Source organism: Bufo gargarizans, chromosome 5, assembly GCF_014858855.1.
Source record: "Bufo gargarizans isolate SCDJY-AF-19 chromosome 5, ASM1485885v1, whole genome shotgun sequence".
Classification (NCBI taxonomy): Eukaryota; Metazoa; Chordata; class Amphibia; order Anura; family Bufonidae; genus Bufo; species Bufo gargarizans.
The window spans coordinates 233001296-233245088 of NC_058084.1; the positions used below are offsets into that span (position 1 = coordinate 233001296).

Here is a 243793-nt window from a genome sequence, read left to right on the forward strand (position 1 = left end):
TCATTCCCTGTGAAGAAAAGCAGTATCATTATTTTGGTACATACAATTTACACTGATCAACATGTACCCACAGTTTTTGTTGTCTGCGAGTATTCTTTGAAGCATTTGGTGCTCTTTGAACCAAAATCATTACTTGTCCCATAGTGTCAATTATTTCGAAGGGACCTTCCCAATTGCTTTCCCAAGGTCCACTCTTCCTGAAGGTCTTAATCATTACAAAAGCACCTTTTACAAATTTAGAAGAGTGAGGTGGTATCATGCGTTGCATTTTAGATGCAGCATATGGAAGAATTGTACTTAAATTCTCCTGCAATAACTGTAACCACCTGGACCTTGCTATCGCATCTTTTTGAGGTGTAGACAAGAATGGTTCGTTTGGGAATATTAATGGCATTGTTCTTCCCGTCATTAATTCAAATGGAGTATACTGTGTTGTAGAGGAAATGGTTCCTCTTATACTCATAAGAACAAAGGGTACTGCATCAACCCATGTATTTCCTTTGTCTAATAACATTTTTGCAATTCTTGTCTTAATTGTTCGATTCATTCTTTCCACAATGCCTGCAGATTGTGGGTGATACGATACATGGAACTTTTGTTGTACTCCTAGAATAGCACAAACTGTTTGCATGATTTTACCTGTAAAATGACTTCCTCTGTCAGATGTAATCATTCTTGGGATCCCCCAAGTACAAAACACATGATTCATCAATGCCCTTGCTGTAGACAGAGCATCATCCTTCCTGACAGGTAAGATCTCTACCCATTTTGAAAATACATCCACCACCACTAATGCATACCTCAGTCCATGTTTACCTGAAGGTAGAGGACCTATGTAGTCTATCTGTAATGTAGACCAAGGACCATCTGCAGGTGCAATTCGTAAAAGTGGAGGCTTTTGTCCTTTAGGTCGCGGGTTGACTTGAGCACAAATGAGACATGACTGAACAACATCTTGGACAATCTTCTCCATTTTGTCCCAGTAAAATTTCTCTTTGAGAATTCCTAACAATTTTTCCTGACCCAAATGACCTAAACTTTCATGATTGTACTTGGTGAATTCCATTTGTAAATGTTTTGGGACAACAGGACGCAATTCCCCCTGACAGTCATGACACAAAACCCCGTTTTCACAAACAAAGGGAGGTTTTGGATCAACCTGAGAAGCTGCAAGGGACGAATCCTTCGCTTGTTCTTCTGCAAAATAAGGCAAATGCGTGTCTGTTTTCCTCACTGGTAAAGCTTTCAAAGATTCAGTTTCTCTCTCCAACTCTCCTGTCTTAGCTGCTTCCTTCGCCAATGTGTCTACAGTGTTGTTTCCAATAACTAGCTCATGTTTGCCTTTCTTATGTGCGGGAACTTTGACTATAGCATACCCATTTGGATTTTTAGTAGCTAACTTGAATACTTGCTTGAGTGTATCACTATGAACCAGGACCTTGTTAGAGGAATCTACAAAACCTCTCTTCTCCCACACTGGTAAATAGTCTGTCAGTGATCTCACGACATATGAGCTGTCACTATAAATAACCAAGGGACTCTTGTTTTCTTTCTCATCAATTGTCAGTACTGTCTTGACAGCTTCTAACTCTGCTCTCTGAGCTGAATAGTGTCCTGGCAGTCTATGCTGGACTGCATATCCTCTTTCAGGATACAGGATAGCATAACCTGTATAGTACTGTCCCCCTGAACAGTATCTTGAACCATCAACAAATACTGGTTCATCACTGTTCTCTGCATCTCTCCTAAACAAGCTAGGATATGATTCATAAAATGTTTCTGAACATTCATGAGTTTTCCCTTCATACTGCATTAATTTAGGAAGTACATACTTGGCTTTGTGATCAATCTCAATTTGTTTTGATGATAAGGACAACAACCAATGTGCAAATCTTTGATTTGACACACCTGGGAGGTTTTTCTCAAGGAGAAGTTTTAGTGTGGAGTGAGGAGTCTGCAGAATGATTTTGTTAAATCAACAATGTGTTCTGTTGCCTTAACAGCAAAATAAACACCCACCAAATGTTGTGCACAAATTTCAAACCCTTTTTCCACAGGTGTGAGAAGCTTAGAGAAATAGCCCAAAATCCGCCATTCTCCCCCTTGCAACTGTAAGAGTACAGTTGACACAGCCGTGTCCGAGGTATGAACCTGCAAAGCAAAAGGTGCCAGAGGCATAACCGTTGATAATGCTGGAGAGGTTTGCATATTTCGCTTTAAAAGTTCAAATGCCTTCTGTTGTTCCTCTTCCCATGGTCCAAAAGAGTCATCATCATTATTTTTCAAGAGATCATAAAGAGGCTTAGCTTTTTCTGCAAACCCTTCTATGAATTCTCTGGAAAAGTTTACCAGACCCAAGAAATGTCTTAGAGCCTTGTGTGATGTTGGAATGGGAAGAGAAGCAATAGCTTCAATCCTTTCTTGAAGAGGTTGTCTCTTTCCTGGACTGATTAACACTCCAAGATATCTCACTTTATTCCATAATAATTTGACTTTTTGAGTATTCAATTTCAAACCTGCTTCATGCAACAATGAAAACAATTCTGCTAAGAGAGATAAATGCAACTCCCTATCCTCAGTGGCTAAAAGAATATCATCAACATATTGCAACAGACAATCGGGTCTTGAAAATTTGGACAATACTTTTGCAACTGCCTGATGAAATATGCTAGGTGATAAATGCGCTCCTTGAGGTAATCTGCAAAATACATATTGCTCATCCATGAGAGTAAATGCAAATTTGTATTGACAACTTTTTGCTAGAGGAATGCTGAAAAAACCATTACTGATGTCTAAAACAGAGAAAAACTTTGCCTTAGCATTCAGTCGTGCCATCATGTCATGAGTATTTGCAACAATGGGTGCCACATTTGGGGTATACTTATTCAGCAGTCTTAGGTCCAATAACATTCGGTATGAACCATCAGGCTTCACGGTACACCACAGTGGATTGTTTGTTACTGAATTTGCCTTTCTAATGACACCTTGATCAAGCAGTTCCTGTATGATTTTAGACATGGGACCAATTGATTCAGGTGGCAATTTGTACTGCTTTTGGGGAGGAGGATCTCTCCCCTCGACATTCACAAGTACATCTTTCATTGTACCCACCTGATTCCTGAATTGTGCCCACAAAGAAGGAGTACATTGTACAATTTCTTTTAAAACTTCATCATCACCAGTGTCTGGCCACAAATGTTCTGAAGAAACAACTTCAGTTAAGCTAACAGTCCCAACCTGACTGTATTCAGTGGGATCAATGACTACAGGTTTAGATCCATCAACATCTTTCCAGATCACCTTATTCCCTAAGTCAATGACCCAACCCCATTTCTTCATGATGTCAGTTCCTATGATGTTTTCAGAGTTAGTACTATGCCAAATGTCAATTTCAGTTTTCAGATAGCCAGGTATTTCCAAACCCACATTCTGAGCTAAAATTGCTTTAGTACCGCTCTTTCCACTAAAACCAACAATTGTACAAACAGGTGCATTTGGAGTTAGTGGTAAATTCTGATTAGTCACGCTTAATTGAGCTCCTGTGTCAATGAGAAATGTCACCTCTTTGCCCTGTAAAGATCCCTTTACAAAAGGTCTCCCACACTCATCTAATGAAACTGGAGCTACTAGTTCCAAAGGACGAGAGGTCAGAGTTCGTCCTAGTCATGGGGAAGGTAACAAACCAGTTGTCTCCTCAATCTTATCACCATAAGATTTCCCCTTGTACATTGTGTTATTTAATGTTAATTCTCTAATTTGTCGTATTAGAGGTGCATACGGTGACTGTGACTGATACTGCTCTGGAGAAGGAGCTGTTGGCACAAAACCATTTTCTTTCCCTGAATTTTGTGTCTCACTAATGAATTTCCTACATTGCCATTTTAAATGTCCTATTTTCCCACAATGATAACAAGTAACTTGTCCTCTGTGAAATGACACCTTTCCTTTCTGTTTGGAATATTCCCCTTTCATGGGACGGTTTGGTTTAAGATTACTTGAATTAGTTATCTGATTTTCATCCTTTCTTTGGACTGCAGCAACTTTGACCCTTATACTACTTTGTTTTATTGATCTCCTTATTTGATCAATAAATGTTGCCGTTTCCTGTAACGTAGGCTTTCCTAGTGCTAACTCCCTGGAGACTGGATCAAGATATTTGAACCGTTTTACAAATGACTTTATCATTGCAGTGGGTTCAGAATCATCCTCAATTTCCATCACCATTCTATAAGCCTGTTCAAATTTTATTAAGAATGAAAATGGATCATCCTGTAAAGTTGGCTTTAACATGTCAAGGATTTCAAATGTAGGAGTAGATTCTCCAGTAGTAAATAAAAGTAGTTGCCTCAATCGATCTGCTGGGGAACTATGTATTATTTCGCGCTCATCATTTACTCTTGGTGTGGTGTCTAATCTCCTTGCCATATGTGAGGGAAGCCATACTTTAAATACTTTGTTTTTCTGTTCATTATTTAGATTGAACTTACAGTCATGTGAAAAAATTAGGACACCCTATGAAAGCATGTGGTTTTTTGTAGCATTTTTAATAAAAGGTTATTTCATCTCCGTTTCAACAATACAGAGAGATTAAAGTAATCCAACTAAACAAAGAAAACTGAAGAAAAGTCTTTTCAAGATCTTCTGTAAATGTCATTCTACAAAAATGCCTATTCTAACTGAGGAAAAAGATAGGACACCCTCACATGTATTCCCTCTTAAATTGGCTCAGATCTCACACAGGTATATCACACCAGGTGCACATAATTAGTAGATCGTTACTCTGCATGTTGAATGAGGCTTGCCCTATTTAAACCTCAGACATTTAGTTTGGTGTGCTCCTGACTGTTGAAGTGAGAGTGAGCACCATGGTGAGAGCAAAAGAGCTGTCAGAGGACTTCAGAAAAAAGATTGTAGCAGCCTATGAGTCTGGGAAGGGATTTAAAAAGATCTCAAAAGATTTTGAAATCAGCCATTCCACTGTCCGGAAGATAGTCTACAAGTGGAGGGCTTTCAAAACAACTGCCAACATGCCCAGGACTGGTCGCCCCAGCAAGTTCACCCCAAGAGCAGACCGCAAGATGCTAAAAGAGGTCTCCAAAAACCCTAAAGTGTCATCTCGAGAACTACAGCAGGCTCTGGCTACTGTTGATGTAGAAGTACATGCCTCTACAATCAGAAAGAGACTGTACAAGTTTAACTTGCATGGGAGGTGTGCAAGGAGGAAACCTTTGCTTTCCAAGAGAAACATCGAGGCCAGACTGACATTTGCCAGAGATAAAGTTGACAAAGACCAGGACTTCTGGAATAATGTTCTTTGGACAGATGAGTCCAAAATTGAATTATTTGGACACAACAGCAGAGGACATGTTTGGCGTAAACTAAACACAGCATTCCAAGAAAAGAACCTCATACCAACTGTGAAGCATGGAGGTGGAAGTGTCATGGTTTGGGGCTGCTTTACTGCAGCAGGACCTGGTCAGCTCACCATCATAGAATCCACGATGAATTCTACTGTGTATCAGAAGGTGCTTGAAGAACATGTGAGACCATCAGTTAGAAAATTAAAGCTGAAGCGGAACTGGACCATGCAACATGACAATGACCCAAAACATACTAGTAAATCAACCAAAGATTGGCTGAAAAAGAAGAAATGGAGAGTCCTGGAATGGCCAAGTCAAAGTCCAGATTTGAATCCCATTGAGATGCTGTGGGGTGACTTGAAAAGGGCTGTACGTGCAAGAAACCCCTCAAACATCTCACAGCTGAAAAAGTTCTGCATTGAGGAGTGGGGTAAAATTTCCTCAGACCGATGTCGAAGACTGGTAGATGGCTACAAGAACCGTCTCACTGCAGTTATTTCAGCCAAAGGAGGTAACACTCGCTATTAGGGGCAAGGGTGTCCTATCTTTTTCCTCAGTTAGAATAGGCATTTTTGTAGAATGACATTTACAGAAGATCTTGAAAAGACTTTTCTTCAGTTTTCTTTGTTTAGTTGGATTACTTTAATCTCTCTGTATTGTTGAAACGGAGATGAAATAACCTTTTATTAAAAATGCTACAAAAAACCACATGCTTTCAAAGGGTGTCCTAATTTTTTCACATGACTGTATCAGTATTAGATTCAAAGATATCAGCATTGTGAAATGCATCCATCTTATCAGTATAAGCTGGGATATCTTTACAAATTTTTATTAACTGATCATGTATTTTTAAATTTAACCTGGCTGCCCTGTCATGTAATTTCCTCCTCCTGACTTCCTCAGCCTCTATGTCTTCATTTACATCAGCTGGACTAGTGTCTGGAATGTAGGACGCACCCGTATCTTTGCCACTTTTTGTAACGATAGAAACTTTTTTCGTACGATGGCATAATCTTGATATGAGCTGTGTCCTAGTTTCCATCTGATCTTCCAGATCTTCAATGTGTTGTGCCAAAATTTGACACTTTGGACAATCATTAAAATCATCCTCTTCTATGTGTTCCTGTGTGTCTGTATCATGTGTGTCTTTATTATTCACACATATACTATGTGTCTGAGTCTGTGGCTGCCTGTCTTCAAGAACTAATGTATTGAATATTTTCACCATATGTAATACATTCCTGAGCTTCTTCTGCAATTTATCCATACACAACAACTTTTTGTCAATTCTTATGTTTTCTTCTTCACATTGACTATATAAACTTGCCCATAATTGTGCATTAGTATGACTACTTACAACTTTAAACTCCAATTTACTTTTATCTGAATAAGAATTAAGAAATTCCATTACTTACTCAGGTACCGTGTAATGATGTCCCCTTCTTACGTCTTCTTCCCACAGTCAATGGAAGGATCTCTGTGTAGTAAATTCTTTCCTCAAAGACCTTCGTCTGTATTACGTCTGGGAAGTGACACTTGCAACAGATGTGTGGCTCACTTCTTCTTCTATAGGTTCGTTGTTGTTGTTTTCCTGAAGCTTGTAATAATAATAATCTCTCTCTTGGGCCCACCTCTTTACAAACTGAAGGAATGCAACAAAAATCCGCTGGCTCGCCAATGTAAAACATCGTCCAGCATTTCTCTATTTTTCAAGAAATGCTTTAGAAGGAGCCCAACAAAATGCGCAAAGTTCGTGATGAAAGATAAAAGTTAAAAGGGTTTAATTCGCATAAAAAGAAACAGTTACAAAGTTTAGGAAGAGAAAAATATAAAGTACAGCAGAAGAATCTCAAAAGATAACAAGCATGTAATAAACCAATTTAGAATGAGTGAAGAAAAAGTGATTCCCTTAAAGTAACGTGTATGTGTGAATGTGTGTGTGTGCAGAGAGCAACCGGTGTCTTGTCAAAGAATGCTCTGCCAATGTCATGAGACAAAGCCTTTTTATAGGTTGACTCTCCATAGAGTTACATTGTATCCTAAATTTACCATTATAACAGACATATATGGTTAACTAGTAAAACCCCTTACATCATGGTTTTCTAAGTTTCCTTATTTGTAAAGCTAATAATGATATGCTGAGTTAGGAGGATTCCTAACCTTTCCAAATACTATTGTCGTCTCAAGAACTGTCAAAATTGACACGTCACACAAGTGCTGACCTTTCATGGTCCTTAAAATACCCTGTCCTACTAAAAAGTGTTAATATGTTATTTTACAAAGGGACAGGGACGGAGGGATCTGGAACAGCTGCAAATGAAAAAAAAAATTGTGCAGCTATTCCAGATGTTGTTGTTCTTTCTTCTTTTCAGCAGCAAACGCGTTAAATTCGTAGTGGTGGTACAGCACAAGTCCCAGCAAGCCACAGCAGCACAGAACCTATCTGCAAGCAGTCACTAGCTAGAATGGCTGCATGCAGGGACGTTCTGCCTCTTCCTGTGCAGCTATAGCGCTGCCATTGGCTGGAGTGTTGTTTCAGCCAATCGGCAGCGCTGGCAGGGGACCCAAAACACTGGTGTTCCCTGCCTCACCTCGGAGGTGACCGGCGCTGACCAGTTCAGCACCGGCCACTGTCCCCTGACCTCCTCCCAACCCTCCCCGCAGCTGCTGACTGCTTCCTGTGCTGTGATGTGACGACACATTGATCATCCAATCACAGCGCTTGGAGCTGCAGGGGAGTGGATCGGCTCCATGCTGCTCTTTTCCGGCATAGCTGCCTGCCAGTAAGAGCAGCCATGGTGCAGCGATTCCACCCCGATCTTCCCTCAGACCTCATGAAGTACATGTACGTCATGGGTCCTTAAGGGGTTAAAACAGCACCCAGCAGCTATGGTGTTCGCGAGCGGCCGCCATATTTAAATACCCACCCACCGAGGTACAATCCTGATCAAAAGTTTAAGACTACTTGAAAAATGGCAAAAAAATCATATTTTACATTGTTGGATCTCAACAAGGTTCCAAGTAGAGCTTCAACATGCAACAAGAAGAAATGAGAGTGAGACAAAAGATTTTTTGAGCATTCGATTAATTAAAAATAATGATTAAACTGAAACAGGCTGTTTATCAGCTGATCCAAATTGTAGGACCACATGCCTTTAGGCCTCTTTCACACGGGTGTTGCGGGAACATGCGTGATTTTTCCACGCGAGTGCAAAACATTATAATGCGTTTTGCACGCGCGTGAGAAAAATCTGCATGTTTGGTACCCAAACCCGAACTTCTTCACAGAAGTTCGGGTTTGGGATCGGTGTTCGGTAGATTGTATTATTTTCCCTTATAACATGGTTATAAGGGAAAATAATAGCATTCTTAATACAGAATGTATAGTACAATAGCGCTGGAGGGGTTAAAAAAAATAAAAAAATAATTTAACTCACCTTAATACACTTGATCGCGTAGCCCGGCTTCTCTTCAGTCTTCTTTTTTGCTGTGTGCAGGAAAAGGACCTGTGGTGACGTCACTGCGGTCATCACATGGTCCGTCACATGATCTTTTACCATGGTGATGGATCATGTGATGACCGGAGTGAAGTCACCACAGGTCCTTTTCCTGCACACAGCAAAGAAGAAGACAGAAGAGATGCTGGCTGCGCAATCAAGTGGATTAAGGTGAGTTAAATTATTATTATTTTTAACCCCTCCTTCCCTATTATACTATGCATTCTGTATTCAGAATACTATTATTTTCCCTTATAACCATGGTAGAAGGGAAAATAATAATGATCGGGTCTCCATCCCGATCGTCTCCTAGCAACCGTGCGTGAAAATCGCACCGCATCCGCACTTGCTTGCGATTTTCACGCAGCCCCATTCACTTCTATGGGGAATGTGTTGCGTGGAAAACACACAATATAGAGCATGCTGCGATTTTCACGCAACGCACAAGTGATGCGTGAAAATCACTGTTCGTGTGCACAGCCCCATAGAAATTAATGGGTCAGGATTCAGTGCGTGAGGTGAACGTATTGCACCCGGGCTGAAATCTCACCCGTGTGAAAGGGGCCTTAAAAGGCCAAATCTGTGGATTCATTGTCATTTTCTGTCAGGTAGTCACACGTTGTGATGACAAAGGCAAAAAAACTCTCCCTTTTTGAACGTGGTCGGGTTGTTGAACTGCATAAGCAGGGTGTCTCACAGCGCGCCATCGCTGCTGAGGTGGGACGCAGTAAGACAGTCATTTTGAATTTTTTTTTATGATCCTGAGGGTTATGGAACAAAAAAAGTCAAGTGTTAGACCCAAAAACATTTCATCAGCACTGAGCCGGAGGATCCAATTGGCTGTCCGTCAAGACACTGGACGATCCTCCAAATTAAGGCCCTTACTGGTGCTGACTGCAGCCCCATAACCATCAGATGGCATCTGAGACTGAAGGGCTTCAAAAACAAAAAACATCTTCAAAGACCTCGTCTCCTTGAACGCCACAGAACTGCTCGTTTGGACTTTGCAAGAGAGCACCAAACATGGGACATTCAAAGGTGGAAGAAAGTTTTATTCTCTGATGAGAAAAAAAGTAACCTTGATGGTTTCCAACGTTACTGGCATGACAAGCAGATCCCACCTGAGATGTTTTCTACGTGCCACAGTGGAGGGGGCGCCATAATGGTCTGGGGTGCTTTTTCCTTCAGTGGAACAACGGAGCTTCACGAAGTGCAGGGGCGTGAAATGCAGGGCTGTGGAGTCGGAGGCAATTTTGGGTACCTGGAGTCAAAGTTGGCAAAAAATGAACCGATTCCGATCCCTACTAGATTTAAATTGGAATAAAAATAAAAAAAAGCAAGTTTAAATATCCCAGTTCACAAAAAGTTATAATTAATTACCATATTGTTCACCCTATAAGACTCACCTAGGTTTTTGAGGAGGAAAATAAGAAAAACATTTTTTTTAACCAAAAGGTGTGCTTTTGGTCGGTTTTGAACTAATGTTGGTCTGTGGGTGGCACTGTTATGGGAGCATCTGTGGGTGGCACTGTTATGGGGGATCATTGTGGGGGCATCTGTGGATGACACATATATAGCATCTTATCTTATGTGTCATCCACAGATCCCCCCATAACAGTGTCCCTGTGTAGTGAATGGGGGCTGGCTTCTGTTTCTATAATGGCAGTGGGGCCCGGTGCCTGCTTCATTCATAAAGTGGGCACAGCAGGCGCGTGACGTAGTGAGCTACGAGCGCCCGCCTGGCCTCCTGACTGCCAATAAGTTTTTAAGATGATTGGAATACTTTAGCAATACCCACAAGTTAGATATGATTACTGTATACTACAGTGAGCGGGGCCCGGTGTAGTAGAATACAGTGACTGCACCGGGCCCCGCTGCCATTACAGAAACAGATGCCGGCCCCCAGCCCCTCCTCCCTCTCAGCCTATTCACCGGACGGTCGCAGCATTCGCCCCCATAAGACGCACTATTTTCCCCCCCACTTTTGCGATAAATACGGTACTTCTCTACTGTAAGAATAAAGGCCAATGCACGCAGTGCGTCACGTTTCCGCAAAACGAACACGTTAAGTGACCATGAAGATGCATGCTTTTCATATGCTTCACTATATGGCACGCAACGCACAGTTAAGGAGCTGCAATACTTATACTTTCCATTGTGTTGTGTTCCGCTGTTACAGGGAACGCAACGCCCATGGTTAACCGAGCCTCTTACTGATAACTGATTAAGTAAATATGTTTTTTGCAGGACTAGAGACACTTGTATAAGTGAAGGGAATGGATAGTCAATAGCTCAAGACTGAAGCTGTAAACCATTTGAAAAACTGCTGTCATTCAGCTAAGGCGATAAAAACTTGTAAACTCGATTGTTAGCTTAAACTTTAAACATGACTATGGGATTCTACTGGGGAAATCAGGTTTTACAATAAATGCCCCTTCCCCTGCCCCTTCTTGGATCCTCCCACTGCCCTGTCTTCAGTAGAAGATCAGCACACAAAGGAGAAGGCAGCGGCTTCCTGGCCAGTAGTTTTGTGGTAATGACATTTGCATATTAAATACAAAGGAGTTGGAGTCGGAAGTACCAAAAACTGAGTCGTCGGACCATTTATCTACCAACTCCACAGCCCTGGTCAAACGGCCGCTGGCTATGTCCAGATGTTGCAGAGAGCATTCCTCATGACTGAGGGCCCTCGTCTGTGTGGTAACAGGACAACGCTACAGTACACAATGCCCGCAGGACAAGGGGCTTCTTCCAGGAGAATAACATCACTCTTTTGGCCCATCCTGCGTGTTCCCCTGATCTCAATCCAATTGAGAACCTTTGGGGATGGATGGCAAGGGAAGTTTACAAAAATGGACAACAGTTCCAGACAGTAGATGGCCTTCGTGCGGCCGTCTTCACCACTTGGAGAAATGTTCCCACTCACCTCATGGAAACGCTTGCATCAAGCATGCCGAAACAATAACGGCGGAGCTACTCATTACTGAGTTCATGTTTGGAAGTTGGATTTCTGTTTTGTTTTTTGTTTTTTTGGGTTGTCCTAAACTTTTGATCAGCTGAAAAACAGCCGGTTTCAGATTATGCGTTGTTTTCATTAAATTGAATGCTCAAAAAATGTTTTGTCTCACTTCCATTTCTTCTTGTTGCATGTTGAAGCTCTACTTGGAACCTTGTTAAGATCCAGCCATGCTAAAAAGGATTTTTTGCCATTTTTCAAGTGGTCTCAAACTTTTGATCAGGACTGTATATTTACGTTGGGTGGTCAGAAAGGGGTTAAAGCATTGTACAGGGAGTCCCCTTGTAGCAGTAAATGCTGTTCCTCACAGATCAGCAGGGCGGTGTAATGTGCGCGTCCGTTAGGCCATTGTCAGTGTCAAGCGCAGTGAGCATTGGAGGCTTCATCCAAAGGCACTTTGTTTAAAACTTCGGATTAATACTGTACAGTGATTAGACTACGTACAGTCTTAGAATGTATGGGCTCCGAGGAGCCGAAGTCAGTTATTCATGAAGTTGCACGAGACTCCATTGAATAACTCAGGTAGATGATTTTTTAAGTGGAAAAACACTTGAAACCGAACTCTGCTTCGGTCACGTCTAGAACCTCTGAACCAAAGCAGAGTTATGTTTAAAGTTTTACGATGGGTTCACACCTGAGCGTTTTACAGCGCGTTCAAACGCGCTGTAAAACGCTCAACACATGAAAACCAATTCTTCCCTATGGCCCTGGTTCACACTTGAGCGTTTTACAGCACGTTTGAATGCGCTGTAAAACGCCCTACGCTCAAAAAAGTTCTTGAGCTTCTTTGGTGCGTTTTGTCGCGCGTTCCCGTACATAGACTTTCGGGAACGCGCGACAATGGGCGTTCGCTTGTCTCTGTATGCGTGATTGCAAGCGCCTGTACAATCGCGCATACAGAGCACTCCTTTCAGAACGCTCAGGTGTGAACGCAGGGTCAAAGTGTTTTTCCACTTTAAAAATCCACTACCCGAGTTATTCAATGGGGTCTTGCGCAACTTTGGGAATAACTGACTTTGGCTCCTCGGAGCCCATACATTCTAAGACTGTACGGAGACGAATCGCTGCACAGTATTACTCACAAGTTTTGAATGAAGCATCTAAAGCTTCACTCAACACTGACCATTACAGACGTCTGCGCCCGTCTCTATGCACAGCTACAAGCGCCGATAATACAGAACTGCAATAAAAAATAATAAAAATAGAGAAATTAACCTAAATATATAGAATACCTTTTTTTGGGGTTCAACAATAAGTTTTTTATTAAAAACAGTAAAACCTGCAGCTTTCACTTCGACTTGTACAGTAGAAAATATATAAGAATAAATATCGGGTGTGGAGAAGATGGAAACCTGTTCTATTCAGTAAAACATGTGACACACAACGTGGCCTCCCCAGATAGCAGCCCGCAAACAAAATCACACTGCGCCCCCCCCTGCATCCAATATTACTCAGCCCCCCCTCTGCGCAATATTACAATGCCCCCCCGCATACAATATTATACGGGGCCCCCCCCATACAATATTATACGGGCCCCCCCTTCCCGCATACAATATTATACGGGGCCCCCCCCCGCATACAATATTATACGGGGCCCCCCCATACAATATTATACGGCCCCCCCCCGCATACAATCCCACACAGCAGCGCCCCCCCCCGCATACAATCCCACACAGCAGCGCTCCCCCCCGCATACAATCCCACACAGCAGCGCGCCCCCCCACATACAATCCCACACAGCAGCGCCCCCCCGCATACAATCCCACACAGCAGCGCCCCCCCGCATACAATCCCACACAGCAGCGCCCCCCCCCCCGCATACAATCCCACACAGCAGCGCCCCCCCCGCATACAATCCCACACAGCAGCACCCCCCCGCATACAATCCCACACAGCAGCGCCCCCCCCCGCATACAATCCCACACAGCAGCGCCCCCCCCGCATACAATCCCACACAGCAGCGCCCCCCCGCATACAATCCCACACAGCAGCGCCCCCCCCCCCGCATACAATCCCACACAGCAGCGCCCCCCCGCATAAAATCCCACACAGCAGCGCCCCCCGCATACAATCCCACACAGCAGCGTCCCCCCCGCATACAATCCCACACAGCAGCGCCCTCCCGCATACAATCCCACACAGCAGCACCCCCGCATACAATCCCACACAGCAGCGCCCCCCCGCATACAATCCCACACCATAGTCCCCCCATCATACAATCCCACACCATAGTCCCCCCATCATACAATCCCACACCATAGTCCCCCCATCATACAATCCCACACCATAGTCCCCCCATATCATACAATCCCACACCATAGCCCCCCCCCCATCATACAATCCCACACCATAGTCCCCCCCATCATACAATCCCACACCATAGTCCCCCCCATCCCACATGGCACACCTCACAGAATTGTCAGCCCCCTCCACAGGCTTCACATGTACCTCTCAGGCAGACACTCTCCCCTGTCAGTGCTAAAGACGCTGGTGCGGAGAGCAGCCATGCCTGACCTTCCTGCTGTAATAGAACTTCTGAAGCGCGCGCTGGCTGCCGACCCACGTGACCTAGAAATGTCACGTGATAGTGTGACGTCAGAAGGTCCGTTTGGTGTCTGGAGTTTAGACACTACCGTTGTCTATAGAGTCAGAGGCTGAAACTTCATAGTTCTGAGGCGCTTATAAGTTATAACTGGCGGTATCAGGCCCAGAGAAAGCATGTTTATTGACTAAATGCTATACTCGGTAAGGAACTGGTCCTTACCACTGACGGGAAATAGCCAAGTCAGCCTACATTCACACTTGCTTTTCGTGTGGATCCGTCTGGTATCTGCACAGATGGATCCGCAACTATAATGCAAACGATGGTATCCATTCAGTGCGGATCCGTCTGCATAACAGCTTTTTCAGATCAAAGTTTTCACAATTGTGAAAACTCAGATCCGACAGTATATTCTAACACCAGAGGCGTTCCCATGGTGATGGGAACGCTTCAAGTTAGAATATACTAAGAACTGGTACGGTCCAAGCTTTTTTTTAAGTTAAACGCCAAGCATGCCTGAATAGCTGTAAGTTAACCAGTCCTGCTTGGAGTTGTCGTGCATCAGATGGTGGGCAACAGTTTGTACATGCCTGGTGTTGGTTGTGTCCATCATTTATGTGGAGGAGTCACACCAGTCAACCCCGCTGATGAGCTGTATGATGAGACAACATGTGTAGTGCGCACATAGCACCTCCCCTCTCTGTTTTGTTCCTGCTGCACCAATTTTTGGACGGTACAGGAACATAGATGTTTTCAATCTGATAATGATTTTCGCAGCGACAAGCCACGTGCGCACTGCATGCATTATCTTATCATACAGATGTTCTGCGTGATTGTCGGCTGTTGGTCATAAAACAATAAATTCTTTGGAACATATCCTCGGGATAGGTCAGTTCCTCCTAAAATTGTGCACATGTCTCCAGTTTTTATGGGAGTCCAGATTAGTGTATCATTTTTGCCTTTAGAGGGTGCCGTAATATTTGACACATAGATACCTATTTTCTTTTTTTTTGTAGTTTGGGAAATTGATACCCATTAGGTATTGCCCATGTCATTTATATTGGTTTTATTGTATGGCACCAACCACAACATGGATTCCTTGGATTGCTCCTATAAAATGACAACCACAAAATCCTATGATTTATAATGGTTTAAAATGATGTTCCATCAAGGTTTGACCAGCCGGCTCCAAACGACTACTCTCAGCATGCTCAATTGTGGCCTACTACATGTTAATTGTTAGCCGTAAAAGAAGTTCAACAAGTTAAACATTACATCTTGTATGTTGGTATGGTTGAAGCAGGCCACATACTGTTGAGATGGCGTGAATATCCGCACTGGTTTTGGCCCTTGAATGAGTAATCCTCTTCTGACGCTGGACAGCTCCAACCGGCAAACAATGTTTTTCCATTACATTACCATTAGCCCTTTACAAGTTTTGGCCCATCGTGGCATTTAAATTGGAATTACATTAGGAATTGCACTATTCACATAGATGCTTGTGGTCATTGTGTAAACTCATATTTTTGGTGTATGAAGCCACTCCGTATATATATTGTATATACACGGCTGGTTCCACCTAATATCAGTGATGTAATTTTGAAATGTTGAAATTAAATGATCTAATTTAGAATTTTTTTTACTTTCAAAAACAGTACTGTGGACAGTCTGGATCCCTCTGATGATTCTGATTCTGCATGGAGTGAAACTCCGGCAATTTTTTCTCCAGCAACAAGTCCTGCAACGACGCCGGCAGAGGATCCGGAGGAATCATCACTGGCCCATACCCCACAACCACTGTCCAGTCCACCCCGGTTAATTCAGCCGCAGCCAAGACGTCGCCGCCAAGTCCCTCCCTCCACCTCTGGGCAAGAGAGTCGTGAGGTTATTGACGCACGCGTCATTGATTTTCTTGCCCAGAGGTGGAGTAATGGAGTGGAGGAGAAGATGCTCAGGGGATTAGGGCCCCTAATGGAGAAAGTTCCTGAAAATGAGCATCATGAATGCTGGCTTCAATTGCGGTCGTCATGAAAATGTTCTCGCTGCCTAATCATGGTGACATTCTGGGGAAATTAAACTCCTGGAAGAATGAGTTAGAAAATGCCGGCCAGCCCCAAAGACCTGGACACTTTCAAATTCTGACACAACCCACCCAAGCACCTTCTTTCGCCCCAAACCCCCAGTACAGCCTATCCCATGGCCAAATACAAGGTGCGGCTCAGCCCATTTACCCGGGCAGTTTGCAAACTGTCCCACCACAGCAGGCCCAGGGAAGGCCACGGTCCTCCTTTGCTGCGGGCTCGTTTACACAGGACCTTCTTGATCTGTGATTTTTTTGGTTTTATGTTCTTAAATTGTTTTGTGTTTCATGGACAAAGCATTGTCCTACCTTAGCTTTTGCTAAAATTTCGTTTTTGCACAAAAAATGTGTCTGTTTTTTATTTGCTACATTCCACAATTCATTTACCTTTTATAATTGTCTTCTATGAAAAAAAAACACACGCACAGTATCTCCCAAAGCAACACTTTATTATGATGCGCCACACCTTTATTTTTCAGTACTTTGATGATGATAATAATTTAAAGTAATCTATCTACAAAATAAAAAATTACTAAAGAGCCCAGAAGATTTCACAAACTGCCACGAATAGCGTCCCTCTGCCATGGCAAGGACCCCTCTGGGCTGTGAAACTAGTCTGCATAGAGTTCCTGAACTGCAATGCCTGCAGTCCCAGGTCGTCTATGCAGGGTCCTTTCCAAACCCAAATCTGAAGACGTTGGAAGATCTTCCAGGTCTACAGAAGAGGAAGCCTCGTGAATCCTGGTGAAGTTGTGCAGAACAACACAAGTTTTAATCACCAGGGTAGCATTCTCCGGATCCATCTGTATGGATGACAAAAACACCCTCCACTTGCTAGAGAGTATCCCGAAAGCGCACTCCACATACCGACGGGCACTAGTCAACCGGTAGTTGAAGATACGCCTCCTGACATCCAGACCACGCTTTGGAAAGGGCCACATAACATGTGGAGTCAATGCAAACCCTTCATTCGCCACGATGACAAATGGAGCCGGCGGACCTGCATATCCGGGCAGTCTTCTGGACTCGAGCAGGGCAAGCTGGTTGGCATGAAGCCGCTCACCCATTCTAGAAGCACTAAAGATGCGAGCATCCGCAGTGCTTCCATAGGCCCCGATATCAACCATTATAAACCGGTAATGACTGTCAGCAACAGCCATCAGCACTACCGAAAAATATTGTTTATAATTGAAGTACCGGCTCCCTGAGAGTGGCGGCTTCTTCACACGGATGTGCTTGCCATCCATTGCCCCAATGCAGTTTGGGAACTGCGCCAAATTTTGGAAGCCCTCAGCGATCCGAAGCCAATCGTTCACCTTGTGCTGCGGCATCACCGTCTCTCGGAGTTGCTGCCACAAGACATGGCAAGTGTGTCGTATAATTCTCGAGATCGTCGAGGTTCCTAAAAGAAACTCAAAATGCAGGGATGCAAAAGAGTTCCCAGTGGCAAGGAATCTGTTGAGAAAACAAACAAAAAAAAGTCAACATCAAATGTAAGCCAAAAACAGATTCAGAATTCGAGTGTAATGTTGTTAACACTACATGATTGTAAACACCCTATGTCTAGTGGTGTTGAACCTATGGAACAGGTGCCAGAGGCAGCACTCAAGGCCCTCTCTGTGTGCGCCCACACCCATTGTAAAGTCGAGGGTTAACAAATATACACCCTAGACTTTACAAAGCATTCATCAGCAGAAGGCACACTATGAAAACGACAGGCAGCATGGAATTTAAACATGCATTTGCTTCAAAATGCTTAAAAACAAAAAGGCACAATTATATTGGACTACACTATTCCTGCAAAATTGACTTGTTGGCATTTTGCATTGAACTGGACGGATCTGGGTTGATCAGTCGCAACTCTGTCTGAAAACGGCTCGCCATCACTGCACCATGTCCATGGTTGAATAAACTTATTAAAATAAAAAACGGGAATACAAACCATAGAAAAACAGCAATTGGGGTGGGGTCAGTACTACCACAACTATTTAATATAAACTGTGTTTAGACCCTTTGAAAAATGCAGTCATGTGCAAGGCAGTGGCGTAGCGTGGGTTGCCAGCACCCGGGGCGAGCCATGTATTGCGCCCCCCCCCCCCTCCCAACCTGTGGACACGCCCCTTTTACAGCTAATGTAGCAGTCCTATGTAACACCACAGATAACATGGTGACAACGCTCTAAGTACAGATGATGTAGTAGATGGGTATAAGGCCCCAGAATTCAGAACACGCACAGTGTGACCTGAAGTCTGGGGCCAGGATGCAGCAGGGATGCGCCAAATTCTCAATCCACCCCCCCCCCCCAACCCTACCGTATAACAAATATGTGTTTGGACATTACATACATCACTACAAAATATACAGTATAATACAGCACCACATACCTCATCCATCCAGTGACGTCTCCTGTGATGTAGACTTTCCTCAGCATCTTCATTCAGAGATAAGACCGCCATGACACCTTCTTTCAGCCACGTCACATCTCTGCAGAGTTTTATTAATATTAGTTATTATTATTATATATAATGCCCCACTCTGTATAATGACCCCTCTGTAATATTAGGATATATAATGGGCCATTATATATCCTAATAATACAGAGGGGGCCATTATATATAATAATTATCCAGAGGGTCCATTATATATCCTAATATTACAGAGGGGTCATTATATATAATAATTATACAGAGGGGCATTATATATATATAATATTAATACAGAGGGGGCCATTATATATCTTAATATTACAGAGGGGTCACTATATATAATATACAGAGAGGCCATTATATATTATAGTTATACAGAAGGGGCCATAATAAATAATAATTATACAAAGGAGCCATTATATATTATAATAATACAGAGGGGCCATTATATATTATAGTTATACAGAAGGGGCCATAATAAATAATAATTATACAAAGGAGCCATTATATATTATACAGAGGGGCCATTATATATTATAATAATACAGAGGGGCCATTATATATCCTAATATTACAGAGGGGCCATTATATATTATAGTTATACAGAGAGGCTATTAATAATGGGCCCTCTGTATAATTATTATATATTATGGCCCCCTTGTATAATTCTAATATATAATGGCCCCTCTGTATTATTATAATATATAATGGCCCCTCTGTATTATTATAATGGCCCCTCTGTATAATATATAATGGCTCCTTTGTATAATTATTATTTATTATGGCCCCCTCTGTATAACTATAATATATAATGGCCTTCTGTATAATGTATCATGGCCCCTCTGTATAATATAAAACGGTACCCATTCTTTAAATATACTGGCCACCTCCATAGTGCCCCCAGTATGGCCCCCAGTACTTACATAAAAAAAAAAAAAAAAAGTTCTCACCTCTCTTCATCACCTCTTGCAGTCTTTGCTTGGGCGTCCCGGCGCAGGCGGTCAGGAACACATCACCGTGGCCTCCTGCGCCGCGTCATCGCGTCATCTCGCGAGACCCGGCGCAGGCAGTCAGGAACACATCACCGTGGCCTCCTGCGCCGCGTCATCGCGTCATCTCGCGAGACCCGGCGCAGGCAGTCAGGAACACATCACCGTGGCCTCCTGCGCCGCGTCATCGCGTCATCTCGCGAGACCCGGCGCAGGAGGTCACGGTCATATAATCACGATCTCCTGGACTCCTGCGCCGCTCTACTGCGTTTTAAAGCTTGAGGCCAGGCGGAACGGAGGGGATGGGAGCCATAGGCTTCCATCACCCTCATTTTACTGCCTTCTGCCTGGCGCCCCCTACAATTTGGCGCCCGGGGCAACGGCCCCCCTGGCCCCCCCCACGCTACGCCCCTGGTGCAAGGTTAAAAATATGAGAACAATAGGCATAACGAGGACGTTAGATGGAAATCTCAGGGGTTGGCAGCAGCACAATCCGACAAAATAGGGAACAGACTGGGATATAGACTTCTAATAGGGTGGTACACGCCGATAGAGATCCTAACAGAGTGACCCAATTCTTTCAGACACTCCAAAAAACAACCGCAGACACCTGTAATTGAGGGAAAAAAAACACTCGGACAGGCAGGTTACACTCAGACAGGCAGGTTACAGCATGCTGTAACATGGCTGACTGACTAGAAACAACATTTTAAACAAACTACAGGCGACTGCAGAGGAATCATGGAGTGTCTGGAGCCCGTTAGCTGAACACACGTTTCAAACAAGCCGAAAAATAAATAAAGGATTCATATGTTGTAGGTATTCAAGGGGTAAAACAGAAAGCAACACAACCAAAAAAAAAAAAGGTAAAACAAAGGTTACTTCAGCAAACAGTAGCACATGTCTCACAGCAGCCATTTTCAAGCACATGTTCCTCCTGACACAAGCAGTGCACATTACTGGTGAAACTTTACAAGTACTATACTGCTTACCTCAACGTGACGATGAGCCTTTCCTCAGGAGTAATGCTGCGCCTCATATTGGTGTCCATAAAGGTAAGGACAGTACGTAGAGACGACAGCAAGCGATCAAATGTACCCACTGACATCCGACAGAAGGAATAGAACTTCTCTGGATGCAGCCGCAGATCTTGGTATAGGGTATGGAATTGTCCTTTCCGGTAGCGTTGTGAAACAATCGGATGGACCCAAAATCGTCGCCTTCTACTCGGTTCCTCATTCAACAAAGGAGGACACGGACCCCATGAGAAACAAGCCAATGCAGTAAGACCTCTTCCTCTGAATCCGACATGGTGATACAGCAAAGAGAAGCAGCCAAAATAACCTCTCTACTCTGGAAAGACTACAGAAAATGGCCACAAAACCAAACTCAGGTGCTCTTCATTTATAGCAGTATCCTGGGTGGAGATATTAACCACCTCCGGACCGCCTAACGCAGATGTGCGGTCCGGAGGTGGCAGCCCTGCGCTCAACGACGCATATACGCGTCATCTCGCGAGGGCCGGGATTTCCTGTGAACGCGCGCACACAGGCGCGCGCGCTCTCAGGAACGGAAGGTAAGCGAGTGGATCTCCAGCCTGCCAGCGGCGATCGCTCGCTGGCAGGCTGGAGATCCGAATTTTTTAACCCCTAACAGGTATATTAGACGCTGTTTTCATATCAGCGTCTAATATACCTCCTACCTGGTCCTCTGGTGGTCCCTTTTGTTAGGATCGACCACCAGAGGACTCAGGTAGGTCAGTACAGTCGCACCAAACACCACACTACACTACACTACACCCCCCCCCGTCACTTATTAACCCCTTATAAACCCCTGATCACCCATGATCACACCATATAAACTCCCTGATCACCCCCCTGTCATTGATCACCACCCTGTCATTGATCACCCCCCTGTCAGGCTCCGTTCAGACGTCCGTATGATTTTTACGGATCCACGGATACATGGCTCGGATCCGCAAAAAGCATACGGACGTCTGAATGGAGCCTTACAGGGGGGTGATCAATGACAGGCGGGTGATCACCCATATACACTCCCTGATCACCCCCTGTCATTGATCACCCCCCTGTCATTGATCACTCCCCTGTAAGGCTCCATTCAGACGTCCGCATGATTTTACGGATCCATGGATACATGGATCGTATCCGCAAAACACATGCGGACGTCTGAATGGAGCCTTACAGGGGGTGATCAATGACAGGCGGGTGATCACCCATATACACTCCCTGATCACCCCCTGTCATTGATAACCCCCCTGTAAGGCTCCATTCAGACGTCCGCATGCGTTCTGTGGATCCAATCCATGTATCCATGGATCCGTAAAAAATCATGCGGATGTCTGAATGGAGCCTTAAAGGGGGGGGGTGATCAGTGACAGGGGGGGTGATCACCCTGATTACCCTGATCACCCCCTGTCATTGATAACCCCCCTGTAAGGCCCCATTCAGACGTCCACATGCATTCTGTGGATCCGATCCATGGATCCATGGATCCGTAAAAAATCATGCGGATGTCTGAATGGAGCCTTACAGGGGGGGGTGATCAGTGACAGGGGGGTGATCACCCTGATTACCCTGATCACCCCCTGTCATTGATAACCCCCCTGTAAGGCTCCATTCAGACGTCCGCATGATTTTTACGGATCCATGGATACATGGATCGGATCCGCAAAACACATGCGGACGTCTGAATGGAGCCTTACAGGGGGTGATCAATGACAGGCGGGTGATCAGCCATATACACTCCCTGATCACCCCCCTGTCATTGATAACCCCCCTGTAAGGCTCCATTCAGACGTCCGCATGCGTTTTGTGGATCCGATCCATGTATCCATGGATCCGTAAAAAATCACGCGGATGTCTGAATGGAGCCTTACAGGGGGGGTGATCAGTGACAGGGGGGTGATCACCCTGATTACCCTGATCACCCCCTGTCATTGATAACCCCCCTGTAAGGCTCCATTCAGACGTCCGCATGCGTTCTGTGGATCCGATCCATGTATCCATGGATCCGTAAAAAATCATGCGGATGTCTGAATGGAGCCTTACAGGGGGGGTGATCAGTGACAGGGGGGTGATCACCCTGATTACCCTGATCACCCCCTGTCATTGATAACCCCCCTGTAAGGCTCCATTCAGACGTCCGCATGCGTTTTGTGGATCCGATCCATGTATCCATGGATCCGTAAAAAATCATGCGGATGTCTGAATGGAGCCTTACAGGGGGGGTTATCAGTGACAGGGGGGTGATCACCCTGATTACCCTGATCACCCCCTGTCATTGATAACCCCCCTGTAAGGCTCCATTCAGACATCCGCATGCGTTCTGTGGATCCGATCCATGTATCCATGGATCCGTAAAAAATCATGCGGATGTCTGAATGGAGCCTTACAGGGGGGGGGTGATCAGTGACAGGGGGGTGATCACCCTGATTACCCTGATCACCCCCTGTCATTGATAACCCCCCTGTAAGGCTCCATTCAGACATCTGCATGCGTTTTGTGGATCCGATCCATGTATCCATGGATCCGTAAAAAATCATGCGGATGTCTGAATGGAGCCTTACAGGGGGGGTGATCAGTGACAGGGGGGTGATCACCCTGATTACCCTGATCACCCCCTGTCATTGATAACCCCCCTGTAAGGCTCCATTCAGACGTCCGCATGCGTTCTGTGGATCCGATCCATGTATCCATGGATCCGTAAAAAATCATGCGGATGTCTGAATGGAGCCTTACAGGGGGGGTGATCAGTGACAGGGGGGTGATCACCCTGATTACCCTGATCACCCCCTGTCATTGATAACCCCCCTGTAAGGCTCCATTCAGACGTCCGCATGCGTTTTGTGGATCCGATCCATGTATCCATGGATCCGTAAAAAATCATGCGCATGTCTGAATGGAGCCTTACAGGGGGGGTGATCAATGACAGGGGGGTGAACAGGGAGTAGATAAGGGTGATCACCCCCCTGTCATTGATCACCCCCCTGTCATTGATCCCCCCCCTGTCATTGATCACTCCCCTGTAAGGCTCCATTCAGACGTCCGCATGGGGGGTGATCAATGACAGGCGGGTGATCACCCATATACACTCCCTGATCACCCCCTGTCATTGATCACCCCCCTGTCATTGATCACTCCCCTGTAAGGCTCCATTCAGACGTCCGCATGATTTTACGGATCCATGGATACATGGATCGTATCCGCAAAACACATGCGGACGTCTGAATGGAGCCTTACAGGGGGTGATCAATGACAGGGGGGTGATCACCCTGATTACCCTGATCACCCTCTGTCATTGATAACCCCCCTGTAAGGCTCCATTCAGACGTCCGCATGCGTTCTGTGGATCCGATCCATGTATCCATGGATCCGTAAAAAATCATGCGGATGTCTGAATGGAGCCTTACAGGGGGGGTGATCAGTGACAGGGGGGTGATCACCCTGATTACCCTGATCACCCCCTGTCATTGATAACCCCCCTGTAAGGCTCCATTCAGACGTCCGCATGCGTTTTGTGGATCCGATCCATGTATCCATGGATCCGTAAAAAATCATGCGCATGTCTGAATGGAGCCTTACAGGGGGGGTGATCAATGACAGGGGGGTGATCAGGGAGTCTATATGGGTGATCACCCCCCTGTCATTGATCACCCCCCTGTCATTGATCCCCCCCCCCCCCCCCCCCCCCCGGTAAGGCTCCATTCAGACATTTTTTTTGGCACAAGTTAGCGGAAATTTTTTGTTTGTTTTTGTTTTTGTTTTTTCTTACTAAGTCTCATATTCCACTAACTTGTGTCAAAAAATAAAATCTCACATGGACGCACCATACCCCTCACGGAATCCAAATGCGTAAACATTTTTAGACATTTATATTCCAGACTTCTTCTCACGCTTTAGGGCCCCTAAAAAGCCAGGGCAGTATAAATACCCCACATGTGACCCCATTTCGGAAAGAAGACACCCCAAGGTATTCCGTGAGGGGCATATTGAGTCCATGAAAGATTGAAATTTTTGTCCTAAGTTAGCGGAAAGTGAGACTTTCTTGCGACAAAAAATAAAAAATTCTAGGAACTCGCCATGCCCCTCACGGAATACCTTGGGGTGTCTTCTTTCCAAAATGGGGTCACTTGTGGCGTAGTTATACCGCCCTGGCAATTTAGGGGCCCAAATGTGTGAGAAGAACTTTGCAATCAAAATGTGTAAAAAATGCCCTGCAAAATCCGAAAGGTGCACTTTGGAATATGTGCCCCTTTGCCCACCTTGGCAGCAAAAAAGTGTGACACATCTGGTATCGCCGTACTCAGGAGAAGTTGGGCAATGTGTTTTGGGGTGTCATTTTACATATACCCATGCTGGGTGAGAAAAATATCTTGGTCAAATGCCAACTTTGTATAAAAAAATGGGAAAGGTTGTCTTTTGCCAAGATATTTCTCTCACCCAGCATGGGTATATGTAAAATGACACCCCAAAACACATTCCCCAACTTCTCCTGAGTACGGCGATACCAGATGTGTGACACTTTTTTGATGCCAAGGTGGGCAAAGGGGCACATATTCCAAAGTGCACCTTTCGGATTTCACCGGTCATTTTTTTACAGATTTTGATTGCAAAGTACTTCTCACACATTTGGGCCCCTAAATTGCCAGGGCAGTATAACTACGCCACAAGTGACCCCAAGGTATTCCGTGAGGGGCATGGCGAGTTCTACATGGAGTTGGCTGAATCTCATCCTCTGGACCTTGCACTTACCAGTAATAGGAAATAGTGGACTATACAGGAGCTGGCTATTTCCCATCATTTGTAGGCACCTTTTCTGTACCTAGTCTGGTTATTGAAATGTGATAGCAGAAAGCTGGGAGCAGGGCCGGTGCAAGGATTTTGGTCAACATAAGCGAATCTACATTTTGGTGCCCCTTTCCCCATCACTTCACATTTCTGCCCCTCATGATTCATGTCCATTTCTTGCCCCCTCGCCCCCATCATTTCACATTTCTGCCCCTCATGATTCATGTCCAGGGTCGGCTCTATCATAAGGCAGCCCAAGCGGCTGCTTGAGGGCGCAGAGAAGGGGGCGCCTGGGGGGAAAACAATTAACTTACACTTGTCCCGCTGAGCCTGTGTGCCACGCAGCTGACAGGCTGAGGCAGCAGCCGCACAAAACATACACACACTGTGAGCTACGAGACCCTGGTGTATTTAAATCTCATTTAGCATGTCTTTCAGGTTTCTCGAAAACGCGACCTTTCACGTCAGAGGCAAAGCACTTACCCACACAGATATGAGAGCCATATAGCCCGATAATATAAAAAACACGATACGATAAAAAATAAAAAAATATAAAAGACTTCTACTGTAGGTAACTTTGATACCTAGTGTACATCCATACACATGACAGCTGCCCCAACACACCCAGCTCTGCTACATCCATACACAGTGTGTATGAATGTACACTAGGTATGAAAGTTATCTACAGTAGAAGTCTTATATTATTATTTTATTTTTTTAAGCTACTGGCTATATAGCTCTAATAGCTCTGTGGGTAAGTGCCTTGCCTCTGATACAGAAGGTCACAGGTTCGAATCCCAGCATAAGCTTTTCTGAAAGACAGGCTAAATAAGAACACAAGCACCAAATCTTCAACACTAGAGGCTGTTGGGAACACAGGCCTGCATCGCATCGCTGACATGGAGGTAAGTATAAAAGTGTTTTTTGTTTTTATTTAAATACCGGACTGTTACTTTACTGCCACAGGGGAGGGAGGGCTATTGGCACCATGATACTGGCACATGGAGGGGCGAGGAGAGAGGCACTTGATACTGGCACATTAGGGGGCAGGGGGAGAGGATGGCACTATGATATTGGCATACAGGGGGGCAAGAAATGGACATGAATCATGAGAGGCAGAAATGTGAAATGATGGTGGGGCTAAGAAATGGACATGAATCACGAGGGGCAGAAATGTGAAATGATGGTGGGGGTGGCAAGAAACAGACATGAATCATGAGGGGCAGAAATGTGAAATGATGGGGAAAGGGGGGGCGCCAAAATGTACATTCGCTTGTGTTGACAAAAAGTTTTTTGCCCAAAATGGTTGTTTTTCAAATAACTGAATAGAACCACAGTATCTAAAGTGTGTATCTCACACATACTTATTTAGACTGGGTCGCAATTAAAGTTTTTTGCCCAAAATGGCTGTTTTTCAAATAACAGTATCTAAAGTGTGTATCTCACAAGACATATGCAGCAAAGGCGGAAAAATTAATTTTAGGGCCCAAAATGGGTGTTTGTTTAATAACCGAATATGACAGCAGTATATAAACCTTGAATTTTACACGTGCTGATGCAGCAAGGGCTGTAAAATGGTGTATTTTGCCCAAAAAGGGTGTTTTATTAATAGAAGAATATAATTACAGTATTATCTAAAAGTGTGTACCTCACCTGAACATCCAGACTAGGCCGCAATTAAAGTTTTTGCCTAAAATGGCTTTTTTTTTCAAATAACTTATTAGAACCACAGTATCTAAAGTGTTCATCTCACACGTACTGATCCAGACTAGACCGCAATTAAAGTTGTTTGCCCAAAATGGTTGTTTTTCAAATAACTGAATAGGACCACAATATCTAACGTGTGTATCTCACAATGACATATGTAGCAAAGGCTGCAAAATTAAGTTTAGGGCCCAAAATGGGTGTTTGTTTAATAACTGAATATGACAGCAGTATATAACCCTTGAATTTCACATGTGCTGATGCAGCAAGGGCTGTAAAATTGTGTATTTTGCCCAAAAGGGTGTTTTATTAATATAAGACTATAACCACAGTATCTAAAGTGTGTATCTCACAATGACATATGATCCAGACTAGGCCATAATTAAAGTTTTTTGCCCAAAATGGTTGTTTTTCAAATAACTGAATAGAACCACAGTATCTAAAGTATGTATCTCACAATGACATATGCAGCAAAGGCTGGCTGAAAAATTTAGTTTAGGGCCCAAATTGGGTGTTTATTTAATAACTGAATATGAATTTCACACGTGCTGATGCAGCAAGGGCTGTAAAATTGTGTATTTTGACCAAAAAGGGTGTTTTATTAATAGAAGAATATAACCACATTATCTAAAGTGTGTATCTCACATTTACAGATCCAGACTAGGCCGCAATTAAAGTTTTTGACCAAAATAGCTGTTTTTCAAATAACTGAATAGAACCACAGTATCCAAAGGGTGTATCTCACACGTACTGATTTAGACTAGGTCGCAATTAAAGTTTTTTGCCCAAAATGGTTGTTTTTCAAAAAACTGAATAGAACCACAGTATCTAAAGTGTGTATCTCACAATGACATATGCAGCAAAGGCTGAAAAATGAAGTTTAGGGCCCCAAATGGGTGTTTTATAACTGAATATGAAAGCAGTATATTACATTTGAATTTCACACGTGCTGATGCAGCAAGGGTGGTAAAATTGTGTATTTTGCCCAAAATGGGTGCTTTATTAATAGAAGAATATAACCACAGTATCTAAAGTGTGTATCTCACACATACGGATCCAGACTAGGCCGCAATTTCAGTTTTTTGCCCAAAATGGCTGTTTTCCAAATAACTGATTAGAACCACAGTATATAAAGTGTGTATCTCACAATGACATATGCAACAAAGGCTGCAAAATTCATTTTTTTGCCCAAAATGGGTGTTTGTTTAATAACAGAATATGACAGCAGTATCTAACCCTTGAATTCCACACATGCTGATGCAGTAAGGGCTGTAAAATTGTGTATTTTGCACAAAAAGGGTATGTCACGGCTGTGTCATGGTCTGGTGTAGTGGACCATGACACTTTTGCCATGCATGCTTGTTGCTGGTGGCAAAATGTTGTTTTGCATTTTTTGACACTTCCTCTTTAAGTTGTGTGTCCCTTCCCATCCTGATGTGTTCGGGTTTAAGATGTGTGCTTGGTGGAGCTGGGTGTGGCCATTGGCTCTTATACTGTGTTGTGAGCCTGAAGGGCAGTTAGTTGTTTATGGCCTGTATATGTGTAGGAGCTCTGCTCCTTTTTTGGATGTCTATCTTACCTGTGTGAGGGCATCCTAGTTTTACACCGTTTGTCTCCCTTGTCTCCTTTTCCTTCCTCACCTGTTATGTTGTTTGGTGTGGTTCATTTTGGGGTTTAGTTGTTTATGTCATTTCTGGTGTTCCATGTCAGGTCGGTTTGGTGTGATCTGCATGGATGTTTGATATTTTCCCCTGTCTGTTGTAATTGAACCATAAGCCTGTATGCAGCGCTGCCTGGAGCTTCCATGCATCTGGTGTTCGCACGGAGGTCCGGGTAGATGTTTGGCGCCGTCTTTCCATCTCAGCTGCGGCAGGTAAGTGTTGGTTGTTGCTAGTGTTCTGTTGTTGCACTGTGTACTTACCTGCCTTTCAGTTGCTGCATATGGTCTTTTCCCTTCTGTTACTAAGCCTCTGGAGACTCCGGTTTGTCTGTTTTCTTGAGGAACCGGTTGTCTCCTATCCCTGACCCCTATGCAAGGGACCGTTAGGGTCAGTAGGATCCAGGTTCGAGTGTATGAGCCCTCCCACCTTCAGGCGGCGCTCATACGGTCAGGAGATCAGGGTCAGGATTAGGGCAGCTATAGGAGATGACCTGCTCCCTATTTCTGTTTTGTCGCCTAGTATCAGTTCCCATTATACGTTGGGGGTTTCCTCCGTGACAGGGTGTTTTTAAATACCCAGAAAATTATGGCTGTATTTCCAGCCTCAATTGCACACTGACTAATCCTGCAAAGGCACCAGATATTGCCAAAAAAGTGTGTTTTTTACTAACAGAATATAAAAGCTGTATAAGTGACTACAGCTTATATAGAGGCTTGGTCACATGCTGCACTGGCCAATCACAGCCTTGCCATTAGTAGACATGGCTGTGATGGCTTCTAAGGTCACACAGTTAAACGCTTGTTAATTGGCTGCCCTGAAATCGCTGAACAACAAAACCGAACCCGAACTTTTACTGAAATGTTCGGGTCCAGTGTCCAAAAATCCTAAAGTTCGGTACGAATCCGAACTTTACAGTTTAGTCTTTTTATTTAGTGTATGTAAGCTTCTGGTTTTAACTGTACCTGCTGATCACGCTTGTCAGCACGGCGCATAGCAGCAGGAGGGAAAGAGGGAGCCTGGCGCCCGTGGGTAGGGGCAGCAGCGCCGGCACAGACCGCTGCTCTCACAGATCTAACCAAGAAAGGTGCAGATGTTAATTGGAAGCCGGAAGCTTTGACAGTTTAAAAAACTGTTTTGTCAAAGCTCCCATTCTTAACTAAACGGATCATAATAGACCTTCTGAGGTAGAGATTGACACTTCTGAGGTTTGAGTGGGAGCAGTTCTGTCTCAGGGCACATCTACTTTCACTTGTATAAAGCCATGTGTGTATTTCTCTAGAAAATTTTCTTCTGCAGCTAACTATGGCGTTGGCAATCGTGTGCTTTTGGCTATCAAGTGGGCTTTTGAGGAATGGCGTCATTTCCAAAGGGGGCTAGACACCATGTAGTGGTCCTTAATTACCATAAAAATCTTATGTTTGTGGAGTCTGCCAAAAGCCTTAATCCTAGAGAGGCACATTGGGCTTTGTTTTTACACATTTTAACTTTTTTGCCTTTGACTCTGGATAGAATTGCAGGATAACAGGCTGGACTGGATGGACAGATATCTTTTTTCAGCCTTACAAACTATGTTACTATAAGCCGGGTTCCAAAAACAAAGGCTGATGCCTTGTCCAAAAGCTTTTAATGCGACTCAAGCCCTGAAGTCTGATCCTGTTCTGATTTTACCTGCAGGGATTGTGCTTTCTGTGTTTCTCCTGATCTGGCCTCTGAGATCTCCGCTAATCAGATTCAGATACCTCAGGGTACTCCTGCAGGTAAATTCTTTTTCCCTGGGGGCTTTTCATGCCCCTTTATTGTCTAAATTGCATGACTCTGTATTGAGTGGACATCCAAGTAGTAGGCTGGTGTCTAGGCATTATTGGTGGCCAACTATTTCTAAAGCTATTCAGACATACATTACAGCATGTGCAACGTATGCTAGGTCCAAGACTCCCAGAATTTGTCCTGCTGGAGAACTGTGTCCTTTGCCTGTTCCCAAGAGGCCTTGGTCACACATTTCCATGGATGGATTTTATCACAGATCTTTCACGCTCCTAAGAAAAGACTGTGATCTGGATGGTTGTGGACAGATTTTCTGACCTGTCCTATTTTGTTCCTTTGAGCAAACTTCCTTCTGCATAGGAATTATCGTCTATATTTTTTTAGATCATATTGTTAAACTTCATTGTATTCCTGAAAATATTGTGTTGGACAGAGGAGTTTGTATTGAAATTTTGGAGATCTTTTTGTAGCAATTTGGGTATCACTCTCATTCTCATTAGCCTTTCACCCAGAAACTACCCCAAAATGGCACCATTAAAAACTACACCTTGTCCAGCAAAAACAAATCCTCATATAGCTACATAGATGGAAAAATAAAAAATGTACCTGCTGCTTAGCTTCGGGAGCGAGGATCTGTGTTTGACCTCGTTCCCAGGGTGGATTTGCTAGCTGGGAGGCTCCCTGCTCCTAGGTCTGCCTTGAGCGCTGAGCTGATCACTCGGTGCTCTACTGGTCGGTCTGTCGGTCATGTGATGCTGGCCATGTCACATGACCCTCACTCCCCACTATAAATACAGGCAGCCTGCTGGCCACAGGTTGACTGTTAATTTAGGTTCCTGGTATTTGTTGGATACTTGTATACTTACCTGATGCTGTTCCCTGATGATCCTATGCCTGCTCCTCCTGTACTGCGTATCCCTCCTGGTATTTTAACCTCGGCTTCCACCTGACTACTCTTTGCGGACTCCTTTGGTACTTCTCGACTCTCCTGGTATTTATGACCCCGGCTTCTCCTGACCATTCTTTGCTTATCCCTCTGTACTGCGTTGTCCTCTTGGTTTTGACCCGGTCTGTTCACTATCCGTTATTTGTCTTGTCTGTCCTTCCTGCACATATCCTAAGTTAGGGACTGCCATCCAGTTGTCCCCTGTCATCAGGACTCGTGAGGCAAGTAGGCAGGGCCAGGGGTGAGGATGGAGCACAGTGGTCACTATCCTCCCCCGTCTGTGTGTGTGTGTGTGTGTGTGTACGTGACCGTTACAGATTAACAGGCCCAATAACCACTGTATAATGAATCCTCTGGTGACCCTGACTGACTATGTCTCTAATATGAGGCAGATGGTGCACACACACACAGTCCGCATTTTGAGCCCCAGATTAAGCTCCCAGAACCCTTTTCTGGAGACCGGTAGAAGTTTCTCTCTTTTAAGGAGAGTTGCAGACTTTACTTCCGTTTGCGCCCCATGTCCTCTGGCCTCGAGAGTCAACACGTGGGCATTATCATTTCCCGACTACAGGGTGATCCCCAGGACTGGGCGTTCTCTTTACCTGCTGGTGCCAGTTGTTTAACTTCTGTGGAGGGGTTCTTTCAGGCCCTGGGTACCCTCTATGATGAACCAGACAGGGTTCTGGTAGCCGAGACGGCTCTAAAGGCACTGGTTCAGGGCAATCTACCTGCGGAGGATTATTGCACCCAATTCAGAAGGTGGTGTGCCCCTCAGGATGGAACGAACCAGCCCAGAAGAGTCAGGTCAGGTCTATCTGATAATTTAAAGGATCTTCTGGTCAGTTATCAACTTCCAGAGACCTTAGAGGAGATGATGACCCTTGTTGTCCGACTTGACCGACAGGTTAGAGAGAGCCGACAGGAACGACAGTTCTCTTCCCAGATGGTGGTCCAGCCAGAGGCCTATCCCAGAGACAACGCTGAGGTCTCCACCGAGGAACCATGCAGGTTGGCATGACCCAAGGGAATTGTCACGGACGGTGTACAGGGAACAAGACAAAGCAACATGCATATATGACTGAGTGGATCCAAAGCTAAGGAACCAAAAGGGAGACCCCTGCACAAGACCTGAGACTTTCCCTGGCTGCTCAGCCTATGCAAAGATCCCAGAGATGGATGGTTGCATATCCACGTACCTCGACTATATAACCCTTGAACACCCTACAATAGTGAGGGGACATGACCACCAGCTCCCTACACCAGACACGGAGGGAGTCAGGGTCACCTGGGATCCAGCAAACAGAAAATAACAGATAAATGTTCAGCACTTAACTTAACAGTTAATTAACAGCACTTAGACTGGAAAACAAGATCAGCATGCACACACACTCCAGGAAGTAGTATAAGCCGCCCAGTGATGCACCATGGGGAGGAATTTAAAGGGAAGCAATCAGTCCAACTTAATGACAGCTGAGAGAGGCTAACGAGATGAGGAACTGAACAGCACAACAAAGAGAACTCAAGGAGGAGGTTCTAAAAGGCTTCTGTCAGAGCTTCTCAGCTGTCTGGTTGTGACAGGAATCTTCGCCACAGATGGGGAGAATGCTTTTACTGTGGAGATCCTGACCATTGGATCAACCAGTGTCCTAATAATGTCCTCTCTGTCAAGTCTCCTAAGGCAAGGCAACCTAAAGACCAGGTACACCCTTATTTTTCTAAATGTAAGCTTTTGGTACCCATTACAATTTCTCTGGGGGTAGATAAATGGCCGGGTAAGGCCTTTATTGATTCTGGCTCAGTGGCCAGCTTTATTGACTCTAAGTACGCTGTAAGATTGGGTATTCCAATGTTTGCTTTACCAACTCCTATCCATGTCATGGCTATTGATTCTACTCCTCTTATTGGTGGTACGGTGAGCTCATATGCCTCAAAGATTTCTCTAACCGTGGGTTTGTGCCACTCAGAGAGATGTTCCCTTTTAATCCTGAAGAACCTACCGGTTGAGGTGGTACTAGGGTTGCCTTGGCTCCGACTACATAACCCCACTATAGATTGGTCCAAGGGGGAGTTGGTGAGATGGGGGCCTAAGTGTGACTCGTACTTGTCCATGGTACAGGCTGGGGTCTCAGTAAAGTCTGATACTTTACCGACTGTTGTTAGGGAATATTCTGATGTATTCTCATCACCAACCCCGGAGGTTCTGCCCCCCCCATAGACCGTATCATTGTACTATAGAGCTAGTAGAGGTGGCCAAGTTTCCTAAGGGGCGAATTTATAATCTTTCTAAGCCCGAACGCAAGGCCATGGAAGATTATATTAACGACAGCCTTGGTAAAGGGCATATTAGACCTTCTGTCTCTCCTATGGGGGCGGGGTTTTTCTTTGTTAAGAAAAAAGATGGTGGTCTAAGGCCATGTATTGATTACCGGAGATTAAATAAAATCACTGTCCAGAATAAATACTCCCTCCCATTGATTCTGGATTTATTTAACCAAGTTCTGGGGGCAACCTGGTTTTCCCTGACCTGAAAGGGGCATACAATCTAATCCGAATCAAGGAGGGAGACGAATGAAAGACAGCGTTCAATACTCCGGCAGGACACTTTGAATGTCAGGTGATGCCTTTTGGACTCCGCAATGCCCCAGCTGTGTTCCAAAACTTTATGAATGACATTCTTAGGGAGTTCCTAGGTAAATTTGTTATTGTCTATCTTGACGACATTTTGATATTCTCTCCTAACTTCGAATCCCATGTGTCTCATGTTAGACAAGTATTAGAGGTGTTGAGGGAGAATCAGCTATCCGCTAAGCAAGAGATATGTGTCTTTGGTGTACAGGAGATTCTGTTTCTAGGGCATGTTCTGACTCCTCATGCCTTCAAGATGGATCCTGGTAAGGTACTAGCAATGAAGGAATGGGTAAGACCTTCATCCTTAAAGGCCTTACAACGGTTCTTAGGTTTTTCCAATTACTATCGTAAATTTATTATGAATTTTTCTGTAATTGCTAAACCGTTGACCAACCTTACTAAGAAAGGGGCGGATTTGGAGAATTGGTCTACTGAGGCCATTTCTTCATTTGAAAAATGAAAAAAAGGCATTCAGTAGCGCTCCTATTCTGATCCAGCCTGATCAGGAGAGACTTTTTATTGTGGAGGTTGATGCGTCCGAGGACGGCGCAGGAGCAGTCCTTTCACAAGGTCCTGCAAGCCTCACTAACCTGAGACCCTGTTCCTTCTTCTCCAGGAAATTCTCTACCACGGAGAGAAACTACGACATAGGGAATAGGGAGCTGCTGGCCATTAAATGAGCATTTGAGGAGTGGAGGCATTTTCTGGAGGGGCCAAGGCATTGTGTAACTGTTGTCACTGACCATAAAAACCTTATGTTTCTCGAGTCTGCTAAGAGGTTGAATCCCCGTCAAGCCAGATGGGCTCTGTTTTTTACTTGTTTAGATTTTTCCATTACGTTCAGGCTGGGAAGTAAAAATGTGAAGGCGGACGCATTATCTCAGAGCTTCCATGCTTTTCAACCTACTGAGGTACCACCTGAATCCATCCTACCAGCAAAAATCTTCATAGCAGCTCTAACCCAGGATATCTCGGCTTGCATTAGGTCTGAACAACATCTGGCAGCAGTATCCACCCCAACAGATAAGTTGTTTGTTCCCGTACTATTTCATCTCCAGCTGTTGGGTGAGTGTCATGATTCTGCCTTTTGTGGACATCCGGGTGTTGAGGGCACTAAGGATCTGGTTTCTAGATCTTATTGGTGGCCCACTCTAACTAGGGATGTCAACTGCTACGTGTCAGCCTGTGAGGTTTGTGCCAGGTCCAAGACACCTAGGACTCGCCCTGCTGGTAACCTACGACCCCTACCCATTCCCAGTAGACCCTCGTCCTAGGGATGGGTGGTATAGGCGATATGCGATATGAATTTGGGCCACGATATGGATTTTCGCCATATCGCCTATATCGCCAGACCGCGATATGATCGCGCTCTCTGCGCGCACCATTTTCTCCTGAGCCGGCCGGCACAGCGGAGGGAGAAGGAGGGAGTCCCTCCCTCTCCACTGTGCGTGGCTGCCACTGAACACCAATGAGGACAGAGTAGGAGGAGGAGGGGAGGGACTGTGGCCACTGCGCCACCAATGAATGTGCCGGCCATATCCCACTGGGTCCCCCTCCTCCCCCCCATCATTGGTGGCAGTTTGCAGTTCCGATCGGAGCCCCAGCAGTGTAATGCTGGGGCTCCGATCAGTTACCATGGCAGCCAGGAGTCACGCTACTGAAGTCCTGGCTGCCATGGTATGTTAGTGAGCAGAGAGCAGCATTATACTCACGGGCGCCGTGGCCGCCGGACGCATTAGCAATGCGCCGCACAGACCTATGAGAAGAAGGAGCGACCGGCGGCCACGGCGCACGTGAATATAATGCTGCTCACTAACATACCATGGCAGCCAGGGCTTCAGTAGCGTGACTCCTGGCTGCCATGGTAACCGATCGGAGCCTCAGCATTACACTGCTGGGGCTCCGATCGGAACTGCAAACTGCCACCAATGATGGGGGGAGGAGGGGGACCCTGTGGCCACTGCCACCAATGATTAATACTGGGGAGGGAGGGAGGAAGGGTGGGTTTGCGTTACCAGAGGGGGCAGATCAGAGGCTGGAGGAAAAGATCAGAGGCTGGGGGGGCATATCAGAGGCTGGGGAGGCAGATCAGAGGCTGCTGGGGGGGCAGATCAGAGGCTGGGGGGGCAGATTAGAGGCTGGGTGAGGCAGATCAGAGGCTGGGGGGGGGCAGATCAGAGGCTGGGGGGCAGATCAGAGGCTGGGGGGCACATGACAGACTGGGGGGCACATGAGAGGCTTGAATATGACAAGGGTTATAGCCCTTAAGGAGGCCAATAGTTAATAAATAAAAAGTAAAAAAATAAAAAAAGTTTAAACACCTCCCCCATATAGAAAACAATATATCGCAATATATATCGCATATCGCACATGCTTAAAATTATATCGCAATATAGATTTTAGGCCATATCGCCCACCCCTACCTCGTCCCATATCTCGATGGACTTTATAACTGACCTACCGCCAGCGGACGGTAAGACTGTGGTTTGGGTAGTGGTTGATAGGTTTAGCAAGATGGTCCATTTCAATCCCCTGTCTAAACTCCCAAATGCCAAAACCCTGGCGTCTATTTTTGTGAAAGAAATTGTTCGATTGCATGGTATCCCCAAAAATATTGTTTCTGACAAGGGTGTGCAGTTTGTGTCCAAATTCTGGAGGGCCTTCTGTCAAAAATGTCAAATTTAATTGTCTTTTTCCTCTGCTCAACACCGTGGGAGTAATGGGCAGACTAAACACCTTAATCAGTCTGTGGAACAATTCTTGAGGTTGTATGTTGCTGATGACCAGCAATTATGGGTTACATTTCTTCCATTGGCTGAATTTGCTTTGAATAACCATGTCAATTCTTCTGCTGGGGTTTCACCTTTCTTTTGTAACCATGGTTTCCATCCCAGTTTTCATTCTGGGTCATCCGTCTCCTCCTCTAACCCTGAGGCGGATAGGCTCTCCTCTGAACTGTGCACAGCTTGGGCCCAGGTTCAATCGAAATTAGAAAAGGCTCAAAGTTCTCAGAAACTCAAGGCCGATAGGAGATGTTCAAGGGGGGTGAATTTTCAGGTTGGGGATAAGGTATGGTTGTCCTCCAAGAATCTCTCTCTTAAAGGGGTTGTCCAGGTTCAGAGCTGAACCTGGACAGCCCTCCATTTTCACCCCGGCAGCCCCCCTGACATGAGCATCAGAGCAGTTCATGCTCCAATGCTCTCCTTTGCCCTGCGCTACATTGCACAGGGCAAAGGCATTTTTCTGAGTTCCGGTGACGTACCGGGGCTCTCTATGGGGCTGACAGGAACCCCGGTGACGTCACCGGCACTGATGGGCGGGATTTGGCTCTGCCCTAGCGAGTAATACGGCTAGGGCAGAGCTAAAGCCCGCCCCTCAGAGCCGGTGACGTCACCGAACACACTGCTGGGCGGAAGTTACCGCCCGGCAGTGTGTTATTGAAAACACAAGAGCCCGTGCCCTGCGCAATCTAGCGCATCGGAGCATGAGATGCTCCGATGCTAGGCTCAGGGGGGCTGCCGGAGTGAAAATAAGGGTATGCCCGGGTTCAGCTCTGAACCCGGACAACCCCTTTAAGGTAGATTCTAAAAAGTTTGCTCCTCGTTTTATTGGACCATATAAGATCACGGAGGTGATTAACCCGGTATCATTTAGGTTGGAGCTGCCCGAGTCATTCCACATTCATAATGTGTTCCATAAATCTCAACTTAAAAAATATTTTGAACCGGTAGTACAATCGAAAGCCTCTCCTCTGCCGGTTCTTGTTAATGATGCTGTCGAGTATGTGGTGTCTAAAATAGTGGATGTTAGGAAGGTGCATAATTCCTTGCAGTACCTGATTCACAGGAAGGCGTATGGACCTGAAGAGAGATCTTGGGTACCTGCCAGGCAGGTTCATGCTTGTTCGAAAATTTCATTTAGAGCAGTGTTTCCCAACCAGCGTGCCTCCAGCTGTTGCAAAACTACAACTCCCAGTATGCCTTGACAGCCTTTGGCTGTGCGGGCATGCTGGGAGTTGTAGTTTTGCAACAGCTGGAGGCACACTGGTTAGGAAACACTGATTTAGAGCACCCTGAAAGGCCATCGCCTGAAGTCTTGGGTCCAGTGGCCCCTCGTAAAAGGGGGGGTACTGTAACGGGTGCTGGAGGCGCACTCTGTCTTAGCTTTGGGAGCGAGGATCTGTGTTTGACCTCGTTCCCAGGGCGGCTTTGCTAGCTGGGAGGCTCCTTGCTCCTAGGTCTGCCTTGAGCGCCGAGCTTATCACTCGGTGCTCGACTGGTTCGGTCTGTCGTTCATGTGACGCTGGCCACGTCACATGACCCTCACTCCCCACTATAAATACAGGCAGCCTCCTGGCCACAGGTTGACTGTTAATTTAGGTTCCTGGTGTTTGTTGGATACCTGTACACTTACCTGATCCTGTTTCCTGACGATCCCTTGCCTGCTTCTCCTGTACTGCGCATCCCTCCTGGTATTTTGACCTTGGCTTCCACCTGACTACTCTTTGCGGACTCCTTTGGTACTTCTCGACTCTCCTGGTATTTATGACCCCGGCTTCTCCTGACCATTCTTTGCTTATCCCTCTGTACTGCGTTGTCCTCTTGGTTTTGACCCGGTCCGTTCACTATCCGTTATTTCCCCAGTTGTCTCCATGACACCACATCCTGAGATTGACTTCCTTCTGATTAGACAGGAAAAACACAGAGAGGTTTAAAAACCCCACCCCCTCCCTCCATCGCCAGTGTTTTTCCTGTTCCATCAGGATAGGAAGCCGGAAAGGTGTATGGAGCTCTAGCTGGGCTCACCTGTTTTTTCTCCATGACAGGCAGAGGTCGGATCTCCAAGGCAGCTCTCCCTCCTCCTCTACGTTAGGCCTGGGCTCGGGCGCATTGCGATATGCCCCCCTGCGAAGATCCCCTCTCCGGCGGTCCAGGGGAACTTAATGCAGAGGGGAAAGAAGATTATGGAGCGGATCGGCACTATGATGTGTCCCTTCCGGCCGGAAGGCGGGTGGCGTTAGATGCAGGGGGCGGAGCCAAAGCGTCATGATGTCACTAACATGCGCCGCAGGTCCTGGCAGGGCAAAGGAAGCTATAAAAACCCACAGGACCTGCAGAATGGCGCCCTGCATAGCGCGGCTTTCCCAATCAGGTATGCGCCAAGCGGTCGGGAGTCAAGATGAGCACCCCCCTCACGCAGGGCTCTGGAATCGAGCCTGCAACAAATCCAGGGACTGTGAGTAGCCTGCTCTCAGGCACATGACTATGTAATGCTGATTTAGTCTGCTCATCCTTCCCTCCCTTACCTTTCAGGGAGAAAAGGAATCAGCTACCACCACTAAGAAAGCCAGGAAATGTGGTATCTGCTGTAAATGACTGTCCAATACAGGGACTTTGTAAGGAATGCACATCCTATGGTGTTAAATCAGAATCTTCTAGCTTCCTTGAAGATATTAGAAAAGTAGTTAAAGAGGAAGTTCAGTTGGCTTTAACATCTAAGGAACCAACACCCCAAAAAATCACTCCTCCTCAAGACATCTGCGGAAGTTTACTTATTTCTGACTCAGACTCCGAAGGTCTGGCAGTTTCAGACTCTGAATCAGTACAAAACCAATTCGCATCCTCAGATGAAGATAACGAATATAAAATTTTTTTGTTCATTTCAGATGACATTGATGAGCTGATTATAGCTATCAGAGCTACCATTCAAATGGAAATACCAAAGAAACCTAGGTCAACAGAAGAAGAGATTTTTGGGGGCCTAGGACATGGGCGTCCGCAGAAATTTTTCCAGGGGGGGGGGGCATAGTTTTATTGACATCCATACTATGCTTGTTTTTGAGAATGTAATGAAGGGGAGGGGCATATTCATTATCACAAAGTATAATAACGCATGATCTGTGCAACGTGATGGAAAAGCTAAGGCTGCTTTCACACTAGCGTTCGCTGGTCCGCTCGTGAGCTCCGTTTGAAGGAGCTCACGAGCGGACCCGAACGCAGCCGTCCAGCCCTGATGCAGTCTGAATGGAGCGGATCCGCTCAGACTGCATCAGTCTGGCGGCGTTCAGCCTCCGCTCCGCTCGCCTCCGCACGGACAGGCGGACAGCTGAACGCTGCTTGCAGCGTTCGGGTGTCCGCCTGGCCGTGCGGAGGTGTGCGGATCCGTGCGGATCCGTCCAGACTTTCAATGTAAGTCAATGGGGACGGATCCGTTTGAAGATGCCACAATGTGGCTCAATCTTCAAGCGGATCCGTCCCCCATTGACTTTACATTGAAAGTCTGGACGGATCCGTACTAGGCTATTTTCACACTTAGCTGTTATATGCTAAAAATAATGCAGACGGATCCGTTCTGAACGGAGCCTCCGTCTGCATTATTATGAGCGGATCCGTTCAGAACGGATCCGCCCGAACGCTAGTGTGAAAGTAGCCTTAAATGTATATTATAAGTGCCAGGAATACAAAGTTGTATCCCTGGTTCTATAGCTCCCTCTGCCTCCCCTCTCCCTTCTTGCCCCCTTATATATAATTAAATCATACTTTTATTCCAGTTACAGTGTGCAGCACTGCCTTAGGAAGTACCTCTAGCTGCCATATGAGGAGTGGTCAGTGGATGTATTCCTAGGCAGTAATGTAAACACTGAATTTTCTCTGAAAACACAGGGTTTACTGCAAAAAGCTTGAAGGGGCTGATTATACTCACCAGAACTAATATAATAAGCTGAAAATGAAAAACAAAAAAATTTGTGGCAATTCTGGAGGAGCTGCTCAGCCCATGACACTGTAGCGTGTCTTTAATTAGGGGAGCAGCCCGACCGCATGTGGACCGCATAGTCAGTGTTATATCTGTTTGGTGCATTCTCTCCGTGTGTTCTATATGATTGCTACATTTTGTGTAGTTTGCTCTCGTGGTGCATGTGGACCGCGCCGATATCCTCCATTGTATGCATATTTTGCTGGGGTTAGTCGATTACTGCGGTCCACATGCGGTCGGGCTGCTCCCCTAATTAAAGACACGCTACAGTGTCATGGGCTGAGCAGCTCCTCCAGAATTGCCACAATTTTTTTTGTTTTTCATTTTCTGCTTTGCTAGATTTGAGTGTGTTTGCCTTTACTTGGCATTCCAACACTTTTTTGCACCTGGTAACCTCCCTCACATGGTCTGATGTGGGTGTGGCTCACGGCCTGGCTTCATCCACATTGTACAACCGCAGTATTCATGCTGGGCAATTGTGGGGAGCTTGGCTGTGAGCTGAATTATATCATCCCCAGACCGTGTTCACACCATAGTCAGAGCAGTGGTTAGGACCCTTGCCATGCTGAGATACCGTGACGTGGTGCATGTGGGCTCCGATATCTCCATGACTGGAACATATTGGCAAAAGTCTCAGCTTTTAATACCTTTACTTATGTCTTGCCAGCATAGTCAGTGTTATATCTGTTTGGTGCATTCTCTCCGTGTGTTCTAATATAATAAGCTGTAGTTATTCTGGACCTTGTGACTACAGTGTGCCTTTAATGTAAACATTATTCAATGCACCACATTAGTCATATACCCATAAATTTCTATGCTTCCAGCCATGGTGTGGGAATAATTTGAGGAAGTCTGTTTTCACTTTAACTAGCATGACTGTGCCCCAGAGTACAAAGCAAGGTCTTCAAAGACATGGTTAGATTTGTTTGGTGTGGAAGAACTTGACTGGCCCGGCCCCATAGAACCTATAGGATGCACTTGACTGGACTAGAGATAACAATTGTCTTCCAAATCTCTTGGGAATAAGAGATCTTCTTTTTGGACTCTCACGGAAAAACTTGATGATGGCCTTCACTGTGCCAACAGAATTCCGTATATCAGGAACAGCATTCAGGTCATTCACAACCAAATTCAATTTATGTGAAGCACAGTGAGCAAAAGTAGCTTTAGGATATTTTCTTTTTATTATGGCTTAAATGCCACCTTCCTTTCCTGCCAATTGTAAAGCATCCATCATATCCTTGGCCATGGAGTTTTTCTAAGTTTAATCCAAATTTACAACATGAGTCCATAATCATATTTGCAATTGAGGCAGCATCCATTTATTTTAAGGTTGCAAATCCAAGGAATTCTTCTTTGATGACAGCTAAGGTGCTACTTGTGTCTACAAAACGTACTCCAATTGACATCTGTTCTTTTCCAGATATGTCAGCACTTTCATCAGCAATGATTGAAAAACCATTTGACCTATTCTATTGACTAGGTTAACTAGGTCATCTCTTAAAGGTTCTTCGCACAACGCTATCAATTCATTTTCAACTCGAACTGATGTATACCGTGCGTTTAATGGTGCATTCTCCAGATTGTTTTTTAGGACTACATCTCCTGCTTCAATGCGAAATTGATAAAGACTTTGAACATCTCCGCTTGTACTTTTTTTCCCACGCAAAGCTAGGTCATGAAAATAAGATAGTGGACAGAATTGGAAATAACTTTCTTCGATTTTTTTCAACTTGACGCTTCACAGCTCTATCTATTTGGCAAACAATACTGGTTTCCGGATCTCCAGAAAGTGATTTGCATTCACACGAGCATTTTTATGCCATGATGTTGATATATGGTTGAGTGCACTTCCATGCAAATCTTTATATTTGGTGAAAGGTGTCGTTATGAAAGTGTCCCACGATGTACCGGCGGAGGAAAAACTGTGCAATATTTTCAAAGTGCACCTTTTAGTTGTGGAGAGTAGCTAAGCCACAGTAAATATTGACTTAACCATACCCAACGGAAACAGCGTGGTCTACTAGAATCCTTTTTGAAGTCAGAATTTTCTGGCGGGGTATATGTATGTATTAACAGATTGTATTTCAGATCATCTGTTAGCTTTTTGGATTAATTCAAATACAATCCGATATAATTTACCGGAGCATCACCTGAACACCCTACAATAGTGAAGGGACACGACCACCGTCTCCCTACACTAGACACGGAGGGAGTCAGGGTCACCTGGGATCCAGCAAACAGAAAATCACAAATTAATGTACAACACTTAACTTGTAGAAGACTGGGAAATAGGATCAGCATGCACACACACTCCAGGAAGCTGTATAAACCGCACACTAATGCATTATGGGGAGGAATTTAAAGGGATGCAATCAGTCCAACTACATGACAGCTGAGAGAGGCTAACGAGATGAGGAACTGAAAACCAAAACAAAGAAAACTCAAGGAGGAGGTTCTGAAAGGCTTCTGTCAGAGCTTCTCAGCTGTCTGGTTGTGACAAACTGGATCTGCAGAACTGCTTGTGCTTGGTGCTGCCTCTTGTTCATCAAGTCCAGATTCTTCTCTTGCTTTCTTATCAGCTTCAAGATCATCCAATTTTCTTTTTGCAAAAAATTTGCGGATGTCCATTTCTAAGAATAAATGGGGATCAAAATACTTTGCTGGATTCAAGAAACATGTATGTAACACGTTGTACATTAGAATCAAGCTGTCCAGCCTGTCCTTGCATAATACATAGCTTTGTTGGAAAAATGAGATTGTAAATTTTAAATAATTCACCTACAATGCACTATTTATTGAATACAGCAGAGTATTTAATGAACCCCATTTTTTCTTTTGTGTGTGTGTGTACATATATATATATATATATATATATATATACAGACGTGGACAAAATTGTTGGTACCCTTTGGTCAATGAAAGAAAAAGTCACAATGGTCACAGAAATAACTTTAATCTGACAAAAGTAATAATAAATTAAAATTCTATAAATGTTAACCAATGAAAGTCAGACATTGTTTTTCAACCATGCTTCAACAGAATTATGTAAAAAAATAAACTCATGAAACAGGCATGGACAAAAATGATGGTACCCCTAACTTAATATTTTGTTGCGCAACCTTTTGAGGCAATCACTGCAATCAAACGCTTCCTGTAACTGTCAATGAGACATCTGCACCTCTCAGCAGGTATTTTGGCCCACTCCTCATGAGCAAACTGCTCCAGTTGTGTCCGGTTTGAAGGGTGCCTTTTCCAGACTGCATGTTTCAGCTCCTTCCAAAGATGCTCAATAGGATTGAGGTCAGGGCTCATAGAAGGCCACTTTAGAATAGTCCAATTTTTTCCTCTTAGCCATTCTTGGGTGTTTTTAGCGGTGTGTTTTGGGTCATTGTCCTGTTGCAAGACCCATGACCTGCGACTGAGACCAAGCTTTCTGACACTGGCTAGTACATTTCTCTCTAGAATTCCTTGATAGTCTTGAGATTTCATTGTACCCTGCACAGATTCAAGACACCCTGTGCCAGACGCAGCAAAGCAGCCCCAGAACATAACAGAGCCTCCTCCATGTTTCACAGTAGGGACAGTGTTCTTTTCTTGATATGCTTCATTTTTTCGTCTGTGAACATACAGCTGATGTGCCTTGGCAAAAACTTCGATTTTTGTCTCATCTGTCCACAGGACATTCTCCCAGAAGCTTTGTGGCTTGTCAACATGTAGTTTGGCATATTCCAGTCTTGCTTTTTTATGATTCGTTTTCAACAATGGTGTCCTCCTTGGTCGTCTCCCATGTAGTCCACTTTGGCTCAAACAACGACGGATGGTGCGATCTGACACTGATGTTCCTTGAGCATGAAGTTCACCTTGAATCTCTTTAGAAGTCTTTCTAGGCTCTTTTGTTACCATTCGGATTATCCGTCTCTTAGATTTGTCATCAATTTTCCTCCTGCGGCCACGTCCAGGGAGGTTGGCTACAGTCCCATGGATCTTAAACTTATGAATAATATGTGCAACTGTACTCACAGGAACATCTAGTTGCTTGGAGATGGTCTTATAGCCTTTACCTTTAACATGCTTGTCTATAATTTTCTTTCTGATCTCTTGAGACAGCTCTTTCCTTTGCTTCCTCTGGTCCATGTCGAGTGTGGTACACACCATATCACCAAACAACACAGTGATTACCTGGAGCCATATATATAGGCCCAATGGCTGATTACAAGGTTGTAGACACCTGTGATGCTAATTAGTGGACACACCTTGAATTAACATGTCCCTTTGGTCACATTATGTTCTGTGTTTTCTAGGGGTACCATCATTTTTGTCCATGCCTGTTTCATGAGTTTATTTTTTTACATAATTCTGTTGAAGCATGGTTGAAAAACAATGTCTGACTTTCATTGGTTAACATTTATAGAATTTTAATTTATTATTACTTTTGTCAGATTAAAGTTATTTCTGTGACCATTGTGACTTTTTCTTTCATTGACCAAAGGGTACCAACAATTTTGTCCACGTCTGTATATATATGTTTATAAATAGCAAATACTGCAGCAGCACAGTCAGGCAGTGTGCACTGGGTGCAATTCCTCACAGAGGTCGGCTTCTCCTCCACGATATATACTTTCCAACGAATGAGGCAGCACTTCCAGATTTCAGTGGCAGGGTGAGGGCCCCAAAAACTTTATTCCCAGCAACGTTTAAAAGTTTGGACACACCTTCTCATTCAAAGAGTTTTCTTTATATATAATTTTATATTATATATATAATCTTGTGTGTGTGTGTGTGTGTGTGTGTGTGTGTGTGTATATATATATATATATATATATATATATATATATATTGTGGGGATGTGCTCGTGGTAGGCTACGGTAGCGGCGGCAGTATTTAGGCAATCATAGACAGTCTTTGTGATACACTGTGACTTTATTCACACCAACGGCATAACAGGCAATGTGCAGACCACACAGGTGCATATCCACATAGTGCATAGAACAAAAGTCCTTACATAGAAAATAAACAGCAGGTTTGAGTCACCTTGTTTTGGACAGACCACAGCAGTTCTGCAGGCTTCTAGGCTATCTGCCTTTGTCTCCCTCAGGCCAGAGCCCCTTTGGCTTGTAGCACCACAGGTCCCAGGGCTATCCTTCAATGTGTGCTGCGCCCAGACTCTCCATCAGCACTCACTCTGTCTGTGGAAATCTCCAGCTCAGCAAGACACACCCCACCCCCATCATCAGCAGGCTGGGTTCTTAAAGGCCCAGCTCCACCAAAAACCTGGGCTGGCCGTGGGGAACAGGCACCCCCCCCTCTTTACCTGTTCCCAGTAAGAACCGGCCCGGACACGCTGCGCCAGCAGCATTCGCCGCTGTAACTGCAATGATCCGGTTCTTACTCCACCGAGGCCAGGACCTCTGGTGGCACGTATCGTCCGTCCATTATTATTCCGGGGACTCTCCTACATATCCTCCCCCTTTGTTCACCCCTGAGGGCTTGAACATACTGTTCAAGCCTGAGGGGGTGAACACATGCACAGCAGTGTACCCGGGACAGGGCATCTGCGTTCCCCTGTAAGCGGCCGGGCCCTGTGCTCAACAGTGAACTTAAAGTTCTGGAGGGACAAGAACCACCTGGTAACCCGAGCGCTCCCCTCCTTAGCCCGACTCATCCACTGGAGAGGGGAGTGGTCGGTCACCAGACGGAACCTTCTCCCCAGAAGGTAATATCTGAGAGACTCGAGTGCCCACTTGATGGCGAGGCACTCTCTCTCCACAATGCTATACCGGGTTTCTGCTGGGGTAAGCTTGCGGCTTAGAAAAACCACGGGGTGCTCTTCCCCGTTGAGCTCCTGGGAAAGCACAGCCCCTAGTCCTACTCCCGAGGCATCTGTTTGAACTACAAACTCCCGCTTGAAGTCGGGCGTCACCAGAACTGGGGACTCACATAGGGCCGACTTCAAACGGGAGAACGCCTCCTCCTCCTTCTCCCCCCAGCGAACCATCACCGACTTTCTACCCTTCAAGAGGCCGGTTAGCGGGGCTGCCAAGGTGGCAAAATGGGAATGAACCTCATGTAGTACCCAATCAGGCCCAAAAATGACCGTACTTGCTTGGATGTACGAGGCCTGGGCCAATTCCGGATTGCTTCAACTTTATTTACTTGGGGCCTAATGACTCCGCGTCCAATCACATACCCCAAATAGCGAGCTTCCTCTAGTCCCACCGAGCATTTTTTTGGGTTGGCAGTTAACCCCGCCTTCCTTAGAGAATCTATCACTGCCTGAAGTTTTGACAAATGACCCTCCCAGTCTGGGCTAAACACGACTATATCATCCAGATACGCGGAGGTATACTGGTGTTGGGGCTTGAGGACGACATCCATCAGACGCTGGAACGTAGCCGGAGCGCCATGCAACCCAAAAGGCAACACCCTATACTGAAAAAGCCCCTCCGGGGTGACAAAGGCCGTCTTCTCCTTTGCCGCCTCCGTCAGAGGTACCTGCCAGTAGCCCTTCGTGAGATCTAGGATCGAAAAATACCGGGCTTTTCCCAGCCGCTCTATCAACTCGTCTACCCGAGGCATGGGATAGGCGTCAAATTTTGATACCTCATTCAATTTCCTAAAATCATTACAGAACCGTAATGAACCATCCGGTTTGGGAATAAGGACAATCGGGCTAGCCCACTCGCTCTTTGACTCTTCTATGACCCCTAGACGTAGCATCGATCTTACCTCCTGCGAAATGGCCTGTCGCCGAGCCTCCGGTACTCGGTATGGTCTTAGGCGGACTTTCACCCGGGGCTCGGTGACAATGTCATGCTCGATCAAGGTGGTACGTCCAGGAAGGTCAGAGAATACGTCCCTATTCCGACTAACAAATTCTTTCACCTCTTGTGCTTGTTTGGTCGACAGTCCGTCCCCTATCGTCACCCCAGCGGCGTTCTCCGGAACACCTGGTGACCCCGGGTCACTCCCTGACGTCCCGACAGAGGGCGGGCTGTCTGCAAACAAATTCTCTCTGTCTCTCCAAGGTTTTAGTAGATTCACATGATATACCTGTTCGGGCTTCCGCCTCCCTGGCTGGTATATCCTGTAATCAACTGGGCCCACCTTCTCCTTAACTTCATAGGGTCCTTGCCACCGGGCCAAGAATTTACTCTCGACCGTTGGCACGAGTACAAGAACTCGGTCCCCCGGGTGAAATGTCCTTACCCGGGCGGTTCGGTTATATACCCGACTCTGGGCCAGTTGTGCCGCTTCCATGTGCTCATGGACGATCGGCAACACGACCCCTATTCGGTCCTGCATTTTTCCTATGTGCTCTATCACACTTTTATGAGGCGTAGGCTGTTGCTCCCATGCTTCCTTAGCGATATCCAGTAGCCCACGGGGATGTCGCCCATATAACAACTCAAAGGGCGAGAACCCCGTGGACGCCTGGCGCACCTCCCGTACCGCAAACAAAACATAGGGCAACAGTAAGTCCCAATCCCTCCCGTCCTTAGCCACGACTCTTTTTAGCATGGACTTCAGGGTCTTATTAAACCGTTCTACTAACCCATCGGTTTGGGGATGGTAGACGGACGTGTGCAGGTGTTTAATATTTAATAGCTTACACAATTCCTTTGTTATTTTGGACATAAAGGGTGTCCCCTGGTCCGTCAGAATCTCCTTTGGTATCCCCACCCGGGCAAACATACTCATGAGCTCTTTAGCTATTACCTTGGCCGACGTATGGCGCAATGGGACCGCCTCCGGATAGCGAGTGGCATAGTCTAACACTACCAGGATGTGTTGGTGACCTCGGGCTGACTTAATAATGGGGCCTACCAGATCCATGGCGATCCTTTCGAAGGGCACCTCTATAATGGGCATAGGTACCAGTGGACTGCGATAGTGAGGTTGGGGGCTAGTCAGCTGACACACTGGACAGGACTGACAGAACCTCCGGACTTCCTCATATATCCCAGGCGAATAGAACCGTTGTAGAATTCGCTCCAGCGTTTTCTTAACCCCCAGATGACCACCCAACACATGCGCATGCGCTAAATCCAAGACCATTCGCCGGTAAGGCTGGGGCACCACCAGTTGTTCCACCACCTCCTGCCTCACCTTGTCTACCCTATATAACAGGTCCTGGTTATAGGCCAGGTGAGAAAATACGGTATCGGCGCCGGGACGCTGGGCAACACCATTAACCACCGACACACCTTCTCTAGCCCGCAATAACGTCGAATCCTGGAGCTGTGCGGTCCCGAAGGTTTCTCGGGGTACCTCCAGATCCAGGATGGACGAACTTTCTACTGTCTCACCCGCCAATACTTCTAGGGGAAACCGGTCAGGGTTACACTCTACCTCCTCTACGGTGACCCCTACAGCTGGGGTCCCTGCCTCGGGGTCCTCGGGCTACGGGACCTGGACATTTTCCTTCCCCATAGGTAGGCAACCCGTTCCTCCACAAAGTCCAGAACAGGGGAAAGTCCCTCCCCAATATTGCGGCATAAGGGAGCCGTCTCCCCACCCCGACGACATGTGGTACCTTCCTTTCCACACACTGCCAGGGTAACCTTAGTGGTGGGATACTCCCTGCGATCCCCATGTATACAGACAATGGTAAGGGTTCGCCTTTCTGGGAGTTTTTCCGTTACCAGCGACTCATGGACCAGAGTTACCAGGCTCCCAGAGTCCAGCAGGGCCTGCACGGAGTGTCCATTAACAACGACATCACACACCGGAGGGTTGTCCGCCGCCAGCAGGGGGTCAGCTATATACACCGGTTGGGCATAAAAAGAGGACCGGCGAGCGAACCCGCAGTCCATGGGTTCGGATGCCCTAGGGCAGTTGGATGCCACATGTCCCCAGTCCTGACAATGCCAACATCTGATCCTCGCAGCCTCCCTCCTCCCCAGGGTATTCCTCCCACGGACTGGAGTTCCACTCCCCTCCTTATGTGGTGGGATCCCTTTTTCAGGATCCCGGGTCGGCAGCGGGGGCTGACGTGACTTCGGTAGTACCGCTGAGTCCCGCCCCAAATCCTGAGTGGCCATATACCTCTCCACCAGGCTAACCAGTTGTTCCAGGTTGCCTGGATCGCCTTGTCCCACCCAGCGCTGTATGGCTCTCGGGAGGGTACGCACGAACCTGTCGACCACGACCCTTTCAACCATCTGAGAAGGGCTCAATATCTCAGGCTGAAGCCATTTTTTTACTAGGTGAAGTAAGTCATAGGCTTGTGACCGGGCGGGTCGGGACTCGGCAAACACCCACTGATACACCCTGTGCGCTCGCACATAGGTGTTTACCCCCAACCTGGCCAACACCTCAGCTTTTAGCCTCTCATAGTCCTTGGCCTCATCGCAGCTGAGGTCAAAATAGGCCTTTTGTGCGTCCCCCACCAGAAAAGGCGCCACCACCTCGGCCCACTGCTCCAACGGCAGCCTCTCTTGCTCCGCGGTTCTTTCGAATACCATCAGGAATGCCTCTATATCATCTCCCGGACCCATTTTCCTCAGGGCGGATCGGACTTTGTCCCTGGCGGTAGACACAGTCGGGGTTGTCGCAGTTAAAACTCCTTGCAGGGATGTTCGCACCGACTCTTGCATGGCTACCAGCTGCTGCATTAGGAGAGTGTTTGTTTGCTGCTGTGCACACATAGCCTCCTCATGTCTTTTTTGCTGTAGCTCATTACTTTCCCTCTGAGCCTGCAATGCCTGTTGCTGCTGTACATTACTCTGAATCAGGTGCTTAATGGCCTCCTCCATCTTGTCAGGAACCATAAAACTTGCAGGCCTGATATATGACATGCAGTCCAACACAACTTTTGCCTCAGGCCTGCCTCACTGCAGGAATGCCCGCTCCAAGCCACCAATTGTGGGGATGTGCTCGTGGTAGGCTACGGTAGCGGCGGCAGTATTGAGGCAATCATAGACAGTCTTTGTGATACACTGTGACTTTATTCACACCAACGGCATAACAGGCAATGTGCAGACCACACAGGTGCATATCCACATAGTGCATAGAACAAAAGTCCTTCCATAGAAAATAAACAGCAGGTTTGAGTCACCTTGTTTTGGACAGACCACAGCAGTTCTGCAGGCTTCTAGGCTATCTGCCTTTGTCTCCCTCAGGCCAGAGCCCCTTTGGCTTGTAGCACCACAGGTCCCAGGGCTATCCTTCAATGTGTGCTGCGCCCAGACTCTCCTTCATCAGCACTCACTCTGTCTGTGGAAATCTCCAGCTCAGCAAGACACACCCCACCCCCATCATCAGCAGGCTGGGTTCTTAAAGGCCCAGCTCCACCAAAAACCTGGGCTGGCCGTGGGGAACAGGCACCCCCCCCACTCTTTACCTGTTCCCAGTAAGAACCGGCCCGGACACGCTGCGCCAGCAGCATTCGCCACTGTAACCGCAATGATCCGGTTCTTACTCCACCGAGGCCAGGACCACTGGTGGCACGTATCGTCCGTCCATTATTATTCCGGGGACTCTCCTACAATATATATATATATATATATATATATATTCAGACACTGAAACTCCCGAACACTGCTGAACCAGCCATGACCGGCTGTGTTCGGTTCTATAATAGTCCCTCTGTATTATTATAATGGTGTCACGAGGGTGTCAAGAGCCACGTCTGACTCCGTTATACCCGGGGTCAGGAAGTCGCAGCGGGTGGCTGCGCGCTCTATGTCTAAAGATCACGGTGTTTCTTAGTGTTTGTTTTCTGTGTTTGCCTTGCTATCCTTTTTGTCTCACTCAGGGATCCGTAGCTTCTCCTCCTCAGCTGTTTCTTGTCTGCCACTCCCAAACTCCTTATATTCTCCTCTCACACTTCTCTTGTTGCCAGTTATAGAGCTTCCTGCCTGGACATCTATGCTGACCCACTGGAGCTGAGAATCTGGTTGTTGTTCCAGAGTGCTACCCTCCGGATCCCTGTTGGGCTTTTGTTGTCTCCTGTTGTTGCCCACCTGGGATTATATGTTTAGTTTGTATTGTCTGTCCTCCCCTTGGTGTTTTCCTTTAGAGCTAGTGGTGCGGACTAGTGTTCCCACCGCCCTGTTCACTATCTAGGGCTCATCCTAGGGAAAGCCAGGGTTTTAGGCACGTGATCGGCGTACGGGTGAGGAACCCGTCTAGGGACGACAGGGCAGCCAGGCGCCAGCCGCAAGGTGAGTCAGGGGTCACCACCTTCCCTCACACTAGGGCAGGGCCTCCCTCTTTTCCTCCCTCCGTGTCACGTATGTGACAGTTACGCCGATCGTGATATTATAACTGGCCCTTATTTTTTTTGTGAGAAAAAAATAAATAAATATATATCTTTTTTTTTTTTTTTTCTCTACTTAGAATCCAATATGGATCCTATTGCTGCTTTGGCAAAACAGCTTCAAGGCCTGTCTTTGGAGGTGGCAGGATTGAAGGCGTCTGTCCTCCAACAGCAGCAGCAAATGCAGCAGACCGTAAGCCCAGCGGTTGCTATGGGTAACCAGGTTATTACAGAACCCAAGGTTGTTCTTCCTGACAGATTCTCTGGGGGAAGGGACAAATTTGTGTTGTTCCGTGAGGCCTGCAAATTATATTTTAAACTGCGACCTTACTCCTCAGGTAATGAAGAACAGCGGGTGGGGATTGTTATTTCCCTGCTTCAGGGGGACCCGCAATCCTGGGCGTTCTCGTTACCCCCTGGTTCCCAGGCTCTCCGGTCAGTGGAGGGATTTTTTGAGGCTTTGGGTCTCATATATGATGACCCTGACCGTGTCGCCCTGGCTGAGTCGAAGTTACGGAGACTCCTACAGGGAGATCGGCCAGCAGAGGAATATTGCTCAGAGTTCCGCAGGTGGGCTACGGATACTCAGTGGAACGACCCGGCTCTCAGGAGTCAGTTCTGCTCTGGGTTATCTGAAAGGGTTAAGGATGCACTGGCGCTGTATGAGACCCCCCTTTCCCTTGATGCTGTTATGTCCCTCTCTATCAGGATAGATAGACGTCTTAGGGAGAGATCGAAAATTCCTGAGCAATCGGTAACCTCTCCCAAGCAGCAGTTAGTCTGTACTGACTTGGATGAGCCTATGCAGCTAGGAGGAACTTCTCGTCAGGTCCGTCCTCCTGAGGTTCGCCGTAGGTGGGGGGCTTGTTTTTTCTGTGGGGGGGAAGGGTCATTTCATTAATGTCTGTCCCTCCTTTCCCAAAAACAAAAGACCGTTGGAAAACTACTAACCCCAGGCTGTGCGGAGGATGTCAGCCGGGGGGTATACGTTTCCTCCATACGAACATCTCAATTTGTGTTGCCAGCGGTTATTGTTTTTGGTGTTAAGACGGAGTCTATTTCTTTTTTTCTAGACAGTGGTGCAGGGGTAAATTTGATAGATGCCCATTTTGCCCGCACTATGGGTTTGTCTCTCTGTACGCTGCAGAGACCCATTCCCATATTCGCTATTGACTCTGCTCCTCTGTCTCAGAGAAACCTCACTCACGTTGTCCATAACTTACATCTTCGGGTAGGGGACCACCATAAGGAGCGTCTTTCATGTTACGTTCTGGAGGGCCTTCCCTCTCCTGTGGTATTGGGTCTTCGCTGGTTGGTAGCGCACAATCCAGTGGTGGATTGGCAGGCCAGGGAGATATTGGAGTGGAGTGAGCATTGCAGAGAGAATTGCTTAAATAACAATTGCTTAATCGCCTCCATAGCTTCCCTACCTACTTTTATTTCGGACTTTGAGGACGTTTTTTCTGAAAAGGGTTGTCAGAAGCTACCACCTCATCATCCTTATGATTGCCCGGTTAACCTGATTCCCGGTGCAAAATTACCCAAGTCCAGGTTGTATAATCTTTCGGGTCCCGAGAGACAAGCCATGAAAGATTATATCTCCGAGAGTCTGGCCAAGGGACACATCAGACCCTCTTCTTCACCCGTGGCTGCAGGGTTTTTCTTTGTTAAAAAGAAAGATGGGGGCCTGCGTCCTTGCCTAGATTTCCGTGAGCTAAACCGGATAACCGTCCGAGACCCATACCCTCTTCCTCTCATTCCTGACCTTTTTAATCAGATTGCGGGTGCTAGGTGGTTCTCCAAACTTGATCTTAGGGGGGCCTACAATCTGATTCGTATCAAGGAAGGGGATGAGTGGAAGACGGCTTTTAACACCCCTGAGGGGCATTCCGAAAATTTAGTCATGCCTTTCGGTCTGACCAATGCCCCTGCTGTCTTCCAACATTTCGTTAATGATATTTTTAGTCATCTCATCGGCAGGTTTGTAGTCATATACCTAGATGATATCTTAATTTATTCGGCTGATCTGAAAACACATGAAGTACATGTCAGGCAAGTACTGCAGGTCCTACGGACGAATAAATTATATGCGAAAATTGAAAAATGTGTCTTCGCCGTTCAGGAAATACAATTCCTGGGATATCTATTATCTGCTTCAGGTTTCCGTATGGATCCTGGGAAGGTCCAGGCAATTTTAGATTGGGATCTTCCTGAGAACCTTAAAGCTCTACAACGGTTTTTGGGTTTCGCAAATTTCTACAGAAAGTTTATTAAAAATTATTCAGTGATCGTTAAACCCCTTACTGACATGACTAGGAAGGGGACTGATTTTTCTAAATGGTCTGACGCCGCTAAAATTGCATTTTCCTCTCTAAAAGAGAGATTTACCTCGGCACCTGTCCTAATTCAACCTGATGTCTCCCAGCCTTTTATTGTTGAAGTTGATGCGTCGGAGGTGGGAGTGGGGGCTGTATTGTCTCAGGGTCTGTCTCCTGGCAAATGGCGTCCTTGCGCTTTCTTTTCCAAAAAATTATCTGCAGCAGAAAAGAACTGATATTGGAAATAGGGAACTGTTGGCGATTAAACTGGCGTTTGAAGAGTGGCGTCACTTCTTAGAGGGAGCAATCCACCCCGTCACGGTAATTACGGATCACAAAAACCTTCTGTACCTAGAATCGGCTAAGCGTCTCACCCCTAGACAAGCTAGGTGGTCGCTATTCTTTACCAGATTTAACTTTGTAATCACCTATCGTCCTGGGGCAAAAAATACCAAGGCAGACGCATTGTCTCGTAGTTTCCCTGGAGGGGGTAATGTTAGTGATCCGGTACCTATTTTACAAAGAGGAGTGGTTGTCTCGGCTGTACACTCTGTTCTAGAGGGAAAGATGTTAGAGGCCCAGGGGGACGCCCCGGCCTCTTGCCCCTCAGAGAAATTGTTTGTACCGTTAAACCTGCGTCTTGAGTTATTGAAGGAACATCATAATTCGGCACTTGCTGGGCACCCGGGTAGTAAAGCAACCTTAGAGCTATTGTCTCGTCGTTTTTGGTGGCCAAGGTTGCGTCAGGATGTAATAGATTTCGTGTCTACTTGTTCTACTTGTGCACGCGCGAAAGTCTCTCATACACGTCCAGCAGGGTCTTTATTGCCACTTTTCATCCCCAATAGACCATGGACACATCTATCAATGGATTTCATCACTGACTTACCTTTGTCTGCGGGTAAAACAGTTATCTTGGTAGTAGTTGACAGGTTTAGCAAAATGGTACACTTTATTGCGCTACCCGCACTTCCTAATGCTAAGACTCTTGCTCAGGTGTTTATCAGTGAAATCGTGAAGCTTCACGGGGTCCCTTCCGATGTGGTTTCGGATCGGGGAACCCAGTTTATTTCTAAGTTTTGGAAAGCTTTTTGTACCCGTTTAGGGATACACTTATCCTTTTCCTCAGCTTTCCATCCTCAGTCGAATGGACAGACTGAGCGTACCAACCAAAACCTAGAAACATATTTAAGGTGTTTTGCGTCTGAAAACCAAGAGGTGTGGTCATCATATTTACCGTTAGCCGAGTTTGCCATAAATAATCGCCGTTAGGAATCCACTGGCAAGTCACCATTTCTCGGTGCATACGGTTTTCATCCCCAATTTTGTACTTTCAAAGAGGGGGGGTCTTCTGGGGTTCCCGAAGAGGAACGGTTTTCTTCATCTCTTTCATCGGTATGGCAGAAGGTGCAAGCTAACTTGAAAAATATGAGTGGTAAATACAAATGCATGGCCGATAAGAAACGGTCGCCAGGTCCGGACCTAGGAGTGAATGACTGTGTGGTTGTCTACTAGGAATATTAAGTTGAAGGTTCCCTCTTGGAAACTGGGTCCGAGGTTCATTGGTCCTTATAAAATTGTAGCCGTCATTAACCCTGTGACTTTTCGCCTGGAGCTACCTCAGACTTTTAAGATCCATAACGTCTTCCATAAGTCGTTGCTCAAGAAGTATGTTCCACCTCTAGAACCATCACCGCTGCCACCTCCTCCTGTTGTTGTGGATGGTAATCTGGAGTTTCAAATATCCAGAATTGTTGATTCTCGTCGGGTCCGCCGCTCTCTTCAGTATCTGGTGCATTGGAGGGGTTACGGTCCCGAGGAAAGAATGTGGGTTCCAGCGTCAGAGGTAAACGCCAACAGGTTGATTCAGGCTTTCCATGTCTCTCATCCGGAGAGACCTGGTCCTGAGTGTCCGGAGGCCCCTCGTGAAAGGGGGGGTACTGTCACGAGGGTGTCAAGAGCCACGCCTGACTCCGTTATACCCGGGGTCAGGAAGTCGCAGCGGGTGGCTGCGCGCTCTATGTCTAAAGATCACGGTGTTTCTTAGTGTTTGTTTTTCTGTGTTTGCCTTGCTATCCTTTTTGTCTCACTCAGGGATCCGTAGCTTCTCCTCCTCAGCTGTTTCTTGTCTGCCACTCCCAAACTCCTTATATTCTCCTCTCACACTTCTCTTGTTGCCAGTTATAGAGCTTCCTGCCTGGACATCTATGCTGACCCACTGGAGCTGAGAATCTGGTTGTTGTTCCAGAGTGCTACCCTCCGGATCCCTGTTGGGCTTTTGTTGTCTCCTGTTGTTGCCCACCTGGGATTATATGTTTAGTTTGTATTGTCTGTCCTCCCCTTGGTGTTTTCCTTTAGAGCTAGTGGTGCGGACTAGTGTTCCCACCGCCCTGTTCACTATCTAGGGCTCATCCTAGGGAAAGCCAGGGTTTTAGGCACGTGATCGGCGTACGGGTGAGGAACCCGTCTAGGGACGACAGGGCAGCCAGGCGCCAGCCGCAAGGTGAGTCAGGGGTCACCACCTTCCCTCTCACTAGGGCAGGGCCTCCCTCTTTTCCTCCCTCCGTGTCACGTATGTGACAGTTACGCCGATCGTGATAAATGGCCCCCTCTTTATTATAATGGACCCTCTGTAGTATTATAATGGCCCCTCTGTATTATTATGGCCCCCTCTTTATTATAATAGCCCCTTATAATATAATAGACCCTTGAGAGGATGGAGATTTACCAACGTAATAACACTCAGGGTTAGGGAGTGACTCAGTCACACTGTGACACAGTCACTGACTGACTTTCACTCACTGGTAGCCAAGCAGGTGGCAGTCAGGGTGCTTGTTAAGGATGAATTGACCATAAACAAAAGTTCTGCCCAGAGGATGCCATATCTGCTGTCCATATAATACCTGGCAGTATTGCTCCTTCATATACAGCCTGGTCACCCCACACCTAACACTCAGGGAGTACTGTCACACTTACTGGTCTGTGACACTAACTGTCACTCACTGTGTTAGTGTCGCTCTCGCTCATTCATTCAGGCTGCCTGTGGTTGTGGAGTCCTGAAGTGGCCGGCATACTGTGGTTCTTCTTTTTGCTCCGGCTCCGCAATGTCTTTCCTGCCCGGAAGGTGGGCGGAGCTTCGTACTGCCGTGCGTGCCCAACCCTGGTGATTTATCAGGGCGCCTGCATGCTCCTGATAGATACCGCTCCTCACTCTGCGGCACTGTGCAGTGCAGCAGCTGCAGAGCAGAGGCAGAACTCAGTTCACAGATTTCCAGGGCCCCAGGGGGCAGGGCCGGTTCTAGGTCAAATGGGGCCCTGGGGCGAAAAACAATAAGGCCCCCCCCACATGACACTTGCTGACTTTAACGTCACGTCAGTGATATCGATAAAACCATAAAACAGTACTGTGATCAATAAAAACAATAATAGGTTTAATCGTGGCTGGCCCACACATCTGGTTCATCAATCAGTTTGGAGATTTAATTTGTGGACGTTCATACAGAAGAAACTGTATATTGTGTGGCACAGTAGATGCTATATGTGTATAACAGAAATATATTTTACATGAAAACTTACAATTACTTGGCTTGGGCCTTGGGGATCTCGGACAGCACTTCAACACTTTGGCCGGGGGCACGTGGAGCTGATGGGTTTTATCCTAATGAGAAAGATTTCATAATAAGGATTTGGAGAAGGGGCAGAGGGATAGCAGAGCAGAGAGAGGCTGCTACTAGGGGGTCGTACCATGGGGGAGTAATAAAGACCACCATAATAATGCCCCCCCAGTAGAACTAATTCTCCTTATATTAGACAGTGAAAAAAAAAACACTTTGTAATGCCCCCAGTTGAGCTAATGTTCCCATAGTGCCACCATAATGTACCAGTATAAAATACCCCTATATAGTGCCCCAGTAGATGCCCTCAGTTTCCCCCATAATTTGCAAGAATAAAATACCCCTTCTTAGTGCCCCCAGTAGATGACCCCATAGTATTCCTCTCCCCCTTTCCCATAGTACTCACCATAATGTGTCCCAGTATAAAATACTACTGTATAGAGCCCTCCATATAACATACCACTTCTTTTTAGCCTCACCCTCAGTAGATGCCCCTATAGTGCCCACCAATAATGTGTTGGCAAGAAGTGCCCCCAATAATGTGCCAGTAAGAAGTGACCCCATAGTGCAACCTAATAATGTGGCAGTAAAGAGTGCCCCCAATTATGCCCCCCGGGCCCCGGCCTGAATGTCACGTTTCTCCCTCTCCATGTCACGTGACCTGTCATCACCCCCTTCTTTTTACATCACCCCCTTCGCGTCACATTATTTCTCCCCCCCTCCATGGCAGCACACTTCCCCCCCTCCACCCCCCCTCGAATGGCACATTTCTCCCCCTCAGGCCCCTCAATGGGCCCCCCCCCCAGGCACATTTCTCCCACTCCATCTCATGGGCCAGTGGCAGACATGAGAACCACCATGTCATGATCCATCCACTTGTTGTTATGTTATCTTTCTTTTTCTTTGTACCAAATATAAATTCCTGTAATAACGTTAACTTACTTCTGTGACTGTTGGAATAGGAAACTTGGAACTTGATGTTGGAACCGTTACCGAACTTGGCTCAGGGTCAGTAACAGGCAGGCTGTGTCGTGACTCGTGGGCCTTGAGCTTGACCATTGACGCGCCACGCTCGCTCGTCGCTCCTTCTTCTCTCTGGGGGTGGAGCTCACTGGCAACATCACGTGAAGACGTGCCTGTGCGGCAGCTGCGGCACACTCCAGCAGCCACTATCTGCAGAGTCTAGAGACAGGCAGGCCAGGCAGCGGAGCTCAGAGCGGCCCCGCCCCCTCCTCACTCTTTCAAGCCGGGCGTGCACTTTCACTCAGTGTTGTTAGTCGGCCGGCGGCTGCCCGCCGACCACAACAAAATAGTAGTAAGTAGTAGGGTTAGTTTGCGGCGGGCCGGGGGGGGCACTTGCCCCCCCTGCGGACACCCATGGCCTCGGAGAAAGGAAAAACGCAGTCTTTCCAGTACCAGATAATGTCCAGAAGTTGATACGTTCTGAGTGGGAGAAACCAGACAAAGGACCCTTTATTCTAAGGGGGATTAAAAGGCCGTTTAGCCCAGATGACTGCACTGACTGGGAAACCATCCCTAAAGTAGACGCACCAGTAGCTAAGGTGGCTAAACATACAGCTCTACCCTTTGAGGATTCAGCACAACTAAAAGACCCGTTAGATAGGAAGGCAGAAAGTCTTTCAAGAAAAACCTGGGAGGCAACAGCGGCCCTTCTCACCACCTAGTCAATAAAACGCCACTCAACAAGATATTAGAGAGCTTCCCCTTATTGAAGATGGCGACCTCTTTTTTAGCAGACGCAGCAGCAGAGTCTGTCAAACTGTCCCCCCATACAGCCGTTTTATCCAACACGGGGAGACGGGCTCTATGGCTCAAAGCTTGGTCAGGAGACATTGCTTCCAAAAATAAACTAATCGCGCTCCCCTTCCACGGTCAATATGTCTTTGGAACGGACCTTGACAAAATCTTAGAGAATGCTACTAATAGAAAAAGGGGATTCCCAGAAGAAAGATACAAACAAAAAAGGCAGTTTTTTCGTGACCGGCACTATCGACCCGAAAATAAGAAAGATAAAGGGAAGTCCGGAAGGTGGAGCTATGGAAAAGGAGGCAGGGGAAGAAATTTCCTTTTCAACCCCAATCGAGCAGAATCCTCCTCTACTAATACCAAACAATGATGCCATACCAGTAGGGGGAAGGCCCAGCTCCTTTCAAAAATCTTGGGCGCACATAATAAACAATGTGTGGATATTAAACATTGCAAAAGAGGGCTACAGAGGTGGCGTGGCCGTGAAGCCGAGTATGGCCGCTTGAATCCAGAGCTCCTGCTCCAGCAAAGTGTTTCAGTCTAGCAGAACCTAAATACAGCGCTCTAAAACGTCACTATCGGTGCCAGTCGGTACTGGATTCATTCGTGATTATGATTAGAGGGAATAGAAGCATAAAGAAGCAAGGGAAGCTGGAATTCTTCTTCGGACAAGATCGGGACAAAGATGGCGCCGGCGCACGAGACATGCAGGCAGAGTCCTCCTCCAGCCCGACATCTTGTTGGCTCTCCCCGAGTATCTGAGAATGGAAGCTCGCATCGGAGCCCTCGGGGTTCACCACAGAACACCGAATCGGGTGAGAGCATGCTGTTTAACACTAAGGGGGATAGGACGGGGCAAGTTATACCAGCCACAGGCAGCCGTGCGGTGCTAAGATCCCCCACTACGAACCCGGCGAAACAGAGGCCTAGGCTGCAAGATACAGCTGCACCAATTTATGAGGCCAACGAAAGCCAAAGCCCGCTAACTACCGGGCCCCTGATTGAGGTGCTTCACAAGTTCCCAACGGACGATAAACCGGCGTCCAGTATTTTACTTAAGGACATGTTTTTGGCCTTTAATCATTCGGTCACCTCTCATATGTCACAGTTATTATTGCCTCTTCAAACGGATGTTACTGACTTGAAAAACAGAGTTCAACATGTCGAGCATAAAATGTGTGAATTCGCCGAGTCACACAACAGCCTGATAGATTCACATGACGTCCAGTCAGAGGAAATCTCATATCTCAAGGCGAAAGTGGCAGACTTAGAGGACCGATCCCGCAGAAATAATCTGAAACTGCGTAGTGTGCCGGAATCTGTCCAAGCTACAGAACTTCAAGATTATATTAAAAAGCTGATCAAACTTCTCCTGCCTAACAGCATCGAGCAGGATCTTATTATAGATAGGGCCCACAGAATTGCAAAGCCAAAGCACTTACCCGATGATACACCGCGGGATGTCTTAGCCCGTTTAAATTTTTTCCATGCCAAAGAAGGAACCCTGGCGGCGGCAAAGATGGACACTTTACCGGATCCATATCAGCAAGTGAAGCTGTTTGCGGACTTATCCATAGCCACCCTGCAATTACGTTGCACGCTAGCTCCCATTACTATAGAGCTGCGTTCACACTCCATCCTATACAGATGGGGTTACCCAGTAAAGCTGCTGGTTCAAAATAATGGAGCTTTAACAGTGATACGCTCGGTGGAAGAAGGGAAAGCTGTATTAGCCAAATGGAACATCACAGTGGATGTCGTCCCTCCGGTAAAACAACATCAGCACTTACCAGAAGAGGGAGAGTAGCACTGAGTTGAAAGTCGTCGACAGAAGAAACATCACTGAAAGGTTATTTTGCATATCCTGCTTTTAACAGGAGTGGGGACTTGTTCTACCTGTTAAGATTCTTCTGGTGGTAGGCATGACTGTTTTTCCCCCACAAAAATCGCAAGGGGTTTTGAGTTCTAACCCTTGTGCCATTTCATCTCTGCCCCTCTATCCAGGCAGCCGGTTATGGTTCATAATGTTATTGTTTATATTTCTTTACTTTTCTCTTTTCTTTTGGTCGTGTCACTACTTCACCACATATTTGATTATTATGCGTATTAATGCTGCATGGTTCCCTCTACATCATCCAAGCGTTTTCTCATTGGCAAAAATATACTCACCAATATGATGCTAAAGGTAGTTTCCTTAAATGTCTGAGGCTTAAACAGCCCATTTAAGAGGCGGATGATGTGGCGGGAGGCCCTTTTGACTAAATGTGATGTTTTTTGTGCGCAAGAGACCCATATCATAGAAGCCAACGAGATTAAAGCACCCAGCTTTCCCGACTTTAATTCCCTCCCATGGTTTGGGCAAAAGACAAGGAGTGCTCTTAGCAATCAGGTATTCGGTTGCACATACGGAGAAGAGAACAGTGGTAGATGCAGGGGGACGTTATATTATACATGTATGCTCTATAAATAATGTAATTTACACGTTGGTGGGAGTGTATGCCCCAAATGTTCGGCCTCTGCGGTTTCTAAAAAAGCTATTCAAAAAGGTACAGTCCTTGAAAGAAGGCAGAGTTATCATCTGTGGGGACTTTAATACAGTTCCTGACCCATGCCAGGACTCCTCCTCTGCCGTAAGAACTAGCCCCGCCTCTCTTGCTTCGTCACTATTAGCTAACTCCTTATTTGATGTGTGGCGCATTCACCATGCATCCGAAAAAGAGTTTTCCTATTATTCGCCCGCACATAAATCCTACTCCCGCATTTATTTGATCTTAGTGGATAGAGCCTCCTTGGCGGCTTCCGAACGCTCTTCCATTGGGACAATTACTTGGTCAGATCATGCCCAAGTATCAATAGACTTGGTAGAAGAATTTGTCTCCCCTCCAAACCCCGTGTGGAGGGCAAATTAATTTATACTAGCTAACAACAAGTATCATTTGGAGGTGTCGGCTGCATTAGAGGAGTATTTTAAATTTAATGCTAACTCTGGACCAGATCCCACCATAGTATGGACGGCCCATAAGGCGTACATTAGGGGCATACTACTGAAGCTGGGACATAGACATAAAAAATTAAGAGAGAAACACCAGACAGACCTTATAAATTCAATCTTCAGAAGCACTAAATAAGTCCTCTCCCTCAGTAGACCTCTCTGACAAACTTAGACTTCTCAGACTTCAACTTAGAGAACGTTACTTGCACTCATATGAGCTATCCCTTAAAAGGATAAAGTCCAGATATTACTCACAGGCTAATAAGGCAGGAAAACTGTTGGCAAGCCGGGTAAAAGCAAGGGCTTCGAAATCAAAGATAGCATTCCTATGGGATCCCTCTAAGTCATACAAATTATATGATCCGAAAGCTATAGCTAACAGATTCATGTCTTATTATTCTCAATTGTACAATTTGAAAGAGGAACAAGGTTTCATCCCCACTTCCTCCGAGGATATTGACAGATTTTTGAGCCCACTGGCGATTCCCTCCTTAGATGAAGTCCAAAGAGCTTCCCTGTGTGAACCTATCTCGCAGGAGGAAATCTCCAGTATAATTAAAGGCTTGCCACATCACAAAAGCCCTGGTCCAGATGGGCTCCCAAATTCATACTATAAGATATTCACAGATAGTCTGCTCCCTCATTTACATGCGGCTCTGTCTCGGGCCATGACAACCGGGAATATGCCCAAAGAAATGCTAGAGGCGGTTATTGTTACTCTGCCCAAACCAGGGAAAGAGCCTTCAGTCCCGCAAAACTTCCGCCCTATCTCCTTGCTGAACACAGATCTAAAAATGTATGCAAAGATTTTAGTGGCTCGTTTGGCTGATATTATCCTTGCCCTAGTAGCCCCAGACCAAGTGGGGTTTGTGAAGAGGCGTCAGATTACAGATAATTCAAGGAGAGTCCTGAATCTAATTGATTTTGTTAACCGTACGAGAACTCCAACAGTGTTGGTCACATTGGATGCCGAAAAGGCTTTCGACCGAGTCAACTGGTCGTTTGTCTTCTCGGTACTCTGCAGAATGGGCCTCCCTGAGCCCACATTGCAAGCCATACGGGTTCTCTACTCTAATCCTTCAGCCCGAGTATTAGCTAATGGAGTATTGTCTGATCCGTTTGCACTATCTAATGGCACGAGACAGGGTTGCCCCCTGTCGCCTCTAATATTTATATTATCCTTAGAACCATTGGCACAGGCGATCCGGCAGGAGAAAGATGTGGAAGGGGTTAATATAGGGGGCAGGCAACACTGTATATCTATGTATGCGGATGACATAATTTTATCACTAACTAATCCGCGGGAGTCCTTGGAGGCAGTAATGAACATCATAAATTCTTACGGGGCCCTTTCATATTACAAAATCAATTAAAGTAAATCCCAGGCCCTCCCACTGGGGATCCCGGATTTAATCTTATCTCAATTGAAAGGAGAATTTGCATTAGATTGGCAGGATTCTATGGTTCAATATTTGGGTTTTAAGGTGACAGCTACCCCCCAAGAATTATATAAAGCAAACTTCCCACCTCTTCTACAATCGATCCAACCGGAGCTTAACCATATGGCCAAATCAGAGCTATCCTGGTTGCGTTCCAACAACATACGCTCCCTAAGCTATTATATTTATTCCATACTATCCCCATTCCAGTTCCGGTGTCCTTTTTCAACTTGGCTAATAAAATGCTAAACGCCTACATTTGGAATAAGACCAGACCGAGAGTAGCGAGGAGCATCATGTATAGACATAAAAGATCCGGAGGATTAGGCCTGCCCAATATTTATGACTACTTTCTAGCTTCTAGAATTTATCATTTAAAAGAGAGGTGGAAGGAAGAAACGGAGAAACACTGGGTGCAATTTGAGCAGTCACAAGTCCCAGGCAGTGGCGTTGCTAGGGCTGGTGTCACCCGGTGCGGTAGAAAATGGTGTCACCCCCCCTGGGTGACACCTGACAGTGTAGGCCATATGTATATAACAAACATATTTCATATGAAAACTTACAGTTACTTGGCTTGGCCCTTGGGGATCTCGGACGCCACTTCCACACTTTGGCCGGGGGCTCGGCGGAGCTGATGTTGTGTTTTATCCTAATGAGAAAGATTTCATAATAAGGATTTGGAGAAGGGGCAGATGGATAGCAGAGCAGGGAGAGGCTGGTGCTGCTACTAGGGGGTCATACCACGGGGGAGTAATAACGCCCACCATAATGCCCCCCCCCAGTAGAAATAATTCTCCTTATAATGTGTCAGTGCAAAAAATACCCCCCTGTAATGTCCCCAGTTGAGCTAATGTCCCCATAGTGCCTCCATAATGTGCCAGTATAAAATACCCCTATATAGTGACCCCAGTAAATGCCCCCATAGTGCTCCTCTCCCCCCTAGTGCCCCCATAATGTACCAGTATAAAATGCCCGATATAGTGCGCCAGTAGATGCCCTCAGTGTCCCCCATAATTTGTAAGCATAAAATACCCCTTCTCAGTGCCCCGTAGTAGTCCTCTCCCCCCCTTCCCCATAGTACCCAACACAATGTGTCCCAGTATAAAATGCCCCTATACAGAGCCCCCATATAAAATAACCGTTCTTTGTGGCCTCAGTAGATGCCCCTATAGTGCCACCAATAATGTGCCAGTAAGAAGTGCCCCCATAGATGTCCCCCAATAATGTGCCAGTGAAATGTGCCCTCATAGATGCCCCTTAATCATGTGCCAGTAGCCTAAGCCCCCCATCAACATGTGCCAGTAGCCATAGGCGCCCCCCCTATCATGTGCCAGTAGCCATAGGGCCCCTCCATCATGTGCCAGTAGCCATAGGGCCCCCCTATCATGTGCCAGTAGCCATAGGGCCCCCTATCATGTGCCAGTAGCCATAGGGCCCCCCTATCATGTGCCAGTAGCCATAGGGCCCCCCTATCATGTGCCAGTAGCCATAGGGCCCCCCTATCATGTGCCAGTAGCCATAGGGCCCCTCTATCATGTGCCAGTAGCCATAGGGCCCCCTATCATGTGCCAGTAGCCATAGGGCCCCCCTATCATGTGCCAGTAGCCATAGGCCCACCTATCATGTGCCACTAGCCATAGGGCCTCTCCTATCATGTGCCACTAGCCATCAGTATTGTACAGAAAAAAGAAAAAAAAAAGGAAAACAACACTTACCTCCTTGGCAGCGATGCGATGCAGGCCTCTTCTGGCCTGTGTCCCGCGCTGTGTACGGCTCAGGGCTCAGGCGGCGCGATGACATCATCGCGCCGCCTGCGCCGGCCTCTGATAGCAGGGCTCCAGACTAAAAAAAATACCTAGTAGCCATTGGCTCCTGAACTGAAAAATTTAGGAGCCAAATTACATTTTTAGTCGCCAAATCAAAACCGAATGAAAATTTTGTTATCGTGACAACGCTACGCCGATCAGATCGGCGTAGGGTTGTTTCAATACCAAAATTTTGATTCGCTTTCATCACCATAAAAAAGTATTGCGATACTCGATACCAAGCAAAAAAGCCACGTGCATTTCGCATTTTATGAAACATTCGGCCCATAATAGAACAGTCCTATCCTATTTTTTGGGGCGACAAGGTGACTAAAAAATGGCAAATGCTCACCGCATAGGAGATATTTTTTAATAATTTAATAGTTTGGACTTTTCGGACGCAGCGCTATGTAATATGTTTATTGTATATATTTTTTATATGTAAAATTGGGAAAGGGGGGATTTAAACTTAATATTTTAGAGTACTTTCACACTAGCGTTTTTCTTTTTCGGCATAGAGTTCCGTCACAGCGGCTCAATACCGGAAAAGAACTGATCCGTCATATCCCCATGCATTCTGAATGGAGTAATCCGTCCAGGATGCATCAGGATGTCTTCAGTTCAGTCATTTTGACTGATCAGGCAAAAGATAAAACCGCAGCATGCTACGGTTTTATCTCCGGCGAAAAAAACTGAAGACTTACCTGAAGGACGGATCCGGCATTTTTTCCCATAGGAACGTATTAGTGCCAGATCCGGCATTCAAAATACCGGAATGCAGGATCCGTCCTTCCGGTCTGCACATGCCGGTAAAAATGTGTAAAAAGATACAAGACGGATCCGTCTGTCTGCATGACAAGCGGAGACATGGATTCATTCTTGCAATGCATTTGTGAGATGGATCCGCATCCGGATGCATCTCATAAATGCTTTCAGTCACATCAAGATCGGCGGATCTGGCGGGCAGTTCTGACAACGGAACTGCTTGCCGCATCACACTACCGCAAGTGTGAAAGTAGCCTTAGTGTGTGTGTTTTATTTTCACTTACTATTAGCCCCCTTAGGGGCTGGAACCCTTGTCCTATTCACCCTTAGGCCCCTTTCACATGGGTGAGATTTCTGCGCGGGTGCAATGCGTGAGGTGAACGCATTGCACCCGCACTGAATCCGGACCCATTTACTTCTATGGGGCTGTGCAGATGAGCGGTAATTTTCACGCATCACTTGTGCGCTGCGTGAAAATCGCAACATGCTTTATGTTGTGCGTTTTCATGCAACGCAGACCCCATAGAAGTTAATAGGGCTGCGTGAAAATCGCATTGTATCCGCAAGCAAGTGCGGATGCGGTGCGATTTTCACGCTTGGTTGCTAAGATGAAAGTCTATTCACTGTGTTATTTTCCCTTATAACATGGTTATAAGCGAACATAATAGCATTCTTTAATACAGAATGCTTAGTAGAAGGTCAATATAATAAACATTATATACACCCCAGTATAATAAACATTGAGTGCGCCCCCGTATAATAAACATCGAGAGCGCCACCCCCAGTATAATAAACATTGAGTGCGCCCCCCGTATAATATACATTGAGAGCGCCCCCCCCAGTATATCAAACATTGAGAGCGCCCCCCCCCCAGTATAATATACATTGAGAGCGCCCCCCCCAGTATAATAAACATTGAGTGCGGCCACCCCCCCAGTATAATATACATTGAGAGCGCCCCCCCCCAGTATAATAAACATTGAGTGCGGCCACCCCCCCAGTATAATATACATTGAGAGCGCCCCCCCCAGTATAATAAACATTGAGTGCGGCCACCCCCCCAGTATAATATACATTGAGAGCGCCCCCCCCAGTATAATAAACATTGAGTGCGGCCACCCCCCCCAGTATAATATACATTGAGAGCGCCCCCCCCCCAGTATAATAAACATTGAGTGCGGCCACCCCCCCAGTATAATATACATTGAGAGCGCCCCCCCCCCCAGTATAATAAACATTGAATGCGCCCCCCCAGTATAATAAACATTGAGTGCGGCCCCCTCCCAGTATAATAAACATTGGTGGCGCAGTGGGAAGTGCCAATGAGGGTTAAAAAAATAAATAAAAATTAACTCACCTCCTCCAATTGATCACGCAGCTGCCGGTCTCCTGTTCTATCTTCAGGACCTGTGAAAGGACCTGTGGTGACATCACTGTGGTCATCACATGGTACATCATATGATCCATCACCATGGTAATGGACCATGTGATTAGCTCAGTGATGTCACCACAGGTCCTGAAGATAGAACAGGAGACCGGCAGCTATGCGATCAACTGGAGGAGGTGAGTCCATTTTTTATTAATTTTTTTAACCCTCATTGGCACTTCCCACTGCGCTACCAATGTTTATTATACTGGGGGGGGGGGTGTGTGTGCACAAAATGTTAATTATAGGGGGGGGGGGGGGGTTTGCACAAAATGTTTATTATACTGGGGGGGGGGGGGGGCGCGCACTCAATGTTAATACAAATACAGGAGGCGGGTGCCGGAATGAAATAGCCGGCACCCGACCTCTATGATAGGGGGCTGCGATCAGTGGCAGTTAACCCCTCAGGTGCCGCTCACTGTCATAGAGGTCGGGTGCAGGCTATTTGATTCCGGCACCCGCCTCCTGTATTTGTATTACAGGTCAGTTTAATTCATTGGTGGCGCAGTGGCCACAGCCCCTCCCCTCCTCCTCCCATCCCTCTTCTCATTGGCGGAGGCAGCGGCAGCAGCAGCACAGGGGGAGGGAGAGAGCCCCCCCGCCCCCTCCCTGCCTCTATGGAAGTTAGTTAGTTAAGGAGAACTCCGGCGGCCGGCGGGTGACACCCCATCAGACTGGTGTCACCCGGTGCGGCCCGCACCCCCCGCACCCCCCTCGCAACGCCACTGGTCCCAGGTCGTAACTTGCGCGCCCTTCTTATGGCCGCATTGCCTGACAGTTACTTGGGCATTCAACCTGCATACTATGTCTCCACCTCTCTGGCTTTTTGGAAAACATATCACGACAAAAGTAGAGAAACGCCTATATCATTGGCGCATCTCGCCCCAATTGAATCTCTTCAACATCTATCCACAGATCTGAACCTGAAGGGGTGGAGAGATAGTGGACTAAAGGATGGGTTATTCCCCAATATATGTTTTATTTTAAGGTATGAGAAGGCTTCTTTAGGGGAAATATGAAAGGTTTGCATAACCGTATCAAACGGTTTTAAGAATGACCCCGACACAAGGTCAGCAACAGTTCCAATACCACTATCTCTCCACCCCTTCAGGTTCAGATCTGTGGATAGATGTTGAAGAGATTCAATTGGGGCGAGATGCGCCAATGATATAGGCGTTTCTCTACTTTTGTTGTGATATGTTGTCCAAAAAGCCAGAGATCATTATCACCTAAGTACACATATAGGAATTTGATCCCTGTGTATACTGAATTCTCTGCAGATCATCTGATTAACAGCTGAGTATGACCTTTAAGTCTTTAGACTTAAAGGTCATACTCAGCTGTTAATCAGATGATCTGCAGAGAATTCAGTATACACAGGGATCAAATTCCTATATACAGACGTGGACAAAATTGTTGGTACCCTTTGGTCAATGAAAGAAAAAGTCACAATGGTCACAGAAATAACTTTAATCTGACAAAAGTAATAATAAATTAAAATTCTATAAATGTTAACCAATGAAAGTCAGACATTGTTTTTCAACCATGCTTCAACAGAATTATGTAAAAAAATAAACTCATGAAACAGGCATGGACAAAAATGATGGTACCCCTAACTTAATATTTTGTTGCGCAACCTTTTGAGGCAATCACTGCAATCAAACGCTTCCTGTAACTGTCAATGAGACATCTGCACCTCTCAGCAGGTATTTTGGCCCACTCCTCATGAGCAAACTGCTCCAGTTGTGTCCGGTTTGAAGGGTGCCTTTTCCAGACTGCATGTTTCAGCTCCTTCCAAAGATGCTCAATAGGATTGAGGTCAGGGCTCATAGAAGGCCACTTTAGAATAGTCCAATTTTTTCCTCTTAGCCATTCTTGGGTGTTTTTAGCGGTGTGTTTTGGGTCATTGTCCTGTTGCAAGACCCATGACCTGCGACTGAGACCAAGCTTTCTGACACTGGCTAGTACATTTCTCTCTAGAATTCCTTGATAGTCTTGAGATTTCATTGTACCCTGCACAGATTCAAGACACCCTGTGCCAGACGCAGCAAAGCAGCCCCAGAACATAACAGAGCCTCCTCCATGTTTCACAGTAGGGACAGTGTTCTTTTCTTGATATGCTTCATTTTTTCGTCTGTGAACATACAGCTGATGTGCCTTGGCAAAAACTTCGATTTTTGTCTCATCTGTCCACAGGACATTCTCCCAGAAGCTTTGTGGCTTGTCAACATGTAGTTTGGCATATTCCAGTCTTGCTTTTTTATGATTCGTTTTCAACAATGGTGTCCTCCTTGGTCGTCTCCCATGTAGTCCACTTTGGCTCAAACAACGACGGATGGTGCGATCTGACACTGATGTTCCTTGAGCATGAAGTTCACCTTGAATCTCTTTAGAAGTCTTTCTAGGCTCTTTTGTTACCATTCGGATTATCCGTCTCTTAGATTTGTCATCAATTTTCCTCCTGCGGCCACGTCCAGGGAGGTTGGCTACAGTCCCATGGATCTTAAACTTATGAATAATATGTGCAACTGTACTCACAGGAACATCTAGTTGCTTGGAGATGGTCTTATAGCCTTTACCTTTAACATGCTTGTCTATAATTTTCTTTCTGATCTCTTGAGACAGCTCTTTCCTTTGCTTCCTCTGGTCCATGTCGAGTGTGGTACACACCATATCACCAAACAACACAGTGATTACCTGGAGCCATATATATAGGCCCAATGGCTGATTACAAGGTTGTAGACACCTGTGATGCTAATTAGTGGACACACCTTGAATTAACATGTCCCTTTGGTCACATTATGTTCTGTGTTTTCTAGGGGTACCATCATTTTTGTCCATGCCTGTTTCATGAGTTTATTTTTTTACATAATTCTGTTGAAGCATGGTTGAAAAACAATGTCTGACTTTCATTGGTTAACATTTATAGAATTTTAATTTATTATTACTTTTGTCAGATTAAAGTTATTTCTGTGACCATTGTGACTTTTTCTTTCATTGACCAAAGGGTACCAACAATTTTGTCCACGTCTGTATGTATTTAGGTGATAAGGATAGGCAGGTCAGCTGCAAACAAAATCGCAATTTCAACCCTTAAATGCTCTTCACACCTGGAAGCTTACATCAAAACTACACTTAGGTGGTATTATACCCCGGTTAGACTACACGCAATCTACCCAAACACAAGTGTACAATGCTGGAGAGGATGTGGTTGTAAAGTGACATTATTACACATTCTCTGGTCTTCCCCAAAGATTTATGCTCTTTGGATCTAGGGTTTTCGCCAGGATTTCTGGAATTGCTGGTTATCAGATTATTCCGGACCCAGCGCTTGCTTTATAACTACTGGTAATAGATCTAGACAAAATCCCATTGAAATTAAGGATCATTACACTCCACATATTGATTGCCACTAAGCTAGCAATCACAAGGAATTGGAAGAGCGATATCATTCCTGATATACATGAGATTACCAGAATGGTAGATACGACGAGATCCTATGAATATATGCTAGCACATCAGGCATTCCAAGTGACTCGCCATATTCAATTAGGGGAGTTATGGAGGGGTCTGAGCCCAGCAGTTCCGGAGAGTCTGGGGATAGGTTGATTTCTGAATGGGAGTAAAGTATCAGGGTTTTGAAGTCTAATTCAGACGGTTTGTGCACAAGTCCAGTGTCTCTATTGATTACATGTATCTTAGTAGTTATTTGTAGACATGACTATGATTTTGATTTGTGTTAATTTACTTTATTTGTACATTTTGATTCAATATGTCCTTTAATATCAAAGATTTATTAAGCTTGCCCGCAATAGAACCTGTCCCAGAAGAGCAGATAGGACTAGGATTCTATTCCTGTCTCTTTATAGTAAAAAAACAAACGGGAAATCCAGAGTTATTTTAAATACCTAAACAAATTTGTCAAGTATCACAAATTCACAATGGAAACTCTAAAGTTGGCAGTAAAGCTTATAAAAAAGGATGCAGTAATGGCCACAATAGACTTAAGGGATGCCTATTATCATGTCCCGATACACAGGTCATCAAGAAAATTCCTGAGGTTTGCAATAGAGTTAAAGGGACACATTCAACATTTTCAATTCAAGTGTCTCCCTTTTGGGATCTCCTCAGCTCCAAGAACCTTTACAAAGGTAATGGCGGAAGCCATAGCGAGTCTAAGAGAAATAGCAATCTTCATGATTCCTTATCTGGACGACCTGTTAGTAGTTGCAGACAACAAAACTCTTCTAGATGTCCACCTCCAGACAGTCTTGAACCATCTCAAGGGCCTAGGTTGGATAATCAACTGGGAAAAGTCAGATTTAATCTCGAACAGGCAAAAGATGTTCTTAGGGATAACTCTAAATACAGTCTCCCAAAAATCCTTTCTTCCGCCTCAAAAAGTGAAAAAAACTTCAAACCACGCTGAGGAACTTCAAGAAAGTAAAATTCTGCTCCATCCGACAGGCAATGAAGGTGTTAGGAAGCCTTTCCGCATGTATCCTAGCAGTGGCTTGGGTACAATTTCATCTAAGACCACTTCAAAAATTCATTCTAAACAAGTGAAACAGGTCTCAAACGACTCTAGAAAAATGAATATTCTTAGATAAAAAAGTGAAGAATTCCCTGAATTGGTGCCTAAAAGAGACCAACCTAAAAAATTGGGTATTTTGGGCCCAAGAACAACCCTTAGTAATTACAACGGATGCGAGCCTCCAATGTTGGGGAGCATTAGTCCATGGGAACTCCTACCAGGGGAAATGGCTAAATTACGTGAAAAATCAATCCTCAAACTTCAGGGAACTGCGGGCAATTTGGGAGGCATTGAAATGCACAAGTCTGATCTCAGTAGGATGCCATGTCTGAGTATATTCAGACAATGCAACAGCAGTGGCCTTCATCCAGCACCAGGGAGGCACAAGACAAACAAAATTTTCTCCTGGGCATGGGAAAATATACAGTCACTCTCAACAGTCCACCTGCCTAAACCCCAACCAAGGGATGATTACTTGTCAAAGTAATTGGTTAAGCCTATGGCAACCATATAATATATATATCCTACATAGAAAATGCCAGACCGCTTATGCTAATGATATCCTTTATTACAAAACTCACATTATATTACAAAAATTCAATACAGACATGATTAAAAACAATAGCGCAGGAGATAAAAACGGCATTACTGGAGGAGATATACAGCGGATATAAGTCCATTGGTATCCAACATGATTAATTATTCATTAAAGTGCATGTGCAAAAAGCTTATAGATATAATGAACATTGGACAGTTACCCATACTGTGTCTCCTTTAGGATGGCGCCAACCCCAACCCGCATTTCGGTCACTATCAACAGTCCACCTGAAAGGATCTCTAAATGATCAGGCCGACTATCTGAGTCGCCACATGTTAGACGTTAGACTCGCGAGAATGGAAGTTATCCCCGGAGGTTTTCCAACTAATCACAAGGCAATGGGGCAGACCGACAGTAGACCCATTTGAGTCCAGAAAAAAATCACCAGTTGAGTCAATTCTTCTCCCTCAACCCAAGGGATTGTCCTCTGGCAGTGGATGCTTTCAACCAAAACTGGATGACAAATCTAGTTTATGCATTCCCTTCGTTTCCACTGATTCCCAGAGTTCTCCAGAAATTTCAGAAGGAAAGATGTACGTTAATTCTGATAACCCCCTTTGGCCCTCAGCATGGAAGCCCGTCTCCTTCTACCTCTGAGGCCAGACCTTCTAAGTCAGGGACCTATCACTCACCCAGAGCTATGGATGTTAAAGTTGTCAGCCTGGATTCTGAAGAATCCACTCTGTTGAACCTAGGGTTATCCAAAAAAGTAGTGAACACTTTACTCCTGAGCAGGAAACAAAGCACGAACGATAAATATTAGAAAATATGGGAAAAATTTGCTGAATGGTCAAGAAAATCCTTTGACCAGTTCAAGCCGAATTACCCACTAATCTTGGAATTTCTTCAGAAAAGTTTAGATTTAGGACTGTCCCCTAATACCCTTAGGGTCCAAGTGTCGGCGCTAGGAGCCTTATATAACACCAGCCTCACAGAACATCCCTGGGTTACTAGATTTCTCAAGGCAGCAGATAGGATCAGACCCATGATCAAAAATATGATAGCTCCTTGGAATCTCAATACGGTGCTGGCCGGCCTAACTTCTGTTCCGTTTGAGCCTATAGATGCAATCCCCATCAAGTGGCTTACTATCGAAACTATCTTCTTAGTGACAATAACATCGGCCAGAAGAATCTGTGAGCTGCAGGCCTTGTCCATTCAAGAACCTTTTTTTTTCGGTGTTCCATGACAAACTAGTACTTAAATTAGATCCTACGTTTCTCCCACAGGTGGTCTCTATCTTCCATAGGTCACAGGACATTGTACTTCCCTCATTTTGCAACAATCCTAAAAATGATATAACACAACATGAAATGAGTGCTAACACACCAATTATGGGTAATAAAATATATAGTTTATTAATATCTTATTTTAAAAGATGAACATTATTACATAGTACATAAATAAGAAAAATCAGGGACAAGCCAGAGTTGCACACCACCCTGCTGGCAACCCAGTCACAATATTAATAAACAGTTGTACCAAAAAATGACCACTTAGATGTTAGAACAACGTCCCAATGGGTACAGGGGTCATGAATAAAGGATATAAATACAGAAATGTATGAGCTGAAGGGATGATCAAGGCAATACTAACATGGCAAGAATCAATCAAGTCTGCTGACCATGAGGTGCAACTAACATATAAGGCAACATACTGAAAATTGCTGGGGCTGACAGCTGGGTGATGGCGCTCCTCGACGTGCGTTTCGCGTGTGTTTGCTTCCTTGAAATCAGTCACATTGAGCAGGATATTGCCTTATATGTTAGTTGCACCTCATGGTCAGCAGACTTGATTGATTCTTGCAATGTTAGTGTTGCCTTGATCATCCCTTTGGCTCATACATTTCTGTATTGATATCCTTTATTCATGACCCCTGTACCCATTGGGACGTTGTTCTAACATCTAAGTGGTCATTTTTTGGTACAACTGTTGATTATTATTGTGACTGGGTTGCCAGCAGGGTGGTGTGCAACTGTGGTTAGTCCCTGCTTTTTATTATATATGTACTATGTAATAATGTTCATCTTTTAAAATAAGATATTAACAAACTATATATTTTATTACCCCTAATTGGTGTGTTAGCACTCCTTTCATGTTGTGTTATATCGTATGCTTTGGGAGTGTACCATTTAATTGAGACTGTTGGCTATCTAAAAATGAACAAGAAATCTCCTACCACACATTAGACGTTCGGAGAGCAGTCCTAAGATATCTGGAAGCAACCAGACAGTGGAGATTAGACAAAAATCTTTTCGTCCAGTTTTCAGGTCCCAATAAGGGGAAAAAAGCAGCAAAAAGCTCCATCTCCAGATGGATAAGATTAGCTATCTCTGAAGCATATAAAGTCAAGGGGAAAGAAGCCCCTGCTTTCCTGAAAGCACATTCCACGAGGTGCAAAGAATTCATACCTTTACCAAGCATTACAAATTAGATATCCTTGCCAACCACGACTTACGGTTTGGATGTAAAGTCCTCTCTGCAGTTGTCCCCCCCTAATAATTTTCTTTGATATTTTCTCAGGATGTGGTGTCATGGAGACGACTGGGGAAAAGAGTATTACACTCACCGGTAATCCGGTTTCCTGGAGGTCCCCATGACACCACGGTAGATGCTAGAGTGGAGTTGTTAGAACGAGGTCTGTGACGTCACTGGTCACATGCTCCTTCATGGTCACATGGTCAAGTGTGGGAAGTGCTTATAAACCCAGACTGCAGGAGCTTGAAGGAGGAGGAGCTGTGTGTGTGCCTGGATGTGCTGCAGAGCTAGAGGCCATAGGAACGCATACATGAGGAGGCAGGTGCAGATCTGTGAAGGGGTGAAGGAAGGAAGGGAGGGGGCGGGCATGTGGTGTATTCTGGGGACATGGGGGGTGGTTAATCTGTGAGGGGGGGCATGTGGTGTATTCTGGGGACATGGGGGGGGGGGTTAATCTGTGAGGGGGGCATGTGGTGTATTCTGGGGACATGGGGGGGGGTTAATCTGTGAGGGGGGCATGTGGTGTATTCTGGGGACATGGGGGGGGGGTTAATCTGTGAGGGGGGCATGTGGTGTATTCTGGGGACATGGGGGGGGGTTAATCTGTGAGGGGGGCATGTGGTGTATTCTGGGGACATGGGGGGGGGGGTTAATCTGTGAGGGGGGCATGTGGTGTATTCTGGGGACATGGGGGGGGGTTAATCTGTGAGGGGGGCATGTGGTGTATTCTGGGGACATGGGGGGGGGGTTAATCTGTGAGGGGGGCATGTGGTGTATTCTGGGGACATGGGGGGTGGTTAATCTGTGAGGAGGGCATGTGGTGTATTCTGGGGACATGGGGGGGTTAATCTGTGAGGGGGGCATGTGGTGTATTCTGGGGACATGTGGGGGGGGTTAATCTGTGAGGGGGCATGTGGTGTATTCTGGGGACATGTGGGGGGGGGTTAATCTGTGAGGGGGGCATGTGGTGTATTCTGGGGACATGAGGGTGCAGATCTATGGGGGGGGCGCATGTGGTGTATTCTGGGGACATGAGGGTGCAGAACTATGGGGGGGGCGCATGTGGTGTATTCTGGGGACATAAGGGTGCAGATCTATGGGGGGGGCGCATGTGGTGTATTCTGGGGACATGAGGGTACAGATCTATGGGGGGGGGCGCATGTGGTGTATTCTGGGGCCATGTGGGTGCAGGTCTGTGAGGGGGGGCATGTGGGTGTATTCTGGGGACATGAGGGTGCAGATCTGTGAAGTGGTTATGGGGGGGGGGTCAGTCCGTGAGGGGGGGCATGTGGTGTATTCTGGCGCCATGAGGGTGCAGATTTACGGGGGGGGGTTATGGGGAGGTCAATCTGTGGTGGGGGGGTGTATTCTGGGGACATGAGGGGGGGGCTTTATGGGGTGTATTGGAGAGGGGGCAGATCAGTAAGGGGGGTGTAAGCCTCTGTGTATGGGGCTGGGTGTATCTTGTAGCCGGTGTGTGGTAACATTGATGTGTATTCACCCAATAGATTTTGTTCCTGAGAGCAGACTGGCCGAGCAGAGGGGTTGCCATCCAGCAGAGCCGGAGGAGACGAGCAGAGGGGTTGCCATCCAGCAGAGCCGGAGAAGACAGCACACAGTGCCCACCGCTGTACAGTCTGATAGCAGGGCAGTGGCGGATCCGGGGGGGGGGGGCAACGGGGCAATTGCCCCCCCCCCGAGCTGGCGGCGGGCGGCGGCTGGGCACAGGGAGATGAGCGATACAGATGTCTGCCTGTGCTGCGGCAGGGAAGGGAGAGGCGTGTCCCTTTCCATTCCTCTGATAGGCTGCCGGCCTAGTGCCTGCAGCCCATCAGAGGCCGGCGCAGGCGGCGCGATGACATCATCGCGCTGCCTGAGCCATACAGCGTGGGACACAGGCCAGAAGAGGCCGCATCGCATCACTGACATGGAGGTTATTATTGGCAAAGGAGGGGGGGCTCTTATTATTGGCAAAGGGGGGGGCTCTTATTATTGGCAAAGGGGGGGGCGCTCTTATTATTGGCAAAGGGGGCGCTCTTATTACTAGCAAAGGGGGGGCTCTTATTACTGGGGGCTGTTATTACTGGCACAGGGGGGCTGTTATTACTGGGGGCTGCTATTACTGGCACAGGGGGGGCTGCTATTACTGGCACAGGGGGGCAATTATTACTGGCACATGATTGGGGGCACTATAGGGGCATCTACCGAGGCCACAAAGAAGGGGTATTTTATATGGGCTCTCTGTACAGTACAATTTTATACTGGGACACATTATGGTGGGTACTATGGGGAAGGGGGGAGAGGAGTACTATGGGGGGCACTAAGAAGGGGTATTTTATACTTGCAAATTATGGGGGACACTGAGGGCATCTACTGGAGCATTTTATACTGGTACATTATGGGGGGGCACTAGGAGGAAGGAGGGTGTGGAGCACTATGGGGTCATTTACTAGGGGCACTATATAGGGATATTTTATACTGGCACATTATGGGGACATTAGCTCAACTGGGGGCATTACAAGGGGGTATTTTTTGCACTGTCACATTATAAGGAGAATTATTACTACTGGGGGGGGGGGCATTATGGTGGGCTTTATTACTCCCCCATGGTATGACCCCCTAGTAGCGGCACCGGCCTCTCCCTGCTCTGCTCTCCCTCTGCCCCTTCTCCAAATACTTATTATGAAATCTTTCTCATTAGGATAAAACACATCAGCTCCGCCGAGCCCCTGGCCAAAGTGTGGAAGTGGCGTCCGAGATCCCCAAGGGCCAAGTGACTAAGTTTTCATGTGGAATATGTTTGTTATACACATATAGCGTACACTGTGCCCCACAATATACAGTATACCGCTACACTGTGTAGTCTGTTCTATAAGCACCATTGTTTTGTGGCGGCGGACAGAAAATAATCTGAAAGTGCCCCTCCCGAGACCAGGCTCTGGATCCGCCACTGTAGCAGGGAGGATGCTGTATGCAGCACTACACACTATATATAAGGGGTTGTTGTGTCGCTGCTTGTCATGTCTAGGTGGCAGTCCGTAAACAGAATCTGTCCTAAAGACACAGTATGATTGTGTCAGAAGAGCTGAAGTCCCGTGTAGGGTTGCAACGATTAATCGATTATAACGACGAATCCAGTTATTGAATAATCGTCTGATTCGTTGCTATGCGGGCGGATTACTTTAACCACCTCCGGACCGCCTAACGTACGGATGCGTCCGGAAGGTGGTTGATCTACTCCTCCTGGACGCATCCGTGCGTCATCTCGCTATAGCCGAGATTTCCTGTGAACGCGCGCTCACAGGAACGGAAGGTAAGCGAGTGGATCTCCAGCCTGCCAGCGGCGATCGTTCGCTGGCAGGCTGGAGATGTGATTTTTTTTTTTTTAACCCCTAACAGGTATATTAGACGCTGTTTTGATAACAGCGTCTAATATACCTGCTACCTGGTCCTCTGGTGGTCCCTTTTGTTTGGATCGACCACCAGAGGACACAGGCAGCTCTGTAAAGTAACTATACAGACTTCTTCTCACGCTTTAGGGCCCTTAAATGCCAGGGCAGTATAAATACCCCACATGTGACCCCATTTCGGAAAGAAGACACCCCAAGGTAATCCGTGAAGGGCATATTGAGTCCATGAAAGATTGACATTTTTGTCCCAAGTTAGCGGAAAGGGAGACTTTTTTTGTATTTTCTCACAAATGAATTTCCGCTAACTTGTGCCAAAAAAAATAAAAAATTCTAGGAACTCGCCATGCCTCTCACGGAATACCTTGGGGTGTCTTCTTTCCAAAATGGGGTCACATGTGGGGTATTTATATTGCCCTGGCATGTTAGGGGCCCGAAAGCATGAGAAGAAGTCTGGGATCCAAATGTCTAAAAATGCCCTCCTAAAAGGAATTTGGGCCGCTTTGCGCATCTAGGCTGCAAAAAAGTGTGACACATGTGGTATCGCCGTACTCAGGAGAAGTTGGGGAATGTGTTTTGGGGTGTCATTTTACATATACCCATGCTGGGTGAGAGAAATATCTTGGTCAAACTTTGTATAAAAAATTTGGAAAAGTTGTCTTTTGCCAAGATATTTCTCTCACCCAGCATGGGTATATGTAAAATGACACCCCAAAACACATTCCCCAACTTCTCCTGAGTACGGCGATACCACATGTGTCACACTTTTTTGCAGCCTAGATGCGCAAAGCGGCCCAAATTCCTTTTAGGAGGGCATTTTTAGACATTTGGATCCCAGACTGGCGATACCAGATGTGTGACACTTTATTGCAGCCAAGGTGGGCAAAGGGGCACATATTCCAAAGAGCACCTTTCGGATTTCGCAGGCAATTTTTTTTACACCTTTTGATTGCAAAATACTTCTCACACATGGGCCCCTAAATTGCCAGGGCAGTATAACTACGCCACAAGTGACCCCATTTTGGAAAGAAGACACCCCAAGGTATTCCGTGAGGGGCATGGCGAGTTCCTAGAATTTTGTATTTTTTGTCGCAAGTTAGTGGAATATGAGACTTTGTAAGGAAAAAAATAAAATAAAAAATCATCATTTTCCGCTAACTTGTGACAAAAAATAAAAAGTTCTATGAACTCACTATGCCCATCAGCGAATACCTTAGGGTGTCTACTTTCCGAAATGGGGTCATTTGTGGGGTTTTTCTACTGTCTGGGCATTGTAGAACCTCAGGAAACATGACGGGTGCTGAGAAAGTCAGAGCTGCTTCAAAAAGCGGAAATTCACATTTCCACTTCACCACCATGACGGCCCAGAGAGATTGACCCCTGACCTCTGTAGGGCCAGGAACAGAGATAGGTTTAAAAGGACCCCTCCCACCACCATTCACCAGTGTGTTCCTGCCCCTATAGTGGCCAGGACAGAGTAAAAGTCCTCTCTGGCTGTCAGGGAGGTGAAGTGGACCTCGTTTATTATTTTCAAGTACCTGGGTGACCGCATCGGTGGTGCTCTTTGCCTCCCTTGCGGCTCCTTTTCACCCAGAGATGCGTCCCCTGCTCTCCGGCGGACTCGTTCTTAAGCTGACAGGGGACGCCGGGGTCACGCTCCCTTGTGAGGGAAGCCTGCCCTGAGAGTGCCGCGGGTCGCCTACCTCTCGGAGGTAGCCGACCGGAAAGACGCTCGGGGCTGTCGCGCGCGGCCCGGAAGTGGATGGTTTTCATAAAAAGCGCAGCGGGAAAGTGCTGTTAGCGTCCTATCTGCATCGCTCTCCTACCAGAGATGTCGGACCAGGAGAAAGAGATACAGCAGAAGGAGCAGACCGCTCCAGAGCGCCCTAGAGTGAGTAGCCCACCTGGGCACGGCGGCTTAATAGTTGGCTACAGGGGGGGGTTGCGCCTTAGAGAGTAACCACTGTCCCCTCCCCCTGGTGGTGTCTGCTGGTATACTGCATTTAATATTGCTCCTATACCAGATTGACATTAATTAAAGGGGCTGCCTCTCTCTCTCTCTCGCTAGGCCAAACTTACTTTAAAAAAAGTTAAGAAGACCGCCAGATGCATCCAGTGCTCAGTCAGGCTTCCTGAGGATTACACAAAAAAACTGTGCAAGGATTGCATCACTAAGATAGTGAGAGATGAACAGCCCTCAATCATGCAGGAGTTTAGATCCATGATCCAGGAGGAGGTTAAATCTTCTTTGGCCTCCCTCCGTGAGGATACCAGGGAAATCCACCCACCGAAAAGACCCAGGGGGGCAGACGTCCCCTCTGACTCCGAAGATTTAGAGGAGGATGCGTCATCCTCTAAAAAAGAGGAAGACGATCACCTATCTGAGGGCGAGATCATTGAAGACTCCAGAAAATTTTTCTTCACTCCCAGTGAGATGAGTGACCTTCTAAAGGCGGTCAGGGATACCATGGGGGTAGAAGATATTCAGCAACCCCATACAGTTCAGGAGGAAATGTTTGGGGGATTGAGGGTCAAACGCTCCAGGGTATTCCCCATAAACGAAAAATATTAAGAAGATGGTGATGGATGAATGGGCCCATCCAGAAAAGAAGCTGGGTATATCCAAGGAATTCAGAAACCGCCTTGCATTTGACCCTTCAGACTCAAAATTTTTTTACGAAGTCCCCAGAATCGATGTACAGGTGGCCAAGGTCAACAAGAGAACCTCACTTCCATTTGAGGATTCCTGTCAGCTAAAGGACACGATGGAAAGAAAGGCCGACAGCTTATTAAAAAGGTCCTGGGAGGCAGCTATGTTTAGTGTTAAGACAAACATAGCCGCTACTTCAGTCTCTAGGTCTATGTACCTATGGCTGAATGAATTAGAGGATCATCTAAGCGGCAAAACGCCTAGGGAACAGATATTAGATTCCATTCCCTTGCTAAAATCTGCTACAGGTTTCCTTGCGGACGCCTCTGCAGAGACAATTAGATTTTCAGCCAAGAATGCAGCCTTGTCCAACGCGGCCCGGAGGGCACTTTGGATGAAATCTTGGTCAGGAGACATCCCTTCCAAGATGAAATTGTGTTCCATAGCCTTCTCGGGCGAATATGTGTTCGGCCCTGTACTGGACACGATCCTTGAGAAGGCTACTGATAAAAAGAGGGGTTTCCCTGAGGATAGGATCCCTAAAAAGGAACCTTCCTTTCGTGGTCAAAATACCCAAAGCAGTTCCTTTCGTGGTAAAGGTAAAACCGGACGTTGGAGTTACCCCAAAGGGGGGAGAGGTAGAGGGTTCTTGCTTAATCCCCAAAACAATGGCGGTGAGAAACAGTGACGCCAGGATAGGGGGAAGACAATCCCTACATTTTGCTCAGTGGCAACAGACTTCTCCGAGCCTCTGGGTGCAAAATCTGGTCAAGTTTGGATACAAAATAGAACTATCTTCCCCCCCCCTCCGAACGTATTTCTGATTTCTCACCACCCTTCTCCCTTTCAGTACAGCCAGATCTGGAGGGAGGTCCAGAATCTTCTGGACCTAGGAGTAGTAATTCCAGTTCCCGAACTTCAACGGGGACGGGGGTTCTACTCCAGCCTTTTCTTGGTAAAAAAGCCGGGGGGCGCCTTCCGCATGATCATAAATCTAAAGAGGCTAAACAAATTTGTGATCTACAAAAGGTTCAAGATGGAATCTTTAAATTCTACCATCCCCTTAATCCAAAAGGATGCGTCCCTCTGTACAATCGACCTGAAGGACGCATACTATCATGTTCCCATTCACTCCCAGTCTCAGAGGTTCCTGCGCTTTGCAGTAAGGGATCACGAGGGGTCTGTTCACCACTTCCAGTTCGTGGCTCTCCCCTTCGGGCTGGCCTCAGCCCCAAGGATTTTCACGAAACTGGTGGTGGAGATGGTCGCCTCCCTGAGACCTCAGGGGGTGACGGTTGTCCCTTATCTAGACGACTTTCTACTTATTTCAAACACGGTAGGTCAGTCTATAGCAGATCAAGAAATCTTCTGCTCCCTTCTGACATATTTAGGTTGGGTGATAAACCTAAAGAAGTCCTCCCTAGTTCCGAATACCAGGGTAAAATTCCTAGGGGTTTTGCTGGATTCGGAAAAACAAACAACCTTCCTTCCGGCAGAAAGAATCCAGAACCTACAGTCATCAATCAGAGCCTTCCTGAGACGTCGCTCCTTCTCGTTCAGAGAAACGATGAGCCTTTTAGGTCATATGACAGCCTGCATTGTAGCAGTCCCATGGTGCCAAGCCCATTACAGAGCCCTTCAGTCCTGGCTTTTAAGGAAATGGGACAAAAATCTGACCTCGGTGGACAAAAAGATCCTGATCCCGGGCCACGTAAAATCTTCAGTCCGGTGGTGGCTTCACACAAGAAATTTAAAAAAGGGCATGGTCTGGTTCAAGACCCCAGCAGTACATATTCAGACCGATGCCAGCCTAAAAGGATGGGGCGCAAAAATTTACTCCGATCTGTACCAGGGAGACTGGCCTCCAAGGATTGCAGCCCAGTCCTCCAACTACAGGGAGCTCAGGGCAGTTTGGGAGACAATACGAACAGCCGCTCCAAAACTACAAAACCAACATATAAAGGTCTATTCAGACAATATAACGACCGTGTCCTACCTCAAGCATCAGGGGGGCACACGATCTCAGAAGCTGGAATGTCTATCCAGGAAAATCAATATCGGCAGTTCATTTAAAAGGAAGCCTAAACTGTGCGGCAGACTTCCTCAGCAGGACTACCATAGACCAGGGAGAATGGGCCTTAAACGTCGAGATCTTCAGTTTGATTGTCCAGAGATGGGGCCTTCCAGTAATAGACCTATTCGTCACAAGGACAAACGCAAAGGTATCAACCTTTTGCTCCCTAAACCCAAGGGACGGGCCCCTAGCGATCGACGCCTTCTCCCTGCACTGGGTCCTTGCATATGCCTTCCCTCCATTCCCATTAATCCCAAGGGTTCTCCAGAAGATCATCAGGGACAGAGCCAGAGTAATCCTGGTCACCCCATACTGGCCCAAGAGGAGCTGGTTCTCGATCCTAACCAAACTCTCTCCACAGGAAGCATTTATTCTCCCAAGGAGAAAGGATATCCTGATCCAGGGGCCGGTTCTCCATCCCCATCCGGAAATCTTCAGCCTCTCGGCCTGGATCCTGAGTCCAACCTCCTAAGGCAGAGAGGTCTCTCTGAGGGTGTTATATCTACCTTAAAGGCCAGCAGAAAGAAGGTGACTAACTCCATTTATTTCAAGATCTGGAAAAGATTCTGCACCTGGTCGGGCGACGAAGCCCCAGATCAAACCAGACCAAATATACAGAGGATTCTGGATTTCCTTCAGAAGGGACTAGAGTTAGGGTTAAGTCCTTCTACCCTGAGAGTCCAGGTCTCAGCACTTAGCGCCTACTTCGATTCCGAATTGGCCAGCCATAGATGGATCCAAAGATTCCTAAGGTCTGCAGCCAGACTAAGACCGTCCCTCAGATCAAGGATGCCTACCTGGGACTTAAACATCGTCCTTAGAGGACTCACAGGTCCACCGTATGAACCCATGGACGCAAGTTCCCTGAAGAATCTTTCTCATAAGGTGGCTTTTCTTATAGCCATAACATCAGCAAAAAGACTGAGTGAGATCCAAGCATTGTCAATAAGACAACCATATCTCAGGGTACAGGAGGACCGTATCACCTTGAGGCTAGACCCTACGTTTTTGCCAAAGGTAGTAACAGACTTCCATAGGAGCCAGGAGATCATTCTGCCCTCCTTCTGTGTAGAGCCTAAAAATTCTGGTGAGGAACGTTTCCATACGCTAGACGTCAGACAAGCAGTACTAAAATACCTAGAGGTCACTAAGGACCTGAGGAAGGTGGACAACTTATTAGTGCTCTTCGGTGGTAAAAATAAAGGGAAGACAGCTTCCAGATCTACCATTGCCCGTTGGGTAAGACAGACTATTGCAGACTGCTACAAGATCGAAGGCATCAGTTGTCCAGAGGTCATTCGGGCTCACTCCACAAGAGCGGTATCTGCCTCTTTCGCTGAAAGGGCAGGAGCTTCCCTAAATCAAATATGCCAGGCTGCAACCTGGTCTAATGTTAGCACCTTCATTAAACATTATAGGCTCGACTTATCCAGGTCTTCCGACCTCGCATTTGGTCGCAAGGTCCTTCAGGCCGTTGCCCCACCCTAGGTCATATATAATCTGTTATGTCTCTCTGGGCCGTCATGGTGGTGAAGTGGAAAGCCGGAATTAGACTTACCGGTAATTTATTTTCCACGAATCCACCATGACGGCATGATATCCCGCCCTAAAAAAAAAAAACCTTGGTATGAGGTAATACCAAAAAAAAAAAAAAAAACACAACACTTTTAGTTGTCTCACTTGTAAACTGGTGATTGTAGCACTATAATCTGGAACTCACTGGTGAATGGTGGTGGGAGGGGTCCTTTTAAACCTATCTCTGTTCCTGCCCCTACAGAGGTCAGGGGTCAATCTCTCTGGGCCGTCATGGTGGATTCGTGGAAAATGAATTACCGGTAAGTCTAATTCCGGCTTTTTGTACCATAGTTTGTAAACGCTATAACTTTTACCCAAACAATTTTTTTTTTTTTTTTTTATCAAAGACATGTAGAACAATAAATTTAGCCAAAAATTTGTATATGGATGTCGTTTTTTTGCAAAATTTTACAGCTGAAAGTGAAATGTCATTTTTTTGCAAAAAAATCGTTAAATTTCGATTAATAACAAAAAAAGTAAAAATGTCAGCAGCAATAAAATACCACCAAATGAAAGCTCTATTAGTGAGAAGAAAAGGAGGTAAAATTCATTTGGGTGGTAAGTTGCATGACCGAGCAATAAACGGTGAAAGTAGTGTAGTGCAGAAGTGTAAAAAGTGGCCTGGTCATTAAGGGGGTTTTAGCTAGCGGGGTTAAAGTGGTTTAAGTCACTGCATCTTTATTTTACCTTACAATGACTCTTCAGTAACGGGCAGAGCGGACGGCGGCGTAACGTCACTTACTCATGTGACGCGCCTGCTCCGCCTCCTTCATTCATAAAGTGGGCGGAGCAGGTGCATCCCGTGAGTGACGTTACGCCACCGTCAGCTCTGCCTGTTACTGGAGCGTCATTGTAAGGTAAAATAAAGATGCAGTGATTAGTCTGCTGTGAGCAGCGGGGCCGGGGCTGTTATGGGGAGGGGGATATCGGTCTATGGCACTGTTATGTGGAGGGGGATCTGGGCACTGTTATGGGGAGGGGGATCTGGGCACTGGACCCCCTCTCCATAACAGCGCTGCCCACAATTTGTTTTAATATGGCCTTTGAACATAATTTTTCAAGTAAAATCATATAAACCTCTGTTTTGAATTTTTTATATTTTATTTTTTTCCCCCCAATCGATTAAATTATCGACAACTAATTTATTATTCAAATAATCGTTAGCTGCAGCCCTAGACCCGTGTAAGCACCTTAGCTGGGATTCAAATTGGTGATGTCAGCTTAAAGGGCTTCTGTCACCCCACTAAAGTCATATATATTTTTTTTTTGGGCTAGTTACATTCCTTATAGTGCGATATATGAGAATATGATGGTGCTACTTACTTTCATTCGGCCATTTCTTATAAAAACGAAGTTTTATAATATGCAAATCAGGTCTCTACCAGCAAGTAGGGCGTCTACTTGCTGGTAGCCGCCGCAAAAAACCGCCCCCTCGTCGTGTTGATTGACAGGGCCAGCCGCGATCTCCTCCGGCCGGCCGGCCCTGTCAGCATTTTAAAAATCGTGCGCCTCTGTTCATTCGGCGCAGGCGCTCTGAGATGAGGAGGCTCGTCTCCTCAGAACTCCCTCAGTGCGTCTGCGCCGATGACATCACCGAAAGAGAAGACGTCATCGGCGCAGACGCACTGAGGGAGTTCTGAGGAGACGAGCCTCCTCATCTCAGAGCGCCTGCGCCGAATGAACAGAGGCGCGCGATTTTTAAAATGCTGACAGGGCCGGCCGGAGGAGGAGATCGCGGCTGGCCCTGCCAATCAACAGGACGAGGGGGCGGTTTTTTGCGGCGGCTACCAGCAAGTAGACGCCCTACTTGCTGGTAGAGACCTGATTTGCATATTATAAAACTTCGTTTTTATAAGAAACGGCCGAATGAAAGTAAGTAACACCATTATATTCTCATATATCGCACTATAAGGAATGTAACTAGCCCAAAAAAATATGACTTTAGTGGGGTGACAGAAGCCCTTTAACGGCATAGCAGTGTTTCTATGGCGGTGCAGGTGCATTCCAGTGTGCCATTGGCACTTGTGTAATTACACAGGATTCAGATGGCATAATGGCAGTGTGCTCATGTGCCTATACACCACAGTGTCTAAACTCCAGCCTTACAGCAGACACAGGCTAGCCCTAGTTTGGAAGCAGTGTCCTAAATATGCTGTCTTAATCCAGCCTTGCTTCTCTACCTTAGGGTGCCCATACTCTAGGCTTAGGGTGCCTGACCCCACTAAGCCACACCCTGATCATGTTAGGCAATACTCCCTCCGATTCCGCAGCCAATACAAAATAAACTTCATGTCGTCTGCTGTGGAGAGATGGTGACTCTCCCAGCACCGTGCTGCTGTATGAGAGGGAGCGGAGTCCATTCAGGCACTGTGTCAGACGGAGGACAGGGAGCCTAAAACTGGACCTCTGGCCGCCCTACTTTACCTGCTGAAGTAGCAAACAGCCTAAAAGTGTATTACAGACCAGATAAGCGCACTGTGAATACAGCGACTGAACTTGGCCTACATGCACTTGGTTTAAAAACCACATCCCTCATATTTCAGTCACTTCAGCTGTCTTGCGTATGGAGGCAGAGTTACCAGGAACAAGAGGCAAATAGACAATTTTATATACTTACAGTATCATTAACTTTATTTTTTATTTCTTGTAGGTAAACAAACTTTTTTCATATGCAAGTCTGTATTTAATGTATAAAACTGTAAATGGTTCTGAAATGTTGGTAACAAGTGGAAGGCTGAAAAGTCAGCCTGAATTTGTGGGAGGGGCATCTTACCTTTTTAAGCCCCAGCCTCCAGCTCCTCAGGGCGCTTCTGTTCACATTCTGGATAAGGAGTCGCTTGCTCTGGAACTGCATCCGTGCACGTCGTGAGTAGTTTCATCTGGTTCATTTCGCTTCGCCGTCATACACTGCCGTCACGTCTTTTGAAGAGGTAATTATGTGCTAACAACGCACCACAAGGGGCTCAATCAGCCACGGTCACAAACTCCAGGCTCCCTGAGTTGGCATGCGTTCCAGCGTGGAACGCATGCCAATACACATTTCTGCCCAAAATTGTTTTGTCTCCCTTTTCCATGGCTCCCTCCAGTGTTAACCTCCAACTCCCCCCCCCCAAGACAGCAGGGGGGGCAGGGTCTGGCCCGCGGGTCCCCCCCCCTCCACACGGCCCCCCGCCGTCTTCACCTCAGGCTCCGCTACAGGCCGGCGTGCGTTCCTGCGTGGAGCGCACGCCGGAAATCCGGCCCCAGGCTTGGCCCGGGTCACGTGGTCGGCGTGCGTTCCGGCTTGGAGCGCACGCCGGAATCCCTCGGCCGGGCCTGGGGGCCTGGTCACGGGGTCGGCGTGCGTTCCAGCTTGGAGCGCACGCCGGAATCCCTCGGCCGGGCCTGGGACCTGGTCGCGTGGTCGGCGTGCGTTCCAGCTTGGAACGCACGCCGGAATCCCTCGGCCGGGCCTGGGGCCTGGTCACGTGGTCGGCGTGCGTTCCAGCTTGGAACGCACGCCGGAATCCCTCGGCCGGCCCTGGGCCTGGTCACGTGTCCGGCGTGCGTTCCAGCCTGGAGCGCACGCCGGAGTGCTTCCGCAAGGCCGGGGGCCATGAATACACATTAAAAGCCTGTCATTAAAATCGCCACACGCCATGACACTTACAAAGAGATTAAAACACAAGTCTACTGAGCCTCATTTTTCAGTGGATTCTCCCCCATGATGGACACAGGCTAGTAGCAGATGTTTGCTAATATAGTTATATTCATAATGTGGAATGATTTCACCTTGGCCTACGGCACAGAAACTTGTGTCCACACTGCTGATATCCGTATCATGGAGCTTATATTTGAATGCACTTAGTATTCTCATCAGGTCTATTGCCCCAGGCTGGCACCACCGTCAAAGAGGCCACACGCGGCTAGCAGGGGTATCTAGCCCCCGGGCAACGACGGCCCATGCCCTCAAAAAAAAAAAAAAAATTAAAAAAAAAAAAAAAAAAATATATATAAAAAAAAAAAAAAAGGGGGTCTCACCACAAGTAGGCCAGGCAATCATTGCAGGCCATACCCATTCAGCGGTCACCAAACGCGCACTGCGGCCATCTACTCTATGGGGACGTCAGTGCCATGTGTTATATGTATGTATTTCACGTTATATACTGCTGTCTCATCTACTACCTACTTCCATCTCCTGGATCACTCAGGTTCATACCTACCTCTGCCTCCTGGATCGCCCAGGCACGCACCTACCTCTACCTCTACCTCCTGGCTCCCAGGCTCATACCTATCTCTGCCTCCTGGATCGCCCAGGCACGCACCTACCTCCTGGATCGTCCAGGCTCACACCTACCTCTACCTCCTGGCTCCCAGGCTCATACCTACCTCTGCCTCCTGGATCGCCCAGGCACGCATCTACCTCTGCCTCCTGGATCGCCCAGGCACGCACCTACCTCTGTCTCCTGGTTCGCCCAGGCCCACACCTACCTCTGCCTCCTGGATCGCCCAGGCACGCACCTACCTCTGTCTCCTGGTTCGTCCAGGCTCACACCTACCTCTATCTCCTGGCTCCCAGGCTCATAACTACCTCTACCTCCTGGCTCCCAGGCTCATACCTATCTCTGCCTCCTGGATCGCCCAGGCACGCACCTACCTCTGTCTCCTGGTTCGTCCAGGCTCACACCTACCTCTGCCTCCTGGATCGCCCAGGCACGCACCTACCTCTGTCTCCTGGTTCGTCCAGGCTCACACCTACCTCTACCTCCTGGTCACCAAGTACCAGCGCACTCCTCAGTTGTGTTCTCTTTTCCTTCCGAACTCACGAATTGCTTCTCAGGAACGTGTCCTGATCGTTCACCGTGCGACCGGTTTGGATCAAGGTCAGGTGACCCAACACATCGGTTCAGGTAGTAGCCTCTAAGCCAGGTACGTTGCCCAGACCGACTCAAGCCTTCCCGTAGGCACCAGTCGTTCTAGGTTCTGTTCACATATAGTTATTCGGGACCATTTCTTTCTTTACAGGTTCAAACATGTCACATAACTCTGACATAGAGGACACCATGTCTCTCCCTGGAACGTCCGCCTCAGGCCAGCCAGGCAACACGTCCCTGAGAAGCTGGACGGTTCCCAGACTGATCGCGGAACTCAATAGACGGGGCATTCCGCACCCGGCCTCTGCCCGCAAAGCAGAGTTGTACAAGCGGTTGATGACCACCCCGGGTCCGTCGGGCGTCCAGCCCGGCACCACGGACACCCAACAGTCTTTTAGGCATCTACAAGCCACCATTGACTCCCTGGTCGGCATGGTGACTGATGCCCAGTCCAGGGTTTCGGTACTGGAGTCCCGGGCCCCGACCCCCCCCCCCCCAGGCTTCCCAACCTCCGGCCGAGTCCGTGGTTCCTCAGTCGGCCTCCGTAGGTACGGCCATTTTTTCTCCTAGAGTGGCCCCGGCTCATTTCATCCCGGAAGGCATTAAGAAGGATATACTGGCGGGAAAGGACGTAAACTTGGCGTCCATTCTTATCGCCTCACAGGACCTCCCTGAGAACAGGGTCATCAACTGCGGTGACGTCTCCCTTGTCCTGAGGGCCAAGGACGCAAGGCTGAACCGAAAGCTCACCATCCCGGAATTTGTCTTGGCGTTCAGCCTGTTCAGGGATGTTGTGTGCTCGGCCCAACCTACAAGAAGGGAGGAACTGGATTCCTACCTCTATCTGGTCACTGATCTGGGGCATAAGTACGGTGGCGCGTCATTCTATGACTATCACCGCTCCTTCTCTGCGAAGGCTGCGGCTGCCCTGGTTCATTTCCAGTTCGTCACCAATTGGGCGAATATAGACATGGAGTTGTTCTGTCGCCACTTCGCGGGTCTCAGGGCACCGTCCTGCGCAGGGTGCCAGTCCACCTTCCATTCCATGGACTGGTGTCCGAACGCGGTCAACCCTGTCCAGGATAGGTCCCTGCCTGGTCCCTCAGGTCTCCAACTGGGCACCCCCGGAGTGGACAAACTGGGCAGGCCCATCGTGTACCTGGGCAAGTCCCAGGTCTGTAACAACTACAACATGAACGGTTGCGGGTTCAACAGTTGCAGGGCCCTCCATGTCTGCTCCCAGTGCTTCAGGGCTCACCCGCGTTCCGCCTGTCCCAAGAGGTCGGCAAAGCAGCTATGACTAGCCGACATTGACCTTGACCTCCTTGGAATCCTTCTGCAGGACCACCCCGATTGGGGGTTTGTGCAATTCTTGCTATCCGGTTTCACAGAAGGATTTCACACGGGCCTCATCGCCCTGCCGCAGACGTCTTGGGAGGGCGGCAACCTGAGGTCGGCTTCTGAAGACCCGGCAGCAGTGGAGGAGTTGCTCCAAGCGGAAGTCGACAAAGGGTTCCTAATTGGTCCGTTTGAGTCGATACCATTTTCTTCCTGGCGCATCAACCCCATTGGTCTGGTGTCCAAAAAAAATACAAATAAAAAAAGGTTAATATACGACCTGTCCGCGCCTCATGCCTCTGCCGTCCCCAGTCTGAACTCGCTCATCCCATCCGAGGAATTCTCCATCAAATATTCCTCTATAGACGAAGCGATCAAAGAGATAGTAAACTCCGGCAGGGGCTCCTGGCTGGCGAAAGCAGACATCTCTGACGCTTTCAAGCTTCTCCCCGTCAAACCGTACTTATGGGGTTACTACGGGCTTCAATGGGCCAATCGTTATTATTTTGCAAACAGGCTCACGTTTGGGTCAAAGAGTAGCCCTTGGTTGTTCGACCAATTTGCCAAGGCCCTGCACTGGATCCTCGTTCACCATGGCGGATTACCTTCGGTCATCCACTACCTCGATGACTTTCTGGTCATCGAGGGTCCACAAGGCGGGTCGGGCAACCTGGCTACTCTTCTCCAGATTTTTTCCTGTCTGCAGGTCCCGATAGCCCATGCAAAGACTGAGGGCCCCGCCCATCGGGTGACGTTCCTCGGTATCACCCTGGATTCCATCCGGATGGAGGCCAGCCTCCCGGGGGAAAAACTGACGAGTTGCCGTGCGGCAATTTCCCACGCCTTGTCCGTGGGCTATCTGTCTAGGGTGGAGCTCCAGTCCCTGCTGGGGCGTTTCAACTTCGCCTCTAGAATTATGCCCCAGGGCAGGGCTTTCACCTCCAGGTTGCTCCAGCTCCTGCCTTCGGCTCCTGACCAGAGCAGCATCGTCCACTTGGACAGCCATGCCAGGGCGGACTTGGCCATGTGGTCCCTGTTTCTATCCTCCTGGAACGGGATCTCCCTTTTTGTACCGTCATGGGCACCGTCATACCCCACCGTTTTCTCGGACGCCGCTGCTTCCCGGGGGTATGCCGCTATTTTTGGGTCCCATTGGATGGCTGGCCAGTGGCCCGTAGAAATCTGGTCAGTCGCCGAAAATCTGAATTCATCTTCCCTCCTGGAGCTCTACCCCATCGTGGCGGCAGCCCGGGTATGGGGTCATCGCTGGGCGAACACACCAGTGATGTTCATCACCGATAATCAAGCGTTGGTGGACATCATCACAAAAGGTCGGGCTAAACCCCCCAGGATCATGTCCCTCATGCGCAGACTAGTTTGGCTCTCCCTCACTCATAATTTCCATGTGTTCTGCAGTCATATCCCGGGGGTCGAGAACGTGGCGGCAGATGCCCTGTCCCGATTTAATTTCCCCCTCTTTTTTCAGGTGCTGCCAGGAGCGGACCCCGCGGGGTTCCCCCTTCCGGTTTTCCAGTCTCTAGTGATGGACTAGAGTCCCTCCTTGCCCACGCCAGGAACCTGGTTCAGCACTCCCTCTCCTCCAATACCGTCAGGAACTACCGAGCCGGCCTCAAGGTCTACGAAGATTTCGCCAGGTCCCACCCGCAAGGTGGCTTGGACGATGTCTCCTACACCCTGGCGTTCATAGCCCACTGTCACCGCAACCTTAGGCTGGCATTCAACACCATCAAGCTGTACCTAGCGGGGGTACAGCACTGCGCTATGCTTCATAACCCAAATGGAGGTTCCATCTTTTCAGTGCAAGCAGTTAAAGCTGCCCTTAGGGGGATCCAGAAGTGCGAGGTCGTTCCTCCCGCCCGTAGGCAGCCCGTCTCCGGCGAGATGTTCAGGCGACTCTCGTCCGCGCTGGATGGTCTTCCTTTTGGCCACTCTCATAGTTTGATCATCAAGGCAGCTATGTATCTCGGGTTTTACGGGTTTCTCAGGCCAGGTGAGTTCACCAGCACCTCCCCTAAACAGCAGGGGTTGCAGGTGCGACAGTTGGCCTGGGCCCATGACCACTTTGTCCTCTGGCTTCCTTCCACGAAGGCCAATCAGCATGGTCCACCCTCGGAGGTCAGGTTCTTTACAACCTCCAACGATTGGTGCCCAGTCATGGTCCTCCGTCAACTGCTAGCCCTGTTGCAGGATGCCTCCCCAGAGGCCCCGCTGCTTCCTTGGCGTGGGGGGCCCCTGACGTCAGTCCAGTTCGTGTCCCACATTAGATCACTGGCCTCAGGTCTCGGTTATGACCCACTGGCCTTCACGGGTCACTCGCTCCGCATTGGGGCCGCGTCCTCAGCGTCAAAAAACGGGGTCCCGGCGCACGTGATTAGATGCATGGGGAGGTGGCGCTCTTCTTGCTTCACGAGATACATCCCGAACCCGCATGTAGAGATTTCCCAGGCATTCTGTAACCTTGCTCTCTGAGGCAATTAAAGGCATTAAAGACTTCCGTCACTACTCTGCTCTCCTCGTTATTTTTGCCCACTACTAGGCTTACCCTCGCTCCTGGCTTCCGGCACAACACAGCCAGCTAGGTCAGGGGAAGCGCTTCACCCTCTCGTCACAGTTAAGCCTCTCCCATAAGTGGAAGGCTGAAAAGTCAGCCTGAATTTGTGGGAGGGGCATCTTACCTTTTTAAGCCCCAGCCTCCAGCTCCTCAGGGCGCTTCTGTTCACACCCACCCACCCCCCCTGTTCTCAAACACTCCCCTTAGGGTACGCCCACTACTAGGCTTACCCTCGCTCCTGGCTTCCGGCACAACACAGCCAGCTAGGTCAGGGGAAGCGCTTCACCCTCTCGTCACAGTTAAGCCTCTCCCATAAACACTTTATTAACAGTTTCTCACTTTTTTTTCCTCTCTGGTGTTGGGGCCGAAAATAGACAACCAAATTTTATTATTGGTCTCTCAGAACACGTCAACAATTTACATTAAGGTGCAGTGTTCTCAGACATACAGACACCCTGCAGTTATATCTATGCACACACAGGACAAATGGTATTTATTGAAAAGTTTTTAAATAAAGCATATATTTAATAAATCAAGTATGTGACTTTAATTTGTGTGTGTGTGTGTGTATATGTATATATAGGAATGGACATTAGACCAGTGGCAATCTGTGCTTTGGTCGGAGTCCAAATTTGAGATCTTTGGTTCCAACCACCGTGTCTTTGTGCGACGCAGAAAGGGTGAACGGATGGACTCTACATGCCTTGTTCCCACTGTGAAGCATGGAGGAGGGGGAGGAGGAGATGGTGTGGGGGTGCTTTGCTGGTGACACTGTTGGGGATTTATTCAAAATTGAAGGCATACTGAACCAGCATGGCTACCACAGCATCTTGCAGCGGCATGCTATTCCATCTGGTTTGCGTTTAGTTGGACCATCATTTATTTTTCAACAGGACAATGACCCCAAACACACCTCCAGGCTGTGTAAGGGCTATTTGACCATGAAGGAGAGTGATGGGGTGCTGCGCCAGATGACCTGGCCTCCACAGTCACCGGACCTGAACCCAATCGAGATGGTTTGGGGTGAGCTGGACAGCAGAGTGAAGGCAAAAGGGCCAACAAGTGCTAAGACCTCCTTCTAACAACTCCATTCTAGCTGATTCTATAGTGAACAGGCTAGATTACTGACTCCAGGAGGAGGACTTCCTACTAACAACTCTACAGCTTATATTACTGATAATAGAGAAGGACCTCCTGCTAACAACTCCATTCTTATATATTACTGACTACAAAGTGTGGACCTCCTCCTAACAACTGCATGTTAGGGACCATGCACACAGACGTGTGCCTTTTGAGACATAGCGTTCATGAGCAGGCCATATGTCCCAGAGCGGCATCAATCATGTCCCATGATAATACGAGTCTGGGACAGTAGTCCCGTGGGTGGCCCGACGTGCACTGCATTATAGTAAACTATGAAGCTATGCGCTCTGGGACATATGCCCTGCTCATGGACTGTATATCTCAGATGGCATATGTTTATGTGCATGGACCCTTATTAGAATAGTGGGAGAAATAAGGTCCTCCTTCTGGAGCCAGTAATATGGTAGAATAGGAATGTTAGGAGGAGGTCCTCCTGGAGCCAGTAGGATATGCTTTAGAGGTGTTAGAAGGAGGTCCTCCTCCTGGAGTCAGTAATCTAGCCTGTTCACTATAGAATCAGCTAGAATGGAGTTGTTAGAAGGAGGTGCTCCTCTATTATCATTGCTAGAAGCTGCAGAGGTGTTAGAAGGAGGTCCTCCTCTATTATCAATAATATAAGCTGCAAAGTTGTTAGGAGGTCCTCCTCTATTATCAGTAATATAAGCTGTAGAGGTGTTAGAAGGAGGTCCTCCTCCTGGAGTCAGTAATCTAGCCTGTTCACTATAGAATCAGCTAGAATGGAGTTGTTAGAAGGAGGTGCTCCTCTATTATCATTGCTAGAAGCTGCAGAGGTGTTAGAAGGAGGTCCTCCTCTATTATCAATAATATAAGCTGCAAAGTTGTTAGGAGGTCCTCCTCTATTATCAGTAATATAAGCTGTAGAGGTGTTAGAAGGAGGTCCTCCTCCTGGAGTCAGTAATCTAGCCCGTTCACTATAGAATCAGCTAGAATGGAGTTGTTAGAAGGAGGTGCTCCTCTATTATCATTGCTAGAAGCTGCAGAGGTGTTAGAAGGAGGTCCTCCTCTATTATCAATAATATAAGCTGCAGAGTTGTTAGGAGGTCCTCCTCTATTATCAGTAATATAAGCTGTAGAGGTGTTAGAAGGAGGTCCTCCTCCTGGAGTCAGTAATCTAGCCCGTTGACTATAGAATCAGCTAGAATGGAGTTGTTAGAAGGAGGTGCTCCTCTATTATCATTGCTAGAAGCTGCAGAGGTGTTAGAAGGAGGTCCTCCTCTATTATCAATAATATAAGCTGCAGAGTTGTTAGGAGGTCCTCCTCTATTATCAGTAATATAAGCTGTAGAGGTGTTAGAAGGAGGTCCTCCTCTATTATCAGTAATATAAGCTGTAGAGGTGTTAGAAGGAGGTCCTCCTCTACTATCAGTAATATAAGCTGCAGAGGTGTTAGAAGGAGGTCCTCCTCTATTATCAGTAATATAAGCTGTAGAGGTGTTAGAAGGAGGTCCTCCTCCTGGAGTCAGTAATCTAGCCCGTTCACTATAGAATCAGCTAGAATGGAGTTGTTAGAAGGAGGTGCTCCTCTATTATCATTGCTAGAAGCTGCAGAGGTGTTAGAAGGAGGTCCTCCTCTATTATCAATAATATAAGCTGCAGAGTTGTTAGGAGGTCCTCCTCTATTATCAGTAATATAAGCTGTAGAGATATTAGAAGAAGGTCCTCCTCCTGGAGTCAGTAACCTAGTCTTTTCTATACAGAGCAGGCTAGAATGGAGTGGGCTGAAGGAGGTCCTCCTGTATTTGCTGTGGCTTATTGAGTTAATATTGGTCCTCTCTGAGAAGTCTTTAATCTAGTCGGCTGTGGCAGATAAAACTGTGAAATTAAAATACATGAAGGGTGTGCTCAAGCGGTCGGCGTGGTTTTAGAAGTGGCATTTTGATTGACACTTGTGTGTTTTATTGGCAAAACCACAGCCATTAATGAGAGTTTAAACAGAAAATGGCCGCGCTGTGTGAACACAACTGTAAAACTCTGAATTTGATCATGTCGGCTTAGAATTACATCATTGGTGTAGGAAATGATAAATGAGCCGGGCCACCCCTCCCCCGCCATTCCTCCTTATTTAGAACTGGTGTAAGTGACTTGGAAGGGGAAGAAGTCTTAGATTTTGTCGCAAATCACCTTTGCGAAAAAATCTGCACCAAAAATACACCAAAAGGTCGTATATATTTTAAAATAAATGACCCCTTAGTTCTATTTTTATGTATTTGTGAAAACAAGCAGAATGGAATTTTTTCTATTGCATCAATAAAAATATATATGAAAAAATGATGTAGGAAAATCATAAATCTAGTAAAACAGTTTCCAGAATTAAGAATGCAAAGAATATAATAAGTAACATGAAGAACAGGAGGACCTCCTCCTAACAACTCCATCCTAGCCTGCTTTATAGTGAACAGACTAGATTTCTGACTCCAGGGTGAGGACCTCATTGTAACAACTCCATTCTAGCCTGCTCTACAGTGAACAGACTAGATTTCTGACTCCAGGGTGAGGACCTCATTGTAACAACTCCATTCTAGCCTGCTCTACACTGACCAGGCTAGATTACTGACTCCAGGGTGAGGACCTCATTGTAACAACTCCATTCTAGCCTGCTCTACACTGACCAGGCTAGATTACTGACTCCAGGGTGAGGACCTCATTGTAACAACTCCATTCTAGCCTGCTCTACACTGACCAGACTAGATTACTGACTCCAGGGTGAGGACCTCATTGTAACAACTCCATTCTAGTCTCAACCCCCCCCCCCCCATGTCCCCAGAATACACCACATGCCCTCCTCAAAGATTAACCCCCCCCCCCATGTCCCCAGAATACACCACATGCCCCCCTCACAGATTAACCCCCCCCCCATGTCCCCAGAATACACCATATGCCCCCCTCACAGATTAACCCCCCCCCCCACATGTCCCCAGAATACACCATATGCCCCCCTCACAGATTAACCCCCCCCCCATGTCCCCAGAATACACCATATGCCCCCCTCACAGATTAACCCCCCCCCCATGTCCCCAGAATACACCACATGCCCCCCTCACAGATTAACCACCCCCCATGTCCCCAGAATACACCACATGCCCGCCTCCTTCCTTCACCCCTTCACCGATCTGCACCTGCCTCCTCATGTATGCGTTCCTATGGCCTCTAGCTCTACAGCACATCCAGGCACACACACAGCTCCTCCTCCTTCAAGCTCCTGCAGTCTGGGTTTATAAGCACTTCCCACACTTGACCATGTGACCATGAAGGAGCATGTGACCAGTGACGTCACAGACCTCGTTCTAACAACTCCACTCTAGCATCTACCGTAGGGAAACCTCATTTTAACAACTCCATTCTAGTATCTGCTATTTCTCAGCAGGCTCTTCGCCTAATATGAGTGATAAAATGCTCCCTGCAGACGCATCATCCTCCCAGATTGCGGTGGCTGTCAAATCATTGCCGTTTAAACAATCTAATTTTCTCGTAAGTGCCCATCACCCGTCTGCTTTCACTCCTGTGTTTGTATTGTAGCTCAGTACTTGCTATTGCTAGTACACGTTGGTAGTACAGGGTGCACATTCACCAAGCAATGAACAGTTTCTGCAGGTACTGTGTCCTCGCCTAGAAAGTTCCATGATGCGCACTGTCTATAATTGTATAGGGTCAGGTATATTCTTTATTTTACCACCTGCCTAAGCAACACTTTCCAGCTGTCTATAGAACAAATGTTCTACAGACATGTTATTCTCAAGAATGCACTACAGAGCTTAAAATAGTGTTTGCCCTTCTTGATGTACCACCACTATTACATGTTTACCGAGAAGTTTTAGAAGGAAAGAGGGTTTTCGTTGTATTGTGACAGATAAAGTCAAAATGGAATGGAATCAGTTATTTTGTAATTGCAGGACATAGAGTAAGACGGACAAGAATAGGACAATATCGTTTTTGTCGAATGGCTATGCAAACATATTGAAACATAATTAATTTTTTTTTGTAAACTAATTGAATTGAATAGTTTGACAGAGGCCGCAAAAAAACGTAACGGACAAGGAAAACAAATGTGTTTGTGTGCACATTGTGGTTACAGGAACTGTGGTGATGTCACTGTCATGTGAGCAGCCACTTGTGGGAGGAGTTAAATGGGTTAACCCATGACTAATCTAAAAAATAAAAATCCACTTTGGATAAGGCCTCTTTCACACTTGCGTTGTCCGGATCCTGCGTGTACTTCACTTGCCGGAATTACACGCCGGATCCGGAAAAACGCAAGTGAACTGAAAGCATTTGAAGACGGTTCCGTCTTCAAAATGCTTTCAGTGTTACTATGGCAGCCAGGACGCTATTAACGTCCTGGTTGCCATAGTAGTAGTGGTGAGCGGGGGAGCGGTATACTTACAGTCCGTGCGGCTCCCGGGGCGCTCCAGAATGACGTCAGAGCGCCCCATGCGCATGGATGACGTGCCATGCGATCACGTGATCCATGTGCTTGGGGCACCCTGACGTCACTCTGGAGTAGGGTTGTTGCGGGTATCGAAATTTCGATACCCAATCGATACTTTTGTCCCGATATCGATACGATACCGGGATTTCCGTTTTTTCGATACTGGGCTGCACTTCTGCGCAGCCTAGTATCTCTTAACATGAGCGCGCTGCTATCGGCGCGCTCATGTTCTCTCAGCATTACAGGGGAGAAGAAAGCAGTCCTCCCTCCTCCCTGTGCCGCTGCCACCAATGAGGAGAGAGGGGCGGAGGAGGGGCGGGCGCACTGTGCCACCAATGAGGGGAGAGGGGCGGAGGAAGGGTGGGCACACTGAGCCACCAATGATAGGACTATTCCCATTTCCCACACAGAGCGGTGCCCAGCGATGTCTCAGCACTCACCATTATTCCTGGGCGCCGCTCCGTTCGCCCGCAGTGCCCCATTACTGTCTCCTCTCCTGCTCCACATGCTGCTGATTACTATCGGAGCGATGGGAGGAGACATCAGCTTCACTAGTGGGCGTTCCTTCTTCCTGCGCTGCGATTGGACAGCGCTACAGCCAGGAAGAAGGAACGCCCACTAGTGAAGCTGATGTCTCCTCCCATCGCTCCGATAGTAATCAGCAGCATGTGGAGCAGGAGAGGAGACAGTAATGGAGCACTGCGGGCGAACGGAGCTGCGCCCAGGACTAATGGTGAGTGCTGAGACATCGCTGGGCGCCGCTCTGTGTGGCCTGATAGTGAAAGTCAGTCTTTAACACAATACAGGAGGCGGGTGCCAGCTGCAGAATCGCATTGCCGGCACCCTGCCACTGACAAGGAGCTGCGATCAGAGGCAGTTAAAGGGAACCTGTCACCCAAAAATCGCCTATTAAGCTGTTTACAGTACCTTATAGTGCTGTATAGTAGTTTCCTGATGCACTTTTTGTTAGTTTTGCAGCATGTATGCTCAGTCAGAAATCGATGTTATATTCAGCTGCTGCCCCGTGCTTCAAGTCAGGCTTGAAGTCACGGGGGCAGCGGCCTCGGCGTCTTACATGGCCCTCTCCCCGCCCCCTGCCTCTGTGACTGACAGCCGAAATCCGATTCCGGGACCGCGCTCAACGGCCGCATGCGCAGTAAAGGGCGGCAGGAGCGCGGTCCCGGCTGCCGCGCGTACTACGCGCCGTCTTACTTTCGCCGCACTGCGCATGCGCCCGACATCCTGTATCAAACGCGCCCGCGCCCAGATGCACGGGGCAGCAGCTGAATATAACATCGATTTCTGACTGAGCATACATGCTGCAAAACTAACAAAAAGTGCATCAGGAAACTACTATACAGCACTATAAGGTACTGTAAACAGCTTAATAGGCGATTTTTGGGTGACAGGTTCCCTTTAACCCCTCAGGGGCGGCACCTAAGGGGTTAACTGCTGATCTGCCAGTACCAGCCTCCTGTATAAAGGGGTAATTTTTCATTGGTGGTGCAGTGTGCCCCCCCCCCCCCTCAACTCCCCATCCCATTAAAATCATTGGTGGCACAGTGCGCCAGCCCCTCTAAACCCCCCCAGTATTAAAATCATTGGTGGCAGTGGCCACAGGGACCTCTCCCCTCCCCCTCATTGGTGGTGCAGTGGCAGCTTCTGATCGGAGCCCCAGCTGTGTAAGCCTGGGGCTCCGATCAGTTACCATGGCAGCCAGGACGCTACAGAAGCCCTGGTTGCCATGGTAACATCCCTGATGCTGTGTGCACAAGGCACAGAGCATCAGGGACAGTGTGAAGTCCTATTCACCCTGATAGAGCTAAATAGGACAAGGGATGAAAAAATTCTAACTGTGAAAGTAGCCTGAACAGATCCGTCCAGACTTTTACATTGAAAGTCAATGGGGGACGGATCCGTTTGAAGATTGAGCCATATTGTGTCATCTTCAAACGGATCCGTCCCCATTGACTTCCATTGTAAGTCTGGACGAATCCGCTTGCCTCCGCACGGCCAGGCGGACACCCGAACGCTGCAAGCAGCGTTCAGGTGTCCGCCTGCTGAGCGGAGGGTGAACGCTGCCAGACTGATGCATTCTGAGCGGATCCGCATCCACTCAGAATGCATTAGGGCTGGACGGATGCGTTCGGGGCTGCTTGTGAGAGCCTTTAAACGGAACTCACAAGCGGACATCCGAACGCTAATGTGAAAGTAGCCTAAGAAGGGAAATAGTTATTAAATAAAAAGTGTAAAAAAAAAAAAAAAAAAGTAAAAAAAATCCCCACCAAAATATGAAGTATAAATCACCCCCAATATATAAAATATGTAAATAATAAACATATTACATATCGCCACGTCAGAAAAGTCCAAACTATTAAAATATAAAAAAAAAATCTAGGTGGTGAACGCCGGAACAGAAAAAAATAAATAAAAACTCTGCGATTCGCCATCTTTAAAAATGCGGAATGCTCGTGGCTTTTTTGGTTTATTTTTTTCTGCGTGGTATCGCAATACTTTTTCATGGTATCGAAACCGAATCAAAAATTTACAACTCTACTCTGGAGTGCCCCGGGAGCCGCACGGACGGTAAGTATGCTGCTTCCCCGCTCCCCACTACACTTTGCTATTGCTGCCAGGACTTTAGCGTCCCGGCAGCCATGGTAACCATTGAGAAAAAGCTAAACGTCGGATCCGGCAATGCGCCGAAACGACGTTTAGCTTAAGGCTGGATCCGGATCAATGCCTTTCAATGGGCATTAATTCCGGATCCGGCTTTGCGGCAAGTCTTCAGGATTTTTGGCCAGAGCAAAAAGCGCAGCATGCTGCGGTATGTTCTCCGGCCAAAAAACGTTCCGGTCCGGAACTGAAGACATCCTGATGCATCCTGAACGGATTTCTCTCCATTCAGAATGCATTAGGATAAAACTGATCAGGATTCTTCCAGCATAGAGCCCCGACGACGGAACTCTATGCCGGAAGAAAAGAACGCAGGTGTGAAAGAGCCCTAAAACAGCTAAAGACGATTCTCATAAGACTTCGTTCTAATACTGTATGGAGCAGGAGCTCCGTACAGTATTTGAATGTTTTGGCTCTGATGAGCTGAAGTTATTGTTTCGTGAAGTCTCCTGAGACTTCGCGCAATAACTTCATAAATTAATTTGTACTGTAAAAAAAAAAACATTTCCCGAGTGGTACCTTGGAACCGAACCCGAGTTAGAGAAATGTTTTTTTACAGTAATTTCTGAAGTTATTGCGCAAAGTCTCAAGAGACTTCGTGAAACAATAACTTCTGCTCCTGCTCCGTACAGTATTAAAACAAAGTTTGATGTGAATCGACTTTGAATGTTTCACCCGAAGTCGATTTGTTAATCCCTAATCATATAGTACACAACAAGCTCTTTCTAATTAAGCCTTAATCACCCCTGAACCTCACATGGATCCAGAGATCTCCCTATTCATTGCTCTTCTAGATTTATATCAAGCTGGGAGCTCAGGGGAGTCTTTTCTGCTGCAGCTCGGGAGCTCGGGGGCATGTCTATGCTCTCCCTTATCACAGCTCAAGAGGCAGTTGAAGGATGAACCTCAGCATGTGCAGCCTTCTTAGTGATGAGGTAAAAAAAAAACAGCAGGTGGCGCTATACAGATACATTTTATTGTATATCTCAATGGCTATGCAACATTTTTAATTATATATAAAGAAAATGAGGCTTGGTCACTCTTATATGGAAATACAGGATGTTTTATTTGACATTTATATTTAAAATGGATGAAATAAAAATAATAAAAAGTATGCAGGTATAAAAATACAATATAAAAATCTTCTAACAATCATTTAGCACAGTGTTATATGTTTGTTCTCTGTCAAAATGTCATATATTCTTTCTTAATATGTTCGATTGTATGACCGAACAAAATTTAGATAGGTACTGGTAGTGTCAAAAACCTCTCTCTCTATGTCCTTCACTTCAGGTTTAATAAATGATCTAGTTGGTTAGAGAGATGAAATGGCACAGAGAGTAACCATCTAATTGATGGCAAGGAAATGCCAAATAAATAAAAATGACATTACATTCAATTGTGCAAATAAAAATTCTATTAGACCACGTGAGTAGGCCAGTTCTTAGATCTTTTTCTTATATCTGCACAGGTCTATCTAGATGTCTATAGTAAGAATAGCACTCCTACTTCTTTTACACAGATAGTGGGTAGTGTCCGCTTTCCAGTTAGTGAATTGTCCCACTGCAATAGCATACAGATATAATCTAGCAGCAATCCTTTGCTTTGGACACAAGTAAATCACTTTGGCCACCTAAGTCTGTGTTATACAGCGCTCTGGCTGCCGCACATAAATACTGAAATGTATCCAGCTGATAGCTCCTATGGTAGGTTTGTGCACAGCTACAATGTAAATTATTCGCTTCAGTAGCCAAGGACAGTTCATTCACTTATTCAGTGACAAAGTATTCCTTATTGTTGTACCCACAGCTGTGGGCTTACCTTCACTTGCGCCGTCGGGTACGTCGGGACTTGGATTCGAGCCCTTGCTCCGTTCGGTCTGCCGGCGTCCCGGCTATGGAGCCGCTCGCGTCCCACGTGTCTCTGTCACAGATGATGTTGGTTCAATGTGAGTATCACAGACCTCTCTCTGTTGGCGCTGCTACGTGACGTATTACAGTCTTCTGTTACTGAATCCAGGAAATCCTTTTCTTTATATGCGATTACAGAACTATTCAGATCCAGGTGCTGGTTTTAAAACTAGAATACCACTTCACATCCGCCCATAGGATTTAAACAGCAGGGCAACCCAGAGAGAAGGTAGGGACAGTTCCCAGGTGTCCCTGCCTTCTAGATCGCTGTATACACATATAGATTAAGAAGCGTTATCCGCTTCCTGTCCCGGCCTGGTGGTCATGTGACCGCCGGGTCCGAGGGAGTGAAGGAACTGTCGGGTCTTTCATAGACCTCGTTCAGCCCTGCACTGAGGCTGTACAGTGTTGTATTCTGCTGCACAGCCTCTCTGGGGGCTGTATTTCCCTTGTAACTGTTACAGGAGAAATAAGTTAAATGTCCCCCAGAGGTCTTGTATGACCTTATGGGGGATGCAAAGTGTAAAATAAAATAAAAAAATACTGTTTTAAAATAAAAAGGTTTCACATGTACAAAAAAAAATCCCCAATTAAGTAATAAAAAAAAGTTAAAAAATAAATAAAATAGACATATTTGGTATTGCCGCATCTGTAACCACCGGCTCTATAAATATATCACATGATCCATACATTATTTTTTTTTTGTCACCCAAGGCTACTTTCATATTAGCGTTCGGGGCTCCGCTTGTGAGTTACGTTTAAAGGCTCTCACAAGCGGCCCCAAACGCATCCGTCCAGCCCTAATGCATCTGAGTGGATGCAAATCCGCTCAGAATGCATCAGTCTGGCAGCGTTTGGCGTCCGCTCAGCAGGCGAACACCTGAACGCTGCTTGCAGCGTTCGGTTGTCCGCCTGGCCGTGCGGAGGCAAACGGATCTGTCCAGACTTACAATGTAAGTCAATGGGGACGGATCCGTTTGAATTTGACACTATATGGCTCAATCTTCAAACGGATCCGCCCCCATTGACTTTCAAAGTCTGGACGGATCCGTCTGAAGCTACTTTCACACTTAGAATTTTTTCTACAATATAATGCAGACGGATCCGTTCTGAACGGATTCCATCGTCTGCATTATATGAGCGGAACCGTCTGGGCGGATCCGCTCTGAACGCTAGTGTGAAAGTAGTCTAAGATCGCACAAATGTAAAGTTAAGCATCTTGGTAGTAATAATCTGTGCTTCGTATGTCCTAGGTGATGTAGCAGTGATGTAGCGCTTATATAGAAGGATTTGGGTGTCCTTGTGGATGGTAGATTGACATTGTATACTATCATTTAATCAACCGCTTCTAAGCAGGGCCGTGGAGTCGGTAGATAAATGCTCCGACTCCTCAGTTTTTGGTACTTCCGACTGCTCTGTATTTAATATGGGCTGCGGGCCGACATCTGTTTCTGTAATGGCAGCGGGGCCTGGTGCAGTCACTGTATTCTACTACATCGGGCCCTTCTCACTGTAGTATACGGTAATCATATCTAACTTGTGGGTATTGTTAAAGTATCTTAAATCTAGCGCTGTACTACTTGCTACTAACTTCTTGGCAGTCAGGAGGCCGGACGGGCGCTCGTACCGTAGCTCACTACGTCACGCGCCTGCTCCGCCCACTTTATGAATGAAATTGGAATATTTTAACAATACCCACAAGTTAGATATGATTACCGTATACTACAGTGAGCGGGGCCCGGGTGTAGTAGAATGCGGTGACTGCACTGGGCCCCGCTGCCATTACAGAAACAGATGCTGGCCCCCATTCACTACACAGGGACACTTATGGGGGATCTGTGGATGACACATAAGACATAAGATATGCTATATATGTGCCATCCCCAGATGCCCCCATAACAGTGCCATCCACAGATGCCCCCATAACAGTGCCATCCACCATTAGTTCAAAAGCACACCTTTTGGTTAAAACATTTTTTTTCTTTTCTTATTTTCCTCCTCAAAAACCTAGGAGCGTTTTATGGGGCAAAAAATATGGTAATTAATTATACCTTTTTGTGAATTGGGACATTTAAACTTGCTTTATTTTTTTATATTTTTTTTATTCCAATTTAAATTTAGTCGTAGTCGGTTCATTTTTTTGCCGACTCCTCTGACTCCAGGTACCCAAAATTGCCTCAGACTCCTCGACTCTGACTCAACAGCCCTGCTTCTAAGGCCACCAGGATACTGTCATGCATTAAACGAGGCATAGAATTGTGGGGCAGGGAAGTCATACTACCACTTTACAATGCGCTGGTGTGGCCTTATGTGGAATACACAGTCCAGTTGTGGGCACATAGAAAAGATAGAAAAGATGCACTGCAGATGGAAAAAGTACAGAGGAGAGCGACTAAAATTATAAGGGGCATGGAGGGTCTTAGTTATGAAGAAAGTTTAATAGAATTGTATTTTTTTAGTCTTGAGAAGAGACGTCTAATGGGGGACATGATTAACCTGTACAAGTATATAAATGGGCCATACAAAAAAAATAAGGCGAAAAGCTGTTCCATGTAAAATGTGCTCAAAAGACAAGGGCTGCCTCTAACTTAAGAAGAAAAAGTTCAGTCTCCAGAAGCGTCAAAGCTTCTTTACTGTAAGAACTGTGAATCTGTAGAATAGACTTCTTTAGGACATGGCCACAGCAGGAACAGTGGACAGTTTCAAAAAGGGTTTAGACAAATTCTTAAAAGTAAAAAACATAAATGCTTATGAAAACATGTGGAAATCTGAGTCTCACTTGTTTCTGGTATTCGTGTCCCCACCTATCCCTTGGTTGAACTTGATGGACTTTTGTCTTTTTTTCAACCGTATTAACTATGTAAAGTGCAACACCAAGCGATTAAAAAGGCATATGGCCCGCAAAATAGTGCCAATCAAACAGTCTCCTCATCCCGCAAAAAAATAAGACCCTAACTAAGGCAATCGGTCAAAAAATAAAAAATCTATGGCTCTCAGACTATGGAGACACTAAGGCCCCTTTCACATGGGCGAGTATTTCGCACGGATGCGATGCGTGAGTTGAACGCATTGCACCCGCACTGAATACCGACCCATTCATTTCTATAGGGCTGTTCACATGAGCGGTGATTTTCACGCATCACTTGTGCGTTGCGTGAAAATCGCAGCATGCTCTATATTCTGCGTTTTTCACGCAACGCAGGCTCCATAGAAGTGAATGGGGTTGCGTGAAAATCGCAAGCATCCACAAGCAAGTGCGCATGCGGTGCAATTTTCACGCACGGTTTCTAGGAGACTATCGGGATGGACACATGGTTATAAGGGAAAATAATAGCATTCTGAATTGAATGCATAGTACAATAGGGCTGGAGGGGTTAAAATAAATAAATAAATGTAACTCCCCTGAATCCACCTGATCACGCAGACCGGCATCTCCTTCTGTCTCCTTTGCTGTGGTGACGTCACTCCGGTCATCACATAATGCATCACAGTATCTTTTACCATGGTGATGGATCATGTGATGACCGGAGTGATGTCATCACAGGTCCTGTTCCTGTAATGAATGCTCACCACAGGTCCTGTTCAGCAAAGGAGACAGAAGGAGATGCTGGCCTGCGCGATCAAGTGGACTAAGGCGAGTTACATTTTATTATTTTTTAACCCCTCCAGCGCTATTGTACTATTTATTCTGTATTCAGAATGCTATTATTTTCCCTTATAACCATGTTATAAGGGAAATCAATACAATCTACAGAACACTGATCCCAAGCCCGAACTTCTTTGAAGAAGTTTGGGTACCAAACATGCGTGATTTTTCTCACGCGAGTGCAAAACGCATCACAATGTTTTGCACTCGCGTGAAAAAATCACGGGTGTTCCCGTAACGCACCCGCACATTTTCCCGCAACACCCGTCTGAAAGAGGCCTAAGGCACCTTTCACATGAGCGTGACGGATTAGGTCCGGATTTTGCAAGCAAGTTCAGTCAGTTTTGTCTGCGTTCAATTTTTTCCGCGCGGGTGCAATGCGTTTGGATGTGTTTTTTACGCGCGTGATAAAAAACTGAAGGTTTACAAACAACATCTCTTAGCAGCCATCAGTGAAAAACGCATCGCACCCGCACTTGCTTGCGGATGCAATGCGCTTTTCACGGAGCCCCATTTACTGCTATGTGGTGTGTTTCTGTAAACCACAGAATTAGGGTAATAAATATTGAGTTTTCTTTGGCTGTTAACCCCTTAATGTGTTAAAGGAAAAAAGGGAATAAAGTAGAAAATATGCCAAAAAAGTTAAATTTAGAAATGTCATCTCCATTTTCCTTTAATTCTTGTGGAACACCTTAAGGGTTAACAAAGTTTTTAAAATCAGTTTTGATTATCTTGAGAGGTGTAATTTCTACAATGGGGTCATTTATAGGGGGTTTCCACTATGTAAGCCCCACAGTGACTTCAGGCCCTTTAAAAAGTGGGTTTTGGAAATTTTCTTAAAAGTCTTGTGACCTTTTGGCAGAGATCCGGTCACGTGACCTCGGCCGGACCACGTGAAGCGCAGGCAAGTCATGTGACCATGAAGTGATTCAAATTTGGCGGCGGGAAGCTGCAAAAACGCTGCAGAGTGTCTCCAGCAGAGCAGAGTGGATGCCTCATCATGTCTCTGCAGCAGGAGAAGCTTTCTGATGCCCCTAAGGCCCCCAGTCCGGTAAGCCTCCTCCCCTGGATTAGTTTATATATACTATTACCTGTGGGATTTTGTTTTTTGTAATCCTGGTGACTGCTACTCCACTCCTTCCCCTGCACTAAAGAAGAGCCCCTGCTCTCTTTCTGTACTTAAACAATATAGAAACCGGAAGGAGTGGGGAATCTGCACAGAAGAAAAAATGTGGTATTTGCAAAAAGCATCTGGCAGGACATAGGTTTTTTTGCTATCTGCCAAAAGTGTACTGACAAAATAATGGCTGAAGATTCCCCTTCTCTAGTAGACAATTTACGAGCCATTATAAGAGAAGTGAGTTCAGCAGTGGAATTAAAAATGGCATCTTTTCCCCGAAAACTTCTAAAATGGTCGAAAACTTCCACTTCTAAAATGGTCACGGAACCCCAGATAGAATGGGATATGGAGGACGATGATTTTAATCATTCGTCGGACAGTTGATGAGGAAGTCAGTGGTCCGTTATGCGCATTAGAAGATACTGATGGTTTCTTGAAAGCTGTAAGATAAACTCAGAATATTGAGGAATCTAGACAGTCACAGTCGGTTCAGGATCAGATCTTCAAAGGGCTGGGTGATATGAAGAGGAGTGTGTTACCCATCCATGACAGATTCCGAAAGCTTACACAGGACGAGTGGAAGGACCCAGAAAAAAAAACTTTAAAAGGAAATATCCCTTTAGCGAGGAAGATTCGGCTCTTTGGGATAAAAAAAAACAAAGGTTGACGCCCCTGTTGCGCGAATCTCCAAAAAGGCAGCCTTGCGTTTTGATGTCTGCTTATTAAAAGATGTTATGGATAAAAAATGCGAGTCCGTACTTCAAAAAAATCTTGGGAATCCAATACCGCTATGTTGAGGCCTAGCATAGCTGCCACCTATACGGCTAGATCTGTCTCTCTCAGCTGGAGGAGCACCTGGTCTCTGACACCCCCAGAGAGGATATCCTGGCTGCCTTGCCGATTTTGAAACAGGCCTCTAACTTCCTGGCAGACGCTTCTGACGATCTTGTAAAGTTATCAGCTAGGTCAGCGGCTCTTTCAAATACGGCAAGGAGGTCAGTCCAGGTTCTTCCAACAGCGGCGTTCCTTTCGCCCCCGAAAAAAGGATCCCTCTAGTTCTTGGCAGTCCTCAAAGGGGAGAGGTAGGAATTTCCTCTTTAGCCAGGATAAGTCTACAAAACAAAGCGACTCCGAAAGCGATTCAGAGTTCTATAGATATTTTATTTTCTTCTGAAGATATTAATGAACTTTTAAAAGCAATAACTATGGAGATTAAAGAGGTTAAATTTCAGAGGTCGGCACATGATCGCATGTTTTCTGGCCTAGAGGAAAGGAAAAAAGCAAGTATTTCCGGTACATAAAAATCTTCAGGCTTTGATCTTGAGAGAATGGAAAAATCCTGATACCAAGATTTTCTTACCTAAAATTAGATTACCATTTGATGAACAATATGAGAAATTGTTTTCCGAATACCCTAAAGTAGATGTATCCGGGGGGCGTGGCCAACTGCCGACATGGCCGGACGTGTCTGAGAGCGGCTCCGGCTCCATAACTCCATCCTGAGCAATCCTGAGCTGGTAATACAGCTTTTTTCGATCTAACCTGAGCTGTGGAATCCCCGGAGACAGTAGAACTTGGCCATGGGTCCTAGCAAGGCACAACAAGCGGCGGATCGCTTGAAAGAATTTGCCCGCCAAGAGTCACAACATGGCGCCGTCGCCACCTCCTCTCCTCGTGCACCGCTAACCAGGGGGCAAGCTGGACAAGCCCCAGCGGCGGAGACGGAGGAGGAACCCGAAATTACCCTGCAATCCTCTGTCAGCTGATGGCGGCTATCATGGGTTGCCAGTCGTCACTTACAGGCAAGATAGAGGAGGTCAGAGTGGACCTGGGCCTCTTGCGCCATGACGTTCAGCAATTGAGAGAGCGGGTTCGGCTCACTGAGGAAAGGGTGTCTGAGCTGGAAGATACTACCAGACCCCTGGCGGCTAGGATGACTGCTGTGGAAGGAGCGGTTGAAATGTGGCGCCAGAAATGCGATGACCTGGAGAACCGCTCCAGAAGAAACAACATGCGTATATTGGGAATGCCTGAGCGGTCTGAGGGATCCGATCCTGCCACGTTTATAGAAGGATGGTTCAAATCGACATTCCCGGACGCGTCATTCTCGGCGGCCTATGTGGTGGAGAGAGCCCACCGGGTCCCTGCTCGGATGCCTCCACCTGGAGCTCCCGCAAGACCGCTCCTTGCCCGCATGCTTAACTGGCGGGATCGTGATCTTATCCTCTCCAAAGCGAGAATCAAACAAACCATCACTTTTGGATCTGCCAACATATCCTTGTATCCGGATTTCTCAGCATAGCTACAAAAGAAAAGAGCTACCTTTACATCGATAAAGAAGCGTTTGCGGGACCTGGATTTACAATACTCCATGGCCTATCCGGACTGTTTGAGGGTCCTAGATGGCGGGAAATCACATTTCTTTAACAACCCTAGGGAGGCCGAGGACTGGCTCTTAGTGAGGCCCCGGAATGTGCCCCAAAGATGAGGTGATGCTGTATTGGGAGTGGTGGTGTTTGTTTTCTGACTCCGTCCGGGATTTGATCACCATCTGTTTTCCCCCATTTTGTGCGGTGGGGATTCCACTGGACTACCTCATGAGCATTATACAGGACAGCCGACGGGGGTGAGAGACTCGTGGGTATGTCTAACATGTGTCTCAGGTTAAGTTTGCACTGTGATAAATGTATGACCATGCTTGTAATTGATTATGGGAGCTTGCCGTTTCACCTGCACTTGTATATATCATCTCTACACTGTGCAGGTCCCCCACTACCATGGTCACAAATGTTCCATGCTTCAGATTTCTTTACTGCCTGGTTCGCTGGGATTTAATGTTTGGTTTTTGGTTTAACTGTTTTTATGTCAATTGGTGCTCTATGTATTGCTACGATATACACTGCTGTGATAGGTTTATTGCATATGTTCATGGGATTCATGGTACATTCTACTTAATGATCTTTATACAGAACAAATGGCATCTGTGACGTGTATGTCCTGGAATGTGCGTGGTCTGGGAGGTCCTAGGAAGCGTATGGCGGTATTTGCGCATGTCCGTACATATTCTCCGCATATACTGTGCTTCCAGGAGACTCATGTCACAGCAGAAACTGAGGGCAGGCTGCAAAAACCATGGGTGCAGTGGGCTAGAAGTGCTTTTGGCACGTCATACTCTAGGGGTGTGTCCTTGCTGGTTCACCGGTCGGTTAGGTGGGAGGTACACCTGGAAATGATAGATCCTGAAGGCCAGTATGTTTTTGTGTTTGTGCATTTGAATGGTGTGCCCTATGTTGTGCTTGGTATTTATATACCTCCTCCCGCTGGTTTCTCTGTTTTGCAAGCCGCGGCAGGTTTTGCAGCTCAATTCCCATTGGCCGGGGTACTGTGTATGGGGGATCTTAATTTGGTGGGCGATGAGTCATTAGATAGGTTCCGGACCAGCCCCCATGCAGAAGGTGCACGTGTGGGCGACTCGCGTCTTAAACGCTTTATATCTGAATTGGGATGGTTGGATGTGTGGAGGGAGAGAAACCCGTCTGTCAGAGAGTTTTCCTGCTTCACGCCTTCCAGGGGGGCGCTATCTCACATAGATTATATGCTATGTGATGCACAAGTTTGTCTCGCAATTTCAGATGTTAGGTATGTGCCTCAGGGACCGTCTGATCATGCGCCCATTGTGGGGACATTGATCTCATCTGATGGGGGGTCCCGCAGCTACGGTCTTCGCATACACCCATTTTGGCTGTCACTGATGGGCATGACTGACCGTATACCTGACCAGTTGAGGGTGTTCCTAGATCTTAACTCAGAGGGAGATAGTGATGCTCTTATACTGTGGGATACCCTGAAAGCTTTTCTGAGGGGATGTATCAAGTCATTCATATCATACATTAAGAAAACTGGGAGACTTAAGGAGGAAGAGCTGGGTGCGCTATGCAAGGCAGCTGAGAATGCATACATTTCTGAGGCGAATAGACTAGAATGGATGCAGAGAGGCAGGAAGTATATGATGTATTTGCAAGAGAAGAGCGATCGCAGGTTTTTCTTTATTAAGCAACAAGCTTTTGAGCAGGGTAGTAAGACAGGGAAGCTCCTAGCACAGGTGGTCAGGCGTAACACTATGGCTCCCCCGATCATTCGCATTCAGACTGAGGACGGAAATGTGGCAGAGGATCCTGGGGGAATATTGACCAGGTTTAAGGAATTTTATAGTGATCTGTATTCATCGAGACACCAGTATGCTTTGTCGGATTTACGATCATACCTAGGGGAGGTGGCTCATCCTCAATTATCCCCCTTGGACAGGGGGCTTCTTGACGAAGAGATTACACCTGAGGAAGTAACTGCTGTGATTAAGGGCTTGAACTTGGGAAAGTCCCCAGGCCCAGACGGCATTCCCCTGGAGGTATATGCCAAGTACGAGGATATCTTGGGGCCTCAATTGCGTAAGATGTATGTCGCCTCTCTGGAAAGGGGCCAATTACCAGATACGCTATATGACGCTTCTATTGTGGTCCTCCTAAAGCCAGATAAAAAAAACCTTGGAGTGTGGGTCTTATCGCCCGATATCATTGTTGAATCTAGATTACAAAATCTTAACTAAGATCTTTGCAAATAGATTGAACAAGGTGATTGGCTCAATTGTTCATGTGGATCAATCTGGATTTATACCGGGCCGCTCCACATCAAGCAACATCAGGCGTGCTCAGGTGGTAGCGCAGGTGGGATGCTTAGACGGCAGACAGTGGGCCTTAGCATCTCTTGACACGGCCAAGGCATTCGATTCAATTGAGTGGGAGTTTTTATTGAATGTCCTGGAATGCTTTGGCTTTGGTCCCACCTTTGTCAGATGGATAAGGGTGCTTTATCACCGACCTACTGCTAATATCATGGTCAATGGCTCCCTGTCCTCTACTTTTCCTTTGCATAGGGGTACCCGGCAGGGATGCCCCCTATCCCCGCTGCTCTTTGCAGTAGCTATTGAACATATGGCCATTAGAATACGTCAGGATGACATCTTTAAAGGGGTGTCGATGGGAGGCAGGGAGGATAGACTGGGGCTGTATGCTGACGCTCTTATTCTGTTTATGGACTCAGTAGATTTGTCCTTGCCACGGGCGATTGACCTGATTAATAGATTTGGAGATTTTTCTGGCTTACGCATTAATTGGTCCAAATCGGCTCTAATGCCCCTATGGTCCCCGGGATGGCCCCCTGTATATCACAATCTTATGGTGGTGGAGCGTTTCAAGTACCTAGGAGTTATCACCAAGGACACTGCAATGTCACACCAACTTAACATTGTCCCTATTGAGTCTTATGCTGTAGACAAATTCAGGTCCTGGACTATGTTGCTTTCATCTATAATGGGCTGGGTGAACCTTATCAAGATGATTATCTTACCCAAAGCATTATATCTACTAGGACATGCATGCACCCCAGTTTCGAAGAGCTTCTTTATGAGGCTACACTCTGTTATAGCGAAGTTTGTGTGGGGGAAGGAGAGAAGGAAGTTAGCCCTTGATACCCTGCAGAGTGGTTGGCAACAAGGAGGTGCGGCTTTGCCGGATTTCTTTCTTTTTTGGCCGGACAGCTCAGATTCTTGACCACTTGGGTTTCACAGACCCTTTTGCCAAACTCTGAATATTACCTGAAGTGTCATTTGGGTCTGTCAACCTTGTGGCCGGTTCTGGAAAACACACATGTAATAGAGGGTCGACTACTGCCCATACATAGGTTAGCTCATCAGGTTTGGGGAGCTGCGAAGCTCCAGCAATACCAAGACCTTCCTGAAGAGATAGTGTTATGGAATAACCCCATGTTCCCACACCTACAGCATTGTGAAGGGATAACTATTTGGAAGAACTATGGAGTACTCACACTGAGGGATTTGTATGAGAAGGGCGTTCTATATTCTTTTTCTCAGCTACAAGAGAAGTTTGGAGTTTTGCGGCTTCACTTCTATAGATTTTTGCAGCTACGACATGCTGTCCAGTCCCAGTTTCGAGGGAGTACAAAAGGCATTTCCAAATACCCATTAATAGGCATTTTCAAGACACAGGGCCCTGGAGGGATGGTCTCGAACCTCTACACACATCTTCTTGATCTTAAAGTGAGATCCAAACCCTTGCTGGTAGAGACTAGGTGGAAGGAGAGGGTGACGCAGATTACTGATGTGGAATGGGCTGAAGCCATGAGTGCGCCATCTACTGTGTCGCCTGCCCTTAACAGGCTTATTCAATTGTTCATTCTTCACAGAAGTTATTTGACACCTACCAGGCTACACAAGATGGGTAGACTAGACCACACGAGATGCCACAGATGCGCTCAGATTAACGCAGATTTTTGGCATCTTATCTGGGACTGTCGCTACATACAACCATTCTGGAAAAAGGTGGTGGATACTTTATCTACCCTAGTTGCAGAGGTAATTCCACGCTGTCCCAAGCTTTGCCTTCTGGGAGTAGTGGATGGTGATACCCACCCCCTATATGTCTGCATCTTTTTAAGGGCGTCCCTGTTCCTTGCCCGGAAGGCCATAGCACTACGCTGGATGGCGGACAGACTGCCGACTGTAGGCCAATGGAAAGCACTGGTAAACCAGATATTGCCGTTTGAGAAAATAATGTATAGTAATAGAAAATGTCCCCAGAAATTTGATAAGATTTGGGGCTCTTGGTGTTCTTCGTCAGCTACTGCATTACCCTCTCATATGCTGCCGGCGTGAAATCCACAGTACTATGTACCTTAGATCTTCATCATGTATGTAAGGGAATGGGGGAGGGAAGGGATTGTACCCACATTTTCGGATGTGGGTTATTGTGCACCTTCTTATCTCTGTGACGCTCTCATAAAATGTATCTGGAGATTTGTAATTCATCAAATATGTACCGGAAGATTTCACTGAGGAATATGTGTATACATGTATGTGCATTGTGCTATTGTCGAGTATGTACTGTACCAATTTTCATTTGTTATTCTCAATAAAATGAGTTTAAAAAAAAGTGGATGTATCCCTCTCTAAATAAGCAAAAGGGTCACCCTTGCCGTTTGTAGATACTGGATCACTTTGTGATCCCATGGATAAAAAGATTGAGGCAAATTTAAAAAAGACTTGGGTTGCAGCCGCATGCTTGCTTAAGCATAACTTGGCACATCTGTGGCGATCTCATTTTGAGTCTTTGTCTTTGTTGAGCTAATACTCCCTTTGAAGATGTAGCTGATTATTTTCCATTGTTTTTGGCCAATAATGCAAGAAGACCGTTGTGACTAAAGTTGTGGTCAGGTGATGTCAGTTCCAAATCTAAATTCTGTTCATTTTCCAAACGGCAAAGGGAAAACAGAAAGTTGGCGGTCCAATAGACATGGCAAGAGTAAGGGTACTTTCACACTAGCGTTTTTCTTTTCCGGCGTAGAGTTCCGTCACAGGGGCTCTATACCGGAAAAGAACTGATCAGGCATATCCCCATGCATTCTGAATGGAGAGTAATCCGTTCAGGATGCATCAGGATGTCTTCAGTTCAGTCGTTTTGACTGATCAGGCAAAAGATGAAACCGTAGCATGTTACGGTTTTATCTCTGGCGAAAAAAACTGAAGACTTGTCTGAAAGACGGATCCGGCATTTTTCCCCATAGGAAAAATTTGAGCCGGATCCGTCCTTCCGGCCTGCGCATGTACAGACCTGTAAAAATTTGAAAAAATAAAAAATATAAGAAGGATCCGTCTGTTCGCATGACAAGCAGAGAGACGGATCCGTTCTTGCAATGCATTTTTGAGAAGGATCCGTCTCACAAATGCTTTCAGTCACATCCAAATCGGCGGATCTGGCGGGCAGTTCCGACGACGGAACTGCCTGCCAGATCATACTGCTGCAAGTGTGAAAGTGGCATAAATGATTTTTGTTCAATCCTAGTTCCACAGACTCTTCAAAAAAGTGACGCTATGGGTCCTGTGGGGGGAAGATTGAGACTGTTTGTGGAATCCTGGAGAAATATTTATTCAAGTTCTTGAAGTTTGAAGGAAGAACATTGTCCGGGGGTTACAGAATTCTGTTTCTCAATGTTCTTCCTTCAAACTTTGTGGTGACCCTAGAACAAAGTTCACAGGCCCTAGAACAAGATATTTTAGATCTGGTGCAGATGGAGGTATTCGTAGCCAGACCTGTGGATCAGATATTTCTAGATTACTGCTCTGTGTTTTTAGTGACCAACTAAAACTGATAGTTTTGTCTCATAAATCTGAAGAAGTTGAACGAAATGATAAAATACAAAGGATTCAAAATGTTATCAATAAAGTCCACAGTAAATGTTCTGCAAAAAGGAATATTTATGGCATCTCTAGACTTAAAGGGGTTCTGCAGTTTAAACTGGCGATCTATCCTCTGGATAGATCATCAGCATCTGACCGGCGTGGGTCCGACTAGTATCAACTGGCCTGGGCGGGGCTAACCTCCATTCAAGTGAACAGAGCTTAGCTGCGCCCCCAGGCCAGTAATAGATCATCAGTTTAAACAAACTGCAGAACCCATTTAAAAGATGCTTATTGAGATACATCTGGATCATCAGCAGTATTTGATAATGGCGGTAATGATAAAGCATTTTCACAAAGGTGATGCTAAAAATGATTGTGTTTTTGATGAAAGAAAATATCTTGCTTATTTCTTATTTAGATGACCTGTTGGTGATAGGAGATTGTGACAGAAATGGAAAATAAAACTTTCAAGGACTTGTCAGGTTTTGGAGCAACTAGGTTGGTTAGTAAATTGGGTAAAATTCTCAGGTCCTCCCAACTCAGCAGATTGTGTTCTTGGGCATTCTTATAGATTTGACAAGACAAATGCTCTTTCTCTCAGAGGAAAAATTGGCGAAGATCCAGTCACAGATCCAAGAGTTCAAGAAGAAACGTTTATGTATCATTCGTCAGGCGAATTCTATGACTACTTGCGATCCGGTAATAAGGTGGGCACGGTTTCATTCAAGGACTCTACAGAGAAATATTCTGCACCAATGCGATCGGAAGCAGGAGTCGTTTGACAGTATAATGTTGATTCCAGAGAATGTAAAAGCATCTCTACGTTGGTGGGAGATAAGGTCAAACCTAGCTGCAGGAGTTCAGTGGGTTGTGAATAATCCCCAAATACTGACCAGAGATGCCAGTCTTTGGGGTTGGAGAGCTCCTCTTCAAGGCTTATCTTCCCAAGGAGATTGGAGTCAGTTTCGGAGAAGGCAGTCCTCCAATTACCGGGAGTTGAGGGCATTCTGGGAGGCCTTGATTCAGATTGTACAGGTATTGAAGAATACCACTGTATAGATCAGACAACAGGACTGTAGTGGCGTATTTAAACCTTGTCAGATCAGATATTCCATTGGGCAGAAGGAAATATGAAGTCCCTTTTGTGTGGTTTATTTAAAAGCTGCTCCAAAAAACCACAGCAGATTTTATCAGTCGCAAGAAATTGGATCCAGGGGAATGGAGCCTAAAGGAAGTCTCCCTAGCTCAAAGGTGGGGATCTCCACAAACAGACATATTTTAGGACAAGATCAATTCAAAACTGCCAATTTATTTCTCTCTGGATACCAGGGACTATGGAAGTGTGGGAACGGATGCTCTTGGAACTTTCGTCTAGGATATTTTTTTCCTCCCCTACCTCTTATTTCAAAAATTTTGAGAGAGAGCAGGGATGAAAAAGCCAAAGTGATCATGATTGCCCCAAACTGGTCAAGAAAGTCATGGTACCCCCATTCTACTGAATCTGGCAGCGGGGCCAGTTCTTCATCCTCAGCTTTCAGGTTTAAATCTTTCAGCTTGGACCCTCAAAGAGTCTTTTGGTTTCAGTAATAAGGTACTATGCTATCCAGTAGTAAAAATGTTCAAAAGAGCTGTAAAAAAAAAATATTTCCAGGTGTTTTGAAAACTATTCAGGTAACATTGGAGATGTTTGTTCAGTGCTAGATTTCCTTTAGCAGGTTTTCAACAAAGGGCTCAGTCCTAGCACTCTGATTTCAGATATTTACATTGAGTGTATTTCTGGATGAGAAGATGGCGTTACATCCATGGATAGTTTGGTTCCTGAAGGGTACAGATAGGTTAAGGCCTAAAATTAGATCTTTTGTGGCTCCCTGGGATTTGAATTTGGTTTTATCAGGTCTTACTTTATCCCCTTTTGAGCCGATTTAAGGAGGCTAGCATTAGATATTTGATGCTTAAAGCTCTGTTTTTGGTAACCATAACCACTGCTAGGAGGGTTATTGAGATACAAGCTTTTTTAGTCAGAGAACCTTTTCTGGTTGTGAAAGAAGATAGAATTATTCAAAGATTTCATAATTTTTTTCGTCCTAAAGTTGTTTCAGGGTTTCACAGAATGGATGATCTTTCTTTTTGTGAAAACCCTAAATCTGAGAAGGAGACAGTTCACAGGTTGGATGTAAGAAGATGTATTCTCCGGTACTTATCTGTCACCAAGTCCTGGAGAAATTCTGGCAACCTGTTTATTCAGTTCTTGGGGACTAGGAAAGGGTTTAAGGCCTCTAAAGCTACCATTGCTAGGTGGCTAAAATCAGCAATCTGTGAGTGTTATATAAGACTTTGGGAAAAGTCCCTCCTACTAGACTTGAGGCTCATTCTACCAGAGCGGTTTCTGTTTCTTGGGCTAAGAAGGCATCAGATTTATAAGGCAGCGACCTTGTCTAACCCACACACCTTTGTTCAACATTATAGAGTGGAGAGTGTTGCTAAATTTTTTTTATTTTTTTTGGTAGGAAGGTACTTTAAATGGTCCCAACCCCATTTAGAAGGCAAGAAATCCCACTTATTAAACCTGTTAGGGCACACCTGTGAAGTGAAAACCATTTCAGGGGACTACCTCTTGAAGCTCATCAAGAGAACGCCAAGAGTGTGCAAAGCAGTAATCAAAGCAAAAGGTTGCTATTTTGAAGAACCTAGAATATGACATATTTTCAATTGTTTCACACTTTTTTGTTATGTATATAATTCCACATGTGTTAATTCATAGTTTTGGTGCCTTTAGTGTGAATCTACAATTTTCCCCTCCCCCCCCCCCCCCCCCCACGACAGCACCTTAGAGAGATGGCTCTGCCCCCAGGCAGTATAAAAAGGTGGAGCCACTCTCCCACCTCAGTGAGGTTTCCTGTCCTGGTGCGGGAGCCTGCAGTTCGGTTGTCCTGACCTGGAAGCCCCGGTAGATACCGGCGGGTCAGCGGCAGCGTGTTTTTACCTGCCTGAGTCATTCCTCGCCCACAGGTGTTGGGTAGCAGGAAAGAGGTGGCGGGGATCGCAGTCCACGGAAGGCAGAAGGTGCCGGTCCCCTAGGCGAGGAGGACCGCACCGACGTGTTGAGTGTGGCCAGAAGGCCCCAGTATACGGCAGACCAGCCAGGACGCCACCGGATGCAGACGCTGTGTGATGGCGTCCAACAGGAAGTGCATGTGTTCCACAGCAGTGCGCTTCCGGTCAGGTGACCGGAAGTTGGAAGTTCGGCCTCCCGGCAAGTTTAAAAGCTCAGTTCAGGTATGACAGCGTCCTGGTTTGTTCGGATCCCCTGTTACTGAATTCGGGGTGCCAGATGGAAGGAAGATTTGACCAAGTTCTGTCCCAGTGGTGTCCGTGGCGTGGTGGGTCTGCAGGAAGCTGTGTATCTTTCAGGTTAGAGGGGCACTTGGTGGCAGAGGGTAAATTTGGCAATGTTCATCAATTCAGGTTTACCTACTATTATGGATGAAGAAAGGAGGTCTGAAAGTGCAGATATTAAAATCCTGCCGCTGGTATTTTGAGTTCTGATGTTGGTCCTAAAGGGTTTAGGCTGTTTCCTTAGATATGGGTATGTTCCTTTTTCTTAGAAGGTGGTGGCCAAGAAAAAGAACAAAGAATGCCCTATCCGCAAATGCTCGCTGTCTTCTTCATACACTAAGAAGCTCTGTCAGCAGTGCATTGAGAAGACGGTGGCTGAAGAGACTCAAAGTCTTCTGAAAGATTTAAAATCTGTTATGTCCGAAATTAAAATGTCCCTGAAAGCTGGTAGGAAGAGGAAAAGAGCGGTGAGGCAGGAATCTGACGTGGAATCAGAAGTTAGTGAATCTCACTCCAGGGATGAGGACTCTAATGATTCCTCCTCTTCTGAAGATGATACAAGAGAAGGGAAGTTCCTATTTCCAGCAGAGAATACGGACAAATTATTAAAAGTTATCCGATCTACCTTGGAGTTAGAGGATACCAAGGAGGACAGATCAGTAGAAGATGCCGTGTTTGAGGGGCTTAGGGAAAGGAAGCGTAGATGTTTCCCTGTTCATAGATCTATTTCAGCGGTGATGGAGAAAGAGTGGAAAAAGCCAGATAAGAAGCCATTCATTTCTAAAACCTTTAAACAGAAGTACCCCTTTGAGGAAGAGGCTTCTACATCTTGGGACAAGGCCCCAAGACTGTATGTAGCCATTTCAAAGATTTCTAAGAGATCCTCCTTGCCTTTTGAGGATATGGGATGTTTAAGGGACCCTTTAGATAAGAGGATAGATTCTTCCCTTAAGAATTTGTGGGAATCTTCTGCGGCTGCTTTCAGGCCTAGTATAGCTGCCACTGTTGTTGCGAGGTCTGTGTCACTATGGTTTAGTTAGACTGGAGGGGCTGATCGGGGATAAATGCCCTAGAGAGCAGTTGTTGGCATCCATACCCACTTTCCAAAAGGCTGCAGACTTTATTGCGGATGCCTCGGTGGACGCGGTGAGAATGGAAGCAAGAGCCGCATCCCTTTCCAATTCTGCACGCCGGGCTTTGTGGCTTAAAAATTTGGAAAGTGGGAGTTATGTGTCCAAGCTGAGGCCATGTAGCATTCCCTTTTGTTGGCCAGTTTCTTTTCGGGTCTGAACTAGACTCTCTTTACTCGAAAAAGTGGCAGATAGGAGGAAAAAATTTCCCCAGGAGTCCTTCACTCAGTTCAAGCCGTATAAACGGCCCTTTCGGATCCCGTCAAGGTTTCAGAATAAAAAGCAGACGGGAGATAAAGAGCAGGGAGCAAGGCTTAGATCTGGGAATACGTTATTTTTTTTTTGTTTAGATCAGCTTCAACCCGTACAGAAAAACAGGGAAAGCAATGACTCCATGATCCCAGTAGGAGAAGATGGCAGGAAAATGGTTAATACGTCTTCTGCGGGAGGGTCTAAGATTGGAGTTCTTGAGAGATCCCGCAGAGAGATTTGTGATTTCAAGATCTTCTCTCGTAATTCTGCAAGAAAAAAAAATAATAACAATCAAAAAAGTGTTATTTCCTGTCCCAGAGTCAGAGCTAGGGGAAGGTTTTTATTCTACCCTGTTTCTAGTGAAGAAACCGGATGGGTCATACCGGACAATAATAAATCTCAAATACCTGAACAAATTCCTGAAAGCCAGAAAATTCTAAATGGAAACTATCAGGTCAGCAATATATCTTTTATCTCCAGGCTGTCATATGGCGGTTCTGGATTTAAAAGATGCCTACCATCATATTCCGATACATCCAGATCACCAGAAATTCCTCCGGGTGGCTGGAAGAATCGAGTCTGGTCTTATTCACTTTCAGTTCCAGGCGCTTCCCTTTGGCCTCTCTCTATGGTGCCTCGGATCTTTACCAAGGTAGTGGCGGAGATGGCTTCCTTCATCAGAAATGAGACCATCACGTTTACGCCTTACCTGGACGATTTTCTGGTGGTGGCTCAGTCTCGGGAGGCAGGTGTCAGGGCACTGAATCGGGTGATGGAGATACTTCAGTCCCTAGGGTGGCTATTAAATGTCCAGAAGTCCAGAATGCAGCCATCAACAAGCCAGGTTTTCTTGGGTCTGGTTTTGAATTCCAGGCAGGAGAAAACCTTCCTCACTGAGAAGGTGGCTGAGGTTCAGGAAGTAGTACAGAGGGTGCAGTCAGGAGAAACCTTATCCGTAAGAAAAGCTATGTCCCTGTTGGGAGTTCTGACATCCTGCATACCAGCAGTCCAGTGGGCTCAACGACACTCTCAACAGTTGCAGGGGGAGATCCTGGCTGCCACGAAATGGGCAGGGACGTTCATGGAGTCGATCGTAAGATTATCAGACTTAACGCTTTCATCCCTGAATTGGTTGAAGGACGTTGAGAATTTGACTCGGAGTTCCCTGGTCCTTTCCGGAACCAGTGGTGGTAACTACAGACGCCAGGGGGCTCACGTGAAGGATCAGAATTTCAGGGAGAATGGTCCCGGGATCAGAGACTGTTCTCTTCAAATCGGAAAGAGCTGCGAGCGGTTTTACTGGCCCTGAGAGCAGCTCTTCCAATGATCCAAAACAGACATGTGAGGGTAATGTCCGACAATCGGACGGTTGTCTCATATCTCAATCATCAGGGAGGAACGAGGTCAGATTTCTTACGAAGAGAGACGGAATGGATTTTCAACGAGATAGAAGAGAGAGTGCTACATCTCTCAGGAATTCACATAAGAGTCGTTGAGAATTCTCGAGCAGACTTCTTGAGTCGCCACAGGTTGCATCAGGGGGAATGGTCGCTGAATCCAGAAATTTTCTCCCAGCTAGTGGATTTATGGGGTCTGCCATCTGTAGACATGTTCGCCACAAGGGAGAACAGAAAGGTAGAGAAATTCTTTACCCTCAGTCCAGAGGAGTGCCCATCTGGAGTGGATGCCTTCCTCCAGAGATGGGACTTCCCTCTAGGCTATGCCTTTCCCCCTCTACAGTTGATTCCACTAGTGATAAGGAAGATGAGATACGAGGGAGCAAGAGTGATCCTGATAGCACCCTTCTGGCCGAAGAGGGCGTGGCTTTCCCTTTTGAGAGCCATGTCAGTGTTGGATCCGTGGATCCTGCCAGGAATTCCGGACCTGTTGTGCAGGGTCCAGTGTTCCACCCGGAAGTAGAGTCTCTGCATCTTTCGGCGTGGAATTTGAAAGGTCTTTTTTTTAGCCAGTCAGGGATTCTCAAAGGAGGTCATTTCCACTCTAATGAAAAGTAGGAAGGAGGTGACGAACGTTATCTATGTGCGAGTCTGGAGGAAGTTCCTGTCCTTTATAGGCATAGAAGGGGTTTCTTGGCCATTAGAATTTTCAGTGGCTCAGGTGTTGTATTTTTTACTGAGAGGGTTGTCCCTTGGGTTGGCAAAAAGTACTCTGAAAGTGCAGGTGTCAGCATTATCGGTCTTGGGGAGAAGGAGTTTAGCCAGGCAGTTGACAGAATTGCGCCAGTGACAGGCTCTAGATTTCCTCCCTGGGATCTTAGTGTTAAATGCCCTAACCAAACATCCTTTTGAGCCTCTACATTCTTGCTCAGTTAAATTGCTTACCCTTAAGCTAGTTTTGCTGGTAGCCTTAACGTCAGCCAGGAGGGTTGGGGAGATTCAGGCTCTCTCCATTAACCCCCCTTTTATGTCCATCAGAGAGGACAGGGTAGTTCTCAGACCAGATCCCGGTTTTAGGCCAAAGGTTCCTTCTAGGACAAATAGGGCTCAGGAGGTAGTTCTTCTAGCTTTCTTTTCAGAACCAAAAGATGACAGAGAGAAGGAGCTGCATTCCCTTGATGTCAAGAGGTGTATTTTGCAGTATCTGGAAGTAACTAGAGATTGGAGAAAATCTTCCGCCTTATTTGTTCTATTCTGCGGGGCTAGAAAAGGTAATACAGCCTCTAAGGCATCTATTGCCCGCTGGATCAGAGAAGCTATATCCTTGGCGTATTCAGTGTCCGGTTTTTCTCCCCCTGTTTCTGTGAGGGCTCACCCCACGAGGGTGGTGTCCACTTTCTGGGCAGAGAGGGCCAGCGTATCCATTGAACAGATCTGTCGGGCTGCGCCTGGTCTTCTCCATCCACTTTCTATAAGCACTATAGGCTTCAGCTTGACTCTATTTCTGACCTTCTTTTTAGCACAAAGGTCTCCCACCCTGGGGATGATCTCTGAAATCTCTCTCTAAGGTGCTGTCGTGGGGGAGGGGAAGAATGATGATTACACTTACCGGTAATCAGATTTTCCTGACCCCACGACAGCACCTCTTTATTCCCTCCCTCTTGGTGTAGGGCTGTGTGTTCATGGGTGTCGCATAAATAAAAAAAATAAAGTGTAAGAACTAAACTAACATAAGGGGGAGTCCCTCTCATGCTCTGAAAACTTACTGAGGTGGGAGAGTGGCTCCACCTTTTTATACTGCAGGTTTCTGTTTGTATGCATGATGAGTTTAGGACCTGCCATGTCCGGAAGACGCTGAATTGAATATGGAGGTGGTCCTTTTGGAAGCTTTCTGTCCCTGGCTGGTAGGAGGATAATTTCTGTGTAGGTGCCGTTGTGGAGATTTACCTGAAAAGGGAATTACTGGTAAGAATTTTGTTAAAAAACATTGCTTTATTTTGCAGAATGTATGCAATTTGTATGTTGTTGAGTCTATGAAATGTAGAAACTAAGGGGGAGATTTATAAAAACTGGTGTAAGTAGTTGCCCATAGCAACCAATCAGATTCCACCTTTTTCTTTTTCACAGCTTCTTTAGAAAAGGAAATGTGGAATCTGGTTGCTATGGGCAACTATTCCAGTTTTCCTTTACACTAGTTTGATAAATCTCCCCCTAATTTTTTACAAAGAAAGCTGTCTGGCTGATTTTATTGTAGGACTATTTTTCATAATGAAGAACTAGTTTCCAGCAAGCTGCATGAAACAACTGAGACAGTGACTAGTCTCTTACTGTCTCTATATGCTTTCTCTGATTAAATCCTAAAATATTTGGTTGGTCTTTTTCCTCCCTCCTGGTTTTCCCTGCCAATTCTTACAGTAACATGGTGCTGGGCTCAGTTTTTACCCAAATTGTCCAAAACAAATCACCAAAACTTTGGATTTGTGAGGCAAATATTTGTAACGAATCTGATTTAGTTTTAAAAATCGATTTGCTTATCTCTATACCAAGCACTAAGAAAATCTCTTGAAATTTAAGGCCAATAAAAATGTGTATGCAAAGGAGATCTTAAAGCAGAGCCAAAAACTATAATGACTAGAAAATCTGTCCTGACAACTAGGTATTTCTTCCTTGTCCTTCAAGGGTTTAGTGGCTTGTCACTTAAAGCTACTGCTACAGCAGTAAAAGTGCATGCATCTCTGTGCTCCTTGTGCAACAGTGCATTAGAGATCATTGTAGGGTCTACATTGCAGCTGGCAACTGGAGTTGCAGTCACTACTGTGGGAATGGTAGTGCTGCAGCGACTAACTGGTAGGGGTTAGGGGTTGCAAGGCTGTTACTACTGGTAAAGGGGAGTGATGGAGTTATAGTAGATAGATTTAGAAAGTGCGGGGAACTGCTATGACTACTGCAGAAGTGTGGAGGGCTGCTGTAAGTAGAAGTTTATTGGGAAAGAGGTTCTTGAATTTTGGGGTTGATAAAAGGATTTCATAACCTAGACAAGCCCTTTATTGGCAAGAGCAGAAATCTTTTGTTAAGTGAGGTATGGCTTTTGAGGGACTAGCAATTCCAAATTAAATGAATAGACAATTATTTTCAGTGGGGCGCAGTGTAACTTGATGTTTTACAAGCCCTGAAAAAGCCATATTAAAAAGAATGAGATGGAGATTTTTTTTTCATTAATTTTATTTAATTTTTTTCCCGAAAAGTATAGAGGTCCCCAACCACCGGACCACAGACCAAAACCGGCCCGTGGAACGTCTGGTACCGGTCCGTGGGGAGCACTGTTGTTGGTCAGCTTGGCCTAAGGCCTATACGACAGTGCTAATGTGCAGGAGGTCGTGATGACCTAATCGCGACCTCCTGTGCCGGGTCACAGGTCGTGTGACTGTCATCACGCCACCAGTGACCAGGAATAGAGCGTCTGTGCCATGATGCAGGCAGCCGGGGGAAGAAGTTGCAGCATGGTGGAAGAATGACTTGAACAAATAGCAGGAGCAAAGTGAGTATTTAGTTTTTTAAATTTGGTTTAAAGACAGTACTGGGGGCACTATATCTAAAGAGGCACTACTGGTGGGGGGGCACTACATTAAGAGACCACTAATGAGGGGAGCACTATATTAAAAGAGGCGCCTATGGAGGGTGCACTTTATTAAGAAGCCACTACTGGGGGGGCCATTATACATAAGGGGCACTATACATAAAGAGGCCACTACTGGGGGGCAGTTTATGTAAAGAGGCCATTATTGGGGGCAGGCTTGGACTGGCCCACAGGGGTACAGGAGAATACCCCGGTGGGCCCCTGAGAAAGGTGGGCCCCTAGTCTTCCACCCCCTGCACAAGTGGCACATAACACAGTAGACTTACTGCACTACATATATATTCTATGTACAGCACCTCAACCAGCCTATGTTCATATAAAAAAACTTGTTAGATTATTTAATGTATTTGAATGTGCCCGTACGGTGGGACCCCAAAATAAATTTACTGGTGGGCCCTAGGTACCCCAGTCCAGTTTATGTAAATAGGGCACTACTGGGGGGGTGTTATATGTACATGGGGCACTATGGGGGGGGGCATTATATGTGCATAGGGCACTACTGGTTGGGTCATTATATGTGCTGAAGCCTAAATGGCGATGATTACCAAGTAGAGGCATAAAAGAAGGCATTTATACAAAATAGAAGTGTTCAATTATGCAGAAAGAAGTTGTGGTCAGGAGACATCATCATGGTGACTAAATGAAAAGAGAATGACTCCAGCCAGAGGAGACATCACCTTAATGACAAGGTTATGGTGTAGCGGTATTATTTGACCTTTATAAAGTTATATTATTCGCAATGTTGGCCACGTACACTGTATTATATACTTTATTGTGTTTTATTATGCACATGATTACACTTTGCAAAACCCAATCCCCACCCTTGGCGTGAAAAAGGTTGGGGAACTCTGGTATAGTACATCTGTATTGCAGCAAGTTACTAAAGATTAGCAGTTTTAGTCTTTAGTATTTGCGGCCTTATGCATGTTCGTGACGTAGCAGGACTTCATATCTTGCGTACTGCATGTAAAATGCAAATTTTTTTCAAGACAAGGTTTTTAACAGCATGTAATTTCAAGTGGCATTATCATAAATTGAGGTTAATCCTTTTGTGTTTAACATAGAGTATCTAGTGAAAAGTAATAAACAATGCCTTTATCCAGTTAACTTCTTTTTATGCCCATGGTATGATTCTCTGAATCACTAAACCTTTTATTGAACATTATAACTCTTATTTTATTCTTCATCGCAGCATTCGGGTATTGGAGGTGCAGCAGCTGGCAAAAAGAACAGGACCTGGAAGAACCTGAAACAGATTCTTGCCCTAGAAAGGGCATTGTCATGGCAACTAAGCGATCCTAGCTGTAAGCAGTTTAGCATGCATTTATAAATAATGAAACCAACTCTAATAACTATCATTGAAGCTACTATTGTATGCCAGCTTACATTGCTTTTCTCTGTGCTCGTCTTAATATTTATATGCTAAATGTTTTGCACATTTTATTTATTTATTTCAGAGCTCCAAAAGGATGAAGTAGACGCAGGTGAAACTTGAAAAATTTGTATATCGTTGAAAGTTCATTTATTTCAGTAGTGCAACTTAAAAGGTGAAACTAATATATGAGAGACTCATTACATGCAAAGCGAAAAATTTCAAGCCTTTATTTGTTATAATTTGGATGATTATGGATTACAGCTTATGAAAACCCCCAAAGTAACAATCTCAGTTCCCCTTTGCTCAAGGGGTATGGATTAATTAGCCGACTAGTGTGACACTTTGAGCCCAGAATATTGAACCTTTTTACAATATTCTAATTTTAAATTTCATTAATTCAACTCCTTTTAAGTTGCATTACTGAAATAAATGAACTTTTGCACGATATTCTAATTTTTCAAGTTTTTTCTGTATGCTATTGTGCATGCATAACATCTTACGTGAAATGGCTTAGATATGAGCTCCCCTTCAATCCTTTACCATGTATGAATGGGGCATTGGAGCATTTCCCTGCTCCAATGTTCCCCTTGCCTGGAGCTGCATTTTGCAAATCGGACATGTCACTTTATATGGTAATAACTTTGGAATGCTTTTACTTACCCAACCCATTCTGAGATCTTCCCGTGACACATTGTACTTCATGTCAGTGGCAAACTTGAGCTGATATGTTACCTTTATTTATAAAAAAGAAATTGCCAAATTTATGAAAAATTTGCAGTTTTCAAGATTTGAATTCTGCTGCATTTAAAAGACATAGTGATACCTTACAAAATATATTAACATTTAGCATGTCTACTTTATGTTGGCATCATTTCGTAAAAATTTTATTTTTTAAGACATTAGAAGGCTTAGGCTAGTTTCACACTAGCGTTCGGCTGTCCGCTCGTGAGCTCCGTTTGAAGGGGCTCACGAGCGGACCCGAATGCTTCCGTCCAGCCCTGATGCAGTCTGAATGGATGCGGATCCGCTCAGACTGCATCAGTCTGGCGGCGTTCAGCCTCCGCTCCGCTCAGCAGGCGGACACCTGAACGAGGCATGCGGATCCGTCCAGACTTACAATGTAAGTCAATGGGGACGGATCCGTTTGAAGATGCCACAATATGGCTCAATCTTCAAGCGGATCCGTCCCCCATTGACTTTCAATGTAAAAGTCTGGACGGATCCGCTCAGGCTAATTTCACACGTAGCTTTTTTTTGCCAATATAATGCAGACGAATCCGTTCTGAACGGAGCCTCCGTCTGCATTATTATGATCGGATCCGTTCAGAACGGATCCGATCGAACGCTAGTGTGAAAGTAGCCTTAGAATATTTTAAACAAATTTTTTTATTTACACGAAAACAGTTTACTGATGAATTCAGATCTGAAGTTACTTTGCGGGGTCACATGGTAGAAACCACCCATAAATGACCCCATTTTAGAGACTACACTAGGGATGAGCGAATCGACTTCAGATGCTTCATCCAAAGTCGATTTGCATAAAACTTTGAATACTGTACGGAGCAAGCGCCCAGTGGGATCAACTCCATCAGAACCCACAAAGCCACACTCCCAGCGCTCCACGTCCTGCCTCTTCTCCTCCCATTTGTCCTCAACTTCCACCGTGCCGTCATCTCGTTCAGCTGGCAAAAGGCAGGTTTCCATGGCCCAAATCGAACGTAAAAAGTTGATGGTGCCGGATAACCCTCTTGCCCAACGGCTGACCGCCGGCTTGTCAGAACTACTAGCCCGCCAACTACTGACCATATAAACTGGTGAACTCTGAGACCTTTAGAAAATGTATGGCCATTGGCACACCGCAATGAAAGAAAAGGAAATATTTCTCCCAGAAGGGCATCCCTGAGCTATATGGCCATGTTCAGCGGCAAGTGAATGTATCTCTGGCACACAGTGTCGGTACCAAGATACATCTGACCACAGACACGTGGTTTAGCAACTACGGGCAGGGAAGGTACATAAATTTTACTTCCCACTGGTTGAACCTTCTGATGGCTGTTAAGCATGCAACCCGTGGCACCCGTGTGGATTTGGTGTTACCACCATGGATTGCATGCAGACCTGCCTCTTCTTTTCCTACTCCATCCTCCATCTCCTCCTCGACTGACTCCCCCTTTTACACTGCTACCGCCACTTTCGCTGCACCCCCCAGCTCCCCACGACCTATTCGACGTGCCAGGTGAGACGTTGCCATGCTGTGCTGTGGCTGTTGTTCCTGGAAGCTAACAGGCTGATTAGTGGCTATACCCGCTCAATTTGACAGTTGTTAAAGTGGTGTGCAACAACGGTGCCAATATGCTGAACACGCTGAAACAGGGCAAAATGACACACGTCCTGAACTTAGTCGTGCAGCGATTCGTTGCCAAATACATCTTGTGCGGCCATGGCTTGCCTTGCTGACGTTCAGCGGCAACACCACTTGCCCGGCAGTTTGTGACTGCCCAATGCGCTGGAACTCCACCTTGTATATGCTTGATAGGGTGCTCCAACAGAAACATGCTGTTATCAACTACCTGTACGAACTCTGCGGCAGGACTGGTTCGTGTTTTAAATTTTTTTTTTTTTTTTACCGCGCAAGTGGCTGCTCATGCACGACGCATGCAGACTTCTGCGGCCATTTGATGAGATCAGTTGCAGCCAGGGCGCCATCAGTGACATCGTACCTTACGCCTTTTTTCTGGAGTGTACATTGCATCGTGTTATTGATCAAGCCATCGAGGAGCAGGAGCAAGAAGATGAGAAAGTTGCGATGCTGAATGAATTCCCGGGGGGGGGGGCTACTCCATCTGAGACAAGTCAGCGGGATTCTGGAGGAGTCAGAGGAGAATGGTGCCTGGGGGAGAAGAGCAGGCTTTAAACTTTTCTGGGATCCCTGGTGTTGTCCATGGATGGGGGGAGGAGACCGAGGACGACATTCTCCTGTGCGAGGCCGTTCCACCGCAATGTGCAAATGGGGACCTTCATGCGCCATTGTTTAAAGAGGGACCCTGTATAAAAGGCATAAAGGGCAAGGACCAGTACTGGGTGGCAACGTACTTAGACCCCCAGTAGAAACACAAAATGGCAGACACAGGGCTCCAGATGGCGACCAAAATGGTCGCAAATGTGACCTAGAATTGCTAAATGGCTACAAGACTTTTTAGTCTTGTCACCATTTGCGCGTAGACCCACCGCTGCTCTGCCGCTTTCGCATTAAACTGACATGGCACACGCTGCTCTCAGCGCGTGCCATGTTCTCAACAACACAGGGGAGAAGGAGGCAGTCTTTCCCCCCTGTACTGCTGCTGCCGCTGCCACCAGTGGGCTTATAGCAGTGAGGAGGAGGGGAGGGGCTATGGCCACTGCGCCACCAATGAATATCATTAATGCTTAATGCAAACGCAGGCTGCAGGTGCCGGACATATCCCATACCCGGCACCCAGACTCTGACTGCGCGCTGCGATCCGCCTTTATTAACCCCTCAGCATAAACGTTATTAATTGGTGGCGCAGTGCACCGCACCCCCCCAACCCCAGTATTATAATTTAGAATCATTGGTGGCGCAGTGCGCCCCCAATTCCCCATCCCCCAAGTATTATCAATGGTGGCAGCGGCAGTTCCGATCGGAGCACCAGCAGTGTAAGCCTGGGGCTTCGATCGGTTACCATGGCAGCCAGGACGCTACTGAAGGCCTGGCTGCCATAGTAAGCTCCATGCTGCTGTGTGCACAGGGCAAGGGATGAAAGATCTCAGGGTCTAGCCCCTAAGGGGGTAAATGGGTATTAAATAAAAAGTTAACAAAAAAAGGTTGAAAAAAACCAAACTCCAAAATATTAAATTTAATCACTCCCCTGCCAAATTTTACATATAAAATATATAAACAATAAAAAAAATTACCTATCACCACACCCAAAAAAGTGCGAACTATTAATATAGTTAAAAATATCTGTGGTGAATGCGGTAACAGAAAAAAAGTGCAATTTGGCTTTTTTTTTTTTTTTTGGGTCACCTTGCCCCGATAAAAATTAGGATTGGACTGTTCTATTATGGTCTAGACGTTCCATAAAATGTGGAATGCATGTAGCTTTTTTGGTGTTTTTATTTTTTCCCGTGGTATTGAGTATCGCAATACTTTTTTATGGTATCAAAATCATGTCCAAATTTTGGTATCGTGACAATTCCGTATTCAACCCCCAATATATATATATATTTTTTTTTGTCTGGAGCCCTGGGACATGTTACCAGCATCAGAGGGCTGTCAGAATGCAGCATTTTCAGGCCTTGCTTCGAGAGATGCTGCATTCTGCTGGTGCGGGTGCTGGCAGAGGAATTTCCATCCACAGAGAGACAGTTGAGAGTACCAATCCTACAGCGCATGCAAGAAGAGGGTGGTTTGAAGATGTGTTGGTCACTTCGGATATGAGATAATTCTTGCAGCCAACCCATCGACAGCCGTCCTCCGGATCCAGCCTCAGGGAATCCCTAGACCGACAGGTGTTCGACTACATCGGGTTAACGACCGATGTGGACGCTTTGAGAAACAAGGAACCACTTGACTACTGGGTGTACAGGGTTGACCTGTGGCCAGAGCTGGCACAATTTGCCATGGAACTCTTGGCTTGCCCCTCGTTGAGTGTCCTGTCCTAAAGGACAATCAGCGCAGCAGGGGGAACCGTGACCGATGAGCGCACTCGCCTAGCTCACGACAGTGTGGACTACCTCACATTTCTAAAAATGAATGAGGCATGGATCTTGGAGGAATTCAACACCTGTGATGACCACGTTTAATGTACCTCCAGCCGCATTATCAATTTTTATTTTCTTTATGATGAATGAATAATTTTTGTTGCGGCTGCAGTAAAATTGATATCCATTGACCATCTAATATACCTCCAGCAACATACAGTGACTTTTTTTTCTTATTTTTTGTTTCTCGCAACATAGAATTTACATGGATTGTTTTGAGGATTTGCATCATTTCATTTACAGAACATGCCTACAACTTTTCTTTTTTTCTTTTTTGTGAAGCATACAACCAATAAGTGAAAATAACAGGAAAAGTCAATGTGCAGAACTATTCACCCCCTAAGTCAATACTTTGTAGAGCCACCTTTTGTGGCAATCATAGCTCCAAGTCTCTTTGGGTAAGTCTCTATGAGTTTACCACATCTTGCCACAGGGATTTTATTCCTATTCCTCCTTGCAAAGCTGCTCTAGCTCCTTCAAGTTGGATGGTTTGCGCTTGTGAACAGCAATCTTTAAAGGGAACCTGTCACCTGGATTTTGGGAATAGAGCTAAGGACGCCGCTAGCACATCCGCAATATCCAGTCCCCATAGCTCTGTGTGCTTTTATTGTGTCAAAAAAACTATTTGATAGATATGCAAGTTAACCTTAGATGAGTCCTGTCCCTGAGATGAGTCCCGCGTGAAGGAGCCCAGCACCGCCCTACATCCTCCAAATCTCCTCCTTGTTCCCTGACGTCACAAAGCTAGAGCGCCATAATATCGCGATGCGCAAGCTAGCGCATGCGCAGTGTCGGCATAGTGTTTTTTCCCTGTGCTGGCATCAGCCTAATAGATTTTGGCAGCGTTTTTAAATTTATTATTTTTTTGACTGTGTTAATCTGGGGGGTTAGGTCATGGGGTATTTTTATAGAGGAGATTCTTACAGACGCGGCGATACCTAATAAGTCTACTTTTTTACAATTATTTAGGTTTTAGACTATATTCTCCTTTTTGATACAAAAACCATTTTTTAATATCTAAAGTCATTTTTTTTTTTTTTAGCTGATTATCTTATGTAGGGGCTCATTTTTTGCAGGATGAGAGGACTGATTTATTGGCAATATTTTGGGGTATATGACTTTTTGATCGCTCGCTATTAAACCTTGCACCTTTTTTTTGGGAACCGCGTTAATCTGGGGGGGTTAGGGTATGGGGTATTGTTATAGAGGAGATTATTACCGATGTGGCGATACCTAATTTGTATACTTAATTTTATTTTTTATTTTTTTTCAATTTTTTTGGGGGGTGTCTCAAGTCTGAGAACCATAGTTTTTTTTTTTTTTTTATCTGATTGTCAGTGGCTAAATTGGGATATAAATTTCGTACTCCATGGAAGTGTGGTACTCCCTGAAGCACCCAATAATGCAGAGGCCCGGGTGATCGGGGCACGTGTCGCACTGAGTAGTGGTGTCCTTCCGTATCCCCCTCCTGTGACACACTCTGCACCTTTTTTGGGGTCTGTCCCTTCTTTCCAGTATGGGGGACCACACCTGGAAAGTTTTGGCCAGGGACAATCTGGGCGCCTCCAGTTCCCGAGGTACTCCGACCTGCTCTTTCCCGGTCTGAAAAGATCAGGGCTTTGAGGACTGTCTCATAGAACTGGAGGAATGTCCCTGTGTTGCCAGAGCTCCAGGACAGCACAAAAGAGTTGTACAAGGCAACCTGTACCAAGTAGACTGCAACTTTTTTGTACCATGACAGTGTTTTGCGCATGGCATTATATGGCTTGAGGACTTGATCAGAGAGATCAACTCCTCCCATATACCGATTGTAGTCGACGATACAATCGGGCTTGAGGACCGTTGCCGCGGCACCTCGCATAGGGACAGGGGTGATGCCGTTACCATGAATTGTGGACAGTACAAGGACATCCCTCTTGACCTCATATCTGACCAGCAACAGGTTTCCAGTGGTAAGGGCATGGGTCACACCCCTGGGGATAGGTACCTGGAGGCAGTGGCGTAGCGTGGGTTGCCAGCACCCGGGGCGAGCCATGTATTGCGCCCCCCCCCCCCTCCCAACCTGTGGACACGCCCCTTTTACAGCTAATGTAGCAGTCCTATGTAACACCACAGATAACATGGTGACAACGCTCTAAGTACAGATGATGTAGTAGATGGGTATAAGGCCCCAGAATTCAGAACACGCACAGTGTGACCTGAAGTCTGGGGCCAGGATGCAGCAGGGATGCGCCAAATTCTCAATCCACCCCCCCCCCCCCAACCCTACCGTATAACAAATATGTGTTTGGACATTACATACATCACTACAAAATATACAGTATAATACAGCACCACATACCTCATCCATCCAGTGACGTCTCCTGTGATGTAGACTTTCCTCAGCATCTTCATTCAGAGATAAGACCGCCATGACACCTTCTTTCAGCCGCGTCTCATCTCTGCAGAGTTTTATTAATATTAGTTATTATTATTATATATAATGCCCCACTCTGTATAATGACCCCTCTGTAATATTAGGATATATAATGGGCCATTATATATCCTAATAATACAGAGGGGGCCATTATATATAATAATTATCCAGAGGGTCCATTATATATCCTAATATTACAGAGGGGTCATTATATATAATAATTATACAGAGGGGCATTATATATATAATATTAATACAGAGGGGGCCATTATATATCCTAATATTACAGAGGGGTCACTATATATAATATACAGAGAGGCCATTATATATTATAGTTATACAGAAGGGGCCATAATAAATAATTATACAAAGGAGCCATTATATATTATACAGAGGGGCCATTATAATAATACAGAGGGGCCATTATATATTATAATAATACAGAGGGGCCATTATATATTATAGTTATACAGAAGGGGCCATAATAAATAATAATTATACAAAGGAGCCATTATATATTATACAGAGGGGCCATTATATATTATAATAATACAGAGGGGCCATTATATATCCTAATATTACAGAGGGGCCATTATATATTATAGTTATACAGAGAGGCTATTAATAATGGGCCCTCTGTATAATTATTATATATTATGGCCCCCTTGTATAATTCTAATATATAATGGCCCCTCTGTATTATTATAATATATAATGGCCCCTCTGTATTATTATAATGGCCCCTCTGTATAATATATAATGACTCCTTTGTATAATTATTATTTATTATGGCCCCCTCTGTATAACTATAATATATAATGGCCTTCTGTATAATGTATCATGGCCCCTCTGTATAATATAAAACGGTACCCATTCTTTAAATATACTGGCCACCTCCATAGTGCCCCCAGTATGGCCCCCAGTACTTACATAAAAAAAAAAAAAAAGTACTCACCTCTCTTCATCACCTCTTGCAGTCTTTGCTTGGGCGTCCCGGCGCAGGCAGTCAGGAAAACATCACCGTGGCCTCCTGCGCCGCGTCATCGCGTCATCTCGCGAGACCCGGCGCAGGCAGTCAGGAACACATCACCGTGGCCTCCTGCGCCGCGTCATCGCGTCATCTCGCGAGACCCGGCGCAGGAGGTCACGGTCATATAATCACGATCTCCTGGACTCCTGCGCCGCTCTACTGCGTTTTAAAGCTTGATGCCAGGCGGAACGGAGGGGATGGGAGCCATAGGCTTCCATCACCCTCATTTTACTGCCTTCTGCCTGGCGCCCCCTACAATTTGGCGCCCGGGGCAACGGCCCCCCTGGCCCCCCCCACGCTACGCCCCTGCCTGGAGGGGTTCGGCAGGGAGGCCGTGTTGATTTTTCTGCATGGTCCCACAAGAGGACATGGATCTGGCGGAGAGGGAGTGGAACAAGGGGATACTAGCATAAAAGTTATCCACGTACAGGTGGTAACCCTTATCTAGCGGTGGGTGCATAAGGTCCCACACAAGTTTCCCGCTAACACCCAGAGTGGGGGGACATTCTGGGGGTTGAATACGGAATTCTCGTCCCTCGTACACACGAAACTTGTAAGTTTGTACAGCTTCACGCCATACCTCGCCTGCTTTGAGGGAACATACTGGCGGAAAAGGAGTCTCCCCTTGAACGCAATGAGAGACTCGTCAATTGTGACCTCCCTATGCATGCATCGGTCTTCTATTGTGTATTAAAAACATATAAGTCTAACTCCTGTCCACCTTATGAACATTGCAAACTGATGTTTTATAACCTGATGTAATCTGTCTACTTTCTGCCCAAGCGGCGGCGTGTAAGCTTCACTTCTGCCCAGCCAGCCGCGCCCCAACTGCCGCTTTGAAGCGCCGCCCAGCTCATCAATATTCATTTCGCTGGGCGGCTTCTGCTATCCCCGACATTCCGAGATCCCATAGCTTTCTACTGGGCATGCGCGGGATCTCAGAAGGTTGGGGACAGCAGAAGCAGCCCAGCGAAGTGAATATTGATGAGCTGGGCAGCGCTTCAAAACGGTAGTTGGGACGCGGCTGGCTGGGCAGAAGTGAAGCTGTAACGCTGCCCCTTGGGCAGAAAGAAGACTGATTACATCAGTTTATAAAACATTAGTTTGCAGTGTTCATAAGGTGGACAGGAGTTAGAAGAGTAGTTTTGATGCCTTCATAGTAATGAAAGTAAAGAATACTCTTTGAATGAGAAGGTGTGTCCAAACTTTTGGTCTGTACTGTATATAGATAATTATGCTTATTGAGCCTGTCAGTGTCACTTTAATTGGTGATAACTTTAAAACGCTTTGACTTATTCGGGCCATTCTGAGATTGCTTTTTCGTCACATATTGTACTTCATGACACTGGTAAAATCAAGTAAAATTCATTTTTATTTATAAAAAAAATACCAAATTTACCAATTTTTTTTATTTTTTATTTAAATTTCCAAGTTTCAATTTCTCTACTTTAATACATAGTAATACCTCCAAAAATGGTTATTACCTTACATTACCCATATGTCTACTTCATATTTGGATCATTTTGGGAATGATATTTTATATTTTGGGGATGTTACAAGGCACAGCAAATCTAGAAATTTTTCAGAAATTTTCAAAAACCCAATTTTTAGGGAACAGTTCAGGTCTGAAGTCACTTTATTAATAGAAACCACCCAAAAATTGCCCCATTCTAGAAACTACACACCTCAAGGTAGTCAAAACTGGTTTTACAAACTTTAACGGTTTAGGTGTTGCACGAGAGTTATTGACAAATGGGGATGAAATTTCAGGATTTAAATTTTTTGCCAAATTTTCAATTTTAACCCATTTTTTTCCCACTAACAAAGCAAGGGTTAACAGCCAAACAAGACTGCATCTTTATTGCCCTGACTCCGCCGTTTACAGAATCACATCATATGTGGTCGTACACTACTGTACGGCCACACGGCAGGGCATAGAGGGAAAAGAGCGTCATGTGGTTTTTGGAGGGTGGATTTTTATGGACCGGTTTATTTACACAGTGTCCTGTTTCAACACCCCTGTAATAGAAACTCCCTAAAAGTGACCCCATCTAAGAAACTACACACCTCAAGGTATTCAAAACTGATCTTAAAAGCTATGTTAGCCCTTTAGGTGTTACACAAGAGTTATTGGCAAATGGAGATGAAATTTCAGAATTTCATTTTTTTGCCACATTTTCCATTTTAACCAATTTTTTTTCCCCTCACCCATGACGGCACCCCATGCGACCAGCGACCTCCCATCCGGGACAGGAAACCTGAGAAGATAAAAGGTTCACACCCCCACCAAGCACCAGTTCAGGTTTCCTGTCCTCCGGATAGGAAGTTTCTTGGAAGTTCTAAAGATGGTTCTCACCTGCAGCTGGGGGGGAGGCCCAGTTTCTGATCCGGTAGGAGACCTCCCCCAGGCGGCTGAAGGCTCTCCGGAGCTGCTGCCTCAAGTCTGCTTTTCCCCTGATTTCGGCGCCGATCCCGATGGAGCCGCTGTGGCCCTGTCCAAGCGGCTTCCCTCATGTGGTTCAGCGTTTTTGCCCGGGTTCCTGTTGGCGTAGGGGAGGAGTCTGCGCATGCGTGTAGGGGAGGCGGGGCGGGACCTAACCCGGAAGTAGAGGGGAAAAAGCGCCAGAATAAGCCTAGGCACGTCCTTTAAAATATAAATGTGGCTGCGGGGGGAATCCAGCCAGCTGATGTAGCACACAGTGTTGTGCTGAAGAGGCTCTTTTCCTGCAAAGATGTTGAAGAAGAAAAAAGAAAAAAAAAAAGGAAGAAGGGAATTAAACGCAGTGAAAAGGGAGGGAGAGAAAGTATTTTCTGGAGCGCCAAGAGGACTATCTAGAAGTGGTGGAATGTTAGGGATGGGATATATATGGTTTGGTGGGCATTCACCGAGGCAGCACCCTGAAGCAGTGTACGTCAGTGCACTGCAAGGTAATATGAAGATAAAAAGGAAGAAAAAGGTGGGGGGCGCCAAGGTGAAAAAAATAAATAAATAAATAAATTTAAATAAATAACTCTGATTTGTGCTACTACTTTACAGTATCGATATATTGCAAAGGAATATATATCACTGTGTCTATGTAGTTAGCAGTAGTCTCAGTATATGGTGAGCCTATATATCACTGTGTCTCTTTATATTTTGTTATGTTGGTTCTATTTCACAGTATCGATATATGGCAACACATATATCACTATACTGGTATTTAAAAAATGATTAGTGCAGCTAATAATAAATAATATAAAGAAATATTTGTAAAAAATTATGAGAAGGAAACAGAAGGTGACTTACTTCACCAGGGAGGGAGATATAGGATAAGCAAAATACACCTATACCTGCTCCTCCCCTGCCGAGATCGCTTGTCGGACAGTATAAACTTTCCTCCACGTCCCAAATGATGGTAGTCAGGGTTCCAAATGGAGAGTTTTTAATTACATAAATAGATAAAAGCTCAACGCGTTTCGGGGTATCTTCCCCTTTCTCAAGAGCAGTGTTGGTTGAAAACACATAACATAAGGTGCATATAGCCAAAAGTGTATATATAGGTATCTTAATTGAACACTCAAAAGACAGTTTCCTAACAGTTTTGGCGGGTACCGGAAGTGGGCGGAGCGTCGCCTGCCAAAGACCCCATCAACAATGATCATGATGCCAATACCCAATATGTCCATAACTCTCACCACCACCACCCTTAACCAGGAAGTCACCTCACCCCGCACCAGCATGCGAGACAGCAGATCCCGTGTGAATACACCCCCGGGCCAGGGTGACATCCAAACTCTGGCCATTGATGATCCTTCTCTCCTTCCGATCGACAAGATCGTTCACATGAGCCGGGACTATCCCACATCTGATACCACCACGAGGGATGTCAACCTTGATATGACCACCAACCATACGAGTGGTCAGGATGAAACCGCCCTCCAGAACATCATCAGTCGCCCCATTCCCCCACCTGTTTCCCCGTTATTCAATATTAATAATATTTCCACCTACAGTTCTTCAGACTCCGTCTCAGAATTGGATCCTTTTTTAGCCTTACCATCCAATCTATCCGAGAATCCTCCGTTAAATCAACTCTCCCCAGCCTCGACCCCCTCACGGTCCACCCTTTCGAGCATCCAACTCCTCACACCCTTGTTATCGCAAAACATGGTAGTTCGATCCAGAATACCCATCCCACCACTTCCACGTCCCCAGGAAAAAATAACTCATTTCTACAGCCCAATCAACACACCGAAACAGACCAAAAGGAAGGGAAGAGAAAACGGAGGAGACGAGGATGTAGAGGAGGACAGAAACGCCCACGCTTCCAAAAAAGCGAAACCGCGTCCTGCCCAGCCTCCACCAACTCCCCCCAATACTTTGAAATCCAAGGGTATCTTCAATCTATCTAAATACATCCTTCAAAGGGACGAAGTAGAAGTACTCAGTAAAGGCCTTTCCTTTTGCCCCACTAGTGGACCGGACATATTCGAACTATTCGTGGACTTGAATCGTTTTATTCGTAACCTCACCCTCCAGCGACACTATACTGTTAAAAACCGCTACTATTCTAAATCCCCCATCAACATGCCCTCAGAATTCGACACACATACAGCGGAAAACTCGGATTTGGAGGATGAGGACATTAAACTACTAGTTGATGAACTCGTCAACGCCCCCATCCATTCATCACTTAGACCCAAATCCTCCTTTTATCCCTTAAACCAGGGATGTCAAACTCGTGGCCCTCCAGCTGTTGCAAAACTACAACTCCCATCATGCCTGGCCATACTACAGCTATCAGGGAATGATGGGAGTTGTAGTTTTGCAACATCTGGAGGGCCATGAGTTTGACATCCATGCCTTAAACAGTAGAGGGCCACACCTCGAGACTTTCTACAACTTGGTCCTCAACGAGTTAAAGACCACGTTTTCCCCCACCAATAGGGAACAATCACCAGCTTACACTTACAATCTGTCTAGTGAACAGAGGAAAGCGATCACTAGGTTAGCCAAAAATAACAATATTGTCATCAAGAACGCTGACAAAGGGGGTGGGGTGGTTATTATGGACTCTGAATACTACCACAAAGAGGCCCTGAATATCTTGTCGGATACAAACTACTACCAAACACTTAAAACTGACCCGACAGATCATTACAGGAAAAAATTATTTGATTTGATACAGGTGGGACACACATTGGGAACACTGAATAAGCAAGAAAAGAATGTCATTTTAATAGAATACCCGTCCACCCCTTATTTTTATTTTCTCCCGAAGATCCACAAAACATTGCTTAACCCTCCCGGAAGGCCTATCATATCCGGTATTGATTCCTTAACATCTAACCTCTCAGCTTATGTGGACAACCTCCTACAGAAATATGTTGTCCATCTTCCAGCGTATCTTAGAGACTCGAGCCACCTTATTACACTATTGGGTGACATAGCCTGGTCAGATGACATGTTCTGGGTTACCCTTGATGTAGCAGCACTATATAGTAATATTATTCATGAACAGGGCATACACGCAGTCGACAGGTTCCTCTCAGCAGATCCTTTTATGCCATCAACACAGAAAAAGTTTATTTTGGACTCCATCTTGTTTATCCTTAATCACAATTACTTCAAATACAACAACACATTTTATATTCAACAACGAGGCACGGCGATGGGGACAAAATTTGCCCCATCCTATGCCAACTTGTTTATGGGGGCCTTGGAAGACACAATTGGCCTCATACACCATCCCAATATATTGTTCTATAGACGTTTTATTGATGATATCATTTTTATTTGGAAAGGGGAACGTAATATTTTAGACCAATATATTTTTAACCTTAATTCCAATAATTGGAATCTGGCCTTCACTGCCCATGTAGATGCCAACCATGCCACATTCTTAGATTTGGAGTTAACGATACAGGATAACCAAATCGAAACACATACACATTTTAAAACAGTTGATGCTAATAGCTACCTCGATTTATAAAAGTTGTCACTATCACAAATGGAAACGAAACATCCCGTATGGTCAGATGCGAAGGATAAGAAGGAACTGCTCTAACAACCAGGTGATGCAGAAACAGCTGGAAACCCTCAAGACTAGATTTTTAGAAAAGGGCTACCCAAAAGGCCTAATCGACGACTCACTTAAAAAAATAGAAAGAGAAAACCAAGCCGACTGTCTGATACCTACGAACAAACAATCCAAAAGTAATAACTTGTCTACAACGCCACAAAGAGAGGATGAGAATAAATATAAATATAATTTCATAACCCGTTACAGTTCAGCACACCACAAAATCAGGGAAATACTAAACCGCCACTGGTCCATTCTACAGAAAGACCCCATCTTGGGCAGAGTAGTGGCCAGTAAACCAAACTTAACTTTCCGTAGAGCAAAGTCACTTAAAGAGATGTTAGCTCCATCATGTCCAAAACTTTGTGTATCCGCCAATACTATCACCACCATAACGACCAAGAGCAAGGGTTCCTTTAAATGCGGGCACAAACGGTGTAAGTGCTGTCTAATAATTAGTGACGGGCTGCAGGAAGTTGAGATTACTGCCGAAAAGGAAAAAAATCACACTTCGGAGCTATATGGATTGCGGCACATCCAATGTAGTATATATGCTCGAATGCCCTTGCGGACTTCAATATGTGGGCCGGACAACCCAGAACTTGAGGGACCGGATAAATTCCCACCGCTCCAACATCACAAAAAAATATACAAAACATAGTGTATCTAGACACTTTGCAGAAATCCACTCTGGCGATGCATCCCTCCTAAAATTGACCCCTATTGAATGGGTCCCCAACTCCTTTTCACTATTGTGCCGCAAAGAAATGTATTGGATTTTCCGTTTCAACTCCCTTACCCCCCCTTGGCCTTAATGAATGTCTAGAACATAATAATTATTAGTGAATATTAGGAAATTTGAAAGAAGACTAATTTTTATAATTATTAATAATTATTATTATTTACTATTTATTAATTTTTACAATAACTTTTATACAATTTTTTTTTTTTTTTTACCATATATATCCATTCTCTAATCCTCCCTAATAATCACTATTTATTATATCACAATTATACTCATATAGCGATCATTCACGATGTATTCTCCCAGGAACACTCCATATATAAATACTTCAGAATATCTACTACACCCTCTCATCAGAATACTTCATAAATATTTTTTGTTACAGTATCTATGTCATTTGTCCTTCTATACATATCCCGATTTGTATTTATTTATACATAGTTGGCTTTCCATGTGAGCCGACCCCCAAATGTCTATAGTCCCCTGGACTTCTATTCTCCCTTCTTATTTCGGTTTCCTTTGCTGATCCCAACTGACACCTCTGCGTTCCAGTCTGGAACGCACAGACATCCGCCCATCCCTGTCCTGTGAAGCGCCCCGCCCCTTGGTGCGCTCCACACAGCATCTCCAAACGGCATCCCCAAACGGCCCCACCCCCGGCCGGCACCTTCCCCTCGACTCCTCCTGTTCATGCGTTCCACTGGTGGAACGCATGACGCACATCCGCCCGAGACCCCGCCTCCCCACCAGGGCACTTGCGTTCCACAGTGGAACGCACCAGGATCGATCTTAACCTGATAGAGGTTCTCAGGCTGCAAAACGGGGTCAGACATTTTATAACTTCCCTCCTAATATACCCTGGAATACATTAGGGCACTATACACTAGTGGATTATGCTTTTTGGATCATTGGGGGGGGACAAGAGGACCGGAGGCGACGCTCCGCCCACTTCCGGTACCCGCCAAAACTGTTAGTAAACTGTCTTTTGAGTGTTCAATTAAGATACCTATATATACTTTTGGCTATATGCACCTTATGTTATGTGTTTTCAACCAACACTGCTCTTGAGAAAGGGGAAGATACCCCGAAACGCGTTGAGCTTTTATCTATTTATGTAATTAAAAACTCTCCATTTGGAACCCTGACTACCATCATTTGGGACGTGAAGGAAAGTTTATACTATCTGACAAGCGATCTCGGCGGGGGAGGAGCAGGTATAGGTGTATTTTGCTTATCCTATATCTCCCTCCCTGGTGAAGTAAGTCACCTTCTGTTTCCTTCTCATAATTTTTTATTACTATTTTTTAAAAATATTTCTTTATATTATTTATTATTAGCTGCACTAATCATTTTTTAAATACCCGTATAGTGATATATGTGTCGCCATATATCGATACTGTGAAATAGAACCAACATAACAAAATATAAAGAGACACAGTGATATATAGGCTCACCATATACTGAGACTACTGCTAACTACATAGACACAGTGATATATATGCCTTTGCAATATATCGATACTGTAAAGTAGTAGCAGAAATCGGAGTTATTTATTTATTCATTTATTTAAATTTATTTATTTTTATTTTTTATTTTTTATTTTTTTCACCTTGGCGCCCCCCACCTTTTTCTTCCTTTTTATCTTCATATTCCTGCAAAGATGTCAGAGCCAGCAAATGGACGTGCCAAACCCCTGGAACCCTCGAGGTCCGGTACCGGTCCTGAGGAGTGGGGACAAAGATCAGTGGTGAAGTGGATCTTTTTTTATTACTGGGGTGTTGTTTTTGGCTTGTTTTAGGTTGCAAAGACCCCCAAAAAAGCGGCCTTGAAAACAAAGCATAATGAGTGTGCGGGATGCAAAGTGGCCCTAGCATCCTCTTATTCTAAACCATTATGCACGCAGTGTATTGATAAATTGGTGGCGGAGGAATCTCAGAGCCTCTCCAAAAACATGAGGTCCTTAATAAGATCCGAGGTCAGGGCCTCTTTAGTCATTAAATAAAGGCCGCCATAGGTCGCCAGATAAGTCCCCGGATGTTAGGGATTCTGATATAGACCTCTCGGACCTGGAAGAAAGAGAAGCGGGTCAGTTATTTTCAAACGACGCTACATCGTCAGAAGATGAGGAAGCAGGGAGTTGCTTATTTTCTCCTGAGGACACCCAAAACCTACTTTAAGCTGTCAGAGCTACAATGCAACTTGAGGATTTGAAACAGGCTAAGTCAACAGCAGATCTAGCTTTTCAGGGATTAGGCCCCAGGAAGCATAGGGTCTTCACCATTCATGAATACGTCCATGCATTAATTAAAAAGGAATGGAAAAATCCCGATAGGAAGTTTTTTTTTATCCCAAACTCAGTTAAAAGGAAATATCCCTTTGATGAGAAAGTAGCAGCTATTTGGGATAAGGCCCCTACAGTAGACGCCCCGGTAGCAAAGATCGCCAAGAAGTCTGCTCTACTGTCTGATGATTTGGGTAGCCTGTGTGACCCTTTAGACAAAAAAACTTCTTTCTTCTTTCTTCTTCGGGAAGCCCACTCGGAGAACAATGGCTGGCAAGGGAGGTGGGATTTCAACACCAGGAAAGCCACTTCAAAGAGCTAAAGGCAGTTGAAATGGCGTTACAAGCAATAGTTCCAGGCATATCCCACAAGAAAATAATTTTATACTCTGACAACTCAACAACAGTCGCATACATCAACCATCAAGGTGGAATGAGGGTACCTTCTCTGGCAAAACCTTGTCACCAGATTTTCCAGTTGGCAGAATAGAAACATCTGTCTGTCGGCAGTCCACATATTAGGGAAGGAGAACATAGTGGCAGATTTTCTAATCCGCGTCCAGCTAAAACAGGGAGATTGGTGTCTAAACCCAGAGGTATTCTCCCAGTTAACTAGAAAATTTGGCCTCCCCACGGTAGACCTATTTGCCTTCAGGGAGAACAAAAAAGTGGAGAGTTTCTTCTCCCTAAATTGTTCGGACAATCCAACAGCCCTAGATGGATTGGCACAGGACTGGTCTCAGGAATAGGGTTATGCCCTCCCTCCTTTTTCCCTAATTCCGCAGGTCCTAAAGAAAGTCCAGAGGGAGAGAGGGCGATAATTACTCTAGTTGCCCCAGTATGGCCAAAAAGATCCTGGTACTCCAGCCTCCTAGACTTAGCGATAGCCCCCTTCCCCCTGGATTCTGCCTTCTCGGGAGGATCTATTGTATCAAGGCCCAATCCTGCATCCTAATCCAAAAATCTTGCACCTGGCAGTGTGGAGACTGAAAGGGGGATTTGGTTAGGTCGGGGCCTGTCCCAATCAGTAGTTACCACCGTTCTGTGAAGTAGGAAATCTATTACAGCTAGGAAATATAATAAAATCTGGGAGGTCTTCTTCTTCGTAGGGATCAGTCCTGACCCTTTCTCCCCTCTAAATGTCTCAAGAGTCCTACACTTTTTACAAGCTGGTCTGGACAAGGGACTTAGGGCTTCCACCCTGAGAGTGCATGTGGCAGCTTTAAGTTACTTCTTCAATGTACAGCTGGCCCTTCATCCTTGGGTAAAGAGGTTTCTTTCAGCGGCCTCCAGGATCCGCCCTTCGATAAGTCCTTTGTCCCATCCTTGGGACTTAAACACGGTCTTGACAGCCCTGTCACAGAAACCTTTTGAACCCCTGTCAGAGATCCCCATAGACATGCTCTCTTTTAAAATGTCCTTTTAACTGCCCATTACTTCAGCTAGAAGGATTTGAGATTCAAGCCTTCTCGGCTTTTCCACCGTATACCCAGATCTTAGATGACAGTTATTATTAGGCCACTCCTGTCCTTTCAGTCAAAAGTGGTTACGGACTTCCATAGAAGTCAAGATGTTATCCTTCCATTTTCCTGCACAAATCCTTCCATTGATTTAGAAAGGGAGTATCATTGCCTGGACGTTAAAATATATCTGTTAACTTATTTGGGTCAAAAGGGCCATTTCCGAGGCCTACCTCATTGGCCAAGGAAGGGGGGGGGGGGGGGGTGGAAAGCTGTCAAACAGGTTAAGCTTAAGATGCCTGAGAGATTACCCCCCCCCCCCACCTTGGCCAAGTTTGCTTGTAATATGTCAGAGGTAGAAGTCAGCACACATAATTCAGGGCTTCTTCTTCAATCTCTTTAATAAACAGGGCTCAACACGTTTCAGGGTGTACATAAAAGACCCCTTCCTCAGGAGCACTGGTGACGACCTGCTGTTCATATGGTCGGGCGATGTGGCGACCATACCACTCTTTGAGGAGTTTTTGACTTGCAATGTGTGCAATTTGAAATTTACTGTGCATTTTCATGCTACTTATATTTCTTTCTTAGACTTGTCTCTGGAGGGCGACAAGTGTACTGGTTTAATTAACACCCGCACTTTTCGCAAAGAAACAGCTGGTAATACAACTCTCCATGCGGCATCTTGTCATCCTCCCCATGTTGCTAAAAATATTCCTAAGGGTGAGTTCATACCCATCAGACGAAACTGCACTCAGGATGCAACATGCCGCATGGAGATGCGATCTGCTGCCTTTCGCCTCTCCATGAGACAATATTCCCAGCACAGTTTATCATGCGCCCAGAAGGAGGCCCTGTCTAGACCCAGGCAATCATTATTATTTTTCCACCACAACCGCACACGTCGCACTGTGAACTCAGATCAGTCACGGCATTCCTGCCTGCCTGTTTTTGTAACTACTTATAGTGTACAATACTCGCAGATCTGTAATATAGTAAGAAAACACTTAGGCTCCTTTCACACTAGCGTTCGCTGGTCCGCTCGTGAGCTCCGTTTGAAGGAGCTCACGAGCGGACCCGAACGCAGCCGTCCAGCCCTGATGCAGTCTGAATGGAGCGGATCCACTCAGACTGCATCAGTCTGGCGGCGTTCAGCCTCCGCTCCGCTCGCCTCCGCACGGACAGGCGGACAGCTGAACGCTGCTTGCAGCGTTCGGGTGTCCGCCTGGCCGTGCGGAGGCGTGCGGATCCGTGCGGATCCGTCCAGACTTACAATGTAAGTCAATGGGGACGGATCCGTTTGAAGATGCCACAATGTGGCTCAATCTTCAAGCGGATCCGTCCCCTATTGACTTTACATTGAAAGTCTGGACGGATCCGTCCGAGGCTATTTTCACACTTAGCTTTTTTTTGCCATTTTAATGCAGACGGATCCGTTCTGAACGGAGCCTCCGTCTGCATTATTATGAGCGGATCCGTTCAGAACGGATCCGCCCGAACGCTAGTGTGAAAGTAGCCTTACCTGTACTTTCAACAGATGACCAATGGCGCAGTGTCTTGAAGGGTGGCATCTTATGCTCAGCCCGAGAGCGCTCACACTGGGCAACAGACTCTGCCTTTCTTTGTATTCCGAGGGGGCACGAGCTTCTCCAGTGTGGCTGCGGTTTCTTGGAAGCTACAAATGTGGGCATAAAATCTGTACGTGTTGCTCTTATATGCGACCTGGCAAGGATGTTTTTTCCTATGCCGTGAATCAAAGTTTTACCATCAAACAATACATCAACTGTAACACCACTCATGTGGTGTATTGTATTTCATGAACAGACTGTGCAGGCACATCTCTGATATTCCTCATTCACATGCCAGGAATGTGTCTGCAGTGAGCCAGAATTTTTCAGTGGGGCATGGTGGTGATACAGAGGGTTTAACAGTGCAAGGCCTGGAAAGGGTTATTCCACCACCTAGGGGTGGTAATTACAAGAAGAAGCTTTTGAATCGCGAGTCCTTTTGTATTTTTAAAATGGGATCCACTACACCAAGTGGACTCAATCGGAAACGTGACCTGATATTGCACTATTGAATTTTTGATCCATGACTTGTGTGTGTTCTCTTGTTTTAATTAACCATGCTTTTTACCACATGTTGTCAATTTCATTTGAAGGAGGGGCCTGTAGTTAGTGTCTCCACCTGCTTTCAAGTGGAGGCTCTATATATCTAACCCCCTCCTCAGTATGTGTATGTCATGAGTAAGGATCGCAACTGTCTCTGATCCGAAACATGTAGACTGGATTGTAACTGGCTTTTATCTGCACTGAAAAATAAAGGTAACATTGTAACCAAGCTGGACCTTTTTCTCTTTTTACTCTAGCAACGCTGTGGTTCTTGGCATGGTCCGTTCTTGGTGTGACAGGGTTTGAGAACGCCTATACCCTCTTTTTGCCTATCAAATCAAGGGTTAACAGCCAAACAAGACTGTATCTTTATTGCCTTGACTCTGCCGTTTACAGAAACACATGTGGTCCTACACTACTGTACGGCTGTGGCGGGGTGTAGAGGGAAAGGAGTGCCGTGTGGTTTTTGGAGGGCTGATTTTTATGGACCGGTTTATTTACAGTGTCCTGTTTCAACCCCCCCTGATGCACCCCATGAGTAGAAACTCCCTAAAAGTGACCCCATTTTGGAAACTACGGGATAAGGTGGTGGTTTTGTTGGGACTATTTTTTGGTACATATGATAGGCAATTTTGGTTGCTCTATATTTCATTTGTGAGGTAAGGTTACCAAAAATTTGAAATTCTGAAATTTCATCTCAATTTGCCATTAACTGTTTATTTAAACCTTAAGGGCTTTTTCACACGAGCGGATGCCGTGCGTGACATCCGCTCCGTGAAAGAGTGCCAAGACCCGATGCAGACTGCAGAGGCACGGAGCATTAACATGACTGATAATACTCGTGCCTCTCTGTGACCTCTTTACTACAAAATCTTTATTTATTTTTTTGGGACTGTGTTGATCTGGGGGGGTTAGGTCATGGGGTATTTTTATAGAGGAGATTATTACACATGTGGCGATACCTAATTTGTATACTTAATTATTAAATTATTTTAGTTTCACAAACTTTTTGAACATTTTTTTTTTTGGCGTTTCAAGTCTGAGAACCATAGTTTTTATCGATTGTCAGTGGCTAAATGGAAAAGGGGATTATAAATTTCGTACTCCATGGAAGTGTGGTACTTCCTGAAGCAAACAATAATGCAGAGGCCCGGATGATCAGGGCACGTGTCACATTGAGTAGTGGTGTCCTTCCGTATACCCCTCCTGTGACACACTCTACACTTTTTTTGGGTCCGTCCCTTCTTACCAGTATGGGGGACCACACCTGGAAAGTGTTGGCCAGGGACGATCCAGACGCCTACAGTTCCCGAGGTACTCCGGCCTGCTCTTTCCCGGTCTGAAAAGATCAGGGCCTTGAGGACTGTCTCAGAACTGGAGGAATGTCCCTGTGTTGCCAGCGCACTGGAACAGTACAAAATAGTTGTACATGGCAACCTGCACCAAGTAGACCGCATCTTTTTTGTACCATGTCCGCGTTTTTGCACAGGGCGTTATACGGCTTGAGGACTTGATCAGAGAGATCAACTCCTCCCATATACCGATTGTAGTTGACAATACAATAGGGCTTGAGGACAGTTTCGGCGGTACCGCGGACAAAGGTGATGCCGTTACCGTGAGTTGTGGACAGTACAAGGACATCCCTCTTGTCCTTATATCTGACCAGCAGCAGGTTTCCACTGGTAAGGGCACAGGTCTCACCCCTGGGGATGGGTCCCTGGAGGGGGTGGGCAGGGAGGCCGCGTAGATTTTTCTGTACGGTCCCACAAGCGGATTTGGATCTGGAGCGAGGGACCTGAACAAGGGGATACTAGTATAAAAGTTATCCACGTAAAGGTGGTAACACTTATCTAGCAGTGGGTGCATAAGGTCCCACACAAGTTTCCCGGTAACACCCAGAGTGGGGGGACATTCTGGGGGTTGAATCCGGGAATCTCGCCCCAAGTAATGAGAGCAATGAGACTCATCAACTGCGACCTTCCTTCCAGGTACATAGGCCTGTACAAATTTTCCCCACAGTGATCGATGACCGGCCCGAAAAAGAGCCCCCAAAAAATGTGAAAAATTAAAAATTCTGACTCTCTGATCAGCAGTCCAAAGCTGATCAGCGGTAGGGTGGGCAATGCATTTATAGTGGCCGGACGCTAAAGAGGGCCGGCCAATGTCAGTATACGAAAAAAAAAGCTTGCGCCCCCCAAAAAAGGGTGAAGGGGGAGGGGCAAGGGGGCAAGCTGCAGCATCCCTGGGGGTGTCTAGGGTCACACAGCTGTGCTGTGGACCCCAGACACCCTAAGAGGATGATGCAACAGTAAAAATTTTAACTTTCCCTAAAGTCTCCCTGCCTGAACTAAACGGCCAATCAAATGAGATCCTGTTAGGTGATGTCGCCATCACCTCGCAGGATCCAAGGATGTTGATTGGTGGTGTATTATCACACCACCGATCACCATCCTGTTCCGGGATATTGGGTCACCAGAGACCCGAATAACCCGGAAACGCAGCCAACCGTAGGCCTGAATAGACCTGCGGTTTGCTCTGATTGCCAATGCTGAGGAGGGGGGGGCCCCCCCTCCTCCCTTTTTTTTGAGAGCAAACCACAGGACCCCCCTATGCATTGTGCCAGTGCCTGCCGAATGAAACTCAGTTCCGATCACCGCCCTCGGCGCAGAGCTGATCGGAACTACACAGGATGTACGTATCCTTAAGTACCAGGACATCAAGGCATACCTGTACACCCTGTGTCCTTAAGGGGTTAACCTCCTAACAGTTAAATTAAAATTAGAAAAACCCTCCCAGAAATGTCTTTTTTTTAATTTTAGATTTTTAATATATGTCTGAAGTAAATCTGGTTGGCACACAACTCTGGGTACACAATTGCATTTTTAACCCCTTAGTGACATAATTATTGTAGCCTTAAAGTATAACTGTCATCTATTTTATTTTACTTTTTGGAGTATTGGATTGTGTTGATTAATATCTCCTTGGTGGCCCTATTTCAACTTTTCACTGTGTATTCAATTACCCCTTAATTCCACAATAGGGTTGCTAGGCATGGTCCGTCTATGTGTTGAAGGATGGAGCACGCAGAAGCAGGCTGCGTGCAACGTCACATTACTGATAGCCAGGGACTGTAAGTAAATGATTAAAGCCAGGTCCTCCCCAGCAGCTGATAACAGTGCCTGGGCTGTGTGCACTTCTCCCTGTCCCTGCTCTTGGCAGACGCTCCCTCACTCAGCAGAGCTGGACAATGCAGGGTCGAAGCAGCGCACAACAGGGAAGGGAGATCTGCCATCTGCTCAGTGTATGTATAAATTAAAGCAACATGTGGTAAGAGGACCCCTTTGTGCTGCAGGAGATTAACCCTTTAGGGGGGAGGGCTCTGGTTACTGACACTTTTGGGGGGCTATTGTTACTGGCTAGTGATTGGCAGGCGGGATTAGCCTCAGGGTGAGGGCAGTGGCAGCCATCTTAACGGAATAGTGAAATTGCAGTTTTATGCAGACTGGTTGCTAAGGGCTGAATTTGTATTAAATATGGGGTAAGTCAGTCTAATAGTAACTGATTCTGGAATATCATGTTATTAGTAACTACATATATGAAAATTGAAATTAGGGTCTAAATGTGACAGTTATCCTTTTAAGGACCAGTAACACTTTCCCCCTTTGTGTTCCAGCAGTCTAACTTATTAAATTTTTATTTTTTGCGGGATTGTCGTTTTTTCAGAAACAATTTAGGGTTATAGTGTATTATCTTCTATTATTTTATTATGAGGTGGAAAAATTAAAAAGTAATTTTAACTTTTTGCGGAATTTGTTTACATTGTTTGCTGTGCGGTATAAATAACAAATTTATTATGTGGGTCATTTACAATTATGATATTGTCAAACTTCTATATATTTTTAACAATGATATCTCCTGCTACTTACTGTTGATTGCTTATGCTGTCATTTTGGTCTTGTGTGAAAGCCTGGAATAACGTCTCTAGCTGCTAACAATTCGGAGATATGAGCAGCTAAAGCAGACATATCCCCCTTCCCCTTCTGTCCGAACTGTGCTCAGGCAGAACAGTTAAAGGGGTTCTGAAGTTTTTTTTTAAACTGATGATCTATCCTCCGGATAAATCATCAGCATCTGATCGGCGGGTATCCGACACCTGGGACCCCCACCAAACAGCTATTTGAGAAGGCAGCGATGCTGGCATAACACCGCGGCCTTCTCGCTGTTTACCGCAGGCCCAGTGACGACATGACTAGTATCAATGGCCTGGGCGGGGCTAAGCTCTGTTTACTTGAATGGAGCTTAGCCACTCCCAGGCCAGTGATCCTAGTTGTGATGTCACTGGGCCTGCGGTAAGCAGCGAGACGGCCGTGGCACTACTGCCGAATTGCAACAGTTTGCATATGTTAAGGGACCAAAAGTAATTGGACAATTAGCTTCTCAGCTGTTCCATGGTCAGGTGTGTGTAATTCCCTCATTATCCAATTAAAATGAGCAGATAAAATGTCCAGCGTTTATTTCAAGTGTGCTATTTTCATTTGGAATCTGTTGCGGTCGACTCTCAAGATGAGATCCAAAGGGCTGTCACTATTAGTGAACCAAGCCATCATTAGGCTGAAAAAACTAAACAAACCCATCAGAGAGATAGCAAAAACATTAGGCATGGCCAAAACAACTCTTTGGAACACTCTTAAAAAGAAGGACCGCATCGGTGAGCTCAGCAACGCCAAAAGACCCGGAAGACCACGGAAAACAACTGTGGTAGATGACCGAAGAATTCTTTCCTTTGGTGAAGAAAGCACCCTTCACAACCGTTGACCAGATCAAGAACACTCTCCAGGAGGTAGGTGTGTGTGTGTCAAAGTCAATAATGAAGATAAGACTTCACTAGAGTGAATACAGAGGGTTCACCACAAGATGTAAACCATTGGTGAGCACCCAAAACAGGAAGGTCAGATTAGAGTTTGCCAAACGACATCTAAAAAAGCCTTCACAGTTCTGGAACAACATCCTATGGACAGATGAGACCAAGATCAACTTGTACCAGAGTGATGAGAAGGAAAGGAACTGCTCATGATTCTAAGCATACCACCTCATCCGTAAAGCATGGTGGTGGTAGTGTCATGACGTGGGCATGTATGGCTGCCAATGGAACTGGTTCACTTATATTTATTGATGATGTGACTGCTGACAAAAGCAGCAGGACGAATTCTGAAGTATTGCGGGCAATATTATCTGCTTATATTCAGCGAAATGCTTCAGAACTCAATGGACGGCTCTTCACAGTACAGATGGAAATGACCCAAAGCATACTGCAAAAGCAACCAAAGAGTATTTTTTAACCCCTTAAGGACACAGCCTTATTACACCTTAGGACCAGGCCATTTTTTGCAAATCTGACCAGTGTCACTTTAAGTGCTGATAACTTTAAAACGCTTTGACTTATCCAGGCCATTCTGACATTGTTTTTTTGTCACATATTGTACTTCATGACACTAGTAAAATTTAGTCAAAAAAAATCTTTTTTTTTGCACCAAGAAATACCTAACTTAACAAAAATTTTAAAAAATATGCAAATTTCAAAGTTTCAGTTTCTCTACTTCTGTAATACATAGTAATACCCCCAAAAATTGTGATGACTTTACATTCCCCATATGTTTACTTCATGTTTGTAGTATTTTGGGAATGATATTTTTTTTTTTTTGGGGATGTTATAAGGCTTAGAAGTTTAGAAGCAAATCTTGAAATTTTTCAGAAATTCACAAAAACTCAATATTTACTTCCGGTTCCGGCGCTGGGATGCTAGCAGCGGAGTGAAAGAGCTCCGGCACCCGCTCGTCTGCAGATCGATTCCTCGCTGCTACCAAACAGCGGGGAGGATAATAACAGAGCGCTCATGGCCTGCCACTGATCCCGGAGCTCTGTGCATGGAGCGATACCTCTTGCGGAGCGGCAGCAGCAAGTCTATCAAGGGGGTCAGAGCAGGAGAGTCACGCGGCAAGATGGCGGAGACAGATACCCCAGTGCAAGATCCTGTGGCTGAATCGCAGGCGACACGTGCAGAGGGTGAGTCCCCTACAGTTCAACAGGCGGTACTTTCAACGCGGAGCATTGATTACAAGTCGTTGGCCATTGAGGTGGCTACACACCTGGCTCCTGATATCAGGGATACACTGACGAAGACGTTGTCGGCGTCCCTGCAGCAGATACATGAGGCAATTCACCAGCATGAGGCCAAGCTGGAAGAATTAGAACAGAGGGCTCAGTTGCTGGAAAATGAGAATGCTAATCAGGCGCACACCCTGAGCGAACTGTCCAAGCAGAATACGATCTTGTTTGACAGGGTGGAAGACCTAGAAAATAGATCGCGACGGAGCAATCTCCGCCTAATAGGGCTGCCAGAATCGGTTAAGGCAATGGAGTTGAAGGAACTCTGCAAGTTAGATTTGCCGAGGGCCCTAGGTCTAGATGGCCGGCATAAAGTCAAGAGGGCGCATAGAATTGGCCCCCAGGAAGATTCAAATCTGAAAAGAGCGGGAGGGTCCCAAAACCTAACCGCCAGGCCGCGCCAAGTGATCATGAAATATTTGGACTATTGTGACAAGGAGGCTATATTGAGAGCTTTCAGGAATAGGAAAAGTCCTCTCAAACTACGAGGAACTACTATACTACTGTTTGCGGATTACTCGGCTGCAGTTGCCAAGAAAAGGGAGGAATTTAGCCATGCTTGTTCGTTGCTGCACCAAAGGCATATCAGATTCCAACTATTGTATCCGGCGAAACTGCGAGTCACACATGCAGATGGATCGGTAGTTATATTTCACGAACCATCGGCGGCGGAGGAAATGGTGGAGACCCTGCAGAACAGAAGACAGGAGAGAGAGGTAGAGAGAAGCCAAAGGCCTGTATCACCGCGCCAGAACAGGAATGAAGGAGAACGGAAAAATACGGACTCGCAAGACCCTGATCGGGATCGTCAAGACGGAGAGGGCAGATCGAGGGTGACTGCCAATCATTCTTCTAGGAGGGAGGGGCAGTCATACCCGAGAAGGTGACATTTTCTTATGATGATATGTGCTGTGACGCAGCGCAGATATTAGCCTTATATAAGGGACTTAAAAGCTATCGGAAGGAGTATCCCTTTATGCGCCACTGATGAAGAGGGATGAAGAGGGTCAGTGGGATGGTAGTTAAATGTTCAGGCATGTGTTCTGTTGGTATTGTTAATGTTTGAACCGGGATGAGGGCGGTTTTGGGCTCATAAGGCCATTGGTTAGGAAGGTGAGCGGGTGTCGCAACCCAGAAAAAGGGAAGTCCAAACAGAGTTAATCTAGTTAGGGGCTGCTCTAACAGTTGGGGAAAGGGTACGGGGGGCTTGGGAGGGGATTTCTCTTAAGGAAGTATTGTAATTACCTATTCTTCTATTTTTTTGTCTAGTCTGAACATATATATTTACCGGTTACCGAGATAGTATTGTGTGGAAAAAACTCAAGCCTGATGTTGTTCTCCTTCAGGAAACCCACCTGGAGGAGAGGGACTGATAGGATGAAAAAATTATGGGTGGGCTCTGTTTTCGGTGCGCCAGCTTATAACAGGAAAGCGGGTGTTATAGCAATGATAAACAAACAACTTAATTGTACTGTCGTAAGTCACACTGCAGATGCACGAGGGAGATGGTTACAAGTCCTTATGCAAGTTCAGGACACTCAGTATAGCATCTATAACGTATATGGCCCTAACACAAATAATGGAACATTCTTTAAGGAGTTGGAGACCAAGGTTTTAGGTGATGCCAGTCATCACAAGATTGTGGGGGGGGACTTTAATTCTGTGGTTAGAGGTGGTGAGGACAGGAGACGAGAAGGAGACAGGACTGGGATTGACGGACCCCAAGATAACAGGATGCAACCTCTTATGGGAGGGGCTGGTCTGGTGGACCCATGGCGCCAACTACATCCGGATGATCGGAGTTTTACCTTTTACTTGAACTCACAATCCACATGGTCACAGATTGACTATATACTTGTTTCCCACTCACTGTCACAGAGGGTGGAGGAGGCTGATATTGGTGCTATGGTTTTATCAGATCACGCTCCTATAACACAAGTACTTGCGGATACATTCCCAAAAGGTGTGGATTATATATGGTGCTTCCCCTCTTATTTGTGTACAAGAGAGGAATTTGTGGAAAAGCTGTCCATTTGGTGGGAGGAGTTCAAATCTGATAATGAGGGACATTTGGGAGACCCACAGCTGTTCTGGAACACGGCAAAGGTAGTGATAAGAGGAAGGATTATGGGATATGAGAGCAGTTTTAAGAAAAAGGCACATCTTTCCTTTAAGGAAGCGAGCCAGAAAGTTAGGGAGGCTTATTCAGAGTTCTTGAGTAGCCCGTCAGAGAATACCAAACAAAAATGGGTTTCTGAACGCCAAACCTTTGAGAAATGCGTGAAAGACAGGGAGTGCATGAGACAATCAGAAATGGAAGCAAAATTGTATAAATTTGGTAATAAATCAGGAAGGTTACTAGCTAACCTAGCCAAAGGGATGAGAAATCCCCAGTATATAACATGTTTGGCGGACAAAGAAGGAAAAATGAGTCATGACCCAGCTACAATTAGTAGCATAGTGGGATCATACTATGAAACATTATATAAGGAAGAGGGGGCGGGCGACTTGACGGACACCATATTGGACAGAGTAAAACTACCGAAATTGTCTGAGGAACAACTTCTCACTCTAAATTCGGACATAACATTACAGGAGTTGCAGGAAACCATGAGACACTTGGGTAACTCTAAAGCCCCGGGCCCGGATGGATTTACCGGGGAGTTCTACAAAGCTATGTTGCCTCAGGTGTCTCCGGTTTTACTGGAATTATTTAATGGAGTACTTCAGGGCCGTATGAGACTGGACAATGAAAACATGTCATATATCAAGTTGTTACCCAAGCCAGGGAAGGATCCTGTGTCCCCGGGATCTTACAGACCCATCTCACTAATAAATGTGGACGCGAAATTATTGGCCAAAATTATAGCGGACCGTTTGGCCACATTCTTGCCTCAGTTAGTGGGGAGGGAGCAGGTGGGATTTGTGAAAGGCAGGTCAGCAGTAACAAACATAAGGACGGTCTTGACAGTCCTGGATCGAGTCCAGAATCTTCCTGTTGAGGGAGAATCCCCAGCCATGCTCACTTTGGATGCGGAAAAGGCATTTGACAATGTGAGGTGGGCATGGCTGGAAGCAGTATTGGATAGGATGGGGTTCCAAGGGGCGTTCAGGACGTACATATCCCAAATGTATCAGAACCCGAGAGCGAGGGTGTATACCCAGGGTTTTCTGTCTAAGAACTTTCAGCTGCAAAAGGGCACTCGACAAGGATGCCCACTGTCCCCACTCTTATTTAATTTAGCGCTAGAGCCACTGGCCAGAGGATTATGTGACTCTAATGTCTTTGAAGGTATCAAAGTGGGGGGATGTCAGGCAAAAGCGGCCCTGTTTGCTGACGACATAATTTTATTTCTAGCCCGCCCGGAACAACAAATAGGAAGGGTGATGGATCTACTTAGTGAATTTGGGAAATACTCGGGGTATTCAATAAATAGGACAAAATGTGAAGTGCTTCCCCTGGCACAAGGTGATGATGGAAGAAATATTGACACTGGGAGATTTGGTATAGCCAAACCATCGACCCAGATTACCTATTTAGGGATCAAAATAGGGAAATTGCCGCATTCCGTTTATAGGTTGGATTACCCACCCTTGTTTGCCAAAATCAAAAAGGATTTGGATAGATGGGAGAATTTGCCCTTGTCTTTAATGGGTAGGTGCCACTTGGTAAAGATGATGGGAGCTTCGAAGCTGATGTACCCTCTGCAAACGATTCCTGTCCTCTTAGCGCCACGCTGATGTTAGGGATCTGGAGAAGAAATTTACTCAGTTCCTGTGGAGGGGTAGGAGGGCAAGAATAGCGCTAAGAAAGTTAAAACTCAAGAAGGAACAGGGAGGTCTTAATTTCCCAGATCTGCGAGGCTATAATTTAGCGTGCCTCAGTAGACACATTCTGGATTGGGTCAGCGGGACTGCATTCTATTCAAATATACGAGTGGAGAGTCAGTTAGCATCACCGTGGAGCTTGGCAGCACTACTGCATACCAAGGTATCGAAGTTACCAGTTATAGCAAAGAGGTCTCTCATCCTCAGGGACACAATTATCACGTGGAAGAATCTGAGGAAATTATGGATTTTGCCATATTTATTTTCCAAACAACTGCCTTTGCAGGGTAATCCCAATTTCCCTTCGGGTCACGGTGAGAAACCCTTTCAAGAATGGGAACGTAAAGGAGTGACTAGAGCGGGAGATTTGTTCCATGAGAAGGAACTTAGATGGGCGTCGCTGGGCGAGCTAACGGAGAGGTGGAATCTTCAGAAACCAGCACAGTTCCAATATATTCAGGTTCACAGCTATGTAAAGAGCGTCATTAGTGATTTGGCCGGGGAGGGGCGGAAAAACAAATTTGACTCCCTTTTAGGGAATAAGTGTAGAAGGTCCATTTCAGAAATTTATTTGATACTAAGGACAACCTGGGAAGATCAACTAGCAGGCAATTTGTTCAAAAAATGGGAGAATCAGCTGGGGGTTGAGGAACTGGGATTGATTGCACGAACAGGTATCCAGGCACTCTATAAAGCAGTACCAAATGAACAGATGAGAGAAACACACTTCAAGATACTACATAGGGCTATCTATGGATTTAATTTGCCGCACTCCCCGGATAAACCTGATAGACTGATGGCATGCCCGAAATGTAATACACCAGGGACGGATTTGCTTCATGGGATCTGGTCGTGCCCTAGTCTGAAGAATTTTTGGTCTCAGGTGCTCACAACTATGAAGAAGCTAGGCAGTAAACGCAAGGAATTATCGCCCCTTTTAGTTATATTCCAGGCAGAGGGACAGCAACCTTCTGAAGGGGGAAGAGGTAGTGAAGGAAAGGGCCTGAATACTCTTGAACATAAGATGATGTTGGAGGCAAAGAGATGCTTATTAACAAAGTGGCTATCAGCAGAGGTCCCTGGAGTGGAAATGTGGTTGAGCAGAGTTAGACGCCTATTCCAGCTTGAATAGTGTGAGGCTGTGACCAAGAAAGAAATGTTGGGGAAGAAACTGTACAAGGTATGGAGGGGGTTCATGGTACATTTTATTCCCAAGTCAGAATATCCTTTATTGATGGGACCCTTTAAACTTACAGCGTGGTATCTGCGGGAGGACCTGAAGGGCCAGCTGGGAGATCTGAAAGTGTGAAAAACGGAAATAAAAAAGTTAAAAGTAAAGAATAGCGAGATGTTCAAGGTGACCGAGATGTTCAGATTAGACAGAAATGAAGGGGGAATGGGAAAGGAGATACAGGGGAGGGGGTGGATATCTGGGGAAAGAAAGAAGGCAGTATTACAGCAAGTTCATGCGCTGTGATAAAGCTTTATTTCCAGCCGGAATGGGTACTTATAGACTTAAAGTGCTGAAAGATGTATATGGGTTTTTATATATGCAAAGTATATTGGCGATTATGGGTGGGAGGGGGGGGGGGGGGATTAAAAGGGGAAAAAATGGGAAGATAAGTTGATATCTGCTTGTTATTCATAGAATGTCAAATGTGCTATATTGGTACATGTATCTACTTTTTCTTTCCCGAAATAAAAGCTTATTTAAAAAAAAAAAAAAACTCAATATTTAGGGACCGGTTCAGGTCTGAAGTCACTTTGCGAGGCTTACATAATAGAAACCACCCAAAAATGACCCCATCTAAGAAACTACACTCCTCAAGGTGTTCAAAACTGATTTTACATACGTTGTTAACCCTTTAGGTGTTGCACAAGAGTTATTGGCAAATGGGGATGAAATTTCATTTTTATTTTTGTCTAATATTTCATTTTTACCCATTTTTTCCACTAACAAAGCAAGGGGTTAACAGCCAAACAAGACTGTATCTTTATTGACCTGACTCTGCCGTTTACAGAAACACATGTGGTCCTACACTACTGTACGGCCACACGGCGGGGCATAGAGGGAAAGGAGTGCCGTGTGGTTTTTGGAGGGCTGATTTTTATGGACCGGTTTATTTACACCGTGTCCTGTTTCAACCCCCCTGATGCACCCCTGGAGTCGAAACTCCCTAAAAGTGACCCCATTTTGGAAACTACGGGATAAGGTGGCATTTTTTTGGGGAGTATTTTTAGGGTAAATATGATTTTTGGTTGCTCTATATTACATTTTTGTGAGGCAAGGTTACCAAAAATAAAAATTCTGAAATTTCATCTCCATTTGCCATTTAACTGTTGAGGAACACCTAAAGGGTTAATCAAGTTTGTATAATCAGTTTTGAATACCTTGAGGGGTGTAGTTTCTTAGATGGGGTCACTTTTAGGGAGTTTTTACTCTAGGGGGGCATCAGGGGGGCTTCAAAAGGGGCATGGTGTCAATAAAAAAGGCCATCAAAATCGGCCTTCCAGAAACCATGTCGGTCCTTTCCTTTTGCGGCCTCCCTTTTACTGATACAGCAGTTTACGACCACAAATGTGGCATTTCTGTAAACTGCAGTATCAGGGTAATAAATATTAACCTTTTTTTGGTTGTTAACCCTTGTTTTGTTACCGGAAAAAACGGACTGAAATGGAAAGATGCCAAAAATAGCGGTTTTGGCAAGTTTTTTTTTTTTTTAAATTTAATTTTTTTTTTTAACCGTGTTAATCTGGGTAGTTAGGTCATGGGATATTGTTATAGAGGATGGGATATTGTTATAGAGGAGATTCTTACGGACGCGGCAATTTCTAATAAGTCAACTTTTTTTCTTTTTCTTTTTCTTTCTTTTTCTTTTTTTTTTTCTGGACAGTGATAATCTGGGGGGTTAGGTCATGGGGCATTTTTATAGAGATTATTACCGACGCGGCAATACCTAATATGTCTACTTTTAATAAATTTATTTTAGTTTTTTTGGGTGTCTCAAGTCTGAGAACCAGTTTTTTTTTTATCCGATGTCAGTGCTAAATTGGGATATAAATTTAGTACTCCATGGAAGTGTGATACTCCCTGAAGCAACCGTCAATGCAGAGGCCCGGATGATCGGGGCATGTGTCGCACTGAGTAGTGGTGTCCTTCCGTATCCCCCTCCTGCGACACACTCTGCACTTTTTTTGGGTTCGTCCCTTCTTTCCAGTATGGGGGACCACACCTGGAAAGTGTTGGCCAGGGACGATCCGGGCGCCTACAGTTCCCGAGGTACTCCAGCCTGCTCTTTCCTGGTCCGAAAAGATCAGGGCCTTGAGGACTGCCTCATAGAACTGGAGGAATGTCCCTGTGCTGCCAGCGCTTCGGGATAGTACAAAAGAGTTGTACATGGCAACCTGCACCAAGTAGACCGCAACTTTTTTGTACCATGCCCGGGTTTTGCGCATGGCGTTATATGGCTTGAGGACTTGATCAGAGAGATCAACTCCTCCCATATACCGATTTGTAGGCGACGATACAATCGGGCTTGAGGACCGTTGCCGCGGTACCTCGCACAGGGACAGGGGTGATGCCGTTACCATGAATTGTGGACAGCATAAGGACATCCCTCTTGTCCTTATACCTGACTAGCAACAGGTTTCCAGTGGTAAGGGCACGGGTCTCACCCCTTGGGATAGGTACCTGGAGGGGGTGGGCAGGGAGGCCGCGTTGATTTTTCCGCACGGTCCCACAAGCGGACGTGGATCTGGCGGCAATGGACTGGAACAAGGGGATACTGGTATAAAAGTTATCCACGTACAGGTGGTAACCCTTATCCAGCAGTGGGTACATAAGGTCCCACACAAGTTTCCCGGTAACACCCAGAGTGGGGGGACATTCTGGGGGTTGAATCCGGGAATCTCGCCCCAAGTACACACGAAATTTTGTAAGTGTACCCTGAGGTACTCTCACAAATTTTGTATAGCTTCACGCCATACCTCGCCCGCTTGGAAGGCACATACTGTGGAGAAGTGAGGAACCGCACTCTCGAATGTTGATACCGGTGCCAATCAAGGGCTTATTAGGCCGTATCCAGATAATTAAATATTGAGGCACTCAGTCTGGAACTTATGCAAATAAAGTAAATTTTATTCTTTCATTTTTTCATTTTTTCTATGCCATCCATAGGCCCGTTATATGTTAAAGGGTGACAGATTAATTTCTGACCAGACGTTTCGGTCCTGGTAGACCTTCATCAGTGGTCATGTTATCTGTGAGGAGTATGGGTTCTGCCTGGGCGCTGGATCCAGCGCCCAGGCAGAACCCATACTCCTCACAGATAACATGACCACTGATGAAGGTCTACCAGGACCGAAACGTCTGGTCAGAAATTAATCTGTCACCCTTTAACATATAACGGGCCTATGGATGGCATAGAAAAAATGAAAAAATGAAAGAATAAAATTTACTTTATTTGCATAAGTTCCAGACTGAGTGCCTCAATATTTAATTATCTGGAAGGCACATACTGGCGGAATATGAGTCTCCCCTTGAACGCAATGAGAGACTCATCAACCACGACCTCCCTTCCAGGTACATAGGCCCCAAATGAATTTGGCCCCAAAGTGATCGATGACCGGCCGTATCTTATACAGACGGTCATGGGCAGGATCACCTCGGGTGGGACATGCTGCATTATCGGAATAATGCAGACATTTCCGGATGGCCTCAAACCGGGAGCGTGTCATGGCTGTACTGTAAAGTGGGGTCTGGTATAGGACGTCCCCACTCCAGTACAGCCTGGCACTGGGTTTCTTGACCAGGCCCATATGCAGCACGAGGCCCCAAAATGTCCTCATTTCGGCTGCACTGACCGGCGTCCAGCCACCGGGCCTGGCCAAAAAGGAGCCCGGGTGTTGAGCGACGAACTGTTGGGTGTACAGATTCGTCTGCTCCACCATCAGATTTACCAGTGGGTCACTGAAAAAATGACAAAAAAAAGTCATATTCAGTGTAGCCCACTGTGGAAATCTGGATTCCTGATTGGCCTACAAAATCAGGAATCACGGGCTCGTATCGCTCTGGGCTACACCAGACTAGTTCACCGGCAGGGTGCTCCGGTGGATTTAACTGGTGGGCCGGGAAACCAGTACGAGCCCCAGAGCTGCTCGTACTAGTGTGGGCCACAGGGTCCCTAACATGGCGGTCCCCTTGCTCCGCCTGGCGGCGTCTCCGCCGCCTTGGGGGCTCATCATCATCGCTAGATGATGAGGAGGATGCGGATGACAACAGGAATGTGGGGTCATCCTCGTCCTCACTGAGACTCTCTGAGTCGGAGGCAAGCTGGGCGTATGCCTCCTCGGCCGAGAACGTCCGGCGGGCCAAAGGGGAGTGTGTGTCTGCATGTGTATGTGCGTGTGTGTAAATCTTTCTTTATTTGGTGTGCGTGTGTGTGGGGGCACGGGTGTTCACGAACTCACCCTAAAACTAACATAAAAAAAAAAAAACTAACTAAAAAAAAGGGCAAAAAATGTGGGAAAAAAATTTCAAAACCGCTGATCAACCGTCCGAAGTTGATCAGCGGTGGGGTGTGCGATGCGCTAACAGTGGCCGGACGCTAAGTGCCGGCCACAGTCAGCGTACACAAAAAAAAAAGCACCCCAAAAAAGGTGGTGGGGCAAGTGGCAGCACCCCTGGGGGTCTAGGGTCACACAGCTGTGCTGTGGACCCCAGACACCCTAACTGGGGTGATGCAATAAAAGTTCAAAAAACTACCTTTCCCTTTTTTTCCCTGCCTAACCCAAACTTTCCCTAGCTGTCCCTATGTACCTGATGGGGGGGGGGGGGGGGGTGCTGGTGGCAGAGATCGGGTCCTGGGGGCACAGATCGGGTGCAGGCAGCGGTGGCAGCAGACACGTGCAGGCAGCTCCTCTCTCCTCTGGCTCCGGAACACAAAAGGAGGAGGAGAGGAGCGCCTGCCTCTTTTGAATCTGCCGCCGGACCGCCCACAGACCAATCAGAAAGCAATCCTGAGTGGTGATGTCACCATCACCACTCAGGATCGCTGGATGGTGATTGGTGGAGTGAAATCACACCACCATCACCATCCTGTTCCGGGTTATCGGGTCTTCAGAGACCCGAATAACCCGGAAACACAGAAAACCGCAGGTCTGAATTGACCTGTGGTTTTCTGCGATCGCATACATGGGGGGGTCACCGGACCCCCCGACGCATTTGCCCCAAGTGCCTGCTCAATGATTTGAGCAGGCACAGGGTTCCGGCCGCGCGGCGGCGATTGAAAATACACAGGGCGTACATGTACGCCCTGTGTCCTTAAGTACCAGGGCACAAGGGTGTACCTGTGTCCTTAAGGGGTTAAAGGAAAGAAGTGGAGTTTTATGCAATGGCCAAGTCGATCACCTGACCTGAATCCGATTTGAGCATGCATTTCACTTGCTGACGACAAAACTGAAGGGAAAATGCCCCAAGAACAAGCAGGAACTGAAGACAGTTGCAGTAGAGGCCTGGCAGAGCATCACCAGGGATGAAACCCAGCGTCTGGTGATGTCTATGCATTCCAGACTTCAGGCTGTAATTGACTGCAAAGAATTTGCAACCAAGTATTAAAAAGTGAAAGTTTGATTTATGATTATTATTCTGTCCCATTACTTTTGGTACCTTAACAAGTGGAAGGCACATAAGCAAACTGTTGTAATTCCTACACCCTTCGCCTGATTTGGATGTAAATACCCTCAAATTAAAGCCAACAGTCTGCAGTTAAAGCACATCTTGTGGTGGTGTATAGAGCCAAAAATGTTAGCATTGTGACGGTCCCAATATTTATGGACCTGACTGTATATATGACTTTTGATTGCTCTATAGTACGCATTTATGAGGCAAAATGGCTGTTCTGGCACTATATATATATATATATATATTTGTGGTCGTGGCCACCAGGTACGTACCTGACCCTACCTGGGGAACCTAACCCTAGGCGGTCAGAGTTGTGCCGCAACCGCATCGTGGAGGGACGCCTGAAAGAGGGCATCCCCTTTGAGAGTAACAGAAAAAAGGGGGTTGGGTGGGAGGGAGAACTTCGTACGTCGTACGCATGTGGGAGGCCGCCGGCGGCTGATGTAGGCAGCCAAGCCCCTCCCACAAATACAGGCCAATGAATCGGCCTTACACTTGTGGTCGTGGCCACCAGGTACGTACCTGACCCTACCTGGGGAACCTAACCCTAGGCGGTCAGAGTTGTGCCGCAACCGCGTCGTGGAGGGACGCCTGAAAGAGGGCAAGAGACATACTGATAGGCAAAGTACTTTATTGCGACGTAATTACAAAGCCAGGTTCTGAAAAGCTGTTGACATTTCGGTATCGGGGTGAGGTATGTAACGGGTGAAACATGCCGAGTGCCAACGCCCTAATTTCTGAATTACGTGTGCTGGTACCTGATTCTTGGATGCTGTAGACGCAGCGCCTATGCGGAACGAATGTCCTGAAATAGCGGAGGGGTCACCACCCAGGCTGGCCACCAGTGACCTGACGTGGGACACGAACTGATGGGTGGTGAGTGGAACCACCCCGAAGGGTAACAGTGGACTGTTAGGCCCAGACCCCGACAAGGCGGACCGTAGCTGACAGAGCACCGTGACGGGGCACCACTGGTGTGACGTGGGATAGAAGGACACAGGGACAGGGGGGCCCACCTGGGAGGTCTTAGACGTCCTGAGCAGTAACGTGAACCCCTCGGTGTTCTGGACCAGCTGGCTGACCGTGAGGAACTTGCTACTGCCGGAAGAACAAGTGAACTCCCCGGGCCTCAGAAAGCCGTAAAAGGCTAAATAGATGGCAGATTTGAGTAACAAGCTGGGCAAAACCCCGAAAGGATTACTGTCCAGGACGTCGGATAGATTGCGAAAAAGGGGCCCGGTGACCGCTTGCCTACGCCCTTGGCCTTGAGGTCCGCATTTGCTTAAGCCCTTGAGTGCTGCTTTAACAGCATGCATGGCGAACACTGATGGTCGTTCGGGATGACTGACGGAGAGGAAATGTTGTACGCCCGCTAGATACGACCTCACCGTACTGTGGGAGAGCTTGTGCACTGAGTGGCAGTAGCCAATGAACGCTAGGATGTGATCTGGAAAACTGGATTCCCCCTGAGGACATTCCCCTTGGAACCTGCAGAACATCTTCCACCCGGTGTGGTATGCTCGGGTCGTGTTGGGCGAGAGAGAATTGCGAATCAGAGCGTGGGCCGTCTCAAGGTGGTCGGTTACGCTAACATTAAGGACTCGTGAGGAGGAACGGTGACGCCTGTCGCATCTGCCTCTGACATGATGTGAAAGAAACAGGAAAAGTTAGCCCTGGATAAGGCGTCGGCAGCCAAGTTTTGCTCACCTGGCACGTGCGCGCTATGAATGTGGAAATGGTGGTGTAGGGAGAGCTGTACTAACCGCCTAAGGAAACCCATGACGTGGCTTGACTTTGATGACCCACTGTTAATGATGTCTACCACGGCTGCGTTGTCCGTCACAAACAGAACGGACTGGTTCGCCCAGAGACTGCCCCATATGTGAGCAGCTACCACAATGGGGTACAGCTCGAACAGTGCCGAGGAGTGGAGGAACCCTGGGATTAGTACCGCCTCGGCAGGCCATCTGTCTGCAACCCAGTGAGTGTCAAATATAGCGGCAAACCCTGTGCCGGCTGCCGTGTCCGAAAAGACTAAGGGGGACTGGCACGACAGCTCGGGAACGAATAGGGACACCCCGTTCCACTGGTCCAGGAAATGGTCCCACATACGGAGATCCGCTAAGGCCTGGCTGTCCAGACGCACTGGGCTGTCCTGTTCTGGGGCGGTGCTTAAGAGCGCCAGCAGGCGGGATATGAACGTTCTGCCCTGCGGAATGATACGCATGGCAAAATGTAACATACCCAGTAGCGACTGAAGGTCAGTCTTAGTGACCACCGATGTGGCTGAAAACCTGTGGATCACTTCTCGGACTCTCGTTAGCTTGTCCGTGGGTAACCTGGCTAACATGCGTTGGGAGTCCAACTCTATGCCCAGAAAGGTGATCACGGTGGACGGGCCCTCTACTTTCTTGGAAGAAACTGGTACCCCCAACTGGGAAAAACACCTTAGTAGCTTCCCCAGCCCCAGAGGAGCAGCCCCTGGCCTTTCAATCAGTAGGAAGTCGTCTAGGTAATGGATGACGAATTCACAGCGCACCTTGTGTACCAGAACCCAGTGGAGGGCTTGGGCCAGCTGATCGAAGAGCCAGGGGCTGCTCTTGGAACCGAAGATGAGTTTTGTGGCAAAGTAATACAGGCCTCTCCACCTGATACCGTGCCATTGCCAGAGTGCTGGCATAATGGGGAGCAATTTAAAGGCTTTGGACAATACGGACCCGGGACCTGTCTGCAAGATGATGGCGATGGCCTGGTCTATAGAAGAATACCTCATACCAACTTCTTCCGAAGGAATGAGGGAGTTGAGGCTGGGAACCTGTGAGCCATGTGGGGCAGACAAGTCAATGATGAGTCTCTCCTTCTTACTGAACTTGCCTGTGACGACCCCTATGGGACTGACTCTCCACCGTTGAAATGGGGGTACTTCGAAAGGACCAATTAAGAACCCTTTGACTAACTCGGATTCTATGAGTGTGTCTACTGAGCCAGGATTCCTTTCGGCTGACTGAAGGTTCCTACACTCATGTGTGACCTCTGGGGTCGTGATTAACCCCGTGTGGAAACCTTCATGGAACCCTGACACCAGGAACTGCACGAACCCTGGATTGTGATGACCTTGCAACATTACTTGTAGACGACTAGTATTGACCACGCTCATGTAATTCTTCACCGATTTTTAATGAGCAAGCTACTCCGGGGTGGGCCCTGAAGCAGTTGGTACAGATATGCAACAAGCGGCATTGCCCGAAATTACAAGACGCGTAATTAAAATTGTTGCATATCTAGGCCCTACCTAACTGGACAATGGGTCGTCCTAGTTTGTCTACCGAATTGGGGGGTCTGAAGATGTCGAGTGGTCCCGCTGAAGAGCCGGAGGGGTATGATGTTGTGCCGACAGCCGACTTATGGCACCACTCTACTGAGTGGAAGATAGACTGACAGGCCAAACAGGAGGGAGCCTTCAGGCCTGCAAAGTGTCTGCAGAACAACTCTGTGTCCAAGACGGACCAGTCTGTGACATGTTGAAACTGGGACAGGGCTGCAGCTGCTTTGGCTGAGAACGAACAGTGGTAATCATAGAACGCGTTCCCACCATACCTATGACCCAGCTCTGTGACCCTAAAGAGGTACAGGTCTAGCTCCTCCCTCCTGTCCGGCCTGGCAGTACAGATGACGTCCCTGAAAAGGCTGAAGGCCATGACGAACTCTGGAATGTTCAATTTGCGATTGAGCCGGTGGTCGCGGCTTCTCAGCACCACCGAGACTTCCCCGCAAGCTATGACCTTGTTGTCGGAAAGGTCCCTGGAGGCTATTAGTAGCGAAGCGAGATTGATATCCCTACCCTCTAGGATGTCCTTTCTGATGTTGATGGGGACAAAGTGAGACGGAGTCACGTTGGGGACTGGCTGGGCAGTGCGAATGTCTGCTGCAGCAGAGGTGGAGGCGACCGGAGGCTCGGGGGAAGAAACCGACACTGCCGAGTTGTGAGCCTCGACTGACTCGAGTCTAGCCTGTATGGACGTGACGGCCGAAGTCAAATTGTTCAGCATGAGGTGTAATTGGGCCAGAGATGTTTGTATCGTGGCTGCGGGGGGATCACCGCTGCTGGGCACCAAGGAGTCTTTCCATAACCGGTATAGCTCCGCTTTTCTGGCAGATGCCGGGAAAGGAACGCCCCGTCTCGTCAGCTCCGCCATCAGCTTGGGGATAGTCCAAGCACGCAGGGATAACGTGCTGCCCCCTTCCGACGTCCCTGCAGCGTTTTCATCCACTGATGCTTCCATGATATCAGACGCGTGCGACATCACAGCTGTGGAGACAATAATGCAAGGTGACCGGCTACCCTGGGCGACCACCAGTGTCCGTGAAGCTGTTTGACAACGTAGTAGAAAAGGTGCACTGTCCCTGTGAAGCACACACTCTAACCCCCGACAGCCGTGAATAAGGGGCCAGGAACCGCCACCCGAAAGTACACGCCAGGACCTGACTTACTTACCAACTGAGGAACACTGCGTTCTGAACCCCACGGATGTTTTAAATGGAAAAGGAAACCTGGACATAAAACAGTGTATGAGACCACTCCCTTGCTAGCGATCAATACCTCCCGTCCACTGACGTGAACCCCCACTACCTTGTTCGTGAGAAACTCGGGTGAATCCTAGACTGGCTTTTCTTGTGTGTATTTATATATATATATATTTTTTTTTTTTCTGACCTGGGAAACAAGCAGCACAAAGAAACCAATCAATGCACGAGGTACAACTGATGGAGCGCGAGCTGAGAGCAGTGGATTTGATCAACGGATGGGGGTGGCATTGATTGACGTTTTTCCACCCCCCCGACTCTGTCTGTCGTTTGTGGTGAACCCCTACCTACCTAAGCAGCACGGCGGCCCGTGCCAGACTTTAAGTGTGTGCGAGGCGCTGGCCATTGCACCCCCCACCGTGTTCCACTGCGCCGCGTGGGGAGCGCGGAGCTCCCTGACACCGAGGACCAAGCGGGGGGATACTTATGAGCAACGGCTCACGCCTCACGCAACAAGATTTTTGTGCCACGTGGAGAGTTGATGCGTGTCCCTGGCAGGGTGCGCAGTGCATGGGCCCCCTCCGTTCGAGGGCTGGCCCGCCCGCCGGCTGAGCACACCTGCCGCGTGGGGAGCTGCGCAGCCCTCAGGCCTGAACCGGCGCAGGGAGGACCCCCGGTGGTGAGGGCCTATCCCTGCCGATGATGGAATGCCGCGTGGGGGGCCTCACCGGTCCCTGGTGGAGCGCCCAGTGCGAGGGTGCCCTCCTGCCGTCTGTGGGCCGACCCTCCGCCGGCTGAGCGCGTCCACCGCGTGGGGAACCGGCGTAGCCCCCTGGCATAATTTGGAACAGGGGGAAGCTGAACATAGCACCGCCTTCCCCCCTATTCCCCTTAACCTCGTGCCACGTGGGAGGCCCACCGCTCCCTGGTGGAGTGCCCAGTGCGGTGGTGCCCCCCGATTCCGGAGGGCCGACCCACCGTCGGCTGGGCAAATCCACCGCGTGGGGACACGGTGGTGCCCCCTGGCTTGGACAGAGACGGGGGGGGGGGCATGTGTGGCTTTGCCCCACTCCGATTGTGGCAAGGAGGGTCACATGGAGCCGCCCCGATCCCCGGCATAGTGCGGTGGCAGGGGCGCCTCCCCCCAACTGGGGGGCCGGCCCGCCGCTGAGGGCCACGCCCACCACGTGGGGGAGCGGGGCAGCACCGGCAGACATGGAGCGTGGGAAGCGCCTGTAGAGGTGAGCTGAACCGGCAGAGGAGGGGAGCGCGGTCTCCTGTTGGGCTCCACCACCTCCATGGGACGAGCGTGAGCGGGAACGAGGGCATATGAAGTGTTCCGGAGAGCGGGGCCCGCTTACCAACAGGGCCGACCGCACCACCGGACGTTGACTTACCTGGCCTGTTCAGCAGGACTGTCAGGTACAACGCACGCTCCGGAACACTGGGAACTTCGTACGTCGTATTATATATATTTATTATGCGGTGTTCTCCTGACAGGTTAGATCATGTGCTATTTTGATAGAGCATGTTGGTATGGAGTCGACAATATCAAACCTGTTTTACATAATGTCAGTTTTACATAATAAAGCTTTTTTGTGTCTCCTTTTCTGAAAGCCGTATTTTTATTTTTCGGGTTATTATCTTATGTAGGGGCTCAGTTTTTGTGGCTTGAGGTGTCGGTTTCATTGGTACTATTTTGGGGTGCATAATACTTTTTGATAGTTTGGTATTACACTTTTTGTGATGTATGGGGACAAAAAAAAGTTTTTTTTGGCACGGTCTTTATTTTTTTTAAGGTTTTCACCTGACTGGGTAAATCATTTAATATTTTTATAGAGCAGGTTGTTAAGGACGTGGTGATTACCTAATATATGTCTGTTTTTAAAATATATTTAGTTTTTAACCCCTTCACGACCGCAATCTGTATATATACGTGATAGCTGCACATACCCCGTGCAGCTACCACGTATATAAACGTTCTGGCAGCTCTTTAATCCAAGCGCTGCAAAGCGCTTGGATTAAAGCCTCTGCCCCTGCCCTGTATGCTGTCACGGACAGCATACAGTGCGGTAATGCCGGCAAGGGACCAATCAGAGTGGCCCCTTGCCGGCAATCGATCCGATTGGTTAGTCTGTGCAGACTAACCAATCGGATCGCGGCAGTGAAAAAATGCCGGTTTCAGGCTCTGATCTGCGCTCTGCAGATCAGAGCCTGAAATCAGTGTCCTCGTGCCCACCCCCCCCCCCATCCGTGCAGCCCCCCCCCCCACCCCACCCCGATCTGTGCAGGCGCCTCCCGATCTGTGCAGCATCTCCATTCCATGTCCACAGTGCCCCATCTTGTGTCCCATCAGTGCCCCCTCCTGCTGGCCGTGATAGTTTCCAGCCCCCCCCCCCCTTCCAGCGCTGCCCGCCCCCCCCCCCCCCCCGTCTGCCCCCCTGCTGTGCTTGATGGCGGCGGCTCCATTCCTGAACCGCCGCCATCATCAGAGTGTCAGCTCTATGCTGACACTCTGCTGCAACCCCAGAGATGCCGCGGCAGCGGCATCTATGGGGTTAATCGAGGGAGGGGGCTCCCTCTCTTCACCATCGGGGCTGCTGCGCTGCGATGGCAGCCCCGATGGTTGCCCTGGCAACCGGACGCTTTGCAAAAGCGTCCGCTGTTGCCACCTACAGGGCATCTGAATGTATTACACTTTGCAATGCAAGAGCATTGCAAAGTATAGTACAGCCATCAGCCCCACTGGATCTTCATGATCCAAGAGGGACTTGATAAAAAAAAATTGAAATGCGAAAAAAAATAAAAGTAAAAAATAAATAAATAAAAATGTAAAATAAAAAAAATGCCTTTTTTTTCCTAAAAAAAATAAAAATAAAAAAACGACACATATTAGGTATCACCGCGTCCGTAACGACCGTCTCTATAAAGATATCACATGATAGACCCCGTCCGATAAACACCATAAAAAAAATAAAATAAAAACTGTGTAAAAAAAAGCAATTTTTGTCACCTTACGTCACAAAAAGTGCAACAGCAAGCGATCAAAAAGGCGTATGACCCCCAAAATAGTACCAATCAAACCGTCACCTCGTCCTGCAAAAAATGATATCCTATTTAAGACAATCGCCCCAAAAATAAAAAAGCTATGATTCTCAGACTATAGAGACACTAAAACATCATTTTTTTGGTTTCAGAAATGCTATTATTGTGTAAAACTAAAATAAATAAGAGAAAGTATACATATTAGGTATTGCCACGTCCGTAACGATCTTATCTATAAAACTATCACATGACCTAACTCTTCAGATGAACGCTGTAAAAATAAATAAATGAAAACTGTTCCAAAACAGCCAATTTTTGCGTCACCTTGCCCCATAAAGTGTAATAATGAATGATCAAAAAATCCTATGTACCCAAAAATGGTACCAATATAAACCTCAACACTTTCTGCAAAAAACGAGCCCCTGCACAAGACGATCGGCAGAAAAATAAAAAACATATGGCGTTCAGAAAACCAATCCAGCACAATCTGCCTTCCAAAAACCGTATGGCATTCCTTTCCTTCTGCGCCCTGCCGTGCGCCCGTACAGCAGTTTACGACCACATGTGGGGTGTTTATGTAAACCGCGGAATCAGGGTAATGAATATTGAGTTTTGTTTGGCTGTTAACCCTCAATGTGTTAAAGAATTTTTTTTTTATAAAATGGAAAATCTGCCAAAAATGTAAAATTTAGAAATTTCATCTCCATTTTCCTTTAATTCTTGTGGAACACCTAAAGGGTTAACAAAGTTTGTAAAATCAGTTTTGAGTAACTTGAGGGGTGTAGTTTCTACAATGGGGTCATTTATGGGGGTTTCCAATATGTAAGCCCCACAAAGTGACTTCAAACCTGTACTGGTCCTTAAAAAGTGGGTTTTGGAAATTTTCTTAAAAATTGTAAGAATTGCTTCTAAACTTCTAAGCCTTCTAACGTCCTAAAAAAATAAAATGACATTTCCAAAATGATGCCAACATAAAGTAGACATATGGGGAATGTTAAGTAATAGATATTTTATTAGGTATGACTTTCTGTTTTAGAAGCAGAGAAATTGAAATTTGGAAAATTGTGAATTTTTCCACATTTTTGGTAAATTTGGGATTTTTTCATAAATAAAGGTGAAATATATTGACTCAAATATATGACTGTCATAAAGTACAATGTGTCACAAGAAAACAATCTCAGAATGGCGTGGATAAGTAAAAGTGTTCCAAAGCTATTACCACATAAAGTGACGCATGTCAGATTTGTAAATTTTGACCTGGACATTGGGGCATCAATGACCCTTGGTCATGAAAGGGTTAAACAATAAAATAATTTTTGAAACATATCAACGTCTCCATTTTCTGAAAGCCTTTTTTTTTATTTTATATTTTTTGGCCGATTGTCTTATGTAGAGTCAATTTTTTTTTTTTTTGTGGGATGAGATGACAGATTGGTATTATGAGCGCAGGGACCCTATGGCTCAGTGGAGGGAGCCCAAACCTCGCATATGCCGCTGTCGGCACTGACCGCGGCATATGAGGAGTTAATCCACCGGCATCGGTGTTATCATCAATGCTGGTGGATTCAGCAGTGATCAGTAACAGCCAGACCCCTGTCGCTGATCATGGCACCCCACATGGGGGAACAGAAGGACCTACGAGGAGAATGCTCGTCCTGGGGTACAAAGTACCGGTCATTTAGGACGAGCAGTCTCATCCACAGTTATTTCTTTAATGTAAATAAAAGTGCAAAATGTATGCAGTGCTGTCAGGGAACTCTCTTAGCCTTATCCTGTGTGCATTTTGGGCCTTACTAACCACGCAATTTTTTAAATGTGTTGGTCCGCATATTCCAAGACCTATAACTTTTTTACACATGACTGAATGATTTAACATTAATGCCTCTTGCACAGCATGCAGTATAGGGGGCTGTACAATTTTAATATTGCGCTGAGAAGTGAGTTTAATTAGATCCACATTGTGGATGTGCGATACAGTTCTGTTTTTCTCCCCTTGATTTATGCATGTTGAATCTTTTTTCTTTATTACTTTTTTAATTTCGCAGAAGTCTGCATATAATTGGTAATTGACCTGCAGTTCCTGATAGCAATGGACATGTTGTGTTAGACAACTGTTCACATGGTGCGTGGTGGCCTTTGTTTTTGTGGCGCTGTACTGGTGGGTTGGTGGGACCCAGTGCCATTGATGGCAATGTCAGTGTATTAGGTTACTTTCACACTGGCGTTTTGGCTTTCCATTTGCGAGATCCGTTCAGGACTCTCACAAGCAGTCCAAAACTGATCAGTTTTGTCCTAATGCATTCTGAATGGAAAATGATCTGCTCAGAATGCATCAGTTTGCCACTGTTCAGTCTCCATTCCGCTTTTGGAGGCGTTTTGGTGTCCGTCTGACAAAACTGAGCCAAATGGATCCGTTTTGACACACAGTGTAAGTCAATGGGGACGGATCCGTTTTCTATGACACAATCTGGCACAACAGAAAACTGATCTGTCGGCCATTGACTTTCAATGGTGTTCAAGACTGATCCGTCTTGGCTATGTTAAAGATAATACAAACGGATCCATACTGAACGGATGCAAATGTTTGTATTATCTGATTGGATCCGTCTGTGCAGATCCACGATGGATCCACAGCAAACGCGAGTGTGAAAGTAGCCTTATACTGTTGATAAGAAACGGACAGGCACTCTATAAGGCTGCGCCTGTGGCACCGCCTGATAGCCATACACTGGGCAGACCTGGGTGCCTTCATTAGGCCCCAGCTGCTGTGTACATATCTAATTTATGGTGGTGCCAGTGGCTGACAGAGGGAGCCCCTCCCTCTTAAACCACTTATGTCATGGTCACTATTGACTGCAGCGTCTAAAGGGTTAAACGGCCAGGCCATTAGAACAGTAGCCCAGTTGTCATGCGAGAGCCAAGCTCCTGCTTTCCAGTAAACAGGAGACCAGTGCAGTCCTTAGACTAGGCTGCCATAAAAAGGCTGCAGTCTAGAATAAGGAACCTTAATGACCACCTTTTTAAAGGCCTATCAGCAGTCATTAAGGGGTTAATAATTAGGGGGGAAAAATGTATAATCCTCCTCTTTTATTTTTACAGTATAGTGCCATCCTATTGCACTTTATGAATCAGAGGGTACATATCCAAACAAAATCAGACATAACATAGTGACAAACTAATCAACAGTTAAAGCTAAAGTGTGTAAAAAAATTAATAAAAAATTGAGCGGCTTTGCTGTTCTATACTGTAATCCGTCGAGTAGTTTTGCTGAAAAACGACTTTTATAATTATGCTAATTAATCCTGAAGGTGCCCAGAGGGGCGTTATGTTCCACTTTGTGTGCCCAGTAACACCCCCTGCAGTGCCCAAAACACCTTCCTCCTGAATCCCTAACCGCCCACAGCGTCTGATCCCTCTCCTCCCCCTCCCTGACGGCCGAGCGAAGTCTCGCGCAGACGCAGTACCCACTGAGGCCTGCGCCAGTGCGATTTGCTGGAGACTGAGGGCAGGAGCTTCATCGTCGTCACTGGGCATTAGCCGAGCCTAGTGACATCCGATGCTCGCTCTTACCTCAGTCTCCAGCAAATAGCACTGGCGCAGCCCTCAGTGGGTACTGTGTCTGTGCGAGACTTCGCTTGGCCGTCAGGGAGGAGAGGGATGAGACGCTGTGGGCGGTTAGGGATTCGGGAGGAAGGCGTTTTGGCCACAGCAGGGGGGAGTTAACTGGGCACACAAAGTAGAACATAACGCCCCTCTGGGCACCTTCAGGATTAATTAGCATAATTATAAAAGTTTATAGGATTACAGTATAGAACACAAAAGCCGATTCAAGGTAATCTGTGGAGCATGACTGGTTTAAAATCTGAATTTGTGTTATGAGAGGTGACAGAATCCCTTTAATGACCAGACCACTTTTTACGATTCTGCACTACACTACTTTCACCGTTTATCGCTCGGTCATGCAACTTAACACCCAAATTAATTTTACCTCCTTTTCTTCTCACTAATAGAGCTTTTATTTGGTGTTATTTCATTGCTGCTGACATTTTTACTTTTTTTGTTATTAATCAAAATGTAACAAAAATTTTGCCCAAAAAATGAAATTTTTCAGTTGTACAATTTTTTTTTTTTTTTTTAAAAACCACATCCATATATAAATTTTTCGCTAAATTTATTGTTCTACATGTCTTTGATAAAAAAATAAATAAAAAAAAATGGTTTGGGTAAAAGCGTTTACAAACTATGGTCCAAAAATGTGAATTTCCGCTTTTTGAAGCAGCTTTCTGAGCACCTGTCATGTTTCCTGAGGTTCTACAATGCCCAGACAGTACAAACACCCCACAAATGACCCCATTTCGGAAAGTAGACACGCTAAGGTATTCATTGATGGGTATAGTGAGTTCCTAGAACCTTTTATTTTTTTGTCACAAGTTAGCGGAAAATGATGATTTTTTTTTTTATTTTTTTCCTTACAAAGTCTCATATTCCACTAACTTGTGACAAAAAAATAAAAACTTCCATGAACTCACTATGCCCATCATGAAATACCTTGGGGTGTCTTCTTTCCAAAATGGGGTCACTTGTGGGGTAGTTATACTGCCCTTGCATTTTAGGGGCCCAAATGCGTGCGAAATTCCGAAAGGTGCCCCTTTGCCCACCTAGGCTGCAAAAAAGTGTCACACATCTGGTATCGCCGTACTCAGAAGAAGTAGGGCAATGTGTTTTGGGGTGTCTTTTTACATATACCCATGCTGGGTGAGATAAATATCTTGGCAAAAGACAACTTTCCCCTTTTATTTTTTTTTTATTTTTTTTGTTGTCACAAGTTAGCGGAAATTGATTTTATTTTTTATTTTTTTTTCTCACAAAGTCTCCCTTTCCGCTAACTTGGGACAAAAAATTCAATCTTTCATGGACTCAATATGCCCCTCAGTGAATACCTTGGGGTTTCTTCTTTCCAAAATGCGGTCATTTGTGGGGTGTTTGTACTGCCCTGGCATTTCTTCATTCACATCGATCAATGTGGATGAAAAAATCTCTGCCAAAAAAAAGAGGGGGAACGGCATCTGCCAGGACATAGGAGCTCCACCCAACAGCCATACCCACTTAGCTCGTATGCCCTGCAAACCCGATCAATCGATTTTTTTTTTATATTTTTTATTTTTTTTCTATATAATATAAAAAGTGGTTGCCAAAGCATAGGAACACCGCCACCCCCTCAGCTCATATGCCTCGGCGAGGAGAAATCTTGTTTTTCAGCGCCGCATACACCGACTTTTGTTTAATCTGACAGCAGCGCAATGCTTCTGTCAGAATGCACATAAGTGCTGCAGCTAGTCAATCGGTTGGTCCACCTGGAAGGTTAAAAAAAAAAATAAGAAAAAAAAAAAAACCAGGCTGCAACACTTGGAACAACCAGAATACTCCTTTAAATTTGGTGTCTGCTAAAATTCCTATGTCCTGGGGGATAGTGTGCTCTGGCTAAAAATATAGAAATCCTCTACTATCCACAACCATTTGCATTTCTATTAAGTGGACTGACACACTTAATCTCTCCATGAACATCAGAGAGGTAGCCGGACTTGTACCTTCGGGAGGCTTTTGTGTGGTTGTCACTTACATGAAGTGAGGAGCCGCGGCCTGTAGTACCTGTTTTCTGCACACCGGAAGTGCCCTCACTGATCCTGACAGGAGAGCCCTGAGCCCAATTTGCCTCTTGAGACCTTGCGCCTGACCCACCCGTCTCCCAAAGCCTGAAAGGGGATTTGCTCCATACCACTGGGCCGCGGCTTGTGGCGGGGCCCGCTGCTGTTAATATTACCTAACGCCACCAGTGGGTGTCTTCGCCAATTGGAGTCTCCAGGATAAAGCTACTTACAGCCTACATACTACCAATCTAGAGCTCTCTGACAGACCTAGGCCTCTGCATACATCGTCGGCGGTGATGAGAGGCTTCCTTACCTCTATTAATTCTGACCTGCCTCTTTCAAGGGCCTTTTTTCAACAAACTCTTACAAAAGCACTATCCGCCTTTGTGCAGGACTTACAGATTAAACAAGATGTTCGACAAATTGATCATCTGTAGACTACCTGGAAGAAACGGTAGCTGATCTCTGCACCCAAGGAAGTGGCTTTTCACTTTCAATCTGGGCAGGATGAACTTAACCAACTCTATACTCATCTTTAAGATCAGGTTTAGAGATGAGAGAATCGACTTGGAATGCTTCATCTGTAGTTGATTCGCATAAAAATTCATTGTAATATCCATACAGTATTAGAATGTATTGGCTCCGATGAGCCGAAGTTATTACTTTGTGAAGTTTCACGAGGCTTCGTATAATTTGTGAATTAATTATTACTGTAAAAAACCTTGGTATTGAACTCTGGTTTGGTTTCTAGTGGTACAGTACTGTACAGGAGCGGCTGCATGAAGCACACGGCGTCATAGCAACCCATGACGCCGTGCGCTCCAGCAGTCAGCAGGAATCCCGGCAGGGTTTTCACGACCCGCTCTCGGCCGCAAACAAGGCCGTGTGCATTCGGCCTTATACTGTACGGAGCTCCCGCACAGTTAAACAACTTGCTATAGTTCTCCTGGGTGACCATTACCCTCTTTCCATTGAGATAGAGAGAGAGAGAGCGCACATAAAGCTTTACGTCCATGCCATGACCCTTCTGGCCTTCCTAGATATGTAATCTGCAAATATTTTGACTTCAGAGTAAAAGAGGATATTTTAAAGAAAGCCAGAGATGCGACACAATGGAACTTTGAGCAGCTGGTTGTTTCCTTTTTGGTACTACAATTGGCGGGAAAAAATATATTGTTTCGTCATTATGAGGACTTAACGGAACTATTGACAGTGCTAGGGGCACCCTATGCTATCAATTGGGGACTGGTCGACGGTTCAGGATTTAGCTGCCCTTCCGGTTCTGCCCACCCTGACCCCATGGGCCACAGTCCAGACAGGACAAAGCAGTAGAAACAAGAGAGAAGTCGGGCAGATTTCCTCCAAGAATATGGACACTGATATTACCTAAATGATATCCTCGGCTAGTGTATAAGTTACTTGATATTGTCTAATAGTCCTCCCGGGGATTTCTTGCTGTAATGTTCTTTATATCCACTATTCTGTCCTCCTTTCAGCTGACCACTTGCTAACTCCCTTTTGTAACAATGTGAAGGTAGGTCTCTGGGCCCTATATGTGTGTTATGCTTATTTTTACTCTACATTTCCTCTGTCCTTATTCAGTCTATACTATATGCATGACGGATATGACCCATATTCCTGCCACTTCTCTGACCATAGTTTTTCAGTGCTTCTTCATTACCTTCTTGTTTTAGTGATTTAAATGCTTTTTGTGTCATGTATTGCTCCCTTTACATTTCTATTTACTGTGGTATTCAGGCAAGTTTGGGCACCCCTGGTCAAATTTACAGTTACTGTAACCAGTTAAGCAAGTTGAAGAGGAAATTATCTCCAAAAGGCATACAGTTAAAGATGACACATTCCCTTTGTATTTTAAGCCAACATTTTTATTTTCATCTTTTACATTTTCAAAATAACAAAAAAGGGAAAAAGGCCCCTTTGCAGGGTTAGTACCTAATTCTTGTTTGAGGGATTATCATCTATTTTTCTTGCAAAAGATTTGTTGGCCCACTTGCATTAAACTTTTGTGAGATACTGTATATATGGCTGGTGGGCTATTTAGATTTACACCAATATGGGTTAATATATTTTTACGTGTAATTAATGCAATGGAAGATGCTGGGTTCTGGGAGAAGGAAATTATGTATCTGGACCAAATGTTGGGAGAAAGTGGAGTGATTGAATGGGATACTTTGGTAAAGAAATGTAATTTAGATCTTAGAGACAACCCCTTTAATTTCTGCAAAATACCTATGATATCAAAATGCTCACTCCACCCCTTGATAAATAACTTGAGGGGTATAAGTTCCAAAATAGGGTCACTTATTGGGGGTTTCTACTGTACAGGTACCTTTTTAGGGTCTCTGCAAATGTGATGAGCACCCAAAAACATTCCAGCAAGACCCCCACTCCAAAAGCCAAATGGCAATAGGTTTCAATGATGTGCCCATACAGCAGTTCATGACCACATATGGGATGTCAGCATATTCAGGAACAAATAGATAACCAATTGTGCAGTGCTTTTTTCCTGTTGGCTCTTGTAAAATGAAAAATGTGGGGCTGAAGCGACATTTTATTGTATGTATTTGTTAGTACTTTTGAAGTGAATTAGTTGGGAAATGGGGAGCCAGTGAAGGGATTAGCAGAGGGGAGAGGCAGAGGAGTAATAAGGTGAGAGGTGGATTAGTCGGGCAGCAGAGTTGAGGATAGATTGGAGGGGTGCGAGAGTGCTAGATGGAAGGCCACAGAGGAGAATGTTGCAGTAGTCTAGGCGGGAGATAATGAGGGCATGTACAAGCATTTTCGCAGATTCAAAGTATGAGGAAAGCACGGATGTGGGAGATGTTTTTGAGTTTGAGGCGGCAGGTGGTGGAAAGGGCTTGGATAGAAATTTTCAAAAACCTATTTTTTAGGGACCAGTTCAGGTCTGAAGTCACTTTGTGAGGCTTACATAATAGAAACCACCCAAAAATGACCCCATTCTAGAAACTACGCCCCTCAAGGTATTCAAAACTGATTTTACAAGCGTTGTTAACCCTTTAGGTGTTCCACAAGAGTTAATGGCAAATGGAGATAACATTTAAGAATTTTGTTTTTTTTTGGGCAAATTTTCTATTTTAGTCCATTTTTTTTCCAGTAGGAAAGCAAGGATTAACAGCCAAACAAAATGCTATATTTATTGTCCAGATTCTGTAGTTTGCAGAACCCGCCCCATGTGTGGCCGTAAACCACTGTACGGGCACACGGTAGGGCGTAGAGGGAAAGGTGCGGCGTGTGGTTTTTGGAAGTCAGATTTTGCTGGACTGGTTTATTTGCACCATGTCCCATTTGAAGCCCCCCTGATGCACCCCTAGAGTAGAAACTCCATAAAAGTGACCCCATTTTGGAAACTATGGGATAAGGTGGCAGTTTTGTTGGGACTATTTTTAGGGTACATTTAATTTTTTGTTTATCTATATTACATTTTTGTCAGGCAAGGTTTCCAAAAATAGAAATTCAGAAATTTCATCTCCATAAAGTTTTGTAAAATCAGTTTTGAATACCTTGAGGGGTGTAGTATCTTAGATGGGGTCGCTTTTATGGAGTTTCTACTCTAGGGGTGCATCAGGGGGGGCTTCAAATGGCACATGATGCCCAAAATAAAAAAGCCCATCAAAATCTGCCTTCCAGAAACCGAAAGAAAAGAATACGGTGTTCCTTTCCTTCTGCTGCCGTTTGGTCATGTAGCAGTTTACGACCAGACACGGGGTGTGTGACCAGTCAGGGTAATAAATATTAAGTTTTGTTTGGCTGCTAACCCTTGCTTTGTTATTGGAAAAAAACGGATTAAAATTGAAAATTTGCAAAACATTTCTGTTTTGGCACAGTTATTTTATTTTTTTGACCGTGTTTATCTGAGGGGTTATTCGGGATGAGTACTGTTTTATTGGAACTATTTTGAGGGGGGGGGGCATATGACTTTTTGATCGCTTGCTATTACAATTTTTGTGATGTAAGGTGACCAAAAAAATCCCTTTTTTTTTACCGTGTTTATCTGAGGGGTTGCGGGGGGTATTTTTATAAAGCAGATTCTTACAGACTGGGCAATACCTAATATGTCTACTTGTGTGTTTTTTTTTTTTTTTTACTTTTAGTGTCTCAAGTCTGAGGACCATAGATTTTCATCTGATTTGTCAGTGGCTAAATTGGGATATAAATTTAGTACTCCATGGAAGTGTGGTACTCCCTGAAGCAATCAATAATGCAGAGGCCCGGATGATCGGTGCACGTGTTGCACTGAGTAGTGGGGTCCTTCCGTATCCCCCTCCTGTGACATACTCTGCACCTTTTTTGGGTCCGTCCCTTCTTTTCAGTATGGGGGACCACACCTGGAAAATGTTGGCCAGGGACGATCTAGGCGCCTCCAGTTTCAGAGGTACTCCGGCCTGCACTTTCCTTGTAAGAAAAGATCAGGTCCTTGAGGACTGCCTCATAGAACTGAAGGAATGTCCCTGTGTTGCCGGCACTCCAGGACAGCACAAAAGAGTTGTACAAGGCAACCTGCACCAAGTAGACTGCAACTTTTTTGTACCATGCCCTGGTTTTGCACATGGAGTTATATGGCTTGAGGACTTGATCAGATAGATCAACTCCTCCCATATACCGATTGTAGTCGCCGATACATTCGGGTTTGAGGACCGTTCCCGCGGAACCTCGCACAGGGACAGGGGTGATGCCGTTACCATGACTTGTGGACAGTACAAGGACATCCCTCTTGTCCTTGTATCTGACCAGCAACAGGTTTCCACTGGTAAGGGCAGGGGGTCTCACCCCTGGGGATAGTTACCGCTTTTGATTTTTCCGCACGGTCCCACAAGTGGACGTGGATCTGATGGGAGGAACTGGAACAAGGGGATACTAGCATAAGTTATCCACGTACAGGTGGAAACCTTTATCTAGCAGTGGGTGCATAAGGTCCCACACAAGTTTCCCGCTAACACCCAGAGTGGGGGGACATTCTGGGGGTTGAATACGGGAATCTCTCCTCTCGTACACACGAAACTTGTAAGTGTACCCTGAGGTACTCTCACAAAGTTTGTACAGCTTCACACCATACCTCGCCCGCTTAGAGGGAACATACTGGCAGAAAATGAGTCTCCCCTTGAAAGCAATGAGACTCATCAACTGCGACCTTCCTTCCGGGTACATAGGCCTGTACAAATTTTCCCCACAGTGATCGATGACCGGCCTGATTTTGTACAGGTGGTCATAGGCAGGATCATCTTGGGAAGGGGGGGACATGCTGCATTATCTGACTAATGCAGGCGTTTCCGGATGGCCCCAAACTGGGAGCGTATCATAGCCGTACTGTAAAGTAGGGTCTGGTAGAGGACGTCCCCACTCCAGTAATGCCTGACACTAGGTTTCTTGACTAGGCCCATGTGCAGCACAAGGCCCCAAAACGTCCTCATCTCGGCTGCACTGACCGGAGTCCAGCCACTGGGCCTAGCCAAAAAGGAGCCCGGGTGTTGAGCAACGAACTGTTTGTCTGCGTACAGGTTCGTCTGCTCCACCATCAGATTTACATAGTGGTCACTGAAAAAAAGACTAAAGAAGTCGTATTCAGTGAAGCCCACTGTGGAAATCTAGATTCCTGGTTGGCCTACAAAATCGGGAATCATGGGCTCATAACGCTCTGGGGTATACCAGACAAGTTCACCGGCAGGGGCCTCTGGTGGATTTAACTGGTGGGCCAGAAAACTAGCACGAGCCCAAGAGCTGCTCGTACTAGGGTGGGCCACAGGGTCCCTAGCATGGCGGTCCCCTTGCTCCACCTGGCGGAGTCTCTGTCGCCTTGGGGTCTCATCATCACTAGATGATGAGGAGGACGCGGATGACAAAAGAAAAGTGAGGTCATCCTCGTCCTCACTGGGACTCTGACTCGGAGGCAAGCTGGGCGTATGCCTCCTCGACCGAGAACATCCGGTGGGCCATAGGGGAGTGTGTGCGTGGAAAACTTTATTTGGTGTGCGTGTGTGTGGGGCCACGGGTGTTTGCGAACTCACCCTAAACTTAACAGACAAAAGAAAAAAGACTGACTAAAAAAAGGGCAAAAAATGTAAAAAAAAAAATACAAAATCTTTTTGTTTTTATTTTTATTTTTTCACATTTTTTGCCCGGCCACAGTCGCCGTACGCACAAAATAAAAATAAAAACTGCTTGCTCCCCAAAAAAAAGATGTGGGGGGGCAGGGGGGTAAGCTGCAGCACCCCTGGGGGGTCTAGGATCACACAGCTGTGCCGCCCGTTGAAAACTCGTCTAATGCACCGTTTGTCATCCACGTCTTTGATCTGTGGTTTCAGTCCATCAAAAAAAATACAACCTGTCCTATTTTTCTCACGGAAAACGGTTTGCGGACCCATTCAAGTCAATGGGTCCCTGAAAAAACGCGGAGGCACACAAGAGTTTCGTACGCGTCCGTTTTTGTTCCCTATCATTTGCACGGCAAACTTGACTTAGACTTTTTTTTTACTTTTCCTTCATGTCTGGTGATCCTCCAAAAATAAAGGAAGACACACGGAAACAAAAACAGATCACGGAACCCATTTTGCGGAACGGAACACAATAACGGTCGCGTGCATGAGGCCTTAGGGTGATACAATTAAAAAAGCGGTCCTGAGAGGTGATGTCACCATTAGAGTTGTTGCGGGTATCGAAATTTCGATACCCAATAAATACTTTTGTCCCGGTATCGTATGGATACCGGGATTTCCATTTTCTCGATACTGGGCTGCGCTGCTGACGTACCGGTACGATTGGACAGCGCTACAGCCAGGGAGAAGGAACGCTCACTAGAGAAGCTGATGTCTCCTCCCCATTGCTCAGATAGTAATTAGCATATGGAGCAGGAGAGGAGACAGTAATGCGGCACAGCAGGCGAACGGAGTGGTGCCCAGGAAAAATGGTAAGTGCTGGGACATCGCTGGGCGCCGCTCTGTGTAGCCTACTTAAAGACTACTTTATATGGGTCCAGACTTTAACAAATAATACAGGAGGCAGGTGCCGGCAGCAGAATCGCAATGCTTGCACCCTGCTCCTGACAGGGAGCTGCGATCAGCCGCAGGTAACCCCTCAGGTGCCGCACCTGAGGGGTTAACTGCCGCTGATCTGCCAGTACCCGCCTCCTGTATTAAGGGGTAACTATTATTGGTGGCGCAGTGCGCTCGCCCCCTTAACCCCCCACCCCATTAAAATCATTGGTGGCTCAGTGCCCCCTCCCCCACCCCCCCCAGTATTAAAATCAATGGTGGCAGTGGCCACAGGGTCCTCACTCCTCCCCCTCATTTGTGGTGCAGTGGCAGCTTCTGATCGGAGCCCCAGCGGTGTAAGCCTGGGGCTCTGATCGGTTACCATGACAGCCAGGACACTACTGAATCCCTGGCTGCCATGGTAACATCCCTGATGCTGTCTGCACAGAGCAGCAGGGACAGTGTGAAGTCCTATTCACCCTGATAGAGCTCTATCAGGGTGAATAGGACGAGGGATGAAAAAAATCCCAGGTTAAAAATAAATAAAAACTACACGATTTACAATTTTTTTTTAATTTTTTTTTTTAATGCGGAATACACGTGGCTTTTATGGTTTATTTTTTGTGTAGTATCGAATTGTATCGAGTATCGCAGTACTTTTTTATGGTGTCGAAACTGAATCAAAAATTTGGTATCGCAGCAACTCTAGTCACCATCACCTCAGTATCGCAGGATGGTGATTGGTGGTGTATTATCACACCACCGATCACCATCCTTTTTCAGGTTATCGGGTCCCCAGATACCCAAATAACCTGGAAACGCAGCAAAGCGCAGGTCTGAATTGACCGCCGACATGGGGGGGGGGTCACAGGACCCCCCCCGGCGCATTGAGCCAAGTTGCCTGCTCAATGATTTGAGCAGGAATCGGGTTCCAATCACCGCCCACTGGGCGGCGGTGATCGGAACTATACATGACGTACCGGTATCTGGAACAGGTTAAAAACTTTATACATTTTATTAAACACTTTATTTTTTTTATTTTTTATTTACTTTATACGTTCACTTTTGGGGGTCTGATCCCCTCTGCAATGCATTACAATACATCTGTATTGTTATGCATTGTCCGTTTGTGTACTACAGTGAGTAGTACACAAACATGTTTTAAACTTTTGATGATCCGGTCCAGAAATTTGAACCTTCCCAAAATGGTTTAAAACATGTGTTTATTCCCAGTAGCCATTCATTGCTTTTGTACCACTGAGGAAGTAACTGCAGGTTCCGAAATGCGTCTGGTCGCGGTTTCTCAACTGAAGGTGTGGATTGACATTTTCTAGTGTCAAGGCACACCAGAGCTCCGGTCAGCTGTTGGCGTCTTAACAAGTTTAGCACGCATGCGCAGGGAGATGCGAGAGAAGACGCTGTACAACTAAGTCAGCATGATACAAGGCCCATCATAGGAAAAGGAGAGCTGTTTGTATCACTATTCGGGAGTAACAAATATACTAAGCACTGCTGAAATCAACTATGGACTAAGGAAAATGCTTTACTAACACAACCTATGCACATTAAATATGAACTAACTCATAATTGGTATAATAACCTATCTAACTATATGGAAATATTGTAGCAGACTGTTAGGACGCTTTACAAGTCTATTATCAATTAAAAGAACTTTGTAATCCAGCTAATACTGCTAAATATTAATTCGCACTACTAACCACACGCCAAGCAAAGAAATACAAGTCAGGGAAACCGTATTTTTTATTTTTTTCCTCTATGTATGGACTTTTTATATATGCGAGAGCTCCGCATTTAAAGGGACAGTGTTCATATAATAGGGTGCATGAATTTAGTTTTTTAGTTATTTATATGTAAGGATTGTTTTTTAGTGTGTTGTATTGCATAAATGAAATAGTAAAGGTATATGCAAATTACTGTGAGCCAGCCATTTTTTTAAATAAACATTTTGGTCTATTTATAACACTGAAGGGTGGTCAGTGGGCTAGGCTCCAGAATAACTGGTGAGCTTCCTCCATTATATTGTTAACCCCCATAACATTTCTAAATTCTATGAAACGCCTGTTGGACTACATCCCTTGAAAAATGGGATTACTTTTGGGGGGGTTTGCACTTCAGGTGTACCTCATGGTGTCCTCCAAGGTGACATAGCACCTGAAAATGATTCCAGTGATATCTACCATCCAAAAGCCCTATGGCGCTGCTTCCCTTTTGCAACCATATCTGGGCTTTTCTGTAAACTGCTGAATCAGGGTTATGGATATTGATCCATTACGGTGTACAATGTAAAAGCCATCCGGAAGCACTCTTCTTGAAGTAAAAGCACCCCTTGCTGGCTGTAAAATGTGTGAGCCTGCAGGCAGGGAATTAACCCCTTCCTGTCCTGGCTGTGGAAGAAAGGGTTTAATTCACTTTAAAAAAAAAAAAAAAAAAAAAAGTTAAAAATAGTAATTAAAAAATTCATAACAAATTAATAAAAAAATACAGAAAATTAAAAAGTTTTAGCAATAGTTACTAGTATTGTCAATTAGTATCGCAGACTATATAAACATACATACACACATCCCCCCCCTTTATTTTGTTAATAAAAAAATTAAATATATTTATTACTGTTTGCAATAGTATAGTAGAATTTGTGTGTGTAAAATATACACAACGCACCTATAAAAAACACTTCAAATTTCCCCAAGATGAATACCTTAGGACACCACAAAAAGTCACTTTGAAGGGGCTTGTAACATTTTGTCACTGTGCAACATTTTTCTGGTAGTACAGTGCCATAGAACCAGCAATAGAAAATTAGGCCGCCAAAATATAGTTCAGTCTTTTTGAAGTCTTGTGGTGAGCCCAGCCAGTAGATAAATTACATAAACAGCATCCAGTACAAACGCATGGTAATGGTTTTAGAAATCAAAAGGCATGATCATGCCTTGAAAAAGCATCTGTGTACGTGAAATGGCCGTAGGCTGTATCTGATTGTACCGTTTGAGCTACCCCTTAGCGCTTTTTTAATGGATTAAAATAAGACTGGTGATCTATTTTTATCTTTCTATTGGATTCTGCTTATGTTCTTTTTGTTCCACTGAGCACCACCAGAGTGAAAACCAAAACACAGCTCTGTTGCTCCACCTGACATGGGGTAGTGCCAATCGTGTTCTTTTGATTGGACTCATGGTTTTAGAAATGTTTTGTCTTGAAACCTTTAGTAACAATTTGAATTTTTTTTCGATGATAGGAAAAATATACTTTTTTTTCATCGTTTTTCCTAAAACAATATTATATAATCTACACTGGAACATATGGGTTTTGGGCAAAAGTTCATAGCCTGGGTGAAGGTCTTGTATTCAAGCCCTAAAGCTGGAAATTTTATTGAAATGAATCTTACGCCCCTGCTCATACAATTTAGGGACAAATCAAAGGCCTGGTGCAAACTGTATCTGTCAGTAGTGGGTAGAGTGAACTTGATCAAAATGATGCTATATGTTTTACATAATTCGCCGGTGTGGCTTTCTAGGGATAAATTTGATCAAATTAATACTATCTTTAGGGAATTAGTGTGGCGCAAAAGCCAGCCCAGAATCAAATTGGAAACTTTACAATATGCCAGAATGGAAGGAGGCCTGGCGCTACCAAACCCTTGGATATATTACTTAGCTGCCCAATGCCAACATTTGAAGGGATGGCTTGAACCTGAGACAAAGGACATGACCAGGCAGATATTGGGGTCGCAGATTTCGGGGAAAGATGTTATGATTTTGTTGGAAGGAGTGGAACAAAAGGCTGCAAGGCTGACTGGATCATTATATCATACAATGTTTGATGCCTGGAATAAAGTGAAAAAGCTTAGGGGGATTGGCGGCTTTACGCCATATACTCCGCTGTGGGGGAATTTAGCGCTGGCGGAATTCAGCTCATTGCAGGGATTTGAGAAGTGGAGGAAGAGGGGAGTGCTAAGACTAGAGCATTTAATGGAGGGAGGCGTTTATAGGACTTTCAAATCTATTCAAGATCTTTTTGGTATTCCTAAGACCCACTTCTTTAAATACTTGCAAATACGGCATGCGTATGATGCCATGTTTAAAAATGGCATACAGGTCTCTCAACGAGATACAGCGCTTCAGATAGCCCTGGTTGGAGGTGGAAAGAAAGGGTTAATTTCCATGTTATATAAGCAGCTGTTAGATAAACAGCTTGAACTCCACCTCTTAAACAGAATGCATAAGTGGGAACAGGATGTGGGGGAAATCTCTATGGAACAATGGGCTGATATTTTAGAGGCAATCCCGTTAACCTCCTTGAGTGAGGGGGGTAAGCTGTCACAGCTGTTTATTGTTCAGAGTGTACAAGACACAGATTATTATTTTTTACACCGTATAGGGTATAGGTCGGATGACGGATGCCCCAGGTGTTTTGTGGGCTCTGCTGATCTAATACATATGCTGTGGAATTGTGCCAGGTTACAACAGTTCTGGGACGCAGTACTGAAGAATGTTAAGAAAGCGTACCGGGTGCATATATCAAAAGACCCTAAAGTTTGTATATTGGGGTACACCGCAGAACTAAGTACAGATGATGTTAGCAAAGTGGCAATTGGGCGATTGTTATATGTGGCAAGGAAATTAGTGGCACAACACTGGATTCAAGCTGAACTGCCAGGGTTTCAAGAATACCTGTCCAAGGTCAATACTATGCTTTCGTATGAAAAAATTAAAATCCAGAAAAGAGGCTGCCCCGCCAAATATGAAAAATTATGGGATTCCTGGAGGGAACATGTGTCCTCTATTGGTAGTAATTACTAGTTAACCGACACTGGACTGGGGGTCAGTTGTATTGTCATTCATTTGTGATTCCTGAAGGTATCATATAATGTGTTATGGAAGTTCCTGTACTTATCATTTCTAAGGTACATTGATTGGCATTGTCTGTGATACTGTACGTCAAGTAAATTTTCTAAATAAAGATCTGATTAAAAAAAAATATATTATATAATCTAATGGCACAAAAGAAAGGTCTAAGGTGTACCGTTAAAAATATTATCAAATACATGTAGGTTGGCTCAGAGTTATTTACAGTTAGGTAGGCCCATTGCTGCATCTGAGAAATTGGCCTGGTGAGGAAGAGGGTAAACATCCCGTAATGAAGCGGCTAAAAACCCTTTATAAAACCTTGTGCTTTCCTGTAGAAAGGCTATGTCCGCTCTGTATGTGTAGCCCTTGGAGAGCAAAGCACCTTTTAAAGCTGGAGTTTGGGCCATCTACATTAAGGGAGATAGTCATGTGTGGCATCCACACTGATCAACTGTTTGTGGCAGCCACCACTTAATTGCTGTAGGTCACCTTTAACCACTTCAGCCCCGCTAGGTGAAACCCCCTTCATGACCAGAGCACTTTTTACACTTCGGCACTACACTCCTTTCACCGTTTATCGCTCGGTCATGCAACTTACCACCCAAATGAATTTTACCTCCTTTTCTTCTCACTAATGGAGCTTTCATTTGGTGGTATTTTATTGCTGCTGACATTTTTACTTTTTTTGTTATTAATAAAAATGTAACGATTTTTTTGCAAAAAAAATGACATTTTTCACTTTCAGCTGTAAAATTTTGCAAAAAAAACGACATCCATATATAAATTTTTCGCCAAATTTATTGTTCTACATGTCTTTGATAAAAAAAAAATGTTTGGGCAAAAAAAATAAATGGTTTGGGTAAAAGTTATAGCATTTACAAACTATGGTACAAAAATGTGAATTTCCGCTTTTTGAAGCAGCTCTGACTTTCTGAGCACCTGTCATGATTCCTGAGGTTCTACAATGCCCAAACAGTAGAAAACCCCCACAAATGACCCCATTTCGGAAAGTAGACACCCTAAGGTATTCGCTGAGGGGCATAGTGAGTTCATAGAACTTTTTATTTTTTGTCACAAGTTAGCGGAAAATGATGATGATTTTATTTATTTTTTTCTTACAAAGTCTCATATTCCACTAACTTGCGACAAAAAATAAAAAATTCTAGGAACTCGCCATGCCCCTCACGGAATACCTTGGGGTGTCTTCTTTCCAAAATGGGGTCACTTGTGGGGTAGTTATACTGCCCTGGCAATTTAGGGGCCCAAATGTGTGAGAAGAACTTTGCAATCAAAATGTGTATAAAATGCCCTGCAAAATCCGAAAGGTGCACTTTGGAATATGTGCCCCTTTGCCCACCTTGGCAGCAAAAAAGTGTTACACATCTGGTATCGCCGTACTCAGGAGAAGTTGGGCAATGTGTTGGTCAAATGCCAACTTTGTATAAAAAAATGGGAAAAGTTGTCTTTTGCCAAGATATTTCTCTCATCCAGCATGGGTATATGTAAAATGACACCCCAAAACACATTCCCCAACTTCTCCTGAGTACGGCGATACCAGATGTGTCACACTTTTTTGCTGCCAAGGTGGGCAAAGGGGCACATATTCCAAAGTGCACCTTTCAGATTTTGCAGGCCATTTTTTACACATTTTGATTGCAAGGTACTTCTCACACATTTGGGCCCCTAAATTGCCAGGGCAGTATAACTACGCCACAAGTGACCCCATTTTGGAAAGAAGACACCCCAAGGTATTCCGTGAGGGGCATGGCGAGTTCCTAGAATTTTTTATTTTTTGTCACAAGTTAGCGGAAAATGATTTTTTTTTTTCTCTTTTTTCCTTACAAAGTCTCATATTCCACTAACTTGCGACAAAAAATAAAAAATTCTAGGAACTCGCCATGAATACTCGCTAGGAATACCTTGGGGTGTCTTCTTTCCAAAATGGGGTCACTTGTGGCGTAGTTATACTGCCCTGGCAATTTAGGGGCCCAAATGTGTGAGAAGTACTTTGCAATCAAAATCTGTAAAAAATGACCGGTGAAATCCGAAAGGTGCACTTTGGAATATGTGCCCCTTTGCCCACCTTGGCATCAAAAAAGTGTCACACATGTGGTATCGCCGTACTCAGGAGAAGTTGGGGAATGTGTTTTGGGGTGTCATTTTACATATACCCATGCTGGGTGAGAGAAATATCTTGGCAAAAGACAACTTTTCCCATTTTTTTTATACAAAGTTGGCATTTGACCAAGATATTTTTCTCACCCAGCATGGGTATATGTAAAATGACACCCCAAAACACATTGCCCAACTTCTCCTGAGTACGGCGATACCACATGTGTGACACTTTTTTGCAGCCTAGATGCGCAAAGGGGCCCAAATTCCTTTTAGGAGGGCATTTTTAGACATTTGGATCCCAGACTTCTTCTCACACTTTCGGGCCCCTAAAAAGCCAGGGCAGTATAAATACCCCACATGTGACCCCACTTTGGAAAGAAGACACCCCAAGGTATTCAATGAGGGGCATGGCGAGTTCCTAGAATTTATTTTTTTTTGCATAAGTTAGCGGATATTGATTTTTTTTTTTTGTTTTTTTTCTCACAAAGTCTCACTTTCCGCTAACTTAGGACAAAAATTTCAATCTTTCATGGACTCAATATGCCCCTCACGGAATACCTTGGGGTGTCTTCTTTCCGAAATGGGGTCACATGTGGGGTATTTATACTGCCCTGGCTTTTTAGGGGCCCTAAAGCGTGAGATGAAGTCTGGAATAAAAATGTTTACGCATTTGGATTCCGTGAGGGGTATGGTGCGTCCATGTGAGATTTTATTTTTTGACACAAGTTAGTAGAATATGAGACTTAGTAAGAAAAAACAAAAACAAACAAAAAATTTCCTCTAACTTGTGCCAAAAAAAATGTCTAAATGGAGCCTTACCGGGGGGGGGGGGGGGGGGGGGTGATCAATGACAGGGGGGTGATCAATGACAGGGGGGTGATCACCCATATAGACTCCCTGATCACTCCCTGTCATTGATCACCCCCCCTGTAAGGCTCCATTCAGACATCCGCATGATTTTTTACGGATACATGGATACATGGATCGGATCCACAGAACGCATGCGGACGTCTGAATGGAGCCTTACAGGGGGGTTATCAATGACAGGGGGTGATCAGGGTAATCAGGGTGATCACCCCCCTGTCACTGATCACCCCCCCTGTAAGGCTCCATTCAGACATCCGCATGATTTTTTACGGATCCATGGATCGGATCCACAAAACGCATGCGAATGTCTGAATGGAGCCTTACAGGGGGGGTTATCAATGACAGGGGGTGATCAGGGTAATCACCCCCCTGTCACTGATCACCCCCCCTGTAAGGCTCCATTCAGACATCCGCATGATTTTTTACGGATCCATGGATACATGGATCGGATCCACAGAACGCATGCGGACGTCTGAATGGAGCCTTACAGGGGGGTTATCAATGACAGGGGGTGATCAGGGTGATCACCCCCCTGTCACTGATCACCCCCCCTGTAAGGCTCCATTCAGACATCCGCATGATTTTTTACGGATCCATGGATCGGATCCACAAAACGCATGCGAATGTCTGAATGGAGCCTTACAGGGGGGGTTATCAATGACAGGGGGTGATCAGGGTAATCACCCCCCTGTCACTGATCACCCCCCCTGTAAGGCTCCATTCAGACATCCGCATGATTTTTTACGGATCCATGGATACATGGATCGGATCCACAGAACGCATGCGGACGTCTGAATGGAGCCTTACAGGGGGGTTATCAATGACAGGGGGTGATCAGGGTGATCACCCCCCTGTCACTGATCACCCCCCCTGTAAGGCTCCATTCAGACACCCGCATGATTTTTTACGGATCCATGGATACATGGATCGGATCCACAAAACGCATGCGGACGTCTGAATGGAGCCTTACAGGGGGGTTATCAATGACAGGGGGGTGATCAGGGAGTGTATATGGGTGATCACCCGCCTGTCATTGATCACCCCCTGTAAGGCTCCATTCAGACGTCCGCATGTGTTTTGCGGATCCGATCCATGTATCCATGGATCCGTAAAAATCATGCGGACGTCTGAATGGAGCCTTACAGGGGAGTGATCAATGACAGGGGGGTGATCAATGACAGGGGGTGATCAGGGAGTGTATATGGGTGATCACCCGCCTGTCATTGATCACCCCCCTGTAAGGCTCCATTCAGACGTCCGTATGCTTTTTGCGGATCCGATCCATGTATCCGTGGATCCGTAAAAATCATACGGACGTCTGAACGGAGCCTGACAGGGGGGTGATCAATGACAGGGCGGTGATCAATGACAGGGGGGTGATCAGGGAGTTTATATGGGGTGATCATGGGTGATCAGGGGTTTATAAGGGGTTAATAAGTGACGGGGGGGGGGGGGGGTGTAGTGTAGTGTGGTGTTTGGTGCTACTGTACTTACCTACCTGAGTCCTCTGGTGGTCGATCCTAACAAAAGGGACCACCAGAGGACCAGGTAGGAGGTATATTAGACGCTGTTATGAAAACAGCGTCTAATATACCTGTTAGGGGTTAAAAAATTCGGATCTCCAGCCTGCCAGCGAGCGATCGCCGCTGGCATGCTGGAGATCCACTCGCTTACCTTCCGTTCCTGTGAGCGCGCGCGCCTGTGCGCGCGCGTTCACAGGAAATCTCGGCTCTCGCGGGAGGACGCGTATATGCGTCCACCCAGAAGAGCAGGACCGCCGGCAGGACGCAATCCTGCGTACGGCGGTCCTAAGGTGGTTAAAGGGGTAGGGTGCTGTCGATGACACTGTTTAAGGAGTGGAGGTCAAAGTTAAGTGGGCAGGCTGCTGTGGAGGTCAGTCAGTGTCTGTGTGTGTGTGTGTGTGTGTGTGTGTCTCTGTGTGTGTGTGTGTGTGTCTCTCTCTCTGTGTGTGGTGTGTCTCTCTCTCTCTCTCCAGTCCACTATGGAGGTCAGTGTTAAGGGGCAGAGTGCTGTAGAGGTCACTGTTAAGGGGGCGAGTTATTGTGGAAATCACTGTTAAGGAGATGGGGTTCTGTGGAGGTCACTAATAAATAGGCGGCCGCTGTGGAGATCACTGTTAAAGGGGTGGGCGCTGTGGAGTTCACGGTCAAGGGGCCGGACACTGTGGAGGTTACAGTTAAGGGCGCAGGGGACTGTGGAGATAACTATTAAAGAGGCAGTCACTGTGGAGGTCACTGTTAAAGGGGCGGGCATGGTAGAGGTCACTGTTCATGGGACTGTGGATGCGACTATTAAAGGGGAAGCTGCTCTGGAGGTCACTGTTAAGGCAGCGGGGGTACTGTGAGGTCACTGTTAAGGGAGCAGGGTACTGTGAAAGTCACTGTTAAAGGGGCTGGATGCTGTAGAGGTCACTGTGGAAAACACTGTGTATATCTCTTACCCTGACACACAAACATGAAATGAAATATACCCGTGCGAAGCCGGGTCCTTCTGCTAGTGAATGAATATATATATTCAGTCACAGATAAAGTTGCAGATAGCTGGAACTAATAAATAAATGACCGACTGGCTTGATCTCAAACTAAGGAGCATATAATGTAGGTGAGTCCTTTAAAACCCTAAGAGCTCTCCCTGACTACTATGCACATGCAAGGGTCTCAATGGTAAACAAATTGCATGCCCACGTACCCAAGACTGAGTAACACCTGAAAACCCTATAATAGCGAGGGGACACGACCACCGGCTCCCTGCACTTAATACGGACGGAGTCAGGGTCACCTAGAATCAAGCCAGCAAGGAAACACCATAAAGAAAAAGACTTATCTGAGCAAGCAGCAGCCTCCAGCAGTGAACACCATCTAGGAAGTAGTATAAACCGCAAAGTGAGGCAGTATGGGAGGGAATATAAAGGAAGACAATTAGTCTAAATAAGTGACACCTGGCAGAAGGAAGGGAGATGACAAAGTGAAACCAAAACAAAGAACGTCATACAAGAGTTAGAGAAGAACGTCTGCCAGACCTTCTCACAGAACTGGCAGTGATAGATATAGAGAGAGATATACACACATACAGTACAGACCAAAAGTTTGGACACACGTTCTCATTCAAAGAGTTTTCTTTATTTTCATGACTATGAAAATTGTAGATTCACACTGAAGGCATCAAAACTATGAATTAACACCTGTGGAATTATATACATAACAAAAAAGTGTGAAACAACTGAAAATATGTCATATTCTAGGTTCTTCAAAGTAGCCACCTTTTTCTTTGATTACTGCTTTGCACACTCTTGGCATTCTCTTGATGAGCTTCAAGAGGTAGTCACCTGAAATGGTCTTCCAACAGTCTTTATGGAGTTCCCAGAGATGCTTTGCACTTGTTGGCCCTTTTGCCTTCACTCTGCGGTCAAGCTCACCCCAAGCCATCTCGATTGGGTTCAGGTCCGGTGACTGTGGATGCCAGGTCATCTGATGCAGCACCCCATCACTCTCCTTCATGGCCAAATAGCCCTTACACAGCCTGGAGGTGTGTTTGGGGTCATTGTCCTGTTGAAAAATAAATGATGGTCCAACTAAACGCAAACCGGATGGAATAGCATGCCGCTGCAAGTTGCTGTGGTAGCCATGCTGGTTCAGTATGCTTTCAATTTTGAATAAATCCCCAACAGTGTCACCAGCAAAGCACCCCCACACCATCACACCTCCTCCTCCATGCTTCACGGTGGGAACCAGGCATGGAGAGTCCATCCGTTCACCTTTTCTGCGTCGCACAAAGACACGGTGGTTGGAACCAAAGATCTCAAATTTCCACTGGTCTAATGTCCATTCCTTGTGTTCTTTAGCCCAAACAAGTCTCTTCTGCTTGTTGCCTGTCCTTAGCAGTGGAAGGCCTGATTCACACAGTCTCCTCTTAACAGTTGTTCTAGAGATGTGTCTGCTGCTAGAACTCTGTGTGGCATTGACCTGGTCTCTAATCTGAGCTGCTGTTACCCTGCGATTTCTAAAGGCTGGTGACTCGGCTGAACTTATCCTCCGCAGCAGAGGTGACTCTTGGTTATCCTTTCTTGGAACGGTCCGCATGTGAGCTAGTTTCTTTGTAGCGCTTGATGGTTTTTATGACTGCACTTGGGGACACTTTTTCAAAGTTTCCCAATTTGTCGGACTGACTGACCTTCATTTCTTAAAGTAATGATGGCCACTCGTTTTTCTTTACTTAGCTGCTATTTTCTTGCCATAATATAAATTCTAACAGTCTATTCAGTAGGACTATCAGCCATTTCTCATGTCATTTCTCTAGCCATATGCCTTCTTTCAAACACTGCAAAAACTTACCCTAGCCTCTCCGAAGAGAAAGCTACTCGGTTCTGTTATCCAGATAGTGGGTTCCTTGCTCCCATAAATTGTAAGGTGTTGGCAGTTAAACTACCCTCTGTGTGGTTCCAGTCCGGTCACTCACACGCTTACTTGTGGTCCACCTGTGGTCCAATCCCCGTGCTTTCAGCCTATCGACTGTACGGACTTAAGTTAGACTGTCTGTGTGCTGAAAGTGGCTGGGAGGCCTGTTTGCGGATTGACCACTAGGGACGCTGTGACGGTTTTGTGTCGTATTGTGGCCGCGGCTGTCGCAGTTCGTCACAATGTGAACAGACAAATAAAGTTATGGCTCTGGTAAGGCAGGGAGCGCAAAACGAAAAAAAAAAAAATGCAAAAATGGAAGAAAAAAAATACTCTGGGGTAGAAAGGGTTAAAATAACCTATGTTTTCTTTTGGTGCCGTGAATATTCAATAATAGCATTGTACAGAGCAGCAGTACAACACCAAAATTATTAATGCCTTAATCTTGGTAAATAGTAATTCCATACTGTACATGCACAAGCATGTCATTCTCACTTGTGAAAGTCCAATTTTGTATAGAATTAAAGCTACTTTCACATCTGTGCTTTCACTTTCTGCTATTGAGATCTGTCATAGGATCTTAATAGCTGGGAAAAACGCTCCAGTTTTGTCCCCATTCATTGTCAATGGGTATAAAACTGAACTAAAAGTAATGCAGTGTACCAGAATGCATTCTGTTCCGTTTGGTTGCATCCCCAAGCAGCGTTTTTCTTTCCGCGATGTGGTGCACAGCAAGAAAGATACGTTATGACGCACAATGTAAGTCAATGGAGACAGATCCGTTTTCTCTGACGCAAATGAAAACTGATCCGTCCCCCATTCACTTAAATGGTTTTAGAGACCGATCCGTCTTGGCTAGTTTAGAGATTAACAACCGGATCCGCTCAGTCCTCCATCATGCTGTTCACATTTTGAAATCATGAGACCAAGATAACGGCTAACAAAGGATCAATAGTGCCTCGCCATTGAGAGGCTTCAAGCAGAATGTTCTCAGACGGAAGTGGCCACTGAGCTTAAAGTGTCACAGAGTGTCATCAGCAAGTTGCAACAGAGTTACATAGACACTGGAGTCACAGGCATAGAAGTGGACGTCTTTTGGCCTCATCTTGCGCTGATGACTGCTTCATTGTGAACAATGCCCTCCTGAATCGGATGATGAATTCCAAACAACTCCAGACACATTTAAGGGAGGTGAGAGACACCCAAGTGACATGTCAGACCATTCGAAAACGTTTACATCAGCGTGGTCTGTGTGCTACACGACCGTCAAGAGTACCTGACCACACCACCAGACACAGGCGTCATCATCTTGTATGGGCCAGGGAACATTTTACGCTGGACAAGGGAACAGTGAGCCTCAGTGTTGTTCACTGATGAAAAGTTGATTCAAGATGAGCAGAAATGATGGGCGCCAACAATGTTGGAGACGTCAAGGAGAGCTATATGCATCAGCCACTGTTGTCACCAGACGAGCCTTTTGGTGGTGGTGTAACAGGTGTGTCTAGTCAATACAGAACTGCCCTACACTTTGTGAATGGTACAGTGACGAGTCCATACTACTTGAATAACATCATTAATTTAGTCATTGTGCCTCTGCATGAACAACACAGGCCTAATTTCATCTACCTGGACTCCCCTGCATAACGGAAACGGGAAATAGACTTCCGTTATTCATTTCCGTTATAAAAGAATTCCTCTAAAGGCATTTTGTTAGGGTTTCCATCATAGAATTGCGTTATGGTCCATGGTAACAGAATCCATAACGCAATTCACATTTTACCAGTAAAGTGTGTGTGTGTGTATGTATATATATATATATATATATATATGTGTGTGTGTGTATATATATATATATATATATATATATATATATGTATATATATATTCGTAGCCACTTAAAATTATACAGTCCTGATCAAAATTTTAACACAACTTGAAAAAGGGCAAAAAATCATATTTAGCATGGCTGGATCTTAACAAGGTTCCAAGTAGAGCTTCAACATGCAACCAGAAGAAAAATAAAAAAATAAAATAAATAAGTAATGAGTAGCTCCGCCGTTATTGTTTATCACTTCAAAAATTTGTTTCGGCATGCTTGATGCAAGCGTTTCCATGAGGTGTGTGGGAACATTTCTCCAAGTGGTGAAGATGGCCGCACGAAGGCCATCTACTGTCTGGAACTGTTTTTGTAAACTTCCCTTGTCATCCATCCCCCAAAGGTTCTCAATTGTATTTAGATCAGTGGAACACGCAGGATGGGACAAAAGAGTGATGTTATTCTCCTGGAAGAAGTCCCTTGTCCTGCGGGCATTGTGTACTGTAGCTTTGTCCTGTTGAAAAACCCAGTCGTTACCACACAGACGAGGGGCCTCAGTCATGAGGAATGCTCTCTGCAACATCTGGACATGGCCAGCGGCCGTTTGATGCCCCTGCACTTCCTGAAGCTCCATTGGTCCACTGAAGGAAAAAGCACCCCAGACCATTATGGCGCCCCCTCCACTGTGGCGCGTAGTGGGATCTGCTTGTCATGCCAGTAACATTGGAAACCATCAGGACCATCAAGGTTAAAAAAAAAATCTCATCAGAGAATAAAACTTTCTTCCACCTTTGAATGTTCCACGCAGTTCTGTGGCGTTTCAATGAGACGAGGCCTTTGAAGACTTTTTTGTTTTTGAAGCCCTTGTCATGGTCTTACCTTCTTGCTGTTCTCCTTCGTTTGACATGTGCTGGCGGCCATCTTGGTTTCTGGGTTTCTTGTAGCCTCCCACCCTGCGGCTTCTCCTTCCCACTGGGAGGAGCTGGATGCCTAGCTCATATATATAGGAGGTCTGTGGCTTCAGTTCCTTGCTTGGTCCTCCTGTGTTCACATGCTTCTAAGACTGCTGCTGCTTCTGGTTCCTGATCCTGGCTTCGTCTGACTACCCTGCTGGTTCCTGATCCAAGCTTCGTCTGACTACCCTGCTGGTTCCTGATCCAGGCTTCGTCTGACTACCCTTCTGGTTCCTGACCTCTGGCTTCGCAAGACCCTGCTTCGGTTTAGCCATCTGTTTGGACTTTTGCCTTACAGCTTGATTTTCAATAAAGCCTTCTTATTTCCACTTATCTCTTGTTGTACGTCTGGTTCATGGTTCCATGACAGCCCTTCAGTCTCAGATGCTGTCTGATGGTTCTGGGGCTGCAGTCAGCACCAGTAAGGGCCTTAATTTGGGTCGAGGATCGTCTAGTGTCTTGACGGACAGCCAATTGGATCCTCTGGCTCAGTGCTGATGAAATTTTTTTTGGGTCTTCCATTTGACTTTTTTGTTCCATAATCCTCAGGATCATTTAAGAAATTCCAAATGACTGTCGTCCAACCTCAGCAGCGATGGCGCTCTGTGAGAGACCCTGCTTATGCAGTTCAACCCGACCACGTTAAAAAAGGAATAGTTTTTTTGCCTTTGTCATCACAACGTGTGACTGACTACCTGACAGAAAATGACAATGAATCCACATCTTTGCACAGATTTGGCCTTTTAAAGGCATGTGAATCAACTGAAAAACAGCCTGTTTTAGTTTAATAGTTTTTTTCAATTAATTGAATGCTCAAAAAATGTTTTGTCTCACTCTCATTTCTTCTTGTTTCATGTTGAAGCTCTTCTTGGAACCTTGTTAACCACCTCAGCCCCCCTAGCTGAAACACCCTTAATGACCAGACCACTTTTTACAATTCTGCACTACACTACTTTCACCGTTTATTGCTCGGTCATGCAACTTACCACCCAAATGAATTTTACCTCCTATTCGTCTCACTAATAGAGCTTTCATTTGGTGGTATTTCATTGCTGCTGACATTTTTACTTTTTTTTGTTGTTAATTGAAATTTACCAAAATTTTAGCAAAAAAATGACATTTTTCACTTTCAGTTGTAAAAATTTTCAAAAGAAAGTACATTTGTATATAATTTTTTTATAAATGTATTGTTCTACATGTCTTTGATAAAAAAATGTTTGGGTATTAAAAAAAAAAAATGGTTTGGGTAAAAGTTATAGCGTTTACAAACTATGGTACAAAAATGTGAATTTCCACTTTTTGAAGCAGCTCTGACTTTCTGAGCACCTGTCATGTTTCCTAAGGTTCTACAATGCCCAGACAGTACAAACACCCCACAAATGACCCCATTTCGGAAAGTAGACACCCTAAGGTATTCGCTGATGGGCATAGTGAGTTCATAGAACTTTTTATTTTTTGTCACAAGTTAGCGGAAAATGATGATTTTTTTTTTCCCTTACAAAGTCTCATATTCCACTAACTTGTGACAAAAAATAAAAAATTCTAGGAACTCACTATGCCCATCACGAAATACCTTGGGGTGTCTTCTTTCCAAAATGGGGTCACTTGTGGGGTAGTTATACTGCCCTGGCATTTTAGGAGCCCTAATGCGTGGGAAGTAGTTTGAAATCAAAATGTGTAAAAAATGCTTTGTAAAATCCTAAAGGTGCTCTTTGGAATGTGGGCCCCTTTGCCCACCTAGGCTGCAAAAAAGTGTCACATATGTGGTATCGCCGTACTCAGGAGAAGTCGGGCAATGTGTTTTGGGGTGTCTTTTTACACATGCCCATGCTGGGTGAGATAAGTATCTCTGTCAAATGACAACTTTTTATAAAAAAAAATGGGAAAAGTTGTCTTTTAGAGAGATATTTCTCTCACCCAGCATGGGTATATGTAAACAGACACCCCATAACACATTGCCCAACTTCTCCTGAGTATGGCGATACCACATATCTGACATTTTTTTTTGCAGCCTAGATGCGCAAAGGGGCCCAAATTCCTTTTAGGAGGGCATTTTTAGACATTTGGATCCCAGACTTATTCTCATGCTTTAGGGCCCCTAAAATGCCAGGGCTGTATAAATACCCCACATGTGACCCCATTTTGGAAAGAAGACACCCCAAGGTATTCAATGAGGGGCATGGTGAGTTCATAGCAGATCACCCCCCCCCCCCTGTAATGCTCCATTCAGAGGTCCGTATGTGTTTTGCGGATCCATGGATCGAATCCGCAAAACACATACGAACGTCTGAATGGAGCCTTACAGGGGGGTGATCAATGACAGGGGGGTCAGAAGGGAGTCTATATGGGGTGATCACCCCACATATAAGGCTTCATTCAGAGGTCCGTATGTGTTTTGCAGAGCCGATCCGTGGATCCGCGGATCCTCAAAACACATATGGATGTCTGAATGGAGCCTTAGAGGGGGGTGATGACCCCATATAGACTCCCTGATCACCCCCCTGTAAGGCTCCATTCAGAGGTCCGTGTGTGTTTTGCGGATCCACGGATCGGATCCGCAAAACACATATGGACGTCTGAATGGAGCCTTACAGGGGGGTGACCACCCCATACAGACTCCCTGATCACCCCTTGTAAGGCTCCATTCAGACGTCCGTATGTGTTTGACGGATCGGATCCGCAAAACACATACGGACCTCTGAATGGAGCCTTACAGGGGGGTGATCAATGACAGGGGGGTTATCACCCCATATAGACTCCCTGATCACCCCCCCCCTGTCATTGATCACCCCCCTGTAAGGCTCCATTCAGACGTCTGTATGTGTTTTGCGGATCTGTGGAAACACACACAGCGTGGATCCGCAAAACACATACGGACATCTGAATAGAGCCTTCCAGGGGGGTAATCAATGACAGGGGGGTGATCAGGGAGTCTATATGGGGTAATCAGGGGGTTAATAAGGGGTTAATAAGTGACTGGTGTGGGGGGGTGTAGTGTAGTGGTGTTTGGTGCTACTTTACAGAGCTGCCTGTGGCCTCTGGTGGTCGATCCAAGTAAAAGGGACCACCAGAGGGCCAGGTAGCAGTTATATTAGACGCTGTTATCAAAACAGCGTCTAATATACCTTTTAGGGGGTTAAAAAAAAATCCCATCTACAGCCTGCCAGCGAACGATCGCCGCTGGCAGACTGTAGATCCATTCGCTTACGTGCAGTTCCTGTGAACGCACGCGTTCACAGGAAATCTCGCGTCTCGCGAGATGACGCGCCGGCACGTCCAGGAGGAATTACAGGGCTGTATAGGTTAAGATCCAACAATGTAAAATATGATTTTTTTTTTTGCCATTTTTCAAGTGTCTTAAACTTCTGATCAGGACTGTACTTCTAGTTGTCAAGCTCTAGTAATATCTGACCTTTTTATTGAATTGCAGATTTTTACATTGATGCCCCACCTTCTTGCAAGCCGGCTAAGAAATATTCAGACATTTCAGGACTTCCTGTAAGTAAGTTGTTAAGAAATTAAATTTAGTTACTCTGCATAACATATCAGCTCTATACTTTAAAAACTTTTAAACTAAACTTTAAGATAAAGCTACACATTCCTTTTTTTTCTGTATTTTCTATAAAATAGAGTGAATCTAAACATTTATGCAGAAAAGTAAGGAGTGGTAAAGCATAGGTTATTTTAAAAAAAATAATCGCTATATATATATATATATATATATATATATATATATATATATATAGTCGTTGGCAAAGTATTTTTTTTTTTTTCTTTGGGTGGTTATGGCTTCTGGGCTAATAGAGCTTTGATCTGCTACAAGGATATTTGGAACAATGGTGTTAGTTTACTAGTGACCATTTTTTAACATTCTATGGTGGTTAATCTTAATATTGTATTTTTTATCACATATTAAAGGGGTTTTCCAGGCTTTTCATAAAGACCTGGCATCTTCTGTCCTTTGCAGAAAAAATAGTTTGGTCAGTTCTTACCAGTCTTTTACACCACTGTGCTCACACTGCTCGTGTCACAACTAGAGGTGTTCCCATGTCTTTTTGTTCAGCCCACAGCCAGTGTCGGTACAGCATAGACAACAGCATGAGGGATAGGTAAGTGCTGACCAAACTATCTTTCCTATACAGGACACATGATGCCAGGATTTTATGAACAGCCTGGAGAACCCCTCAAAGGGTTTCTCCGGCCATTTCACCTAAGCTGTAGTTTGTATTACCGACAGAAGGATGTTTTACATAGTACTCACCATCTCTTGCTTCAATGATTCATCCGCACCTGCTGCACTCGCACAGGCTGCAAACTCTTCCACTCAGGTCCCGACTGAATGTGGTCTCTTCTTTTCCTGTTCAGCTTTATAGTAGTAAATGCAGCTGAAAAGACAAAAAAAGCAGCCACTTTCTCAGTAAGACAATCACTGCTTCTAGAGGGATACGTGACTCAAATAGAGCATCACACAGTGCACTAATAAGTGCAATGCTCTTTCGTGGGCATCTTTTATATACATGTATCTATCAAGAGAACAATAGAACTGTCATACCTTCATCTCCATTCTAGACCTACTCTTATAATGAGGATTAGCTTGCAGATTACATCTTCCCACACAGCAGCCTCATACTGACAGTGATTACCCATCTATCGATTATTATTTTTTGACCTACCTGGTGCATTTCTGTGGTGGTGTTTTTTTTTTTTTTTTCTTTTTTATCACTATCACTGTTGTGATTTTATATCCATTAACTTGTGGAATATTTTAGAGGAAGTGCTGGACAAGGGTCATTTTTTTTTTTTTTTTTGTTCTATCCTGCACTTTACTACTGATCTACTTTCAGTTGACTGCTATAGAATGACAATATTTTTTGTTTATTTTTCAGTGACATGGTGAAATAAAAAAGAAAGCCAACAAGTTTAAAAAAAAAAGTTTTCTATGAATATTAAGTTAAATTAAAGGGAACCTGTCATGTGGATATTTGATTATAATCTAACTAATTATATACAATCATTAACTACTAAAATGTACCTTAGATGTATTCACTTACTGGTGTGACAGATGGTTACCTCATAATATACACACAAAGATGCCGCATGCTAATGAGCTGATTCGAGTCAGGCGCGAGTCCAGCGTATATTTAATTCAGAGCTATAGCCACTCCCCTGCCCACCTGCTGCTGATTCATATGGAAACAAACTGTCACTCAGCAGCAGGTGGGCGGGGAGAGTCAGCAGCTCATAAATATTCATGACTCATCATTATCAGCTGGAGCTTTTCAATACAAGATGTTGGCAGATAGACTGGGTCAATTAAAGAAAGTGACCCAGCATTGTGCTAAGAGAATCAATCACTTATTTATGTTGTCCTTAGTTAGGACACCATAAAACAGGTTCCCTTTAAATACTTTTTATGACAGGTGTCCCTTTATATAATAATATTAGAGGGGCTTTCTGTTCCTTTTATATATAAAATGGCCTAGCTGGCACCCTGCACGTCATCATGCAGTAACCAGCTCTGCCCAGTACACACAAAAGACGGAGCTCTTGCTCACAGAGGCTGTGATTGCTGTGAGAAACCAATCACAGTCATCACAGCCCCACTGTAAGCTAAACAGCACTGCAATCCTCAGTGTCCCTGCCTCTCCTTTTACTGTGCTTTATAGACAGGAGAGATTGAGACCTGCAGGGAACACTGAGATAATTGTAACAGAGTATGCAACAATTACAAAAGTGTTTAAAACAATATATTTTTAACCGCCTCCGGACCGCCTAACGCAGATGTGCGGTCCGGAGCGGCAGCCCTGCGCAGAGTGACGCATATACGCGTCATCTCGCGAGGGCCGGGATTTCCAGTTAACGCGCGCACACAGGAACGGAAGGTAAGCGAGTGGATCTCCAGCCTGCCAGCGGCGATCGCTCGCTAGCAGGCTGGAGATCTGATTTTTTTTAACCCCTAACAGGTATATTAGACGCTGTTTTGATAACAGCGTCTAATATACCTGCTACCTGGTCCTCTGGTGGTCCCTTTTGTTAGGATCGACCACCAGAGGACACAGGTAGGTCAGTAAAGTCGCACCAAACACCACACTACACTACACCCCCCCGTCACTTATTAACCCCTTATGAACCCCTGATCACCCATGATCACCCCATATAAACTCCCTGATCACCCCCCTGTCATTGATCACCCCCTGTCATTGATCACCCCCCCTGTCAGGCTCCGTTCAGACGTCCGTATGATTTTTACGGATCCACGGATACATGGATCGGATCCGCAAAACACATGCGGACGTCTGAATGGAGCCTTACAGGGGGGTGATCAATGACAGGCGGGTGATCACCCATATACACTCCCTGATCACCCCCTGTCATTGATCACCCCCCTGTAAGGCTCCATTTAGACGTCTGCATGTGTTTTGCGGATCCGATCCATGTATCCATGGATCCGTAAAAATCATACGGACGTCTGAATGGAGCCTGACAGGGGGGTGATTAGGGAGTCTATTCAGGGAGTCTAGCTAGGACTGACGAGGTGATGCCGAGTCTGTGGGCACTGTGACTGGTGTCTGAGATGGCTGGCACAAACTGCTGGCACTGACTGGTGGTGCTGAGACTGAAAGTGAGTCTACCTCCCACCTTTGTAATGTGTATACACACATAAGATTTGGGAATGTAGTGTCTGGTATAATCAGGTGGCATTATCTATACTAATAAAAGCCCTGTGTACGTGCTCAGAGCTGTTGTCCGTGCGTGTGTGCCGATTAGTGAAGTGCGCGGCGCACAAACCAATCAGCACACACTCCAAACACACACAGCAGGGACCGCTCAAAGCACAGTGCCGCCGGCCAATAAAAACACGGCGCATCACCCGTGCTCAGGGCTGTTGTCCGTGCGTGTGTGCTGATCGTGTCCGTACGTGTGTGGTTTTCTCCAATCCGATGGTATATTTTAACTTTAAGCGTCCCCATCACCATGGGAACGCCTCTATGTTAGAATATACCATCGGATTTGAGTTAGATTGTGAAAACTCGGATCCAACAAAATATTCTAACACAGAGGCATTCCCATAGTGATGGAGAATGCCTTCCCCATTTACTTACATTGTAAGTCAGGACGGATCCGTTCGGCTCCGCACCGCCAGGCGGACACCAAATGTGCCAGCAGTCTAAGCACCACGTGGCACTACCAGTCGTCTCAGCCACCAGTCAGCGCCAGCTGTTTCAGCCATCAGCTGCAGTCTCAGCACCACCAGTCAGTGCCAGCAGTTTGTGCCAGCCATCTCAGACACCAGTCACAGTGCCCACAGACTCGGCATCACCTCGTCAGTCCTAGCTAATAAGTCAGTATTACAGTAAGAGAAAATATCTATACAAATAAAAGCCCTGTGTACGTGCTCAGGGCTGGTGTCCATGCGTGTGTGCCGATTATAGAAGTGCGCATGCGCAGCGGGGACACACACACACAGGCCAATCCAAGTCGCAGAGTCGGGCTCGGGGGCACAGCAGCGCTCAGGGAGGACGACGCCGGGAGCCGGGCACAGCGGCTTTCAGAGTTATACTCTGCCCGGAGCACACTGGACAGCGCAGCCGTCACAGATCCAGGGGAGCCGTCTACACTGAGAGCCGGCTATCTTACTCATTATGCCGCACTCCGCATGCGCCCGCTTCTCTACACGCGCAGTGCGGCCAGACGCCGCTCCATCGGCACACTCTCCACGGACACTACATGTGCAGCATTCTGTTGTAATGGCAGCGGGGGGCAGTCACTGTATTGCACCGGCCCCGCTCACTTACTACATGGTGAGGCAGGAGGCCTGGCGAGTGGCCAGGCACTGGTATCGTAACTCACTAAGTGACGCCCCTGCTCCGCCCACTGCATGAATGAAGCAGGCGGCGCAGGCGCATTACGTAGTGAGTTACGCTGCCAGTGCCTGGCCGCCCGCCCGGCCTCCTGCCTCACCATGTAGTAAGTGAAGATCGTTGTTATTATTACAGTTAGACCTCATGCACACAACCGTTTTTTTTTTCTTTTTTATAGCTCCGCAAAAACGGGGCCCGTAGTTTCGTGATCCGTTTTTATTTCTTCCGTGGGTCTTCCTTGATTTTTGGAGGATCCACGGACATGAAGGAAAGTAAAAAAATAATTGTTTTAGTGTCCGCCAGGCTGTGCGGACCCAAACAGATTCGTTTGACGTTGACACAATATGGTGCAATTGCAAACGGATCCATCCCCCATTGACTTTCAGTGTAAAGTCAGGAGTCCCTATTATACCTTCGGATCAGAGTTTTCTTTAATCCGATGTTATATTTTAACTTGAAGCGTCCCCATCACCATGGGAACGCCTCTGTTAGAATATACCATCGGATTTGAGTTCCCATAGTGATGGGGACGCTTCAAGTTTGAATATCCTACGAACTGTGTACATGACTGCCCCCTGCTGCCTGGCAGCACCCGATCTCTTACAGGGGGTTAATTGTGCCGATCATAGCCCCCTGTAAGAGATCAGGTGCTGCCAGGCAGCAGGGGGCAGACTTCATTGGTGGCCAGTGCGGCCCGTCCTCCCCTCTACTGTATTAATTTCATTGGTGGCCAGTGCGGCCCTCCCTCTACTGTATTAATTTCATTGGTGGCCAGTGCGGTCCCCCCTCTACTGTATTAATTTCATTGGTTGCAGCGGAGAGTTCCGATCGGAGTCCCAGTTTAATCACTAGGGCTCCGATTGGTAACCATGGCAACCAGGATGCTACTGCAGTCCTTGTTGCCATGGTTACTTAGCAATATTAGAAGCATTATACTTACCTGCTGCGCTGTCTGTGACCGTCCGGGAGCTCCTCCTACTGGTAAGCGACAGGTCTGTGCTTTAAGCAATGCGCCGCACAGACCTGTCACTTACCAGTAGGAGGAGCTCCCGGACGGTCACAGACAGCGCAGCAGGTAAGTATAATGCTTCTGCTACTGCAGTCCTTGTTGTATGGTTACTTAGCAATATTAGAAGCATTATTGCTTCTAATATTGCTAAGTAACCATGGCAACAAGGACTGCAGTAGCGTCCTGGTTGCCATGGTTACCGATCAGAGCCCCAGCGATTCAACTGGGACTCCGATCGGAACTCTCTGCTGCCACCAATGATGGCCACAAATGAAATTAATACAGTAGAGGGAGGGAGTGTCATCCACAGATTCCCCCCCCCCCTCCCATAACTGTGTCCTGTCTGTGTCATCCACAGATCCGTTCCCCCCCCCCCCAATAACTGTCATTCACAGATTCCCCCCCCCCCCCCCCATAACGGTGTCATCCACAGATTCCCCCCCCCCCCCCCAATAACGGTGTCATCCACAGATACCCCCCCCCCCCTAATGGTGTCATCCACAGATACCCCCCCCCCCCCATGACTGTTCTAGCACCCTTTATTGTAACGGGTTTAATTTCTAGTACTATATATTTCTCATTTTCTCCTTCAGCACATGTGCAGGGAGTTCCTGTAAGCTGTGCTGCGTCCAGTCACTATGTGCAATTGGCCACGCCTCTTGTATATTCTCTGCCTGTAATCTTACCTGCATGTTGTAAGCTGATCCATGTTTGAAGTGAAGAGATGACTGCCGGTTTCAAGTGAGTCAGTGGTCACACATTCTTATTATGACCACATGCAGGCCTATGTGTGTACATAGGACATAGTTGCCTGCTCTAGTGAGGCAATTTAAAGGGGGCCTTTAAACATGGATTGTGTATCACTAGAACTTGGTTATAGTATCTTGTTAACAGTGGGGTTTGACTGCCAGAACCCTGACAAATCGCCAAAAATGGGGCTGAGGTGCACCGCTGCGGGCCCTTCAAAGTTTTACAATACACTGTGATTTGGGCATTATATTCTGAACTCCTCAGAGTGCAGTGGCCTACTTTATAATTTTTAGGTTATCAATGACTGAACCCCATTGATCCCACATTTAGGCCTCTTTCACACTACCGTATGGCTATTTCAGTGTTTTGCGGTCCGTTTTTCACGGATCCGTTGGTCCTTTTTTTTGTTTCCGTTTCGGTTCCATTTTGTTTCCCTTTTTCCGTATGGCATATACAGTATACAGTAATTACATAGAACAAATTGGGCTGGGCATAACATTTTCAACAGATCTTTCCGCAAAAAACGGAACGGATACGGATGCATTTCCGTATGCATTCCGTTTTCGTTGCGGACTCATTGACTTTAATGGAGCAGCGAAACGTGATTTGCGGCCAAATATAGGATATGCACGGAACAGAGATACGGAAACACGGAAACACGGAAACCGGAATACATACGGAGTACATTCCTTTTTTTTTTTTTTTTTTTTTTTTTTTGCGGACCCATTGAAATGAATGGTTCCGTATATGGAACGCCAAAATGGCCCGCAAAACGGAAAAAAAAAACGGTAGTGTGAAAGAGGCCTTATTTAGTATTTTATTTATATAGCGCTTACATATCCTGCAGCACTGTACATACATTGCCGTCTCTCACATCACTCCTCTCAATAGGCTCTCTATTGTTTGTGTGTGGGTGAACTGGAGTACCCAGGGGAAACCCATACAAATACGTGCGGTAACATCATGCTTGCCAACTCTTCTGCTATATGGAAAAGCAGTAGTTCGTCTTTCAGGCGCAAAGAATCCGATGCCAATGGAACTTGAGATTAGCAAATCTTCTTTATTACAGGTATAATGGTTACAGCAGTTGAAAGTCAACGTGTTTCACACGTCCGTATGTATTTTGCGGTCTGTGAAACATCCTCAAAAATATGGTTATGTTGCAACCGTTTTTTTGTTTGTTTTTTTAGCGGATCCATTGTAACAATGCCTAATCCTTGTCCGCAAAATGGACAAGAATAGGACATGTTCATTCTTATTTGTGGGGCTACGGGATGGACATACAGTGTGCTGTCCGTATTTTTTGCGGGCCCATTGAAATGAATAGGCCGCATCCTATCCACAAAATATGCCGATCAGATGCGGACCAAAATACAGTTGTGTGAATGGGGCCTGAGTATAGTGATGAACTGTGAGTAGAATTTCTGTTATGTTTGGCGCATGCTTTCAAAGATTACTTGTTGGATGTGGATTTATACCTACTAGGGATGTCCTGATACCAGTATCGGTATCGGGACCGATACTAGACATTTGCAGAGTATTTGTACTCGTGCAAATGTCCCCGATACCACTGCCGATACCTGCTGGCCGCTTGCGGCGGCGCTCTCAGCAGTTTGGCGTGGGGGAAGGAATTCTGTAACTCGCATTACCGGCACCCGACCTCTGAGAGAACGCTGTGATCCGTGCAATTAACCCCTCAGGTGTGGCACCTGAGGGGTTAATTGCGCGGATCACAGCGTCCTCTCAGAGTTCGGGTGCCGGTAATGTTCTTCAGTCTCTGCATTGGTGGCAGTGGGCAGTGCGCCCCCCTCCCCAGTATTAATCATTGTAGGTTAGTGAGCAGCATTATACTCACGTGCGCTGTGGCCGCCGAGTGCTCCTTCTTCTGTCTGTGTCTATTAGCAATACTACGCAGGAGCGCCCGGCGGCCACGGCGCACGTGAGTATAATGCTGCTCACTAACATACAATGGCAGCCAGGACTTCTGTAGCGTCCTGGCTGCCATGGTAACCGATCGGAGCCCCAGCATTACACTGCTGGGACTCCGATCGGAACTGCCCACTGCCACCAATGATGGGGAGAGGAGGGGGACCCTGTGGCCACTGCCACCAATGATTAATACTGGGGGGGGGGGGCGCACTGCCCACTGCCAGGAATGATGGCGGGGGGAGGAGGGGGACCCTGTGGCCACTGCCACCAATTATTAATACTAGGGGGAGGGGTGGTTGAGAGACCAGAGGAGGCTGGGGCGCTGATGAGAGGCTTGGGGGCTGTTTTTTGGACTTTTGGTCAGTGGTCACAAAATGTGTTATTTATTTAATTGTTATAATTGGTATCGGTAATTGATATCGGTGAGTACTTAAATAAAAGTATCGGTACTCGTACTCGGTCTAAAAAAAATGGTATCGGGACATCCCTAATACCTACACAGCTGCATAGGCCTACCATATTACCTTTGTAATATTTATGTATAGTGTATATATCAGGATAATTTAATAAAAGGCTATTTCCTGGCTGCAGAGAGCCTTTTTAGTAGTATAGAACACTGTGCCTTGCAATAACACGCATAGGGAGTCTGCTTTGGTAGTGAAATAATACTGCAAGTCCGTATGACATGCAGATGACAGACGTCGCATTTAGAATTTCTGTATACTTCACTTACACTGCCTGTCCCAAAAAAAAGTCGCCACCAAATAAGTCTTTAGCTTTGATTATGTCATGCATTCGCTGTGGCATTGTTTCGATGATCTTGCATTGATGATGGTAGAGTTTGACCTCTGCGCAAAGCCTTCTCCAGCACATCCCAATGATTCTCAATGGGGTTAAGGTCTGGACTCTGTGGTGGGTCAATCCATGTGTGAAAGTGATGTCTTATGCTCCCTGAACCACTCTTTTACAATTTGAGCACAATGAATTCTGGCATTGTCATTATGGAATATGCCTGTGCCATCAGGGAAGAAAAAAATCCATTGATGCAATAACCTGGTCATTCACTGTGTTCAGGTAGTCAGCTGACCTCATTCTTGGAGCACATACTGTTGCTGGACTTAGACCTGACTAACTGCAGCAACCCCAGATCATAGCACTGCCCCCACAGGCTTGTACAGTAGGCACTAGGCATGATGGATGCATCACTTCATCTGCCTCTCTTCTTACCCTGATGCGCCCATCACTCTTGAACAGGGTAAATCTGGACTCATCAGTCCACATGAACCTTCTTCCATTGCTCCAGAGTCCAATCTTTATGCTCCCTAGCAAACTAAAGCCTTTTTTTCTGGTTTGCCTCACTGATTAGTGGTTTTCTTAATGCTACCCAGCTATTCAGTCCCAATCCCTTGTGTTCCCTTCACATTGTGCATGTGAAAATGCTCTTACTTTCACTATTAAACATAGCCCTGAGTTCTACTGTTGTTTTTCTTAGATTTGATTTCACCAAACGTTTAAGTGACCGCTGATCACGATCGTTTATCATTCTTTTCCTGCCACATTTTTTCCTCAAATACAATGGGTCCCCACTATCATTCCAGTTTTTAATAATGTGTTGGACAGTTCTTAACCCAATTTTAGTAGTTTCTGCAATCTCCTTAGATGTTTTCTCTGCTTGTTGCATGCCAATGATTTGACCCTTCTTAAACAGACTAACATCTTTTCCACGACCACGAGATGTGTCTTTCGACATGGTTGTTTAACAAATGAGAAGCAACTTATTGCGCCAGTTGGGGTTAAATAACTTATTGCCATCTGAAAGATAATCGCCCATGCAGTAATTATCCAATAGGAGGCTCAAAACTATTTGCTTAGTTCAACTCAGCCTTACAGGTCGATGTTAGCGTCAAGAAGAAGCGCAGTCCTTTTACACCCTGGATGATTTTAATTAATACACAGGTGATATTAAGTAATATGTATTTTTCATTGGCTGTGTGTTATCACATGGGGGCCTATTATAGTATTTATGTCTGTTGAATTTAGTACCAGTATACTTGAGAAAGGCTACTGCGTAGCCGAAACGTTGTGTATTTTTGTGTGTGCACTTTTCGTCCTCTAATAAAAAGTCACACGGGACATGCTGCTGTGAAACTCTTTCATCTACCTGTGCTTATGGAATGGTGTTGGATTGGCAATTCCACCACAGCTGATGCATTCCGGACAGGTCAAGAGATCCATTATGTGCTGCTCTACAACTGCTTTTTGAAACTAGAGTGGAGAGGGTGTCAGCAGTAAGTTAGTGTTGACGTCACTGATTAATCAACCCTTCCTCGGATCTGTCAGAACAATAACCCACAGAAAACGGATCCTGTCTGTGGAACATATGCCTTCACTTGGTCAGAATTTGCTCAATAATCCATCAGTATTGCTAATGTAAAAAAAACAGGAGTGGATCTAAAACAGAGAGGACACGCAAAAGGAATATTTAACATAGTACATAAGGCCGAAAAAAGAAATTTGTCCATCCAGTTCGGGCTGTCATCCTGCAAGTTGATCCAGACAGAGGAAGGCAAAAAAAAAAACAAAAAAAAAAAACCCTGTGAGGTAGAAGCCAATTTTCCCCACTTTAGGAGAATAAGTTCCTTCCCAAATCCAATCAGGCAATCAGAATAACTCCCTGGATCATCTCTCTAGTAGCTATAGCCTGTAATATTATTACACTCCAGAAATATATCCAGGCCCCTCTTGAATTCCTTTATTGTACTCACCATCACCACCTCCTCAGACAGAGAAATCCATAGTCTCACTGCTCTTACCGTAAAGAATCCTCTTCTATGTTTGTGTACAAACCTTCTTTCCTCCAGATGCAGAAGATGTCCCCTCGTCACAGTCACAGTCCTTGGGATACATAGATGATGGGATAGATCTCTGTACTGACCCCTGATATATTTATACATAGTAATTAGATCTCCCCTCAGTCGTCTTTTTTCTAAAGTGAATAACCCTAATTTTGATAATCTTTCAGGGTACTGTAGTTGTCCCATTCCAGTTATTACTTTAGTTGCCTTGTTCACAGGAGCCAAGAACTGTACACAGTACTCCATGTGTGGTCCGACTAATGATTTGTAAGGTGCTAGGACTATGTTCTCATCACAGGCATTTATGCAACCCATTATCTTTTTGGCCTTGGTAGCAGCTGCCCGACACAGTTTTTTTTTTTGCAGCTTAGTTTGCTGTTTATTAAAATTCCTAGATCCTTTTCCATGTCAGTGTTACCGAGTGTTTTACCATTTAGTATGTATGGGTGACTTTCATTATTCCTTCCCATGTGCATAACTTTACATTTGTCAGTGTTAAACCTCATCTGCCACTTATCTGCCCAAGCCTCCAATCTATCCAGATCCCTCTGTAGTAGTAAACTATCCTCTTCAGTGTTAATTACTTTTCACAGTTTAGTGTAATCTGCGAAAATTGATACTTTACTATAGTGTGGATATGACAGCAGCAGCAGGAGGATACCCCAGAGTGAAAAGGTGGCATAGTGTGGAGATTGCAGCAGCAGCAGGAGGATGCCACAGAGTGGCTAGGTGGCATTGTGGTCTAATGATGCTGCTGCCATCTCCACACTGACTGGCAAGGTGACATAATGTGGATATGGCGGCAGCGGGAGGATACCACAGAGTGGCAAGGTGACATAATGTGGATATGGCAGCATCATCATCAAACCACAGAGTGCCAAGGTGACAAAATGTGGATATGGCAGTAGCAGCAGAAGGATACCACAGAGTGGCAAGGTGACATAATATGTATATGGCAGCATGAGGAGGATACCATAGTGGCAAGATGACATAGTGTGGAGATGGCAGTAGCATCAGGAGACCACAGAGTGGCATGGTGACACAGTCTGGAGATGGCGGCAGCAGCAGCATCATCAGACCACAGAATGGCAAGGTGGCATAATGTGGATATGGCAGCAGCAGCATCAGACCACAGAGTGGCAAGGTGGCATAATGTGGATATGATAAAAGGGATAAAGGACGGCTCACCTCTGGTTTGGGATGGCAAGGTGCACCAAAACAGATGTTGTACCCAATCACCAAGAACAATAATATTAAAAAGAAGTAAAATGGGCACTCGTATATCTAGATCACAAGGTAGGCAAAGCGACTCAAATGATATATTAATTTATTAATAGCGATAAGTTGAACAAATTTATATGAGCAGTACACAGTAATATTGTACCCTAAACAGAACTAAGTTCCCGAAATCAACATAAAATGATAAAACTTGTAAAATTGATAAAATAAGCATACAACTGTCCACTGTTATAGCTGATAAAAAAATCTAAGTATCCAATCCAGTGTTAATAGGTCCAGTCTAACATTAGTAGATGTAACACAATACTTTTGTCTTCTATTATCTACAACAGTGGTTTACAGCAAATATATCTCCAGAAAAAGGATAAATAGATCAGTGAGTGAATAAATAAATAAATAAAGTGCACAGTGACTAATGGTGACCAATGGGTAAAATGCAGCATAAAATGTTACATAGAATCCACTGGATCAACAATATATAGTTGAAAAACAATTAGTGAGATAATGTGTATAAATAAATAAATATGTATATATTTCTGAAGAATCAATAAAGTGGCTGTATCCCACTGATGCTGCAGTGTTTCTTTAATGGTAGAACATGTGGCCAAGCCAGGATTTAGGCTTTATTTGGTTCTGCTGGGGTGGTATTCTGCGCTGCACTACAGTATTGCAGGCCCCACCTACTTTGGTTGTCCCCACCTACTTGTTTTGGCCTGTCTTCTGTCAGTTTGAGCCCACCTACAACATGGGGCCACTTTTTTTTTTTTTTTTTTTCCAGGGCCACTTTAACCACCGAGGACCGCATAACGCACGGATGCGTCCTGGAGGCGGTCGATTCATTCCTCCTGGACGCATCCGTGCGTCATCTCGTGAGAGGCGAGATTTCCTGTGAACGCGTTCACAGGATCGGAAGGTAAGAAACTGGATCTACAGCCTGCCAGCGGCGATTGTTCACCGGCAGACTGTAGATGCGATTTTCTTTTTTATTTTCTTTTTTTAACCCCTAACAGGTATATTAGATGCTGTTTTGATAACAGCATCTAATATACCTGCTACCTGGTCCTCTGGTGGTCCCTTTGGCTTGGATGGACCACCAGAGGACACGGGTAGCTCTGTGATCACCCCCCTGTCATTGATCACCCCCCTGTAAGGCTCCATTCAGACGTCCGTATGCGTTTTGCGGAACCGATCCATGGATCCGCAAAACGCATACGGGCGTCTGAATGGAGCCTGACAGGGGGGTGATCAGGGAGTCTATATGGGGTGATCACCACCCTGTCATTGATCACCTCCTGTAAGGCTCCATTCAGACATTTTTTTTGGCACAAGTTAGCGGAAATTGATTTTATTTTAATTTTTTAGTTTTTTGTTTTTTCTTACAAAGTCTCATATTCCACTAACTTGTGTCAAAAAATAAAATCTCACATGAACTCACCATACCCCTCACGGAATCCAAATTCATAAACCTTTTTTGACATTTATATTCCAGACTACTTCTCACGCTTTAGGACCCCTAAAATGCCAGGGCAGTATAAATACCCCACATGTGACCCCATTTCGGAAAGAAGACACCCCAAGGTATTCCGTGAGGGGCATATTGAGTCCATGAAAGATTTACATTTTTGTCCCAAGTTAGCGGAAAGGGAGACTTTGTAAGGAAAAAAAATATATAATTTTCCGCTAACTTAAGCCCCCAAAAGAAATTTCTATGAACTCGCAATTGAATACCTTGGGGTGTCTTCTTTCCAAAATGGGGTCACATGTGGGGTGTTTATACTGCCCTGGCTTTTTAGGGGCCCTAAAGCGTGAGAAGTAGTCTGGGATCCAAATGTCTAAAAATGCCCTCCTTAAAGGTATTTGGGCCCCTTTGCGCATCTAGGCTGCAAAAAAGTGTCACACATGTGGTATCGCTGTACTCAGGAGAAGTTGGGGAATGTGTTTTGGGGTGTCATTTTACATATACCCATGCTGGGTGAGATAAATATCTTGGTCAAATGCCAACTTTGTATAAAAAAAATGGGAAAAGTTGTCATTTGCCGAGATATTTCTCTCACCCAGCATGGGAACATGTAAAAAGACACCCCAAAACACATTCCCCAACTTCTCCTGAGTACGGCGATACCACATGTGTGACACTTTTTTGCAGCCAAGGTGGGCAAATGGGCCCACATTCCAAAGAGCACCTTTCGGATTTCACAGTGCATTTTTCACAGATTTTGATTTCAAACTACTTCTCACGCATTTAGTAACATAGTACATAAGGCCGAAAAAAGACATTTGTCCATCCAGTTCGGCCTGTCATCCTGCAAGTTGATCCAGAGGAAGGTAAAAATCCCCTGTGAGGTAGAAGCCAATTTTCCTCACTTTAGGGGAATAAAAATTCCTTCCCGACTCCAATCAGGCAATCAGAATAAATCCCTGGATCAACGATCTCTCTCTAGTAGCTATAGCCTGTAATATTATTACACTCCAGAAATATATCCAGGCCCCTCTTGAATTCCTTTATTGTGCTCACCATCACCACCTCCTCAGGCAGAGAGTTCCATAGTCTCACTGCTCTTACAGTAAAGAATCCTCTACTATGTTTGTGTACAAACCTTCTTTCCTCCAGACGCAGAGGATATCCCCTCGTCACAGTCACCGTCCTGGGAATGAATAGATGATGGGATAGATCTCTGTACTGACCCCTGATATATTTATACATATTAATTAGATCTCCTCCCAGTCGTCTTTTTTCATTTGGGCCCCCAAAATGCCAGGGCAGTATAACTACCCCACAAGTGAGCCCATTTTGGAAAGAAGACACCCCAAGCTATTCCGTGAGGGGCATGGAGAGTTCCTAAAAAATTTTATTTATTTTTTGTCACGAGTTCGTGGAAAATGATGATTTTAAATTTTTTTTTTTTTCTTGCAAAGTCTCATATTCCACTAACTTGTGACAAAAAATAAAAACTTCCATGAACTCACTATGCCCATCACGAAATACCTTGGGGTGTCTTCTTTCCAAAATGGGCTCACTTGTGGGGTAGTTATACTGCCCTGGCATTTTAGGGGCCCAAATGCATGCAAAGTAATTTGAAATCAAAATCTGTAAAAAAAAAAATGGCCGGTGAAATCCGAAAGGTGCTCTTTGAAATGTGGGCTCCTTTGCCCACCTAGGCTGCAAAAAAGTGTCACACATGTGGTATTGCCGTACTCAGGAGAAGTTGGGGAATATGTTTTGGGGTGTCATTTTACATATACCCATGCTGGGTGAGAGAAATATCTTGGCAAAAGACAACTTTCCTGGGTGAGAGAAATATCTTGGCAAAAAATAAATTAAAAAATTCATAATTTTCTGCTAACTTGTAACAAAAAATAAAAAGTTCTATGAACTCACTATGCCCATCAGCGAATACCTTAGGGTGTCTACTTTCCGAAATGGGGTTATTTGTGGGGTTTTTCTACTGTCTGGGCATTGTAGAACCTCAGGAAACAGGTCCTCAGAAAGTCAGAGCTGCTTCAAAAAGCGGAAATTCACATTTTTGTACCATAAAACACTAGAACTTTTACCCAAACCATTTTTCTTTTTTACCCAAACATTTTATTTAAGCTAAAGTATATAAGCTCTATGTGTTAACACTTTTACTTCATTTGTTCACCTTTTTGCACTTTATACTGGTTGCACAGGAACTTTAGATCATTTTTGTAGTTGTTTTGTACTGCAATAGCCATAGTTCTTGTATTTTGCCCAGATTTACATGTATGTTATAATCGTGATTATGGGCAGCACGGTGGCTCAGTGGTTACCACTGGTGCCTTGCCGCGCTGGGGATCCTAGGTTTGAATCCGACCAGTCAACATCTGCGTGTTTGCTTGGGGTTCCTCCGGGTACTCCGTATTTTTTATTTTATTTTTTTCCCCCACACTCCAAAGACATACTGATAGGGAACTTGGATTGTGAGCCCCATTGTGGACAGTAGCATGCTAATGTCTGTAAAGCACTGTGGAATATACAGTCGGGTCCATAAATATTGGAACATTTTTGGCTCTATACACCACCACAATGGATTTGAAATGAAACTAACAAGATGTGCTTTAACTACTTTGTTATGTTATGTTACTAAGTCCTTGTATAGCGCTCTAGAGGAACTCAATCCGATCGAAGCACTTGTTGACGGCTATATTGGTGGGCCCCTCGTCATCCTACACAAAAAGCCAGGTCTTAACCAACCTCCTGAATTCCAGGTAATCTGATGTTGTTCTAATGTGTTCTGGGAGGGAGTTCCAGATTTTGGGGGCCAATACTGAGAAACGTCTGTCCCCCCTTGTCTTGAGGCGGGTTCTTGGCACCGACAAAAGGGAGGCTGAGGTGGATCTCAGTTCTCTAGGAGGATGGTGACGTGTTATCTTCTTTTGCAGGTAGATGGGACCTGTTTTGTAGAGAGCTTTGTGTGTTAAGCAGCACAGCTTAAACTGCACTCTCTCTTTCACTGGGAGCCAGTGGAGTTCCCTGCGTGCTTTTGTGACAGAATCTGTCCAGTCTAGTTTCTTGATGAGCCGGATGGCTCTGTTTTGACAGTGTTGTAGAGCTCCCAGATCTTTCTCTGGCAGCCCCGCATACATTGCATTACCATAGTCCAGGTGGGAGTTGACTAGATCTCCCACCACGACCTGTCTGCATGTGTTGGGAAGAAACGGTAGGGCTTTTTTTAGAAGGAATAGGGCGAAGTTTGCTTTCCGTATTACTTCTTTAATCTGGGGACGGAGGCTCATTTCTTGATCCAAGATTATCCCCAGACTCTTTCCTTGTGTGGCAATGGCAACATTTTCCCCGAAGATAAACGTGGCGGCAGCCTCAGGTGTTTTATGTAGTGCAATAAGCTCAGTCTTGGTCGGGTTGAGTTTGAGGTGGTTATATGCTAGCCAGTTCCTGGCCTTATTTAGTCCTTCTTGCGTGAGCTTATAGTCATCAGTGGATTTCGATACTCTCAAAAGAATCTGTGTATCGTCCGCATAAGACTCATAGCTGATGTTATACTCCTTCAGAATAGCGAGCAGAGGTCGGACATAAATGTTAAAGAGTAATGGCGAGAGGGGAGATCCCTGAGGGACTCCCCACTCAACCTTCTCAACTGGGGAAAAAAAATAGCCCAGTTTGACTCTCTGAGTTCTGTTTTTCAGAAAGGAGTCAAACCAGGCAAGTCCGTGGCTATCTACTCCGATGTCAGCTTTTAATCTATTTAGGAGGATGGGATGACTGATAGACATGTCGGCAGCCTTTGACACTATGAGGACCAACCAGGTCCCCCCTCCCTCGTCTGCGACCCCTAGGGCTTCATCCCATAGGCTGACCAGGGCTGATTCCGTGCTGTGTGTTGGCCTAAAGCCCGACTGGTGTTCATCTAGAAGTCGATGCTTTTCTACGTGCAGCTGGAGTTGGCTTGCCACTGCTGTCTCCATGATTTTAGCTATTAGGTGGATGTTGGTAATCGGTCTGAAATTGGCCAATATATTTGTCTGCTCCTGGTTTCTTGAGGAGGGGAGTTATAATTCCTAACTTGAGAGTCTCAGGGACGTTGCCACTGAGAAAGGAGTCATTTATAATTGTTAGAATTAACGGGGCAATGGTGGTCGTACATTCAATAAGAGATTTAGTTTGGATATTGGAGAGGGGATAAGTTGCTTTAGACATGTTTTTCATGCTTTTTGTTAGGTCTTCAAGTTTTAATGGGCATAGGGTGAAGGTGTGAGTAGGGTTTGTCACTTTGTTCTCTATGGGGGGGACAGTTGCCTGTTGAGCTAGCAGGATGTCGTTTTGGATATCGTCGACTTTTTGTTAAAATTTTTTCGAGATGTCGTTGCAGAGGTCTTGGCATTCGGGGATGGTGGTTTTAAGGCCGTCGGGGTTAGCCAGATCGAAAAAGATCTGAAAGATCTTTTTAGGCTTTTGAGCAGCGTTTTCGATCTCGCTAGCAAAATGGTCTTGTTTGGCCTTAAAGATTGCTTTGTGGTAAATCGTCAGTTGGGTCTTATATTTTAGCTGTGATTCTTCTTTCGGATTTTTTCCCCATGCCCTCTCTAGTCTGTTGCATTCTATTTTCACTGTTTTTAGTTCTCTCGTATACCACGGTGCTTTTTTCCCTGATTTCTTTACCAGTCTCATGGGGGCATGTTGGTCCGCCGTTTTTTTGACGATGTCGTCAAATTGTAATGTGAGTTTCTCGCAGGGCAGTTTTTTTTTGTCAACTTTGTTTTTATTCAACATAAAGACAGATTGACATCCATGGCATACACAATAGGCATTACAGTGTCCCACAAGGGACTTTTGACAGACACGGATGAATTACATGAAACATAAAATAATACAACGCATTATTGAAGGCAACAGAAAATTCAATTAGACTTGTCAGTAAAAGCAAAAAAAGGAAGAGACCACTGTGGTACTCGGCAGAAGTGGCACAAATCATTAAAAATAAAAAGCTAGCATTTTGTAATTATAAAAAAACCCAGAGCAATGAAGATAAGGAAATCTACAAGATTAGGCAGAAAGAGGCCAAGCAAGTTATAAGAACTTCTAAAGCGCAGGCAGAAGAAAAACTAGCTCAGTCTATGAAAAAAGGGGATAAGACATTCTTCAGATATATAAATGAAAAAAGGAAATTAAAACAAGGAATAACTAAATTAAAAACAAAGGACGGAAGGTATGTAGAAGAGAATAAAGGGCTAGCCGACTGCCTTAATGAATACTTCTGTTCAGTTTTTACAAAAGAAAAAGGAGAAGGACCTCCACTAGAAAGGATGACTAATAAATCGTTTGATGCATGTGTCTTTACAGAGGAAGATGTTCTAAGTTTGCTGTCTAAAGTGAAGACAAATAAATCACAGGGGCCTGATGAGATACACCCAAAATTATTAAAAGAGCTTAGTGGTGAGCTGGCAAAACCGTTAACAGATTTATTTAACCAATCATTAGCAACAGGAGTCGTCCCGGAAGATTGGAAATTGGCAAATGTCGTGCCCATTCACAAGAAAGGTAGTAGGGAGGAATCGAGCAACTATAGACCAGTGAGTCTGACATCAATAGTAGGCAAATTAATGGAAACCCTATTAAAGGATAGGATTGTGGAACATCTAAAATCCCATGGATTGCAAGATGAAAAACAGCATGGGTTTACTTCAGGGAGATCATGTCAAACAAATCTTATAGATTTTTTTGACTGGGTGACTAAAATAATAGACGGTGGAGGTGCAGTAGACATCGCTTATCTGGATTTTAGTAAGGCTTTTGACACTGTCCCACATAGAAGACTTATCAATAAACTGCAGTCATTGAGCATGAACTCCAATATTGTTGAGTGGATTAGGCAGTGGCTGAGGGACAGACAACAGAGGGTCGTAGTCAATGGAGAACATTCAAAACAAGGTCATGTTACCAGTGGGATTCCACAGGGATCTGTACTGGGACCAATTTTGTTTAATATCTTCATAAGTGATATTGCAAAAGGCCTCGATGGTAAGGTTTGTCTTTTTGCTGATGACACAAAGATATGTAACAGGGTTGATGTTCCTGGAGGGAAACGCCAAATGGAAAAGGACTTAGGAAAACTAGAAGAATGGTCAGAACTCTGGCAACTGAAATTTAATGTGGATAAGTGCAAGATAATGCACCTGGGGCGTAAAAACCCAAGGGCAGAATATAGAATATTCGACACAGTCCTGACCTCAGTATCTGAGGAAAGGGATTTAGGAGTAATTATTTCAGAAGACTTAAAGGTGGGAAGACAATGTAATAAAGCAGCACGAAATGCAAGCAGAATGCTTGGATGTATAGGGAGAGGTATAAGCAGTAGAAAGAGTGAAGTGCTTATGCCGCTGTACAGAACACTGGTGAGACCTCACTTGGAGTATTGTGCGCAGTACTGGAGGCCATATCTCCAGAAGGATATAGATACTCTAGAGAGAGTTCAGAGAAGAGCTACTAAACTGGTCCATGGATTGCAGGATAAAACTTACCAGGAAAGGTTAAAAGACCTTAATATGTATAGCTTGGAAGAAAGAAGAGACCGAGGGGATATGATAGAAACTTTTAAATACATAAAGGGAATCAACTCGGTAAAGGAGGAGAGCATATTTAAAAGAAGAAAAACTACCACAAGAGGACACAGTTTTAAATTAGAGGGGCAAAGGTTTAAAAGTAATATAAGGAAGTATTACTTTACTGAGAGGGTAGTGGATGCATGGAATAGCCTTCCTGCAGAAGTGGTAGCTGCAAATACAGTGAAGGAGTTTAAGCATGCATGGGATAGGCATAAGGCCATCCTTCATATAAGATAGGGCCGGGGCTATTCATAGGATTCAGATATATTGGGCAGACTAGATGGGCCAAATGGTTCTTATCTGCCGACACATTCTATGTTTCTATGTTTCTATAACACTAGTATTACATCATACTAGAGAGTACAATGTCCTGATGTATAGCTTTATTCTCTAACCTTTGACAGAAATCTGCCATTGAATAAGATTGGCGGAAGTCAGAGAAGGTAAAAACAATCCAGAAAGAATATGAGTAAAATAAGACTATAAAGAGTAGAAAATAAAGGAACAGAAATAAAGGAAGATCAACGAAAAGAAAAAAAATAGAGAGAGAGGAGGGGGGGGGGACGGGGGGAGAGGAGGGGGGGGAGGGGATACTGCCTCAAAGAACGACATCACAAGGCAAGCAAATCAGTCAGGAAGTAGGTTACCCTGAGAATCCTTACAGTAAGGTGAAGATAGCCAAGGACTCCAGATCCGAAGAAATTTGTGGTGAGCACGACATGACCTGCTGGACATCTCTTCGAACCTGCAAATTTGATGTACCTTCCCACACCATTCTTTGATGGTGGGCGGGTCTATACTCAGCCATTTCAAGGGTATCAAGGACTTCGCTGCAGCAAGAAGATAGGTTACTAAAGATGCAGAAGATTGACATACGTCTTTCGACGAGCAACCAAGTAGAACCACTGCCGGAGTCAGCTCAAGGTTCTTCCCTACAACTATCTTGATTATATTCTCCAGTTCGGTCCAAAATGGACGGATAACTGAACAACTCCACCAGATATGAGTATGTGAGCCAACTTGCACATTGCATCGCCAACATCGATCTGTAAGGGCTAATCCCTCGCAGGGCAGTTTGAAGTCGATTTTACTGATGTGTTCTTCTAGAGTAGGTAGGATTTTGTCATATGTCAAGTTGTTATTTCTTCGCCAATTATTTTTTTTTCTCCTGTGGTTAGCTGCTTCGTGTTAATTGGGATGTGGAGTTCGAAGGCTATGAGTCTATGGTCAGTCCAGAGCAATTCTTCTGGATCTTCTACCGTTAAGTTTAATTTTTTTTTTTTTTATCGGATCGAGCAGGTGACCCGCTTTATGTGTGGGTTTGTCAACCCTTAAGGTGAGTTGGGCTAAGTCGAGCTGTGTGGTGACTTTTTGGGCTGGGGTATCTTGCTTTTCGTTGAACCAAAGATTAAGGTCCCCTAGAATAAGGAGTCTATGATGTTTTATTGTGAGATCCGTGGCCCATTCTATGAAGTTGTCTGTGAAATAAGTGCGGGGTCCTGGGGGTCTATAACATAACGCTATTATTATTGTGTATTTATTTTCTATCGTCAAACGTGCTGTGAGTGTTTCCCATGATGGGTTTTCCGTAGGAAGGTTAATTTCTGTTATTTTTATTGTGTTTTTATGTACAATCGCTATCCCTCCCCCCTGTTTGTTAGGTCTGTTCTTTATGATGATCTTGTAGTCTGGTGGGAGCATTTCCCCGATGTCTACCCTGGACTTTTCTGTAAGCCATGATTCCGTAATGAACAGACATTCATAATTTCTATCTATGCATAAATCGCGAATTTCATATTTATTCTTAACTGCCGATCTGGCGTTTATTAAGGCACATCTTAAGTGTGGAGGGATTTTCTTTTCGGGGGGCCGTTTATTTTGTTCTGGATATTTTGGGTCTATGCTATCTATGGTTTGTGGCGAATGGTTAGAAATAGGTGTTTTTAAAATCTTAAATTTAAAAGCTTTGGTTAAAATGGTACCAGGGATATCTGTACCCCTATTTTGTAGTGCCAACAGTTGTTGTGAATCGTACTTGATTCGCAGATCTGAGGTATGAGACCCAGGGTGACCTCTCTGGTCCCTCCTGGCCTGGACGGGCTCAGACGGGCGTGTCCTCTGGACCGCCGGACCCGTCCGTGGTACGTGTACATTTTTTATGTGTGAGGCGGCGTAAAGACGCCGAACGCCGTCCCTCAGTCGGCTCCGCCCCTCCCCTTGGCGTGCCACAGCACTGGAGCCGTGCTTGGGGGCGTTCTTAGGCAGAGTCCGCAAAGTGCAGGTGCGTTCAGAGAAAATTGCAAATTGTGCTGTGAGGGGTGGCGTAGGGACGCCGAGCACTGTCCCTCTGTCGGCTCTGCCCCCCCCCCCCTTGGCGTGCCACAGCGCTGAAGCCGGGCGAGGGGGTGTTCTTGGGCAGATTCCGCAAAGTGCAGGTGCATTCAGAGAAAATTGCAAATCGTGCCAAAAGTGCAAGCGCTTGGTGTATGAACTATAGTCAATATCTTCAGACAGTATAAAATACAAGCCTGTCACTACACAAGAAAATACACAGTAAAATTATACTGAACAATAAATATAAAACTAGTGATGGTCGCTAAAAATACATAATAAGCTATTGTAGATAATAAGCTATTGTAGATTGAATGGAGCTGCTAATGGTCAGATCCGTCCAATCTATATACACATGGAGGCTCCCGCTGTAGGGGAGTGTTATCTGAGCAAATATACTCAATACATCTACTACCTATACAAAATGTGAAAAAAAAAAACACAAAACTTTAACCGTTTAATTTGGGGGTATTTACATCCAAGTCAGGTGAACGGTGTAGGAATTGCAACAGTTTGCATATGTGCCTCCCACTTGTTAAGGGACCAAAAGTAATGGGACAGAATAATAATCATAAAATCAAACTTTAACTTTTTAATACTTGGTTGCAAATCCTTTGCAGTCAATTACAGCCTGAAGTCTGGAACGCATAGACCTTACCAGATCCCTGATGATGCACTGCCAGGCCTCTACTGCAACTGTCTTCAGTTCCTGCTTGTTCTTGGGGCATTTTCCCTTCAGTTTTTTTTTCCCAGCAAGTAAAATGCATGCTCATTCGGATTCAGGTCAGGTGATTGACTTGGCCATTGCATAAAATTCCACTTCTTTCCCTTAAAAACTCTTTGGTTGCTTTTGCAGTATGTTTTGGGTCATTGTCCATCTGCACTGTCAAGCGCCGTCTAATGAGTTCGGAAGCAGATAATATTGCCCGAAACACTTCATAATTCATCCTACTGCTTTTGTCAGCAGTCACGTCATCAATAAATACAAGAGAACCAGTTCCATTGGCAGCCATACATGCCCACGTCATGACCACCACCACCATGCTTTACTGATAAGGATCATGAGCAGTTCCTTTCCATTTATATATATTTTTTACTGCTTGTATATTTGTGTCATGAATTACTCTAATATTGAAAAAATATTTTTATAAAAAAATCACTGTGTATTAATTGTTGCTAAGGATTTTTTTTGTTCACTTATGTTCATATTGGAAGCTACCTCGCTCTGTAGATGTGTATGCTCTGCGATATGTCGTGCCACCGGCCCTATCAACTGAAACCTAAATACTACTTTATTTGTTCTGTCATATATGATGAAATCTGAGGCTCTGACACAGTTGTCAACCATACGTGCAGCTACAAGTTTATAGTAGGGAAAAAACATAAAAAATATTCAAGTTGCAAGCATTTAAATCTCAGCCACACCAATATCACCAAGTTTTTCCTGTAGCGCTTTTGATTCAGGAAATTATTTTTGTAGTTGAGCTAGGACTAATATCTGTGGGTTCAAATGCTTTTCTCTTTAGGGTACTTTCACACTAGCGGTTCTCTTTTCCGGCATAGAGTTCCGTCACAGGGGCTCTATACCGGAAAAGAACTGATCAGGCATATCCCCATGCATTCTGAATGGAGAGTAATCCGTTAGGGATGTCTTAACCACTTCAACCCCGCTAGCTAAAACCCCCTTCATGACCAGGCCACTTTTTACACTTCGGCACTACACTACTTTTCACCGTTTATTGCTCGGTCATACAACTTACCACCCAAATTAATTTTACCTCCTTTATCTTCTCACTAATAGAGCTTTCCTTTGGTGGTATTTTATTGCTGCTGACATTTTTCCCTTTTTTGTTATTAATCGAAATTTAACGATTTTTTTTGCAAAAAAATGACATTTTTCACTTTCAGCTGTAAAATTTTGCAAAAAAAACGACATCCATATATAAATTTTTCGCTAAATGTATTGTTCTACATGTCTTTGATAAAAAAAAGATGTTTGGGCAAAAAAAAAAAAAAATGGTTTGGGTAAAAGTTATAGCGTTTACAAACTAAGGTACAAAAATGTGAATTTCCGCTTTTTGAAGCAGCTCTGACTTTCTGAGCACCTGTCATGTTTCCTGAGGTTCTACAATGCCCAAATAGTAGAAAAACCCCAGTAGAAATATCTTGGCAAAAGACAACTTTTCCAATTTTTTTATACAAAGTTGGCATTTGACCAATGTATTTCTCTCACCCAGCATGGGTATATGTAAAATGACACCCCAAAACACATTCCCCAACTTCTCCTGAGTACGGCGATACCAGATGTGTGACACTTTTTTGCAGCCAAGGTGGGCAAAGGGGCACATATTCCAAAGTGCACCTTTCAGATTTCGCAGGCCATTTTTTACACATTTTGATTGCAAAGTTCTTCTCACACATTTGGGCCCCTAAATTGCCAGGGCAGTATAACTACGCCACAAGTGACCCCATTTTGGAAAGAAGACACCCCAAGGTATTCTGTGAGGGGCATGGCGAGTTCCTAGAATTTATTTTTTGTCGCAAGTTAGTGGAATATGAGACTTTGTAAGGAAAAAAGAAAAAAAAAAGAAAAATCATCATTTTCCGCTAACTTGTGACAAAAAAGAAAAAATTCTAGGAACTCGCCGTGCCCCTCACGGAATACATTGGGGTGTCTTCTTTCCAAAATTGTGGCGTAGTTATACTGCCCTGGCAATTTACGGGCCAAAATGTGTAAAAAATGGCCTGCGAAATCCGAAAGGTGCACTTTGGAATGTGTGCCCCTTTGCCCACCTTGGCTGCAAAAAAGTGTCACACATCTGGTATCGCCGTACTCAGGAGAAGTTGGGGAATGTGTTTTGGGGTGTCATTTTACATATACCCATGCTGGGTGAGAGAAATATCTTGGCAAAAGACAACTTTTCCCATTTTTTTTTTTTTTTTTATACAAAGTTGGCATTTGACCAAGATATTTATCTCACCCAGCATGGGTATATGTAAAATGACACCCCAAAACACATTCCCCCAACTTCTCGCCTGGCGAGTTCATAGAATTATTTTTATTTTTTTGCATAAGTTAGCGGAAATTGATTTATTTATTTTTTGTTTTTTTCTCACAAAGTCTCACTTTCCGCTAACTTAGGACAAAAATTTCAATCTTTCATGGACTCAATATGCCCCTCACGGAATACCTTGGGGTGTCTTCTTTCCGAAATGGGGTCACATGTGGGGTATTTATACTGCCCTGGCTTTTTAGGGGCCCTAAAGCGTGAGAAGAAGTCTGGCATATAAATGTCTAAAAATGTTACGCATTTGGATTCCGTGAGGGGTATGGTGAGTTCATGTGAGATTTGATTTTTTGACACAAGTTAGTGGAATATGAGACTTAGTAAGAAAAAACAAACAAAAAAATATATATATTTCCGCTAACTTGGGCCAAAAAAATGTCTGAATGGAGCCTTACAGGGGGGGGGGGGTGATCAATGACAGGGGGGTGATCACCCATATAGACTCCCTGATCACCCCCCTGTCATTGATCACCCCCCTGGTAAGGCTCCATTCAGACGTCCGTATGATTTTTACGGATCCATGGATACATGGATCGGATCCGCAAAACACATGCGGACGTCTGAATGGAGCCTTACAGGGGGGTGATCAATAACAGGGGGTGATCAGGGAGTGTATATGGGTGATCACCCCCCTGTCATTGATCACCCCCCTGTAAGGCTTTATTCAGACGTCTGTATGATTTTTACGGATACATGGATCGGATCCGCAAAACACATGCGGACGTCTGAATGGAGCCTTACAGGGGGGTGATCAATAACAGGGAGTGATCAGGGAGTGTATATGGGTGATCACCCCCCTGTCATTGATCACCCCCCTGTAAGGCTCCATTCAGACGTCCGCATGTGTTTTGCGGATCCGATCCATGGATCCGTAAAAATCATACGGACGTCTGAATGGAGCCTTACAGGGGGGTGATCAATGACAGGGGGTGATCAGGGAGTGTATATGGGTGATCACCCCCCTGTCATTGATCACCCCCCTGTAAGGCTCCATTCAGACGTCCGAATGATTTTTACGGATCCATGGATCGGATCCGCAAAACACATGCAGGACGTCTGAATGGAGCCTTACAGGGGGTGATCAGGGAGTGTATATGGGTGATCACCCCCCTGTAAGGCTCCATTAAGACGTCCACATGTGTTTTGCGGATCCGATAAAATCATACGGACGTCTGAATGGAGCTTTACAGGGGGCTGATCAATGACAGGGGGTGATCAGGGAATCTATATGGGTGATCACCCGCCTGTCATTGATCACCCCACTATAAGGCTCCCTGTCATTGATCACCCCACTATAAGGCACCATTCAGACGTCCGTATGTGTTTTGTAGATCCGATCCATGTATCCGTGGATCCGTAAAAATCATACGGACGTCTGAACAGAGCCTGACAGGGGGGTGATCAATGACAGGGGGGTGATCAGGGAGTCTATATGGGGTGATCATGGGTTCGTAAGGGGTTAATAAGTGATGGGGGGTGGGGGGTGTAGTGTAGCGTGGTGTTTGGTGCGACTTTACTGAGCTGCCTGTGTCCTCTGGTGGTCGATCCTAACAAAAGGGACCACCAGAGGACCAGGTAGCAGGTATATTGGACGCTGTTATCAAAACAGCGTCTAATATACCTGTTAGGGGTTAATAAAAAATCACATCTCCAGCCTGCCAGCGAGCGATCGCCGCTGGCAGGCTGGAGATCCACTCGCTTACCTTCTGTTCCTGTGTGCGCGCGTTCACAGGAAATCTCGGGTATCGCGGGAGGACGCATATATGCGTCCACCCAGAAGAGCAGGGCTGCCGGCAGGACGCAATCCTGCGTACGGCGGTCCTGTAGCGGTTAAGTTCAGTCATTTTGACTGATCAGGCAAAAGATAGAACCATAGCCGGATCCGGCATTCAGAATACCGGAATGCAGGATCCGTCCTTACAGTCTGCACATGCGCAGATCAGTAAAAATTTGAAAAAAGATAAAGCATGACAAGCGTAGAGACGGATCCATTCTTGCAATGCATTTGTGAGACTGATCTGCACCCGAATGCGTCTCTCAAATGGTTTGTCACATCCAGATCAGCGGATCCAGCGGGCAGTTCAGACGACGGAACTGCCCGGCTGATCACACTGCCGCAAGTGTGAAAATAGCTTTACTTGGGTTGTAGTCAAAATAATAATGTGAAAAATGTATACATAACATTCATAGCTGTGACTTGTTTAGACAAGAAAGGACAACATAAAATAAAGACATTGATGTATAAACAGTATACTCTAGCTTTTCTTCTCAATAATGCTGTTCCTTTGTTTTTCCTAGGCCAGTTATACTGACCCACAAACCAAGCTGCGGTTCAGTGCGATAGAAGAATTCAATTACATCAGAATGCTTCCCACAGATGTTGTCATTGGATACTTGACTATAAGAAAAGCAACCAGCATAGTACCATAGCAGGTAGACATAGCTTTAAAACACAGCATTCTGGATGGATTACTTTAAAGGTTATTTTATACTGTTCATACATTGAACTCCACTCTAAAACTGTACGCTCCTATGCTTGTTTTAGTAGTGACCGCCGGCAGCCAGAATGTATTTTAAATCTATGTATGTAAAATAATGGACTTTCAACCACTAAAATAAATATATGAAGAAAAAGTTATGAACCTGAAACTACACAGTGTAAAATAATGTTCTTTCAGTTTAAATCTGAAAAGGAAATATAATGACTGGCATTATTTCAGTTTTCATTTTTAGTTTTTTTTTTCCTCTGTTAGCAAGTGTTAATTGTGAATAATGTAAATTCTTGTTTTGTGCATTGTACTATATTTTTTACCCAATAAGACACACTGAGGTTTTAGAGAAGGAAAAAAATATTTTTCATTAGACCTCAGATCAGACCCCCAATATAAGTCGGACCTCAGCTCAGAGCCCCAATCAGAACACCAGTGTTAATAAGACCACTAATCAGACCTCAGCTCAGACACCCATGTTAATAAAATCCCCATTCAGACCTCAGATCAGACTCCCAATGTGAATGACCTCCAATCACACCTCAGTTTAGAGCCCCAATGTGAATGACCTCCAATCACACCTCAGTTTAGAGCCCCAATGTGAATGACCTCCAATCACACCTCAGTTTAGAGCCCCAATGGGAATGACCTCCAATCACACCTCAGTTTAGAGCCCCAATGGGAATGACCTCCAATCACACCTCAGTTTAGAGCCCCAATGGGAATGACCTCCAATCACACCTCAGTTTAGAGCCCCAATGGGAATGACCTCCAATTACACCTCAGTTTAGAGCCCCAATGGGAATGACCTCCAATCACACCTCAGTTTAGAGCCCCAATGTGAATGACCTCCAATCACACCTCAGTTTAGAGCCCCAATGGGAATGACCTCCAATCACACCTCAGTTTAGAGCCCCAATGTGAATGACCTCCAATCACACCTCAGTTTAGAGCCCCAATGGGAATGACCTCCAATCACACCTCAGTTTAGAGCCCCAATGGGAATGACCTCCAATCACACCTCAGTTTAGAGCCCCAATGTGAATGACCTCCAATCACACCTCAGTTTAGAGCCCCAATGTGAATGACCTCCAATCACACCTCAGTTTAGAGCCCCAATGTGAATGACCTCCAATCACACCTCACTTTAGAGCCCCAATGTGAATGACCTCCAATCACACCTCAGTTTAGAGCCCCAATGTTAATGACCTCCAATCACACCTCAGTTTAGAGCCCCAATGTGAATGACCTCCAATCACACCTCAGTTTAGAGCCCCAATGTGAATGACCTCCAATCACACCTCAGTTTAGAGCCCCAATGTGAATGACCTCCAATCACACCTCAGTTTAGAGCCCCAATGTGAATGACCTCCAATCACACCTCAGTTGTGAAAAAAAAAAAGAAAAAATTGAATCAACTTCTCCTTCTCTGAACTCCACTCCCAATGCTCTTCCTGCCGTACTGTGACCCAACATCATACAGCATGAGGTCACGAAGCACTGATGTCCTCACGCTGTGCGCAGGTCAAAGCACAGCGTTCAGAGCCTGCAGGAGAAGGCCAGGAAGCAGGGAGTACAGAGCCCGGGGAGCACTGCATTCGCCACTTCCCAGTCCTCCTGTACTATTGAACACTTCCATAATGGAAGTTCTCAGGAGAAGGCCAGGAAGCAGGGAGTACAGAGCCCGGGGAGCACTGCATTCGCCACTTCCCAGTCCTCCTGTACTATTGAACACTTCCATAATGGAAGTTCTCATTAGTATTTTCCCCATAAGACGCATTGACATTTCCCCCCCTACTCAACATGCAGATCAAGAAATCCTAAATGGCATCAAGTGATCAGTTGTGACTAGACTGATTGAAGTTTAACTATGAAACAAAGCTATAAATAGTAAGAAAGTGAAATGGGCCGAAGTTGTTGATTGTGGATAGTGTACTAGGTTGTAAGGAAAAAAATAATACTTTCATTAGAGTTATTATTGGTGCAAACTTCTACTGTCATGAGAGTGGTGCCAAGGTTGCCAACGGTAAAGTAAACCTTGATGGAACCCATTTCCTAAAGTCTTCTAAATTGAAGATTGTATCCTGTTTAGATTTCCACATACCAATTATGGGGGTTCAGTAGGTTGCTACTAGGGGTGATATTAGTTTTAAGGTGGCACAAGATATTGTAAGGAGTAAAGGCATTTTCTGAGATATTTTAACTGATAACCTATCTTCAGAATGTCAATGGGAATACCAGGGCATTCTTGGATCTTCATCTCCGCTCATGCCAGCTCAATTGATCCCGTTCTTCATGAACTCATCCCCAATCTGGAATAGTTTTCAAGGTCAGACATTAGAATCCTTTCTAAAACAAAAAACAAATGCAGGACAAAATACCTACACAAATATGATCATTTTATTGACAATACATATAATATACACATAAAAAAAAACTAGGAGAAAAGGCAGGATGGAAAAAAGACAGAAAAAGCAGGGAGAAGCTATCCATAGAAAAGACATTCTCAGTAATATACTATAACCATATGGTTTGTATCAAAGATATATATTGATGTATGGTCAGCAAGGGGGTGTATGTGTGATTTATTTATATATATATATATATATATATATATATATATATATATATAGTGTGTGTATGTATATATACACACACAGTGGGATGCGAAAGTTTGGGCAACCTTGTTAATCGTCATAATTTTCCTGTATAAATCGTTGGTTCTTACGATAAAAAATGTCAGTTAAATATATCATATAGGAGACACACACAGTGATATTTGAGAAGTGAAATGAAGTTTATTGGATTTACAGAAAGTGTGCTATAATTGTTTAAACAAAATTAGGCAGGTGCATAAATTTGGGCACCACAAAAAAGAAATGAAATCAATATTTAGTAGATCCTCCTTTTGCAGAAATTTCAGCCTCTAAACGCTTCCTGTAGGTTCCAATCAGAGTCTGGATTCTGGTTAAAGGTATTTTGGACCATTCCTCTTTGCAAAACATCTTTAGTTCATTCAGGTTTGATGGCTTCCGAGCATGGACAGCTCTTTAACTGCCTCCCGACCGCTGTACGCACGGATGCGTCCAGGAGGCGGTTGATTTATTCCTCCTGGACGCATCCGTGAGATTTCCTGTGAACGCATGCAGGCGCGCGCGTTCACAGGATCGGAAGGTAAGAGACAGGATCTTCAGCCTGCCAGCGGCAATCGTTCGCTGGCAGGCTGGAGATGTGATTTTTTTTTTTTAACCCCTAACAGGTATATTAGACGCTGTTTTGATAACAGCGTCTAATATACCTGCTACCTGGTCCTCTGGTGGTCCCTTTTGCTTGGATCAACCACCAGAGGACACAGGTAGCTCAGTAAAGTACCACAAAACACCACTACACTACACCCCCCCCCGTCACTTATTAACCCCTTATAAACCCATGATCACCCCATATAGACTCCCTGATCACCCCATATAGACTCCCTGATGACCCCCCCTGTCATTGATCACCCCCCTGTCGGGCTCCATTCAGACGTCCGTATGAATTTTACGGATACACGGATCGGATCTGCAAAACACATACGGACGTCTGAATGGAGCCTTACAGGGGGGTGATCAATGACAGGGGGGTGATCACCCATATAGACTCCCTGATCACCCCCCTGTCATTGATCACCCCCCTGTAAGGATCTATTCAGACGTCCGTATGATTTTTACGGATCCACGGATACATGGATCGGATCCGCAAAAACGCATACGAACGTCTGAATGAAGTCTTACAGGGGGTTGATCAATGACAGGGGCGTGATCACCCATATAGACTCCCTGATCACCCCCCTGTCATTGATCACCCCATATAGACTCCCTGATGACCCCCCTGTCATTGATCACCCCCCTGTCGGGCTCCATTCAGACGTCCGTATGAATTTTACGGATACATGAATCGGATCCGCAAAACACATACGGACGTCTGAATGGAGCCTTACAGGGGGGTGATCAATGACAGGGGGGTGATCACCCATATAGACTCCCTGATCACCCCCCTGTCATTGATCACCCCCCTGTAAGGCTCTATTCAGACGTCCGTATGATTTTTACAGATACATGGATCGGATCCGCAAAACGCATACGGACGTCTGATTGGAGCCTTACAGGGGGTTGATCAATGACAGGGGGGTGATCACCCATATAGACTCCCTGATCACCCCCCTGTCATTGATCACCCCCCTGTAAGGCTCTATTCAGACGTCCGTATGATTTTTACGGATACATGGATCGGATCCGCAAAACGCATACGGACGTCTGAATGGAGCCTTACAGGGGGTTGATCAATGACAGGGGCGTGATCATCCATATAGACTCCCTGATCACCCCCCTGTCATTGATCACCCCATATAGACTCCCTGATGACCCCCCTGTCATTGATCACCCCCCTGTCGGGCTCCATTCAGACGTCCGTATGAATTTTACGGATACATGAATCGGATCCGCAAAACACATACGGACGTCTGAATGGAGCCTTACAGGGGGGTGATCACCCATATAGACTCCCTGATCACCCCCCTGTCATTGATCACCCCCCTGTAAGGCTCTATTCAGACGTCCGTATGATTTTTACAGATACATGGATCGGATCCGCAAAATGCATACGGACGTCTGAATGGAGCCTTACAGGGGGTTGATCAATGACAGGGGCGTGATCACCCATATAGACTCCCTGATCACCCTCCTGTCATTGATCACCCCCCTGTAAGGCTCTATTCAGACATATTTCTTTTGGCCCAAGTTAGCGGAAATTTTTTTATTTATTTTTTTCTTACAAAGTCTCATATTCCACTAACTTGTGTCAAAAAATAAATTCTTACATGAACTCGCCATACCCCTCACGGAATCCAAATGCGTAAAAATTTTTAGACATTTATATTCCAGACTTCTTCTCACGCTTTAGGGCCCCTAAAATGCCAGGGCAGTATAAATACCCCACATGTGACCCCATTTCGCCCCAAGGTATTCCGTGAGGTGCATATTGAGTCCATGAAAGATTAAAATTTTTGTCCCAAGTTAGCGGAAAGGAAGACTTTGAGAAAAAACAAAAAAAATATCAATTTCCGCTAACTTGTGCCCCAAATTTTTTTTTTATGAACTCTCCATGCCCCTCATTGAATACCTTGGGGTGTCTTCTTTCCAAAATGGGGTCACATGTGGGGTATTTATACTGCTCTGGCTTTTTAGGGGCCCTAAAGCGTGAGAAGTCTGGGATCCAAATGTCTAAAAATGCCCTCCTAAAAGGAATTTGGGCCGCTTTGCGCATCTAGGCTGCAAAAAAGTGTCACACATGTGGTATCGCTGTACTCAGGAGAAGTTGGGGAATGTGTTTTGGGGTGTCATTTTACATATACCCATGCTGGGTGAGATAAATATCTTGGTCAAATGCCAACTTTGTATAAAAAAAATGGGAAAAGTTGTCTTTTGCCAAGATATCTCTCTCACCCAGCATGGGTATATGTAAAATGACACCCCAAAACACATTCCCCAACTTCTCCTGAGTACGGCAATACCACATGTGTGACACTTTTTTGCCGCCTAGGTGGGCAAAGGGGCACACATTCCAAAGAGCACCTTTAGGATTTCACAGGTCATTTTTTACACATTTTGATTTCAAACTACTTACCACACATTAGGGCCCCTAGAATGCCAGGGCAGTATACCTACCCCACAAGTGACCCCATTTTGGAAAGAAGACACCCCAAGGTATTCCGTGAGGGGCATGGCGAGTTTCTAGAATTTCTATTTTTTGTCACAAGTTAGCGGAAAATTATGATTTTTTTTTGTTCTTGCGAAGTCTCAAATTCCACTAACTTGTCACAAAAAATAAAAAATTCTAGGAACTCGCCATTCCCCTCACGGAATACCTTTGGGTGTCTTCTTTCCAAAATGGGATCACTTGTGGGGTAGTTATACTGCCCTGGCATTTTAGGGGCCCATATGCGTGAGAAGTAGTTTGCAATCAAAATGTGTAAAAAAAAAAAAAAAAAAAAAAATGGCCTGTGAAATCCTAAAGGTGCTCTTTGGAATGTGTGCCCCTTTGCCCACCTTGGCTGCAAAAAAAGTGTCACACATGTGGTATCGCCGTACTCAGGAGAAGTTGGGGAAGGTCTTTTGGGGTGTCCTTTTACATATACCCATGCTGAGTGAGATAAATATCTTGGTCAAATGCCAACTTTGTATTACAAAAAAAATGGGAAATGTCTTTTGCCAAGATATTTCTCTCACCCAGCATGGGTATATGTAAAATGACACCCCAAAACACATTCCCCCCAACTTCTCCCGAGTACGGCGATACCTGATGTGTGACACTTTTTTTGCAGCCTAGGTGGGCAAAGGGGCACGCATTCCAAAGAACACCTTTCGGATTTCACCGGTCATTTTTTTACAGATTTTGATTTCAAACTACTTCTCACGCATCTGGGCCCCTAAAATGCCAGGGCAGTATAACTACCCCACAAGTGACCCCATTTTGGAAAGAAGACACCCCAAGGTATTTTGTGATCGGCATAGTGAGTTCATGGAAGTTTTTATTTTTTGTCACAAGTTAGTGGAATATGAGACTTTGTAGTAAGAAAAAAATAAAAAAAATCATCATTTTCCGCTAACTTGTGACAAAAAATAAAATGTTCTATGAACTCACTATGCCCATCAGCGAATACCTTAGGGTGTCTACTTTCCGAAATGGGGTCATTTGTGGGGTGTTTGTACGGTCTGGGCATTGTAGAACCTCAGGAAACATGACAGGTGCTCAGAAAGTCAGAGCTGCTTCAAAAAGCGGAAATTCACATTTTTGTACCATAGTTTGTAAACGCTATAACTTTTACCCAAACCATTTTTTTTTTTTTGCCCAAACATCTTTTTTTTTATCAAAGACATGTAGAACAATAAATTTAGCAAAAAATGTATATATGGATGTCTGTTTTTTTTTTTTTTCTTTTGCTAAATTTTACAACTGAAAGTGAAAAATGTCATTTTTTTGCAAAAAAAGTTAAATTTCGATTAATAACAAAAAATGTGAGCAGCAATGAAATACCACCAAATGAAAGCTCTATTAGTAAGAAGAAACGGAGGTAAAATTCATTTGGGTGGTAAATTGCATGACCGAGCAATAAACTGTGAAAGTAGTGTAGTGCAGAAGTGTAAAAAGTGGCCTGGTCATTAAGGGTGTTTCAGCTAGGAAGGGGGGGGGGGGGTTGAAGTGGTTAAGTCACACTACAGATTTTCAATTATATTCAGGTCTGGGGGCTGAGATGGCCATTCCAGAACGTTGTACTTGTTCGTCTGCATAAATGCCTTAGTGGATTTTGAGCAGTGTTTACGGTCGTTGTCTCGTTGAAAGATCCAGCCCCTGCGCAGCTTCAGCTTTGTCACTGATTCCTGGACATTGGTCTCCAGAATCTGCTGATACTGAGTGGAATCCATGCGTCCCTCAACTTTGACAAGCTTCCCAGTCCCTGCACTGGCCACACAGCCCCACAGCATGATGGAACCACCGCCATATTTTACTGTAGGTAGCAGGTGGTTTTCTTGGAATGCAGTGTTCTTTTTCCTCCATGCATTACGCCCCTTGTTATGGCCAAATAACTCAATTTTAGTTTCATCAGTCCACAGTACCTTATTCCAAAATGAAGCTGGCTTGTCCAAATGTGCTTTAGCCCACCTCAAGCGGCACTTTTTGTGCTGTGGGCGGAGAAAAGGCTTCCTCTGCATCACTCTTGCATACAGCATCTCCTTGTGTAAAGTGCGCCGAATGGTTGAACGATGCACAGTGACTCCATCTGCAGCAAGAAGATGTTGTAGGTCTTTGGTGCTGGTCTGTGGGTTGACTCTGACTGTTCTCACCATTCGTCGCTTCTGTCTATCCGAGATTTTTCGTGGCTTGAACTGAGCGTGTGGTCTTCCATTTCCTCAATATGGCCCCCTTAAATACTCTTTCTCATAATTGGATTCACTTGTGTATGTAGGTCAGGGGTCACTGAACTTACCAAGCCAATTTGAGTTCCAATAATTAGTTCTAAAGGTTTTGGAATCAATAAAATGACAACGGTGCCCAAATTTATGCACCTGCCTAATTTTGTTTAAACAATTATAGCACACTTTCTGCAAATCCAATAAACTTCATTTCACTTCTCAAATATCATTGTGTGTGTCTCCTATATGATATATTTAACTGACATTTTTTATCATAACAACCAACGATTTATACAGGAAAATCTTGACTATTAACAAGGTTGCCTAAACTTTCACATCCCACTGTATATATTAGTTGAATCAGCACTAAACTAGTCAAAATAAGACCAAGAAGTAGTGGACAGGACTGACAAAAACTGTGGTCAGACTAACAAATATAACCCACTGATGAATTGAATCTGCAATAGATTACAGACTGTGAAGAGACACCATTGGATAGTGAAAAGACTTCATCAATGTAGTCACAGCGATGAATCTATGTGCAGATATAATAATATGCAAGAATACATCCAATAGTAATCATAATACAGAAGACGTACCCTGAGACATGGTTGGGTAACTGGAGAGGCACAGCTCCACGCAAAGAACCTCGACGCATGTTTCACCCTGAAGGCTTCGTCTGGAGGTAAAGAATGATTAAAATCCAGGGTATATATAGAGAAAAAAGGGGGAGTACATGAATAAGTGTAAAGTATAATCACCTGCGTTCCACATATTTGGCACAATTCCCCCATTATGTTCGACGCCTTCTTTCAGCACGTCCTCACCGAAACACCGTGCATGCGTGATGACTGCACCGGAGCACGTCAGGATGGTGCCGAGCAGCGCATGCGTAGGTCCGTGACACTGTGGAACGCAAGTGATAGGAGGGGGACTGCCTGTTTTCTGACTGGGTGGAACGCAAGCCATCCCGATACGCAGGGGAGCTAGTTCCATAGATGTCTGGCTGAAAGATGCACAACACAAGCTAATTACATGGATACCTAAATCTGAAGTGCACAAGGTACAACGCTAGGAACCCCACAATCTCATAGGGACATAAAAACCACCATGATACCCAAGAAAGATTAATAAAAACCATCCTATAGCTAAAGTGTTAACAGTGACTCAATTATCTTAACATAAGTGAGTGTAAACCATATCAGCCCTAATATAGTGAATTATATTTATACAAAATAAGCTATAGAGTGAATACATAATTATAATTATACCTATATGTGTTCCACAGAAGATATACTGTAGAAAAACAAAGAGACAAGTGCAAAAATGTCAATAAAAAGTAAAAATTAACGCGCAAAACACAAATATATAGCTGTATAAGCCAAGAAGGGGGAAAAATATATTTTTTTATTGTTTATCTTTTGAGGTGTCACGTTATGGTTTCAATCGATGTGATGTTTGGGGAAGTGACAACATGAAATTAGGAGGGTGCGTTCCTGTGAATATAGAACCAAGATGAAAGAAAAATGGAAGAAGTTATTCCAAGACTGCAGTGGACGTGTAGGATAAAGAAGATTTTTTAGAGAAGGACTTTCACTCTCATTGTAACGGACGTATCTATACATGTAGGAATATCCCGGATGGGCTTGTGGGCATCCTGTCGGTATTATCACCTTTTAGCGTTTATCTGATTTGGGTTGGATGGATGTCACCCGCCATGAGCTATCTTTTCGTGGCTCCTGCTGGGTGCCCTCTTATCCCCCTCGTTTTTCTTTTTTCTATTTTTTATAAACATTTTTTATTTTCCCCTCCCCCTTCTTGGCTTATACATTTATATATTTGTGTGTTGCATGTTAATTGTAACTTTTTGTTGACATTATCAAGAGCACCTGTCACTTTTTTTTGCACTTGTCACTTTCTTTTTCTACAGTGTATCTTCTGTGGAACAAAAAGTCTACACACCCCTGTTAAAATGTCAGGTTTCTGTGCTGTAAAAAAATGAGACGGATAAATAATTTCAGAACGTTTTCCACCTTTAATGTGACCTATAAACTGTACCACTCAAATGAAAAAAAAAACTGAAATCTTTTAGGAAAAAAAATAAAATAAAAATAAGTGTGCACACCCTTTTATAACTGGGAATGTAGTTGTGTTCAGAATAGGGCTGCAGCTAACGATTATTTGAATAATCGATTAGTTGCCGATTAATTTCTACGATTAATCGGGAAAAACGACAAAATTACAAAACAGAGAGGTTTATATGATCTTACTTGAAAAATTATGTTCAAAGGCCATATTAAAACAAATTGTGGACGACACTATTATGGGGGATCTGTGGACGACACTATTATGGGGGATCTGTGGACGACACTATTATGGGGGATCTGTGGACGGCGCAGTTATGGAGAGGGGGATCTGTGGACGGCGCAGTTATGGAGAGGGGGATCTGTGGACGG

At 45.5% G+C, this 243793-nt stretch overlaps 1 protein-coding gene across 2 annotated transcripts; it reads left to right on the plus strand.

The window, feature by feature from the left end:
* Positions 1-99082: 99082 nt before the first annotated feature.
* Positions 99083-233613, plus strand: INO80C (INO80 complex subunit C). Of its 2 annotated transcripts, none has more exons than XM_044294648.1 (4): positions 99083-99273; positions 128779-128890; positions 205208-205279; positions 233198-233613. In XM_044294648.1, the coding sequence occupies exons 1-4, from the start codon at positions 99184-99186 to the stop codon at positions 233209-233211; spliced, it is 288 nt and encodes a 95-aa protein (XP_044150583.1). In that variant the 5' UTR covers positions 99083-99183; the 3' UTR covers positions 233212-233613. The 2 variants fall into 2 exon arrangements, with proteins under 2 accessions (XP_044150583.1, XP_044150582.1); XM_044294647.1 differs by having other exon boundaries at positions 205208-205275.
* The last annotated feature ends 10180 nt before the right edge of the window (positions 233614-243793 follow it).

Bases quoted from the DNA above. Each gene is read 5' to 3' on its own strand.
- INO80C (XM_044294647.1), top strand. From the start codon at position 99,184: ATGAGTGATAAAATGCTCCCTGCAGACGCATCATCCTCCCAGATTGCG. The intron at 99,274-128,778 runs GTAAGTGCCCAT...TCTTCATCGCAG, and splicing joins TTAAACAATCTAATTTTCTC to CATTCGGGTATTGGAGGTGC. The intron at 128,891-205,207 runs GTAAGCAGTTTA...ATTGAATTGCAG, and splicing joins GCAACTAAGCGATCCTAGCT to ATTTTTACATTGATGCCCCA.